This window comes from Hyperoodon ampullatus (genome assembly GCF_949752795.1).
Source record: "Hyperoodon ampullatus genome assembly, chromosome: 19".
In the NCBI taxonomy this organism is placed as follows: domain Eukaryota; kingdom Metazoa; phylum Chordata; class Mammalia; order Artiodactyla; family Ziphiidae; genus Hyperoodon; species Hyperoodon ampullatus.
Window position 1 is genome coordinate 36,956,666 of NC_136932.1, and position 250,354 is coordinate 37,207,019.

At 49.5% G+C, this 250,354-nt stretch overlaps 1 protein-coding gene across 1 annotated transcript; it reads left to right on the forward strand.

The window, feature by feature from the left end:
• Positions 1–44,999: 44,999 nt before the first annotated feature.
• GAS7 (growth arrest specific 7) lies at positions 45,000–243,445 on the forward strand (the record flags this gene model as incomplete). The annotated part of the gene is made up of 14 exons (XM_079726254.1): positions 45,000–45,182; positions 167,264–167,384; positions 190,184–190,264; positions 201,455–201,540; positions 209,932–209,985; positions 217,152–217,241; positions 221,619–221,734; positions 224,321–224,395; positions 229,462–229,540; positions 236,212–236,340; positions 237,133–237,256; positions 241,201–241,280; positions 242,597–242,695; positions 243,332–243,445. 14 exons carry the CDS (start codon positions 45,000–45,002, stop codon positions 243,443–243,445), a joined length of 1,431 nt encoding a protein of 476 aa, XP_079582380.1.
• Positions 243,446–250,354: the final 6,909 nt, after the last annotated feature.

Here is a 250,354-nt window from a genome sequence, read left to right on the forward strand (position 1 = left end):
AGATTCAGCCTTGACTCGTGAGCATCAAATATGAAATCTTGAGGGCTTCCCTGGTGGCGCAGTGGTTGAGAGTCCGCCTGCCAATGCAGGGGACACAGGCTCCTGCCCCGGTCCAGGAAGATCCCACATGCCACGGAGCGGCTGGGCCCGTGAGCCATGGCCGCTGGGCCTGCGCGTCCGGAGCCTGTGCTCCGCGACAGGAGAGGCCACAGCAGTGAGAGGCCCGCGTACCGCAAAAAAAAAAAAAAAAAAAGAAATCTTGAGATTGAGTCACGTATGGGATCTCTCATGAATCCTGGTTTTGCATCACCTGCAAATCTGACTAATGTCCCTGCTATGGTTTCATCTGAGTTACAGATAACATTGTTGGATAGAACAGAACCAAGAGCTGGGCCCCATGGCAATCTGCTGATATGTCTCCAGCCTGAGAGATAATCATCTACAAACCTACCTAAAAGCTCTGGTGACAGCTTATGTCTCTCCCAGTCTTTCTCAAGGACCCACCCGCAATCCAGCAACTAACGAGGTGATGGCTGGCACGGCAGGATAGGGCTCCAACCCTGCAGTCAGTGTCTCTTCTGGTCATACCCAGGGTGTGTCAGTGGTTAAATATTATTAATATCATTCTTGCATCCATGTTCCCACTACCATGATGAAACAGATGTTAGTAGTTTGCCATATTTGTCTCAGCTATCTTTAAATGAGGTGTGTCAAACACAGCTAAAGCCCCACTCCCATGCCCCTTCCATCCCCAAAAGAAGGAGTATGTAATTCCTTTGCCTTTTGTACTTTTAGTACACTTATATGCATCCATAAATAATGCACATTACTGAGTTTTTTGTTCATTTGAAAATTTTGTAAATTGGTGCAGCCACTATGGAAGACAGTATAGAGACTCCTCAAAAAACTAAGAATAGAACTACTGCCTGATCCAGCTATCCCACTTCTGGGTATTTATCCAAAGAATACAAAAACACCCATTTGAAAAGATATATGTGTACCAATGTTCATCACAGCATTGTTTATGATAGCCAAGATAAGGAAACAACTTAAGTGTCCATCAAAGGAATGGATAAAGGAGACGTGGTATATACACACAATGGAATACTATTCAGCCATAAAAAGATAAAATCCTGCCAGCTGCGACAACACAGATGGAGCTTGAAGGTATTATGCTAAGTGCACTAAGTCAGACAGAGAAAGACAAATACTGTATGATTTCACTTATATGTGGAATATAAAAAACAAACAAAAAGCAAAATAAATGAACACAACAAATGAAAACAAACACATAAATACAGAGAACAGAATAGTGGTTACCAGATGGGAAGGGGTAGGGGGGAGGGCAAAACAGGTAAAGAAAGTCAACAGTATGGTGACTGATGGTAATGAAATTTTTGGTGGTAAGCACTCTGTAGAGTACAAAGAAATAGAAATATAATGTCATACACATGAAACATATAACGTTATAATGTTACCTCAATAAAAAATAAATTTAATAAAAGAATTTGTTGTGCATTTTTCAGATTGAAGTTTTGTTCTTCTTTCAGAAGACCGGAGCGAAATGATGATCAAGCAATACTGCTGACACAATGACCTTATCCTTTCTTGCTTCTTTGATTGCTCCGAACATTGGGATAGGATGTAGACACCAGTCATCCCTTTTGGTGGGTCAGCATCTGGACCATTTCTCTATGTCTTGAGAACCTCACACCCCCTAAATCACAGCACAAAGCAGAGCTGATCATTGCTGACACCCACTTCCCCAGCCTCTCCTGCAGCAAGGATGTGAGCACAAGACCTAGGATCTGCCAATCAGATACATTCCTCTTGGACTTTGAATGCAAAGAATCACCAGCAACTATGGAGAGTGCTTTTCAAATCTTAGTGTCTTCAAGATCACCTCAAAGTCTTGCTGAGATGCAGGTGGCTGGGTCCCACCCTGAGAGAGTCTGACTCAGTAGGTCTGGGGTAGAGCCTGAGAATTTGCATTTCTAAGGCTCCCAGGACCACGGTAGTTCCTTGAGTTAGAGCAACGTCTACAATGATGATTGTGGTTCCCAGGGGTGAGTTTGGGTCCCAGGGCAGCAGTATTGACACACTGTACCGAGTATCAGCAGGGGAAGCTGGGCTAGCTCTGCAGTGGGATTTGGAGCATTGTTTCTTGCTGAGTGGCTGCTGACATTGGTCCTCCGGCCCTCCTGGCAAGGCTATGAGCTACTCTGGTCCCATTTAATAGATTGCCTTGCTGCTTAAATTGGCCAGTTAGTTTCTGGTGCTTGCAACTAAGAATGTTAGCTGATCTAGTACCCATTTTATTGTCTTTTAAAACTTCCTTTGAGCCCTAAACCATTCTCACCTTTAGCCTTCCTGACATTATTCTTACAGATTTGCACTAACAGTATTGCATCCCTGGAATATATGCCACTTAATTCATCTTTGGTACATGTCTGTTAAAAATTATGATTTTTTTCTTGCTTCCAGAATAATGTATCCTTATTATAAACATATTTGGAAAATACCAAGAAGCTCAAAGAAGCAAAGTCACAATTATCTTTAATCCTACCACCAGAGACAACCATTATGAGTGTTTTGTTATATTACTTTCAGTTTTTTCTACATACACACACTTTTTTTATATTTGAGATTGTACTGTATACACTGTTCTGTAATTACATTTTTCATACAAGCAATATAAGTAAACATTTCCCCCATCAAAAAGTATTGCACAGCATAATTTGCCATAGGGACATAGCATTCCAGCATACGATGTCCTGTAACTTATTCAACTAACCCTTGCTATTTGACCTGTAGGTTGATTAAAATTGTTTGCTAATATAAATAACACTGCCAACTTCTGATTCAAAATAGCACATGGTGAGCAATTCCGACTATAGCCTCTCCAAATTCTCAAAGTTTCATTCATCCAACAAATATTTCTTGGGTGTGTACCATGTGTCATGCACTGTTCTAGTTGCTGAGGATAAAGAAATGAACAAAATAGACAAAAACCCTTACCTTCATTGTAGCTTTCATTCCAAAGAGATGAACAGTAATAATACTGCATGTCAATAATATACACACAAACATACAATATACTAATAATATACCAACAATAAAATAGTGATGGCAGCTACACTTATTAAATGTTTGCCATCTGTCAAACGTTATGCTAAGCCCTTTCTGGGCAATTAATGAACAGATGCTATTATCATGTCCATTTTTTCAGAAAAGACCACATGCACTTAAACTTTCTCCTAACCCACTATTAACACAGGAAGACCTGGTGTTGAATCAGTTAAATCTGACCCCTCCCCAAAGCCTATGATGGGAGCAAGAAGAAGATGCCACCCCACAGAGCTGTGGAATCCCAAGTGAGAGCCTATTTTAATAAAGGAAATGGACCAGGATCTGTACTGATCAAGCCTCACTTCAGCTATAGACTGGGAAGGAAATGGGACCATTGCCCCCATGAGACCACAGGTGATTTGCCTTCTACCTGTTGACAAGCATCAGATCATGTGTTGTTCAGAGCAAATTAAGAGCACAAAACCAGCATGGGGTCCATGAAAAAATACAGAAGGGAATGAAAAAAAAGCATATGCCTCATTAGAAGACTTAGAGGAAGAGTAAGGCACTGATAACCAGCCATTGCCGGATCAGTAGGTAGATGCCGGGAAACTTTTTTGCATCCACCAGAGGATACAAGAAGACACGGCCTTTCTGAAATATAGGATCATAAGGAGAAACAGACTCAGGTGAAAAGGCAACAGACTGAGATAAATAAAAGCAGCATTAAAAGGGTGATAAAGGAGGAGTATAAGGAAACTAAAATCAATAGCAGATTAAAACTCACATCACCACTCCTTTCACAAACGGTAGAACTGATGTTACCAAAAATTTTTTTGAATCAGACAATACCATATATTGGTGAAGACCTAAAGCAACTGGAATTTTCCCACATTCCTTGTAAGAAAATGTGTAGAACAGAAGATGCACATAGCCTACAACCCGGCAATTCCACTCCCAAGCAGATACACTAGGGTAATGGTTCCAAACCTGCTTTCTGAAACCCAGATGCTCAAGTCAGACCCTGTACCAATTAAATCAGAATGTCTTGGCAGGTGGGAGGTGAGCCACACATCAACAGGTTGTTTTTTTGTTAATTCCCACGTGATTCCAACGTGCAGCCAAGTTTGGGAATGACTGCTCTAGAGAAATCCTTGTGTGTGTGTGCAGCAGATGACATCTACTAGAATGTTCACCGCAGCATTGTTCGTAATTGCAAGAATCCATAAATTTCCCAATGTCCATGGGTAGAATTGACACAATGGGGTGCATTCACACAATGAAACACTACAGCACAGCAAACATTAATTGCAGCCATATCCATCAGTGTGGATGAGTCTCACAAACATTATGCTAGGAAGGGAGGGGAAGCAATTCACAGCAGAGCACATACAACTTGATTGCACTTGCATCTGAAAAAATGCATTAACTAGACAATGTACTGTATAAAGATACGCATGTTTGTTGTACAACTATAAAGAAATGCAAGGGAATAGTAACCACAAACTTCAGTATAGCGCTTACCAGAGAGGAGGAAAGAGCATCTACGATACTGGGATTGTTTGATTTCTTAAGCTGATGGTAGTTTATATCTTTTTTTTTTTTTTTTTTTTTGCGGTACACGGGCCTCACTGTTGTGGCCTCTCCCGTTGCAGAGCACAGGCTAAGGACGCACAGCCTCAGCAGCCATGGCTCACAAGCCCAGCCGCTCCGCGGCATGTGGGATCTTCCCGGACCGGGGCACGATCCCGTGTCCCCTGCATCGGCAGGCGGACTCTCAACCACTGTGCCACTAGGGAAGCCTGGTAGTTTACATCTTATATGTACGTTGTGAATATTATTTTGTCTGCTTTAATTATTTGGTTAAATATTTTTTAAACAATTTTAAAATTTAAAGAGGGGAATATTCATGTGTAGGGACCATCTTGAAAAAAGTTTTCAAAATTCAGAGAAAAAGAACAAAGAAACAAAAAATGATGACAGAAAAGTTTATCTATGGAGGACACTGAATGGCCATAATTATACCTTTTTTTATTATAATACAAAGGAAGTAGAAAGATTTTTAAAACTTCCACCACTTAAAAGTGAATTTATGTAAACTTAGATGAGGATAAGAACTCCCAGAACCAGAAACAATGAGGAAAAAGAAAAAGTCTGAAATACAAACAAATGTAAAACAGCATTAAGATTATTGGGTAAATGTGTTGGATTAAATTGGTTGTATCTAACCCTTTGCTCACGGCCTTGAATGTTTCCTTAAATAAATCATTGGAAGTAGATTTACTGACACATAATTGATGTTCAAAAAATAGTTGTTAAAAGCATGAATGGACAGAAAAGATTCTGTAAAAGTAACTAACATTCATACAGAAGAAAATTCTGTAAAACTATGTCAGAGTTTACTTTTGAAGGGTGGACTAAAAGATGACTTTTATCTGCTTTTTCACTTGTCTGTTTTGTTTTTCCTTTTCAACAATGAATACATGTTACTTATCTAATAAAAACAGATTTTATAAGTAGGTGTATCCACGGTAATTGCAGCAAGGACCCGTCCTGGGTCTTTCCTGGAAAAGCTCATGCATGGTGAAAACAACTTGTCTAATTCTAAAAGAACAAATAAGGGACTTCCCTGGTGGTCCAGTGGGTAGGACTCCATACTCCCAATGCAGGGGGCCCGGGTTTGAGCCCCGGTCAGGGAACTAGATCCCACTGGATCCTGCATGCCGCGACTAAAGATCCCACACGCGGCAATGAAGATTCCACACATGGCAATGAAGATCCTGTGTGCTGCAACTAAGACCTGGCGCAGCCAAATAAATAAATTTTTTTTTTTTTTTTTTTTTCGGGTATGTGGGCCTCTCACTGACGTGGCCTCTCCCATTGTGGAGCACAGGCTCCGGACACGCAGGCTCAGCGGCCATGGCTCACGGGCCCAGCCGCTCCACAGCATGTGGGATCTTCCCAGACTGGGGCACAAACCCGTGTCCCCTGCATCGGCAGGCGGACTCTTAACCACTGCGCCACCAGGGAAGCCCAATAAATATTTTTTTAAAAATAAATAAATAAAATAAAAGAACAAGTTAAAAGAGAGCTTGATTTCCAGCTAAATTCTCACACTGGATGGATCTCAACATGGTAGCCAGCCTCCCTCCACCCCCAGCATCCCTACCTTCTGGTTTTCTCACCCTTAGGTAGCTCCCCTTCCACATTGTATGAGGGTTGGTCTATGAGACCAACAGGATATGACAGGAGAGATGGTATGTCACTTCTGAGATTAGGATATAAAAGACACTTCCATCTTGTCATTCTCCCTCTTTTGGATCAGCTGGTCTGGGGAAAGCCAGCTTCCTTGTCGTGAGCAGCTCCGTGGAGAGGCCCATGTGGGAAGGAACTGAACCTCTTGCCAATGGCCATGTGGGTGCACCATCTTGGAAGTGGCTCCCCCAGCCCCAGTCAAGCCTTCAGGTGATGCAGCTCCGGCTGAGATCCTGACTGAAACCACAAAAGACCCCTTGATTCAGAACCACCTAGTTAGGCCACCCCTGGATTCCAGACCCCCAGAAACTACGTGAGAGAATAATAGTTTGTTGTTTTCAGCTGCTACGTTTTGGGGTCATTTGATCTGCAGCAATGGGTAACCAATGTACCCTTGTAAACTGAGTTAGTAGCTCTTAGCACCAAGGAGAAGTAAGGAAAAGGGTGGGGGGACAAAGGGGGATGAGGACCCTGGACAGAGACACAGTGCCGGGCCACAGTCTGTACCAAGCATCACAGCCAAATCCTACCTGGGACCCCATGTAGGTGGATCCAGACAAGTGTACAGCCAGCAGTGGACACTGAGGGCCTGGTCAGGCAGAGAAGCATGGCCTGGCACAGAAAGGAGAGGTCCTCTTTCTCCACCTCCCACGGGGACACCCTTGCAGCCGGCTCGAGGGGCTGCGAGGAGGAAGGTAAGGGAGTGCGTTAATAAACAAAGCTGTCTTAGGCTTCCCAAACCCAGGACAGGGGCTCTCAACCGAAATGTGATACAAAATAGCAACATCTGAATGTGATGGAATGTTTCCTCGAACTGAAACTATTTTAAACTGGAAGCGGCTGGGCAGAACTTATATTTATAAGATTGGGCTAACTTCAGTTTTTCCACTGGTGAGCGTGAATAGGGTTTTTTGAGAAAAAAGGAAGTAAGTTATAAAAATAAAGCCAACCTCACTGGTGCATGGCTAAGTGGAGGCAGTTCAATCAGAGCTGTTCAATAAATGAACAATGAGAACTGAGGTGTGTACACTGCTTCCTCTTGAGCGTTAAGCTGGTCAAGTGCCCCATGCAGATGCATGGCATACTTTCAAGACCTTCCACCATTATCAATGAAGATATTTTAAAATTGTTTAGAATCTCCTGCCCTTATATTGATAAATACTATTCCTTCTTAGACCAGCTGCCCAATAGAACTTTCTGTGATGATGGACAGCCACTAACCACATGTGCCTATCAAGCCCTTGAAAGGTGGCCAGTGCAACTGAGGGATGGACTTTCAAAGTTTATTTAATTCTAATTAACGTAAATGTAAATAACCACATGTGGTTAGTGCTCCTGCACTGACAATGCAGTTCAAGATGTAGTTGTACACAATTCTTTCTACTGAACTTTTGGAAATCTGGTTTCCTAAATTTCGGGGGCAACTTTATTTGCTACTGCAAACCCCAAAATGACAGGATCACGTTGGTGCAAGGTTTCTGACACTTCCACACCAGCCACCAATTCCTCCTGATATATCCTCAGAACCAAATTTAGAATAGCATTTACAATAATGTTTATACCAGGAAATTCTGAGCGCAGACTGAATATCTGATACTATTAAAGAATTACTAAAATTTCATACTGAAATATTTACAGATAAAATGATGTGACATCTGCAATTTGCTTTAGATAATGGAGTGGGAGGTGGATGGAGGAAACAAGGTGGGTTGATAATTGAGGTTTTTTTTTTTTTTTTTGCTTTTTATTTGTTAATTGTTGGAGCTGGGTGATGTGTTCACAGGCATCCCTTAGATTAGCCTTGTTATTTTTTTTTTTGAAAACTTTAATAAGAGTTTTTAACAAAATGGGGAAGTGCTCATATTATAATATCCAGTGGAAGGAAGAAAAGCAAGCTATAAAATGATAAATATACAATCAAATGGGGAATTTATATCAATGGAAGAAATACACAGCATAGTGTAGTGGTTAGGATCCAGACAGCTGAGTTCAGATTCTATGATACCCACTTGGCTTAGGGGAGTTTTTTAGTTTTGCTAAACCTCAGTCTCCTCATCTACAAAACGAGGATCGTACAAGCATGGACCTCTTAAAATTGTTGCAGAGATTAAATGAGCCTATTTATGAAATACTTAGCCAGCACCTGGCACACAAGTCCCATCACTTAACACCTGGAAATAGATTTATAAGTGGTTGCTGTTGGACCACCCTATTATCCAATTTTTCATAAAAGGGACGTCTTCCTTTTATATTCAAGGGGGAAATTTTTTTTAAATAAAAGAACATCTTCTATTACTACTCCTGTATTCTGAGAAACTGTTAGCAAATAATTATATCAACTATTAGCAATAAAGCTAATAATTTATCAGATGGTCTAAACTTTAGCAAAAGGAGAATTCCAGTTTATGTCTGAATAAGTGGAATTCCCCATGAAAACCCTGTTTTGTGGCCTTTGTGATATGTGTTAGGAAAGCACGCTCTGGAATTTTCCTCTGGTCTGGGTGGGGGGAGGTGAAGTGGGGCCTTGTTCTGTGGTTCTCCTCATCCTGATCCAAAAGCTCTCCTCCCTGATGGACAGACCTTCTTTGCTGATGATGCTACATAATTTTCCCTTTCTATTAGATTTGCCTTTTTTGAGCAATATATATCCTTCCATTGTTACTTTCTAGTTAGGAATCCCCTCCAAGCAACAGTGATGTTTATGAAATTATATTTTTCTTCTTTGGGTACCATGAAAATCTTGCCTATCCATTCCCTGTACTCTTTGCATTAGGAGATAGACATACAGGACCATAAATAAAGTTCTGGCCCAGTTGTAGTTATTTTTGCTCAAGAATAATAGTACTGGGCTTCCCTGGTGGCGCAGTGGTTGAGAGTCCACCTGCCAATGCAGGGGACACGGGTTCGTGCCCCGGTCCGGGAAGATCCCACATGCCGTGGAGCGGCTGGGCCCATGAGCCATGGCCACTGAGCCTACGCGTCCGGAGCCTGTGTTCCGCAACGGGAGAGGCCACAGCAGTGAGAGGCCCGCGTACCTCAAAAAAAAAAAAAAAATAATAATAATAGTACTGTCTCTATTACTGTCTTTCTGTCTATATCACAAGTGTTATTTTCCATTTTCTCCTATCAGTGGTAGCAAGTCTACAGAAACTACACTAAACTGGGAGGCAGGGCTGGGGGCTGGGGGAGAGAATATTGGTTCACATAACTGAGAAGTCCAAGGGGCAGGGCTAGCCGCAAACATGGTTAAATCCAGGAGCTCTAATGTTTTCAGGAATTTCTCTCCATCATTAGGCTCGGCTTTCCGCTATGTTGACTTCCTTCTCAGATTCATTAAGACAAGGTAGCATTCCGCAGCTCCAGGCTTATAATGTACCATCTCAGCCACTCTAAGCGAGAAAGAAGGCATACCTCATTACCAATCATTTGAGCAAAGTCCTGGCGACAACTCTCATTGATCCAGATCCGGTCACGTAGCCAAGTTCTGAAACAGCCTTTGAGATTGTGATTGACTTTTTCTGGAGCCAATGGTTGGGATCAACCTTCTTTAGCCGCATGGACTGTGAGTTGAGGATGGATGGTTTCCCTTCAAAGATAAAGAAGCTGTTAAGAGAAGATTGCAAACGGCTGCTGAGCAGACAAAAACAGCAGCTGTCCACTCCACATCCCATGACGATCTTTTTAAATGCCCTTTGATACCATTTGGAAATTTCCTGCCAAACACATTCTTCCCTGTCTTTGTGACACTCTCCGTCCTTTGCCAGGAGCCTCCTATTCCAGTATCTTGGGTTCTTGCCCAGGAAACGAAACCCTCGTCAACACCATCAACATCACCAGCTGTTCACTCCCAGTATCCTCTCCTTTTTCTTCCAAAGTCACAGCCATCAGCTGGATGAAAAAATGGAATACCGCCTGTATACTCAAAACCTTCCAAGTCCTTCTCAGAACTTTAAAACTTCCAGAGACGTATTCCAGAATCTTGTTATTGCACCATTTATCTGCGCATGAATCACAAGAGGTAGGCCAGGGCTGGAGATTCTGAGCAAATATCCCATCACATCTTCTATCTGTGCTCCAGATAAAATCCTGTATCTTGTTCCTCCAAGCATGCCACATCTGGTCTCAGAAGGGAGTCACCTTGTTCTGGGAATGCACAAGTTTTTCGTTTTTTGTTGTTGTTGTTTTTTCCTGCCCAGCTGTGGCTGCTTCTATACGTACAGAAGGATAGTACCTGGCATGGTGCTGAGGACACAGTAGATGTTCAATGATGCATGTCCTGTTTCCACTCTTACCCTTTCCAAGTGCCCTTTAAAAAAAAAAGAAAAGCTGAAGATGGGATTAGGAAGGGAATACCAGGGACTTTATCTGTAATATATTTTTCAAGCTAGGTGGTTGGGTATGTGAGTGCTCATTGTATTGGGTTGGCCAAAAAGTGCCTTTGGTTTTTAAGTAAAAATAAAACACAAATTTTTCATTTTCACCAGGAACTTTACTGAACAACATAGTCACCATTTTGTTCCATGACCTCCTGCCATTTTTCAGGCAACTTTGTAATTCCATCTTCCCAAAACTTTTAACCTTTTGAGCAAAGAACTTTTCCAGGTGCCTTTTACAGTCTTCCAGGGAATTTGAAATTTTTTCCATTAAGAGAATTTTGTAAAGACCAAAATAAATGGAAATCCAAAGGTGCAATGTCTGGTGAATATGGCAGATGAATCAGAATTTCCTGGCTAAGCTGTAACAGTTTTCACCTGGTCATCAAAGAAACATGCGGTCTTGAGTTATCCTGATGGAAGATTATGCGTTTTCTGTTGGCTAATTCCGGACTTTTTTTATCGAGTGCTGCTTTCATTTGGTCTAATTTGGAGCAGTGCTTGTTGGAATAAATCATTTGGTTTTCTGGAAGGAGCTCATAATAGAGGACTCCCTTCCAATCCCACCATATACACAGTATCACCTTCTTTGGATGAAGACTGGCCTTTGGTGTGGTTCGTGGTGGTTCATTTCGCTTGCCCCACGATCTCTTCCATCCCACTTTACTGTACAGTATCCACTTTTCATTGCCTGTCACAATTTGTTTTAAAAACAGAACATTTTCATTATGTTTAAGTAGAGAATCGCGTGCGGAAATATGGTCAAGAACGTTTTTTTCGCTTAACTTATGCGGAACCATAACATCAAAGTGATTAACATAACCAAGCTGGTGCAAATGATTTTCAGTGCTTGATTTGGATATTCTGAGTATGTCGGCTCTCTCCCAAGTGGTATAATATTGTTTGTCCTCAATTAATGTCTCGATTTGATCGCTATCAACTTCAACTGGTCTACCCGACCATGGAATATTGTCCAGTGAGAAATCTCCAGCACGAAATTTTGCAAACACTTTCTTTTTTTAATAAATTTATTTATTTTATTTATTTACTTTTGGCTGTGTTGGGTCTTCATTGCTGTGCGCGGGCTTTCTCTAGTTGCGGCGAGTGGGGGTTACTCTTTGTTGTGGTGCTCGGGCTTCTCATTGCGGTGGCTTCTCTTGTTGCGGAGCACGGGCTCTAGGCACGTAGGCCTCGGTAGTTGTGGTGCGTGGGCTCTAGAGTGCAGGCTCAGTAGTTGAGGCGCACGGGCTTAGTTGCTCCGTAGCATGGGGGATCTTCCTGGACCAGGGCTCAAACCCGTGTCCCCTGCATCGACAGACAGATTCTTAACAACTGTGCAACCAGGGAAGTCCCTGCAAACCACTTTTGACACGTTCGATCAGTCACAGCACCTTCTCCATACACTGCACAAATCTTGTTTTGCATTTCAGTTGAGTTTTTTACCTTTCTTGAAATAATAAAGCATAATATGTTGAAAACTTTGCTTTTTTTCTTTCATCTTCAATATTAAATGGCTACACAAAAATTCACCAATTTTGATGTAGTTTTTAAATGCATACTGATATGACAGCTGTCGCATACAGTCTAACAAAATTGTTTTAAATGAAGTTAAAGACAACGAAGTACTGCTAGAGCCATCTTAATGGAGCAAACTGAACGAACCTTTTGGCCAGCCCAATACTATTGGCTGGTCTTCTGAAATACTTCATAAATTAAAAAATTTGCAGGTTCCAGCTCAAGCTGACAGAACAAAAAGCTAACCTGATCATGTCATCCCTGATTGGTTCCCCACAGCCCAGAGGATGACATCCAAGGCAAGGGCCTGGCACACAAGGTCCAAGATGTGGCCCAGTCTTCCTTCCTCCCACCTGTGATGGACTGAATGTTTGTGCCCCTGCCCCCATTCATATGTTGAAGCTCTAACTCCCAATGAGGTGGGGACTTTAGGAAGTGATTAGGGTCAGATGAGGTCATGAGGGTGGAAATTATGAAATTAGTGATGAAATTACTCATGAAATTAGTGTCCTTATGAGAAGAGGAGGAGAGACCGGAGCTTCGTCTCCCCACCAAGTGAAAACACAACGAGAAGGTGGCCTTCTGTAAGCCAGGAAGAGAGTTCTCACCAGGAACTGAATCTACAGGCTCCTTGATCATAGACTTCCCTGCCTCCAGAATTGTGAGAAATAAGCGTCTGTTGTTTAAGCCACGCAGTCTAAGGTGTTTTATTACAGCGGCCCTTTCACAGCCACCACTTCAGGATCTTGAAGTGCCATGTTCTCTCTCGACTGGGTGCTTTGGAGTCTGTCTCCCTTTTTCCACATGGCTAGCTCCTATGTACTTACTGTATTTGGTAGAGTAGGCTAACAAAGATCCCAGAATGCAGCGGCTTAAAGAATATAAGTTTCTTTTTGTTCAGGTAGCAGTTCTGAGATGAGCAGTCCAGGTGAGTGGGAAGCTCTGCTCCCTGTGGTCATTCAGAAACCCAGGTTCCTTCCAGTCTCCACTCTGCCAACCCCCAGGCCCTCAGGTCATCTGCATGATGGAAGCGGGGTCACCACCACATGTGGATTCCATGTGGTAAACGAGGAAGAGAGGTTGGAGAAGGAACCCTGAGATATTTTGCAGTCCAGACCCAGAAGTGGTCCACATCATTTCCACTCATGCTATTGGTGATAATATAGTCACGTGACCACAACTCACTGTCGGGGATGCTGGGAAATGTAGTCCTTAGTTAAGCAGCCATGTGCCTGCCTGTAGTTCTCTTAGAATAGAGTCATGAATTTCAACAAACAATTGAAGTTCAGACCTTGATTCCTCTGAAGAACCTCTCTACCCGCTGACTTCTCTGTCTAGGTGAGATGTCCCTCTTGCAAACAGTGTGCTCCATAGCAGCATTCTCAGTAGTTTCTTACCTCTCAGCTTTTCCCATCTCTCTGCCCCCAACTGGACTATGAACACATTGGGTGTGGCTCTGTATCCTCAATGCCTGGCACTTGCTAGACAGTGAATACATTTTGAGTAAAAGTATGGAGGACAGGATACTTAATTTGCAGGGCCCATTACAAAATGAAAATGTGGGGTTTCTTGTTCCAAAAGGATTAATAATTTGAAGGAAAAAAGCATCAAGCCAAACATGGGGTCCTCCTGAATGCAGGTCCCTGTGCACCTGCACAGGTCACATGCCCATGAAACCAGCCCTGAAAGTTTGAATAAATAAATGCATTGAATTGAATAGCCTGAATCATCCTCCATAAGAAAAGCCACATATCTGTTGTATACTATACAATGAGTGGAGAAGAATCAAATCACGCTTGTGAATATTAGGAAGTCAACCTTTGCTGTTTCTACCGGCGAAACTGACTAGAGGTCATCTCAATGGTGAGGGCATATTCCTTGTCATTGAGAGGGTGGGGACACAGCAGCTGGAGGGCTGCCAGCTCCCTAACAATCCAGATGCAGAGCCCCTTGCGTTCTTTTCATCTCCTTTCAGCAAGTCATCGCAGCAGCAGTAGTCCTCGTGGTAATTTTCAGAGATTCCTGGGGTTGGGGAGACCTTAGAAGTCATTGCCAAGCAGTTCTCCAGCATCTGCTCAAACACCTCCAGCAACAGGGAACTTCATACCTCCCCAGGCAGCTCCTTCTGTTTTTCACAGCTCTGCGGATGGAGCTCTTCCTATAGTGGAGCCAAAACCTCCTTGCTCGTGACTTCCACGCACTGGCTCAGAGCCACACAGAGGAAGTGTAATATGGCTCCCATGCCCTTCAGGTGTTTAAAGGGCTCTGACGTTCACCTGAAAGCAGGAGTTGCCAACGAGCAGCACAGAGATGGGATATGGGCCGCAGATGTATTGTGCTTGGCCCAGGCAAAGTTAAATATTTGTTTTGGTTAATTGCCAACACTGAAAAATCTGGAGGGCTCATAAAATGGAGAATCCAAGCTTGTAAAACTTGGAAGCTCTGGCAATACCGAGCTCATGATCCCTCAGTCCTACTTGCCACTAAGGATGCTGAAGAACGGATATTGGGTAGGCAACTGCCACTCTCCACCATGGCCTATTGCTTTGGCTACTTGATATCTGTGCATACGTACTTGACTTACTTTCAGAGTCCTTATATTGATGAGTATGTAAAGGTGCCCAGCCTCCCTACCACAGGAGTCACCAGTGAGATGTAAACCCAAGTTTTTAAATTGGTTTCAGGTGTAGTTATTTAAAGAGCCTTTTTTTTTTCTTCCTGCTCAGAACGCAGAGGTGTTGGCTGGTGTTCCAGCAACTACCCTGTGACCATGAGGTAATCTTGAGGATGGAGGCCACATGTAGGAATGTTGAAACAGATAGCAGGATCTTGGTTCAATAATGATTATAGAACTGCCATATCAGCTGTACCTACTTCTGAACTTCTTTTACCAAAAATAAATAAGTAAAAAAACCCAAACATATCTTGCTGAAGCCACTCTTATTTTAAGTAGTTGTTATTAGCCGCTAAACACAGTTCCTACCTGGTATATGATTTGTTTGTCATTGTCTTTTTTTAAATTAATTTTTTATTGTGGAAAACTCTCATATATACCAACAAAGACTAATATCCACATGCAAAAGAATTAATTGGGCCCCCCTATGTAACATCATATCTAAAAATTAACCCCAAATAGATCATATACCTAAACGTAAGGCTAAAACTATAAAACTCTTAGGAGAAAACGTAAAGTAAATCTTTATGAAGTTGACTCAGGCAATGATTTCCTAGATATCACACAAAAAGCATAAGCAATAGAAGAAAAAATAAATTGGACTTCATCAAAATTAAAAACTTTTGTGCTTCAAACAACACCCTCAAGAAAGTGAAAAGGCAACCCACAGAATGAGGGGAAATATTTGCAAATTATTTTCCTGATAAGGGACTTGCCCTCAGAATATAAAGAACTATTACAATTCAATTAAAAATATTTTTAAAAACACAATTTTAAAATGTGCAAAGGATGTGAATAGACATTTTCCCCAAAGAAGATATACAAATGACTAATAAGCACACGAAAAGATGCTCAACATCATTAGCCATCAGGGAAATGCAAATCAAAACCACAATAAGATACCACTTCACACCCACTAGGATGGCTAGAATCAAAAATAACAAGTGCTGGCAAGGATGTGGAGAAATTGGAACACTTGTGCCTCACTGGTGGGAAAGTAAAATGGTGCAGCTGCTGTGGAAAACAGTCTGGCAGTCCCTCAAGATGTTAAACATAGAATTACCATATGATCCAGCAATTCTACTCCTAGGTATATATCCAAAAGAATTGAAAGCAGAAACTTAGATATTTTCATACCAATATTCAAAGCAGCATTATTCACAATAGCCAAATGGTGAAAATAACCCAAGTGCCCATCAACAGATGAATGGATAAACAAAATGTGATGTATACATACAATGGAATATTATTCAACAATAAAAAAATGAAGTACAGATACATGCTACAAACAGATGAATCTAGAAAACCTCATGTTAAGTGAAAGAAGCCAATCATGAAAGACCACATACTGTATGATTCCATTTATATAAAATGTCTAGAATAGGCAAATCTATGGAGACAGAATGAAGATTACAGGTTTCCAGGAGCTGGGAAGAAGAGGAAAAGGGAGTGACAGTTAATGGTATGTGATCTCTTTGGGAGTTGATAAAAATGTTCTAAACTTAGATTGGGGTGATGATTACTCAACTCTGTAAACATACTAAAAATCATTGGATTATACACTTAAAATGGGTGATTTTATGGTATGTAAATTATAATGTAAATTATAGCTGACTCTTGTTAACTGCATGGCCTTCAGCAACATACTGGAACTTTCTGGATCTCTGTTGCTTCATCTGTGAAATGGGGATCATAACCCATCATTTATGTGAGTTGAAAGGATGGCACGAAAATAATTTATAAGGCACCTCACTCAATGTCTGACATGGAATAGCCACTCAACAGCTGTAGTTCTCACCATGCCTGCCACATTTGTAAATACGAAATTGTGTTAGACCTTCAAGTGGCATCTTCTCAACCATAAAAGATTCAGCTCTTTTTGTTATTGTTGTTCTGATTTTAAGGAATGAGCTCATTTTCCTTTCTAAGTGTACTACTTTTATATAATAATGATAATAACGATAATGAACATTTATTGAGTGCTTGCTCTGCAGCAGATACTGTACTAAGGGTTTTTAGTATCTCATTTCATCTTCTCAGCCTCATTGTGAGTTAGGTATTATCTTAGAGAGGAGAAAACTCAGGTTGAAGTCAATATACTCCCCCAGGGACTTACCTGGTGGAGCAGTGGTTAAGAATCCGCCTGCCAATGCAGGGGACATGGGTTCGATCCCTGGTCCGGGAAGATCCCACAGGCCGTGGAGCAACTAAGCCCATGCACCACAACTACTTAGCCCACATGCCACAACTACTGAAGCCTGTGCACCTAGAGCCCGTGCTCCGCCACAAGAGAAGCCACCGCAATGAGAAGCCCGCGCACCGCAATGAAGAGTAGCCCCTGCCTGCTGCAACTAGAGAAAGCCCGCGCACAGCAACGAAGACCCAACACAGCCAAAAATAAATAAATACAATAAAATAAATAAATTTATAAAAAAGAAAAAGTTACTCCCCCAAGGTCCCACAACAAGCAGACAGCTGGGCTAGGATGCAAGGCCCACCAGCTTAGTTCCAGAGCCTTTCCTGTGCTGCTTCCCTATCTGCTCTGAGCCCTGCCTCTAGCTGCCCAATTCCTCTCCTTCCTAAAGAGCATCACTGCTCCCTGGACCCACCAAGGTCTGGGGTCATCTTTATCAGGCAGATGGCATGTAAGAAGCTTCCTGGCTGAGGTAGCCATCACCAAGTTTTACACATTTCCTGCCCTGGGTCATCTCTGCTGCCTGGGCTGCTTGGGGCCAGGGGAATCCTTCCCGACTTGACCCAACACCTTGATTGGAATTCTGACGCCTGCAGATGCCTGATTCTGGGTCACCCCTCTGGTCCCGGCCCGTGGCTTTGCCCTAATAACAGGTCCCGAACTGCTTGCCTGGATGTTGACCCTCGGCCCTCCCTAGACCACTCACGGCCTGACTTTTGTGACCTGTTTGTTCCCTGATTTCAGCTTGACCACTGCAGCGGGCAGCTTCCGAAATGGCTCCCAAAGTTTCTGCCTCCTGGGACCCACCCAGTGACTCCTAAGGAAAAGAGCACCGCAAACGTGATGCTCCTGAGATACAAAAGACAGTGACTTCTGCTTCGCTCACACACACTCTCTCTCCTGCTTGCCCTCTCCACCTCTCTCCCTTTGTCTCCCTCCGCCTCTTCCTCTCCCACCCCCCTCCACCCACCCACTGTCTCCCATGTTATAAGCTGCCCTACAGAAAGGCCCTTATGGCAGGGAACTGAGGGGGGCTTCCAAACAGCAGCCACCGAGGAATTGAGGTACTTAGTCCTGTAAAGAACTGAAGCTGTAAAGAACTGAAGCCTGCCAATGATCATTCACTAATGAGCCTGGGTGCAGGTCCTTCCCCAGTTGAGCCTGAGATGACTTTGGCCTTGGCCAACATCTTGGCTGAAGCCTGTGGGACACCCTGAGCCGGGGGACCCAGCTAAGCCTCACCGGATTCCTAACCCAAAGAAACCAAAAGATAATGTGTGTCTTGAGTTGCTTCGTTTCAGAGTAATTGTCATGGAGCAACAGATTACCAGTCCAACGACTGACTACTGTCTTCCTGGGTGTGCCCTTCATCTGCACCTTAACATCCAGCGCCAGATTAAAGGGCTCTACTAATCACCCCTCAGAAAAGACTGAAGGGCTTTACACAAGATACACTGGAGCACAGCCAAGGACCACCCTATGGTCAATCAGTGGGAAATGGGCTTATTCTTTTAGGGGTGATTTTGCCAATGAGGGACCAAAAATTGGTTCTCGGGAGGTGGAATAATCTTACCCTTTGTATGTATAAAGCACAGATACATGTACAATACATAAGCAGACATACAATATATCTGCAGTATTAAAATTTCACGGGGTGGGGGAGGGTTGGTAATGGTAAAAAGGTTGAGAAACCACTGCTTTGGGATGACAAATCTGGCTGCCCTCTGCAGGCTGGGGTGCTGTAGGGAAGAACAAGGCATGAGAACAAGCATGAGAAAGCAGGACAGAGATTAGGAAAGCCCCAATAAGAAGGCTTCTAGAAGCCTGTTTGGGACCTGCCCCTCCTGAGGGCACTTCTGGCACCCTGCACTTCCCCATCCCGGAACTGAGCACACTGTTTTAATTTCCTTTTCACGGGTCAATAAATCTGTAGAGGGTATGGGCTGAGCCAGCCCAGGCCTGGTACAAGATAGGAGGTCAAAGAAAGACCTTTGTCCACAGCTGGTAGTGCCCTGGGCTGTTTCTCCCCAGGCTCAGGGGGCTCCCCACCAGCACCAGCGGCCCTGCCGCTTTCCAGCCCCGCACGCTGGCCGGCTCTGCTGTGCTGTGCTCTGCCCTGGAATGCTGGGCTGGCTTTTATCTCCAGAACAGCTTGGGAAAGAGCTCTCCTCCTCACCGTTCTGCTCCCCGGCCTGGGATCACGCAGGGTTAGAGATGCTCCTTTACGTTTACATAAGACCTTCTCCCTCAGGGAAGATCCACGTGCTGCACCCAGAACCTCAGGCTCCGTGGCTGAATCCTGCTCCTCAGGCCAGGCTCTCATCCTCTCCCCAGGGCCCCGTGGTCTGTGCTAGGGTCTTCCTTCCACGCCCAGGTCACAGGACCTTCCTGAGCACAGCTAAAGCCCAGGTGTCCCACAGCTTGCTGTCCCCATCTCTGGAGACGATCTCTCAGCCCCCAGGTAAAGTGATGGGTGCAAATCCATCCCAGGATGAGTCGGGGTCGCTGACCTCACTGACCCAGTGAATCTAACCATGAGGTCCCCACCCCCCAGTGACCACCACAATTCAAACATGTAAATTCTGGACGATGTCAAAGATCTCATTGCTTTATGGTAATGCTTCATGAACATGACCACTTCTAAGATAGATAAATAGGTAATCAAACAACCACATGGGGCTTCCCTGGTGGCGCAGTGGTTGAGAGTCCGCCTGCCGATGCAGGGGACGCGGGTTCATGCCCTGGTCTGGAAAGATCCCACACGCCGCGGGGCGGCTGGGCCCGTGAGCCATGGCCGCTGAGCCTGCGCGTCCGGAGCCTGTGCTCCGCAATGGGAGAGGCCACAACAGTGAGAGGCCCGCGTAATGCAAAAAAAAACCAAAAAAAACCCAAAAAACAACCACATGACAACTCAAACCCACTGGACCTTGAGGTGAGATCAGGAAAAGCAAGATGTTAGAGGTGAGCTGAGCATCCACCTGGGTCCTGCCGTGAAGACTCAATCTGCTCTGACTCAGATCAACATCTCGGCCCAACACTCATGTGCTGGATAGCCTTGGAAAAGTTTATCAACTTCCCTGTGCCTCAGTCTCCACATTTATAAAACAATAATAGCAGCTCCTCCTCATAGGGTTGTTGAGAGGATGGAATGAAGTGATGCGTGTATAACACTTTGAATGATGCCTCATATACAGTAAGTACTCCATAAATGCTACCTCCATTTAATGGGTCCCCTCATAGTAAGCACTCTCACATATGTTACGGTGAAAGGCCCAGAATGTGTGTTTCCTACCCCAAAGTTATTCTTCTCTCCTTTCTTCCTTGCTGGTAGAAGTGACTTCCCATGTTAGCTTTTGGAAATGCTGGACATTCATTTCCCCAGATTCTCTCCCAGCAAGAGATAGCCATGGGCCAGTTCTAGCCAATGAGATGTAAAGGGAAATCTGTGGGAGGTGTTTAAGAAATGTTTCCTCCTTGATAAGAGAGATGTCTGAATAGATTCCTCTCCTCTCATGCTTTGGATGTTCTGGTGTGAAGATGTGATGCTTAGCACTGAAGCAGCCATCTTGTCACCATGAGGGGAGAGTCACATGGAGAGCAGAGACTTGGACTCAATGCCTGATATCATTGATCTTACTGTGGAACCACCTACCTCCTGCCTTCTCTTTGACTAAAACAATTCAAAACCTTTCATTTTAAAGCTGCTATGTCTCACTTTCTGTTATTTACAACCAAAAGTTTCTTACATGTCTTAAAAGTAGCTTAAGTAGTATCATAAGCTAAGGAATCCTTACAATGTAACTCAATTCTGTGACAGAAGTATTGTTCCTGTTTCATAGGTGGAGAAGCTAAAAGCAATGTTGCAGGAGTTTTGAAGATAAATTACCTAACTTAATCCTCATAAAAACTCTGTGAGGCAGGCTTCCCTGTTAGGGCAGTGGTTAAGAATCTGCCTGCCAATGCAGGGGACATAGGTTCGAGCCCTGGTCCAGGAAGATCCCACATGCCGTGGAGCAACTAAGCCCGTGCGCCACAACTACTGAGCCTGCACTCTAGAGCCTGTGAGCCACAACTACTGAGCCTGTGTGCCACAACTACCGAAGCCCATGCGCCTAGAGCCCGTGCACTGCAACAAAGAGTAGCACCTGCTCGCCACAACTAGAGAAAGCCGGCGCACAGCAACGAAGACCCAATGCAGCCAAAAATTAATTAATTAATTAATTAATTAAGTTTTAAAAAATATTTTTAAAAAACCTCTGTGAGGCAAGTCTTATCTCTATTGACAGATTTCTTCACAAGTTCAGAAGGTTAAAAAATGCCAATTTCATGCAATTAGTAAATGGAAGAGTCAAGACTTAAACCCAGATCTCTCAAATGTAAATACAACATTCTTCCCAATGTTCTCTGGGGCTATGGCTCAGCACCCAAATCTTTTTGGACATTGTATTCCACTGCCAGTGTTGAATAAGTAAAAATTCAGTAACACTGGGACCTCCCTGGTGGTCCAGTGGTTAAAACTCTGCACTCCCAGTGTAGGGGGCCCCACTTCGATCCCTGGTCAGGGAACTATATCCCACAGGCTGCAACTAAGAGTTCGCATGCTGCAACTAAAGATCCCGCAACTAAGACCTGGCACAGCCAAATAAATAAATAAATATTAAAAAAAAAAATTCAGTGACCCTAATTCAGTTCATGTCAACCTGAACATAATTATGTTCGTTGCTTAGAAAGTGCATTTGCTAACTAAATATTAGCCATAATAAAAAAGAATGGTGGCCACAGCTGGATGAAATTCACAGTCCTAAGACCCATGTGCCAATGTATATTTCTGTCTTTAGGCTCTTGGAGAATTTATATTCCCAATCCGCACTTCAATTGGTAATTGTCCAGCGACTGTTCTTTTTAAATCTTTATTATTTTTTATTCTCTCCCAGATGTTGAGTTGAGCGGCAATGATTTCAGGACTTCAGTGAGAGGTCCAGCTGCCGGGTTTGGGAAGTGTCCATGTTTTGTTTCTTTTCAGTCCTTCAACTTGAATCTATGATGAGGTTTTGATGAATAGTACCCTTCTCTCAGCCCTGCCCTCTTTGCATGTGTCTGAGTCTGCGATATCGTTGGTCTAATTATGCGGATGTGTCTCTTGTTGGAAAATTTATGTGATGACTGTTGCTAAGAACTAGGAACCAGAACCAGGAACTTGTGGCCTAAACATCCTTGATCCCACTCTTGGCAGTATATCCAAAGTGAAGCTGGGGAGACCAGGTAGCTTGTTAATTTAGGGCTTTAGCAGGTTGCAAGTTTGAGAAAGTGTCAGCCCTGCAGAGAACAGCAAACCTATGATGAGAATCAAGGATTTGGAAGGTCAGTCAAGATAGGAGCAAATATAGGAGCAAGATAGGTGGAGGGAGAGAAAAGGTTCGGTGCGAGGGTGGCTATATTTACATAGATAGGGCTTTACAGTTTGGGCCTTGGTCATCCAGACTGCTGGCACTGTCTAATAAACTTGGCTAAGGTCACTTACCTCTTGGCTTTTTTCCTACTCGATTTTACGTTCCCTGAAGTCAAGAGCTAGTCTAGTGATCTCCTGCTGCTCCTCCAATATTCAGCAGCTTAAAGTAAAGATAGTCATTTCTATGAGTCAGGAATTCAGTAAGTTCTCAGCTGCGTGGTTCTGGCCTTGGTCTCATGCAAGTGCAATCAGACAGTGGCCAAGAGCAGCTGATGGCTGGCGGGGCCTCTCTCTTCAACTAGTCCATAGATGGGCCTCTCCATCTATGGGACTTTGGCCTTCCTCACAGCATGGCGGCCCCAGGACAGCTGTGCTGCTTATAGCTGAAAACTTCAGAAGTTTCAGAGTTTTCCACACAGGTGGCAGCTGTATTGCTTGTTACGACCTTTCTGCTCTCCTCCAGAAGATCCCTCATTATCAGGACTCAATGAGAGAAGTCACTTTAACAAAATTCACTGTTCCTTTGGTCACACTGGGGGCTGGCATTTGCCTGTGTCTTCTAAACGTTGGGGGTACAGACTGGTATTCTTCTGGGTCCTGGTGAGTGACCCCCTGGGATTGTACCGACATGGGCTACCTGTGAAGTCTTGGGGGGAGGGTAACCCATCAGTCCAGTGGATAGTGGCTCAGGCCACAGCTGATGGGGCTGCAACCAGGGACCCTCTGCCTGGGTGGGAACAGAGGTCAGGAGATACGGGGGCGGGGAGATGCTTCTGTATGTACTTGGGAGGTTTTAATTCTCTTCCGTACCAACCACTTCCAATCTCCTTGACTAACACCATCCTAGTCACCTCCACCTGAATGCTAACAGCAGCCCCCTAACGGGACCTTCTGCCCCTGTTCCTGTACCCTACAGCCCACACAGCAGCCAAAACAATCTAGTCGAAAGTAACATCAGCCTCCTCGGAACGCTTTTGTGACTCCCAGCCTACTGGAGTGAAAGCCTTTGTCCTTTAAGTCAGGGGTCCCCAAGCCGGCACCGGTCCGTGGCCTGTTAGGAAGCAGGGCGCCCAGCAGGAGGCGAGCGAGCGAAGCTTCATCTGCACTTACAGCCGCTCCCCATCACTCGCATGACCGCCTGAGCTCCCCCTGCTGTCAGCACTATAGGGAGTTGTATAATTATTTCGTTATATATTACAATGTAATGATCATAGAAATAAAGTGCACAATAAATGTAATGTGGTTGAATCATCCCGAAACCATTCCCCTCACCTTCTGTGGAAAAATTGTCTTCCACGAAACCGGTTCCTGGTGGCAAAAAGGTTGGGGACCGCTGCTTTAGGTGGCCCATAAGCCCTGCTTGGTCCAACCTCCCCTGTCTCTATATATGTATCATAATTGGCTTTGTTAAGGGCTCCTTCTCTCTCCCCTCCCCCACCAGACCGTAAGCTCCGAGAGGGCAGGGATTTTTGCTTGTTTTGTAAACTGCCTTCACCACTGTTGCCAGGCAGAAGCCCAAGCTCAGTGCTGCCAGAGCTTCTGATTTTTCAAGAGAAATTACTTATCTGGATATTTATGTCAAATCTGATGTTTAAGTAGTGGCATGTAATAAAATGTTTCAACAACACTGTGCTGGCCAAGTAAATTAGAGCCATGGATCTCTAATTTATGGTCTTTGGCCTTGTGTAGCAAGGCAGTGGCCAGGTTGGGAAAACATGCTCAGAAAGGATAAGGCACTGAGAAGGTGGGATGGAGAGGGGGTTGGTGGGGATGACAAACAGCCCCAAGAGGCCCCTGGTTGACATGCTTGGCGATGACCACTAGGGGGGGCTCCCCACTACCTCCCCTCAGATCACACCTGGCCAGTCTCCACCGCCACAGAGGAAACTGTTGATGGAACCCTAAAACACTGGCTGGAGGTCCCCAAAGGGAGGCGAAACTGGTGTAACAAGCAAAGTGTTCCAAGGCTCTGGGGTCCATGTGGCCAGGTCTGTTCCGTCTTCTGTTGGGACTTCTCTTGGGCCCTCCCTGTATTGGAATTTTTCTGGCTCTTCTAGTTGGATTCCTGCCTCTCCAACCCTAGGTGCCCAGATGCACCTGGACAATGTCCACCTGCAAAACCAGGCAGGGGCAGGGCGAGTCCGGGTAGGGAAGGGACAGGAAGGTCCAAGCTGGGATTGGCCACAAGCTTCAGTGAACACACTGCGGGGACTGAATGGCCGCTTCGTGAACCAACATCAGGGGGCAAGCCGCTTGTCAAGACTCAGGAACCTGACTCAGGACTCAGGAACCTGGCCCAGTGTCCTTCTGTCTCGTAATTACCAACAACCTCACAAGGGACATGGTATCTCCACTTTTGTGGACAAGGACAAGTGCTCAGTGAAGTGAAAAACCCAAGACCGCACAGCTGTGAGTGGTGCGATTTGATCCAAACCTGGGGCTGTCTGATGCCAGGCTCTGTCCACCCCACAGCTCCGCCCAGGAGGAAGGCATGAGTGACTCATAGAGGAATCAGACTCCTAGGACTGGAGGGAATTTTAAAGTCTCTGACTTCATCACCCCACTGGACTTGGGTTTTTTTTTTTTAATATACTAAGTCAGAAAATAACTTTATTTTATTTAAATGCTGTTTGTTATAAACATGATAGTTTGGAGAACATTTATCAAAAAAAATATGGAAAATTCTATATGTTTCCAGTGGTGTTGGGAAAGTTGGACAGCTGCATGTAAATCAATGAAGTTAGAACACACCCTCACACCCTATACAAAAAAAAACTCAAAATGGCTTAAAGATTTCAATATAAGACATGACACCATAAAACTCCTAGATGAGAACATAGGCCAAACATTCTCTGACATAAATCATACCAATGTTTTCTTAAGTCAGTCTCCCAAGGCAATAGAAATAAAAGCAAAAATAAACAAATGGTACCTAATTAAACTTGTAAGCTTTTGTACAGCAAAGGAGACAATAAACAAATGAAAAGACAACCTACAGACCGGGAGAGAGTATTTGCAAATGATGCGACCAACAAAGGCTTAATTTCCAGAATATACAAACAGCTCCTACAATTCAATAACAACAACAAAAAACAAAACCCAACTGAAAAATGGGCAGAAGACCTAAATAGACATTTCTCCAAAGAAGTCATACACATGGCCAACAGGCACATGGAAAGATGCTCAACATTGCTAATTATTAGAGAAATATAAATCAAAACTACAATGAGGTACCGCCTCACACCATTCAGAATGGCCATCATTAAAAAGTCTACAGGGCTTCCCTGGTGGCGCAGTGGTTGAGAGTCCGCCTGCCGATGCAGGGGACACGGGTTCGTGCCCTGGTCCGGGAAGATCCCACATGCCGCAGAGCGGTTAGGCCCGTGAGCCATGGCCGCTGAGCCTGCGTGTCCAGAGCCTGTGCTCCGCAACGGGAGAGGCCACAACAGTGAGAGGCCCGCGTATCGCAAAAAAAAAAAAGTCTACAAATAACAAATGCTGGAGAGGGTGTGGAGAAAAGGGAACCCTCCTACACTGTTGGTGGGAATGTAAGTTGGGGCAGCCACTATGGAAAACATATGGAGGTTCCTTAAAAAACAAAAAATAGAGTTACCATATGATCCAGCATTCCCACTCCTGAGCATATATCCGGACAAAATTATAACTCAAAAAGATACATGCACCCCTACATTCATAGCAGCACTATTCACAACAGCCAAGACATGGAAGCAACCTAAATGCCCATCGACAGACGAATGGATAAAGAAGATGTGGTACATACATACAATGGAATACTACTCAGCCATAAAAAAGAATGAAATCATGCCATTTGCAGCAACATGGATAGACTTAGAAATTATCATACTAAGTGAACTAAGTCAGAAAGAGAAAGACAAATACCATATGACATCACTTATATGTGGAATCTAAAATATTACACAAATAAACCTATCTATGAAACTGAAACAGACTCACAGACATAGGGAACAGATTGTGGTTGCCAAGGGGGAGTGCATGGGGGAGGGATGGATTGGGAGTTTGGGATTAGCAGATGCAAACTATTATATATAGAATGGATAAACAACAAATCCTACTGTATAGCACAAGGAACTATATTCAGTGTCCTGTGATAAACCATAATGGAAAAGAATATGAAAAAGAATGTATAGGGACTTCCTTGGCGGTCCAGTGGTTAAGACAACACACTTCCAATGCAGGGGGCATGGGTTTGATTCCTGGTCAGGGAACAAGGATCCCACATGCGGCTAGGCCAAAAAAAAAAAAAAAAAAAAGGTAGTATATATATGTATAGCTGAATCACTTTGCTGTGCAGCAGAAATTAACACAACAGTGTAAATCAACCATACTTCAGGTAAAAAAAAAATTCTATATGCTTCCTGCATAATTTATAGTGAGATCAATCCCCATTTATTATATGTAAATATGTATATAATGTTTAAGCTTCTTTTTTAAAATTTTATTGTTTGAAGCCTATCTTTATTGCTTCTAACTATTGGTCACTAGTGAAAGGTCCTGTGAATAAATCCAGCAAGATGTCCCTCCCCACGTGTCTCTAACCAGCTGGGATCAGAACTCTGTCTCCCTGTAAGCTAGGACCCCAGCCTCTGTACCACTTCATCCTCTTTGCCTGAGGAGGTCTGCTCTGTGTTTGACCAAAGCTCTCAGGGCCCTCCTATCTTCCTGAACAGCACATCTTTCATTTAAAAGGACCCTGTATAAGGAAAAGACCCCACCCTGGGATTTGAATCAGGATCGCTGGGAGCCCCAGGAGCTGAGCAGGAAAACCCGGGGTGTCCGGCGCCAGCATCTCTGACTCACATGGTAAGCCCCAAGAAGGTCAAGGTCAAAGAAAGGTCATCAGGGGAGTTCCCTGGTGGTCTAATGGTTAGGATTCTGGGCTTTCACTGCCATGGCCAGGGTTCAATCCCTAGTCGGGGAACTGAGATCCCATAAGCCGTGGGGCGCTGCCAAAAAAAAAAAAAAAAAAAAGAAAGGTCATCTTCAGGCCTCTCACCTTTGGGGGGTTTAGAACAAGCTTCTTCCCTGGCAAGGTTCTCAGTCTTTGCTCTGAGGAAGAGCTAATGCCTAACACTGGTCTGGCTTTCTTCTCGCCAGCTGCAGACCGTCAGGCCTCGGCCCCGGAGCTCCCTGGCTCCTCTGGTCAGCTCTTGTCTGCTTGGCCAAAGGAGACGTCACTTGCTGGTGTCACTGGAGTCAGAGCAGTTACAGGCCCGCGCAGATGCAGATGCCCGGAGGGCGGCGGGGGCATGGGAGTGGGGAGCGGGCCGGATGGGATCAAAGCCGATGGAGACAGAGACTGTCCCTCCCAACTTGCTGAATTACGGGAGTTCAGTTGATAAACCTTCCTTCCAGAAAGGCTCCCAAGAGCAAGCTCTCGCTGTGAACGCACTAATCAGATCCCGCGAGAAGCTGTTCCCGCACCTTTCCCTGAAATGCCATCATCCCCTGTCGAATTTACTGATTACGCAATAAGAAGATGTCTTCGTTAATTTCACAAGACAAGGCCGTTAGTCTACTTCTAGAGCTCATGTTTCCTTGTGAAATCATGAATAGCATCAGTTCCTGTTAATAAATGGAAGGCATAAGGAAAATCAAGAATAAGTACTGTGTTTATTAACATTCGGTGATTAACATTTCAAAAGCAATTTAAATAAATACAGTGCAACTCTGAGAGGGGGCCCCAAGGTAGGGATCTGTATGGAATGAAACCACACTCATTGGAACCTGGGAAATTTTAAAGTCATATTTTTCAGGGTAGCTGTTGCCGAGGTGTGCACCAGGGAATCTGTCCAAGAAGCACAGGCTGTGGGGAATGAATGGGTCCAGGGTTGCCCCCACAAGTGTCTCTTCTCCAAAAGCAACAGGAGCCTGGAGACTGTCCTTCCCCCTGTACATCCCTCTCCTCCAGTGTCCTTAGTGAGAGGGAGATGGGAACAGAGGGCAACATCCATTGCAGCAGGTGCAGACCCGCAGGTGGGTGTATGAATTCTGCAGACAGGAAGCCTCATTCCTTAACTTGCTCTGTTCCAAATTCCTGTGCCACTGTGATAGGCTGAATAATAGCCCCCTTCCCCCCAAAGATATCCACACCCTGATCCCTGGTGCTTGTGAATATGTTGCCTTGTTTGGGGGGTGGGGGAAAGAAGACTTTTTGTTTTTTGTTTTTTGTTTGGCTGAGCCTAATGGCTTGTGAGATCTTCATTCCCTGACCAGGGATCAAGTCTCCGCAGTGAAAGCACTGAGTCCTAACCACTGGACCGCCAGGGAATTCCCAAAAGAAGACTTTGTAGATGTGATTAAATTCAAGATTTTTTTTAATTGAAGTAGAGTTGATTTACAATGTTGTGTTAGTTTCTGGTGTACAGTAAAGTGATTCAGTTATATATATACATATATTCTTTTCCATTATGTTTTATTATAGGATATTGAATATAGTTCCCTGTGCTATACAGCACGACCTTCTTGTTTATCCTAAATTCAGGATCTTGAGATGGGGAGATTATCCTGGATTATCCAGGTGGGCCCTAAATGCCATCACATGCATCCTTATATAAGGAGTGACAGAGGGAGAATTTGCTACACACAGAAGAGGAAGAGGCAATGTGACCAGAGAGGCAGAGATTGGAGTGATGTGGCCAAAAGCCAGGGAATATCCACAGCCGCCAGAGACGGTGGGAGAGGCAAGAAACAGATTCTCCCCTACAGCCTTTGGAGGCCGTGAAACTGGACCAGGCCAGTGAAACTGATTTCAGACTTCTGGCCTCCACGACTGTGAGAGAAAAATTGTATGTTCTTGTAAGCCACTGAGCTTGTAGTAGTTTGTTACAGCAGCCATGGGAAATTAATAGAGTCACCTTCATGACTTTTGCCAAGTCTGCACACCAACAGTGTAATTGTTTACCAACATTTGTCTTCAAATAAATTCTGAGCTAATAATATAGCTTTCTACTTTCACCTCGTGCAAGAAAAAAATTTCATGAAATCCTAAGTTTGATACTCATAAAATTTTCAGTTTAACATCATTTTAAATGCTCATCCCATGCCCCCTACAATTATCTGTTAAGTCACCAGACCACCAATAGAAATGTCTCTCACTTATGAAACACTGACCCAGTTCTGCACAGCTTAGGAAGGACTCACGGTGCAGCTGGGCTTTCAAAACTGCTCCGTTAAGTTCAAATTTCACTTGAAAATAATCAGAAAAAAGAAAGAATCAGCCCCTTTAAAAATAGAAGCCATTTCTCCAGCAAATTTTCGCAGAGTCAGGTTTTAAAATGCAGAATTTAGCAGAATCTTAAATCATTCTTGGTAGAGTTACTAACATATAGATAAGGACCCTTAAAGGAGAGAGCCATAGAGTGTGCCAACAGGAGGCTGGATCTGATGGCAGCATCTAGCTAACAGGAATCTTGTTTCCCCACCTCGAACCGGAATTGCTGGTCTCCATGTGTTTCTCTCACTTCTCTGCCTCAGGACAGACGGATACGTAGTGAACCAGGAATTGCTGCGCAAGGGAAGGGGCAAGAATTTTTAACGCTGAGGGATGGTGAGGTGGTAGAATTGATAAGGTCCCCAACTGGAGAAGAATATGTTGATGATTGAAGTTTCCCATGACTCAAGCAGGGGAACAGACAAAGCAGGAAAATTTCATCACCAAAGTTGGAACTGCCCAAATGGGCATATCTGGGGAGGTCTCCAAGTCCAAAAAGAGAGTCAGGCTAATCTAGCTCATGCCTGGGAGTAGATATGGATGGATAAGCAGTGGGTACTGACAGTTAAATTCTAAACCGGGCCAGTCCTGGATTTGCACCTATATTTCCCCAGTTTTTTTAAAGCATTGTTTCATCACAAGTTGTCATGGAGAGGAGGAAGTAATTCAAATGTGTTTGATGGAAAAGCTGATAAGTGGATAGATTCTCTCTTTTAGTTTATACATTATTGTTGGGAAAAGTAATCTGAAAATAAAATTCTCCTTTTTAATTCTAAAAGGTCTGTAGTTTAGATCACAAGCCTATCATCCAGGGTTCCACCAGCCAAGTCTAAGGGAAACCAAGGCCTCTGACCTCACCTAAGTGACCAGTCACATGTTTCCTCCTTTACGGCCATATCTCAGCACTAATCTGGCCCATCTTCTGATCATTAGCATCACCCCAAGGCTCCAGGAGGAACACTCTCCCTCCTGATTCAGTCAAATACTGCCTTGGAGCTATGGAAGACCACTGTGATTTTTACCTTCCTGGCATTATCCCTCTCTTTTCTGGCACCAGCATCCAGGACCTCCCCTTGGGAAGACTTCTTTGAAATTGCTGGATGGAGCTGAGCCAGCCCCCTTAGTTTCTAGGGGTGGCCATATATTACAGATTAAGCCAACCAGCGAGTCCCATCTCCTTGCCCCCAGCGAATGTTCAAGGGAGGGGTCAAAGAGAGTCAGGGTCAGAAGTTTTATTTCAAATACTTGGAGAATCTCCATACCTAGGGTGAATCTGAGAGTCAATAAGACTGGAGATGCTGGCTGCCATGATGAGAGAGCTTTAAAGAATAAAGTTGACAGAGTTACATCAAATCAAAAGAAAGCAGAGTTAAGATACATAGAGGTCAGGACACTGTTTGAGACCCTGGATCCAGCCATGCCTGAAGCTTCATTTCCCTGCATCCTTCATTTATAGAAATCAATACCATACATTCTTCTTCTTCTTTTTTTTTTTTGTTGTTGTTGTTGGATTTTCTGTTATTTACAATTGAAAGTGTCCTGATAAATTGAGACTGAGGCACAAGCTATACCTTTGTAGGAATAGTGCATGTACCTCTTCTAGAGAGGCACATTGCAAAAAGGCATACCTGCCTGCTCAGGCTGGGGCATGGCCAGCCTATCAGAGTTCAGCCTGGATTGCAATCCCCACTTGTCCCATATGCCTGGTGTCCTTGTGCAGGGATTAAGTTGCACAATATACTCGATAGTCCCATGACTCAGAAAGGATTTTCTCCTTGTTGTAGCCAGCCTCCAAGAGGGCCTCTGGTGAGCCTCCCCTCCTGGTATTCACACCCTTGTATAATCCCTCCCAGCCCCACGTAGGGCTGTGTAACCAATAAGATAGTGTAGAAATAAGATGAATAACTTCTGAAGCTAGATCACAAAAATTACTGCGGCTCTGTCCTACTGGCTCTTGGATCACTCTCTCTAGGGGAAGCCAGCTGCCACGTCATGAAGACACTCAAGCAGCCCTTTGGAGAGGCTCCATGTGTTGAGAACAGAGGCCTCCTGCCAACGGCCACCACCTGCTCATCAACCACATGAGTGAGTCATCTTGGAAGTTAGTCCTCCAGCCTCAGTCAGGCCTTCAGATGATGCAGCCCCTTGTTAGTATCTTTTTTTTTTTTTTTTTTTTGCCGCACAACACAGCTTGTGGGACCTTAGCTCCCCGACCAGGGATTGAACTTAGGTCCACAGCATTGAAAGCCCAAGTCTTAACCACTGGACCGCCAGGGAATTTCCCCTGCTAGTATCTTGACTGCAACCTCATGAGGGAGCCCAAGCTAGAAGCACCCAGCTCAGCTGCTTCCGAATTCCTGACCCACAGAAACTGTGAGGTAATAGCTATTTATCATAGTTTTTTTTGTTTTTTTTTTTTCTTTTTTTGCGGTACATGGGCCTCTCACTGTTGTGGCCTCTCCCGTTGCGGAGCACAGGCTCCGGACGCGCAGGCTCAGCAGCCATGGCTCACGGGACCAGCCGCTCCGTGGCATGTGGGATCTTCCCGGACCGGGGCACAAACCCGTGTCCCCTGCATCGGCAGGCAGACTCTCAACCACTGCACCACCAGGGAAGCCCCTATCATTGTTTTAAGATGCTACATTTTGCAGGAATTGGTCCAGAACAGTAGGTAACTAGTGCACACTTCTTTATCAGTCTTCTCTTCCCCAATCCATCTCTTCTTCCTGGCTAAATTCCCTGGTTTCTTCACCAGGTTACCCACCACTGCTCCATACAGCCCTTCAGTCTCATCCTCTTTCTTCAGCTGCGGTTTTCTCTGTACGGATCACGCTTCGATGCAGCCCCCACGCTCCCCCTCCTCGCCCTCCATCCATCTCTGCCTTCCTCCTCCACCTGAAGAAATGGCTCTTTCTGCTTCCCACATCCCCACTCGTTTTCCTCTTGACAAACATCCTGGCAGCGGTTACAGTTGACAACCCTTGCTCTAAGAAAGTAGATGTCTTCATATATCCCAAGAGACCAGAAAACCTGGGGTTTTGTTTCGAGGCTGCTGTCCCCTGCCTCATTGCCCCATCTTCCCAAAGCACAAGGGCAAAAATCTCCCACATCCCCTTCCTGTGGAGAAGTCCAGGCAGCCTGAAAAGCCCTGTGAATTCTAATTTTTCACAGGGCTTTTACAGTGGCAGAAGGGGCTAGGGAGCAGTATGCCATGATCGCCATGGCAACACGCTCCCTGGTGGGTCCTGGGCTGCACTCCCAGGCAGGGGAAGCAGCTCCCAAGTGTGTCTGTCACTGTGGGCATCAGAAGGCGAGCTGCCCGGGAAATAGAAGGGGCTGAGGCAGCAAGGCTTAGTGGGTGTCCCATCTCAAGAGGCAGACAGCCAGGTGACAAAGCCAGCGAGTCCGGCACTAGACGAACAGGTAAGCTTGACCCAGGCCCTAACCGGAGCCCCCCGTAGCCAGGTCTCTGTCCTCCCTGCACTGTCTTTACTCCCGGATGATGTGGTCAGTGCTGGGTCGCAGGTGACTCCTGCATCTGCAAATAAAGGCCAGAAAAGTCCATCATTCACTGTGTCAGTGGTTCCCAAACTTAGCTGTTCATTGGCATCCCCTGGAGATCTTTACAAAATGCTGATGCCTGGTTCCCAGATCCTGACTTACTGGGTATGGAGTGCAGCCTGGCCATCAGGATATTTTAGATCTCCAGGTGAATCTAATATACAGCAAAGGGGGGGGAAGCCTTGCACAAAGCCAAGGGTCTCAGCCAGGTCTGTGCATTAACCACCAGAGAACTTAAGCATGCACACACCCCAGACCTCAATGATGAAAGTCTCCATAGTTAATCCCAGGTATTGGAATTTGTCACAAGTTCCCAGTGATTCCAGCGAACGGTTGGCGTTTCATATCATGAACCCAGCATAACATCAGGCAAAACTTTGTAGAGTGGAGGGTCGACAAGGAATGTGGGAGGAACGGGATGGATTGGAGACTTCTGTGGGCCTCACATTGCCTCTTGGGGGTAGGTCTGACTGGGGGATGTGGCACTGAAACTGTGAAGTTAAGGTTGCTATTTGTATAGACCAAAGATGATCTGGCATTGTTGTTTCTGTGTAGTTCAATCTAATACCAACTCACTAGGAGACAACTGTTTCCAGAGGCTTCTGTAAGGAGGCAGGCACGGTGGGGGCCTAGAGTTCGGTCAGAGTTCAAGGATCCAAGTAGCTCCGCAGGGTTATCTGCATGTGACATACATGCAATGTTAGCACCGGCTGGAGTCATCTTCCCAATGTTAATTCTTGATCCTCTCCCGCGACCTGCACAGACCTGGATTCCCCTTCTCAGCAGCCGTTTGCTCAGAGCTTCAAGGCTTCATGCTTCTCTCAGGAGGTTAACGGTTCAGCCCCTATAAGGAGAGCATTGCTGGAAGGCAGGGCTCACCATGGGCTAAAGTGTCCAGATCCCCTACCTAACCTGGTGAAGGGCCACAGGTACAAAATCTCTGTTCATTATTACCTTGCTTATTATGAGCATTTAATTTTTTACTGTTTTTTTTTAGCTTTAGTTTATATGTCATATGTGCCCATTGTAAATAACGAAACAATGCCAAGATTTATAAAGAAAGGATCATCTCTGCCCACCCTCCCCTCCATTCCCACTGCCTTTTCCCACAAGTGACCAAGGCTAACAGCCACCTCATTTAATTTTTGTTAGGAAGTGAATTGTTCCACATAAATGATTTGTCCAGGAATCAAAACTGTCCCTTTTTTCAAACCCTCCTACACTGTTGGTGGGAATGTAAATTGGTGTAGCTACTATGGAAAACAGTGTGGACGTTCCTCAAAAAACTAAAAACAGTTACCATGTGATCCAGCAATCCCACTCGTGGGTGTATACTCGGAAAAGACAAAAACTCTAATTTGAAAAGATACATGCACCCCAATATTCACAGCAGCACTATTGACAGTAGCCAAGACATGGAAGCAACCTAAGTGTCCATCAATGGATGAATGGATAAAGAAGAAGTGGTATACATATTCAATGGAATACTACTTAGCCATAAAAAAGAATGAAATATTGCCATTTGCAACAACATGGATGGGCCTAGAGATTATCATACTAAGTGAAGTAAGTGAAACAGAAAAAGACAAATATTATATGATATCACTTATGTGTGGAATCTAAAAAAATAATTCCAATGAACTTATTTACAAAACAGAAACAGACTCTCAGACATAGAAAACAAACTTATGGTTACCAAAGGGGAAAGGGGAGAGGGAGGGAATAATCAGGAATATGGGATTAACAGATACACGCTACTGGGGCTTCCCTGGTGGTGCAGTGGTTGAGAGTCCGCCTGCCGATGCAGGGGACACGGGTTTGTGCCCCGGTTCAGGAAGATCCCACATGCCGCGGAGCGGCTGGGCCCGTGAGCCATGGTCGCTGAGCCTGCGTGTCCGGAGCCTGTGCTCCGCAACGGGAGAGGCCACAACAGTGAGAGGCCCGCGTACCGCAAAAAAAAAAAAAAAAAAAAAAAACAGATACACACTACTATATAAAACATAAACAACAAAGATTTACTGTATAGCACAGGGAACTGTATTCGATATCTTCTAATAACCTATAATGGAAAAGAATCTGAAAATCTGAATCACCTGAAACATTGTAAATCAACTATACTTCAGTTTAAAGAAAAACCCTGTCCCTTTTACTTGCAAACACTTGAAATAACTTGAGATAGTTTAAGCACTGTGGATGAAGTTTGCCATAGATTGAATGTGCCCCCCCACAATTCATATGTTGAAACCTACCCCTAGTGTGATGGTGTTAGGAAGTGGGACCTTTGGGGGGTGAGTAGGTCATGAGGATGGAGCCCTCATGAATGGGATTAGCGCACTTACCAGAAAGACCCCACAGAGCTGCCTTGTCCCTTCTGCCCTGTGAGGACACAGTGAGAAGACAGCCGTCTGTGAACAAAGAAGCAGGTCCCTCACCAGACACTGCATCTGCTGACGCCTTGATCTTGGACCTTGGCCTCCAGCACTGTGAGAAATACATTTCTGATTATAAGCCACCCAGTCTAGGGTATTCTGTTATAGCAGCCGAAATGGACTAAGATAAAGATCATTCCGAAAAGTATTACACAGTGCCTTGACTTGGAAGGAAATGGAAGGGCTCAGGGTCATTGTCACTCTTACAAAGCTTTATATTGGAGAATGTTTTATAGTTCACCAGCCACCTTTCAATGCATTTCCTACTTTGGTTTTTCCGACAGGACTGTAGGACAAGGCAGACACCTTTTTTCCTGTAGGATAAGGCAGACACAGATGAGGAAACTGAGGCTCTGGCTAGAAGAGCAGAGCCCGGGCTACCATCCCCATCACTTGCTTTTCAAGCTTAGTTCAGGATCTGCTTACTCAGCTCTGCCCCCGCTGTCTGTGCTGCCCTGTGTGTCAATGAACATCCATCACCAACATCTTAGAAACACCTCTGGGCTAAGGCACTTTTTATTTCCTTGAGCCTTTTTTAGTGATTCTCCCAGATCCCTCTCCCCACCAGTGTCAACTGTCACCTGGCACTTCCTCCTGCTGTCAAGATACTTGTCCCATATACTATGGACTGAAAAGCTAGGGAAGGAAAATTAGTTTGTTAGAATTGTTTGGAAACGGAGTGAATATGCTCTCACTGAGATTCTGAAAGACTTTCCTAAGAGTTAGGTATATGGAAGAGGCTTGGGGACTATACCTCCTTTTTTATTATGGAACTTTTCAAACTTATAAAAAAGGAGAGAATAGAATAAGGACACCCCACTCCCACCCCCGCTGAAGCAGCCCGCCTTCTACAATTAACATGGTACATGCATTTCTTGCCTTGTTTGTTCAAAATTCCATTTTGCTCAGTTCTTGTTGAATTCTGGATTCCTGAAGTGTCTGCATATTCCTGTACCATTGTTATCACTTTGAATACCCAGAGAGGACCCCTGTCATGCACCCTTTCATTTCTTAGCTGTCACTCAAGATGCTGGTATGGGTGGGTCTGAAGGGCAGTTTGCTACAAGGTTCTCAGGAAGCAGCTTGAGTTCTGCCCCATCTCCAGGCTGCACCCAGGGTCCTCACAGAGCAGTTCAGCTTCTCAGGCTCTGACCTCCAGGTGACCACAGGAGAGCATTGGCCTGACTGGGAAATCCTGCTGGGGAAGTCAGGAGGAATGTAAACCTGTGTTCTGTTTCCTCCCCAAGGTTGTTCTGGAAGGAATTTTTATTAGTCTAGAGAGTAAATAAGCATGAATTCCACCCGCTTATGACACCAAGCCTAGAAGTTTCCACACACCGCTCTCTGCCTTCTCAAATCCCAGATTTGGGTAAAGTCTCTTCCAGTCTGAACCCAGCCCAGGGCACACTCGCTAGAGCTGGACTCTTGACAGAGAACATTCACCAGATGGCCTCCTGTGAGCCAATCCTTCCCATGATTTCCTGAAACAGGTATCACCACCCACCCCATTCCCCACTCCCGTCTTCTGCAGATGAGGAAACGGAGTTTCTGGGAGGTGAAGTCACTTGTCCCAGCCATGTAATTAGTAAGCAAAAAAGTTGGGACTCGGATGAGCCTAATAATTATAGTCATTGAAGAGACTGTTCCTTTCCTGTTGTGATTAATTCTGAATGTATTTTTAGTCTTCAAAAGAATGGAGACTCGTGGTGGGGTTTTGTTCTGAGCCAGAAACGTGCTATTCCTGACAGTTTTCCCAGGCCAGCCCCCTTTCCCACGAGGAAACCAACAACCAGCAGCGAGGTGCATGTTTTCAAAGCTCAAGGTTCCCCAGGGATTTGTGTCCGCCTAAGCGACTTTGGAGAACTATTTTCACACCTTGATAAGAGGGACAGCACCTTCCAGTGAAAACCCCAGCCTCAGCCACGCTGCTGGGGAAAAGGAATTAGGGTCTAGCTTGTCTTTGGGGTAAGAGAAGCAGGCTGGATGGTAATCAAAAGCCCATCCTGTGTGTGTGTGTGTGTGTGTGTACACTTCAAAGACAGCAGAGACCAGGAGGGGCAGCAGTTCTCAGAAACCTCTCAAATTTCTTTTCTAAGCTTCCAGAGAGCCCAGCCCACGTTGGGTGGATTTTTCCAGGCTTCACATATGTTAATAGCCGCCATCAAGTTAGAGGTGGGTCTTGGCCCTGGAGGCTTGCTGTCTCTTTAATGTGGCTTTGCCTCTCTCTGCTGGGCTCCTCCGTGGATATTTTGTTGTTATTTACTCCCAAAGGGGAATATCACTTCCTTACTTCCAGCTGCCGCCAGGGTCCTGTGGGAATGGGGCAGACACTCCTTTGCCACCCACCTGCCAAGGACCAATGTAAAGATGGACTTCTTCTATTTCTAAATGTTATTTTTGGTCCCACAACTTACGATTTCTCTGTGGCCTTTCTTTTCCTCTCTTCTCCCCTTTCTCTTTTCTTCTCTTCATGCTTCTTTTGCAAATGAATTTCACCAGGGAAGCGGGGTCTGGCCAGAGTCAGCTCTGCCTTCAGAGCTTGGTGGGTGGGTGCATGTGGGTGGTGGATGGAGTGAGGGAAAGCAGGGCTGTCTTTTCTCTTCCGTCCTCCCTCCCTGGTCTCTCTCCCCCTCCCCTTCTCGCTTCTATACCATCCCTTTTCTCTTATTCCATAGCCTCCGTCTCTCCCATTCCCCACAATGGCTTCCTCTCCTCGTTTATCTATGACGTCTCTGCCTTCCATTTTCTGCCTGCCTCTGGCTCTGCTTCTGCTTCCCTCGACATCTTTTTAATTGGTGGTGCCTGGCCAAATAGGATGCAAATGCAAACGCTTCCGACTTATAAATTATAACGTTCTCCAGTGGTACAAAGACTACCTGAAAATGTCTGGCAACCTTAGTGTTAAGGATGGTGTTTCTCAAAGTACGGTGTAAGGACTCCGGTAGAATAATACAGAGGTTTTACTAAAAACACAGATTTCTGGGTCCTATCATAGACCCAGTAAATCAGAATCTCCAGGAATAGGCATCACTTTTAACATGCTCCTCCATGATTCTTTTCTTTCTTTCTTTCTTTTTCTCTTTCTTTTTTTTTTTTTTTTGGTGGGATCTTTCCTTGCAGCATGCGGGATCTTAGTTCCCTGACCAGGGATCAAAACCTGGTCCCCTGCATTGGGAGTGCAGAGTCTTACCCACTGGACCACCAGGGAAGTCCCCTTGGTGATTCTTACACACACGGAAGTTTCAGAATCTCTGGCTGCACCTCTGGCTCAGATTCCACATGGGAGAAGTGGGGCGAGGATGGATGGAGCTCTGAATGCTTTCTCTTCCTTGTAGGCCCAATGCCAGGTTTTTCCCAGACTCCAAGAGAACTGGACCCATTTATTTTTTTCCAAAGTCATGATTTCTAAATGCTTATTTTCAGTACAGTAACTTTCTTTTCCTTCCCAGTGTCTTCTTAAAGCTGATTCTCAAGATCACCGATTCCCAAGAAATGCACAAAACATCCACTACAATGCAGGAAGACAATGTTAGAACCTCTAATTGTGTATAATATATATTTTAATATAACTTTAAAAATTTTAGTCTTGTGTATTATAAGACACATTAGTTTAGTGGTTCATGTATTTAATTTATAAATAATAGAAATACATATATTTGGGAGTTTTACTGATAGAGGTGCACAGTCAATAAAGTTTGGAGAACACCGCTCTAGAATCAAGACACTATATATTCTTTGAGGTCAGGGACTATATTATTTTCTTTAACAAACTGTACTGAAGCATAGCATCCATACAGAAAAGTGCACAGGTAAGTATACAGCCTGGAGAATAGCCCTGTGTAACTCACACCCAGATCAAAAAGTAGATTATTACCAGGATCCCAGATCCGCACCCTCAATACCCTTCCCTCAAATAACAACTCTTCTGACTTCTAGGAATTTCATATAAATGGAATCATGCTATATGTACTCTTTAGTGGTTTTTTTGGCCAACATTACATCTGTGGGATTCACATACCTGTAGCAATAGTTTGTGCATTCTCGAAGTGTAAAGTTTTCCATTGTATAACTATGTCATCATTTTATCCACTCTACTGTAGATGGACACTGGGCTGTTTTCAGTCTGGGGCTCTTATGAATAGTGCTGCTATGCACGTTGTAGATGTCTTTCCACGAACATATGAACACAGTTCTCAGCTGGCTCTACACCTAGAAGGGGAATGGATGAGTCACAAAGGAGGCTCCCTGCAGCTGTGCTAAGTATCGTGTTTCCCAAAGGGCTCCTCTCAGCGGTGCATGAGCGCCCCATGTGCCTCAGAGCCTCATAATACCTGTTTTGTTTTTATATTTACCACCTGGTGAGTGTATATTGTTACTTCCTTTTGATTTTGATTTGCTTTTTTTGGATGATTAATGAAGTTGAGCACCTTATAATGTTATTGGCCATTTGGATGTCTTCTTTTATGAAATGCCTGTTCAAGTCTTTTCCCTTTCCTCTATTGCGTCATCCACCTTTTTCTTCTTGATTGATAGGAATTCTTTATATATGCTCCATACTTATCTCTCTATCCCAGGCTCAACACACTGTCCATTTGATAGCACAGGCTTAATAGCTCTTCAGGTTGTTGCTGAATAAACTGGCCCCTGGTTATGGAAGAGCATCCTTGTTTTTTTTTTTTTAATTTTTAAAATATTTATTTATTATTTATTTTGGCTGCTCCGGGTCTCAGTTGCAGCACGCAGACTTCTTAGCTGCGGCATGCATGCGGGATCTAGTTCCCCGACCAGGGATCGAACCCGGGTCCCCTGCATTGGGAGCACGGAGTCCTACCCACTGGACCACCAGGGAAGTTCCAGGGCATCCTTGTTGAATGAATGAGGCCTTTGCATATTTTTGTTTAGTTTTTGGTTTATGTTAGCAGCTTTACTGAAGTATAATTTACATACCAAAAAATTTACTTGTTTTAAGTGTACAAGTCAATGATTTCTGGAACTGTGCAGAACTGTCACCACAGCCCAATTTTAGAACATTGTCGTCACCCCAGAAAGAAACCTCCTGCCCCTTTGTTTACTCCCTATCCCCACTTCCATCCTCAGGCAACTGCTAATCTCTTTACTGTCTCTATAGATTTGCCCTTTCTGGACATTTTATGTAAATGCAATCACACAATACTGGCTTCTTTCACTTGGCATGGTGGACGTCTTTGAGATGCATCCGAGTTGCAGCCTGTATCAGTACTCCATTCCTTTTTGTGGCTGAGTGAGTAGTCCATTGTATGGGTATACCACATCTTCTCTGTTCATCAGTTGATGGGCATTTGGATTATTTCCACTGTTTGGCTCTTAGAAATAGTGCTGCTGTGGATATTCACTGCGAGTTTTTGTGTGGTTATTTGTCTTCATTTCTCTTACGTAGATAACCTAGGACTATTGCTGGGTCATACGGTAAATTTATGTTTAATTTTTTAAGAAATTGAAATCCTTGTATTTCTCTGCCATCCATAGGCTGCTGGCGCAAGGGCATATGAGACTGTCTCAAGTAGAAAAGAAATATCCACCAGCACATAGTTATCAAGTGCTCAGTGTTGAGAGAAAGCTAAGAAAAAGGGAGTAAAGCCTGATCTTGGGAGTTTACAGTCTAATCCAGATGTTCTAACACATGTGTTTATAGAGTAACTTGGCAATATGGAAAATCTGAACCTGCACAAAGGTCCAAACTATCTGTGCAAAACGAATTGAGGAAGTACTGAATGCCTACGTTTTGCAATCTTAGGCTTTAGGAGGGATAGATGGAAATTTAAAACAAACATGTTATCCTTCCCCTGAGTTACTAAGCATCTAATCAGTAATGTAAGACTTAGTTATCAAAGAAGTTAAATAATTAGAGATTTAAATACAAGTTCAAGATAATAATAGAAGATGTGGGGGTGGGGGGAGGGAGGGAGGAAGGCAAGGAGGAAAACAGATAAGGGAGAAACTCATCTTTCCTTCAAGATCTTGTGAGAAAACAGAAACCCAGAGTGTTCCTTTAAAATTTTGGGCATTCCAAAGATGTAAGGGTTTCCACTTCTATTACTGCCCTGGAAATCTTAGTTCAAAAAGAAGCGTTGAATAATAAATAACCAGGACCATTGGGCTGGGTAGATAATAATGACTGCTAATATTTGAGTACTTAATGTGCCAGCCATTGCTCTAAACAGCTTACATTTTTACTCATTCAATCCTCTTAATAACTCTATGATAGAAATACTATTATCATCTTCTAATGATGAGGAAAATGAGGCTCAAAGAGGTTAAGTACATTATCCAAGGGCACACAGCTAGAAAATGGCAGAACTGAACTTTGGATACAGGGAGTCCAGAGCCTATACATTTAACCACCTCAAGTCCTATAGTCCAGCTATTGGATTCAGTCTCCAATCACAGATGGGGAAATAGACCCAGAGGTGTCAGGGGATTTATCTGAGATCAGGGACAGGAATTCCACTGACTGCTAGCGCAGTCTTACTTCTGTCAAGAGTGACATTGGGTATCACCAGAGGGCCCTTTAAGATGCTGTTTGTGGATGAGCCACAATGCATTTTCTGATTCTGGCAGAGTGGACCAGAGGAAGCAGTGCTCCATGTACAATAAGCCAGGTCTGACCTCTGCTGTTGACCAGCCATATAATGGTGGGCAAGTCATGCCCTCTGAGCCCAGTTTTTCTACTTGTAAAAAGTAGAAAAGTAGTACTTGTAGTTTTTCTACACCAGCTCATAGGACTACAGGAATAAAATGAGAGAACTGAAGAAGTTGACAGCCATGATTAATTTTGGTGCTGCAGAACTGTTTGGGGCCGGTCATTTGGAACTGAAGTGTAGGGCATGCTGTGTCAGCTGAAATTTCACAAGTCCAGACTGGATCACAGGTTGTTTACAGGTACCCCAGAGGAGTCTGGATTGCAGGAAGGCTCTGGACCAGCCATCCTAACTTGAACTGGGCCATATCATCAGATATGAAACCTGAGGTCAGCCTGCACAAATGCCCCTGATATAGGGCATTTTAGACCCGGTTAAGACTTTGATTAGGTCAGTTACTTTTTTAAAAAATTAATTTTTTATTTTATTTATTTTTGGCTGCGTTGGGTCTTCGTTGCTGTGCGCGGGCTTTCTCCAGCATCCGTTGCGGTGCGAGGGTTTCTCATTGAGGTGGCTTCTCTTGTTGCGGAGCACAGGCTCTAGGCGTGCAGGCTTCAGTAGCTGTGGCACGCAGGCTCAGTAGTTGTGGATAGCGGGCTCCAGAGCGCAGGCTCAATAGTTGCGGCTTAGTTGCTCCGTGGCATGTGGGATCTTCCCAGACTAGGGCTTGAACCCGTGTCCCCTACATTGGCAGGCGGATTCTTAACTACTGCACCACCAGGGAAGCCCAGGTCAGTTACTTTTAGTGACTGTTTTCTGTATCAAATTTTGCAGCTCTGCTTTAAGGGACTCTTAGTGGTGACCGTGGTCAAGAGTTTGTTTCCCCATGATTGTAGACAAGCAAGGGTTTGTGAATTTGCAATTGATGCAATATGATAAACAATCTGCATTTGTCAACTTGCCCATGGCCAGAGGCCAGGCTGAGGCTGCTAGGGCAGATGGCTTAAAGGCAGAATTTGGCTCAACAGTGATTCTCAAAGCTAGGGTGGGCCTGGGCGTGAGCATTTAACATTACTCAGGTGACTCTAATGAGAACCACTGATTGAAAGTGTGGAAAGAGATCTTAAGGCTCTCGTAGCCCAGCTGGGCTGGTTTTGTAAAGGGTATCTATGGAAGCATAGTGAGAGATGAGGGTGGGGGAGGTATTTTGGAGGGCCTGAAATGCACAGGCTGAGAAGTCTAAGTTTAATGTAAAAGGTAATAGGGAGCCATGGAAGGTTACTGAGCAGGATGTAAGGGTAGGCAATTAGGAGTATACAGAGAGATTAAAGGGTTCGGCTATTTACAGTTTAGGAAATGGAATTTAAGTTTTCCTATAGAGTAGGCGAACAAAGAAAGCTTTCTTTTACTTCTAGGCCATCAGTTCAAGGTCAGCTTCCTTCAGCACCCAGGTCCACTGGTACCAGCAGAGCAGGAACTTGTCCCAAATGAATTTTGTAGGTACCTGGCACATGGCGTGGAACGTGGCAGCCTCCCACTAAATGTCCGTCGACTGAGTAAATGAGTGTAGACTCCTCAGCCTGGCCCATCTCGATTTCAGGAGAGCTGGTACCCTGGGCCACCCTCCCCTTTGCACGCACAAGCGACGGGGGCTGCTCCTCTCACCTTCCCCTCTTCTCCTTTTATCCGTAATGATCTCCTTCCAATTCTACCAACTCGGATTCCGACTCCATCGCCTCGCCGCTCGGTCCCTCCGGTGTAACCCGCTGCCACCTGGCTTCCCGGCTCAGGCGCCCGGCTTCAAATCTGTCTCTCACCCATTGTCCAGTTTCCGGTGAGTCAAGTTCAACCCCAGGTTCAACCCCTAGTGACGGCCACAAACACATTCCCTTACAGGCACCCCGGAGGAGGCGCCCGCCCACCACCGGCCACGAGGCCTACAAAACGCGTAGAGCGGGGCGTTTCTATCCCCGCGGCTTTCAGTGGTGCGGGTGTGAGCCCGGAGACCCCTCCCCAGTGACCCGCCCGCTAGGCTAGGGAGCGCCCGGCCCTCAGCGGGCGTGGCCGCCCCGGTCCAGCCCCCGCCCAGTCCCGCCCCCTCGCGCCGAGAAAGCCCCCGGCAGGCTACCCGGCTGCCAGCCCCTTCTCCACGTCCGCCGCCACTCCCTCGCCGCGGAGCGGGGCCGAGGGGGATGCTCCGGGTCCCACCTCCGCGGGGAGCTGCGCATTTCCGCGCGCCAGGGCGGCCCCGGCTCTGGCCGGCCCTCGCCTCGGCCGCCCGCGTTCCGCGTCCCCGGGAAGTTGTCTCCGGAGCCCGCGGCGCCTGGGTCTCCTCCCCCTGAGCCCCGCCCCGCCCCCGGCCCGAGCTAGGAGCCGCGAGCCGCCCGGCCCGGGGGCGTTGCCGCTCGCTCCGAAGCCAGCAAGTCTCAGCTTCCCTGCGCGGGGCGCGCGTCCCCCGCCTAGCCGGGGACCCCCGCGCACCCCCGAGACGGCGCGCGCCCAGAGCGCGGGAGCCCGGGGCGCCGGGCGCCTGGGACCCCGCGGAACCGCTGCCCAGACTGCGGGGCTCGGCAGGGATGCAGGCTGCGCTGTGAGCCCGGGCGCCAAGGCCATGTCCGGCGCCCGCTGCCGGACCCTGTACCCCTTCTCCGGGGAGCGGCACGGCCAGGGGCTGCGCTTCGCCGCGGGCGAGCTCATCACGCTGCTGCAGGTCCCGGACGGCGGCTGGTGGGAAGGCGAGAAGGAGGACGGGCTCCGCGGCTGGTTCCCGGCGAGCTACGTGCAGTTGCTGGAGGTAAGGGGCGAGGGCCCGGGCTGGGAGACCGGCGCGCTCGCATACCTGTTGCCCGCGCCCGGGAGGCCGGAGCCGCCCCTGCCCGAGGGGCGCCCCGTGGGCCGCAGCTGCGCGCCCGACCCAGAGCCGCGCGCTCCTGAGGGCGGCGGAGGCGGCGGGCGCCTCTCCGGGCGTGGGCAGCGCGGGGCTCGCCCTCCGAGCGTTCCCCGTGCCGGGCCTCCCGAGTACATCGTGGCCGCCCTGAGGAGGCGAGAACTTGTTGCCAGTGTGAGTTCGGGAGCTGGCGGGCGCGTCCCGGCGGTGGCCGGGGCCGCAGGAGGGTTGCGGCGTCCGGCGGTCCAGGGAAGACGCACGGAGGATGGGGCTGGGAAAAGTGGCACCGCTTGGGCCCCGGAGCCCCGAGCCTGCCGACCCGTGGACGGTCGTGCTGCGGCGGGTCAGCTGCCTGGCCGCCTCTGGGCCGCCCACTTACTGGTCAGCTGAGTCTGGCTAGCCACCAGCCCGAGCCCCGTCAGCAGGCTTGATCCAGGGGTGCTGCAGCCCCCGGCCAGCGCCCCGTCCCCTGGCCCAGCTCCCCGAGGCCAGGGTTCAGAGCCTGAAAAGTGGCTTGTCCTGGTGTTCTGGCCTGGCCCCGGGCTTTACAGGACCTGCTGAGCCAAGTCGGCTGGCTGTTTATTTTCTGGGTGACAGTTGGGAGGCCTCGATGTCCTCTCATCGCTGAGCTCATGGTCATAGCCTGAGTGGGATTCTAAGTTCCTCAAGTCCTTTGATGGCGTGTGGGGTGGGCTTTTACAGGGTGTCCCCTTTAGTGAAAGGCTGCCCGACCCCAAGATTGTTGTGAAGGCTGTGAGTAGACGAACGTATTCTGGCAAAACTGTCCAAATCATAGAGACTGAACTGATTAATAAACTACCCTCCCCCCCCACCTACTTCACAAAGAACAAAGTAGCAAATTTTGACTGAAAATGCTCTGTGCAACTCAAAAAAGACAGAAAGAAAGCTGGGTAGCGGTGAAACGGTTATGGGTGAGTTTGCCTGAGAAATATCCTGTGGAAACATTATCAAAATAGAGCCTGGCCTCTTAGAGGCACGTGACGTTTCTTTCAGGTCCAGAGGACAAAATCCCTCCTCCATGGATTAGTAGCATTTGACCAAGGTGAGGCTGGAAGGAGCCTTCCTGGGCTGTCAGCTGAGTATATTCAGGCACCTTCGTGGTTCTGTCGTTTGAGAGCCTGGCTGCCTAGGAGAGGCTCAGGTGTTCCTCAGCTTTGCTAGTTCCCTTCCTGAGATTCAGGTGTGGAAGAAAGCAAGTGAATTGCTTCTTACGAAGACCCGGAGCCTCCTTGTTTCTAGCCCAGCAGCCCTGGCAGAGACTCCTGTCATAGAGTCCTCTGGTGGCCACGCTTTTCCAGGAAACACTGATGTGGAAATTTGGCTGTTGGATGTCTGGTGAGGAGTGTCCCTGGCTGGACTCAGCCAGCTGTGCGTTGGGTGGGGGTGAGACTGGTGGGTTTGTCGGCTGTGTTAGCAAGAGTGAAGCGTCTTTGCTTTTTCTTCCCGGGAGGAAAGGGAGGGTGAATCAGACCACCCAGGGGACAAGCAGAATGATCAGCTAGGACAGCTGTGGGTGTGTCAGTCACAGTTCGTGGCATGTACGTTGCCTAAGGTGCTTTCAGACAAGTACCCATCTGTGTGAGTCGTACCCCTAGAGGGGCTTACGTTTGTTAAGCACCTACTAGGCACCAGGCATGGTCCATACAGTGTCACCAATTCCCCAGACAGCCCTGGGAAGGGGGAGGCACTATCCCCATTTTACAGGCAGGCAAACTGAATATGAGACAGGTGAAGGCAGTCGGCCAGGGAGTAATGCTTGCGTAGCTGGTTAGCAGCTCAGCTGGCTGAATGCTACCCTCTGTGCCTATGTCTCTTTTAAACCCAATATCCTTGGCCCAGCTGTACCAGAAGGCAAGTAAAGAAAGGGTCTGGATCCCTGTGGGAAAGGGCCAGTGCAGCCCCCGAGGTCCGCCTGCCAGTGACCACATCCATGAAGGAGGCAGGGATGCTGGGGCTCCAGTGAGGGCAGCTGCTCCTTGCTACTGGAGCATCTCTCCTGCGAAGCCTGGGGTTTGATTTCACTCAGAGCCCGCTGGTTTTCCCACAGGTGGAGACAGGAGTGGGCCTGAGCCCTGCGACTCTTTTCAGGGCCAGAGCAGATGCATCTTCCACAGGGAGGATCATAGATCAGGCCCTTTTGTCTCTGGGAACCTCTTCCCTGAGCAGGCTGGACCTCAAGGCTGAGGCTGGGGAGGGATGGAGGAGATGCAGGTAGGGTCCCTTGGAATGGGGTGACTCCCCAAAGACAGGCTAGGTTAGGGGGAGAATGCAGAACTCCTGAGGGGGTTGCCGGTGGTGGACTGGCCAGCATATGGCACTGAAGGAGTGCCAGCCAGGTGTTAGTGCAGAAGCCAGGAGGCCAGAGAAGGGCCCACTTACTAGAGCTGGTAAGCCTCTGCTAGTGGGCGCCTGGCACTGAGCTTGCTGGGGGCATGGAGTTCAGAAGGCCAGGGGAGCTGTCGCAGATACAAGTACAGACAGAAGGGGCTACACCAGCCTCCTGCGGCAGGAGTGGGACGGTGGGTGCACAGCTGAGAATGGCACTGCCAGCATAACCCCCACCCCAGCGCGCCGTTTGCTCTCTGGCGGAAAGAGTGACGTCAGGAAACCCCATCTTGGCAAGAGCGCGCTAAAGATTGAGGGCGGTGTGTGCAAAAGGCGCACGCCCCGAGGATTTCCTCCTCGTTCATGTGAAAAAAGGGGAACTGAGAGGCCCTGGTTTGCAGGAAGCATACCCCGTGGCGGGGAGTTGGGAGCTGACTGAGAGGGCCCAAAGATCCACCCTGGTGGCCTGCCCCTGCGGAGAGGCCAGTTTGGTGGAGGTTCTGGTCCTGGTTCCTGAGGAAATCTCTTTGGTCAAGACCCCAAGGAAATGGGGGGACAGGGCAGAACATACTTGGCTTGCAGAGGGCAGCCTCCAGGAGAACCTGTGCCAAGCAGAGCTGGGGGGAGCCCTGGTGGGCAAGGACTGGCCACAAGGATCCTGCTATTCAGTGAGTGGGGCAGCCTTCCAGAGGGTGCCAGGTGGAGGGGAGCCAGCTCCTCCCAGAGAAGGGAGGAGGCCTAACAGATAAGACCAACAGCTGCCCAGGAGTTATCAAGGCCCTTAGATAAAAGCAGCCAGAAACATCTTTCCTGAGGGTCTGTTCAGCCATGAAGAGGTCAAGGATCTGAGAGAGACATGGTCTAGGAGGAGCTGAGGTGATGCTCTTCCCTCGAATGAAGAGAAGAAATTAGGGCTCTGGAAGATACTGTAAGGCATCTGCAAAAACCACCAGAGCTTTTGGGAAATAATTCTGGAGGGTAATAAGATTGGAATGCATACACGACAGAGCTTTCCTTGATGGAGGTGCTGTTCTCAGAATCCGCGATCTGGCTGCAAGGTCACTTGCAAGGTACTCAAGAGGTACTAACAGAATATGACACTGCCGGCTGAACTAGTCAGCTGCAGAGGGTCACCCTTGCACCTCCTTCTCTTCACCTTCTGTTCTCCCATTTTGGGTTCAGGTGATTGTGCTGCAGGCGTTTACAAGGTGTGGCTGGGGCAGAGAGATGCGGGGCTGGGGAAGTGGACTGTGCTGTGGATCATTAAGGGATAATATTTTATCCATTGCTATGTAACAAACCACCCCAAAACTTAGTGTCGCAAAACAACCATTTGTTATTATCTCACACATGTCTGTGGGTTGACGGGGCTCAGCCGGGCGCTTCTTCTGCCGGTCGATCTTGGTGTCTCTCGTGCATTTGCAGTTAGATGGTGGCTGCAGCTGGGGTCCTGGAGGCTCAGCTGGGCTGGAACCTCCAAAATGGTGTCTTCACTCACATGCCTGGTGCTTCCATATGGCCTTTCTCTCTGTGTGGTGTCATCCTCGGGTGCCTTTCTGCATGGCCTTTCTCTTCAGCAGGGAGTTGGAGTGTTTAACATGCTGGCTTCTTAACACAAAAGTGCAAGTTGCCAGGTCTTCTTAAGGCGTAGGCTCAGAACTGGCGCATCACTTCTGCCACATTCCATGGGTAAAGTGAGTCACAGTGTGGGAGGGAGGTGCATACAGGTGTGTATACAGCGAGGCAAGGTTCATTGAGGCTGTTTTGCAGACTAGCTACCTCAGAAGGGTAGGGAGAACACCCTGGGACAGGTGATCCATTAGAGAGGAAGCGGTGCCAGGCCAGACCAGACCGTTGAGAGAGCCTCGGGGCGGGGTGGGGGGCGGTAGAATGAACAGATTTGGCCATTCTGCTAGGAAATTCTCCATCGCCATCCTTGGAGGTTTTTGTTGTTGTTGTTTGTTGTTCATTTTTGTTTTTAAAGACGCCAGGGATTTCTTTATAAAGGCCACACAATAAATGGTGCAGCTGATTTTGAAACTAGATTTTCCTGTCCCTGAAGCCTGGGTATGTCCCCTGGGCCACTGACAAACCAGCCCAGCTTTTTCAGGTCGGGGCTACTTGGTGCTGGTTGTTAATGGACATGGTGCATCCGAGCTGCCTGACATCTAGTAGATGCTTGATATGTTATACAGATTGATTTTAATACAGGGCCTTTCTTTCTGTTACGTGGAAATTATCTAAAATGGGTGTGACCTTGTTCCTCACGCCCGTATTTTTTAAGGCGGTCGTCGGCTCTTTCACAAAAGGTATAATTAGGGCTGGTGGTTTGCAGAGCATGTAGCTGTGATCGAAAAGATTAAGGTGCTTTCTGCCATCTTCACGAAGTCATCCTGCTCTTTGATTTGGGGGCTGTGGCCCGCGTTTGTGGCTCCTGTGCCGTGTGAAACTCTACCTTTGGCCCATACTCTGTCTGCCTCTGATCCAGAGGGGCGTCCCCCCCTCTGCACTGCTCTGTGCTGGTCTGGTCAACTGGCTACCCCTCGGGACTTCAGAGCAGTCGGCAGGGCTTGTTGGATTCTCTGGATTCGGGGCATCTTCACAAAAGTTCCCTTAGCAACAAGTCGGCAGGAATCCCTGACATCTGTTAACCACCACATGAATCCCTGCAGTCCATTACCAGCTAGAAACATGAATGAGTTGCTGACCCGCTTGTACTCTCTTCCCAGCCTGAAAACGCCCAGCTTTTATCTGACAGACTGGTTGACCTCATCTACGAGGACGGATGCTGGTCCCTACGTGGCTGGTGAAAGAAGAGGTTTGATAAACCAGGAAGGCTTGGATACAAGTTAGGTGTCAGGATTTTTGTCGGGCCACTCCAGGGGACGGCGTTCTCCCAGTTTGCCCGCTTATTACTCCCAGCAGCCAGGCGGCACGTGACAAGCTTTCCAACAGAATGTCAGCACGGGTCCCCCGGTCCTTAATTGCAAAATGAGTAGATTCCGCTCTTTCCTACAGGGGCAAGGCTTCTGGGTGGTGTTTGTCCCCATGGAGAGAAATAGAAATGGTGGCCAGCAGGTCGGCCTGGCTTGTCCTTTGGAGGACCAGAGCATGGGTGACATTGTGTAGGTTCAGTTGCGACAGGTGTGTGAATTGTGCCAGGTTCGTGTGGATTCCTCAGAGAACACACCCACGTCCTCCCTCCACATTTAGTGTCTCTCCTGTCTTCCATCTGGTAAAGATCTGTTTTATTAGGTTAACTTCCTGGTTCACTGTATTCCCCTCGATTCTTTTTTTTTTTTTTTTTTTTGCGGTACGCGGGCCTCTCGCTGTTTGTGGCCTCTCCCGTTGCGGAGCACAGGCTCCGGACGCGCAGGCCCAGCGGCCATGGCTCACGGCGCTCCGCGGCATGTGGGATCTTCCCGGACCAGGGCACGAACCCGCGTCCCCTGCATCGGCAGGCGGACTCTCAACCACTGCGCCACCAGGGAAGCCCCCCTTGGTTCTCGAGCTAGTCTCCAGACTAAGTCCCCAGGGACTTACCTGTCCAAACTAAACTCTTAATCTCTCCCCTCCTTTCACTGCCTTCTCCCCCCACCCTCCAAACCCTTGTGCGTGTCGCCACCATCCTTCCACCGTGTCACCTGACTCTGCCCCCCTCTTACCTTTTCTCTCCTGTTCATTTGGGTGGCGAGCCTGGTCTGCTCTGCCTTAGAAACATTTCTCAAAGCCTTCTCCTTCTTCACCTGCATTGGCAAACGTTTTCTGTAAAGGGCCAGGAAACATTTTAGGCTTTGCAGGCCAAGAGGCACACTCGAGTTACAGCTGCATCACTGCGATGTGCAGCGTGCTGCAGGCAGCGAGAAGCCGTGAGAGCGCCCATATGGTCTCTGTCCCAGTGGCTCAGCTCTGCCCGCGGAGCACGAAGCAGCTAGAGAGGAGCCCCAAACCAGCGGGTGTGGTTGTGTTCCGATAAAACTTTATTTATGGACACTGAGGTTTGAATCTGTGCCATGAAATGTCCTTCTTCTTTCGCTTTGTTTTCAACCATTTAAGATGGATAGGCCGGGCTTCCCTGGTGGCGCAGTGGTTGAGAGCCGGCCTGCCGATGCAGGGGACGCGGGTTCGTGCCCCGGTCCGGGAAGATCCCACATGCCGCGGAGCGGCTGGGCCTGTGAGCCATGGCCGCTGAGCCTGCACGTCCGGAGCCTGTGCTCCGCAACGGCAGAGGCGACAACAGTGAGAGGCCCGCGTACCGCAAAAAAAAAAAAAAAAAAAAAGATGGATAGGCCATTCTTAGCTTATGGGCTGTGTGTAGTTGGCCAGTCCCTGTTCAAAAGTTGATCATTCATTCAACAACCCCTAACTGAGTGCCGACGGCGATGGGCTGTGAGCACTGCTGGAGGTGAAGCAGTGAAAGGCATAGAAAAGACGCTTACCTTTTAGTTGGGGAGATGGTAAACCAGCAAAAAATATATATATATATATATTTATATATATGTATACTTTTAAAGTGGTATGGGGCCAGTAAAACAGGGTACTGTGACAAATTAGGGGTGTGGGGTGCAGGAAGGGAGGGGTTCCAGAAACTGTCAGAGAAGGCTTCCCCAAGGAGGGTATGTGTGAGCAGAGACCTGTGTGATGCACAGGAGCCAGCTGTGTGAGGATCTGGGTGTGTGTGTGTGAGTATTTGCACTACAGATGCAGATAACCCTGAAGAGCGGCGTATGTTTGATAGATTTCAGAGAACCAGAATATTCCAGAGTGGTTAGAAAGCAGGGAGGAAGAGAGGTTGGGATGTGACAGAGAGGGAGGCAGGTAAGTTGGATAGTTGTCTCCCCCACCCCCCATATATGTAACTTGATTTTTCTCTACGAACTTGTATTTTGAGTCACTATCCTGCATGGCGGAAGAAATGAACTGTCCAATAATTTGAGGTTGCTTGCCTTTCCCCAGGTTTGCATTTATGGTCTGGGGGACTTAACTGCAAAATCATCATTCCAAGGGCCCAGCTGTTCCTTGATGTCCTTTGGGCATCTGCTGAGCTGTGCTCCCCGCGTGGGTCTCTGTCTATCCATACTTTTGCCAGAGACAGTCTCCTGTCTGAAGGGTCCCTCCCTCTCCTCCTCCTCAGCAGTTTTTGGGAGGACAAAATTGGAGCGTCATTCTCTGACACTGGCTGATGCTTCTTTTGCCTCCACTGGTGTGTTGGTAAATGTTTAACCATCAGCTTTGGCGGATGGAGGGTGGGAGGTGAAGTGAGAGAAGTTCTGATTTGTTGTGTTTGCCAATTTCTGGGGTGTAAGTACTCCTGCCGTGGCTGATTTGAAGCTACCAGTGGCTTCTTTTAATTGAATTCATTTGACATGCCATCTTGTGTAAAGTTAAGGTATACAACGTGTTAATTTGATACATGTATATATTGTAATATGATAGCAGTATTTAGCACCTCTGTCACATTCCCTAATTATCTTTTCTTTTTAGTGGTTGGTAGCTTTCGGTTTGATTGATGGGTTGGCGTGCTCTGATTTGTTTTGGAAAGCTCACCTGGGCAGCAGTGTGGAGGATGGATTTGAAGAGTGTAGGGAGGGAAGCAAGCAGATAAGTTAGGAAGCTGGGAGCAGGCTGGTGGGAGTGGAGATGCTGAGAGAGAAGTGGATGGATTTGGAATGTATTTTGAGGGTTGAGTCAAAAGGACTTGCTGGTAGATTGACTGGGGAGGGCGAAGGGGCCTCACCTCTGCAGGTCAGTTGTGATGCACTGTCCCTGTGGTATTGTCCTCATCTGTGAATCGCCCATTCTGCCACCAGAGACCTCTTCCTTTAAAAAATGAGGTAAAAGGCAAATAAAAATTGTGAAAAAGTTAATGTCCTTAATGCAGAAAGTTCTAAGTTATTTTTTAAAAAAGCCAAAAAAGGAACACACCAGTACAAGAATGGGAAATGAACTTGGATAGACACTTTATAATAAAAGATGCAAAGTCATCAGCATATTCAGTCTCACTAGTAGTCAAAGAATTGCACATTTTTTAAAAAGGTAGCTTTAATGAAAAGTGTCAAAATAAAAAAAGAATGAGTATTGGCAAGGGTGTAGGAAAATTGCCCTGTGCTTCCTGGAGTGTAATTTGGCAATATACCTTAAAACCTTAACAGTGTATGTGCCCTCTGATCCAGCAATTCCACATCTAGAAATTTGGATTCAGAAAGCATCTGGTAGGTAAGCTGTAAGCCTCAGAATACCCATTGCAGCCTGTTTCTAATATAGCTCAATTGGCCACACCCCACCTGCCTACCAAGAGGAACTGGTTAAAATAAGATTCACCTGTTCTTCACACAAGGCCAGCCATGCAAAAGGGGCTCAGCAGAAGTTTAAGAATAAAACATTTTTGTCAGTGATGCTGAGTGTTTTCATGGAGTTAGCATGGTTCAGATTTCACCTTATGACAAGGCAAAAAGAGATGGTGTTTCCAAGAATGAATTGCTTTTTAAGAGCAGAGACTGTGTCCCATGGATCCTTTTGTGCAAAGAACAGGTTGAAGGAATACTTGCCTGGCCCAGGGTCACGTTCTTTTAGATATCCTTAGTAACAGCAAATCTTTGTCTTTTGAGGGGTGAATTTGATTTTTTTGGAAACAGCCAAAATTCATTTGGATCCACGTCTGGTGTGTCTGTATGTGTGACTGTCTGTCTATCACCTTGTTGAGAAAAGGATGTAAAGCAGCTTACCAAAAAGCATACGGTATGGTAAGATAAAAGCATTAATATGTGGGGAAATCTGGGGAAAGGAGAAAATAAGATGATGGCTGGAGTGAAGTCTGAAGAGTATAGAAGGTAATTGAGTTAAGTAATGCTGTTTGGGATTTAAAAAGAGGTCCTATCCTCAAGTCATGTTGCGTTTAAGCGGATCTCAATGGGGGAGGAACAGAGATGCTCTGAAGATGGCAGTGTTGGGGGCTTACATGCTGTGTCAGTCAGGATGGGTTAGAAATGCTGCCATAACAAACAGCCCCCAAATCTCAGTGCTTAAAAACAACGTAGGTTTGCTTCTTCCTCATGCTGCAAGTCTGTTGTGAGTTGGTTTGGGGCTGCAAGACCGTCCAGGACCCAAGATGAGGGAGCAACCACTGTCTGTAATCTTTCTGCTGATCAACAGCACATGGTTCTTAAAGCGTCTTCCCAGAAGTGACACATGGCATTTGTGCTCAGATCTCATTGATAAAAGCCCAGCCACACCTAACTTCAAGTGGGTGGGGAAATGCAATCCTGCCATGTGCCCAGAAGGAGAGAAGGAGTGAGCTGAATGTATGTGGACAGCTCTGGTGACCACCAGGTGTGTCCTGACTCAGGGGGATGCCCCGTTTTTGTTCCAGTTCAATCTCAGTATTTTATGGCCATGCCTAGAGTGGTGCTTCTCAAGCTGATTTTGATGCCTCTAGAGCAAGGCTTCTGGATATTGTTGGATGCAGATTCTGACTCAGTAGGTCTGGGGTGAGGCTTGGGACTCTGCATGTCTGACGAGCTCCCTTGGACTTCAGCCTCAGCAGGTGCCCATGGCTCCTGAGACCAGGATGAGCTCTTACTGTGCTTTCAAATCAGCTCTCCCTCCCACAAGCTCTCCTGGCATCTAGCGTCATGCGGGGCACACCAGTGATACTTGGCCTGATCCCAGACTTCCTGTGATTTTTTTTTTCTTTGTGGTAAATACATCTGTCAACGTTTGGTTCAACAAAAACAAATATTTATATTGGAGCACCTACTGTGTATGCCAGGCTCTCCGCAAGTCTCAGGGGATAAGTCGAGACCTGGAGCCAAGGTCTTCTCTGGAGTGTGCCTCGGGGATGTGCCAGCCCCTCCAGGTGACTCTGGCAGGTGATTTCTCTAAGAGACTTCGGTTTCACACTTGTTCTGTTGGAATGAAAGCCCTTCCAGACATTGTGCATCCATTGTTCTTTCTCAAATGCCTTGATTCCTCCACCCTTCTCATTTGCTCTTCAGATGCCCAGGGAACTCCCGGATTAGTCAACAAAAAACCTAATTAAGTTGTAAAAACTCTTTAGAGATGATATTTCAAAAATTCTACAGAAACGAGTCCTTGTCCTAATTTAATCATAACAGAGGCTCCTTATTTTAGCAGTGGTTCATGGAACAGTGTCATTTGTTTTTTTTTTTTGAGATACGCGGGCCTCTCACTGTTGTGGCCTCTCCCGTTGTGGAGCACAGGCTCCGGACGCGCAGCCTCAGCGGCCATGGCTCACGGGCCCAGCCGCTCCGCGCCATGTGGGATCTTCCCGGACCGGAGCACGAACCCGTGTCCCCTGTATCGGCAGGCGGACTCTCAACCACTGCGCCACCAGGGAAGCCCTGTCATTTGTTTTTGATTCACAATATAATGTAGAAATAGAAATAGGAAGTTGGAGGCCACTGTTCTCATTTAGCAAGTGTTTTATTGATAAATAGCTACAAGCCTTTGTGGTGTTTGGAGTGAAAAATAAAACTGTTGAGTTTTGGATAATCAAGGACATACTTCACACTAAATCTACTAATCTGGTACTCAGTCTAATATTTTCGTATTATAAAGAAGGTCCTGGATGCCTGGGGCCTCCCGCTTGGTGTAGGCACATAGAATCTACCTGTACAACATTACCATGTAGGACATTAAGGACAGCACATCTCACATATTAAAGTGCATGCAAATCACATAGGGTTCTTGTTAAAATGCAGCTTTGGGTTCAGTGGGTCTGGGGTGGGGCCTGAGACTCTGCATTGTCTAACTAGCTCCCAGGAGATGCTGATACTGCTGGCTTCTGAGGCACAATTTGAGTAGGAAAGCATTTGAGTACCCTAAGGGGTTTTAAAGTTTGCAAGTCATGATTAAATTCTGGAATTAGATTGGATTTAGTTTACCTTTCTTTTTTCTTTTTTCTTCATGGATTATGTGAGGCTACGCAGGGTCATGGAAGGAACACAGGTTTTGGAATTAGACCTCATTTTGAGCCTGTTTAATCCGAGAAGAGAGGTATGGAGATGGTAAAAAGGTAGGATGGGGGAGGGTGGTAGCTGGTGTTCCAGTTTGCCCAGAGGGGTCCCTTGATCATAGTTACGGGGTGGAGGTGGAGCTCAGGCATGTTTTACCATGGCCAGATGAGGAAGAGAGGTTGCGGGCTGAGTGGTGAGTGACATGGGCATGGCAGTAGGCCCAGGGTCTTGACTGCAGTATGAACTTGATGGCAGAGAGAGAGCCCGGGGTGGTCTTGCCAGATACCAACTGTGTTAGGAAAAACATGCAGTGGGGATGTGGCCACCACATCTCAAGGCAGTTTATTGGTTCCAAGGGGATGCTGGATGCATTGTGTGGTTTGGTTTGTGGGCTGGAACGTGAGCCCTGCGGCTACCACAGGTGTGCACTGCTCTGACCGTGTTCAGAGACGGGGGCAGAACCTTCCCCCCATGTGGGCCGCAGAGTGCAGGGCAAGAGTCTGGCAGCTCTGGGTTCAAATCCTGGCTCAGCCCCTGCTGCCTGTGAGACCCTGGGTGAGTTGCAGAATCTTCCTAAGTTTCCTAGGGTTCCTGTGAGGGTAGCTGGCATCTTGTATACACTCTGTTAGTGGAGTTTACATCCCACATGTTCTAGGGATCATGCCAAGTTGAATGCTGAGAGCTGCTCGTTAACTGGGCTTCCATTGATGGGGTGCTGCTGGGTGAGAGAAACCTCTTTCCCTGGGCCCCTCTGAGACCAAGTACAAGGCTGCCTGGTTGCAGCACCGTGGTCAAGGCTTTCTGGACTTCCCTGGCCGTCCAGTGGTTAAGACTCCACGCTTCCAGTGCAAGGGGCATGGGTTCTGTCCCTGGTTGGGGAACTAAAGATCCCAAATGCCGTGCGGCACAGCCAAGAAAATTAAAAAAAAAAAAAAAAAGGCTTTCTGACCCATGGGTACAGATCACCTGAGCATCTTACTAAATGCAGATTTGGATTCTGAGGGTCTGGGGTGAGGCCTGAGAGCCTGCATTTCTCAAAAGGTCTGACAAGGAGATGCTGCTGGTCTTGGGCCCACACTTTGAGTAGCACGACTGGAGAGCACCTTTGGGGGTGTTTCAGGACACAGATCCTATTATTTAAAGCAAGGGAAGCTGCAGCCTTTGGCCAGTTCTGGTTTATTTGAAACTGCCGCGTGACGGTTGCCACTGCTCAGGCTGGGCTAATTAGTCTTAATTGCTTCTTACCTGGGTCAGATGGGCCTCTGGCTGCCCGGACACACCCCGAAGAGGCTCTTATAATGAGAAAAAGGCTGTTTGTCGGTAGAGGGGACACGTAGGAGGTTGCTAAAGGACTCAGACATTCCTTTTCATCTTTGCTGGTCCTGGGCCAAAGGCAAGGTTTGCTTCAAGGGCCTGGATGGAAATTCTCTTCTGAAAGCGTTGTTATGGGGCTCAGAACAACGGGGCCGGTGTTCTAGGGCTCGGAACCGGAGATGGTGGTTAGTGCCGCAAAGCTGGTGTCTCCCGCAGCCCCTGGGTGGAGCCCTCAGGTCTACACTGTTCTGCACTTGGCCTCTCTCCTCTTGCCCGGATTACTGCCGTGGTCCCTAACAGCAGTGGCTGGTCCTTTGGTCCCTTGGTGATGTCCATTCTCCGTAGTGATGCCACAGTGATTTTTCTAGCCAGTTTGACCACGGAACGCTCCTGCTGAAGACTTTTCTTAGCTTTTTGGTTGTCTTTATGATATAATATGACTCAGCTTTGCTTACAAGGCCCTTTATAACCTGGCCGCTGCCTCCGTCCCCAGCCGTGTTTTTAGCTGTTTTTAGCATTTCTCCGTATGCGTGATGCTGGTTAGTAGGAGCGTCACCTTGTACATAAGGCGCAGCAAACCGTGCTGGGTCACCCTGAGACAGGAGGGAAGGGGGCAGGGCACAACTGTTAAAACAGTGACGCAGCCGTTGAGGATACGACCTAAACTGGTTAGAACCTACTACGCCCAAGATGGCGGATGATTTGACTTAGACCTCGAGCCTCATTATGCACTCATTGTAATATTAGCATGTTAAGGACACGCCCACTGGCACCATGGCAGTTCGGGGCCAAAAGTGGGCGGTGCCCCAATTCCTGGAAATCCCCATCCCTTCTCCAAGATAGAATATTTCTCCCACTCATTAGCATATGAAATTACCCAGCCCATTAAAAAACTAACAACCCCATACACCCTGGGGCCTGTCTCATTTTCCAGAATGACCCCATTTTTCTGCAACAATCCTGGAATCCTTGCATGGGACTGTCCTCAGTTTGTAGACAGTCTGGTGTAATGGTGTTCAGAGCTGAGCTGACCTGGGTTTGGGTGCTGGCTGTGTGAGACTTTGGGCCCCCTTGCTTACCTGACCTCGGACCTCAGTTTCCATATCTTTAAGACCCATATCAGAGAGTTGTTGTGAAAGTTAGAATTGTGTCCTTTGTTGTAAATGCTCTGCAGGGAGCGTGGTGTCAAGGTTCCGGATATGCTGGTGGCCATCCATTACTCAGCGTTTTTGCCATTATTTTCTTAGTAAGAAAAAAAACCTGTTTCCCCCGAGCGTCAGTCCAGAACTCTTGGTCACCATTTCTGGTGGAGACCTTGTCTCTCTGGCTCTTGTCACCTCAACTCAGTACCCATCTTGGTTCTTCCAAGTAAGTCCCTTTCCGTCAGGTTTTGCATCATCACTGAAGATGTGTTTGCCAGAGGAAGTCACGGCCCTACTGTGGATGGACCCACAGCTTTGTCCTGGTGTATTTCGACCACAAACTTAAGCCAGAAATTCCTTTTTTGAAATGTCAGGGTTGTCTGAATCCCCTCCCATCCGGACCCTCGCTGAGTGTGATAAACCTGCCTGGGTGTGACCAAGATTAGAATCTTAGCTGCAGGTCAGTAATTGAGGGGAATTCTATCTCAGAGCCTGTGGCAGATAAACCCGCCTGTAAAGGCAGATTTTTCTGCAGAAGATTGCATCCTGAGGCCTGTGGGTAGGGTACTGCTCAGAGCAGTCACAGCACCCTCGGATATTTTCAAGTTGATGTGTTTGTGCTGTGGCCGTGGGGCCCTTGGTTCCTTCTTTCGGCCGCCAGCTGCCGAGTTTCTGAGCGTGGCTGTTGTAGGTTCTTTGGGGGCAGGAGGGGAGCACAGTAGCGGGAAACTCTGCCTGTGCCTCTGTTCCCCTCTGCCCCGGCCCTATAATCCGACTGTTCATGGTGGCACTTGTAGGGCTTTCTGCTCGTCCTTGTCCGTCCCCCCTGCACCCCGCCGCCAACCAGGGCACAGAGAAGTCATCGCTCTGGGCTCACGACAGCCCACCCAGAGGAGAGAGCAGGGAGGGTCTTCCTGCTTCTGACTCTCTTGTGAAAAGAGGAGACAGTCTGGTCTTCAGGAAAAAAAAAATGTTGGTGTGGATCTTTTAAAGGATTCTTCTTGCTACTCAGGCCGGATGACTGATGCACGCGGATTGGGAATTTGGGATCAGAGAGACAGCGAGCTGGGGTTTGGGGGGGTTCCTACGGACGGCGGTGGGACGAGACCTGCTCCGTGTGTGCCCTTAAGGAGCCCTGCGGTGGGCGTGGCTGCGGAGATGCTGCGGGTGTGGAGGGTTTCAGATGGGTTTCCTCTGCTTCCCCCAGGAGAAGATAGCCAGAGTAGAACCGTAGCTGGCTCTCTTCCTCACCTGGGCAGAGTCCCCAGGGGAGCCATGCCGAGCACGTTTGGCGGGTGGGAAGCCCTGCCAGTGGGGCATGTGTGGCGAATAGCCTGACGAAAGCATTATCGGCCACTCCGGGGGGATTATGGAGCCACCTCTGGCCTGAGCCTCTTGCCCTTTGCTTTCGACTATGTCCCCGGCCCAAGAAGATGGCTTGAATGAGGCGTGAACGGGGGCAGGGGGAAGAGAGCTGGCCTGAAGTCTCCAGATCTCCCAGACCCAGGGTCACTGATGCTAGCTCCCGGGAGGGGGGTGGTCTGACACAAGTGCTGCTCTCCTGGCTCCACACACCCTCCAGGGACCATGGTCGGGGGTGGGTGGGGACCTTGATCACTCTCCTGTGCAGATGACTCCGGGGATGCCTCCAGGAAACCCTAGCGCTCTGGGGGGAGATGGTTTAAAAAGCCCAGTATCATGGTCCGCTGAATGCCAGCATTCCTCTTTGCCCATCAGCATGGCTCTGGGAGATGCCAAAGCGAGTGCCAATCTGGTTTGTTTTGGAATTGAGTGCCAGGGGTTGGTTGGGGTGCTTCGTTACTCTAGGTGCCAGGTTTGCTTTATTATTAGTCTTGGGGAGAGGATTCCTCGGAGAAGCAGCAGAATGTGTAAATTATGCTTCACTGTAAATCATCAAGACTCTCTCTATATATATTCAGCTACAGTGGCAAGTCTCTTGCAGATGAGGACCGATGTGAAATGCAGGCAAGTTGGAAAGGGTCACCGTGGGGACCTGCAGCTGGCATGATGGACGGTCACAGAGTCACCTGCACTTGGCTTTCCCCTGGTTTGTCTGGGAGAGAGGAGAGGATGAACAACAGCTGTTCTCGGAGGGCTGCACGCCACGGGGGACGGCTGCAGGGAAGCAGTTTGAAGGTGCCCGATACCCCCCTGGCAGTGGACAAGTTTTCCGTTAACCTGCTTCTCAGTAAATATTCCTTGTATTTCCACTGAGACAGGAATCCCAGGCTAGGGCCAGTGTCCCCACTCTCCCCTAGCCTTGCGTGACCATCCGCAGTGAACTACTAAAACCTGAGTCTGACAGAGCTCTCTGCTGACTCCCTGTCGTCCTGGTGTCAGGATGCTCCTTGTGGGGACAAACACGGGCCTTCAAGACCACACCTGGCCTCCCGGCCTGACCTCCTCACTTGCCCTCTGTTGGCACACACCTCTACACCCTGTGCCTTTGCATGGCTGCTCCTCTGTCTGGGGTCCTTTCCCCCTCCTGCCTGCCTGGGGAATGATAATCCTCCAGAACCAGCCCAAGCGTGGCCTTTGATCTCTCCCCTAGCGAGCTGGTCCTTCTTCCTTGGCTTCCATAGTGCCTCCCACTGTGATGGCACTGACCACGCTGGGCTGCAGTCATGTCCCTCCTGCACTCTGAGCCCCTCCAGGGCAGGAAACCTGCTTCCCAAATCTCTGCGATGGCCTGGCCGGGCACAGCGCTTGGCATCCATGAGGTCTGGCTCGGTAACTATTGGATGGCCGGCTGGATGGATGGATGAACTAAAAGGATGAAGAGAGAGAGCTTGCCCTAGAGGATTGGGCACATCTTGCTGTGATTTTGGTTCATGGCCTAAGCAGTCTTTCTCTGAAAAGATGTGAATGGCCTTGTCATGGTGTGAGGATTGGGGTCATGGGAACGCCCAGGTTAGAAGGCGGATAGCCAGGTCAGCTCAGCACTGAACATCAAAGTCAGGCCACGGGGTCCTGGAGAACAAGGCCCTTTGGGCCACAGGACAGGACACCCCGGAGTGGCAGGGGGAAGGGTGAGCAGGTGTCCCGTGGGCTGGTCCTCTCTCCCCGTCCTGCTTCTCAGCGGGGCTGCCGCAGGGACAGTTAGGCGTAGCTGAGGGCTCTGTGGACAGCGGTCGGGAGGCCTGGGTTCTCGTCGTAGGACCCGCACACACTTCTTGGCTCTTTGACCTTGAAAATTTGTTAAAAAATCTCTGACTTTCAGTTTCTTCACCTGTGCAAAAGGGAGGTGACACCCGTTCTGCTGCCTCTTAGGTTGGAAGAATTTTCAAGGTGATGGTGGGTGTGAACATGCTTTAAAACTCAGGGTGAGCTGGTGATGAGTGTGAGGCCTGTTATCAGAGGTTGTGCAGGAAGTGGTGGTGACGGGGGAGGGTCTGGAACTACTGGACCCCGAAGTCCCGACTCTCCCTGGCGGCCTTGTCCCAACCGCTCAGCCCTCTGCTCTGGTCCTTTCTGCACTGGACCCTTTGAACTTTTTTTTCCCCCCCTCATAAATTTATTTATTTATTTATTTTTGGCTGTGTTGGGTCTTTGTTGCTGTGCACAATCTTTCTAGTTGCGGCGAGCGGGGGCTACTCTTCCCTGCGTTGCTTGGGCTTCTCATTGCGGTGGCTTCTCTTGTTGCAGAGCATGATGAGCTCTAAGCATGCGGGCTTCAGTAGTTGTGGCTCGTGGGCTCTAGAGCGCAGGCTCAGTAGTTGTGGTGCACGGACTTAGTTGCTCTGCGGCATGTGGGATCTTCCCGGACCGGGGCTCGAACTCGTGTCCCCTGCATTGGCAGGCAGATTCTTAACCACTGCGCCACCAGGGAAGTCCCCTTTGAACTTATTTTTGAAGTCACCTCCTCATCCCCTGCTTGGGTGATTAAAAAAACTGTCAATATTCTTGTCCCAGACAAGCTTTAAGCATTTGGAGTAAGAGTTTCGTCAGGTTCATCCCTGTGGCCTTTAATTGGGCCCCTCCGAGGCACCAGCTGTGCGTGTTCTAGACCCTGGGGATGTAGCTGAGAATGAGACTGATTGGCGTCTTGTCCAAGACTCAGGGGTCCCTGTGGTCAGGGGGCTTGTCACCCATGGGGAACCAGGTGAGTGGCTTGGGAGATATGCCCCGAGTAGTGAGGGGCCCTAGGAGGCAGTCCAGGGTGGTGGGAGCACTTGGGACCTGTGATGAGCTGCATTGTTCCCCGCCCCCCACCCCCACCAAACTCATATGTTGAAGTTCTAACCTGCAGTATCTCAGAAGGTGACTGTATTTGGAGATGGGGTCCTTTAAGAGGTAATAAGTTAAACGAGGTCATTAGGATGCCTTTAGAAGAAGAGGAGGTTAGGACACAGACACACAGGGGAGACCACATGAAGGCCCAGGGAGAAGACGGCTGTCTGCAAGCCAGGAGAGAGGTCTCAGGAGAAACCAGCCCTGCCGACACCTTGATCTTGGACTTCCAGCCTCCAGAACTGGGAGACAACAGATTCCTCTTGTCTCTTCAGCCTGTGGTACTTTGTTCTGGCCGCCAGAGACAACTCCTGCAGGGCCCTGAACCTGGATTTAGGTGGGAGACTTATTTGTGTAATAAGTTTGGGATCAAAATCTTGGACACTGTGCTTGTCCTGTTTTTCTCCTTCACACGTGTTCCTTGTGAATACGTTATGTTCCAGATCCTTCATTAGACTGTGAGCCCCACAAGGGCAGAGCTGCGCTTCTGCTTTGTTCCCTGCAGGGTCCCTAAAATCCAGCACAAGTGAGGGCCCATGTAGGCATTGGAACACGTCTTTTGGATGAATTCTGTCTGAAACAATGGCCTGAAGTCAAATTCCTCACTCTGGGCCTAAAAGAATTTTTAATTAAAATAGCTGTCCAGGTCTCTGCTTGGAGCCCACCCTGTGAGGTGGCTTCCTGCTCTTTCTACAGACTGTGTCCCATGTCTCTCTAATGTCTACCCAGCCACCAAATGTGATTAAAATATATTAAAAAATCAGAGAAGAAGAGTTCATTTATTAGTTTTTCTTTACACTTGGTGGGCTGAGCCACAGATTATATTAAGCTGGGTCATACCAGCCGATGGGTTTGAGCGCTGTTACCCTCCAGAGGGTTAACTCTGTGGGGCCAGGGATTTGATCACTACAGCATCCCTGACACCGATGATAGTGGCTGGCCCAGTGTTGGGGACTTATATTTGGGGAATCAACAGTTCCATCAGTATAAAGTGCAGCAGCTAGTCTTTTTGCAGGAACCTCTCCTCCCCCTGCCCATTGCCTCAAAGCCACTTTCCTCTCTGCTCACTGCTGTTTTCCTTCTCAGGCTGTTGCTGGTGGTTCTTTGTCTGCAGCCCCTGGTTAAGGCATCTGTTACCTCCTCAGTGTGAGAAGAGACGTCTCCTTTGATACGGCAGAGTTCCCCTGGTCTGACGTGCAGAGAGGGTCCCTGATTTGGAGAAACTCGTGACTTGCCCAAGAATTTCTGACTACTTTCTGTTCTTCCTCCTCTGCATCCAGTTTTCTCATTTTTCTTTTCATACTCCCACCTTTTAAAAAAATTGTGATAAAACTCACATACCACATCACAATTTACCGTTTTAAAGTGTACAGTTCAGTGACATTTAATACATTCACAGTGTTGTGCAACCAGCACTGCTGTCCCGTTCCAGAACATTCTTATCACGCCCCAAAGAAACCCCATACCCATTAAGCAGCCATTTCCCATCCCCTCATCACCACCCCCCCCAGCCCCTGACAACTACTCATCTCTTTTCTGTCTATGGATTTGCCTCTTCTAGGCATTTCATATCAGTGGAACCAAACAACATGTGACCTTTTGTGTCTGGTTTTTTTCACTTAGCATGATGTCTTCGTGGTTCATCCACGTTGCAGCAGGCGTCGGGACTTCATTCCTTTTCATGGCTGAGTAATATTCTATTGTATGGATTCACCGCGTTTGCTTATCCAGTCATCAGTTGACGGGAGTGTGGGTTGTTTGCACATTTTGGCTGTCCTGCCTCGTACCATTCACTTCTTTTTCTGTCTGCATTTCTACCTCCAAATGCACTTTAGTTTTACATCCAGGCTGCACAGGTTACTGGTGGTGGAAAAAGCACTTGTAAAATGAGAAGGCAGGTTCCCGGTCCTAGCTCTCGCTCCATCTCTGAGGTTTTGTCAAGCCCCAGTTGGCTCATTTCCAAAATGGGGGCAGAATTCTCTGCCTGCCTTACTCAGCCAGAATGTTGTATGAGGCACAAATCATGGAACGTGAGTTGAAGCCCTTCCGAAGCTGCAAAGTCAGATGTCAAGTGAGAGTTACTGATGGTCCTCATTTTTCCTATGATTTTTCTTGCTTTCTGTTTTTCCCTCTGCTTCCTCTTTTCTCTTTTTACTAATGGCTGCCCTTGGATTCCCTTTTCCTTTCTTCTCATTTGCTCTTTCTTCTGCTGGCCTGGGGATGTAGGAGGTGGTCTTCCGTCCAGTGCTATACTGGAGATGAACAGGATGACGGATGTTGTACGGGCACCCTTGGGAAGGGTGGGATGGGTGACAGAGGCAGGCGGTTGGCAGCACTGGCTGGGTGATGGGGTGAAGTCAGCCACGGCTGGACCTTAGTGGGAGAATGTGGGCCGAGATAGCCCTGCCATTCCCTTGGGCTTGGCTTTAGAGACTTCATTTACAGTCAGTTTTGAGGCCTTTTGCAGTCCAGGAAGTAGCCAGATTGATGGACACTTAAGCAGATATTAGAATCCAAATAAGCAGACCCAAGGGACAGTTGGAGGAAAGCAGCAGATGGAGGTGTTTGCTTTTCTTGGTGTTTTGCTTTGCAAAGGCTACATCCTCTGCAGTCCTGTGTGTGTTGTTTTCCCAGGTGAAGTTTAAGCTTCTTGAAGGCAAGGGCGATGGCTGTCTTTTATTTCTCCCCCCTTGTGCTTGCTCACGGTGTCCCTCAGAGATTCTGGACATAAATAGAGTTGGATGTATGTGATAAGAACTTCGTTTGTTTAGTCCTATAATGGTTGCGATGGGGCTTCCACACAGGAGTTCTTGTCTGTCTTTTCAGCAGGCTGGCAAGGTGGATTCCGTTTCTCAAATCAACAGACTTAAGGCTCAGAGAGGTTAAGGAACTTGCTCTGGACACACAGCCAGCCAGAGGAGCAGCGGGGGGCGGGTCCCTGCTTGGGACCAGCGCTCCCCACTGCTTCCCCCTCTCTCGCAGGGGTTTTACAACGGATAAGAACCATGTGGCAGCACTTATTTAGGGAGATGAGAAATGAATCCTTGTACAGTTGGACCCCTTTCATCTTGGAAATCTTGTGTTTTCTTTTTTTTGACCTGTTAGAATGTTCAGGTCCAGAAGAAGTTCTGTAGAAGTTGCAGGTGGCCTTCCCTATTACTCAATCAGTACAGATTCCTCTTTTCTCAACAGACTTCAGAGAAGCTTCAAGGACAGCTGATTTCCTGCTACCTTGGTGTGTTCCTCATTTGCTAGCAGAGGATCTGATTTAAAGAACTGTTGTCTTTCCTGGTGACAGGCATGGGGCCAGCTCTGGATGACATTGCCGCTTGGAACTGGGTTCCGGGTTCACTGCCGGAGCTCTGGGTTGGACGAAGTCGCTGCGAAGTCTGGCTCCTACTGGGTCTTGCGGGAGGGACGGGTTGTGCTGGAGTGAGTGAGCCCAGGGAGAGCGTGCCCAGAGGAAATTGGGTCAAGATGTACGGTTTTAACACTTCTGGTTTTCTTCCAAATCAAAAAAGGAAAAGATTCTGACTTAAGGGATGAAGGAAGTTTGAGGGTTTTCCATGAATGGAGCTCAGAGCTCCACGGAGCCTAGATTCTTCATGGCTCAGGTGAAGCTGTGGAGAGAAAAACAGTGCCTGGCAGTTAAGAGGGGCCCTCTGCTTGGCTGGGCCCTCAGCAAATTGCTGAGCTTAGAAAACATATGAACTGGTGGTGTTTGCTGGCTCAGCCACAGAAAGTGCCCACTGGGCTTTGAGTTGTTCAGGGACCTGTGGGTATGTGTTGGTGGGGAGGTGGTATTTTTAAGCTTAGAGACCTCCGCTGAGGTGACAGAACTGCTGGGTATAATAAAAAGGCACTTCCCTCCCATTGGAACCGTTTGGCACATTAACAAGATAAGTTCATTCATTGAGTGAGAGTTGAACACCTCCAGTGTGTGAGGTGCCACATAAAAGCTGGAGATACAGTAGTAAACAAGGCAGCATAGAGTTTACATCCTAGTTGAAGGCAACAGGCCATAAACAAAACTAAACTGTGTAGTGATTAAGAAGATTTGTAATTGTAAATGGGATGGGCAGGGAAGGTCTTATTAGGAGAGGACATTTGAGCAAAGGCCTCTGGAAGAGGGAGTAAGAGCGTAGATTTCTGGGAGAAGAGCGTTCTAGCCAGAAGGCAGAGCCAACAGCCAGTGCAAAGGCCCTGTGGCCTGAGCATACTTTCAGTTCAGAGCAGCAAGATCTGTGTGGCTGGGCCAAGCGAGGGTGTGTGTGTAGGGGTGGGGAGTATTCGAGGGAGGGGTGGGAGGGGCCCAGGGCCAGAGAACCTTGGAGACCCTCAGGAGATCCTAACTTTTACTTCGTGTGCCGGGGGAGCCATTGAACAGAGGATTGGTGTGACCTGATTTATTGTTTGCAAGGGTCACTCTGCTGCTTTGTTAAGAATGGATGGTGGGGGATGCAGATGGAGTGGGGGGTGAGGATGAAAGGAGGAGATGAGTAGAGAGATTATCGCAGTAACACAAGTGAGAGGTGATGGTGGCTTTGACCAGGGTAGTACAGTTGGATTTGGGTTGTATTTTGAAGGTAAAACCAACGGGATCTGTTGATGGATTGGATGTGTAAGGTTTGAAGAGAACTTGAAGATAATTCCAAAGTTTTCGGGTTAAGCAACTGGAAGGAAGTAGCCGGTACTAAATGAGAAGGTGAGGATCGGAAGACCTGGGTTTTGGGAGAATATCAGGAGTTCGTTTTGGCGTGTCAAGTTTCAGATTCCTATATAGAGTCAAGTCATGATATTGAGTAGGCATTTGGAAAGAGGATGCTTGAGTTCAGGGGGGAAGTTGGCTGCAGTTAAAATTTTGAAGTCTTTCTGGTGTAGGTCTTCAAGCTGCCATACTGGATGAGGTCACCCATGGAGTCCAGTGGATAGAGAAGAGAAGAGGGCCAGGGTTGGAGCCCAGAGGCAACCCAAAGGGGGTGAGGAGGAAACCAACCGCAAAGAAGATGGTTCAGCCACAGGGTGGGTGGGAGGGAAACCAGAAGACCAGAGCAATCTCCCTGGGCTCTGAGACAGCAGCTCAGGGTCATTGGGACATCAGAGCTGTCAAGGACTAGACAGCATTAAGGGACGCTAGGTATATCCCAAACAGTAGCTGAGATGAGACTTGCAGTTTATAGGATGGTTAGAATTTTCTTCTGGTTTTTGAATCCTTTGGGGATAAGCACAACCGTCTTCGTATGGCTAAAGTCATATTTGCATTTCCTGTACTCCCAGGCCTCATTGGCAGCCCCATCTACAAATAGTTTGGGGAAGGAACTTTTAATTATTAATTTAAAAAAATTTTATAGTGTTTAAAAAACTTATTTATTTATTTATTTTTGGCTGCACTGGGTCTTAGTTGTGGCACGCGGGATCTTTGTTGCAGCATGCGGGATCTTTGTTGCAGCATGTGGGATCTTTGTTGTGGCATGCAGTCTTCTTAGTTGTGGCATGTGGGCTTCTTAGTTGCAGTATGCATGTAGGAACTAGTTCCCTGACCAGGGATCGAACCCGGGCCCCCATATTGGGAGCACGGAGTCTTACCCACTGGACCACCAGGGAGGTCCCTAATTATTAATTTTTAACCACACAAGTCACATATGAATTAAACTATACATCCACAATGGGTGGGAGGGAATTGGTTCTTGGACGGCAAGGATGTCCTGGGTCTTACTTGTGGTTTGTGACCCTCCAAAGGGTCATAGTACACATACAGACCAACAAGTATAGCTGAAGTGTTAAAATTTCATGGTGGTGGGGCAGTGATCAAGAAAGACGTCCTCAAAGGCACCTAAGAGAGGGTGATCCTGAAAAAAAAGGGTGAGAAACCGAATTAGACTAAAGCGCCCCCACTTTGATGACCTCCCCAGCCCCTTGTGGAAATAGATCCTAATGATTTGTGGGTTTAGTTCCTCTTTTAAAGAACAAGAGTGTATTAGTTCTTTATTTCTTTTTCATTTTCACTCAATAATACATCTTGAAGGTATTTTCCTGTTGGTACATATACATCAATGGTTATTTATAAAAGCCATGTGATATTCTATAGTATGGATATGGTGTAGTTCATTTTATATTTTGTGTTGATAGATATTTAGGGTGTTTCTGAGTTTCTCTTTCCTTCTCCCCCGTCCCCCCCTTGTTTTGGCTATTAAAAATACCATGGTAATGCTCTTTTTTTGTTTTTTGGCGGTGCCTCGCAACTTTCAGGATCTCAATTCCCTGACCAGGGATCGAACCCAGGCCCCGGTGTGACAGCGCCGAGTCCTAACTACCGGACCGCCAGGGAATTCCATCGTAGTGCTCATTGTTTGCACACGTGCCCATGCTTGATGACTCTTGAGGGTAGCAGAAGACGAGGACTTCCTAGGTGACAGGGCCAATGGTCCTCTCACAGGCTGGAGTCTTAGGGATGAGGGATGGAGAAAGGGAAGGCTGAACACCCAGCTGGCGTCAGGCTGTGTAACAGGTCCTTGGAGCACGGTATCTTCTTAAATCTCTGTGACAACCCCAGAAAGTGAGTCTTTTTCATGCCCTACTCTAGTGATGAGAAAACTGAAGCTTAGGGAAGTGAAATATTGATAACTTGTCTAAAGTCTCACAGCAGATAGTGGAAAAGTGAAGACCTGGGGCTGAGCCCCTGCCCATTTCATGGGCTGGCAGGTGAGAAGGACTCTGGGGTCCTTGGGGTCTGTGATCACCTGCCGGGGGGTGCTGCCCAGGCCAGAGCTCATGGGAGGCTGGGTCCTGGCTTTATCAAGATGCTAGTCTTTTTTGTTCAGTCAGGGGTTCCTTATTTTTTCAAAGATGAGAGTGCTTGAAGTTGTTTTTATTATCTGATGCTTTTCGCTGACTAAGCAGAATAGGCAACATTTTTCTTCGAAAAAAATTAGTTCACCATATATTCAGTTCACCATATATAAAAGGCTACAAAATATGTACAGTAAAATTCTAAATTTGTGTAAAAAAAGATGTGTGTGTATAAAGTCTGAAAGAAGATTGATCGAAATGTGAGTGATGGTTATTGCTGGCTGAAGGGAATGGATAGTTGCTGAAGGGAATGGATAGTTGCTTTTTGGTCTTTTTCCAATTAGCCCCTCTCCTCAATTTCCTTCAAATAATGTGTATGGATATTGTAATCGGAGAAACACCTGAAAATTTATGAAAAGAGAAGTGTCAGTATTTCATTAAAAAGGTAAAGGAAGCTATGTTGAAGAGAGATCTGCACCCCCATGTTCACTGAAACATTATTTACAATAACCAAGACATGGAAACAACCTCAGTGACCATCGATGGATGACTGGATAAGAGAGATGCAAGACAGACAGGCAGACAGACAGACACACACACAGGAATATTATTTAGCCATAAAAAAGGAAAACCTGCCATTCTCGACAATGTGGATGAATCTTGAGGGTACTATGCTAAGTGAAATAAGAGAAAAACACCTACCATATGATCTCACTTATGTAGAATTGAAAAGAACAAAGCAAAACCAAAAAACTAAACTCAAAAGGAGATCAGATTTGTGATTATCAGAGGCAGGGGTTGAGGAAGGGGGAATTGGATGAAGGTGGTCAAAGGGTACACATAGTTATCAGATAAATAAGAACTAGGGATGTAATGTACAACATGATACCTATGGTTAACACGACTGTATGATAATAAATGAAAGTTGTTAGTAGATCCTGAGTTCTCATCACAAGGAGAAAAATCTTTTTTCTATTTTTTAAGTTCCGTGTGTATATGAGATGATGGACGTTCACTAAACTTACGCGATAATCCTTTCATGTTGTATGTAGGTCACATCATTATGCTGTATACCTTAAACTTATACAGTGCAATATGTCAATTATGTCTCAATAAAACTGAAAAAAATTAAAAGGAAGGAAACCAGAGAAAGGAAAAAGGTATGTCCCTACCTTGGTATGGTGCAAACTCTGGTGCCCATTTGTACAATTTAAATTCTCCCGGGGAGTGAGATGAAGGGGGTCCCTCAGAACCTCAGCCCCTAGAAAGGAGCCATGGCCCTGTGTTCCTGGATGCTTTTTGCTGTTAGAGCTCTGGGAGGCTGACCCGAGGGCAGAATGGCCTTTCTGTGTGATATTAGGGTGTCTGGAGCCCCTGGGATGGGACAAGGTGAAAGGATGTCTGACCAGGCCCACCTGGGCGTCCTGTTTGCAGGCCTGGATCGCCACCTTGCTGGGGGCTGCAGTGGGAGGAACTGGAGTTCGGGGGCCCTGTGTGGGAAGGGTAAGTGTAGTACGGAGATGCAAGCAGTAGACCCTCTGGTTGTATTTACTTTCGGAGTGCACTTTTTTTTTTTTTGCGGTACGCGGGCCTCTCACTGTTGGGGCCTCTCACTGTTGTGACCTCTCCCGTTGCGGAGCACAGGCTCCAGATGCGCAGGCTCAGCGGCCATGGCTCACAGGCCTAGCCGCTCCGCGGCATGTGGGATCTTCCCGGACCGGGGCACGAACCCGTGTCCCCTGCATCGGCAGGCGGACTCTCAACCACTGCGCCACCAGGGAAGCCCTAAAGGCACTCTTGATAAAAACTCAGCTGGTGGACAAAGCTTGCCGACGTGATAGGCAGGCTATAGCATCTGATGGCAGAAGGCATTGCTAAGTAACGAAGAGGCTGTGGAGGTCAATGGGGGTACTGCGTTGGTGCCACAAGGTCTCTTTAGCTGGGTGAGAACACAGTGTTTTCCTCTCTAATGCATTTTTTTATACCTGAATATTTTTATTTCTTTAAACCTTGTTCTCGTGTATGTTTTCCTATGTAAAATATTTTTTTCCTTGTCCATTTTTTTATCCATTAAAAAAAGTGATACTATATACATAACATGAAATGTACTGTTTTCACCTTTTTAAACAGTTCAGTGGCATTAAGTACTTTCACCTGGTTGCACTGCCATCCTCAGCATCCATCTCCAGAACTTTTCACCTTGTAAAACTGAAACTCTGTACCTGTTAAACAATAACTCTCCATCCCCGCTTCCCGCCTCCAGCCCCTGGCAACCACTGTGTACTTTCTATTTCTATGAATTTGATTATTCTAGGAACCCCTTATAAGAGGAATCATAGAGTGTTTGTCCTTTTGCGATGGGCTTATTTCACCTAGCATTCTAAAACATTTTTAATAGGTAAATACTGGTTAAAAAAATTCAGCTGAGTAAATTTGAAAATCTAATTGGTTTTATTAAACGATTCATAAATTGGGCAGCATCCTGATAGGTAGCAAATAGAAAAACACTCTGAAGAGCTGTACAAAAGGGGAGGTTTTTATAGGCAGAGTGTACCTAGGACAAGGAAGCCATAAACGAATGAAAAGTGTTGTTTGGGGTCAAGGGCACCATCCTTTGCCGGGAGGGCTGGGGTCCGTCATGCAGATTACCTCCCTAGTGTTGATCAGGAAATTCCAAACTGATTGGCTGAAAATTCTGCTCCTGGGAGAGGCTGCAACTCCATTTGGGTTAGGCATTATGTTTTGGTTTGTTGCCGTGGGGCTTAGCACAAGTGACTCCATTTTGGACCTGTTTCTTTTTCTTTTTGACATCCTTTGTGCTGTTCTTTTATACCACCTTGTGGATTCATAGAAAAATACAGATTTGATCAGGTCTGGCTCTGTTTTTTCTTACTTTGTACCTATTGGGAAAAGCAATGTGACAAATGGTCAAAATGGTCAGTGACATGAAAAGATTGAACTTTAAAAAAAAAAAAATGACCATGGGGCTTCCCTGGTGGCGCAGTGGTTGAGAGTCCGCCTGCCGATGCAGGGGACACGGGTTCGTGCCCCGGTCCGGGAAGATCCCACATGCCGCGGAGCGGCTGGGCCCGTGAGCCATGGCCGTTGAGCCTGCGCGTCCGGAGCCTGTGCTCCGCAATGGGAGAGGCCACAACAGTGAGAGGCCCACATACCGCAAAAAAAAAAAAAAAAGAAAAAGAAAAAATGACCATGGAGCAAACTGGGACCTTTGCAGTTTTTTGAGGTTTTTTTTTTTCTTCTTTAAAAAAAAGAAAAAAACAGAAGACATGAACTCCCCCAGGATGTTTGTCAAGAGTGCCTGGGAGGGGGACCCCAGGAAACTTGAAGGGTAAATTAAGCCCTTCAAGTAAATTTAGGAAATGACAGCCAGGCGTGGTTTCACACCATTCATAAAATATGTAGCTCCTTCCTAGAGAGAGAGGATTCATGGGATTTTTTTTTTTTCTTCTGAAACAAGTCCGTCCAGCCCTCTGAACACAGACTGTGTCATTCTAACATGGCGCAGCGCCCACTCCCTTGGCCCGGCTGCCAGAGTAGGGATGGTCCTCGGCCAAGGCGCTGCATCAGTTGCATCCCCAGAGGGGCCAGAGTGTGTCTGGGGAGTTAGTGCTCAGAGCGGGAGCCCACGAAAGACTCTGCGGGAGACTGGAAGTTGTAGGAGGCCGATGGGCACATTGCCTGCCTGTCTTGGCTTCCTCATCTCTCATTGGATGTTTTTGGCTAACCAGAGGGCATATTTGATTTACATGTGATACTTAATCACTGAGTGGATTGACAGCTGAAATGTATGAGCCCCCCAGGAAACTCAAGTTCAAAGTCTGTGCCCTTCCTCCAGGGGCCGTGGTAGAATTCTGCTGTGATGCTTGAGTTTGGGGACAAAGATGCCAGTGACTATGTACATATCTGTTCTTTGTTGTCTCTTGTTCTTATTCTGGTCATAGCACCTCAGTTTGTCTTTGGAGAACCACAGGTGCAGTGGAGGCATAGAAAACAAATGCTTTTGTTGGAGCTGGTGCTACCCGTGAACCCTAAGAGGAGGGACATGTGAACCAGGCTTGACCTGACTTCCCTGCCATAGTGACCCGGGAACGGCCATGTGCCCCAAGCTGGCCCAGGGAGATCCCTCTCTCCCTGGGACCTTTTGCTGTTTTTCTACTTGGAACAGCAGTGTCTGAGTCCCCCTTGCTCCGTGTCCTAGTCTGCGCTGGCCACGGCCTTTGGACTTTTAGTCATTTGGGTGAGTGTGTAGTAGTCTCATGTTGTGTGTTTTATTTTTACCTTTTAAATTTGAACAGTTTCAGTGTTTTACTATGAAAAATTGTAAACATACAGGAAAGTTGCAAGAATTTCATAGCGTGCACTCCTGCATCTTCATCTGGAGTCCACCATTAGCATCTTATTATGCTTGCTTTATCACGTGTCTATCCTTCTATCCATCTGTCAATCGTATTTTTTGGGGAAAGCATTTCAGAGTAAGCTGAGAACATCAGTACACCTCCCCCTAAACACTTCAGCATACATAGCACTAACCACAGTACAGCGTTGGCAGTTATTTCATTCTTTTGAGGTTTAATTTACATACCGTCAAGTGCATATATTGTAAGAGTCATTTGTTGAGTTTTGACAACTGCCTATACCTGTGCAGCCCCAGACCCTATCAAGTTACAGAACATGACTGTCACCCAAAGCTCCTTCCCCTCTTAGTCCCTGCCCCCACCCGCCAGAAGCAACCATGGCTCTGATCTTCTTTTCCACTCTAGAACCTCACTGTGGTTTTTTTTTTTTTTTTTTTTTTTGCGGTACGCAGGCCTCTCAGTGTTGTGGTCTCTCCCGTTGCGGAGCACAGGCTCCGGACGCTCAGGCTCAGCGGCCATGACTCACGGGTCCAGCCGCTCCACGGCATGTGGGATCTTCCCGGACCGGGGCACGAACCCGTGTCCCCTGCATCGGCATGCAGACTCTCAACCACTGTGCCACCAGGGAAGCCCTCACTGTGGTTTTAATTTGCATCTTCCTGATGACTAATGATGCTGAGCACCTTTTAATACGCTTACGGGACGCTGGGGCTTCCTCTCTTGTAACATGTCTAAAGATGACTTTTAATTTGGTGGGGGGAGGAAGGGATGAGGCAAAGAGCCCAGTTGATTGGCGGGGGTACCAAGAGTATATTCCTGTAACAATATGGTTCCAAGGTGTCTGCCATTAATTTAAGGTCGACTCTCATACCCTGTAAGACTTCCCAACGAGGAAATGCTGATACGTTAAAAACTCATCCAAAAATCGGTTAGAGCAGTGAAAATTTGAAGCATGTCCCTCGAAGCCTTCTCTTCTAATCATTTCCAGTTATATTACTTTCCTTCCAATGAGTGTCAGTCTAGCAGGAGGACTCAAAATCATTAGCAGATTCATAAAGAGATTTGACCAGCAGCTGCCAGAGGAAGTGTGGCTCTGAGCTCCCCATGTTGGTGTCAGACGTGTCCTCATATTGCAAAGCGAGGGTGCTGGTGCAGGGGTGGAGCTTCTCAGGGCAGTTGACAGAAAGGGATTTTTTTTTAAAAAAATGAATTTCCCTGGTCAGGTCTTGTCCCACGCTCCGTGGGTGAGGACTCTGTTTTGCTGCAGGCTTGTAAGCGGTGGGTATTTCGCCCTCCTCCTCCTTGGCCCCGTCTGTCTAATCCTGCAGCTGGGCACGTGTGGCCTTGTCACGAAGAGTGGGCTGGACTGGGGGAGAAGTGAGGTCACCCACATCCTCGGTTAGCTTTTTGTTTCTCATCAGCCATCATTTTGTGAAGGTGCTGGTCACCAAACTGTTCTCCCAAGGACCCTGTTCTCGGTGGCAGTCGCGTCCGAATTGCGCCATTGGAGGGTGTATCCATCAGGGTCTGGAGGGCAAAGAAACATAATTGTGGAGGTCGAGGGGAATTTAAAGAAGGGACTTTTTCCAGAGGTGTCGGTGGGGTTAGGGGATGGTGAAACAGGCCCAGGGGAGGGGAGGGGAGGGAGCAGTGACAGGAAGCTGGAGAGAGATGTGTAGCTGGAGGGGTGACCGGTGGAAAGATATTACAGCCAACCGCAGCCTGCAGAGAGGGAGCAGGTGGAAATGCCTGGACCTCGCTCTCCTCCTGAACCCTCACCTCCCGCCTGTCTCCACCACTGGCCGAACCCACTTGTTAACCAGTGGACAAGGGAGTCGTCAGCTGCAGTCCATGCAGGCCGGCCTCCTGGTGCACAGAGCAGGCAGGAGAAGGGCCGGGTGTAGATCCCCATGGGCAGATGGAGAATAACCAGCCCGGAGGTGTTTCCAGAACTTCGTCCCATGTTAAAGTGGCAACATGTTTGCTCTCGGTGGAGGGCATTTAAAAACCCTCTTGGAGAATTTGGAAGGGAGCTTTGGCCTAGGAACCGATGTGAGATCAAGTGCAAATACGGGGGGGACGGATCTTGAACATAGAGATTCTTCCTCTGCTTGCCTTTAAGTCAGGGAATGGTGGCAGAGGGACACTGGTGGGCCATGGCGCCAAGGGGCTGGGAGAAGCAGAGGCACCTCGGAGGAATTGTGGGTCTAGGAGGTGGGGGGAGCCAGAACGAGCTCTCCGGGGTGGAGGTACCTGGGAAGTCCACTTACTAGGGAAGTATGATCACATTATCAAAAAGAGATGGAGAGGGACTTCCCTGGTGGTCCAGTGGTTAAGACTCAGCACTTTCACTGCAGGGGGCACAGCTTCAGTCCCTGGTCGGGGAACTTAGATCCCGCAAGCCATGCGGCGTGGCCGAAAAACAACAAAACAAAACACCAAAAAGAGATGGCGAGAGAGGGAGGTCGTGGCAGAGCCTAGGGTGTACCGAACAAGAAGGAAAAGTCGGGGCTTCCCTGGTGGCGCAGTGGTTGAGAGTCCGCCTGCCGATGCAGGAGACACAGGTTCGTGCCCTGGTCCGGGAAGATCCCACATGCCGTGGAGCGGCTGGGCCCGTGAGTCATGGCCGCTGAGCCTGCGCGTCCGGAGCCTGTGCTCCGCAACGGGAGAGGCCACAGCAGTGAGAGGCCCGCGTACTGCAAAAACAAAAAACAAAAAGAAGAAGGAAAAGTCAACTCAGTGGAGAAGCAGCCAGGTCAGAGATTGAGAACCCGCTCTGTAGGCTGGCTTGTGGAACAAGAAATACAAGGGCCAGGAGCACAGGCTGTGGAGTGGGCTGAGCTTAAGCCAGTTGCTGGTGGGAAAGGTTATTCCCCAGGATCTCGACGCCGGGTGATGCTTATCCATGGCTGTGGAGGATAATGGTCCAGAATGCTGGGTTCTTCTGCCACTTAGCTGTGGGATCATGGGCAGATTACTTAACCTCTCTGTGTCTCAGATTTCTCATCTGGAAATGAGACCATTATAATACCCATCTCATAGGGTTGTACTAAAGTTCCAGCGAGTCAATAGACATAAACCTTAAAACAGTGCCCGGCACGGAGTAATCAGGCAATTAGTGTTACCTGTTAATATGATTGTCATTTAAAAAATATCATTGCTCGGGCCCTGTGAATTAAACCAGCATCCCCTGGAGGTGGAGCCTAGGCATCAGCATATTTTTAAAGCTCCCTGGGTGTTTCTAGCGAGTAGCCAGAAACCATAAGCCACTGCTTTGTGATTTGGTCTTCAGGTTCTCTGATGTTGTCCCAAAGGCTGCCTCTGAACTGGAAAGGACCGAGTGGAGCAGTTTTGGGGTGGGGGGTGGGGAAAAGTGGTCCCACCAGAGAGGAGAGAGTGGGAGGAAGTCGTGATGCAAATTGATCCTTGAGATAGCGGTGGGGAGTGAGCCAGCTATTTGAAGCTCAGCAGTCATTTACACTTTAGTATGAAAAGGTACTAGGACCTTCTGGTTCTGAATAGGGTGCAATTGGGGGACAGCTTGAGGGCATGGGTAACAGAAGGAAGAGCGTTGGGGGGAGGGAGGTGAAGGAAGAGGAAAACTTTTTACTGAAATGTTTTGTTTCTCATCTTGAAGAGTCAGTGGTCAGTAGGATTTAGTGGCGGAGGTTCCCTGAAGCTTTGTGGAGATGGGTATTAGGGGTGTGTGTGTGTGTGTGTGTGTGTGTGTGTGTGTGTGAGTGTGAGAGAGAGACAGAGAGAGAGAGAGAGAGACAGACCCGGGTAGGGGTTGATGGTGGCTCCACTTTTATGAAACAATGAACATCTCCTTTCAGCTGTAACAAAGACGTTTTCTAGGTGGCTTGGAGCATCACGGATCTGCAGCATCTTACAGTTGTTAAAAGCCCAGGGAACTCGAGGGGCTCAAACTGGGTTTGAATCCCTGCTTGGTCCCTCTGGCCTGCAGCAGGTTTCTCAAACCTCTCACTGCATCCACATCCTCATCTGTAAAATGGGCACAATAACATGGGACTTGTGTCGTAGAAGAGTGGGGAGCATTAAATAAAGGAGTTAGTATATGTAAATAATGTAGCAGTTCATAGATTTTCTTCTGTTATCTTTTTTCCTACTGATTTCTTTTGAGAACGTTCTGAAGCAGTCTAACAAATGACCTCTCTTGGACCCTGGCTCGGCCTGTCTGGCCCTGCTCGCCATCTCCCTGCATCCTGCAAGGAAGGCCCTCCTCCAGGAAGTCTAGCTGCTCATCCAGCCCTCGAGTCTCTCCTTCCTTGGGAAGGAAGTACCTAAGAGGCATCTGCCATACACCGCCCTGAATTGTCACTTTTAAAGCGTGTATGTTAAGATAGAGAGGTCCTCACTTGAAGGCAGAAGCTGTCTCTCTCCTGTGATTTTTAATATGGTCTCTTGTACTTGGGCAGTGTTGTATGAAGCCCTGAGATTCGAGGAATTTGTACTTGGGTTCACATCTTGACTGTGTGACCTGACTGAGTCACTCGGTCTAGGTGGGCCTTATTTTGTTAGGTGTAAAATTAAACTAACAGTACTGAGTGCTGTAAGGGTTAAGAGATCAATGTATGGGAAACCACCTCTTCACTGCGAAGTGAAATTACAGAAACTCAGGGTACTGTTATCCTTCCTCCTGTATTCCACCAGGATGCCTTAGCCAGTGCTGAGCATGTAATAGATTCCCAGTAAAATCCTCTTGAGCAGTTGATTGCTTTCCAAAGTGCATTGCTGAAGCTTTTTTTTTTTCCATTTTTCTATTTTTTTTAACATCTTTCTTGGAGTATAATCGCTTTACAATGGTGTGTTAGTTTCTGCTGTATAACAAAATGAATCAGCTATACATATACATATATCCCCACATCCCCTCCCTCTTGCATCTCCCTCCCTCCCACCCTCCCTATCCCACCCCTCTAGGTGGTCACAAAGAGCTGATCTCCCTGTGCTATGTGGCTGCTTCCCACTAGCTATCTGTTTTACATTTGGTAGTGTGTATGTGTCCGTGCCACTCTCTCACTTCGTCCCAGCTTACCCTTCCCCCTCCCCGTGTCCTCAAGTCCATTCTCTACGTCTGCGTCTTTATTCCTGCCCTGCCCCTAGGTTCATCAGCACCATTTTTTTTTTAGATTCCATATATATGCGTTAGCATACGGTATTTGTTTTTCTCTTTCTGACTTACTTCACTCGGTATGACAGACTCTAGGTCCATCCACCTCACGACAAATAACTCAGTTTTGTTTCTTTTTATGGCTGAGTACTAGTCCATTGTATAGATGTGCCATGTCTGTAGCATTGGTTTTGATCTGCCTCTCATGATGCCCTTTCTCTCATCTTTTGGGGGGAGTCACCCCTACTCTCCCCCTCACCCCCAACCCTGTAGTCCTGGTGGGGCTTGTCAACCACGGTAGGTTGCTAAGCAGGAGGAAGTTACCAATGCCCCCTAAACTAGGGAGAGTCCACCCTCAGAGGAGAGCCAGTTAGAGGGGAGAGATGGCACCCTGTTGACATTGTGTGAGCCCCTGGAGCCAGTCATCTCTGAACTCCACCCAGGAACAGGAGCTTATAAGCCCCGTCCCCCCGCCATGCCCTCCCCATCCTTTTTGGCTTGAACTTGTGGATTACTGAAAGCCCTGGCTCTCTTTTCCTTCCATCCTAGAAGGCAACGATGGTCTCTCTTGTCCCATTAGCAAAAGGGAAAGAGAAAGGGTGTTGCAGGTAAAAAGTCAAAACTGGAAGATTTTATTTAACATGTTTCTACAATATCTTTCTATAATCAAATGCTATGCTGCCACTGAATGATGTAGAAAAATATGTAATAAGGCAAAATATCACCAAGGAACAATGAACATGTGTTAGTTTTGCAAGTAGAAAACAGTCTAACTGATGCAAAAGAAGTTTTGCATCAGGAAGACTGCTTGTAAGTCAGGTCTGGAGAACCTCAGAGCCAGCCCTAGCTGATAGGTTTCTTTCTTTCATTTTCTTATTTATCAAACACTCATAGAGCACTTGCTACATGCCAGGCATTGTTCTAATTCTTTTAATCCTAACAGAGACTTCATGAAGTAGTTTCTAAGATTGCCCCCATTTTACGGGTAAGGAAACTGAGGCCCAGGAGTAAAGTGACTTGTCCACAGTCACAGCGGTGCCTGATTGAAGCCCAACAGCCACTCCCCCAAGTCATGCTCATCAATCCCAGGATGCTACCTTTCACAGGCATTTATTAACTGCTGTCTAGAAGGAGAGAAGTTATTATTATTTTTTAAATAGTTATTTATTTTCTTTATTTTTTTGGCTTCGTTGGGTCTTAGTTGCGGCATGTGGGATCTTCATTGAGGCATGTGGGCTTCTCTTTAGTTGTGGCGTGCAGGCTCCAGGGCACGTGGCCTCTGTAGTTGCAGCACGCAGGCTCTCTCGTTGAGGTGCGCGCAGGCTCAGTAGTTGTGGCGTGCGGGCTTAGTTGCCCCTTGGCATGTGGGATCTTAGTTACCCGACCAGGGATCAAACCCGTGTCCCCTGAATTGGAAGGTGCCTTCTTTACCACTGGACCACCAGGGAAGTCCTGATAAGTTATTTTTAAAAAAGCCCACTACCACCTAGATTGCATTCAGTCATTCATTTTTTTTCTTAAGGATGTAACCAGTTAAGGGAGAGAAAGAAATAGAAGAAAAACAGAGAAAGGGAAGAAAAGACAGATGCAGGAGGGAGGAGGTGGGAGGGAGAAAGGGAAAGAAAAGGTTAAACGATGCCTAAGAACACGTAGGATTAGGAGGTTGAAGGTAAGATGACATCAAGTGTATATGTCACACCTGATTTTCTCTTGGGCAGTAGTGAGTAACTCCTGTTAGGGCTGCCCTTTTACATTTTAATAAGTTGGTGAAGCACTATTCCTAGCTCTTTGTTTTTATAATATATTTTTAAAATTGAGATATAATTCACAGAATTCACCCTTTTAAAGTGTGCACCTCAGTGTATATTCACTGTTTAATTCTAGGACATTTCTGTTACCCCAAAAAGAAACCCTGTACCCGTTAATAGTCACCCCCTTCTTCCTCCTTCCCTCGCCCCTGGCAACTGTTAATCTCCTGTCTGTCCAAATTTGCCTGTTCTGAGCATTTCGTATAAATGGAATCATACGCTGTGTGGCCTTTTGTGTTTGGCTTCTTTCACTTAGCATGATGTCTTCAGGGTTCATCCATGTTGTAGCAGGTGTCAGCACTTCTTTCTTTTCTATGACTGAATAATATTCCATGTGTGAATAGAATACCTTTATTTATCCATTCATCAGTTGATGGACATTTGGGTTGTTTTTGATTTGGGGCCATTATGAATAATGCTGCTATGAATGTTTGTGTACCAGTTTTTGTGTGGACAGTTTTCATTTCTCTTGGGTGTATACTCAGGAGTGGAATCGTGGGGTCACATGGCAGCTCTTTGCTTAACTTTTTGAGAAATTGCCAAACTTTCCCTAGCTCTTTAACCTCTAATCCTTAAATGTCATTTATGGAAGGTTGTAAAAATGTAGGCTGGTGCTTCATCCTCTGGCTGCAGTGTCCTAAATTCTATGAGGTGGGTTATGGTATGCCCTTTAAAATGGCCCCTCTTCCGTTGAAGCTGACCTGCCAACCTTCTGCAATAGGGGGTTGGCTTGTGGGTTCCTCCAGGCCACCTGGGGATGCAGTCTCCTGAGGGAGGATCACCGCCTCCCCCATGGTGATTCGTGACCAGCAGTAAAGGGTCATCAGAGGGATGGAGTGGAGAAGGGCCCAGGTTAACCCAAACCGACAATGCTACTCCCCATCCCACAAAAGTGACCCCCCAATACCAAGATGCAACTAAGACATTAAAAAAACCCTAAAACAGGTGATCCTGACTCTTTCCCAAGCTGCTCAGTCAAAAATGCCTGTTCTTGGCAATACAGTTAAGTCGCCTACGTACGAATGAGTTCCGTTCCAAGAGCACATTCGTTAAGTCCAATCTGTTCGTTAAGTCCAACAGAGTTAACCTAGGTATCCAACGAACACAATGACTCTATAGGACTGTACTGTAATAGGTTTATAATACTTTTCACACACATAATACATAAAAAACAAACAAATAAAAAATTTCTTTAAAAGTTTTATTTATTTTTGGCTGCATTGGGTCTTCGTTGCTGCGTGTGGGCTTTCTCTAGTTGTGGTGAGAGGGAGCTACTCTTTGTTGTGGTGCGGTGGCTTCTCGTTGCGGAGCACAGGCTGTAGGCATGTGGGCTCAGTAGTTGTGGCTCGCAGGCTCAGTAGTTGTGGCGCACAGGGTTAGTTGCTCCGCGGCATGTGGGATCTTCCCCGACCAGAGATCGAACCCGTGTCCCCTGCATTAGCAGGCGGATTCTTAACCACTGCACCACCAGGGAAGTCCCAAGATAAAACATTTTTAATCTTACAGGACAGTACCTTAAAAAGTACAGCAGTACAGTACAACAGCTGGTGCTTCTTAGCAGTACCAGCTACATCACCGCTGCTTTTACGCATGCTAACGGACAACCTGGGCTTGAAATAAAGATACTGTACTGTTGTACTCTATACAGTACTGTACAGTAAAGTATACCAAAACACAATCACTTGTAGAGGATGCACGCACATGACGGTGTACGCCAGACACGTGAACTAATTTACGTGATTGGACATGTGAACGCACGTTCACATCTTTGAAAGTTCGCAACTTGCAGGTTCGTATGTAGGGGACTTACTGTAATTAAGGTTTGCGTGAGCCTTAAGGTCTATCGTGTTCTCACATGTAACTCACGGTGGGTCCTCAGCAGGACCTTGAGCTTGGGCGAGCAGTGACTCCTCCCATCCTCCTGATTTTACAGCCCAGGACACGGGAGGCGAGGAATTTGCGATTTGCTCCAGGTTAGGAAGTGGCCGTTAGTCAAGAACAGACTTAGCATTCAAACCCTTTGACTCAGAGTTCTGTACTCTTTTATTACGAGCTCTTGGCAGTGTTCACACTCATTTTAAAATCTAGATAAAGGTACTCTGTTTTTTGTTTTTTTTTTTAAAGAATCAAGTTAGAGAGTTTGAGCTTGGTTTGAGGAAGCTTTGATAAAATTCCGGTTGGATCTTTGGCACGAGGGAGAGGGGTGGCCGTGTGTACCCCCAGTCCCATCCCGTGTGTACAAACACAGTTACCCAATATCTTTTTACAAGTTTATTTTCTATGTTTATGTGTGAGGTTTCTTACCCTGCTTGGCTGGTCTTAGAGTCTCACTTTGAGCTCTAAGAGGAAATAGAAGGATGTTCCTGTTATTTTAACTAGCTAGTAAATTCCAAACTGGGAGATAGGTTCAGCTGGGATCAGACACCCTTTACAGAAACTTTTGGGTTGTTTCCTTTTGTCTGAGTGTTTTAAAAATCTACCTAATTGAGGTTGTCTGGGAGTTTTTGCGGGTTTCAGAGACGCAGCTGTATATTTATACTTTGCTGTGATTAAACACAGGGACACATACATGGCCCTCCCCTCAAAAAAAAAAAACAAAAAAAAAACCAAACCTCACTGCTTGGCTTTGCCTGAAAGTGGGATAACAACTATTTATTCATGAGCCAAAACCCAGGCACATAGGGGATCTTGCACAAGTAAGATGAACAAAATACTTTCAAATGTTTTAAATTGAATTGGGAAGGTATGAATAAGTATTTTGCCATTAACACATTAACAAAAAATGTAAACTGGGTGACTAAGCATTTGAAGAGGGCTTTTTGGTTTCCTCCTTACTTGTAGAAATTCTTGACTTAATAGGTAGATCTCAATTTAGCGTGCCCAAAGGAGCATGGATTCTGAAATAGTAGGTCCTAAAATAAGGAATTTTTACTGTCTCACTGTAGGAAAGGAGTGCTCTTTAGGCTGTTACCCCTTGACCGTGATGTAGCCTGTTACATACCGAGGTAGTCAGTTTCCAGCCGGGGTGCATCAAAGCAGAATGGGGCCTCGGAGCCCGTGGGAGGGCCTGGGAGTCTGCATTTCTGGCAAGTTCCTAGTGAGGCTGGTCTGTGGACCCCACTTTGAGTAGCAGGGAATCCACTTTCTGTCTCTTGAGAGGATTTTGCTTTGTAAAGCAAGATGTGAAGATCAGTCACAACGTGGGAGACTTGGCTAGGACCCCATCCCGGGGCATCTGTTCTCGGGTTGACCCGGGAAGTAGGCTGGGATGGGCAAAACATTCCATTTCTTATCCATCCTTTCTATTTTAATACGGGTTTTGGTCACAAAGCCTGCTGGTTCAAAGGGCCTGGGGCTCACACTCTGGGCCCTTCCCAGAAAGTCCTGGCGTTGGACCAGCCGGAGCAAGTTTTATCACCGAGGTGGCTGCTCTGTCCCGCAGAGACAAAATATAATGTGTCTCCACCTCACTGAACCCTGGGGCTTTGCTCCTTTGAGGGCTGGGAGATGGCCCTCATTTCTGGGGGTCTTAGAAGGCATTGCTCTCACACACCCCTCCCTGAGCCCCGGCCACGCACTGACTCCCTGGCTGCTGGTCCTGACCCAGCCACTGTCTGTCCAGCAGCAGGTGTGATGGTGTCCCCGGCAGGAACAGAGGACCCACGGGTGCCTCTCTTCCCCACACGAGGACCAGGCCGCCTACTGGACTGCTACACCTCTAGGAACTCGGAACTTGGTCCTAGGGGCCCTGGGCTCTGCTTCATCTCAATGCCATCTATGTGATAGACCCCCCCAGGGCCAGGGCAGGGCTTCAGCATCTGGTTTTATGGCCTTGAAGGTTTCTTCCAAGCCTCTGCTGCTTCCTCCCTTAGCTAAGTTTTCTAATGATCGGATTGGGGGCCCTTCTGGTCTTCGTGCTGCCTGAGCTTCCGTGGGCACCTTTTCCTTGGACTAAGTGGGGCATGGCTTTTGCTCCAGAGAAACCTGGGGGTTCTGTCATTCTTTCTGCACCCCTTTCCCAGCACTTCTCTGAAATACAGTTTGTTTTCTTTGCTTTGTGAGTGCCTTTGAAGATTCCTTACCAGTACTTGTCCCCATGCCCCTGGCAGATGGCTCTGGACATCAGGGTGTTTGCAGCCTTCAGCTGAGCAAGGCTTTCTGCCAGGGATGGGCTGAGGGTTTTCTTTTGGTCTCCCACCCTCTGCCTGGGGCAACCAGTGTTTCTTGCGCCATCTTGGTGGAACGGCCATGGAATGGCCAGCCACAGTTGAGAACTCCCTTTCGAGACCTGGCTGTGCATCTCCGGAAAACACTCCTGATCGTTGGTACCAAGTGGCTTCTCTTGCTGCAGAGCATGGGCTCTAGGCACGCGGGCTTCAGTGGTTGTGGCTCACAGGCTCAGTAGTTGTGGCATACAGGCTTAGTTGCTCCGCAGCATGTGGGATCTTCCGGGACGGGGGCTCGGACCTGTGTCCCCTGCATTGGCAGGTGGATTCTTAACTACTAAGCCATGAGGTAAATCCCAAGAAGAGTTATTTTTGAAGCCACAGATAGATGTGGAATTTTATCAAATGATGCCTTATCAGCATCTCTCAAGATAACCATATTTTAAAAGGTTTTTGAAATATTAATATGATTAATGATATTAATAGATTTTCTAGCAGGACAGTGTTGAAATCAGAGCAACTTGCTGGAAAGAGCATAGGACGGAGTGTCTGGAAAGCCGGATTCCGGCTCTAGTTTGGTTCTTGGTTACAAGTTTGACCTTGGACCAGCCCATATGCTTCCTTATTCCCTCTAACAGTATCCCAACGTTTCCTTCTCTGTCACGTAGGCATAGTTCTGTTTTCCTCCCTTTCTTGCTAGTGAGTTGGAAGGATCGCAGTGGATCAATAATTCTTTCCTTTACATTTGTTTAAATGCTTTCTCATGTGAACCGTGACACAAGTGTAAAATGAGGGGCATCACCATGTTCCTTACTGGACCATCATCAACCAGGAATTCACATGTTCATTCACTCATTCCTCCAACAGATATTTATGGAGCAACTGCAAAGTGCTAGGAATTGTTCCAGATGCTGGGAATGTGGCTGTCAACGAAGTAGACCAGTTCCCTGCGCAGTAGAGCTGACATCCCAATAAACACACACTTTCACACATATGTCAGCTGAGTGATACATAATGTGAAGCTATATGAAGCAGGGGGAGGGGGTGGAGAGTGAGGCAGATTGAGGGGGGAGGTTTACCTTAAGTGGGGTGGTCAGCGAAGACCTCTCTCATTTGAGCAGAAAATGAAATGAAGATGGGGAATGAGCCACCTGGAGATCTGGGGGAGGGATGTGCAAAGGCCCTGAGGACGGTTAGCCGTGCCCATGGAGCCCGAGTTGGGTGAGCTGGTGGGAGAGGGCGAAGATTTTGGGGGCTGAGAGGTCGAGGAAGGTCAGATGATGCAGGACCTTGTGGCTCTGTCATAGATGCTCTGTTCTTTTTTTTTTTTTTTAAGTAAGATGGGATGCCCCTGGCGGGGGTGTGGGTGTTGTGAGCTGTGAGCAACATGGTCAGGCTTTCCATCCTAAAGGGTCACTCTGGCTGCCAGTGGAGGATGGATTGAAGCCGGTTGTGAGTCAAGGCCAGCAGACCTGAGGGGATGGAGGTCCAGCCTGGGCTGACACAGCGGAGGTGGTAAGGAGTGTTAGATTTAGGGTCCCCGTCAGGGGAGGCGCTGACGGATCTGCTGATGAATTGCAAGCCTCGTCTTAGAGACAGCTCCTTGGCTTTTCCTATGAGAAGGAAGTGTGTCAAGCTCCCCTTCTCCAAGACTGGAAATCTGGCCTGTATTTTCCACAGCATCATTGTGCTGAGTTGCGAGAAACCCCAGCGACTCTCCAAACTCCTGGCTGGACTGAGAGATGAAAATAACCCAGGGGTTCGGACGTCCCCACGAGAAATCCTGTTCTGAGGCCAAGCCCAGAAACACAGGCTACAGTTTGATCGGATCCATGGAAGAAGCCTCCGCCTCCCGTGGATCGCGGGAGGTTCATTTGGAAAGGAAGATGAGCAAGCTGGCACCACGCCCCCTGTTACGGTTGGCGGTAGTCACAGGATACTCCGCCACGGGTGACATCGTCATTAATAAAAGACAGAGCGCGTTTGGGAGGCATTTGCTTTAATTCAGGGCGTCTAGTCTTCCTGCAGACGTCCCTTTGTGCTGTCCTGTCTGCAGCCACCCCGTGCTGCTCTGGGGCCAAGTTGCTAATTTATGTCCTTGCCCTTTAAACTCTCCCTGCGACTCTGAACCAGGAAAAGTCTCATCTCTCCTCAAATGTTGCGGCTTCAAGTCTTCCCCCATGGTTTTCTGTTAGTGTTCCTTCCTTTGATCTTCTGTTGGAAATTTATTTCCTTCCCAGAGCTGAGGCATCCAGCTCTGAGCAATGCAGACACCACCCCCAGCCTTGGCTGGCGGGCGCCCCCATCCCCACAACCAGTTCTGAGCCTACATCTTGTGTGCTGATGGGGCATGGAGCTCGGAAGGTGGTACCAGAGCTGTGGGCGGACAGGAAAGAGAATGGCGTCGTGCCTGCACTGCCGGGCTTGTTCCCGCCACGTGGAGACAGGGAAGCACACGTAAGAATCATCTTGAAAGGCGAAGTCGGAAACATAAACAAACGTAAACCAGCAGAGCGTGATGGAATGTTCATAGCTGCTCCCCTGCCTTTACGAGTTTAGGAGAAATCTGGCCAGCTCAGTCCCTGGCCTTCATTGTGGAGAACCTATCTGAGTAATGGGCAGAGAGGGACAGCGTTGGAGCAGTCTGGAAGGGTAGTTTTAGGAAGAAAAGAGAAAGGACTGACCTTGAGGGCTTGTGTATGAGCGTCTGTGAGTCTGTCTGTCTTTTGGAGGAGGAGGTCTGCAGGGGGGGAATGACCCAAGCCATGGGGGCGTGGGAGGAATTTAAAGTCCTCTGGAGAAAGTAGGAAGGAGATTCGGGCTTTGGCTGCTGCCTGCGAGTCAGATTGAAAGGGAGGAGGGGAAGATTTTAAGTTTTGCTACGTGTTGTGAATGAAGCCCTTTTCTTCCTTTTAAAAGAGACTTTAGTAAAGATCAAATTGCTTTTATAACAATTTTTGGTTGCCTGAGTGATGTTTCTTCAAACGTGATACCACGGGGAGGTCATGGCTGTGAAGACAAGGGATTTGATGGTGAGTGGCAGTTATCTGTGTGTGCACGCAAACATGTACATGGATGCACATACGCAGCGTGGGTGGGGTGGATGATCAGGAATTCTTAACCTTCTGAGGAACCGCCAGAGGATTTTCCAAAGCTGGGGCACAGTTTACATTGCTGTCTGTACAGGGTCTTCCCATCCTTGCCAACACTTGTTATTTGTTTCTTTGTTTTTTGTTTTTTTGGGGGTTTTTTTTTTGGCCGCGTTGGGTCTTCGTTGCTGCACACAGGCTCTTCGTTGCGGTGCACGGGCTTCTCATTGCGGTGGCTTCTCTAGCTGCGGAGCACAGGCCCTAGGCACGTGGGCTACAGTAGTTGCCGCACACGGGCTTCAGTAGTTGTGGCTCACGGGCTCTAGAGTGCAGGCTCTGTAGTTGTGGCGCACAGGCTTAGTTGCTCCGCAGCACGTGGGATCTTCCCGGACCAGGGATCAAACCCGTGTCCCTGCATTGGCAGGCAGATTCTTAACCACTGTGCTAACCACTGCGCCACCAGGGAAGCCCCCAACACTTGTTATTATCTATCTTTTTGATTACAGGTCTTCTAGTGGGTGTGAAGTGGTGTTTCATTGTGGCTTTGATTTGCATTTCCCTGAAGGCTAATGATGTTGAAGATCTTTTCAAGTGCTTATAGGCTGTTCATATATCTTCTTGGGATAAAGGTCTTGTCAAAGCCTTTGCCCATTTTCCTCATATTGAGTTAAATAACAGATGTCTTTTTATTATTGAGTTGTATGTGTTCATGTACTCCAGATAAAAGTCCTTTATCAGAGAGACGATTTGCAAAAATTTTCTTCCATTCTATGGGTTGTCTTTTCATTTTCTTTGAGAGTGTCCTTTGAAGCACAAAAAGTTTTAATTTTGGTGATGTCTGTTTTTTCTCCCTTTGTCCCGTGTGCTTTTGTTGTTTAAGAAACTGTTTTCTAACCCAAGGTCATGAAGATTTACGCTGTGTTTTCTTCTATGAGTTTTATAGTTGTAGCTCTTACATTTAGAACTTAGATCTATTTTGAGTTAATTTTTGTAAATGGTGAGAGAAAGGTGGCAGCTTCATTCTTTTGCATGTGGCTGTCTTGTCCCAGCACTGTTTGTTGAAAAGACTGTCCTCTCTCCGTTTTATGGTCTTGGCAGTTTTGTCATCGAGGCATCTTTTAACCATTTTATGTACTTAAGTCATTGGGTAAGGAAATGTCCCATGTATGTCTGTTGACTGTATGTATGACTCACAGGGAGAAATCAAATCAGTCAAGGATCACTTACATTAAAAGATGCCTTTCTTGGAATTTTAAACAAGATTTTGATGAAAACTTTCACTGCAAGTGAAAATAGGCAACAAACAATGCAGTTGAATAAATATGTCATGAAACGCAGAGTTTTGTCTTCTGGCCCAGTTAAGGGTGAACAGGGGAAGCACTTGGCCTCGGCTTACTCTGGAATTCCATGGTCTGTGGACCGAAAATCAGAGCTGACTGCATCAAGTGTGGGTCCATGAGCACGAGGGCCCCCACGTCCTGCCCCGCCCCAAACGCCCCCGCCATTTCTTCCTTAGCTACAGGAGGTCAACGCAGGGACAGCCGGGCAGCCGTCGTCTGGCGGACTCTGCGCAAGTTGTTTCTTGGCCTTGATTTAGGAAGGGGATTAGCGAATTATTTCCTCTAGAAGCCTCCACCGCAGAATGGAATCCTGGAGCGCTGAGGCCTCTGCCTTCCACGTGTGGGCTGGGTGGTGGAGCCGCCCCGGAACTGCGGGTGTGGGCCAGGAGGATGCATGCATGGCCTTGTGGGGACTCGGGGCCCCGGCTTGGGGCAGGGCCAGGTGCAGGGCTCCCAGGCCTGGCCCAGCTCCCTGGAAACTGGACCCAGATCCCCCTCCGGCTTGGCTGTTTCTGGGAGTCCACCCAAGCTGAAGGCCCCAGAGCTGAGGATTAGCTAAGCCCCAGATGTTTAGAACCCTGACTCAGTGTTTGTGTGTGCTCTGTTGAGAGCTTATGTGGCCCCGGAGGTGGTCCTGGAATCACTCAGATCTTTGTGTGGTTCTCGTGTTTCATCCCCGTTTCTAGGGAGAGGCTCGGGGGTTCCAGAATTTGCTCAGAGCTTTCTGCCCTGGTCCGCTCAGCCTGGTGGGAACTTGCCCAGTCTTGGGGGTGGGGCAGGGAGGTGGAGGCTCAGGTCTTGGAAGGGAATCCGGTCAGAGCTCTGGGCTTAGGGGACTTCTCTGCCCAGGTGCTGTGTTTCCTGGGGTCAGGTTAGTGTCTTTAAGATCAAAGTTCTCAAGTAAGCGGCATGTCCTCCAGCCTGGAGTCTGTCCCTCTGTGAGCTGACAGTTGAAATGCTTTCGGGGGAGCTGGGTGGAGCTGTTGATGATGAGGGTTCTGGAACAAAGAAAAAGTGAGTATTTCATGTAGTGCTTCAAGCCCAGGTCTCCTCAAGACCACGGAGCCAGTAGCAACAGCCCCCCTACCAGCACCCCCAGCAGCCCTCAGCTGCGAGCTGTGCAGTCCCCCCACCAACCCCAGGAAACCACGAGTCCCCCTGATGTAAGCTGGAGCTGGGTCCAGAAAGGGGCTTATGTACGGGGTGGGGGGTCACTGTTGCCTTCTTTCCAGGGCTCCCCGAGTTAACCCCAGTGTTCAGAGCAAAGAGGTGCCCACAGTCACGGAATGTTGCGTCATCTCAAGCGGGGGTGACAGATTCAGATGTCAGTAGGTCACTAAGCACCGAGGAATGATGTGCCATCGGAAACAGCGGCCACAGCCAATCGCAGGGAGCATGTGCCCAGCTGGAAATTTGAAATCACCCCGTTTTGTAATGTTGGTAATTGACTGAAACTGAAAACAACAGCTAGCAACCCAGTGTGCCGGCCGGAACTGAACAAACCTCTGCCTGCTTGCAGCCATCTCCCTGCAGAGGATGTTGGGTTCTAGGGGCAGGGTGACCCGCCCAAGGTTGCCAGGCTGGTCAGGAGCCTGCACTCACCTGGGTCTAGACGCCCAGGCTCTGGTCTGTGTCTGGCCAACGCGGTTAAGGAAGATCACCCAGCTTAGGAAGGGGCAGGGCTGGGGTTTGAACCCAGAACTGGCTGGCTCTGGCCATTCTGCTCTCACTGGGATGGGAGGTGGGGTCTTCTGGTCCCGGTCACGTTCTCTTCCCAGACCTCCACCCTGGGATTGGTCCTGACCCTCAAAACAGGGCTGCTCTTTGACCAGCGAGCAGCTTCCCCGAATTCTGTGGACTTTTCAGGAACAAGAGGAGATCTTGAGGGTGTGTGTGTGCGTGTGTGTGTGTGTATGTATGTGGGGGGCACGTGAATTCTCTCTCCCTCTTCTCCCTCACACCCATTTATTGTTCCTGGGTTTCCTCCCTGAGAACTCCAAGGAAGAGAATTGGAGAGTTGAAAGAGAAAGGAAATACAGCACACCTCGGGTATTGCGTTCTTGTTTGTGTTTTTGTGTTTTTTTAAACCAATTGAAGGTTTGTGGCCACCCTGCGTTGTCAGACGATGGCTAGCATTTTTTAGCAATAAAACCTCTTTAAATTAAGGTATGTACTTTTTTTTTTAGATATAATGCCGTTGCACACTCATAGACTATAGTATAAACATCTTTTATTCACACTGGAAAACCAAAAAAGAAAAAAAAAAAAAAAAAAAAGCTTGCGACTCGTTTTATTGCGGTGGTCTGGAGCCGAACCCACCATCTCTCCGAGGTCTGCTTGTACTTTTCTCTGTCTGGGAAGCGGCTCCCCCTTTGCAGGAAAGGCCCGATTAACTGTGGCCTCCCTGAGTCCCTGGGTCGGTCACTACTGGCGAGCTGGTGTCTGGGGAACCCGAGTAGTGTCACCTCAGGGCCTGCTGTGGGTTCCCCGCGGCTGAGAGGACTGCTCTGAGATGGAGAGGCGGGTGTCACGTGAGTCCAGGCCACAGGCTGACAGCACCCTCAGCGGGCAGAGCCTGGGAGCTCACCGCGTCCACCTTGTCCAGGCCCCACTGGCTCCGTCCGTGATGGGAACTGAGGTGGAACATCAGGGTGGGAAGGGAGTGGGGGAGGGAGTATTAATAAGTAAAGCAGGGGGAGGGGCTTTAAAAGATTTACTAGTTCGGTATTTTCTGGATGTTTCCTAGTCCTTTAAGACTGGTCCAGAGGAAGGCCAAACAGGAGTTAGTCTAAGTTCTCTACCGGCTCCCACCCTCAGCTGACCCCTCACCCCCTGGTTTCGTTCCCAGCACCACCCTGACCCTCCCACCCCCGCCCCCATCACCCTGTCACCATTCACGCCTCTCTTTCGTCCTACTGGGAAAGGAAGAACAATCTCCTTGTTCCCCCCCAACTTTTTAGAATAAATTTATTTATTTTTGGCTGCTTTGCGTCTTCGTTGCTGCGCGTGGGCTTTCTCTAGTTGCGGCGAGCAGGGGCTACTCTTTGTTGCAGTGCACAGGCTTCTCATTGCGGTGGCTTCCCTTGTTGCGGAGCATGGGCTCTAGGTGCACCGGCTTCAGTAGTTGTGACTCGCGGACTCTAGGGCACATGGGCTTCAGTAGTTGTGGCGCACGGGCTTAGTTGCTCCACGGCATGTGGGATCTTCCCTGACCAGGGCTCGAACCCGTGTCCCCTTCATTGGCAGGTGGATTCTTAACCACTGCACCACCAGGGAAGCCCTTGTCCACCCCCTTTTAATCATATTATATATGTAATTGTGCAACCTGCTTTTTTTTTTCTTTTCTTTTTTAAGGCATTTAAAAAATTTTTATTTTTATTTTTGGCTGCGTTGGGTCTTCGTTGCTGCGCACGGGCTTTCTCTAGTTGTGGCGAGTGGGGCTACTCTTCCTTGCGGTGCGCAGGCTTCTCATTGCGGTGGCTTCTCTTGTTGCGGAGCACTGGCTCTAGGTGCGTGGGCTTCAGTAGTTGCGGCACGCGGGCTCAGTAGTTGTGGCGCACAGGCTTAGTTGCTCTGCAGCATTTTTTCTTTAAACTTAATATATGTTAAATATCTTTCTGTATGAGTAGGTGTATCTAAAGCATTATTTTTAGTGTTCGCTATTAGTTCATCATTTGGATGAACTATTTATTATTTATAATCCCCTAGTGATGGACACTGAGGTTGCTTTCTTCTTTTTCCTTTTTTTTTTTTTTGGCTTTTGTTAAAATCGCTGAAGCCAGCATTCCTAGTGAGGCATCCTCTCCTGGAAAGAAGCATGCTCTGCAATTACACCTGTGGTGTACATTTTGACCCATGCTATCGTTGCTCTTCAGAAAGGTGGTACCAATTTACAGCCCTTGAGAATGCCTGCCACCCCCTTCACTGGCCAAGACTCGGGTCTGCAGGCCTAAAGGAGAAACATGTGAAGGAAAATTGGTGGCAGTGCGTTCTACCAACGCCCTTATGCCTGAGACACCTTCTCCCTCTCCAACACTGATCCTGCCCCTCCCTGCCACTCCCAGGAAGTGGGCTGCTCTGATGCAAAGAGGGCTGGAGTTGAAGGCCTAGGTCTGAATCTTGGCTCTGTACATAACTGCTTAAGGAAAATCTCTTGACTTCTCAGTGACTCTGTTTTCTAATCTTTAAAATGGGAACTCTGGGACTTCCATGGTGGCACAGTGGTTAAGAATCCACCTGCCCCTGCAGGGGACACGGGTTCGATCTCTGGTCCGGGAAGATCCCACATGCCGCAGAGCAACTAAGCCCATGCACCACAACTACTGAAGCCCATGTGCCCTAGAGTCCGCAAGCCACAGCTACTGAAGCCCGTGCACCTAGAGCCCGTGCTCCGCAATAAGAGAAGGCACCGCAGGGAGAAGCCCACGCACCGCAACGAAGAGTAGCCCCCGCTCACCACAACTAGAGAAAGCCTGCGTGCAGCAACGAAGACCCAATGCAGCCAAAAAAAAGAAAAGGGAACGCTGATACTTGCCTTACAGAATTACATACTTAGCACATAGTGGGTGATGACTAAATATTCATTTCTTTATTTTTAATCATCCCTCAGTTATTTCAGTGCACGTAACTTCTCTTCCATCCCCCTGACCCCTGGCACCTCCCTTGTCACCCTCATCTGTCACTTCATCCACCACGGGGCGCCTTTATACTTGCAGACCTAAGGTATGAGTGGTTTGAGTCTTTGAGTCCATGGTAGTAACCCAAGCTCTTCAGTGGGTTGTTTTTCGGCCCTCAGACACCTAGAAAGTTGGATGAATGCATGTCAGAATCATTGTGTTTCCTTCTGTCAAACTAAAGGGAGGTCTTAATGAGATCTGTTGCCACCTGCAAATGATGTTTTGGGCTAGGTGAGAGAGGGACCCGTATCTGCCAGCAGGAACTTGTGCCTGTGTGTGGGGTGCATAGGATATCTCGACCCTTTCCTTTGGGATTTGGTAAGTAACTGTGTCCAGGAGGCTGCGTTTCCCTCTCAGACCCGTCCTGTTGGGTCTCACTTAGGACCCATGTGTGCAGGTTTCTGAGTCCTGCCGTCGGTGAGGACCAGTCTGTGCCGGGCTGTACTTTTCCTTGTCCACCTTCGGCCCGGCCTGTCCTTGTCGGAGGCTCGTGCAAGGCCCTGGCACCAGGGGCCAGTTGGAGCCGGGGGCCTAGTGGGGAGCCCTCTCAGGCACAGTGACGGCTCTGTTTCCTCTCCCACCTCGCCGGGGGGGCGGGCGTTCGCTGCAAGGAGAGTCACGCATTCCCCCCTTGAGATAAGAATAGAGCCCGACTGTGCCCCGGGACAGAGTCCAGCTTCTTCACCGGCCCTCTGAGGCCTGGCAAGGGCTCGAGATGGTACTGGCATGAGTGGGCCCTGGCCGTCTGCCCCGCCAGCCCCTTGTGCATTGTGTGGCCGGGACACTGGGTGCAGTGTGTGCGCCTGCCTTGCTCCCTGCCCCTCAGAGCCCACTGTCTCCAGGCTGTGCTCAGGATGGAGGGGCTTGGCCTAGAATCAGCTGCCCCAGGGCCCTGCTGTGCCCCTTCCCTTCCCTGGGGCCTAGAACTCCACACTCCCAGCCTTGAGACCTCCTGTGCCAGGCCTGCCTCTTCCTGGAAGGGAGGAGCTGGGACCAAGGAGAGGATCATCCAGAGGGCTGGGCATTGAAGGCAGCAGCCCGGGGACCCAGTGGTCTCTTTCTGCGCCCCCCCCCACCAAGGGACAGGAAGCAGGAAGCAGCCAGGGCCACGCCTCCACCTTAGCCCCACCTGTGTCTGAGGTGGGAGCTGGAACAGGCTTGCATCAGGCCAACAGCAGGACTGGACCAGGAGCTGTTAACCAGGCGCGGGGCATGGACTGTCCCCTGGCTCTTCTGTGATCGTGTTGGGTGATTCCTAGTGTACTTTCTAGTCTTCAGATTCTAAGGCTGGGCTTCTCAAACCGTGGTCCCTGGACCAGCATCACCCCCCCGAGACCTGTTCCGTCAAAAAGCAGGAGTGGGGCGCCGATATCTGTGTTGAACATGCTTTCCAGGGAATTCAGTTGCGTGCAGGAACCCCAGGACCCCTGCTCAAAATAGTTTTCAGTGCTTTCTGGGGTCCAACAGGTGACTCATGAGTGTTGAGGCTGTGGTAACCTGGGGGGCATGGCCCCATCTAAGGATATTCAGGTAAAGAGATACTAAAATATGTTTAAATATGGAGTCCCCCATTTAACCTTAAAACGATACAGATCTCAGCCTGCACCTTTACACGTATTTCAGTTAATTCTGCGGCGTGTCAGGTCGTGTTTGGGGTTTACTGGGTGAGGACAACCAGGGCTGATGGCAATCAGTAACTGGTTTGTGCAGTGGAGACGCGGTTGGGAGCCAGGGTTTTCCACTGTGAGCTGGGGGTTTTCCACTCTCCCCCCACCATGGCTGTTAAGCAAACCTGCCACACACATCACCCCAAGTGTTTGGGACGATGCCTCCAGTGAAGGAGGTCTGGGTCCCTATCTCAACACGTGAGGGTTTCTAAGACATGCTGGCTTAGGCACTAGCTGCTTCTCCAAGGAGAAGGCACTATTTGCAAGTCTTCAGTGGGAGGGCAGGATGAAAGCAAGCACAGCGGCCTACCGTTTCTGAGGCTGAACTGTTTGCGAAGCGCTGTCCTTGGCAGGGTGGGTCTGGGCGAGCCAGACCACCGCAGTTCACAGATGGGAAAGCCCACTCTTGGGGTTTGGGTCACATGGCTCATCATTAAGTGGTGTTCCCTGATGTTCTTTTCCCTCCATGTTGCCACCTGCAAGAGCCATGGTGCTGATGGCATTTGGAGCATGGGGCTTTGATGGTGCTGGTGGAGGGTGGATGTTGTGTGGCTATTAGCGTGTCACGTGCTTTGGGGGCTTTGTGTCAGGGGCCCACAGAGCTCCATGCAGCCCTGGGTCCACTGCCTCCCAAGTCCTCCCCTAAGACAATGGGTCTCCGTGGATTCTGAGATGTCTGTGTTGTGCCCTGGGTGGGAGGGTTGCTGAGTTCCTTGCTGGGGTGCTAGAGGCACCCCGGAATCCCCTGGCCTTCTGAGACTTTGATGGAAAGCATGGGGTTGGAGAAGCCTGGGAGAGGCTGACGAGGAATAAGCAAGCAGTCTCAGTGGTACACGGTTAGATCGTCAGTACTCCCCCCATACCTATACTTTATTTTCTCAACTAATGAACGGGCCTGTGCCCACACAGATGGATAGGCTGTTTTTTAATTCATTCATTTCAAATTAATTTATGTGTTTGGTCCCTGACCAGGGATCAAACCCGAGCCCCCTGTAGTGGAAGTGTGGAGTCTTAACCACTGGACCGCCAGGGACGTCCCGTGGTCAGTTTATTTTAAAACAGATCTGTCCAATCAAAAATATTTAATAATACTAGACGGCATTTATGTAGCACTTGCTATTTTTTCAGGCGCCGTTCTAGATGCTGTATCTTTATGTACTCACTCATTTCATCCTTGCAACAAACCTATGAGTACTACCAGGCCCATTTTACCTATGGGGAAACTGAGTCACAGAGAAGTGAAATCATTTCTTCAGGGTCACCCAGTCAGCGACAGGGTTTGTACCCAGACCATCTCTCTCCAGAGCCCGTGATCTGACCCACTGGTTGCTAGACCGATTCTGTACCGGCCTCCCACAGAGGGCCGTGGAGCCCCTGAAGCTCCGTGCAGCTGTGAGGTGTGGAGAGCTCAGAGCATCTCTGATGAGCGTCATCACTGTGGTCTGCGGATTGAGTCCTGGTCTAGCTGAACCACTTAGGGGAGACTCAGTAACACGGCAGGAAGGAAAAGCGATGGTGCCCCATCTTCTCAAGTGCCCCCCAGTTTTAGGGGGAAATAAGACTGGAGGGCTGGGCTTCCCTGGTGGCACAGTGGTTGAGAGCCCACCTGCCGATGCAGGGGACACGGGTTCATGCCCCGGTCTGGGAAGATCCCACATGCCGCGGAGCGGCTGGGCCTGTGAGCCATGGCCGCTGAGCCTGCGCGTCCGGAGCCTGTGCTCCGCAACGGGAGAGGCCACAACAGTGAGAGGCCCGCGTACCGCCAAAAAAAAAAAAAAAAAAGACTGGAGGGTTTATGGCAGGGCGGAGGGAGCGAGACAGTGGCTGGGCCAGCTCCTGGTGGCCTCTCCTCCCCGTTGGTGGCTGTGTCGTCCACCCGGGCCTGGAGCCAGCACTGGTCCAACTGGCTCACAGCTGGATGTAGAGTGGGAGGAGAGGGAGGGTCCAGAGGCCAAAAGATTGTCAGGGATGTGCATCAGAGGCCAGCCTTGACTTTCCTCCAAACAGGAAGAGCCTTTGTGCTCAGCTCGCTTGTAGTTCCCCAGTGGTTAGCACCACGGATAAGAGAGTTGCACGTTGTGGTCAGAGGTGTGAGCTGCCAAACGCCTTTTGTCCTCAGACAGCCCAAGTGTGACATCCTCCCCTGTCATCCTCTGCTCCCGGGCCGCCGCCCCGGGAGTGAGCACAGCCGGGTGAGAGGAATCAGAACCTGCCCGACAGAGGTGCTCAGAGCGGAGGGAAGGGCAGGGCCGGCAGAGCCCCCTGGGGGGGGGGTATTGTGGGGGGCTGGTGCTCCTTGAGAAGATGTTGAGTCTGAAACGTGGAACAGACAAGTTCATCCAGAGGCCCTACAACCAGTCGATGCTTTGGGATGGTGACCGGGCCAGGTGTAAGGACAGTGTATGGGCAGCTTCCAGAGAGACCACTGAGTTGTGGTGTCTACTAATCCAGGTCATGGTGGTGATGGGGACATGAAGTAGGAGGGAGGAAGTGGGCTGGGGACTTGGACCAAGAATCAGACGGTCTTGGGAGGGTCCCCCATTGCGATGGGCATGCTTGCAGGAATCCTGGGAGATGGTCACCCTTCTGGAATTACCAGCTGTCTTAACTTCTGTCTCCTTGAATAAAATGCATAATAAAATGTAATAAATTGTAAAATAAAACATCTTCAGAGAGCGGGGAGCACGTGGGGCTGCCCTAGGGTGAGCACTCAGTGACGGTTGAAGGGGAAGGAGGGGAGGAAGGTGCTGAAGAGCGAGAAGGATCGTCCACTGTGACTTGGAAGCCGTTGTAACATTTCGAACTATTGAAAGTTGCTGCCAGGGGCTTCCCTGGTGGCGCAGTGGTTGGGAGTCTGCCTGCCGATGCAGGGGACGCGGGTTCGTGCCCCGGTCCGGGAGGATCCCACGTGCCGCGGAGCCACTGGGCCCGTGAGCCATGGCCGCTGAGCCTGCACGTCCGGAGCCTGTGCTCCGCAACGGGAGAGGCCACAACAGTGAGAGGCCCGTGTGCTGCAAAAAAATTTAAAAAAAAATAAAAATAAAGTTGCTGCCCACCCTCCCAGTCTACCCTGACCTCCTGGTTCCCTTGCTCTGTTTCTTTTTCCTCCATCACCTTCTAAGGCTCTTTATCGTTTACGTATTTATTGTTTTCATTGTGTGCTCCCCTTACCCCCATGCTGGAATCAATGCTCCACAAACGCAGGGTTTTTTCCCCCTTTTATTTGATCACTGCCATGCCCCAGAGGTCTAGAAGCAGTGCCTGACCCTGGGCAGGTCCTCACTAAATATTTGTCGAATGAATGAATGGATGAATGGATGAAAGTGGCTTGTGCCGTTGGGCCATGGGAATCCAGCTTGCAATAGATGTTTCAGCACGTTGTCCCCTGGGAGGTGCCCCACAGTCTGGCCACCTGCCCTTGACCTGCTTTGTCCTTCTGATTTACTGGGCCCCTCAGGTAGGACCATGCTGATACCGTCCAGTAGCTTGGACACAGGAAGGCTTTCCAGGACTCATGGGCAGGACACTGAGGGCCCTCGAGGGCCAGGCGGAGACTGACGGGGTAGTGAGGTGAGCCGTCCACAGCCAAGGATCCTGGAGCCTGGCGTTTGACCCCATTCCTGAATCCGCGCCCCGCTCCCCCGACCTTCCCCACGACTGGGATTCCCACCCTCTGGGCTGTGAGAAGTAGAAAAACGCCGGGTTGAGCAATCGAGGACTGAGACGCAATCCCTGTTGACTCAGCCTCTGCCTTCTTGTCTTGCAACTGGTGCCCGACCCACAGAATTAATCCGGGTCATTGCGGCTGGCTCCACACCCCGGGCCACCGTGGGGCCCAGGTGCGTCCCATTACTCTCAGGGTCAAATCCAGACACCAGTTCTCAACCTGGTGGTTGGACCCAGCCCAGACCCCTGGCAGCGGCCGCCCCCCACCGCCCCCATGCCTGCCACAGTGAGAGCCTTCAGCTGTGGTCGGCAAGTCCATTTCCAGTCTTTGCTCAGTTTTGCCCTTGACCTCCTGACCCATATCCAGTAGGCATTGCCGTTCAACCTGTGCAAGCATCACGCCACCCGCAGCCTGTCTTGCTCAGTAAATGGGAAGTCCGTCCCTCCAGCTGCTGTGGCCAAAAACCTTGACACACACCACCCCCCCACCGCCTTTTCTCTCACGTCCCATGTTCAGTTTCTCAGGTCAGCATGTGGGCTTCTCCTTCCAAATTGATTTTTTAAAAAATCCAATCACTCCTCACCACCCCCACTGCTGTCATCTTGCTCCGAGCCACAGCCGCCAGCCCTGTGCCCTTGAACTAGTGCAGTTGCCTCCTGACGGCTCTGCCAGACCCCAGTCTGTTCTTTTCAAATGATAAGTCCGATCATATCACGCTGCTCCTCAGAACATCCCGATGGGCCCCCATGATGGCAGAATAAAAGCCGAAGAAGCCCTCACCGCAGCTGACAAGTGCGACATGGTGGGGCCCGTGACCTCCCTGACCTTGGGGGCCTCTCCTTCCCTGCACCTCACTCATCCCTCTGCTGCACAGTGGCCTCGCTGGCGTTTCTGCGGGTGTTCCAGGCATGCTTCCTCCTTAGGGCCTTGGCAGCCCACGTGGCTAATCCCTGTGGTGGGCTGAGTAATGGTCCCCCAGAGACGTCCACGTCCTAATCCACACAGCCTGTGGATGTTACCTTACGAGGCAAACAGGAGTTTGCAGGTGTGATTTAATTAAGGCTCTTGAGATGAGGAGGTGATTTTGGATTATTCAGGTGGGTCCAGTGTAAGGACAGAGAGTCCTTATAAGAGGGAGGCAGGAGGGTCAGGTCAGGAGTAGATGTGACAGCAAAAGCAAGAGGTTGAGGATGTGACGAGAGGGCCACGAGCCAGGGACTCGCGGGCAGCCTTGAGGAGCTGAACGAGGCAGGGAAGCGGGTTCTCTTCCAGGGCCTCTCGAAGGAACCAGCCCTGCTAATACCTTGACTGTAGCCCAGTGAGACCCCTTTTTAGACTTCGGACTCCAGAACCGGAAGACAGTACATTTGCGTTGTGACTTTAAGCTTCGTAGTTTGTGATAACTTGGTACAGAGCCACCAGAAACTAACCCACTCTTTCATCTCTGTTGACTCTCTTGCTCACCTTGTCATGCCCACCCCTTTATACTGCTCTGTTCTTTTTCTCCATCACTTGTCCCCTTCCAACAAAACTGGGTCATTTACCTGCCTCTCAGGCTGTGGTGTGTCTGTACTCAGAGGGGTATAAGTTCCACTACATTACGTAGCGTTGTCGGAGTCTAAGGGACCCCATTGATCTCTAAATGCAACCTCTTATTTCATCAGAGCAAGATGAAGATGACCTGGAGACGGGGAGGGGCCTGCTGAAACCTAGGGCATTGCCGTGGTAGTTTCTAGAGCCCCCAGGACTCAGACCTCCTGCTGCTTCTGCTCTCCAGCTGCCTTATCTCTTTGGGCCTCCTCCTCCCCCACTGCCACACCCAGGGACAGCAGGGCCTTGCTCGCAGCAGGTGCTTAGAACTTGAAGGCTGGGAATCAGTCTTGGCAGAGGAGTTGGTGGGTGAGGCAGTGTCTTACAGGAAGCTGGGAGGTTCTCCCCAGGGAGCAGGGATGGGGAAGCCGATAGGTTTGTCTTGTCCCCAGCAGCTTGTGTGGCGTATGGGGTGTTTAGAAGAAGGAAAGGAAAAAAGATATGAAACGGTAGTGATGGGCAAGCAGGTAGGACAAGTGTCGTGTGCCCACGATGGGCACCTAGACTTGAGGACCCCAAACAGCGTGGCTCATGGCCAGGGGGGAGCAGAGAAGGATAAGGCAGACCTTCTTTCAAGAGGGCCTGGGATTTGCTTCCCCGGGACACGGCTGCGGGCTGTAGAGGGTGACTGGTTGGCTGTTAGGAAGACTCCTTCCTGCTGTCTTCTCCAGAGAAGACACATTTTGAAACACTTCCTGAGTTGGGGAGGGGAGGTGACATTTGGCCCTCCTCTCCCCAGGCTGCTGATGAAGTGTGGTTGGTGATGAACCTACAGCTGTGTTTTTGCACTGCTCCACCCACCCACCCACCCCCGCTCATCCACCCACCAGTCCCACCGGGGCTCCCCTCCCCCCTCCCCCTCCCCCCTCCGCGGTCCTCCCTCTGCTGGCGGGTGACTCACTCTGCTCTTGTGCAACGGGCCCCGGGCTCTCCGAGCAGAGCTGTTTTCCTCCGTGCCATAAGCTCCCCTCCTGATTTATGTCTTTCCATTTGGGTTAATGCTTTCCACATTTGTGTCTGAAGATTAGTGTGTGGTTCATGCCTGCAGCCACCAAAACTCCAGTGCCCAGCTTGGGTCTGGCCTGGAGAAACCAGCCAGCCAGCCAGCCAGCCAGCCGAGGGCAGCTTGGAGCTTCACCTGGAGGCCGCTCTGTCTCCAGCAGGAAGAGGGCAGAGGGAGGAGTGCAGCTCTGTGAAGGGCACAGAGCGTGGAGGGTGTGAAGAGGTAATTGCCCGAGCCTGTGACTTCCCATCAGAGAAGCTGCACCGTCACGGGGAAGTGAAAGGGACAAGTTGTAGGGCGTGGAGAAGTGTTACGGCTGTGGCTTTGGAAGCTGTTGGACAACACATCGTGTGTGTGTGTGTGTGTGTGTGTGTGTGTGTGTGTGTGTGTTTCATTTTCTGTTCATGGAACAATAATATTACCTTCGTTGCTATGGTGGTGTTTCAGGCATGCCTAATTGGACACAGACCTGATTCAGGCTGGTGTCCATAGTGATTATCGGACGCAGCCGTGGGACTCGCTTGCATTTGCTCCCCTAGTGTGAGAGGCTGGCGGGGTATCATTGCCCTGGCAGTGGGCGCCCTGGGGTGGGGTGGCACCCCGGTCGGAAATGGACCCAGAAGCTGGGATTTAGGCAGGAGCAGGGCTCTTCCTGGTCATTTCCAAGTCTGGAGCACAGCCCAGGGCTGCTGAGGGCCAGGGCTTTGGCAACTCCTCCTCAGAGGCCCGGGACCACAGGGGAGGTGACACCTGCTACAGGGCGAGGAGACAGAGGCGCCCGTGGCACCCGGGGGCTCAAGGCTGCTGTGCAGCTGGTCCCCTGGGCCCACTCACCTGGCAGGTGCTGTCTTCCCACTGAGGTTGTAGCATCCATGCAGAAGGGTGTTCATGGGGTAAGTTTTAAACTCTTTGTTGAGTGTACATATCCAGAAGTGGATCTTTGTTAATTTTACTCTTACTGAATAGGTCATGTATAGATGAATTCTGACATTCATTACGCACTAAAAAATATAGAGTGAACGTTGGCCTGCCTCCTACCGTTTGTCCTCTGCCTCTTAATTCCCTTCCCCAGAGGTGAGCAAGTTACCAGTTTCTTGTGGGTATAGAGGAAATCGTGCAGATATTTACGAATATACGTGTGCCTTTATTTCCCTTCACACCTGTGCTGGCTTCCTCTTTCTTCTTCACCTTGCTGCTGCTGCTGTGTCTTAAACCCTGTAACAGTATATCGTGGAGGTTAGTCAATAGAAGGAGTGTCCTCGTTTTTTTAACACCTTCCTGACTCATTTCATGGATGGGCAGGTTGCTTCTCATCTTTTCCTGTGACCGTTACCTGCTGTGGATACCCTGTGTGTCCATCGTTCTGCACACGGTGGAGTGTCAGGGAAGGATCAGTTCTTGAAGTTGAAAACCTGGAGCAAAGAGTGTGTTTGTAAATTTGACAGAAAGTGCCAGACAGCCTCCAGCGAGGCAAATCTATTTACCCTTCCACCAGCTACATCTACGAGTGCCCATTGACCCACAGCCTCGGCAGCACTGTGCACTTTCCAGTTTATTTTTTAATATATAAATGTATTTATTTATTTTTGGCTGAGTTAGGTCTTCGTTGCTGCGCACGGGCTTTTTTTTCTAGTTGCGGCGAACGGGGGCTACTCTTCGTTGTGGCGCGCGGGCTTCTCATTGCGGTGGCTTCTCTTGTTGCGGAGCACAGGCTCTAGGCACATGGGCTCAGTAGTTGTGGCTCCTGGCCTCCAGAGCACAGGCTCAGTAGTTGTGGCACACGGGCTTCATTGCTTCGCCTCATGTGGGATCTTCCCGGACCAGGGCTCGAATCCATGTCCCCTGCATGGGCAGGTGGATTCTTAGCCACTGCACCACCAGGGAAGCCTCCCACTTTGCAGTTTTTAATTTTCTGTATGGAAAAGTTCTGTGTTTTTGCATTCAGTTGATTTCCTCTCCCCATCTCTCCCCCCACACTATTGCTGCCCTATGGGGACGGTGAGTGGATACCAGGGTATCCACGGCAGATGAAGGTCTGTCCTGCAGACCCTTCTCTGAGCAGTGGTCCAGCCCCTCTGCAGGCTGGCTGTTCCTTTACGTGCTTTTAGATCTCCAGGGAGGCCTCCTTTTGGACATTTGAATTTTCTGCTCGTGATCACATCACTAGAGTCCATTTCCTACATGCTGCTCCCCTTACTTTCCCCTGCTTCTTCCCTCTCTAATCTCCATCCTCCCCACCTCACCCCTGCATGGGTCCGATCTCTCGTTTGCAGTTTCCTCAGCTGCTACTTCTCCTTCTCACTTTCCAATGATAGAGTCTTTTCAACAAAGAATCAGACTTGGACGAAAATCTCTGGACACCATTCCAAGCTGTGCATCTTAGGACACACGCTCAAGAATGAATTCCAGGGTAGAATGGGGTGTGGTGGCTGCATTTCTCTCCCCCTTAGGTTTTCTAGTTTGGGGTCTGGAGCTGGAGCCAAGCGTGTTTGGAGAGATGCTGTCAGACAGCATTGTCCAGTAGAACTTTCTGCGATGGTGGAAACGGTCTCTGTTTGTGCCATCCAATACCGTAGCCACTAACATGTGGCTGGTGAGCACTTGAGTTGTGGCTAGTGTGACTGAGAGGCTGGGTCTTCATTTTCATTTTTATTTATATTTAAATCATTATATGTGCCTGGTGGCTACCATATTGGACAGCACAGCTCTAAGCCACACACTTTTCAGGATGAGAATAAGAGTCTAAGAAGAAGAGCGTATCTGCCTAGGTTTCCTCAAGTCAGAATACAACAGTAGTTCTTCCCCAAGATGTTCAAGCTTGGTGACCTATTTCTGAACTTCATGTGTTTCCCTTATTGGAAACACCAATGGGGTTAGGCTACCAGGAGCATCGGGGAAGGTCCCAAATTCCAACTTGGAATATTGGCCTTCCTTGAGGATGTGCATGGCAGACCCTGAGCTAGGCCTTGTGGACACAGAGGTGAACGAAGCAAGCCAGCCCTGTCTGAATGGAGCTTCTTGTATCTTTCAATAATGAGTTAAGTAGAAAGTCAGGATGCTTACAGAAAAGGAAGTGTATTAGTTTCCTATTGCCACAAACATAGTAGCTCAAAAGAACGCATCCTCTTCCATAGATCTGAAGTTTTGAAGTCTGAGATGAGTCACGAGGTTAAAGTCAGTGTCCCAGGGCTGGCTCCTTCTGGGGGATCTGGGGGGAATCCATTTCTTTCCTCTTGCATCTTGTAAAAGCTCCTTCCGTGGCTCATGGCTGCACATCCTGTTACCTTTTCTCCCCATTTCTGGCTTCACATTGGCTTTCCTTCCCTCTTTGACCTTGTCTCCTTCTTATAAGGACCCTTGTGATTATAGTTAGGGCCCATCCAGATAATCCAGCAAAACCTTCTCATCCCCAAATCCTTAGTTTAATTACACCCGGCAAGTCCCTTTTTGCCATATAAGGTGACAGTTGTAGGCTCCAGGGATTAAGATGTGGCTCCATTTGGGGGGGCCATTTTTCAACCTGCCCCAGGGGGTAGCTTTCGATACTTTTTTTTTTTTTTTTTTTTTTTTTGCGGTAGGCGGGCCTCTCACTGTTGTGGCCTCTCCCCTTGCGGAGCACAGGCTCCGGAGCACAGGCTCAGTGGCCATGGCTCACGGGCCCACCCGCTCCGCGGCATGTGGGATCTTCCCAGACCGGGGCACGAACCCGTGTCCCCTGCATCGGCAGGCGGACTCTCAACCACTGCGCCACCAGGGAAGCCCAGCTTTCGATACTTGAAGGAGAGCAAGTTTGTGTCAGAGAAGGTCATTAACCAAGTCGGGCCCTTCCCACGTGTTCCCGATTGGTGGAAATGGACAAGGCTTGAACCACTCCTGTTGAAGATCTGATGTTGTAAATCAGTGTAGCTCACTATTTACAGTAGCCAAGACATGGAAACCTAAATGCCCATCGACAGATGAATGGATAAAGAAGATGTGGTACATATATACAATGGAATACTACTCAGCCATAAAAAATAATGAAATAATGCCACTTGCAGCAACATGGATGGACCTAGAGATTATCATACTAAGTGAAGTAAGTCAGAAAAAGAAAGACAAATACCATATGATATCATTTATATGTGGAATCTAAAATAGGACACAAATGAACCTATCTGTGAAACGGAAACAGATGCATAGACGTAGAGTAGAGACTTGTGGTTGCCAAAGGGGAGAGGGATGAGGGAGGGATGGAGGGGGAATTTGGGGATTAGCATATGCAAACTATTATATATAGAATGGACAAACAACAGGGTCCTACTGTAGAGCACAGAGAACTATAGTCAATATCCTGTGATAAACCCTAATGGAAAAAGAATATGAAACAGGATGTTTATATATGTATAACTGAATCACTTTGCTGTGTGGCAGAAATTAACACAACACTGTAAATCAACTCTACTTCAATAAAATAAATTAAAAGAAAAAAGCAGTGCAGCTTATATTTTGGTGGGTCTCTGAGTCACCCAGGGAATGTGGGAAAAGGACAGAGGCCCCGATCTTATCCTGCTCCCATAAGCCGTGACCTGTGTGCCCCTTATGAACTCTCCAGGTGACTCCGCTCCTCGTAAAGCTTGAGAAGCATTGCTCTTAGGAGTCATCTCGGGGATGATCTGTGTGCGTGTACGTGGAAGGTGGAACGTCTTGTCCTCTGTGCGTGTGTGAGTGCCAAAGCCGGGCTGCAGACAGGAAGTGCTGGAGGAGGCCGGAGGAGGGGCCCGTGTCTGCAGAACACCCCCACCTGGGCCACACCTGGGAGACAGGAGAAGGTGCAGCCTCACCGAGAAACAGGGAGGAGGGTGCTCCAAGCAGAGGGAGAGACTTGACAGCAGCACCGAGGTAGGAACAAGCATGCCGCCTTTGGGGACACGGAGGCCGTTTGGAGCCAGAATGGACAGGGACAGGGAATTGATTTGACAGGAGGAGCACTAACAAGATTCACCTGTGGGTGTTTGCAGGCTTGAGGCAGGGCAGAGGCAGGATTCTGTCTGTAGTGCCGTCGGGGTGGCCTGGATGAAGACCCAGGCTGGGTGGTGGCAGGGAAGGTGGAGAAAAGGTGATTTAAAAGGAAATATGAATGGCATGGGCCTAACAATCAGTGAATACTAATTGGGCCGGTGCGTCGGGCGCTGGAATGCTGTGAGCCAGACGGACAAGGTCCCTGATCTTGGAAGTTTGCTTTGGGGTAAGGAGGCATGTGGAGTTAAGCAATAAGCAGACAAACCCAAATAAACAAGAAGAACATTAGCCAGTGGTAAATGCTGTGCAGAATTAAATTGGTTCATGTGTGCTTGGGAGTAACTAAACGGTGGCTTCTTTAGATCGGTGTTTGTGGGGGAACCTCCCGTTGAAGCTGATGTCTGGATCCAGCCATGGGAATGAATTGCTGGCGGAAGGGCACTTCACGCAGAGGTAACAGTGAATGCCAAAGCCATAAGGCAGGACCAAACTTTCCCCATCCAAGGAACAGCTCAAACGGCGCCATCCAAGCTTTTCTGTAGTGATGGAAGTGTTCTATATCTGCACTTGTCACGTGGCCAGCAGCCCCGTGTGACAATTCAGCACTTGAAAGGTGCCTGGTAAGACTTGGGAACCGAATTTCACGTTTTAGTTGTCATTCATTTAAATCTAACTTTAAAGACCAAGATACGGCTGTGGTCCACACTGCGTTGAATGGCACAGAGCAAGAAGGTTGGTGTGGCTGGAAGGGAAGTGGTATAAAATGATGAAGGATCAGGTAAATAGAAGGCAAACTTTATTGCTTTGTGAATTAGGCTAAATAGTTTGGATTCCTTTTTTCAAAGAGGAGTGCAAAGCCTTTGGATGCTTTTAATTAGGTGATATAACCTGATTAATGTTTTGCAAGTTCGCTCTGGCTACCATGTTGAGAATGGATTGTAGGGGATGAAGAGGGGAAGTCGTAGACCAATTCGAAGACCATGGTAATGATATAGGGAGTGGTGGTGGTGCCTTGGGAACAGGGTGGCAGCAGTGGAAACGGAGAAACGTGGGTGGATTCTGGATGAGCTTTGGAGGCAGATTGACAGGAGTTGAGAGGGACTGGACTGGGAAGGTGGAGAAGCTGACGATCCTAGATTTGGGGCTTAAGCAACAGGATGGATCATGGTGCCATTTGCCAAAATGAGGCATGGAGAACAGGTTTGCTTTTGCTTTTTTTTTTTGGAAGCGAGGAAGATGGGCTCTGTTTTGGATCTGTTAGAGATTCCTCCTGAGCATCGGTGTAGCGCTGGCAAGTAGCCAAGTGGACATGGGGAAAGGTCAGGGCTAGAGAAGTGCATTTAGGGTCATCAGGAAATAGAGGGTGTATAAAGCTATGGGACAGGAAGGGTCGGGCCACTAAAGAGAATGAGCAGATAGGAAAGAAGGGTAGGGGGCAGGAGATTGCTGGAACATTTAAGACTGAGCTCAGGGGAAGATCCAGACAGGCAGCTAACTACCTGAGAAAACGTGAGATGCCATGGAAGCCATGAGAAGTCACAGTTTCCGGAAGGAGGGAACGTTGAATGCTGCTGCCTGGCCAAGGACTGTAGAAGAGTCCAAGGTGCCCTTGGATTTGGTAACAGCGTGAAGGTCATGAGTGATACTGGAGATCAGGCTCAGTGGAGTTGGGCTGGAGAGCATTAGAGGTCAGAAAGTAGGGGTCATGACTATAAGTAAGTCTTTTGGTGAAAATACTCGCTGTGATGAGAAGCAGAGGAATAGGCAGGGCCTGGAGGAGTGGGTTCAAAGGATAGATATATCTCTCTTTTTAAAAAATTTTTAAATTTATATATTTTAAATTTTATTTTATTGAAGTATAGTTGATTTACAATGTTGTGTTAATTTCTGCTGTACAGCAAAGTGGTTCGGCTATATATATATATATATATATATACATTCTTTTCCATTATGCTTTATCACAGGATATTGAATAGAGTTTCCTGTGCTATACAATAGGACCTTGTTGTTTATCCTCTCTTTTTTTTTTTAAAGCCAGGTGTTATATGCTGACAGGTAGAAAGCAGGTAGGTTGCCTTTGATAGGAGGAGAGCCTTTTAGCCACTGTAATGGGAGGGCAGGCTAAGAACATGGGTACTGATGTGGGTAGGATGGAATTTGGGCAGTGGGTTGATGAGCAGTTGCTGTCAGATTGCTCTTGTCTTTCATGAGAAAGAGTGAAATAGTTGTTTTGAAGATGGAAAACAAGTCATTGCGTAACCATAGTAGGGTTGCTAGATGGCTTGAACTACGCTTCTCAGACACCAAGGTGCAAATGAATCACCTGGGGATTTTTTTTTTTTTTTTTTTTTTTTTTTTGGCGGTATGCGGGCCTCTCACTGTTGTGGCCTCTCCCGTTGCGGAGCACAGGCTCCGGACGCACAGGCTCAGCGGCCATGGCCCACGGGCCCAGCCGCTCCGCGGCATGCGGGATCCCCCCGGACCGGGGCACGAACCCGTGTCCCCTGCATCGGCAGGCGGACTCTCAACCACTGCGCCACCAGGGAAGCCCTGGGGATTTGTTAAAATGCAGATTCTGCATTTCTAACATGCTTCCAGGTGGTGGTGATGCTCCTGGCTTTGGATCCCACTGTGAGTAGCAAGACTCCATAGCACTTCTGCAGTGGGAAGCTTAAGAAGACACAATTTCTTATGTGTCCAGGAGATGCCTAAGTTGTTCGCTCATTGAATTTACTTTTAGGGCAGAGCAGCAAGAGTTGAGCGCCAGTTTGAGATTCGTGGCCGTTATTTAAAGTGGGTCTTCTCAATGTTAGAATTATCTGGAGGACTTAGAAACAAAACACCAGAGCCTGGGTATTTTAATTTTGATTGAGATTCTGAATTAATCTGTGTGGGATGGATCCCAGGCACCCTATGTTTTAAAAGCTCCCCTGGTGATTCTAGTGTTCATCCAGGCTTGAGAAGCATTGATTTAAAATACCAGGTCAGGGCTTCCCTGGTGGCGCAGTGGTTGAGAGTCCGCCTGCCGATGCAGGGGACACGGGTTTGTGTCCCGGTCCGGCAAGATGCCACGTGCCGCAGAGCGGCTAGGCCCGTGAGCCATGGGCGCTGAGCCTGCGCGTCCAGAGCCTGTGCTCCGCAACGGGAGAGGCCACAGCAGTGCGAGGCCCGCGTACCGCAAAAAAAAAAAAATAAAATAAAATACCAGGTCAAGGGGATGACCATGGGAGTAGGTGGCCAAAGGTGGTGGCACCATTGCCCTTAGGATGTGTGGGCCCCGTCTATATAAACAACTTGAGTCACCCCAAATCAGCATGCCAAAGCTATTCTAGTCACCTAGTCTTACATAGTCCCACCAGTGAAATTCCATGTCAGCCAGCAGGAGCAATCTGCTCACCAGGCTGTTCTGGAATCTTCATAGCGTCCTGGGATGACCGTATTGGCACACGGTTCAGAGCTCCTGGGTGCATCTGGTCTACCTCATGTATGTGCTTCATGGGTGGGGGGAGGGACACATTTGGGTATGTAGAGGGTGTTGCTCAAAGGTTCTACCAATCCCTGCTAGTCCCAGGCTCCTTAAAACATTTCGAAAAAGGCACTCAGTTGGTGGGGTCCCTTGAGCCATACAGCCTGGTCATGAACAAGAGCAGAAGAAAAACAGTTCAAAAACTGAGAGCCTAACTTACAAGATGAAACCTGTCATCCAGTTGCCAAAACTCATAACAGGAGTCATGCTGGAAGTCAGGAACTAAAGGATCTCTGCATGTGGCAAGCAACTAAAACCTAGACAGCCAGCAAGGACCCCAGATCTGCAAACACCACCCACACGAATGAACTTGGAAGGGGATTCTCTGCCAGCTGAACCTTGTGATGACCACAGCCCTGGATTGCAGCCTTGTGAGAAACCCTGGGTAAGGCTCAAAGTCTGGGTAAGGCTCAAAGTCTGGGTAAACTGTACCCAGATCCCTGCCCTGCAGGAACTGAGACCACACATTTGTTGTTTGAAGACCCTGAGCTTTGGGCTAACTTGGTACGCAGCAGTAAATAACTAGTAGCAGAGGTGAAGGCAGTCTCATCAAAACTCTCCATCTCTTGGCTTTACTTTCCTCTGTGTCGGCATCATTTTCTAGCTTAGTCACCTCTTCAGAAAGATTCTAGAAACTCTCAGTAACTCCAAGAGAAAAAAGGAAAATCACTGGGCAGCTTTCCAATGGAGCCTGGGATGGCATAGTTGAGAGATGGGGTCATCCTGACCACACAGACTGAGGAAGGAACAAGAGTGGTACCCAGAGGAAGATCAAGGTCAGTTGGTTCCAGAGGGTGGAGAATGGAAATCTACCCCCAAATGGTAACTGATGAGACGTGGCAGTGATGGAATCCTTGATGTGAGCCTGGATGGGATTTGAGGGAACAGGTCCAGCTCTCAGGCAGAGAGAGGACCGAATGGTTAGTGTCACTGACATCAAGGGAAAAATCTCAAGGAGCTTGGGGGAATGAGGTCTGGGAAAAGTCGTGTGAGAAATGGTGATCCCCGTTTTAACTGCGAGATTTCGTGTGCCCATGCCTGCGTGAGGACATTAAGACGAGAACACGCTGGTGAGGTGCCGGGCAGGCAGGCAGAGACCGTTCTTTTGAGAAGTCCAGCGGCAAGATTTTGCTCCTCTGTGTTAATAGGAGACAAGGTTGCCGGTTGCAGGGCTAGAAATATAATGCAATTAATCACCAAAGGGCAAGGCTGCCAGGAATCATATAAACCACTCCTTTCATCATCTGTTAAACGTGAGTTATTCCCCGAAGTCTTCTTTTAACCTAAAGTTTCCATTTCCTCCTTCTGAGCCTTCAGAACTCCTAACAAGGAGAGGAATAGTTGGATCCCAGCCACCTCTTTTCTTCTCTCTTTCCTGGTCTCCTGTGAAGGTGCTAAGGAGCTGGACTAATAAGAAGCTGAGAATATTCCTCCAGTCCAGCAGGAGAGAAGAAGAGAAACGTTCTGGCCTGTCCCTGTCCCCATGATATGCCTTTTGGTATGAAATGGAGTCTGATCGTGAGTTTGGGAGGAAGTTAGCTGATCACGCTGTCAGATTTGTGCTATGCTTGGTTTGCAAGAGAATAGCTCTGGGAGAAAGATCTGGCAGAGGCCACCACATGGACTGGTCACACTTAGGTAGTGCATCCAGGGTGACTAATCTTGCAAAAGTTATGAAGCTGCAGCTTTCTTTTCAAGACCAGGTGTCGTGTATGTAGGCACCATGGCGCTGTTGTAACTGCCTGGGATGGCTCTCTCCCCTGTTGTATCAGGTGTATCTCATAGGGCAGGCTTGCAGGGTGTTAGAGGAGTCAGCTCCTGTCTGACCATCCGACTTGGGCACCTGAGCAAGAAAACGGAGGGAAAAATATGTTGGAGGAGAAATTACGAAGTGCCGGAATTCGTTCCTCACGTCCAGCACCCACATGGGGAAAGCTGGCTGCCTCTACCTAATCCACCCCAGGGCAGTGGAAAGATGCCTCTCTCAGGTCACTTGACACTGTGACCCAGTTTAAACTTTTCACCAGCCAGAGAGATTTAATACAAAGTGCCCACCTGCTCAGGCTGCCCACTTCAGCATGTGTGGTGGAAACCTAGCAGGGCTTTCTGCATCGCCTTTCCTGGAGCTCCGCAGGAATGCATCCTGACTTTGCAGGGGCTGGTAGAGCAGGCGCTGTTTGGTAAACAGGGGTGTGGCGGAGGGGGAGGGCTGGACGGGCGGGTCCCCAGCTCCCTCTGCTTTTTCCAATGACTCACAGGCTGCGATGTTGGAAGGGGCCTCTGAGATAGATCGTCTGATCCAGCAGGCTTATTTCACAAGCGTGATTTTGGAAACAGGGCTCAGGGAAGGTCCCGGAGAAGTGAGTGGAAGTGGGGGACACGGGACCCATTGCTCACCTCCACGCCCAGGGCCACACTCTGTCCCTCATGTAATCTTCTTTGATTTTATATATATATATGGCAGGGATGGAGTAGGGAATGGAATTCGGATTTGGACATCTTGAATTTGAGGTGTCAGTGGCCTGTGTCTCTGAAGCAGAATGTGGTTTGCCACATGAGTCAGAACCCAAGTTGGGGATCTGGGAGTGGTCCACAAGGATGCAGAGGAAGGGCCACAAGAGGCTGATCTTGGGCTCATTGTTTTCCGTTAGTTATTAACAGCCTGCGGTCCGTGGGCTGTGTTCTCCTTGGTTTCATGGCTGCTATTCTGGGCTGTCATCCATACCCTGGAAGGGGAGAGGCAGCCCAGAGTTGTCCCACATTTGCAAGCTGGTTTGATGAGCCCACATGCCCATCCCTTAGTCCATGGGTGAAGGACGTGTTCCCACTTCTCTGCAGAGGCAGAGATTAGAGTGATGTGGCCACAAGCCAAGGAATGCCTGCAGCCACCGGGGAGTCTGGAAGAGTCGAGGAACGAAGGCCCCTAGGACCTGCAGGGTGAGTGCAGCCCTGCTGACACCTTGGTTTTGACACAGTGCAACTGATTTCAGACTTCTGGCCTCCAGAATTGTAAGAGGAAAAAAATGGGTGTTGGTTTAAGCTGCCAGGTTTGTGGTTATTTGTTACAGCAGCTGCAAGAGACTAATACAGTGAGCATTTGTCAAAGTCAGCCTGTCAAGATGCCCCTTGGGGGGAAAAGTGATCCCTGGTCAATGAACTTTGAACCTGGAACAAATGAACGTTCATTCATTCATTCAACATTTTTTTTTTTTTTTTTTTTTGCGGTACGCGGGCCTCTCACCACTGTGGCCTCTCCCGTTGTGGAGTACAGGCTCCAGACGCGCAGGCTCAGCGGCCATGGCGCACGGGGCCAGCTGCTCCACGGCATGTGGGATCCTCCTGGACCGGGGCACGAACCTGTGTCCCCTGCATTGGCAGGCGGACTCTCAACCACTGCACCACCAGGGAAGCCCCATTCAACCCTTTTTTTGAGCACCTGTTGCACTTTAGACGCTGTTCTAAGTGCTGGGCATTTATAACACAGTCCCTGCCGACACTGCTTGGATTCTTCTGGGGAAATCAGACAGTAGAAAACAAATATGACATAATATCAGGTTAATGAGGTTCTGTTTTCCTCTCAGAGCAGAGGGTAACAGGAGTTGCTATTTTCTATGAGGTCAACAGGAAGAGTCGCTGGTTGCTAATATTTGAACAGAGACCCAAATAAAATAAGGCAACAAGCCTGTGGGTGTCTCAGGAGTGTGTGTCCCAGGGGAAGGAAGAGTTGACGCACAGGGGCTCCTGCATTGGGTCTGGAATAGAGGGAGGGGCTTTCACTCTGAGGAAGGTGGGCATCCACTGGAGAGATTTGATTGGAGGCATGACATGATTTTTTTTTTTTAAAGATTGAGATAAAATTCGCCTAACCTAAAATTAACCATTTTAAACTGTATGATTCACTGATATTTTAGTGCATTTGCAGTATTGTGTGACCACTGCCTCGGTCTAGTTGCAAAACATTTTCATCACACCTGAAGGAGACCTCATGCCCATCAAGCAGTCACTGCCCATTACCTCCCAGGCCCCGCTCCCCCAGCCAAGGGCAATCACTGATCTACTCTCGGTCTCTGTGGATTATCTATTGTGACATGATCTTTGATGGGTTTTTAAGACGAATCATTGTGACTGCTGGGTAGAGAATGAGTGGGAGGTGGTGGCCCCAATTAAAAACCGGGAGAGCAGTTGGCTGAGAGAGGTGGCTGGCGTGAGCCGTGGCCGAAAGTAGAGGTGGGGAAGGAAGATGGTGTGTAGGCTTGGATTCAGGATGTTGTTAACATCATCACTTCAGGCCTCTGAGGAGGCTCGGGTTAATCTGCATTTGACAGCAGAGCATCATTTCAGATAGCTATTCAACATGTCGAAGGGTCCGAAAAGACATGATATAGTGGAGAGAGTACTGGGTCAGAACTCTGGAGAAGCAAGTTCTGAGGTTACCGCCTCATAGTTTTAAGACTTCAGGCCTGTCTCACTTCACATCCGGGCATCCTCATCCAAAAACTGAGGACGCTAACTAGCTGCCAGATTCCGCAATTCAGTGACTTCTTGCCCAAGGATAAATCACCGATATTTGTGAAGATGCTCCTGCATCTGGGGAAGGTGGGTGTCTTTGTGTCAGCACACCTGGATTTCTCCCCACCCCGCTGGCTCTGAAAGCCAAGAATAAACAGAGCTGGCGTAATCGAGTAGGAAGGAGGACTTAACGTTCTTAGGCAAATCGAATTTCTATGAAAGTGGAAGAGTCAGGTGTTGGAAGCCTGCCTCGTGGCCGGCATCAGGATTTTATGGGATTGCTAGGAGGAGCGGTCCTCTGATGCGGTGGTGTGATGTGCTTGTGTCTCTCCTGGGTGGGAGGTGAGGTGCACAGAGCTGTTCCTAATAATTCTGAAGTTTGCGGGAGATTTACTTTTGTGTATAAGTTTTTTGTTTTTTGTTTTTTTGGCCGCACAGCCTGCAGGAATCTTAGTTGCCCACCCAGGGATCGAACCCGCGCCCCCTGCAGTGGAAGCACAGAGTCTTAACCGCTGGACCGCCAGGGAGGTCGCTACTTTTGTGTATAAATCTGAGCAAACTCAAAGTTATCCCCGTTACAACACACTCTCGCTGGCCTTGCGTTCTGGCATGTGTTCTTTCCTCATTTTCCATGCTGTACACTTAAAAGCCTTTGTTTTTATTTGGAGCAAAAGTAATAGCATACATGTGGTTAAAAATGAAAATCAAATAGTACTGGAAGGCTTAGAGTGCAAAGCAGCACACTCACACCCACGCCTCTCCTTTCCAGTCGCATTTGACTTTTAGTTCTCCTGGCAGCTACTTCCACAATTTTAAATAAAGTGCTTACGTGTTGTTTCGGAATTTGTTAACTTTTAACACTGTCTGTTGGTTCCCTGTTGTGAAGATGAGGGGTTGTTTACACTATACCTGCCCTTTCCCCAGGTCTTCACTGACACCTGGGTGGTAGAAGCTACAGCTGGAAATTGATACCCAGGGATTGCTTTTTAAGGACCTGGTTCAAACCAAGGGTTAAAATGAACAGCCCTATGAAACTCATGGTCTTTTAAGAATTTTTTTTTTTTTTAACTGTCTCCTTTCTCCGAACCCCTTGGAGGAATTTCTTTCGGCTTTAGGGTAGGAATGGCGTTTCCCTTGAGCAGGTGGCTTATTTTATCTTAAGGACACAGAGGACCCTTTAGCCAAACACATTTCCCTCTTTGCTCTGGCTGCAAAGCTCTGTGCCAGATTTGCCTCCCACCCCGCCCCACCTTGTGCTGGGAGATTGGACTGGAGAGGTCCCTGACCTCAGCCAGACGTCACCTAATTTTTTCTGCTCCTGTTTTCTCTGGATCCAATCTGGCGCTCTCGGGGTCTGCATCAGGGAAATGTGGCGTGGGGACTTTCACTAATTCTCTCCCCTCCGCGCCAGCCTCACAGCCTTTCCCCGCTCTGAAGTCAGACCTGCTGAACTTGACCTCCCTCCTCTGGGTTTTGTGCCCACACCGCACTCCCCCCCCACCCCCCGCCGCCCTGCTGCCAGCATGGGAAGCAACCACTCCAGAAATAGGACACGTGGCGGCCTGCCCTGGGTCATTAAGGGTGATTTACTTCCCTATTAGAGACACCGGGCTGGATGAGGATTTACCTGGAGTCCCTTCAGTGCGCCGGGCTGAGCATTGTAAAAAGATGCTCGGTAATCAGGGCCGCCCTGGGCCGGGCCTGTGCTGGTTTAACGCGAGTCGGCCAGAAGCCAAGGAGCTTCATGTTGGCGCGCTTGGTCCCCTTCTTCTGAACCCTCGTCGCCTCAGCTGAGAGGCTCAGGGTACCGGACTGTTAGAGGCAGGAAGGATGCCAGCAGCCGGGCTGCCTGGGATCTTGGACCCATCTCCACCATCCTTCCGACCCCAACCCACCTCCCTGCTACCCCTAACGGGGCCGCAGATAGGCTGGCTCAGTAATTTATTCTTCCTTTTTTCTGTCTTTTGAAGCAGCACATGCCTTTCCCCGCTTTAATCTTACTAAGTTGTAGCTGGTGCGGTTGCCTCTGGACAGTGAGATGGGGGAGCTCCGCTCTGGGTGAAGCCCCAGCAGCCCCCCTGCCCAGCGGACTTGTCTGCTCCTGGCACAGCCCATCAGGACTTTATTCCCTCCCCTCCGTCTGGCTCTAACCCCTAACAGGTGGTGCATTTCTTTGTTTTCAGTTACTTTCTTTTTGTGGTGATGGTGGTTGCTTTGGCCCCCGATGCTCGGCTTTGTTGGGATCTTAGTTCCCCGACCAGGGATTGAACCTGGGGCCACGGCAGTGAAAGAGCTGAGTCCTAACCACTGAATGACCAGGGAACTCCCTCAGTTACTTTCTTTTTTTTTTTTTTTTTTTTTGCGGTACACAGGCCTCTCACTGTTGTGGCCTCTCCCGTTGCGGAGCACAGACTCCGGACACGCAGGCTCAGCGGCCATGGCTCACGGGCCCAGCCACTCCGCAGCATGTGGGATCTTCCCGGACCGGGGCATGAACCCGTGTCCTCTGCATCGGCAGGCGGACTCTCAACCACTGCGCCACCAGGGAAGCCCCAGTTACTTTCTTAACAGAGGATGCTTAGGGGCCTGTGGATTTCAGAACTGGGAGGACCTCAGAATTTAGCCCTGCTTCCATTTCTGTGCCGTAAAGAAAGGGGCCCTCGTTTCCGAGCTCAGCGGGGGTGGGCTGGCTGCCTTCTGAGACGGTAAGGCTCGCTGAATCCGTCCTCTTTACGGCAATGAAGTCTTCCAAAATGCTTGAGGGAACCCTTCAGAAAGCCCTCTTCATCCATCCATCCATCCATCCATCCATCCATCCATCCATCGTGATTCAGTGAACCTTTATTGAATTTCTTCAGTGTGCAAGGCATGTCTGATGGGTGCTGTGGGCAATGTAGACACCCAGTGTGGACACTTGGCCCCCTGTGTCCCAGGAGCTGACGAGCTCATTGCCAAGCTGGGGCAAGCAGGTGCCAAACTCCAGTATAAACCTTTTCTGGCAAGTGCTGTTGACATGGTGGTGATGATGAATGCCCCTCAGAAAACATCCTGGTCCACTTCTTTACCAGTAATCCCATCTTCCAGGAGAGGGCTGCCTGATTGTCAGAAATCGGGATAGTTTATGTGTACAGCCCTCCTGGGGAGGCCAGGCCCAGCTCCCTCTGAAATCTGGGTGGGTGGGTGGGTGGGATGTCTCCTTACCCTGGACTTTCCCCTCCCTGATAGATTTTCCTTTTTGGGTTTTCCCCATGCACACCTGAGCCTCTTGATGAAATCTCCTGAAACTAAGTGGGACCATAGGTGTTCTCTTTATGTTTAGAGGGGAAAAAAACCCTTTCATGTAACCCTTCGCTGTATCTGCTGGTGCCCTGTAGAGGTCCTTTGTTAAACTGATAGGGTCATTTTATTTTATTTATTTATTTATTTTTTGTGGTATGCGGGCCTCCCACCGCTGTGGCCTCTCCCGTTGCGGAGCACAGGCTCCAGACGCGCAGGCCCAGCGGCCATGGCTCACGGGCCCAGCCGCTCCGCGGCATGTGGGATCTTCCTGGACCGGGGCACGAACCCGTGTCCCCTGCATCGGCAGGCGGACTCCCAACCACTATGCCACCAGGGAAGCCCTATAGGGTCATTTTAGTTACTTGGGAGCCACTGAAGGTTTTCCAGGTTGGTCTGGAGGACTCCTTGTAGTTTCTAGGCCTCCTCTTCCTCCAGAGACTCTGGCACTGGGATCTCTTTGGAATCTAGGCTTCAGCTCTTAACCCTGCCCGCCCCCGCCCCACCCCAGTCTCTCTTATAGTTCAAGTAGCTGTGATGCATTCCCAGGAGCTAAGTATCTTCTAAGACTCCTTTTCCTCCTCCCTGGAAACGTGTATGACCAAACCCAAGTCAAGCTGAGATCCAGCTCGACCCCCAGCAGGATTGCTCAGGCCACCCTTGAGTATCGATTAACAAGTTTTCGTCTGAAATTGGAATTCTGCACCGACCGGCAGTTCTTACTTATTTCAACAGCTTGTGCAACCCAAGTTGATTCACTTTTCGCATCATGTTTAATTCCCTGCCCTTGGTTTTAACTGAAGCTCTGCTCCCATCCCCCTCTATTTAGAGAGCCCACAACAAACTCAGGTTCCTTAGGATCGTTTGGGAGCAGGGACGGTGCCAGGTATTGCAGTTGCTGCGCAAAAACCAAGGAAATGTGATCCCTGCTCTCGGGGCCTCAGAAGGATATGCAGAAACTCTATTTACCCGCCTTCCGCCTGCCCCACCCCACCCCAAGAGTGTGTGCATTCTCAGCTGATTAGCTAATGACTTAGGACTGGGCTAGTGCAATGCCAAAAACGTGAGTCACTCACTTACAGGTATGGACAGCAGTGAGCATGCTCCGTTGCCATGGGAACGCGAACATGTATTCATCTCAAAGCAGAAAGAATTCACTTCTCCTCAGGGATGTGGATGTTTCCCACAATGTTCCCTGGGCACGTGTGTTCTCCCTAAGGCTGCAGTGTCCTCTTCAGCCCCGCACCGCATCACCACCACCACCCCATCCATTGTTACGCTCTCCTGAGTGGGTGTCCTGGCCTACTGTGTGCGTTGCCTGCCCCCTCCACCCCTGCCCTCCCCGCTACTTTGTGGGTGCCGCCAGCATCCAGTTGTGCCTCTGATGCCTAATTTGAAGTCCCGGTGACCTAACTGTAAACTAGGAGATGCAGAAGACTGAATGTTTTCTTGGGGCGAGGCAGCCTGATGAAGTGACAAGAGCCAGGCTTTAAAGTTGAACAGAGTTGGCTCAAGTTTTGGCGCTGTCACTTACGAGCTCTGTAACCTTGGGAAAATATTTTTCTTCCTCTTTAGTGTCCTCGTAGATAAAGTGGGTTAATCCCTACATTACCAGGCTGTGGGAAGGACGAAATTAAAGCATGTCAGAGCGCTTAATGTATCACTCAATACGTGATCACTTTCTCAGGCTATGTCCCAGCAGCCTCGGGGGATTGAGACATTGCCGCTGAGAATCCTGAGGCATTAGCTAGGTGGCCGCCACGCCCAGGGACATCTTCGAGAATTCAGAACTCTGGGCTGTGGGCCCCGTCTACCTTGCGCCGGTTGGGTGATGTGTCACGTGGGGTTCTTTGGTTGCACACTTCGGAAACCGATTCTGGCTGATGTCAGCCGAGTGGAATTTATTGCCAAGATACTGGAAGCTCACAGAATGGACGGGAGGCTGGGGAAACCTCCTGAAAGCAGATAGAAACCGAGATGCTCAGCTGTGTGGAGCCAGGCGGTAGGACTCATAGGAACGATCGTATAAAGCAAACAGCGTGTAGTCAGGTGTGCTTGGCTGTGATGGAGGAGCATCTCCCCAGGTGTCAGCAGAGACCACCTGGAGGCAGACACACCTTTGCCCTGTGAAAGGGGAGGGACCCCCTGAGACCCCTGAGGGCTTGTAGGGGGAGGGCTGGCACCTGGATTAAGAGATGCGCGGAGAAAAAGGGCCTAGTGGGAGAGAGAGAATTCCCTAAAAAAAGGAGTGGGGCTGTTAAGATACTGGTAAAGGACACTGGGCAGCTTAAGCAACAAACGTCTGCAACAGGGATCTTGGACAAATCTCACTTTGGGCTGCTTTTCTGGAAATGAGAGACTTGAACTTGATAATCTCAGAGGACCCTTGGGTTTCTAATAAGACTGCTCCAATGATGAAATAGACAGCTCTTCCACTGGGAAGGGTTAGGATTAGCATTAGTCGCCTTCTTAGTTGTTTATTCTCCCCCGAAACCCCCTGCTCCACAGTATATGCAATTAATGATCAGTACTTTCTAAAATCCACTTAATTTTTAATAAAATTTGTCTACGAAAAACAGGAGATGATAACAAATGTATCTACTATCTCTATTTTAAAAATCAACTGTAATTTATACATTTTACCATAAAGTATATAATTGACCACAAATAAATAAATAAAATAAAATTTACCATAAGCTATAATTTACCATAAACTAAAATCCCCCCATTCTCAGTGTACAGGTTAGTGACTTGACAACCAGATACACCTGTGCCACTGCCACTGTAATGGAAGTCTAGGACATCTTTCCGGAAAGTTCTCTCTTGCCCATTTGCAGTCAGTTTCTCTCTCCTCCCACTCATCTCCTCAGGTCACCTCTGATTTCTGCCCTATAGATTAGTTTTGCCTATTCTAGGTTTTCATAGAAACAGATCATGCGGTGTGTACCCTTGAATCTGGCCTCTCTTGCACAGGATAACGTCTGAGACTTACCCATATTGTTGTATCAGTTGTTGATTCCTTTTTATTGTTAAGTAGAATTCCACTGGTTGAGCATACTAGAATTTGCTTATCCATTTGTCAACTGATGGACATTTGGGTTGTTTCCAGCTTTTAGCTGTTACGAGTAATTCTGTGAACATTTGTGTATAAGTCTTTCAGACATGTTTTCATTTCTCTGGTGTAAATACCTAGGAGTGAAACTGTTGGATCATATGGTAAGTGTATGTTTATATAAGAAACGGCAAAACTATTTTGTGCACTTCCCTCGTCGCTCACAGCAGCATATGAGCTTTCAATTATCCTAGCTCCTTGCCAACTTTTTTTTTTTGCCATTCTAGTGAGTATGAAGTAGTTTCTCATTGTGCTTTCAGCTTGTATTTTCCTGAGGATTAATGATGTTGAACATTTTTCATGTGCTTATCACCATCTCTGGATTCCACAAGTATCAACACTTGCCAAATGTCAGTCAAAAATAACACAATTACTCGACATTAAAAAAAAAATCCCTGTGTCTTCCTCCAGTTCTATTCCGCTTTCTCCTTCTCTCCTCGGAAGTAACCACTGTTTTGTTGTTGGTGTATCTTTCCCATGAGCATGTTTAAAACTTTTATGAGCATGTATGCATCTAAAATAGCATTCACTAATGTCTTGTGTATTTTGAAACTTACATGAAATATATCTTTTGGGGATTGGCTTTCTTCACAGGTGTTTTTGAAGTTTATGCATGTTGGTACATGTAGACCTAGTTCATTTCACTGCCCTGTAGTTTTCTAGCACATGTGTATCTCATAGTTTATTCCTGTGGGTGGACATTTTAGACATTTAGAAACAATTGTGCATTTCTCCTTGTGCACTTGTGTGAGTATTCCTCTGGGGCAGATACCTAGAAGGAGAATATCTGGGTATGAGTATGTACCTTAGGATTTTGCCACTATATTTTCCAAAGAGGTTTTGCAAATATACATATACTGCTACCCACAAATATTACAATATCCACTCCCCTTGCCAACAAGGCACGCTTATTTTTGCCATCTGAACGTGTAAAATATTGCACTTCAGATTTAACTTGTGTTTGTGTTTCCTTCATTGCTAGTGAGGTGGTGTATATTTCCATATGCGTATTTGCCTTTCAGAATTCCTCTCCTGTGAATTTCATATTCATACTCTGCTCACTTTTCCATCATGCTGTCTTTTAAGCATTGCTTTTTCATTTTTTTAAAATGGTATATTTTGTCATGTGGAATTTTTAAATTGTAGTCTAGTCAAATGTATTTATTACTGCATAGGCTGTGCTTTTTCTTTCTTATTTAGGAAAACTTTATTGAGGGCATAAGATGGTCCTTCCATCCCCAGGATTTGCTAATGTGTATTTAGGATTTTTATACCTGTGCTCTGTGAGGTTAGGTTAGGCTTTGAATTCTTACATTGTTTCCTTTGAAGATTGGTATCAGGGTATTATAAAAGGAACTGATGATTTTTCTATTTCTGGGAGAGATTGTGTAAGTGTTGCCTTTTCCTTAAAGGTTTGAGAAAACTTTGTCAGTAAAACCACATAAACCCATTATCGTTTTTTTAAGGTAGTTTTTAGGCCGCAGAATCGATTCCTTTGAAGGTTATAGATCTATGCAGGTTTTCTATTTCTGCCTGCGTCAATTTGAAATTTTTAGTTTTTCTGAAAAATGATCAGTGGCAGGAGATAGCAAAAAACCAGGCGGCCCCAGTACTTGGGGGAAAGCAGCACCTTCCACTGATTCAAACTCCGGACACCTGGAAGGTCACTGGAGGAGATCAAAGTGAAAGCACTGCAGGGTTTTGTATTATTCAGAAGGAGAAAAGAGCTATTGATTAACTTTATGCTTGAAGTCAAGTGTACATGTTAAAAACGTCAGTGTAACCACCTAAGTAGTATAAATAGACTCTATAAATACCAAGTTTGTGGGGTTGGAGGGAGAATAAAGAAAATGCAATCAATCCGATAGAATGCAAGACAGGAGAGAGCAGAAAAAGCAAAGCGAAAAGCCCGGTAAAGAGAAAGCATGCGGTTATGATGGCCTGTAGGCAGCGTTTCCTCCGACGTTGCCTTTCTGGACCCCTTGGGTTTTCCCCTTAGCAGTGCACACATCCCTCACTCTGCACTGTGACTGCCTGTCTGCCATCTTTCTCTCTTTGCGGGAGGCACACTCTTCCCAGGACCGGGCCGGGTCGTTTATCTTCTGCTTCTCAGTGCCTGACATATAGTAGGTGCCCACTAAGTGTTTGAATGAGTACAGCAAAGAAGTAAATAAATAAGTGAACAGATGGGCAAATAAATCTGGAAAGGTTACCCTATCAAGTTCAATGGTTGTGGAGAAACATTGTAATCAGCGATCACCTCAGTTGATCTGTGAGTCGGGGACCGAGGAAGTAGCTGCAGCCTTGAATTTGATGGGGAAAAAAGTCAGTGTAAGATGCCTAAACGGAAACCCCCTATAAAGTTAGCTGTCTGTGTGATTGTTACGTGCTTGATCAGCACGTGGTTAGTGCCCTGAGAGGTACCTTGTGCAGCAGTAAAAGAACCTGTGCTGCAGGTAAGAGCTTCTCAAACATTAACCGGAGCACAGTTCACCTGGGGCGCTTAGCAAACCGCAGATTCAGACGCTGGAGGTCTGGGGAAGGGCCTGGATGCTACGTTTCTAACAAGCTCACTGTTGCTGGTGCGTGGACCGTGCTTTATATAGAGCAAGGGTCCGTGCTATCATTTTGTCATCTACACCATGGCTTTCCCCCGGGCCTCGGAGATAGCAGACAGACCCTATACTTAGAGAAGAGGCTCAAATGAAAACCATTCTGACTTCCAGGATTGTTAACCAGCGACTGTGAAAGATCCCAGCCCACGCTCGCTGGGGAGAGGTCTTGCTGGCCTCAAATTGTGTTTCACACTCTTCCCCATTTTCCTGTTTCTCAGGCTGAGCCACCTGGCCTGTTTGGACATGTTGCATCCTGGGAAGCTCTCATCTTTGTGATTCACATGTCACTTGTCACGGTTCTCTGGCCCTGTCACACTTTGTGCAATGAAAATCCCATTTCCTTGCCTCATTCCTGCAAGCTTTCGCCTTGCTGTCACTTGGGTCCCCGGGCAGGGAGCGTCTCCTGTTACGTCTCCATTGTGCTTCCTGCCCTGGGCAAGACAGGGGCAGCGTCACTCCGTACACCCAGAATCATAATACAGGCTGGCAACCTGTGACATCCTGACACTGGCTTTCTTCTTTTTAGCCCCCGCTTTTTAGAGAAATGGCACAAAACCAGTGGGCCACGCCCCAGATTGCCTGTAAGCCAGTAATGCACCAGTCCTAGGGCCACACAGACCACGGGTGCCAGTCCGTCCCCGAGCCGTTGTCCCCGGCTCTCCCCGTCACGTCTCAGAAACAGCGCTGGCAAGCGGTCCGCCCTGTTCTTTCGCTTACATTCATTATCGACTCCTGTGGATCCGGGAGGCTTGTGGACAGAAGGATCATTCTGTCAGTGAGTGATGGGACCTGGGGTTTCTGTGGGCTTGGTCTGGCTCCAGGGCTTTACAGAAAGTGTATTTTAAGACAGAAGAACCTCTTATCCAGCAGGAAAGTCGAAACCTGAATGCCTTTGGGGCCGTCCCCAGACCTTGGGCAGGGGAAACCTCCCTATGCGCTTTTCCAGCGCACTCCTGGCCCTCAGGAAGCTTCGGCCTTTGGCTTTTCCCAGGATGGGCAGAGGTGATGCAGCCCTGAGAGGACCCGGGGACCACCCCGGCCAGCATTGCTGCTGTGGAATGATTGGTGGTCAGAGCAAGGGCGGCTGGTGGGGTCTGCGTGCTGGCTTTGTGTCCTGGGGCCCCGGCCTTTCCTATTATGAACCTTGGCTGAACAAGCTGTAGGCCGGGTGGTGTCTGATACCAGCCCCCGTGAGGCAGGTGGTGGCCATGAAGACAATCGGGCAGCCCTGTTGGCTGCATGTTAGAATCACCTACGAGCTTGCAGGGCAGCCACCTCCAGGTCTCTCCCCGGGACATCCTGTTTCATGGGCTGGGGGATTACTGGGCATCCAGGTGGCTTTAAAGCTTCCAGATGGGGAGTTCCCTGGTGTCCTGGTGGTTAGGATTCCGGGCTTTCCCTGCCAGGGCCCGGGTTCAATCCCTGGTCAGGGAACTGAAATCCCACAAGCTGCATGGCGTGGCCAAAAAAAAAAGAAAAAAATCTCCCAGATGATTTTCACGGGCAGCCAGGCTGTAAACCCCTGCATCAGAGGACGGCAGGGAAGATGGCAACGTTTATCTTCATCCTATCAGGGCAACTTCAGTATGACCTTGTTGAGTATTCATGAGATGACTTTATTTTTTCATGGGAAATTTCCTGGTTTTTACATGTAGGCCCCTGACCTGCAGGCTGAGCCCTCACCTCTCTGACACAAACACCTGTGGGGCTGGGCTCCACCTATCGGGCTGTTCTCTGCACACGGGCGTGAGTACGCCCGCCTTCACACACCCTACCTTTGGCCGTTTCCTATTCTGGTTCTTGGCCTCAGACTCAGAGCCCAGCTCCACAGAAATAAGGTTCCTGAGGCCAGACCCTGGGGGCTTCCCGCTACCCCACGACAGGCCTATGGGGTATGTATGATTTTGATCCCATGTCTCAGATGTGGAAAGTCACTCAGCCAAGGGGATGGTGGAGTCAGGACTCGGGTCTCTTTGTCTCACAAGCCCCAGCTCTCAGCCATCCCCACTGCCTTTCTGTGCTTAGGGGTCTTTGGTGCCTTCTGGGCTGCCACCCCTGGATGGCTTCTGAGTGGGACCCTCTGCCTCCGATTGGGTGACTCCTTCGAGCCCGTGGTGGGGCAGGACCAGAGGGTCATTGGGAAAAGGGGAATCTGGATGTAGCCCCCTGTTTGAGACGAATGGCACGTTTCCAACTTCCGATTGCTCTTCCCCCATCCCAGATCCACCCCCACCTTCCAGGTGATGACTCGCCCCCGAGAGTCCCTCTGCCTCTGTCTCCTGGCCTCCTCTTGATTTAGGAAATGGGCCAGAGGGACAGAGTCTTGGCTGGCATTTTCTCTCCCCAAGGTCAGGCCAGCTGAGTGGAGCCCATGGGAGCAGAAACTAGGAACGAGGGCGAACAGGGGGCCAGGCTGGGAGCAGAAGGGGCGGCTGACCCAGGTGGATGCCGATGGCGCGTGACTCCAGGGCACAGTGGCCGCAGAGGCTGGAGAACAGAGGAGCCAATGGGGAGGAAGGAGCTGGAATATCCTGCATCCAGATGCGGGCTCAGGGGTGGGGCACTGGAAGCAGGGAGCCCCTGCTTTCCTGTTACCTGACAGTGAGCCCGGCAGGGCAGGTTCCTGTAGTGCGTAGGGAAATCGTGTAGCGTTTCCCAAAAGGCTGGGCAAAGGTGAGTCTCAGTGGTCTATGGGCAAGGCTTTCAGTACCATTGAATCAGAAAAGGAGAAGCGTTTTCCTTTTGCAGTGCTCTCCGTTAGGGAAAGTTTCGGGTGGCGCTGGGTGAGAACAGGCCTCAGCAGGTAGTACTGTCTACCTAGGATTGAATAGCATTGCTTGGTTTTTTTGTTGTAATTATTTTTGTGCTGTGGATTTCTGGCAGATGTTACTCGTTTTCCATTCAGAGAATACTCTAAAATTTTCTGAGAAATAAAATGTTTTTTAAAGTAAAAAAAAAGCAAGTCAACTAAAAATATTAAGTAAACAAGAGAAAGAGTGGTATGATGTCATGCCGAAAATGGTAATGTGGTCAGTTGAAAGACAGGCTCCCAGGGGAAGCTATAGGGTCAAATAGAGCAGAGTTCACACCCATTAAAATGGAATCTTGGGCACGTCCTCACATGCCTCTAAGCCATCGTTGATGCCATTGTAAACCGTGAATATTATATTAAATGAGCTCATGTATGTCACGTGCTGGGCCCAGTGCCTGACATAGAGTGATAGTAAGTAGTGGTTGTTGTTATATGAAGGGTTCATCAACGAGAAATATTGCACTTGGAGGCCAGTGTTCCTGGGAGAACAGCGCTGTCGGTGAGCACAGGCCAACCATGGACCAGCACACTTTGTAAGGGAGTGAGCTCTCCATCAGCACAAGCGTTTCAGAGACTTGTCACCTGCCTAGGAGTCCGTGGCAGGAATCTGCCACTGAATGGGCCAGAGACAGCAGGGGAGGTCCCTTCTAAGGAACATTCTATCAGTATACCCAATGTGCAAAGACTGTTCACAGAGCCGGACTGCTCTCTCTTACAAAGCTTGCTTGCGTTGTTGGTCTTTGGCTGACGTCCGGGACCTTGAATTTAGGGAGGGTTCCCACCATTCCCAAAATGATAAGGGTGGCTCTTATGGAAACTGCTCTTAAAGACAGTGTGGTTTATGCTGAGCACCTGCTTTCCTTCTGGGAGTCTGGGGTTTTGCTGTGTGTCAGGCAGAGGGTGCCTATGGGACCAGCCCCCCACAAAGCCCCTGGACTCTGAGTCTCTGAGCGTCCCTGGTAGACACACTTCCTACCGCTGTCACAGCTCATTGCTGGAGGAATTCAGTGCATCCCTGTGGCTGCACTGGGAGGGGGACTCCTGGAAGCTTGCGCCCGGTTTCCTCAGGGCTTGGCCCCAGGCACCATTTCCCTTTATTGATTTTTCTTGTATCCTTTTGCTGTAATAAATCATGGCTACATACCCAGTGCTAGGAGTCCTCCTAGTGAATGACAAGACCTGGGTGGTCCTGGGAACCCTGACACAGCCGGTCTCTGCCTTCCAGTTGGAGGAGAACCCAGGCTCCACTGGCCATTTGAGGGAAGGGGTATGGGGGCACTGATACCGCTGACAGGAAGAGCTGGGCTATCAAGAGTGTGTTGGGGGCTGCCCCTCCGGGGTGCTGGTGTGATGTTACTGAGCTTCTCATGTGGCAGCTTAAGAGGTTTGGGAGGAACTGGTGGGTATTTTCATGTGAGGCCTCAGTCTCAACTGTGGAGTGTGTTAAATTCTGAAGGAAAGATCACAGGCCCAGACTAGTTCTTGAAGAAGTGACCAAGGTCAAGACCACTCTTGGTACAGATGGTGTCAGAGACAACACACCCTGGCTCTTTATAAAATGTGAGGTGACCACACCTCGGGATCAGCATCAAGACAAGGGATGTTGCTGTCAGCTTCCCTCGGTTACAGAATCAGCGTCTACTAATTGGGGTCTCTCTAAAGACTTACAGGGGATGGTTTCTTACCTCGGATGAAGGCCACCGCAAGCCAGGGCAGAGCAGGGCGTGCAGTACCCAAGTTGTATTCTCAAAGAACTGACATGATTGCGGGTAAACAGACATCCTGGCTTGAGGCTGGTGAGAGTGGCCCGGTCCTCTGTGTGGGTCTCCAGGGAGGTATTCAGCCAGAGATAAACTCGGGGGCGGGGGCACTAGTCTGCATGGAGGAGTAAAGGGGAGGCTTTCAGTGAGCCCCGCAAGGAGCCAGTCAAAGCGGATCATTGCTGCCCGTGCAGAATGAAAGTGACCACACACTCCTTATGTGCTGGTTGTATATGGGTTTCCCTAATAGGCCTTAAAACGAGTACGGCACTGTTTAAAAACGGCCCTGTTAGCCCTTCCAGGTCATCTTGGGCACCACCTACGGAGTCGTCTTGGGTGTTGCTAGTGTTATGGGAATGCCTGCGCTTTGGGGAACCCTACTTTGCCTCATGAGCCAGGTCTGCAGACCGCAACGGAAGCTCAAAAGTCCCTTTTGGTCATTGTGTTTCCCTAGAGATGTGGGCGTGTCCTGACGCAACTCCCCTCGTGGCGGGAGGCTGCTTCCGGTTGTGGTCAGGGGGGTTGGAGGACCTTCCCCAGCTGCCCGAGTCCTGTTGGGGGCGGGTGACAGCAGTGGACACCCCACGTGGATCCGGGTCCACCCAGACACCCTTATGGGCGTGCCCAGCCTCTGTTCTGCCGGCGGTGGGGCGCGGGGACACCCCAGAGGCAAGGCCCCACCCTTGCCTGGCTGGTGAGCACCTGCGTCCACAGGTTCCGTTCTCTCCAGCTGGTGGTCTTTCCCTTCCTTTTCTCTGGTGCTGGGGCCCCCTTGACAACAGGTACAGGCCAGACTCACCGCAGCTGTAAGAAACAGCCCATCTGGACGTGGCTTCCCGTCCCACATCATACTCCCTCATTTCCCCTCCATCCCTCCTGCTTCCGTTACAGAGGGAACCTCTCCCTCCGTGCCACCCCCAGCCCTCCTGCTCACTGGGGACATTGGAGCGCACGTGCGGGGTGTCTTCTAATTAGCCTCATCTTGCTCTGAGGTCAAGTTGCATTTTACCGTCAAGCAGACAGGCCCCTGACTCCAGCTGCCCCACATGTCCCTGAACAGACCTCATCCTGGGGGCGCCAGCCCTGCCCGGCCATGCCTCGCACTCTGCTCCCTTGCATGTCTTCTGCTCTGACCCCGTTTTAACGACTCTCTGGTTATTTCTTCTCCCAGTGCCACTTGGTCTGCCGAGCAGACCCTGTGAGGCCTCGGAACTGTGAATGGTGACCTGTCTCATTCGCATTCCTGTAACGGTCTGACTTGGCCAGGCTGGGGGTGGGGTCTGGGGCAGACAGCTGAGAATGGCTCCCAAAGATGTGTCCCTATTCTAATCCCCAGAACCTGGGAACGTTATCTGATTTGGTAAAAGGGTCTTTGCAGATGTGACCAAGTTGCAGATTTTAAGATGAGGAGATTATCCTGGATGATCCAGATGGCCCTAAAGGCAGTCCCAGTTGCCCTCATTAGAGGGAGGCAGAGATTAGGTTAGATTTTGCTCTGCACAGAAGAGGAGGGGTATGGTCAGAGACAGAGTGATGTGACCACAAGCCAAGGGAGGCTGGCAGCCAGCAGGAGCCGGAAGAGGCAAGGGATGGCTTCTCCCTTAGAACCTCCAGAGGGAACGTGGCCCTGCCAAAACCTTGAATTCAGTTCAGTAATACAGATTTTGGACTTCTGGCCTCCAGAACTGAGAGAGAATATACTGCTGTTGTTTAATGCTACCAAGTCTGTGGTACTTTTTTACAGTGGCCATAGGAAACTAATACAGAGGATCTTTGGAAATGCATATATCTTTGGGAGAAGACTTTACCACAGATGCAGGCTGATGGAAGGGGCTGAATCTCTAATACTCTCTGCTTTATGTTGTTTAAATTTTGCTGCTGTTGAGATTATGCTCTGGCCTGTGCCGAGAGAATGTTAGGCACAACTCTTTCTATCACATCTTACAGAAACGCCAATCAAGGGCTTCCCTGGTGGTGCAGTGGTTGAGAGTCCGCCTGCCGATGCAGGGGACATGGGTTCCTGCCCCGGTCCGGGAAGATCCCACATGCCGCGGAGCGGTTGGGCCTGTGAGCCGTGGCCGCTGAGTCTGCGCGTCTGGAGCCTGTGCTCTGCAACGGGAGAGGCCACAACAGTGAGAGGCCCGCATACTGCAAAAAAAAAAAAAAAGAAAGAAAGAAAGAAATGCCAACCAAATTGGCTTCAGGCAAAAAAGAAATTTATAGGTTGGTGTAACTGAAACAGTCCCAGGATGTCAGCTTCAGGCATGGTTTGATCAAGGGGCTTACGCAGTGTCAGCAGTCTGATGTCTCCCCTTCCCCCATCCCCATCTCTTCCCTCTGTCCCTCACCAGCTCCTTTTCTGTGTGGCTTCTATTCTCAGGGAGGTTTTGTTTTTATTTTTTCCTGTAGGGTGTCAAGGTGACCATCAGCAGCTTCAGGCTTATATTCTATATAACACTGCTTCTTCTCTCCAGTAATTCCAACTGAAGTTCAGGGATTGAGCCTCTGGGTCACCTGCCCATCCCAGAACTCTAGTCACTTTGCCAGGGGGATAGACTAGGCTCCTTGGAGAGGTGAGGGCTACCTGTCCCCACAAACCGTGATGACAGAGTGGGGGAAAGGTGCACCCCCCAAAAAAAATCAGGTGCTCTCACCAGAAGCAGGGGTGTGTGTAGCTGCAGGACAGGCACACAGAGCAGGTAACTGTCACGAGTTGCCTCTGGCCTCGCAGTTCCTGAGGCTGGGAAGATGCCGTTGGAGCCCATGGTGGTTTCCAGGCCCCTAGATCACTGTGCTTGGAGATGCCAGGTCATGTCTTTGAGGCTTTCCCTCTGCCACAAGAATCCAAGTGTGAAAACCAGCCCCACACGTTACAGGAGATGGAAAAGCTGACTCCGGAGGCCCCAAAAGGTGGGGGATCCGGTAAGAGAGCGGAGAAGTTGAGAAATTCTGTGTCCAGCGGCAGCAGCTGCTTGTATTAGAAAATCCCATTATCAAAGCGTCTTTGAACTTCTCTTGGCATTTGCATGACTAATGTTCGATCTGGTGAAAGCCGTGCTTGGGAAATGGAAAAGGGAAGCGGGGGCGGGCGCTCCTGCTACAACAGGGCTCTCTCTTTGGCAACGGTCTGTGGAGGGAGGGGCTGAACCACAGAGGAACTGCTGTGGCCGCATGAAAATAGCACTCCCCCTGCCCCCTCTATACCCCTTGGAGGTGGGAGCCGTAGGCCCCGGGTCTTGAAGGAGGCTTTTGGCCCGGGAGGATGCCCAGCAGTTAAGCTGTGCTGGGCGGTGCTCAGGAAGCTGCCGCAGTGAGCAGGTGAGAGGAAAGCTGACTGGCTGAGAGGTCCAGAGCCAGATGTGCAGGTTCAGCCCTCCCTCAGTGCCATGTCTTGTTAATGGTGCGACCTTGGGCTTGTCACCCTGAGAAAGCCTCAGGGCCATCTGGCGTCCAGTCCCACCAAGCGCTGCCACTTGGGGGCTGCAAATGCATGCCCACCCCTGGGCAGATGGCTGTTTGAACCTCAGTTTCCTCTCCTGCCTGTTCCTGCAGGGGAATTGCCAAGAAACCATCACCGACTCGCTCTCTGCTGCCTCTTCTTAACTCTGGAAAACCCAGCTAGCAAATGGCCCACGCGGCGGGGCGGAGGTTGCCTTGGCTGGGGCACATCCTTTCTGGGTGGCCCCTGCCATCTGCAGGGCTGGGTGGGGCCCCCCTGCAGCCTCGCCCATGTGGGGGTCCCCCTGGGTACCCACAGGAGCCCAGGGGCTGGAGGGCATTTGGTGTGGGGTCTGAGATCTGCAGCTTCGTTAGGAATCCTCATCAGCTGCTGGTGGCTCAGCCCTCCCTGGGGGGAGGGGAGAGAGGGCATGGGGCTGTGAGCAACTCTGGTTTGCTGTTTCAGGGATTTCTGAGACCAAACTGCATACCCGACAGCAAAGCAGAATTAGCCATGTTATTTGAAGTTATTTACAGAAAGAGACTTACATGATCTATGTCCAGTGTGTTCATGTGCCTTCAGTGGGCAAGATGTATTTTATTTGTTTTAAAAGCCTGTGTATATTTTCTGTGTATCAAAGAAGAATCATTTGAGGATGACTTTGAAATAGTCACAGAATCTACTTTAAAATATTTAACAGGATGGTAAATATTCCTCCTTAATCACGTGTCAGAGCTTCTCTATGATCTCCAAAAGTCCTGCGGTTAGTCTCTCCGTGGGAATAGACTTGAGTCAGGTTCACTGGGAACCAACTAAGACCTGCTCAGTGGTAGGCTGTACCAGGGTTTCTTAGCCTCGGCGCTATTGGCATTTGGGGATGAATCGTTCTTTGTTGTGGGCCTGGGGGTCCTGTTCATTGTAGGATGTGTAGCAGCATCCCTACCTCTACTCACTAGATGCCCCCTGCCCAGATGTCCACGTCCCCGTGGACCTGTGGTAACCTGTGAGTATGTTAGGTCACATGGTTGGGGGACTCGAGGTTGCAGGTGGAATTAAGATTGCAAATCAGCTGACTTGGAGGTGAGGAGAGTAGCTTGGATTATCCAGGTGGGCCTAATATAATCACAAGGGTCCTTATCAATGGAAGAGGGAGACAGAAGAGAGAAAACCAGAGAGACGGCAGCGTGACAGAGACTCGACCCACCATTGCTGGCTTCGAAGATGGAGGAAGGGGCCAGGAGCTAAGGAATGCGGGTGGATTCTAGAAGCTAAAAATCAAGACAGGGAAACAGATTCTTCCCTGGAGCCTCCACAAGGAATGTGGTCCCGCGGACACCTTGATTTTAGCGCAGTGAGAGATCCATTTCTGAAATACAGAACTCTAAGAAATTTGTGTTGTCTTAAGCTACTAAGTTTGCAGTCATTTGTTACGGCAGCAATAGGGAACTGGTACACCTGCCCATCTCTCCAACCCCCATTGTGACCACCAGTAAAGGTTTCCAGACATTGGCAGATGTCCCCTGTGGGGCAAAATCGCCCCTGATGCAGAAACACTGGCTACGGGGACCACCATGCTGTTTCCCTAGAAACTGGGAAAGAGTCTCTCTGTGATGAGAATGAGGCCAGGAGTGGGTGCACCCAGCACGGTTGGCTGTACACCCAGCATGGTTCTCTCTGGGAGGAAGGAACCAGTGGTGTAAAAGGGAGCGGGGGTGGGGGCCACAGCTGCTCCCCCCAGCCCCTCCCCGAGGCTCACGGCGCTGTCACCAGTGGCAGAGTGTGCTTGTGCATATCTGTACGATACTAGAAAAGAAGCTGAACTATCTTCAACTGCACCATAAAAGAGACTATAAAAGCTCAATAAATGTCAGCCGAAGCAGCACTGCTCACAGAGTTCTCAGCAAGGAGGGCCAGCACGCCGGGCACCCCTGGCACTGTTTGTGGGTGTCGTGGGCGGGAAGGAGAGGCCGGGGAGCTCAGCCCGTGCTGGGGGCCACCAAGCCCGGGCTCTGGGCCAAACATACAGCCCCCGGGTTTCTTCGTCCCAACCCCAATGCTGTAATTCTGTTTGTTTTGCCGACTATGAAATCCATATGGTTCTGATTTCTTCTTTGTGATCCGCCATCTCTGTGTGGCTTCGGAGCCAGAATCCATGCGAAGCGGCTTTGAAGTTGTTGTTCTGGGGGAAGCAGGACATGGTGCTTTTCCAGGGTTTGATTCGAGCGGTGCTCTAGGAGTTGAGAGTTGGGAGGTGGGCGGCTGGGTCAGAAGGGAGGAGCGTTTGCAGAGCCTGCTGGAGATTTGTGCAGCCCAGGGTTGCTCCCTGGTCCTCAGCTGAGGTCACAGTGACTCTTCCTTCCAGGCATCTCAGCTGAAACAGCAGTGAGTCCATGTCAATTGCCGCCTCAGGGTGGTCAGACAGAGTTGTGGCCCCTGGCTCCTCCGTTCAGGGCAGCTGCTGGCCTGGGGGCAGAGTAAAGGCAGAGGCAGGGAGAGAAGAAAAAAGAGGGAGAAGTCAGTGAGCAAGGGGGATATGGAGAAAGACATCACCTGTATCCATGCTTTTCATATTAAAGGGCCAGACCGTTCCGTGATGGGCTGGCCTTAGCTGGGTCTAATGGGTGTATGGAGGCCAGTGGTCCCCAAATTTCAGCCTGCATTGGAATCACTCACCCGGAGGGCTTATTAAAACAGATTGCGGGGCCCCACCCCCAGAGTTTCTGATTCAGGAGGGCTGGGGTGAGGCCCAAAAGTTTGTACTTTCAAACAGATTCCCAGCTGATGCTGGTGCTGATGGTCCAAGGTTGAGAACCGTTGGTCTACAACAAGAAGAGGATCTTTGTAATTAAAAGTGGTACCAATAGGGCTGTCCTGGTGGCGCAGTGGTTGAGAGTCCGCCTGCCGATGCAGGGGACACAGGTTCATGCCCCGGTCCGGGAAGATCCCACATGCCGCGGAGTGGCTGGGCCCGTGAGCCGTGGCCGCTGAGCCTGCGCGTCCGGAGCCTGTGCTCCGCAACGGGAGAGGCCACAACAGTGAGAGGCCCGAGTACTGCAAAAAAAAAAAAAAAGTGGTACCAATAACTAATAGTTCTCAGGACTTTACAGTTTATTGGTGAGGACCCCACTTTCTTCACTGAAGTATAGTTTTACAATATTATATTGGTTTTGGGTGTACAACACAGTGATTCAATATTTTTATAGATTATATTCCATTTAAAGTTATTACAAAATAATGGCTGTATTTCTCTGTGCTGTACAGTATATCCTTCTTGCTTGTGAGGACCCAACTTTTGATCTGAATAATCCTATGAGGAGATAGTATCATCATTTGTGACTTTTTTTTTTTTTTTTTTTTTTTACTTTTTCAAGGTGAAAATAACATTTATTTTAATTTTTGTCAGACAGTAAAATTGACCTTTTTGGGCGTACAGTTCTATGAATTTTAACACATATTATAGATTTATGTAACCACCACCCCAAGCAGGACATAGAAGAGTTTCATCACCCCAAGATCCTCCCTCCTACCCTCCCTTTGCATTCACACCCTCCCTGACCCGACCCTTCATGGGTCATCCATTCTTGTAGCTTTGTTTTTTTGAGAATGTTGTATAAATGGAATCATACAGTAGGTAACCTTTTGAGACTGGCTTCTTAATGTAATGTCTACGGGACGGATCCAGGTTGTGGCCTGTGTCAGTAGTTCGTTCCTTTGTGTTGGTAAGTAGTATTCCGTTGCATGGATTTCCCATAGTTTGTTCCTTAGTCCCTGTTGAAATCTTTTGGGTTGTTACCAGTTTGGGGTTTTTATGAATGAAGCTGCTATGGGCATTCGTGTATAAGACTTGGTGTGGACCTGTATTTTCATTTCTTCTGGGTACATACCTGAGAGTGGGATTGATTACTGGGTCATATGGTACGTGTATGTTTAACTTCATAGGAAACTACCAGGCTGCTCTCCGGAGTGGTTGTACCATTTTGCATTCCCACCAGCAATGGATGAGGTTTCCAGTTGCTCTGCAACCTCGCTAGCACTTGGTATTGTCCATCTTTTAAATTTTAGTCACTCTAGATCACGTCTGATTTTGAAATGTGTAAACGAGTCTCAGAAAGGCTCAGAGGGTTGTCTAAGGCCCTTGGGCTCTTGGTGGCTCCTTGAATAACTAAAATCCAAACCTTTTGACTTGACAGCTGTGTACATTCTGGGTGATGGCTGTGCTGAACAGGAATGATAGAGGCTTATTCCACGTGGCAGACTAGGAACCAGTAGCTTCTGCGTGAGGTTGGGGGCTGCAGCAACATCAGGGCATATGTGGCAGGGTTAAGGCATATGCCCAGGGACTAGGGAAACAAGGAAAGTGAAAAAAAAGGAAGAAAAAACAGAGAAAAGATGCACATCCTAGAATCACAGAGGTGGGAGGCACTAGGCTACTTCTCCATCCCTTGTCCCTCCTTATTTTTTTATTTCTGTTTTTATTGGAGTGTAGTTGATTTACAGTGTTGTGTTAGTTTCAGGTGTACAGCAAAGTGAGTCAGTTATACATATACATATATCCACTCTTTTTTAGATTCTTTTCCCATCTAGGCCATTACAGAGTATTGAGTAGAGTTCCCTGTGCTATACAGTAGGTCCTTATTAGTTACCTATTGTATATATAGTAGTATGCTCCCTTATTTTTAAATTGAGGCTCAAAGAGGGAAAGCAGCCTGCCAAACGTCACTCAGCTCACTGGTGCCTCTTGACTCTTTGCCTGTGGCCGATGGTTGGCAGAAACCCCCTTTGTTTCCAGAAGCATCCTTGGGAGTAACTCCAGGGCCACAGGCTGCTTCCCTTGGTGCTTGAGAAGTAGAGCTTTTGCAAATTGATACACCTGGTTAGGGTCATCGTACTCCTTCAGTGTCTTGGCCTCAGGTCTGTTCTGGGTAAGGAGTTGGCTTCGGGAAGGAGCTTGTGCAGGGGGCCATGGCCACAGCTGAAACCAGAGCTGGTGACTTAACAGGGAGGAGGTTTATGGAGGACCAGGCCCACCTACCCTCGCGGGGGAGACGGCGCGGCTGTGCTGGAAGGCTGTGGACATGCTTACCCGACTGCAGAATACTTCTTGCGTTTTGAATACCATTTGTTTGGTTGCCACAGCAACGTCAAGTCTCTATTTTAATGCTAACCTGCGTGGCTGCAACTTTCTATATATAAGTGCTGCTTTGCACAGTGAATTAGCTGATGCCACGGGGGAAGCAGTGGATGTGGAGACGGTGGCAGAAGATGACCAGTGGGTCAGCTTTGCAAGAGGAGGGACTGAGGGGCTGAGGTGAGTGGGCACCCGGGGCGTTGCTGCTTATCCATAGGGCAGGTTGCCCGAAGCTCATTGGAGCAGGGTGAGAGCGGGAAAGGCAGCCCCACACCTGCGGGCGGGCAGGAGGGAGGGAGGGAAGCCCTGCTCGGGTGGCCTCCTGCTGGGCCGGAGGGTGATTCTTCTGTTTCCCCATGGGTCGCCTCTCCTCACTCCTTCAGTGCGTCTGGGCCGTCCGGGGACTCGAGGCTCTGGAAAGGGGAGCAAGCCACTGGCCAGGGTGGTGTCTCAAGTGAGCTGAGCGCGGAGTGAGTTTTCCTCGTTTCCTTTGACTTGGTTTCCCGGTCTGGATCTTCGCCTCCTCTGTTTTGCCTTTTCTTCCTTCCCAGGTGTGGCTCCCGGTTGGGGCCACATGGTTCCACATGGTGCAGACAGAATATTCAGGAGAAGCCTGGAAGGACCTTGGGAGTCGGTAGGTTCAGCTCCCTCCGCTCTAGATGAGGGAGAAGCCCAGAGAGGTGCACGCTCTGCCAGATGTCACACAGCCAGCCAGAGAGAGAGTGGGACGGGAACCAGGTCCCCAGGGGACTTCTGACTCGGGCCCCTGTGCCTCGTGCGGGCACTTGTGTGGTGGGGTCAGCACAGCTGTGGGTGTACACCCTAGACTTACGGGGGCTGCAGAGAGGGTGGCCCACTCGGAGGCGCTCCTTTCTTGCGTCACAAGTTGGAAGGCATGTAAGGAACACAGGATTATGTAACAGGATCAGGAGCCATGAAGGCTTCTGGAAAGATCATGGAAGTTGGAGTCTGGAAAACGGATTCATGTGGATTCAGCCGCTTCCCGTGTGACAACTGTGTCCACTTCACTGAGGCTCTGTTTCCCCACTAAGTTCTGGAATCTCTTCCCCAGCACTGTGGTGGAGGGTCAGTGTCACAGCCAGTGTGAAACTGTCAGCAGCAGCATTTGGGTCCTGATGGGAGTGTGATGCACCTCAGGGCTTCTCTGGAGATTGGGTTTTGGGTGTGCCTTGAAATGCTAGTTTTATCATCATTTAGAAAAGTCTCAGCCGGCCTCCCTCTTCTATAATATCAAACATTCGACAGATATTTTAAGTGCACTGGCTCCAAAGACTTGGACCCAGTTTTTTTTTTTTTTTTTCTTCTTTGACGTGCCACGTGACTTGCGGGATATTAGTTCCCCAACCGGGGATCAGACTCGGGCTCATAGCAGTGAAAGCGCGGAGTCCTAACCACTGGATGGCTGGGGAATTCCTGACCCTGTTCTTTTTTTTTTAATTTTTATTGGAGTATAGTTGCTTTACAATGCTGTGTTAGTTTCTGCTGTACAGCAAAGTGCCGACCCTCTTCTTGAAAAGAGAAAATTTGTACCGTTGGAATCTAGGGCCTGTGAGTGGTGTACAGTCTGTGGGGCTGGAAGATTGGGAGCACTCACCCCTGCCTGGGCGGGCCAAGGAAAGTGCAAAGCGAAGGAATGTCTTGCAGGAATTTATGACGGAGAATGGGGGGAGGGGTATAAAGGGGGGAGTTTTAAAAACGGAGATCTCGGGACCAGGTAAAGTGGTGTTTCTTAAAGCAGGAGTCACCAGCCACAACGTGTCTATAATCCGTATTAAGCGGCATGGAAAATAGAGTGGGAAAACAGCAGAGTGCATTGCACGTGGTAAAGCATGTATTGCCGCGTGAAACTTTTGCTTTGCACGTATATTGGGTTGTGAAGTAAAATGTGCTTTTTACCGTGGGTCAGACTTTCGAAACCAAAAAATGACACCTTCTGGCCTAGAGTGGTGACCCAGTGAGCCTGAAATCTCCTGTGGATGGCTGGGGATTTCCTTTCCAAGAAAAAAGCTGGAAGGAGAAAGGAAGGGTTCTCAGTGGGGGAGAGCATCGTTTTGAGAAGCTGGTGTGTTGCAGCGTGCAGCTCAGACAGGGACAAGCAGGCTGGCTGGGAAGCGTGGGGTCTGGGGACCAGGGGGGCCTCCCCTTCTCCCAGGGCCTGTGATTCTTGCAGCGACTGCCTGCTCCCCCTGCACCCTCCCCAGCGGTCCCCAAACACACATTCCCCTGCCCTGGAGCCCTGCACTGCTCCGATGAGGGATGGACCCAGCCATCCTCCCCCCCAGGCACTGTGCTCCAAGGGTGCTGGCTTCCAGCTGCTCAGCACCGGCGATCCCGTGGGGATCTCTCTGCTCACTGCGGCAGCTGTGTCATCTCACCTTTACACCCCATGGATGCGCGTCTGTCCTCCGAGGCTGCTGTGCCCGATCCTCTTTCTCCTTGGTTCCCGCTCTGTGCACAGCTTTGCCTCTGACCACCTTCTCTGCCTCCCGGCCCAGCCGGTGGTGCATGCCTCACTCCTTAAGCTATATCAGCTTCCTCACTACCGCCTCCCCTTCCAAAGCTTCTCATCAGCTGTGGAGGCACCACTCTTCCATAGACAGAGTAGGACAGACTCTCCAGGGTCCCTTCTGGCCCCCAAATCTTGTCCTATGCTTCCCTTCCAAGGAAGGTGGGACCCAGGCTGGGGCGCTCAGCTCCGGGGTGAGATGGAGTTGGCCACACATTTGCAGCCCTTGGAAGGTGTGTACTGATACCCGGAAGCTGGTATTCAGCTCACCCACCAGGAGATGTTGGTAGTAAGAGGTCTTAGCAAGAGGATGGTTGATAGAGGGTAAAAGTACTGATTATACTTTTGGTCTAGGATGGTGGTATTCAATTCTTTAACACGAGGGCGCTCTCTCTTCAAATGACTGCTTATGCAGATCCCTAGCAATGAACACCAGTAGCTGTACACTGGTGGCCACTGGGAAAAATCAAGTGCAAAACTGCAGGGGGGTTTGGTGGTGGTTTTGTTTTCGTTTTTGCCCATAGTTTCATTTAAAATTTTTTGAGTTGGTTGCCAACCTCTAAAAATGAGCAGATGTCACATTAAAAATTCAGATTTCCAGCTTCTCTTGCAAAAATGAGTAGCTTTGGTGACACTGAGCCCACTGTCCTGCCTGGCAGCAGTATGCTGCTGCTGATGCATGGCGGGGTTTCCGTTTGCTACAGTCCCTACCCATCACCAGCATGGAGAGCAAGGATGGAACAGTTGCCAATACTCGCATGATTTGTGATGTTTTTCTTACAGTTAGGAAATATGAAATAGACCCGGTGCCCATGTCTGTGAAAAGAGGGAAAGTGAGAGGGCTGCAGTTTTCAAGAAGATGTTAAAGAATCTCTTTCTGCAAGTGAATTTGTTGGTCTCCTAAAAATTAATTTTTAAGGAATAGCGGTAGATTTAGAACAGGTGCTGTGTTTTTTTGTTTGTTTTTGCCTTGAAATCAGTGGTTCTCAAAGTGTCATGGCTGAACCAGCAGCAGCATCACTTGAGATCTTGTTAGAAATGCAGACTGTTGGGTGCTACCCAGACCCGCTGATTCAGAAATGTAGAAGGTCTGGCAGTCTGTGTCCTGACGACCCTTCTGATGCAGCTGAAGGAGCAAAGGCTGAGAACCACTGCTCTGAGGCTCAGAGCACAGACAGGATGCCAGCACCCTCTGTTGTCCCTTTCTATCCTTTTAAGACCCAGAGGGGAGGAAAGGCCGGGATCCCTAGCCGAAGAGGCGTTGAAGTTCTCACCCGACACCACTCCAGGCAGACTTCTGTTCATGTCTGAGGGCTGGCTACGGGAGCTTAGCAAATTCCAGTTCGCTTTAGTCCATTGCTTCCATCCGTGGGTCCTGTTGGTGCAACAGGGGTGGAAGAGCCCTGGTGCCTCTGACAGTCCTGGGGAGATAGATGGTCACCAGGCTCTCTTCCCAGGGGAGCAGCAGTGTGTGACCCTAGCAAACAAGGCCAGGGAATGCATCACATGGAGAGGGACCAGGTTGGCTGCTCAAGCTTATCAAAGATGACTAGGCATTCATGGGCTAGGAGTTCTTAGGTGAAAATAATTCAAACCAGTTCTGTCTTGTTGGTGGTAAGACCTTGGTTTATTTGATTATAAAATAAAAGTGATTTGATTATAAAATGAATACTTCTCTCCCAGGATTCTTGTAAAGGTCAAATAAGCTACAACAGATAAAAGTTACTGGCCCACAACAGACAGCACTTCAGCAAGGAAGAACCACGGAGAAGATTAGGACTGATATCAGGTGAAGTACAGACAGTGGGAATCAACTTTGGTGGGAAAAAGAAATCTTGCCCTTTGTCCTCCTGATTATCCAACCTGTCTCATTTTTAGGAGCTTGAAGTCGGGGTTGGGAGTGTTCTGTTGGGGTGTCCTTGCTGGTGTCAACAATTCAAATGAAGTCATGGGCTTCCCTGGTGGCGCAGTGGTTGAGAGTCCACCTGCCGATGCAGGGGACACGGGTTCATGCCCTGGTCCGGGAAGATCCCACATGCCGCGGAGCGGCTGGGCCCGTGAGCCATGGCCACTGGGCCTGCGCGTCCGGAGCCTGTGCTCCGCAACGGGAGAGGCCACAACAGTGAGAGGCCCGCGTACCGCAAAACAAACAAACAAACAAAAAAACAAATGAAGTCACATGCGGGCTGCTTTAGGAAGGTTGCCAGGCTTTGCATTGGTTGGTTCACGGCTGTTGTGCATGGCTGTGTCTGTTTCTCGGTCTGGTTTGCAGGGGGTCACCAGCTTCCCAGCAGCCCCGGTGGATGTGGATGTTCTCTGGCCCCTTCTGCTGGTCCCCGAAACCCCAGTCTTGCCCACAGAGTGGCCTGATTCCAAGTCACATGCTGTTCCTCTTTCTCCGGTCTGTGTCAGGAAGGTCAGAAGGTGTCACTCTGAGAGGTTAGCCCACAGGCTGTGCAGCACAAGTGACTCAGCACTGGGGACCTCAGCTAATGAGTTTCCTAGAGGCTGCTCAGTGATTTAACGGAGACGGGACGGTATGGAGCACAGCTAATATTTACGGAGTTTCTTCCATCATTTCGGCCCTCGTATTTAGTCTTTGCAAGAATTTTGTGCAGTGGGTGGTGGTATTTGCATTTTTACATGTGGAAAAGAAAAAGAGGTTCAAAGCGGTGAAGTGACTCGCCTGAGATTATGTGGCTGGTAAGAGGTAGAACCTGTACCTGAACTTCCTCTGCCCTGGCTGAAGGTTAGAAGCTGGGTTTGGAGACAAGCAAAGGGATGTCTGTGGGCATTCGAGTGGCTAGTGGGGCTTGCCTCTTCTGTTTCTAATCCCCGCCCACATCCCTTACGCATAGTGCATACCTTATTTTGGGAGCCCCTGCTGCAGAGCAGAGGCTGTGGTTCCTCGAAGCCTCTGGAATCTTCCAGGCCCCCTTGTTGGAATGGAGCTTTGCATTTCAATGAGTGGAAAAAAAATAAGCAGAAGAGGATTTGCCAAAAGAGAAAATCAAGTGCGTTTATGACTCCTCTTTGTGTGCACAGATGTTTCCTCCCTGGGTCACCCCTGCCCCCCTTCGCGGGGGCTCACTGGCCACAAACAGATGGGAAGTGGCTCATGGTTGAGCTGAGAGCCAGACTTACTGGCAAAGGTCGCCTTGCACGGAGGCTTGTGGGGGTCAGCCTGGGGAGGGGTCCTAAGTGGGGCTTGGTTTCTGCCATGCCATCTGGCCAGAGCTACTCCTCCAGCCATGATGGCAGCATCAGCACCAAGGTTGAGGGCCAAAGAGCGAGGAGAAGAAGACTCTGCATTAGGACTGGGAGACTTGGTGTCCAACCAACCCCCGTCTGTCTCTGAGCCTCGGTTTCCCCATCTGTAAAATGGCAACATGGGATCAAGTGATCTCTGTGGTCCCTTCCATCCCTAATTTTTGTGTCAGCGCTGCATTGGTTAAGTTCTTTACTGTTGATCATTTTGTCTTAATTCAATTCGTTTTCCTAAAAATAAAGCCCCCCCCCAGTCTCCGTGCCGTTTGAAAGATAATACAATGAACCTTAATCTGATAAACAGTGTTCATTTTAGGGGATGGCAAGTGAAATGGGATATGTCAAGGGGGATTTTATTAGCAAATATTATCTAAATATTTTACATAAGGCTATATGCATGTATTAGCTCGTAATGGAATCCAAGTTAAAGATTTTTTTTAAAAGAATGCACTAAAATGAATAAATGAATATGCTCATTATAGAAAACTTGGAAAATACAGAAAAGCAGAAATAAGAAAAAATATTTAGCATGCTTGTCTTTTTTTTTTTTTCGGGGCATATTTGTCTACATAATTGGGATCATATGGTATATTTAGAATTGTACATGCTGATTCAGGGGAAGGGCAGTGTTTACGAATACATTTTTTAAATAAAGAAAAATTAAAATTTTCATTTTTAAAATTAAAAAAGAACTCAAAAATTTAAACGTGATAAAAGAAATACAATTAGAACAGCCAGAGGAATCCCACAGTACAAAGATAACTTTTGTTAACATTTTCACGTGTTTCCTTCGTGCTTGGCTTGGGGCGGGGAGAGCATTATTTTCCATAGTTGAGATGATGCTGCGTACACTCGTTTCTAAAACAGGAACCACTCTTAGAAGATGATGTACAAGAGGGTTTAGAAGATGATATAAAAGAGGGTTTTGATGGCAGAAAGCATTGGCTACTGGGTGGTTGATTAGTCTTTCCTGTTTTGAGGGGGTGGGGGAAGACTTGGTTCATTCAGTATGAGTTTTAAATACACAGAAAATCATCACTCAAGTTCTTTGGCAGAGAAAGTGGCCGCTGTGATGTTCTGCATAGTGCAGCATTGCTCTGGTGGACAAAGGAAACAAAGACTTTTTGTTCGGTGACTCTCCCAGCACAGAATCCACAAAGCTTGAACAGTCCCTCCACGGTCGGCATGTTCTTGGACAGAAAAGGAAGCAGCAGTTACGAGTGCGCCCCACACATGGCCGGAGGCTTCGTCTGTACTGGCCTTGGATGTTGCAGGAGAAACATGTATCCTGGTTCCAGGATGGGAGGGGAGCAGCAGCGGAGGACCAAGGGAAACACTAGGCACCAAACCTCAACCCTAACCCTAACCCTAACCCTAACCCTAACCCTAACCCTAACCCTAACCCTAACCCCAGGCAGTACAGTTTGCTGGATTTCTGAGTTGGGGGAGTGCACTAAGCAATGCATTTATATGGTTACTTCCCCAGCATCATCTTCCTAATTTTGGTTTCTCTCAGTGTCTGAACAGTAAGTGTGTGGTCTCTTCACTTGCATGCCTACAAGAACCTTCCTGTTTCTTTCATGTCAAATAGTAATATGACTTGGCTGGATATGTATGTCTTGGATGTCAACCTTTTTGGACAGAAACTCACGTTTGCAGCTCAGCCCGTTCCATTGTTCAACAAACGTTTATAGACACCCACAGGGATGAACAAGATGATGGCCATGCCCCTGAAGCTTTGACCTCAGTGGCATTTGTCTTCTGGCACTTTCAGATGGGCGATACCCAGTCCTTATGAGCTGTGAGCAAAACAAAGTCCCTGCCTCACAGAGCTTTTATTCTAGTGGGAAGTGTTCTCTAGCTGTTAGTAGGAGTAGAGGAAAAGTCTGAGGAAGGAGTGATTTCCTAGATAACTTTTCTCTTTGCCTGTTGGTGTGCATGATTTTTTATTATGTTTTACTATTTTTGTCATTAATTGTTGATTTTAGTGTATTTGATCTGGTCTTTTCTAATGGAATACTACTTAAACCTACATTGATTCATTATTTCCTTGCTTTTTTTAGTTTGCAATTTGGGGAGATACTTTTAAGTTTACTCTGTACTTTACTGATTTAACTTTTAATATTTTTATTTATCCACAACTGTTAATGTGGCTTTAAATGAGCAATTTTCATATAATACTGACCTTATCTATTTTCTTCTTTATATCAACCTTTCTCTTTTGCCTGGTTTTTTCCATTATGAATTTTCTGTTCCTCTCTCTAAGAGGTCACAACTTCTTACATTCTAGCAGTTTCCTGACATTTTAAATTATATTCTGAATTACTTTCTGAGGTGTGCTCTTCCTTTGAGCATTTAGGATGGTGTTTCCTCACTCATTTCCCATGTGTTCCGCCCCCCGCCCCCCCCCCCCCCCACTGGCTTTTCAAACTCATTCTTAACAAGGCAGGATCTATGTAGACACTGCATTATACGAGAAGAGTATAGGTCATCTGTCACTGGCTTTGGCACTCTGTGCACTTGGGGGAAGGTTGAGTCCTTTTCACATTTGCTCACCTGTAGGTTCAATGGTACATACATCTCCCAGTCCTGTTCTTGTTTTCAAATTGACTGTCACCTGGTGCATCGTTCTTTTACTGCCTGGCTTGCTGATATTCCGAATGGGTGAAGTGCATGAGAAATCACAGTTCTCCTGGCCCCATCCCCACTCACTGCTGCCAGGACATTCTCCAGACTTGACCTGTGGGATCCGTACCTCTCTGAATGACTAACACCCCTCCCCAGGCCCTGCACCCACCTTCACTGCCCGCTGGCTTGTTTTCCAGGAATCGCTGTGCAGAAATGGGTGGTAGGGAGGGAGGGGCAGATCTCAGGCTGCTTCTGAGCCACAGGGGCTGGCTGTTTAGTGCTCAGGTGGTTGCAGATCCTGTATCTCACATCGGGGTCTGAGAAGGGTGAAGGTGCCAAGTGCCTCTCAAATTAGACACAGAGAGCAGTGAAGGTGTGAAGTGCTGTTTCCCCTTTCACAATTAGTCTCCGTTTTGTAAAATTTTCTCCGTTTACTCCACTGGCCTTAAAGGTTCTGGAGGGTTGTTCCCTCAGATTCTGATTGTCCACTATTTTTGCTTTTTTTTGTAGCGTGGTAAGTGTTATCTTTTCCTCTTATTGCCACTTTAACCAGGATTTGACAGAGGTGTCCACAGGCCTACCGCCCGGTGCCCCTTTCCACAGGAAGTCCCTCTGCACCCCTTTAACTGTCCTCTTGGTCCTCCCTGTGGTGATTCAGGCCCACACTGGGGACCTCATTCCTGCAGTTGTGGGTATGTGGTCAGTCACAAATTCAAGTTTGGTTTTCTGGGATTGAAAAAAGAACCTCGTAAACCATTGCCTGGATGCTGCGTGATAGTTTTACACATAGCCTGAGACTGTTGTTTCTCCAAGTGGGCTGAGTTTACAACTGAGGATATGTGAGATGATCTTAGATCACGTGGAGATAACAGTTTTTAAGTTCCATTTATTTTCGTGTGTAATAGAAAAAAAAAAAAACCCAACCCAATCAAATCCATGGTTTCATAGATATTACTGCTTAGGGCCAGGCTTAATTCAAGTTCCATGTAAGTCAGTTAAAAAACAAGTAAATCATAGTGTAGCTGATGCATGACAGTAGGAAAGTTCTGAGAGCAGAACATGAGTGACTGAGGTCTGGGAGACGCTGAGGAGGGGATCCCATAGGTCTGGAATGGGGCCTGTAAGGAGGTTTTGAAACCAGGTGCCATTTCTGATATGTCCACTTGATCTTGGGACTCTTTTATGATGGGGACACGTAGAAACCTTATGAGGGGCCTTGGACCCCACCACGCTGAGTGCAAGAAACTGGCTGCCAGTCACTTCCCAGGGGCCATCGCTTGGCCTGGTGGGCCAGATCCGGCCACTGCCTACATACAGCCCCGTCCCTTTGTTTCTTTTTTTTTTTTTTTTTGCGGTACACGGGCCTCTCACTGTTGTGGCCTCTCCCACTGCAGAGCACAGGCTCCGGACGCGCAGGCTCAGCGGCCATGGCTCACGGGCCCAGCCGCTCCATGGCATGTGGGATCCTCCCGGACCAGGGCACGAACCCGTGTCCCCTGCATCGGCAGGCAGACTCTCAACCACTGCGCCACCAGGGAAACCCCCGTCCCTTTCTTGCTTTCTTCTGAATGGGCATCTCTCTGAATGTCTTCCCTTGCTGCCCTGTGCCTCTTCACACTTCCCAGCCCCTTGTGTGCCTGGGTTCAGATTTCCACACCCACCTCACTTTCATATTCCTTTCTGAGATTAGCTGGGGAAACCTCCTCTCTATAGTCAGTAAGCATTTTCTTCATTATCTCGTGTGGACACTTAACTATGTATTTCGTCTTAAGATCCCATCCTCGTTTGCTTCCTGTGACTGATTCTCAGAACCCACATCTGTTCATTCCCCATCACATAGTCCCTGAGTATGAAGTACTGGACTGGTTTGGAGGGGAAACAGATTAAGACCTGGTTTTGGGGGTTTGGTTTTTTTTTTTTTTTTGCCTTTAAGAGTACTGAGAGGGGCCCAGGGGGTGCTGCCTGCATGAATGGAGGGCCTAGGGGTGGGATGGATTCATTCTCCTGCTACTTGAATGCACTCACCCCCTCCATAGGTTCCACTGTGCATCCTTTCTGCATGAACTCAGCATTGACCTCTAGGATTTCACCACCATCTCCGTGCAGATGCTCCAGCTCCATGTGTCGAGGGCCAGACTCACCCCAGCTGCCCAGTGATCACTTTGAACTTGGATATGCAGGCAACAAACTCCACCACGTCCCCGCAAATGGCTCCCACCATAGCTGGATCGCTGGGCAACTGGTTCTAGCTTCTCTTGTTCCCTTTGGAGTTGACTTTTACTTTCTCCCATTCCCCCTGCGTCTCATCAGTCGCCAAGGCGTATTCTGCTTCTTACTTAGTGTCCTCCTGCTCTGCTCAAGCCCTTTCTTTTCATCCCTGCTGTCGGGCCAATTCTGTATCTTCTGAGGAACTGCCCCTGCCTGTCCCAACTGAAAAGGCTCTGCCCTCCTCAGGACTCTGAAAGCTCTTATTGTCTACTACTTATCAGTCAGCATTCCTTGCAGACTCCTCTGTATGGTTATCCCTCTTTTTTTTTTTTTTTTTTTTTTTAACACTTGTGTTTGTGCCTTATCTTCCAAATTTTAGAAGTGAAGTCATATATATAAGACTTGCCTATATCTTCCACAGCATTCAGGAAAGCGGTCGTTAGTAACTTGATTCGTTATGAACTTGATTAGTTATTAGTTGCTGATTGATTGTGTAGCCAGGGGGCTGCGTATCAGGGGGTGGGGCTGTCTTTGAGACCCTGTACCCTGGAGACTGCACAGGCTGGTGAACAATTTTTCCCTTCACTCCTCTGAAGCATTTAGAAGAAGTGAGTCATCGCCATCCAGATGTTCTTTCTTAATTATCATTATAAGACAACACAATTTGTCCAACGGAGGAGGATGAGGTCCCACAGCAAACGTGGCCTATTTTTGGTTGACAGTTTTCAACTCAACTGAAACAAAGAATAATCAATCACAGGAGGGTTGGTTGCATCTGACTCCATTCAACTAGGGAAAAGGAAGCTTAGTGGAAATGATTGCCAGTCTTTTTTGCTTTTGGATCATGGGTTTCCTGATGTCTTTTGTTTGTCCATGTGGCCCCATAGTTAGAAACATACCTGTTTTCAGAGACAAAAAAGGAGGTGAACAATTTGTGCTTTTCCCCAGCCAACTGTAATGATAGAGGACTATCAGTAAAGCAGAACAGAAGTGACTTCTGGATTAGAACACTAGGATAACCCCAAACAGTAGACCCACTGGAATGTATATGCGGGTTTTAACACGCCCAAAAATGTTAACTGGGTGAATCCTATAGAATAAAACCTCTGCAGTACTGGTTTGTTTTGCTTTAGTTCAGGTCAGCGCAGATCAGCCTCCTGGATTGTAATGGCCCAGAAAGGCCCCTTGCCATTGGCTGGAGGCCTTACAGAGAACCACCATGATGGTGATTTCTGTGTTGCCTACAGCAGGGCATTATTGTCTATGATTTTATCTACTCATCTGTGTGCTGCAGGGTCAGAGTGGTGTCAAGGCTGAACGGCCTGAAAACCGTCCCCTCTTTGCTATTATTAAAAACAAGAAGGCGTGGGCTATGAAAGCTTCCATCGCCATTTTAATTCCACAAAACCAGAGGGCCTGAAGATGAGGGTCTTGGCTGTCTAGATGCACATGAAGTTTTGTTCTCATCTTCTCCTGGGTGGGAGCCCATTTCCAGGAGCAGAGAAGGACCTTGCTGTGTATTCCAGGGCATGGCTGGTCCCACAGTTCAGGGTGTGAGCTTGCACCTGGCATCCCTTCCCACACCAGGGAGAAGATAACCCAGCAGCCACTGGAGGACTCTCACCTCTGGATACGTACGGTGCTCACTTCTTCTCTTAGTGGCTGGTTTGGGACCATTTTACAACTGTAGATTTAAGCGTATGTATAGATCTGTGTATAGACTACATTTTTTTTTATCCATTCATCCATCTCTGGACACTTGGGTTGTTTCCACCTTTTGGTTATTGTGAATGATGCTGCTATGAACAGGAGGGTACAGGTATCTGTTTGAGTCCTTGCTTTTGATTTTCTTGGGTATATAGCCAGAAGTGGAATTGCTGGATCGTATGCTAATTCTATGTTTAATTTTTGGAGGAATTGCCTTACTGTTTTTCACAGCATCTGCACCACCTTACTTTCCCATCAGCAGCGCAGAAGGGCTCCAGTTTTTCCACATCCTCCTCAATATCTGTTCTTTTCTGTTTTTTTTTTATAGTAACCATCCTAATAGGTGTGAGGTATTATCTCATTGTGGTTTGAATTTGCATTTCCCTAATGAGTAGTGACACATGACATCTTTTCACATGCTTATTGGCCATTTGTAAATCTTCTTTGGAGAAATGTCCTTTGCACATTTTAAAATTGGGTTGTTTGTTTTTGTTGTTGAGTCTAAACTTTTTTGAGTCCAGGGAAACTGTAGCACCTACTCTTTAAGCCCCTGCAGGTAGTAACAGCAGCAACAGTCATAACTCACGTCACCCTCGCACTATACTAAGTGTTTACATGGATTGCTTTTTTCCCCTTTAATCCTCACAACAACCTTTTGGGAAAGATCATCTCCATTTTACACTTGAAGAAACTGAAGCTTAGAGGCCTTGCCCTACGTATCACAGTGGTGAACCAGCAAAGCCCTGACCCTGATCTGACTCTGTCCCTGAATGACGGTACTGATGGCCTGGCCCCCACCCAAGGAGCTGGCATTGAAACCTTCATCCATGCGTTTGAGAGAAGTGATAGTTTATAGGAAACCACGCAGTCCTCAGGACCTCTGTTCCTCCAGGACACCATATTTACTTCGATGTAAAGAATCAGTTCCTAGGGCCTTCCCTGGTGGCGCAGTGGTTGAGAGTCCGCCTGCCGATGCAGGGGACACGGGTTCGTTCCCCGGTCCAGGAAGATCCCACATGCCGCGGAGCGGCTGGGCCCGTGAGCCATGGCCGCTGAGCCTGTGTGTCCGGAGCCTGTGCTCTGCAACGGGAGAGGCCACAACAGTGAGAGGCCCGCGTACCACAAAAAAAAAAAAAAAAAAAAAAAGAATCAGTTCCTAAAATCCCAAAGGTTTGCATCTGAAAGCAAACCCAGAAATGCAGGGCACTTCAAGCGCTAAACCTTCAGCTGCTCCGAAAAGCTTTCTAAGCGGCGGGATAGGATATATTCACCGAGGAGCCAAGTACTTGCTGAAACTCATTTCCTTGGTGGAGGCAGTGTTGCTCTCAGGGTCCAGTCCTTTCTTCCCGTGAACCTAACAGCTTTGTGATTCCCCAGCCTGTTTTCACCTGAGATGCCCGGCATTGCCTCCTCTTTTCCTGCTGTCTGTCCAGGTTTGGAGGTGACAGGGGCTGAGTGAAGGCAGGGGACCCTCATGTTGCCCTTTTGGGGGCGGCAGCTTTCCAGCCCTGGACAAGTCCAGCACAGTGGTTCTTTGGGGGAGAATTCTCCATCCTTTTTATGTTGGTTTTTATCTGGCCTTGGGTTCGCACAGCTGGGGCCAGAGCTGTGACTTTGGGATGGGAAAATGTTGGCGGAACATTCCCCAGCAGGGCTTGGGCAGGCCCAGGGAGTCCAGCCTAAACTACAGTGGACAAAGGAGCTCTTGTCCACAGGCCCGGGGGTGGAAGGCATCTGGTCAGTGACACAGGCTTGGCCATTGTATGTCGTGACCTCAGCCAACTTTTTTTAGCTGAGGAAGGAGAAAAAGAGAGCGTGCAATAAAGAAAAAAGAAAGAGAAAGAAAGGAAGAGAGAGAGAGAAAGGAAAGACGAAAGAAAGAGTGAAAGAGAGAGAAAGAAGGAAAGAAAGAAAGCCCCCAGATCCTTTGTATCTGGAAAGTCCAGAAGGCATCGTTGATTTCCCCACGGGAGCTGGAGCAGATTTGGAAGGAACTGTGCAATGTAGTGGGTTCTTTGTGAAAGAACAGCGATGAGAAAAGCCACAGAAACATCCTCCGGGGTGCCCAGAGCCCTGACCCTGGGGTAGCTGTTCGCCTGGGCCTCATTTCCCGCAGAGGGGCCTGTGGAGAGGAAGCTGGCAGGGGCCTGGCCAGCAGCCCGGGCACTGCAGACAGGACCCAGGACTCTGAGTTAGCGGCCCCCAGAGAAGATGAGCCCTCCTCCAATGGTAAGAATCGTTCTGCTTACCTGCCAGCGTGTGTGCAGCTTGCCTTTCTCCGCATGCTCCTAAGATGGCTTTGGCATTTTAAAGAGGCAGTTCTGAGAACCCTCTGAGATACGGGCTCCCAACTGCTGAGCTTACAAAGTCTGGTGTGTTGGGGGCACCTTTCCCGGGCCCGAGGCAAGAGGAGGGGAGAAGATGTGGGCTGATGTTGGAGAAACCAGGAAGCGAGGGGGCAAAAGACTGAAAAGGGGATGTCTGTGGAGGGAAAGGGTCTTGGGTCCCCCTCGGTTACCTGGGGAAGCAGTTAAGTTCAGTGTGACGGAGAAGCAGAGTGGTGACATGTGGATTTTTCTGTGGTGGGGATTGGAGTCCAGATGTGCCTCTCCCAGTAACTTGTCCCACATCCAAAGCTTGGCTTCTACCCACCCACCTACCTTCTACTCCACGGCCCAGTTCCAGATGGGACACTGGATGGTGAAAGCCCATTAAAGGACACAGTTCCCCAGAAGGTTGTTGAGTATCTGCCCAGTTAATCCAGTATCTGCACTGGGGTTCCAGGCTGGGCTGGATGTCTCTGTCCAGTTTGGTGGTGGCAGCCGTGGCCACCCTAAAGATGATGGACACTCTCCTGAGACTCAAGAGGAGAATAGCCTTACTTTGCCAACCGTCCTGCCTCTGGAAGTTAGACTCCCCCCTTCTTTGGAAAGAGGGACCAAGAGGGATCAGCTAAGACTTTAGTGGCCGCTCTATTGAGGTTCTGGACAGCTGAAGGAGGTCCAGTTTCTGTGGCAAGTCCCGTCTATCTCTGCACATAAACCTTCCTCCAGGACAGTCTATCCCACTGGCTGGGTCAAAATCAGCCTCTCTGATTGTGGCGTGGCTTCTGATCGAGGCCTGACCCTGTACCAGGTGCTCATCCTCCTGCAGCATCCTCTGACTCCCAGCTGGGCTTCTCAAAGAGCCTACCATGCATCTGAATTGCCCAGAGACCTTTCAGACGTAGAGCCTGGCTCTAGGGTGGGGCTTGGGACCCTGCGTTTCAAACCAGCTTGCAGAGGACGCCTGGGCTGCTGGTGCAGGGACCACACTGGGATGATGGCTACTGTAAAGAACCCAGACCAGTCAATCCAGTGCTGACAGTTACAGCTGCCCACGACCTGGCTGCAGATCACTGGGCACGTCTGGCCCTGGCTGTGGATGGCGGCCGGGAGGTTTACGGGGAAGATGGGATTAGCAAGGGGATGAACGCTGAGGTGCATTCAGGGAGCAGGGAGGAGCCCGGGGAAGCTCTTGGCAGAGGCTGAGGTGTATGGGGTGCGGGCCGTTGGCGGGGTGCAGCGTGAGTGGTGAGCAGAGGCGCTGTGTGCCAGGAGGTCTGGAACTGTTCTTCTGGAGCCTGCCTTGGGTGTGGGGAGAATTCTAACTTCGGATACAGGGAATCCCAGGACGCCAGGTGGTCGTCTGGTTCTTGGCAAAATAGAGAGCAACCGTGCGTGGCTCTGGGAGTGACAGGGAAGGGGCGGACACGGGCCCTCAGGACAGAAGAACTCACCAGAACTCCCCATGGTGAGAGGCGGAGGCACTGCGCTCCAAGGTAGCGAGGCAGAAGCCCAGGTGTTTGGGGCCCAGGCAGCGTTCCAGGACTGCCTCTGAATCCCGTGTCTGCACTTGAATGTGCCTTTTTCCCTCCGACAAAAATGGCACGTCCTTAGGGCTTCCCTGGTGGCGCAGTGGTTGGGAGTCCGCCTGCCGATGCGGGGGACGCGGGTTCGTGCCCTGGTCCGGGAGGATCCCACATGCCGCAGAGCGGCTGGGCCCATGAGCCATGGCAGCTGAGCCTGCGCGTCCGGAGCCTGTGCTCCGCAACAGGAGAGGCCGCAGCAGTGAGAGGCCTGCGTACCACAAAAAAAAAAAAAAAAAAAAAAGGCACGTCCTTAAAAGAGAGATACTAACATCCAGAATCATTGAGCATTAGGCTATACCTTTCAAACAAAAAATAAACAAAAAAACAACCCTGGAGACCATCTGGTCCAACTTCCGTATTCTTGAGATGAGGAAATTCTGTACCAGCAGAGATGAAGTATGTTGCTCAAGGTTCACAGCAAGACAGCGGCAGCTCTTGAGTCCGTGTTGTCCGCATGGTGCCCCAGAGCAGTGGTAGATCCGAAACCTCGATGGCCATGTCCTTGGCTGTCCCATTTGTCTAAGTTTTATACGCACCAGGAGCTCAGGCTCCAGAAATGGCAGCTGACTTGGGTTGGTCGGAATCGCACCCTTTCTGACTCATAGAAACAGTACCAGTCTCTCTTAGCCTTAATCTCCCTCCGGTGCTCATGGTTCAGGGCCAACTAGGGATCTCTGGGAACCAGCTCGCAGAGTTAGAAGTCTTTGATTGGAATCACTGGGACCCCAGGCCGTTGGCACTGCAGAGTAACTGGAATGCGTCTCCATGGTGAGAAGACTGGCCGCCCCTGGTTTCTTTTGGTGCCTGCAGGCCTGCGAGTAGCAGCCGTAAAGCTGGATCAGCTGGATCTCGGCCAGACACCGGCCGTCAGAGACACCCATCTTTGTGCCCTAATGAGCTCTAGTCTGCCTCCCTTTAAAACGGTACCCACTGCCCACGAGGAAGCCTGCTTTTACTCCCAGAGCAGCTGTGGACAACAGCTGTCTTTGAAGTTCCTTTCTGGCGGGCAGGCTGCTTTCCATGAGGTACCCAAGCCTCTGACTTCCCCGGGCTAGCAACTTTCAACTCCCTGCCTCCCTTCTGAGCTTCTTAAATCCATTTCGAACAGAACATAATGCTTGGGAAATTTGGTTATGGGGTTTTCTTCAGAGTCATAACAACTTATGAAAGTGCCAGAAATGGCATAGGCATTTTGGGGTTTTGCACCTTAATACTAAAGAAAGGCTGTGTTTCTTTTTCCCCTCCCAATACCAAGTGTTGGCAAAACTCTTATTCCCAGCCTTTTTCCTCTGCAAAGGGAAACTGGACCCGGAATCATCTAGAGGGGTCTTCACCCTACCAGGAGTTCCCTAGGGAGAGTGTTTCTGGTGACTGAGCCTCAAAATGTCCTGCAAAAAGCATCTTCTAAGGCAGGATCATTGATATCATTATAGAGGTAAACTAGTATAGAAAATCTAGGATGCGTTTTTTTTTTTTTCCTCTTTTTTTTTTTTTTTCCCTCTCCTAGGATGTATCTTGAGATCCTTTACAACTATGGAAATGGTGAAACTTTACCCCAAGTCCTTCCTCTCACAGATAGGGACATTTCAGCCCTAAAGAGGCCAGAGCAGTGCCGTGGAGCAAAAGGGAGGAGAATTCAGTGTTCAGTCTCCCCACAGTGGTTTGAGGTCTAATGCCCACAATTTTTATAATAGTATCCTGGTTTTGGGCATAAACTTAATGATCTACAATTTTTGTTAATCACTTCACTGGTGTCTTTCCCACCAATCCTGAGTCTGGAGTGAATGAAGCGGTATCTCTAGACCAAAAGAGTTTCAGACTGCTTCCTCTTTGGACCCCAAAGGAGTTTGGGGGAATCATGCAGAAAAAAAAAGAGTAATGTTTCATGACCGTTTATGTCCCTCGTCAGGAGGTCTCTGCTGCCTCTTTATGCAGAAGCTGCTTTTGCAAGTTTGCGCTGGTCATTTAAATGCCTTGAAATTTCTCTCGTGGAAGTTTTGGGTTCTGTTGTAAAAGACGTGCCTCAGGTTGTGGAACCCCAGTGGTCTCTTTTATATAAATGTATTTATTTAGTTAGTTTTGGCTGTGTTGGGTCTTTGTTGCTGTGTGTGGGCTTTCTCTAGTTGCGGCGAGCAGGGGCTACTCTTCGTTGCGGTACATGGGCTTCTCATAGCAGTGGCTTCTCTTGTTGCAGAGCACAGGCTCTAGGCGCGTGGGCTTCAGTAGTTGTGGCACGCGGGCTCAGTAGTTGTAACTCGTGGGCTCTAGAGCGCAGGCTCAGTAGTTGTGACGCACGGGCTTAGTTGCTCTGCAGCATGTGGCATCTTCCCGGACCAGGGCTCGAACCCGCGTCCCCTGCATTGGCAGGCGGATTCTTAACCACTGTGCCACCAGGGAAGTCCGCACCCCAGTGTTTGAGGGCTGGCAGCCCTTGGTTTTATAGACGAGGAGACAGACATCCAGAGAGGCAAAGAGGACTGCGTAAATCACAGCTCGTTGCCTGGGAACACAGTCTCTTTAAGCCTAGACCCCTGTGCTTTCTGCCGATGCTCCCGACAGTGGAGGTAGGATGTCAGAACAGCCCCTGCTATTTTTATCTGCTAGGGGAGGGGTAGGAGGAAGGGAGCCAACATTCTCAACAGCCCATCAGGAAGCTGAGTCTGAATAAAAATGTCTTTGTTAATCACAAGTGAGCAGAATCACTTGGGTTTTTCCTGCTCAGAAGCCAGAAGTTGGAACGGGCTGCCGGGAGCTCACTGCCTTTTCCTTTATAGCTCCGAAGCATCAGGATCAGACACACCTGAGAAACAGGACAAAAGTTAGGGGCTTTCTCTGGGGTTCCCCAAGCCCCTCCAGACTCCAAGGTGGGGAAGCAGCTGTGGCTTCCCATCTTACTCCCGGAGCTGTTCTCTGTATTTCAGGAACATCCACGGGAACCCCTTTCCCCCTGTGGCCCTCAACACGGCCATGAGGCCTCTGAGTACCTGCTCCAAACCTCTTAAACAGCAAGAGTGACTGTGATACTCGGTGACATGTTTATGCTGTTTGGTCAACGTGGAGATTCTCCCAGGAGATGCTGAGGAGAGGGCATCTCTCAGATCCCTGTCATGCTGGATGGTGTCACCAGGAAAAGTACCAGCCATCCAGAGTTCCTCGTTCCTTGCATTGTCTCCTCTTAAACCCTGTTAATTGGCCCTTCTGTCTTATATCTGTATGACGGTGCAACAGTAATAAAATCTCTTTCCTCCAGGGTTGGTGAAGTGGGGCCCATGCAGGAATGTGTGCCAGGCCCACGTAGAAGCCACGTTCTACCCTCTACTGCTTGGCCCCCAGACACTTCAAGGCCATGAAGTGGCCTCTGAACCAGGAGGGTTCATTCATCCAACGCTTTCTTGTAATTCGCAGTATCACTTGCAAAGCTTTTCATCCATCCTTGCCCCGCTGGAGACCCCGTGGTTTCCAGTTGAGCAAGTTTTCCTGCGAGGGTTGACTTCCTGTATCCCTGCATGGGCTACATTGTAATTGTGTTAATCAAAATTCCTGGTTCACCAGATCACTCCCTTCCTTTTCAGGGTCAGAAAATACAGAGTTTATTGTTCTGTGTCCTCTGCCTAGTCAATCCTAAGAAACATGCCCAGTGAGTTGATTGGCCCCCAGGGAGGCACTGGGGGGCTTGCTGATGGATATTCAGAGTGGCCAGGACTCGTGCTGAGTCTTCAGGAGCCAGACACGCCTGCAGTGCTCACAGCAGTTCAGCCTCCAGGCCCAGGGCTGACAGCTTTGTGGGTGCCGGGAGAAAACCCCCATGGCACTGATGTCCACCTCTCGGAGTGGATACCAGTGGCAGCCAGGATGTGAGGCTTCCTCTAGCAGCATCGTGGATGGAGGACAGTGCTGGAGCCAGTGGGGGCATTGCGAAAGGTCGCTGATGCAGGCAAGGAAAAGCAAGGCAGACGCCCATGGGGAACGGGGCTGGCGAGTCCAGGTGCGTCACCCTCTGGCCACTGGTAGATATCATCCTGGGAGCTTCTCCGGGATGGGGTGGGTACAGGTCTGGCATGATCAAGCAGGGGAGTCCAGCCAGAGGGATGTGGATCATTGCTGTGAAAGTTACCCCATCCATCTATCCATCCATCCATCCATCCATCCACCTACTCTGAGCAATGAGGCCTGAGGACACTTGGGTATCAGGTTTAGAAGAGTCCTGGGGGCTTTTGCATTTAAGTGATTAGAGCCTGGTTTGGAAATTTCCTTTAAAATGGACTCAAAGACACAACACTGTAAATCAACTATACTTCAGTAAAAAATAAATTAAAAAAAAAGAGTAAATGTGGTACAATAAAATAAAATGGACTCAAAGAAGCAGCCCTGCCAACCAGGTGATTTCTAGTAAGAGGGGTGTGAGTATACTCATGGAGAATTCTGGCAAAACCTCTGACGAGTTGGTCACATTTACTGAGAAATTCTGCACATAGAGAAGTGGAAGGGAGAAAGACATCCTGTGGCTCTGTGGCTCCTGACTGGTAAAAGCTAGAGGTGAGCCTTATGGTTTGACCCCCTTTCACACGGGGTCCAACCAGAGTGGATCAAGGGAAGCAGAAAAGCTCAGACTCAGGCTGGGCAATAGTGACACTCTTCTCTGAGTGCTGAGCCCAGCTTTGGCTTTGAGGACTTCCAAAGGCAAACAAGAGGAACAAATGAGATATTCTAGAAGCCCTGGGTTCCTGAGCTTTCCCTCATCCAGCAAAGTGCTTTGGGCCCACCCTGTCCGCCTTCATGGATTTCAGGGCTCAGGGCTCCCTGTGGAAGAAAGTTTGTGGTCTCCAAGGACCCTTCCCTTCTGCTGTGGTCCCTCTGGCTGGAAAACCCATCCTTCTCTAGAAAATAGAGGAGAACAAATACCAGATGCCAGAGAATGGTAGCGAGTTGCGCAGGTACCTGAAAGTCTTGGCAGGAGGGAGGAGAGGAAGAAGGGGACTTTCTTTATCAGGAGGGGAAGGGAGAGTGGGATTCTGCTTCCTTTCTCTCGGTGTCCACACTTCTTTTCTCCTACCTCCTGATCTTTTCTAGTATTTTCTGGAATTTGTGATCCGGGTTTTTATTTCATTTTTTTTTTTTACACTATGTATTGAAAATAGTCACCCTTACACATGTTCTGTAACTAGGTTTACGATGATTATTTACACATTTTTTATAAGCTGCTTTCAGTGTTCAGCCCTGGTCCTTTTTACCTCGAGGCCTTCATTCTTCACCTGTAATTGTTTTAATCTTTCAGGCAGTTGGAGTACATTTTTCAAGCACTTGATTGGTAAATACCCTGAACCCTTGTCTGTAGAGCAATGTATTTCGCTCGATTTCACTCATGAAAGACAGCTGTGGCGACATAGAATGGGCTCAGCATTTTCTACCTAGCGGTCCAGGGGTGTCTTTGGAAATGTGGTCACAGAAGAGCCAAGAGCAGCTTTATTTATGCTCCTTTATCGGAGACACCCTCCTCCCACTTAAAGGGTTGTAGGACCTTTCTTTGCTGTGCAAATGTATTGTTAGAGGGTGTCAGCTTGTTGTTGGGCTTTTAAAACCCATTTTGCCTGGAGCAGTGCTGGACCTTCCTGTGTGTCTCTTCGAGCTGAGGGAAGTTTTCTTCCCCGGGCCCCCCAATCAACCTTAGTTTATAGTTTCTTTTCTGCTATGGCTTTTGTTCTAGTTTCTTCTTCAGGAACACCTAGCATCTTGGCCTGCTCTTCTGTCGATTCAGTTTTCATGTTTTCCCATTTCCTTTGCATTCTGGGAAAAAAATTCTTCAGTTTGTTTTGTACATAACTGACTTTTTTTTTCTTTTTACAATACTGATTTTATATTCTATTGCAACCAATGTGGATATTCCTTTTATCACTACCTTTTAAATTTCCCTACAGTTTTGAGCACATCCTGTCCTTTTTTATATCATTTTTTTAAACCAACTTGCCTTTTTTCCATTAGTTTGTTCTCTCCTTATGACTTTGGCGTTTGTATAATAGATGCTGTATCTTCCTGTCCTCTTTTGAGGTTGCTAAATGGTTTCCTGGAATTTTTCTTCTGGAGACCAGATGAGCTCATGAGTAGAAGTTTGTGCTGCTCCTGAGGCTTCTGGATGCTGTTCCTCAATTTAATTTCTGCACTTAAAGAAACACTGTATTATCTTGTGTCCCCCACCTCCCTGTACTCAACGTTGAACAGTCTGTTCAGTCAGTCCATGAAGAGCTGGGATTTATTCACATGTGGGGCACATGCATTGCTTGGACAGCCATTCTCTGTTTACTTGTTTGGGGAAATAGCCTCTCAAATCTGTTTGAAGCCCAGTTTCTATTACAATTCCCAGTTTCCATCCATGCATCCATCCATCCAATATTCTGGGTACTGAGCTGAGACGAAAGCTAAGAACAAGATGGACATGGCCTTGCCTTCCTGAATCTTACACTCTGTTTCTCTGTTGTGTGGCCCCCCCTCCTCCTCCTCTTCCTCTGCCTTCTGGCTGGGTCTCCAAATCTCTCACCCCTAGAAGAACATGAAGATGCTGTCAATGCCCATCCTCTTCCCACCAGCCTATGAAACGACTTGGGAGGACTACACTTCCCAGAATGCACTGTGCTGTTGTCATGGGTCCCCTCCTTCCTCCCCAGCTATTTTCTCTCAGTCGCTCTCCATGGATAGAAAGGCTGCCAGAGCCTGAGAGAACAATACTTTCACCTGTGAGACAGAGGAGAAGCGCCCAGTATTCTTGTGGACACAGACCCTGAGGCTGGCAGCATCAGTGTGGGAAGTGGGGCCCTGCTTCATGCCTTCTCTCTTACCCTGTAGCCAGAGATGATCTTTCCTTGGGTAGCTCTTCCCACCTCTGTCTGGGAATCTCTCCACCCTAAACAGGTGTCAGCAGAAAGGTGTGGGGTGGATGTGAGTCTCCAGTCTCCAGCCCCGCTGGGTCTTGAGCTTACTTTTTTTGGTTTTTTGTTTGTTTTAAGTTTATTTTTGGCTGCGTTGAGTCTTCATTGCTGAGCGCAGGCTTATCTCTAGTTGAGGCGAGCTGGGGCTACCCTTTTAAAGCCCGTTGCGATGCACGGGCTTCTCATTGTGGTGGCTTCTCTTGTTGTGGAGCACAGGCTCTAGGCATGCGGGCTTCAGTAGTTGTGGCAGGTGGTCTCAGTAGCTGTGGCACGCAGGCTTCAGTAGTTGTGGCTCACGGGCTCTAGAGCACAGGCTCAGTAGTTGTGACGCACAGGCTTAGTTGCTCTGCAGCATGTGGGATCTTCCCGGACCAGGGCTCGAACCCGTGTCCCCTGCGTTGGCAGGCGGATTCTTAACCACTGCGCCACCAGGGAAGCCCCGGGTCTTGGGCTTCTTGGTGGCTCCCTTGCAACCCTGTCCCTAATTGGTTGACCCATATTGAGTGACAGTGGAAGCCGCTTCTGGCCTCCGGGTCGGTGACTGCTCAGCGCACACCTGTAACAAACTGGTTCCCGCGGGCTGATGGCTGCCAGGCACACCTGGCCACGTGCTGGCTGCTCCCGGGTGTCCCAGCTGGCTGTGTCATTGGGAAGGGAGAACTTGCTGGCGAGTTCTTTATGGAGATACCTTCAGGCGCTGCCAGTTAGGCACCGGACTCATTAGCAGTCATTGCCATGGCAACGGGTCTGCCAGAAAGTGGCTCGTTAGGCTGACAACTTCAGCGCTGTTATATATAGATCTGGGCGTGGGGGAGGGGGCTGTGAGGGCCGTGGAAATGCCTTTCTTTAGCGCTCCTATTGCTTCTGGGTTTGGGGTGTGAGAAGACGCGGAATGGGGGGACCTTAAAACCGTCCGATCCGGCTGCAAAATCAAGTGTCTGACGGCCCCCCATTACCACCGGCGAGGACCGTTTGCTCACACCTGCGGAAGGTAAGAACCAGGTGCTTCCGGAAGTCTCCTAAGGGGCAAGGGGTCCTGGGTTGAACTTGAAGAAACTGGGGGGCGTCTGAGTGTGGGGTTCGTACTGCCTGGAGGCTGCGGAGGCAAGATAAGGTCTCTTGGAATAGTCTATCTGAAGGGTCTGGGCTAGGGGACAGGAGTCTCTTCTTTGTAAGTAGCCAGGCAGCCAAACACTGTCTTTTTATAAATTATTAATTTTCTGCTCCCAGTTTTGATCTCAGAAGTGATGTTTTCTCTCCATCACCCCTTCTAAAGAAAGCTGCAAACCATCTCTTCTGAGTTCATTGAGCATGAGATTTAAGCATACATGTTAAAAAGCAGCTTTCTAGGCTCAAGGCTGATTTGGAGTCAGAGCCCCGGAATCTGCACTTTAACCCACATCGCTGGTGACGGACAGGGTGTCCCAGGGACCACACTTTGAGAAACACCACTGTAGGGGGATTTGTTTTTAATCTCTAGGTGACTTCCCTTTGTTTGTCTGCTCTTATTTTCCCCCTCCGAGGAGGGGATCAGTAGCCACCATTAAGAGGAAAATTTCTTTGCTTGTGCTGTTCTAAGTAAGGAGACAAGGAAGTCAGCCCACAGGCAGGGAACGTGACTGCTTGGACGTGGGCGGTGATATTTCTGCACGTCTCCTGGGAAGGCATATGCTCCTTTGGAGACCGTGAGACAGGCAGGAGAAGCAGGCCTGAGTTACCATCCTCCTTGTGCGGGGAGCTGGGATGTCAGGTGGTCCAGGTGAAGATACAGAGCTGATCACAGACAGCTGGGGAGAGATGAGCTGAGGGTAACTAGGATTTGGGTAACTGGATAGAAACAAAGCTAATAGTTTAAAGTTCGGTTTCACCAGTTAATTAGCTGTGCAGTGTTGGGTGAGATATTAAACTCTCTGAGTCTCAGATTCCTCCTTGTAAAATGGGAAAAAAATGGCATCTCTGTGGCAGGCTTGTGGTAATGGTTAGAGATGAGTTTGTGAAGCACCTGGCCCAGTCCTTGGTGCACTGTAAACGTTTGGTGAAAGTCATTATCCATGAGCGCAAATGGGATCTGAGCTCAGATGTTTCTTGAGGACCTTCTCGACTAGGGTTCTGAAGTGGTCTGGAAACTCTCGATGTTCCATAGGAAATAGGGTGAGTGAGTAGGTGCACACATGCCTCCATTGTTGGGGGGCAGAAGAGCCATAGTTTTCTTTAGATTCTCAGAGGATGGGCCGTCATGTACAGTTGAGCAGGTTGTTTACTCAACAAGGGGGCCCAGATTGGGGGGAGTCAGGGGCAGCTGAAACCCAACCTTGCACTCAGGGGTCTGGCCCATCTGGGGAAGAGGCAGCGTTTTCTCATTCCCACAAAGCAGTCCTGTGCATGAGGTTAAGAATTTCTTAGTTGGAAGAAACTGGCTTCATGTCCCCCGATTCACACTCCTTCGGCTCATGTTCATTGTAGGTGGGGCCCCCAACCTCACCCCCACCCCTGCTTCTAGTTCCTATTCCCATGGGAAAGAGCTGCTGAAATGGAAGGGGAGAAGCCACAGGACTAGGGAAGGCAAGGGAAGGATTTAAGTTGGAAGGAAACTAATTAGAAGAATAGGTTTGGCAGAGACCTTAATTACTGGGTAGTTACGCTGAATCCTCTTGATGGCTGTGGGGCAGCTCTCCCAGGAGGCCTGTCCCTCCATGACCACGAGGAATGAGGTAATGGTGGTGGTTTGGGCCTCTTAGATGAGGGCCTGCAGGTGGGAAGGCCAACTGTGTGTGTGTGTGTTAAAATACACCTAACATAAAATTTACCGTCAGTGACATTTATACCTTCACAGTTTTATGCAACCATCACCACTGTCTAGTTCCAGAACATTCTCATCACCCCAAAAAGGAATCCATGTCCCCATTTCCCCTTCCCTCCAGCCCCTGGCAACCACGAATCTGCTTTCCGTCTCTACAGATTTTTCTGTTCTGGATATTTCACATCAGTGAGATTGTACGATATGTGGGGTTTTGTGTCCAGCTTATTTCATGTAGCATGATTTCAAGGTTCATCTGTGTTGTAGCGTTTATCGGTATTTCATTCCTTTGGATGGCTGAATATTCCTTTTTATGGACACACCACATTTCGTTGGTCCGTTCATCAGTTGACGGACACTTGGGTTGTTTCTACCTGTCGGTAATTGTAGATAATGCTGCTGTGAACATGTGTGTACAATTCTGTGTTTGAGTGTTGTTTTCAGTTCTCTTGGGGATGTAGCCAGCTGTCTGCACATCTTTTTTTTTTTTTAATATTTATTTATTTATTTGGCTGCTCTGGGTCTTAGTTGCGGCATGTGGATCTTTAGTTGCGGCATGCATGTGGGATCCAGTTCCCTGACCAGGGATTGAACCCGGGCCCCCTGCATTGGGAGCGCAGAGTCTTAACCACTGGACCACCAGGGAGGTCCCTGTCCACGTGTCTTTGACTCCTGACTTACTACAGGCCAGCCAACAGGAGGAACTTCTTTCTGGAAGAGAGGAGAAAACAAGGGGACTGTGGCTGCCTGGGGGGCAGGGCGGAGGCAGAACACAGTCAGATGGTGGGCAGAGCGGGGCCCCATGGCCATGCTGGAGGGGATGTGGAGACCTCTTTGCCACGTTGGCCAAATTAGGAAGTAGGCTCAGTTGGCCCGGGTGTCCCCTTCCCCTCTTTCAGCACCTCTTGGCCCTTCTGGGCTCAGCATCAGGGATGCCTCCCCCAGGTACCTTCCAAAGGGTCCTGCATTTCCTGGACGGGGGAGACCTCAGAGCCATCATGGCCCCGACCTGGTCATCAGTGTCCTCAGATGGAAACCTGGGCTTCTCTGACCCTACAGAGTTAGGCAGATTAACCAGTCATTCTAAAGAGAAAAGCACCATGCAACTGTGGAGACAGGACAGATGTCACTGATGCGATTTCACAAGGGGGACCCAGAGGGATGGAAGGTTCGGTCCACTCTCTCCACCAGCCCAGCTAAGGAGAGATCTTTTCACCAGAGTATGTGAGTCAGCATCTTGACCCAGTGGCCTCCCCTACAGGTCTGTGTTTGCCTTCTAAGTTGAGGAGTCCTGGAAACAGAAACCTCAGAGAAGGGACTGTTAATGGTGACATTTCAGCCGCAGTGATGGGGAGGGTGGGGCGGAGGCCAGGTGTGTGCCCCTGAACTTCACATTATAGGAGGCAGAGGCTGTGTAAAGCCTGGTCTTGCTCAGCGTTGAAGAGACCCCCGTTCCGCTGGGAACGCCCATTGGGCACAACTGGTGACAGACACTGTCCTAGGTGACCAGTTTGTTATTAATCTCCATGGCATCTTCCACAACTGGGCTGATGTTTCACAGATGTGGCAATAGACGCAGCTGGTTGAGTCATTTCCCCAGGTCCCGTGGCAGCTAAGGGGCCATGTCAGGATTGAGTGAGCCTGAGGCCAGAGGGCTGGTTTTCACTGTGCTTCTGGGTCCCTCTCTCCTCTGCAACCTATTTCTGGCCACGTCCGTTTCTGAGCCTTGTTTAATACCTCTTAACAATTTCTCATTTTTTACCAGGTTATTTAGACAAGCTGTAATCTGGCCTTCCCTTCTTGGATGCTCTAAGTTACCTGAACTCAAGCAGAAGCAACCTGGGTCTATTGATAGAATGTTCCTCTCTTCAGCCAACCTCCTGACCTCCCTGCTCGTATTTTACTCCCAACTCCACTCAGCCAGAATGTCTGTCTCCTGCCTGTGGGATATGTTATCCACACGGACACTGTACTCATCACAGGGCTTGCATGTGTTTCGACCACCTTCCAATCTGGAAGAGGCCGGAGCAGTGTCTGGACGCCTAGGTAAACTTGCACAGTGGTGTGCTTGGGCTCAGTGGACATGCTCTGCTGGTGAGGACGCCTCCTGGCTGCTCTCTGGCCCCTGGTAGTTCTTTTAGAAGCCAGCGCACGGAATCAGAGAGGAGCCGTAAGTTAACAGGTGTGGAGACAGAGCGATTGGGGCGTGGGGGGAAAGCTCTCAGTTAAATTGTGAAAATTCATAATGAAACATATACCACCGTTACTCAGAGGGCCACGGGGTGGCTGTGTTTACTCGAAGTCCCAGGAGAAGCTAGGATTGATCCCATCCCGCTGAGGGTGTGCAGGGCACCGCAGGAAGCAGAAGCACGTGGCTTTGCAGCTTCAGAAAAGCTGAGAGCAGTCTGGGAGCTGTGTATCTCTACTGCTCACTTTCAGTCTCTTATCTTCCTAAGCGGGGGTCATCAGTGATCAGAACCTGCCTCCATGGGCATGGCTGGGGGGTGCTGAGGGCACTTAGGAGCTGACGCGTTTTAATATTTCTGAACAGGGTCCAGCTTTGTTGAGAAATTCACAGCACCTCTCCTCGTGTGGCTGGAATTCTGATTTTAGTCAATTTACTTTCTTCACAAGGAACAGCAATTGTATGACGGGCTAACCTGGACCTTCTTTCCTTACTTTTCAATGTTCTTTAGCTAATAACTTTTGCTTTTGTGTTTACTGAAGAAAATTTAGATGAGAGAGAGAAGCAAAAAGAAAAGAATAAAAATTCCCCAGAATCTCACCACCACAGATCGCCTCCGTTTTAGCCTTTGTGTCTGCATCTTGTTTTTCTGTTCTATGCTTTTTCTCTGATTTTTTTTCCAAAGTACTACCGTGCATAGCTTAAAGAATTAAACCGCACCTCAGCGCGTACGATGGAAAGGAAGTCTGTTTCGACTCAGATTCCCAGCTGTCTTTGCCAGAGTGATTTTGGACACTTGACTAGAAAAACCCCACCTAGATCGTCATTGATTCCTGGCTTTATTATGGAAGGTTTAACATCTCGCTGTGCTGAGACTTGCATTAATTACTCCTGGTCGGTTCCCACAGCAGGCCCTGGGCCTTGTCTGCTGCTGTATTTGGTGGTCCTGAGGATTTTCAGAGTCCACAGTGGGAGCTGGAGAGTGACCCGCCTCCTCCAGGCAGGTGCAGCACCCCTGTGAGTGGTTTTCTGGGGGCCCAGGAGGAGAAAGCCCAGCTCTTGTGTTAACTGACGGGCATCTCCCCCGTCCTCTGGGGGGTGCTGTCCCTTCTGTGGTGGTTCTGAAAATCAAGGGATGCTCACACCTCACGCTCAGGCAACCCCCGAAATCACACCTGCAGCCTGTAACCTCCCCCAGGGAGACCCGTGGGCCATGCGCCCCCGCCAGTGTCGAGCCATTCCAGGGAGACTTCATCTGCCTCTGACTTCCTGGTTGAAAGACAGTTGCAAAAATGCCACATGTGTGTGACCTTCTCTGTCTTCCTCCACAGAAGCCTGGAATGGTGCCCCCTCCACCGGGAGAGGAAAGCCAGACCGTTGTCCTTCCACCAGGCTGGCAGAGCTACTTGTCCCCTCAGGGCCGGCGCTACTATGTCAACACGGCCACCAATGGTGAGTCCCGCTCTGGGCAGCGTCCTGCGCCAGCCCCGGGGTCCTGTCCGTCTGGAGGGGTGATTCTCTCCTCCCTCCTTCACCTCCTGGGCTTTAGACTTTTCCTCCCAAAATCTACCTCAGAGGCTGCAGGGGAATCTTGCCTTCTTCACAGGGCTGGGTGGCAGGGGGCCGAGCCTGGGTGGGGAAAGCTGCCTTCAAAGTTGGGGTCATCCTTGGAACCTCACAACCACCCGGCATCTTTGTGGAACCCAGCCTCATGGTCTGGGGCTGTGTTTTCCAAACTGAGATCGCCAGAGGGTCTGCGGTCCACAGCTGGTTTAAATCGAATCAAACAGGTTACGCTACTGCATGATTTCTTGGAACTTGGAATGCGCTGATTGATACCCGAACAAGGGTTATGAGAGTGGGATTTCCCTAATTTCATCACAACATCGCTCTCTCTTCCCTGAAGTATCTCACTGGCTGGAGTTTCTTAGGATGTTTTCTGGGAAATTCTGGGGCTAGTTATGGATTCTTTATTCTAACCGGTAATTAGAGGTTCCCTGTGCATTTCTGAGTTGGGTCAGGACCACATCTCTTTGCCTCCGATTATTGTAGGCATCCTGAGCCTTCACAACAACTCCAGGATCCTAGCACGTAGGCTGTAGAATGACCTGCAGGAAGTCTGGAGAAGGGTCACAGAAGGAGGTGTGGCGGAATCTATAACAAGGTGGACAGAGCCGTGTACAGGCTGTGGTCTTGGGCTGAGCAGAGCAAAGCCAGCCATCAGCTCTGTGTCTTGACCCCAGGGAAATTGCCACCAGAGAACGGAGAGGATGGAAACCCAGAAAGTTCAATTTGGTGGGAATCACAGATGTGTGTGCCAAGGCAGAACATGGATTCGGGTAGGATTTCGGCACCTCACTTCCCTCATCTGTGCCTACCTGACTTACGGCTACCTCTTCCCACCCGACAGGACCATTGATATGGTTTATGTTTATGAACCTGCACTTGGCTGGAGAGGGGTGGGGAACTGGTGACAGGAGAGCCAGCTGCTGTTTAGAGGAAGCAACAGAGAAGGCAGCTGACAGCTGCCACTTGGGGCATCTGGTTTGTTTATATTCCCTGGCAACCTGGCCTTCCGCTCAAGGAGTGCGGTGTTCTAGTTGAAGAGGTGACCAGGGGTTTCTAGGAAAAGGGAAGTGAAACTATTTCTGACCATTCTAATCCGAAGCTTCCTCACAATAAGCACGTGAGCAGCTTTGTACTGTTATCAGACTTTGAAGTTTCGGAGGTGAGTGGTGTTTATGGACGTGCCCCATCTGTAAAATGCAGAAGTTGGACTAAATGATGCTGAGATCATCAAGAATTCGACTCCATTCTTGTCCTGAATTAGGCACTCTGTTACAAAGGGGCAGAAGGGTAAAAGTAGCTTTCTAAAATCTAACTGATTTTTAAAAAATAGCCGTGTAACAAACAGTCCGTTGCTAGTATATGCTCTCGTTCATTTAACTAGCCCTCTCTTTAGTAAGGGGATAGTTAAATCCCATTTTATGTTACCAGGCAGTGTGAATTTCCAATAACTTGCATGTCAAGGAATAGGCTTCTTTTTTCAACCATTTAAAAATGTAAAAGTCGATCTTAGTTAAGGAGTTCCCAAGCTGTATGATGACATACATGTGTTGGCCCATGGGCCATATTGGTTGCTGTATTCCTGGCTCCTTGGTCTTGCATTCTAGACACATGCCAGCTTTTTTTTTTTAAATCAGTAATCAAACAATTACATTTATTGTAAATATATTATATGTCAAAATGCACTAAATTACCCATAAATAATTTTACTTAGCCTACTCAACAATCCAGTATAACAATGGTTCTCAATAGGGACAATTTTGCTCACCAGGGGGCAAGTCTGAAAAGCATTTTGATTGTTCCAACTGGGGAATATACTGGCATCTAGTGAGTAGAGGCCAGGGATGCTGATAAATATCCTACAGCCCACTAGACACATGCCAGTTTTATTCATTCATTGTTTAATTCATTCTTCATCTGGTTGATTGAATTGTTCATTCAACAAACATGTGTTGGGCCTCATGTATGTTCCAGGCAGAGTGTTGGATGCTGAGGATGTAATAATAAAAAAGAAGCAGCCTCAGCCCTCAAAGTACTTAGCTTCTACTAATGGAAGCAGATTTTATTTTTTTTATTTTTATTTTTGGCTGTACTTTTATTATTTTGGCCATATTTTAAACTTTTGATCCAGCTTGCAGGATCTTAGTTCCCTGACCAGGGATCAAACCTGGGCCCTGGCAGTGAAAGCACCAAGTCCAAACCACTGGACCAACAGGGAATTCCCAGAAGCAGATTTTAAATGAGTCCATATTTGATTGCAGTCGAGAGCAGAGCTGTGAAGGAGGAGTCCACAGTGTTTTGAGAGCATGTCCCAGAGAGACCCTGGGGAGGTCAGGGGAGGCTTCCTGGAGGAGGAGTTTCCCTTCAGCTGAGATCAGAAGCATGACAACAATATTGGTCATGTTTGGAGGAATCGTGCAGACCCTGAACATCACGTTGAGGATTTTGCTTTTTAGTTTTAAGGCACTAGGAAGACCAGATATCTTTCTGATTCTCCTCTGGAATCTTAACCCCATTTTGTTTGGCTGCTGGGCTGCTTTGTAAATTTTTTAATCTGACTGCCTTTCTGCAGGAAGGTGCTTATCAGAGCAGCCTCTCGCTCTTCTCACACCCACGTTTATCTGACCCCTGACTCCTGGAAGCATGTGTCTCCTCACAGCCGGGCCAGCTGCACCCACCTTTCCGCCCCAACTCTTGGATCTCTGCTGCCCTGGGACTCTGGCCAGAATAGCGCACCACTGCCCAGGAAGCAGACCCCCTTCTCGCAGGCGCCATGAGCCATTTCTTTCTTCTTCCTTCTGTCTGTCTACCTTTCTTCCAAGCTCTCCTGGTCTGCCTTAATCCCTAATCGCTTCTTTTGCAGAGGGCGCTGGGGTACCATAGACGTGCTGTCCCCGTTTTTACACCATGTACAAATGTAAGGAGTTGAAAGCCCAATCTACATTTGTATTACCTTGCTCTGGCTAATCTGCTTATTTTCAAATCCGTTTAGGATTTTCTGCATGGGGACTGTTACAGGGCTGCTGTGCTGGGCTGTGGGATACAAAATCAAACCAGAGGCCGTCTCCACCTTCAACGACTGCAGGTGTGATGGAGTCAGAAACACGGAAACCAATGAGTGTTTCGGGTGTTAACGTGGAAACCTGCAGGCTCAAGGAAGGGGGTCGCCAGCTTTATCTGGGTATCAGACAGGTCTTTGAGAGCGGGGATGCGGGGTCCTTGCCTTGGGCGTTCTCAGCTGCAGTGGCAGCACGAGCAGAGGGGAGGCAGCAGGGGGAAGGCTGATGTGGCTGGCGTGGGTGAGGAACAGAGAGGGGGGGACTTGGAGGGTCTTATCCACTAATGACCCCCATGGGGCAGTGTGAGGAGTTGGGGCTTTGCCCTGTGGGCATGGAAAGCTATGGAAGGGTTCAGAGCGCCAGCTTGACATCCTCAGAATATCGTGGTGAGATTGCTCGTGCAGCAGAGTGATGGGTTATAGGATGGTGAACAGGAACCTGACAGGCTCGATGAGAAGTAATGAGCTCAGCTCCGTGTCTGTAGTTGTGGCCGGAGAGGAGGAGATAACGATCTGTCAGACAGGATGTGGCAGGTCCAGGAAAGAAGAACGCACAGATTCCTTTCTGCCTTGTGGGCCAGAGCTGTTCAGTGAGAACAGGGGACTTGGGAGGAATGGCTTTGGAAGAAAGAAGATGATTCCACGTTGAGCATACCGTTCCTTGGGGAACATTCAGGGAGAGATGGGCAGTGTATGTTGGACAGATGGGTCTGTGACTCAGTGGTCGTCATCTGGGCTAAAGATGAGACGCTGGGGAGCTGTGTGGGTGCACGGCGTGGTGGCCAGAGAGCAGGCTGGGTTACACCCCCACTTGTCCCTTGGCCTGGCTTCGTCGTGCAGGGACCGACCTGCGCAGGCCCAGGTAGCGGCCCCGGAACTTGCATTTCATCAGCAGAGAACTGAAGTCAGGAGCGTGCAGGAGGTCACCCAGGGCAAGCCTCCAGGGGGAAGAGAGCCCTGCAGAACCACGCTTAAGGGAGGGGCAGAGGGGGCTTGGAAAGAATCGTCAGAGATGTGAGGCTTCCAGGAGCAGGCAATGTCCTGAATGGCAAAGGAGAAAAGATTGTCAAGACAGACTGAAATACAGGTCAGATTTATGGTGGGGGAGGGGATATTTTAAGTCTTTGGGGAAAGCACACATTATTTAATAAATGGTGTTGGGCCAGATGGCTAACAGGAAATTTTGTTGAGTAAGTTAATGCAATGACACTATTGCTTTCGTAGAAACTCAGCAAGGCCATCAGAGCATGAGACTTCGGGAAGCATCTTTCCCCGACCCATCTCCCCTTATCGCCTCAAGGTTTATGGCTCTCTGTCAGGCAGGGTGGTACTGAGTTCAGGCCCCAGGGTTCTGGTATCAGGAGATTGCTTGTGCTGCACTGTACTGAAAAGTGCTCCATTCCACCCAAAGTTGACTCTATTGCCAAAAATGAGAGTGTGTTTAGTTTCTGGATATTGAGCTATTATCAATAGCCAGCCTATGCAGGGACCTAAGCTAGTGTTAAGCAGGACCTCTTATTTCCATAACAAATAATTGCATTTCAAGAAAATAGCACGAAGTTGTTTTGTTCCATTTATAATTGGAAGCCCAGATATGCACATTTAATCACTTAACAGCGAAAAGGTCAGAGATATTCAGGTCTTCTTTTTGGAGAGATGCTGGCTTTTTAGATATTATTTAAGATATATTTTTACAATTTGGACCTCGAAGAGATATTTCAAGCCAGTAACAAAGGCCAAGATTAGTTTTGCATAGTGTATGAGTCAGTATTTTATCTCTTATATATATTAATCTTTATATACTTTAAATCTGATAGTTTCATTTATCTGTCTTTCATTTCTAAAGAAAGAGGATCATTTGAAGAGGGTGCTTTAGTCCTGTTTCCCTAGAAAGCAGAGCCTGAGGCAAGGATTAAATGTTAACACCTTATTTAGGAGGTATAAGCCCAGAATGGTGAGGGTGGGTGAGAGGGGAAGGGAGGCAAAGGAAGATGCCATGTGATGCTTTCTAGCCTTGACAGTGAACTGACAGTGAGCAGGTTGCTCAGCAAGTGTGTTCACTTCTCTGGAACTAGGTTTGCAGAGAGGAGTCATGCCTTTGAGTAGTCCACGGGAGAGCAGAGGTGTTTTATCTGCTCACCTCCTTCTCATCTCCTGTTTCCCAGTGGCCACGCTTCTCTGCTTGAGAGCCATTTCCCCCCACTTTGGGGTGTATCATCTGACCCCCAGCAGCCTCTTGGAAAGCCTTATTCCACCCCCACAGAGTGATGCTTCAGCCAAGCCCAAGGCGGATGGTCAGTGGAGCATGGGTGAGGTACCAACCAAAATAGGAGGAGGCAGTCGATGGAAATGTGAGGAAGAGCCCAATGTCTGTCCCGACCTGGAGGCTCCTGTCCCACTATGTGCTGGGCTGTACATCTGTCTCCACTGTCAGACCTTGATGACTTGATTATTTACAGGGTTTCGGTGGCCAGTGACTTTTACTCAGTCATCCTAGGGGGAACCTTACAAATCATTGAACACAGCAGTTGGCAAACTACAGCCCTTGGGCCAAATTCAGCTTGCAGCCTATTTTTGTAAATAAAGTTTAATTGGAACACAGCCGTGCTCTTTTCTTTTTTTAATATATATTTATTTTATTTATTTATTTTTGGCTGCGTTGGGTCTTTGTTGCTGTGCAGGTCTCGTTGTGGTGAGTGGGGGCTACTCTTCGTTGCGGTGCGTGGGCTTCTCATTGCAGTGGCTTCTCCTGCTGCAGAGCACGGGCTCTAGGCGTGCGGGCTCCAGAGCACAGCCTCAGTAGTTGTGGCTCACGGGCTCTAGAGCGCAGGCTCAGTAGTTGTGGCACAGGGGCTCCGCAGCATGTAGGATCTTCCCCAACCAGGGCTCGAACCCGTGTCCCCTGCATTGGCAAGAGGATTCTTAACCACTGCGCCTCCAGGTAAGCCCCTCTTTTATTTTCTTATTGCCTAAGGCTGCTATTGCCCAAAGATGGCAGAGTTGAGTAGGGTCCATATAGCTCACAAAACCAAAAATGTTTACTCTCCGGCCTTTAAAAGAAAAAGTTTGATGATCCCCAGCCTAACAGATAGAACCCATTGATTTTACACACGAGGAAGGGAGTCCCCCATGGGGTAAAGGGACTCAGTCAAAGTTACCTGCCCATTCAAAGACCAAGCTATGCTTGGATCCCCTGTCTTCTAATCTTTTCCTTTTTACCTCAGTATACAGGCGGATGGGCATGGGGGAGGGCAGTGACTTAATCTGCAATAAGGGTAACTGAGCTCATGGATTAGTAGCAAAAACAATCCGAAATAACTTTTATTTTTAAGGGAAACACAACTATCTTCTGAGAGCATCACCTGAAACCCAGGAGAGCTGGGAACTGTTTTTAAGCTCTTTTGACAAAGAATTCATATGTATAAATGTTTTATTATGTTTGTGAGCCAAATGTGGAGGATTAAACCGGGATTTGAGCTTTTGGATTCATTTACCAAATAATAGGCACTTTTCTTGATTTCTGGTTTTAATTTTTCTTTAAGTGAGTAGATTCCCATTTAACTTTATTACAGCAGGAGCTAATGTGAGTTTCTGGATAAGTTTTCCGGTAGAGTGCTTTTTAAAAGCATTCCTTGAGCTTTTCTTTGTTACAAATAATTGGATACTTGAGAGAGCAGCCCTGATCATTCTCAGTTAATAAAAGTTGCCCTGAGAAACTTCTGCACCCAAAAACATCAGTCTATTTTCATCTGTCCATCTGTGTTGAACAAATGTGAGACTAAAACGATGCTTTTATTTGGCACATTCAGTTGATTGAATTAGGTGTGTGTGTGTGCGCGTGCGTGTGTTCATGTTTTTTATTTTAGCTGTATTATTTTTCTTTAATGGACTCTTTTTTTTTTTTTTTTTTTTGTGGTATGCGGGCCTATCACTGTTGTGGCCTCTCCTGTTGCGGAGCACAGGCTCCGAACGCGCAGGCTCAGTGGCCATGGCTCACGGGACCAACCGCTCTGCGGCATGTGGGATCTTCCCGGACCAGGGCACGAACCCGTGTCCCCTGCATCGGCAGGCGGACTCTCAACCACTGCGCCACCAGGGAAGCCCTAATGGACTCTTTCTTAATGGAAAGCTGTGAGACCTTAAATCTTACTATTCATCTGTTTCTGTGGGGTTGTTTTTTTCCCTTCCAGAGAATTCCTTTTAATCTGTAATATTAAGGTAACACTTTAGTACACAACACATCTCTCATTTCTCAGCAGTTTTTAAGCAGTTTTAAATTCTCCTGGAATTTTGGCAGGTGCCAAGTGGGTTAGAGGGTCATTCACGCTGCCAGGAAGTTGAAGTCCCATAAAAATCAAAACACAAAGGAGACAGAATTTTATTGTTTGCTAGTGTTACTTTGAAAAAGACAACTTATTGGTCAACAGTGTAAGAACTTTCCTCATTGGATGTTAGGTGGAGTCACCAGTTAGCAGCAAGTGGTTCAGATCTGAAATAAAATAGAATGTATGGCATAGGACCCAGCAGTTCCACTCCTAGATATCTACCCAAGAGAACTGAAAACGTGTCCACACAAAAATTTATACATGAATGTTCATAGCAGCATTATTCATAATGGCCAGAAACAACCCAAATGTCCATCAGCGAATGAGTGGATAAACAAAATGTGGTCTGGGAATTCCCTGGCGGTCCAGTGATTAGGACTCCACGCTCTTACCCCCAAGGGCCTGCGTTCAATCCCTGGTCGGGGAACTAAGATCCCACAAGCCGCTCGGTGTGGGCCCCCCCCCAAAAAATTAATATCCAAAACAAAATGTGGTCTGTCCCTGCAATGGGAAGTTATTCAACCATAAAAAGGAAGCAAGTACTAATGGGTACATGCAACATGCATGGGTGAACCTTGAAAATATCGTGCTAAGTGAAAGAAGCCACACACACAAAGCCATATGTTGTGTGATTCCATTTATATGAAATGCTTAGAATAGGCAAATCCATAGACCCAGAGAGTAGATTCGTGGTTCCAGGGACTGGGGAGAAGGGGTGACTTCTCACGGGTAAGGGTTGTCCTTTTGAGGTGATGAAAATGTTCTAAAATTAGATAGTGTTGATGGCTGCACATCTCTGTGAATATACTAAAAGCCCCTGTAATGTATGCTTTTAGAGAGTGAGTTTCATGGTATATGAGTTATATCACAATAAAAACAGGCATATTGAGGTAGGTGGGTGAGTTGGTGACTTTCCTGGTATCCTTCCAGAACAAGTCCTTAGATGCCTCAGGTGGGCATTCCTTCTGCCTGATTCCCAAACTTTGGTGGGCATTGAAGCACATAGGGAGTTTGTTTAAAAATATTGATACACAGGTCCTGCCGCAGACCTACTGAATTGGAATCTACTATTTGGAGCGAGTAAAAATTTATGCTTTATATTTTTAATTGTTTTCTGATAGTCACCACCTATTTTTGACTTCTAAGGAGACAACAAGATTGATGATGGCAGGGTCAGTGGATCAAATATTCTGAAGCTGAAGAGTCCATTGAAATCCAGTTTTCTCTTTTGGAAATTCAATGAGAAAATACAATTTTCTTTGAACAAGTAAACATGCATTATAGTCCCAAGGTTAAATAAATGGTTTATGGTTATATAACCATAAACCATTGTAGTTAAAGTAGAATCTCGTGGAAAAACTACTTGAAGACAAATAACTCAATTTTACAGTGACAGGATATAGAAAGAGAATAAAACTACCAAGAAAGGCCCTTCACCTGGCTAATGTTTATATTCTTGTGTTGTCAGGGTAGCAGACTTGCAGATATCTCTAGCCTTTATTCTTGTCTACATAACAGGATGTAGTGGCAGGTCTTATCATTTCACAGCTTTTGAGTCAATAGCTCAAAAAAAATTTTTTTTGAATCTCAGTATTTTTGCCATTAAAAAAAAAAAAGACGTATGAACTCTGGTGTCAACTTTGTTTCTAGCTGAAACTAAGTCAAAGGATTTGGGGCTTCTACTATTTTCATTTTCCCATTCTCTGTAGCACTCTGACATCTAGACAGCATGAACACCATCCTTGCCTTCAAGGAACTTGGAGTCTAGTGAAATAGTTCAGGCCTTGGAGATGTAAGAAAGCTGTGAGTTTTTCTTCCTTCATATTTCTCTTCTCTGGAGAACGTTATCCCAGGATGTCCTAGCTTGCCTCTGCTTTGCTTAGGACATATGTACCAGTGTAGAGTCACTGTGCCCTCATCAACACTTTGCAGAGCCCAGTGGCCTAGTGAGTGTGGTGGGATCGGATTGTATCCAATGACTCATCCAGCCCTATCACGCTAATCCATCCATATAAAGTGGTAGGATCTTTACCAGGCATTAGATCGACCTGTATTCATTACAGGCCAAGAAAAGTACAAGGTGATCATGAGCTGTGTATCCATAAGGAATGACGTTTGCTTGGTTTGAACTCTGGTGTGTGCTGACTGCATTCCTAGGGCAGTCGTACTGCCCCTGGTGGCGGTGGGGCAAGGCAGGGTCAGGACCTCTAGATCCAGGTGAGCTGTCCTGCAAAGATTCAGGTAGAGTAGATGTCTCACGGTGGATTGTCTTGAGGCCAGAGGCTGTCCACAGAAGAAGTTTATTTTGTGTTCACCATCCTTAAAGATGTTGAATGAGTTGCCAACATTGAAAAATTGGGAAATTTTTCATAACCACCCAGATACTTGCCTCCTGTTGAAAAATTGTGAGGTATGGCCACATGTGACCCGCCTTCCTGCCTGAACACCACCGGGTGGATCTGAGCAGGTTGCCACCACTCCTGATTTTTCTTCTACTCGAGTCTGCTTCATGCAAGCATCTTACACGTCCAGTGCTTGTGGGGCCTTGAGCTTTGGCCTGTGTTTGGACATAGCCTCATGGCTTTACAGCAAGTATTGCAGGGGAGAATTAGCATTAGGCATAAAATCGGGAATCTATTTTATAAATGCACTTGGAAATAAGAGATTATGAAAGGGGACCAGGCAAGAGATGAAAGACTCGGGAGAAAGGACTGACCGGTCCACTTCAAGAAGAACTTTCAGACTCATCCCATACTCTGCCTTATTCCTGGAGCTTTTGTGTGCACCCGGCCTATTAGTGCAGGAAGCATTGCCGTTCGGGGGCTTCTGTAAAGCCTGTGTGTGTGCGGGGTGGGGGTGGGGCAGTGGGAGCATGTGGCCGCAGCAGGAAGTTGGGGTCCACAGGAAAGGGCAGTCTGGACAGGGATAGCCATCAATGCTGTTTAAAGGGTTAGGTCCCACGGAGTCAGTGGAACTCCTGGCAAAAATGGAAATTATCCATAGGTTATATTCTGATACGTGAGTGGGCCAGGACCACGTGAATTGATTATCAAGCCACAAGTGTCTGCTCAATGCCTCCTCTGTGCCCGTCTCTCATTATGCACTTGGATGGCTCCTTGCAGGGGTGGTGTGGGCGAACACAATGCAAATGGCTTCGAGAACGCCTCCTGGTGGAGAGGAGATTGTTAAAAGAGACTTTCCTCGTGGGTTGCAGTCCATTTTCTTTCCTGCCTGAATAGACCTCTGAAGGCCCCTTCCGGCTCTAAAATCCTGTGCAACAGGGAGTCGCCACACCGCCGTGCTCATCACCCACCACTGCTGGGGAAGGTGCCTCCATACGGAGAGCTGGCGTGGTGTCCCGGCGATCAGATCTTCACTATTGGAGGAAGATCTCGGAGCTGAGGAACAGCTTTTTTGTAATTTCAGTCCAAGATGGATTCCGGAGTAGGCAGTGCTCTTCCAAGAGGTGTGGGAGGAGGATGGGGTGAGAAGTTAGTGGCGCGGGATGAGTGTTGATCGCGTGCGCTCCCCGGCAGCGGGGTGCTGGGCTGGGCACGGGGCTCTGGGAGCCTCCCCTGAAGGGTCTTGCTGTCCTTGGAAGGTCATGGGCTGGGTCTTGTACCCAGAAGGGCTCCTGGACATTCCTGTTGAGTGACACGCTGCCCTCTTGCCGGCTGTGCTTAGCGCCTGTGTACCCAGCCCGAGAAGAAATGGCCCCTATAATGGGTGAGAGCAGAGGAAGTTACCGAGCGGTCCAGCACAGGGATAGACTGTGGGAAGAACGTGCTGGAAGGGGATTCTGCCCCCCGCCCCCTCCCCAGGCATTCAGCCTTAATGGCCATTGTGGGGATCTAGTGGGGGTGGTGGGGGGGCTCGGGGACTGGGGATACTTGGGGTAGGGAGGTCGGAGCAGGAGCAGTTTTCCAACTGGTACAGAAATTTTTCACTGTTTGAACAAGCAGTCTGACTGCACTTGCGCTCTGCCTGGCTGCCTGCTGGGACATGTACTAGGGCTGGGGCTTAATTGTCCCCTGGTCCCTGGTGGTCCAGTTCCTTGCTCCCCCTCTGGGCCCTGCCACAGACCCGGACCCTCTGCTTCTGAATCCCTGGACTCCTCTGTCCAGACTTTCTGGCCCCAGATCAACACCATAGGTTAGCGTGACCTCCATCCCTGCTGTTCCCAGCCAGCTGCAGCCTTTTGCTGCCTGATATGGGTTGAACTGTGTCCCCCCACCCCCCGCAAAGGAAGTTTAAGTCCTAACCCCTAGGATCCTTGAATGTGACCTTGGACATAGGGTCTTTGCAGACGATCAGGTTAAGATCCTGGAGCTAGGGCTTCCCTGGTGGCGCAGTGGTTGAGAGTCCGCCTGCCGATGCAGGGGACGCGGGTTCGTGCCCCGGTCCAGGAAGATCCCACATGCCGCGGAGCGGCTGGGCCCGTGAGCCATGGCCGCTGAGCCTGCGCGTCCAGAGCCTGTGCTCCGCAACGGGAGAGGCCACAACAGTGAGAGGCCCGTGTACCGCAAAAAAAAAAAAAAAAAAAAAAAAAGATCCTGGAGCTTGCTGGGTCCTCATCCAATATGTCGGATCCTTACGAAAGGAGTTTTGGATGCAGAGACACACACACATACAGGGAAGACGATGTGAAGACACAAAGAGAGCCCATCTATGAGCCAAGGAATGACTGAGGCCACCAGAAGCTAGGAAAGAGGCCTAGAGCAGATCCTCACAGCTCTCAGAAGGAAGCAATCTTGCTGCCACCTTGGTCTCAGACTTCCAGCCTCCAGAACTGTGACACAATACATTTCTGTTGTAGTCGAAGCTGCCTAGTTCGTGGTATTTTGTTAGGGCAGCCCCAGGAAACCAATACATTTCCCACGCCCAGAGTAACATGCCATTGTGGTCTCTTTGGGCACTGCTAAGCCAAACAAGTGGTGTTTTGTCCTCCGTGATGCTGTGGAGAGGCGCAATCTGTCATCTGTGTCTCCGACACCTGGCCTACCGGGCAGTTAGCACCAGCAGCAGGAAGGGTGGCCCGCTTTCCTGTTACGTTGCCAGCCTGTTGCCAGCCTATCAGTGAATGTGGGGTATGAGCTCCGGCTTAGAATAGCTGCCAGGGTACCAGAATTCTGGTAATTCCAAGAGATGTGCATGCAGGAAAGCTTTAATACAAGCTGCAGAAAAGAGACACTTTTTTTTTCTTCCCCATTTCAGTGGATTTCCTACTACTTTTTTTTTTTTAATTGGAGTAGCGTTGATTTACAATGTTGGGTTAGTTTCAGGTGCACAGCAGTGTGAGTTGAGACACTTAATAAAGCAGTTGATTTCCCGCTACTTTTGATGCTTCTCTTGAATATACCAGAGAGGACTTGGCTGGAGGTCATGTTCTTCTCTGGTTTAGCCAGATTCTATGTGCGTTCCCAGCATCCTGGTCTTGAGCCCCCATCTGGAAAAGAGAAGGTTGGGCTGCTTTGGAAAGCCTTTCAAGCTTTGTATTTCCTAAGGACAGACCCCTGTGGCCATGCAGACAGGACCCAGCTCCCCGCCCCCACCTGACCCTCTGTCCCTGATTCCTGCTGCCTGGGGTGCCCTCCACTCTCATGACACACCATTGCATTTAGATGTGGAGGGAGATCCTTGTTCGCAGGGGTTCTTTCTGAGCAGTGGGATTAGGGAGGATTTTTATTTTCTCTTTTGACTTTTCTGTTTTCCGGTGTTTTCTCCCTGGACCTGTATTACTTGTCTAAGTAGGGTAAAATTAGTTTCTCTGAAATAGAGGAGTGGATGGGAGCTGGGCACCAAGGTTCTCTCTTGCTTCGCCTTCCCCAGCACAACATCCCCACCCTCCTCGGTTCCTCTGGAGAGGTGGTCTCGTGTTCTGGGGATCCTTCTGGGGCTGAGATGCACAAACTGGAGCCTGAAAGGGCCCCGGTCTTTTTTATATGGCGCAAGGAGCATCCAAGGATGCCGGGCCACGTGATCTCTGCCACAGAAGGAGGTGTGTTCTGGGCTGGGAGTCAAGGAGACCCCCAACCCCTCCTCCCCCTCCCTCCTCTTCCTCTCCTCCACGGATAAAGACTTCACTGGCTTTCTGCTGCTGGTATGTAAAATTAACACGTGCTGATGGGGGAGACACTGCAGAAAAGGTACGGAGAGAACAGAACAGGGGCACAGCCTTGGGAGATAGGACAGAAGGGGCCAGGGAGCACACAGTGCTTTTGGACACCACGTCCCCACCCAGCTGGCTCAACTCTCTGTGCACAGAGTGTGAATTCCTCTTACCAGGTGTGCAAATGCGAAGCCTTCTTAGTTAGCGGGCTTTAGGGATGGAGAGGAAATCCTCAAGAGGCTTGCATGACAACCCAAACATTTGTGGTCCCGGAGGATTTCTGCTTTGCTCTCAGAGCATCTGCCCCGTGGGGTTCACTTTTCTTTCTCCGCATCTCTCGGGCCAACTTGACTATTTGCCGCAGTTTTCAGCCAACAACACCCGTTCAGAGGAAAGGGGTGAACAGTGGATGCTTTCAAGTCAGGAGTAATTCGTGGGTTGGTTTGATTGTTGTACCTTTCAAAAAAAAAGACTTATCTTTTATAGCCCTACCTCCAACCCCTGGAGGCAGGGTGAACTGTTGGAGAGAATGCTGTTTGTCCTTGTCTTTCTCTACGTCTGTGGTTCTCAAAGTGGGGTCCCTGGACCAGCAGCATCAGTATCACCTGGGAATTTGTTAGAAATGCTGTCTCTCAGACCCCACCCTAGCCCTCCTGAGTCTGACCCTCTGGGGACGGGCCCTGCAATCTGTGGTTTAACCAGCCCTCCAGGTGATGCTCATATGCTCTAAAGTTGCAGGAGGCTGCCTCTGTCCCCAGCATTTTAGCATTTCCCTAATTGGATGAGGCTTTCAGGCTTCTTTGCAGAGAGGGTTTTCTTTGTTTGTGTTTTTGCTTTTTTTTTTTAAACGTACTCATGCACTTTCCTAAGGAATCTTGTTTCATTCAACTCTACCCATTTCTTCCCCATTTTGTGTAGTCTTCTCTACCCGGAATGCCCTTTCTTAATGTTTGAGGAGAGCTCATTTTGCCCAGAATTTCTGTACCTGTTTTGCAGTGTTGGTTCTTTGTGCCTCAGGGGCTGGCCAGCCTTCCTCGGGAACCCAGCGGCCTTGGAAGTGCCTTTGTGGCCGCACCTCAGAGAGATGATTGCCTATTTCTATTTCCCAAAATAACCAGAGCTCTTTCTGACAGTTTCCTCTGGCTTGTGAAAAGCAACAGTCTCAGTGATTTTGAGCATTATTTATAAAATGTAAAGTCACACCTTTTACTGGAAAGTCTCCTAAATCTGGATTAACAGTGCAGAGCGATTGAAGTCCATAAATGCTGAGTTTCTGAGAAAACACAACAAAAAGGTGACATATGGGTGGAAAATACCACTTCGTGGGTAGAGAAGCTTCTGAACCGCTGAGCGGTGTGACTTTTTTCCCAGGAGAGGTTATGGAAGTCCTACCTGGGGGGAGTGTTTAGAAGTCACACTTCAGCCTGGTCACAGAAGGAAATTCCAGATGTGGATCTAATGGCCTTGGGGCTGGCGTTGACCATTACAGGGCAGTGCATTTGGGGGATTGTCCAAGGGCAGGGACTACCTTATTATAGGAATAGAAGCCCACCCAAACTAGCTTATGAAAAAAGGACCTTTATTAGAAGGATATGGGGCATCTCACAGAAGCCCCCGCTTAAGGACCGGAAGGAAAATCAGCCGCGTTGTTTGTCCTGGATTTCTGGGATCTCTTGATGTCTTCTTATGCACATTTCTGGGTCTGTTTCATACATATTTTTCTCTGCAGATTTGCCTTTTTTCTTTAGTAGCCCGTTAGCAGAAAATGATCCAATGGGTGAAAAAAATAGTGTCTTGTCATCTTCATTTGCACTTCTCCAATTTGGAGTGAGAATCAGCATCTTTTCTTCCTTATTGGTCATTTGTAATTGTTTTTCTGTGACCCACCTGTGTACGTTCTGGGCTCTTTTTTTTTTTTTTTTTTTCTTGCGGTACGTGGGCCTCGCACTGCTGTGGCCTCTTCCATTGCGGAGCACAGGCTCCGGGCACGCAGGCTCAGTGGCCGTGGCTCACGGCCACGTGGGATCCTCCGGCACCGGGGCACGAATTCGTGTCCCCTGCATCGGCAGGCGGACTCTCAACCACTGCGCCACCAGGGAAGCCCTGAGCTCTTTTTGGATTGAGCAGCTTGCTTGATTTCTACTTCATACTGTGTGAAGGGAATTGGTGATCCGTCTGCTTTCCCTGCCCCTTCTTTGTCTTTCTGTTGTCTGTTTATCTATCTTTTTATCTACACACACACACACACACACACACACACTCACTCACTCACTCACTCACTCATTCATCTTTAAAGTCAGCCATTGGCAACGTAACCAGACTTGCTTCTGACTGTGCTTTGAATCGAGCCTCCATTCATTCCTCAAACATCTGTTGAGTGCCTGCTGTACCGGGGGCCAGGGAGACAGAGATACATTTATCTGATACAGTCCCAGCCCTTAGAGCACATCTCCTGGAGGATTGGATTTGAAAGCATGTGTCACAGCTGAGTTAGGAAGAGCTCATCCAGCTCCCTGGCTGTCAGCTCCCTGAGGCCAGGGCTGATGCTGTGAGCTCTCAGAGCCCCTCCCCAGCCTGGTGCCTGTTCACAGGGCTCAGAAAACCTAAATGATGTTGGCGGGGAGCACACAGGGCTGTGAGTGTCCCAGGCTTTGATTTGATAAGTTTCCAGCTGAGAATATCCCGCTGGCGCTGACCTGTCTTCTCTGTCCGTGCCAACCACCTGGGACCAGGATTGCATAAAACTCATCTTTCTTGTCCTAATCAGGACTTTGCCCTCAGGGGCTTAAGATAAGGCCTTGTGCTGGAGCGCCTCCTCCTCCAGGCTGCCCACTCACTAGAACCTTCTCCCGACACCTTTTCCCTCTGGGCTTCCTTCACTGCAGTGCTTTCTCCCCTCTCTTCTTCATCAGCTCCTATTCTAGGAAAAACCCTAAGGACTCAGTTGTGCTAAAGGGTTTGTGACAGTCACTGTAATTCCTAAGGCTCCCTCAGGAACTAAATTAGATAACAAAGCCACAAGTCAAAGCAGAGGCTCTTGGGGACAGATGTTATGAAGCTGGTATTTTTAGAACATTGGGGTAGACATGACACTTTGGAGGGTTCCTTAAGTTACCCTACGTTGCTGTCACACATCTTGCTTTGTACTATGCCTGATCCCATGTCTGATCCCTCCCCTGGGTTTTTTTTTTGTCTCATCCAGGTCCCTCCCCGTCTGTGGCTGGTTCCCATCGTGGTTTACTACGGACTCTACCCGTTTTTCTTACATCTGGTTAACCCCTGAGACTGCTTGTTAAAATGCTGATTTCTGGGTTCCACCCAAGACCTGCTAAACCAGAGTCTTCGGGCGCAAGGTCTGGGAATCTGTAGCTTCAGATCTGATGAGAGACCAAGCTTGGGAAACAAACCTGGAGCTTTGCTTAATAGTTGTGCTTAGGGTCTGGATCCTGAGTGTTCAGGCTTTGATGTGATAAGATTTCCTTCTGGGGACCCATCTACAATTTTCTCAGCCATACAGCAGGGGTTGTAATATCTGTGAGCTGGCAGTCAGCTGCCCATACTTGCTGGCTCAATGACACGACCCCCTTTTTCCTATGTTGCATCAGCCCTCATCATTCCCCAGCCCAAGTTGGAGGATTCCCGGTGTGTTTGACCGAGTCTACACCCTATGGGGAGGTTGGTATGTCGGGGATCCTAAAGGCATTGAAGGACAGGCTCGGGGTGTTCCAGGCAGACCACCCTCCCTACTAGAATTTCTCTGGGAGCTCCCCACCCTGCTCTTCCAGGCCCTTTGTGCCAGCTGGAGCCAGTCCAAAGCTTGGCTCAGGCCAGTATCCAAGGGCCAGGGCACTGGCGGGGCTGCTGCTTCATCCATTGGCATCACCAGCCTCTGTATCATCTGTAGAGCGGGCGTCAGGGCCCCTGCCCTGCCTGGATCACAGGGTTGCATAAGGATTCTGTGGGCTGCTGTGCGGGGACCCCCTTGCAGCTCAGACATGCTCACAAAGACCTTCTAGCCCCTCTTCCCCCAGCCCCCGAGAGGGAGCCCTGCCCTCCCTCTCCCTTTGGGAGCTGTGCTCTGTGAAGGCAGGAAGAGGAGGATGGGGCAGGGGAGGCAGCTGGTGGGGTGGAAGTTGGGAAGCAGAGAGGAGGAAGGAAGGAATGGAGAGGGTTTTGTTTCCTTCATATTGTTACTGTTGTTGTTTAATGTGTTTGAGGGCTTCCCCTGTCTCCGAGACTGTGCTGGAAGCTGTATGTGCCCACTGACCGTGCATCCCAGGACCACGAGGCTGCAGTCATGTTATCCCCACTTTATAGTGAGGAAACCGAGGCCGAGGACCCAGTAGTAAGGGGTGGACCTGGGATTCGGACCTCTGTCTGTGTGACACCTGAGCTCTTAGGAACATCTCTAGGCTGCCTCAGAATATTTGTTTTAAACACCCAGTCCAGGTTCCTTTCCACTTCTTGCCTTTCTTGTGCCACTGGAGTCCTGGTGTCCCCAGCTCTCCTATTCCTCAGAGCACAGGGGAGCACCCCAGGGCTGTGTGTGCCTCCTGAAGGCTGGGAGTTGGTGGGGTGTTAGCTGCCACCTACTTACCCCCATCCCCCCCACCCCCAGGCTTGACTCCAGCCAGCATTTCCCGCTGAAGACCTCAGGTCTCCGAGCCTGGGGCCCGTGTTTGCTGAAGCTAAGGAAACGGACTAGATTCTGGGGCCAGTGGCCATGGTGCAACCTTTCTAGACTGCCTGAGACTCAGGGTCTGGCCCAGGCTCGAAGCCCTCCTGCTGGTGATCAGACCTAGATGATCCTGCAGAGCAGTTCTTGCCCCTGCAAGAGGGTGTTGTGTTTTTTTCGTTTGTTTGTTTAAATGTACAAGGCTATATTTTATTCAGTTAGGTACAGTATTCTACATGTCTCCAGTTTTTATGGAATTTGTTAATCCTGTGTTTCAATTCTTTGATGTCATTTAAAAAATTTTGTGCCTGCTTGATTTTTCAGTTTTGACAGAGGTGCTTTAAAGTCCTAGTTTTGGAGGCATGTCCACTGCTTGCAATTCTGAAAGGTTTCTTGGCCACACCACGTGGCTTGCAGGATCTTAGTTCCCCGACCAGGGCTCGAACCTGGGCCCTCTGCAGTGGAAGTGCAGAGTCCTAACCACTGGACCGCCAGGGAATTCCCTGCAAGAGGGTGTTTGCGAGGAGCTTTTGCGTCCTTCTGTTTCCACATGCTCTGTCCCTGCCAAGGGCATCCGGGGTGTGCGTGATCAGGACCCAAGAACCCAGTTCCTCCTAGGGTGGTACCTGTGGTTATTTCACCTGATAGCCAGTGGGGGCAGCAGAGAGCTACTACTCAACCAAGAAAACTGACCAATCATGAGCCAGGAGTCCACTGGTGGGTGGGGCAGAGTGTGGGAAGGGGAAGGGGCGAAGGGTGGAGGACAAGGCTCACAGATCCGCCCAAGGCAGATGAGGGCCAGGGGCTCGCTGACTTTCCCACTGCAAGCTCGTACCTTGTAAAGCATGAAGGATGTGGTCTTAACAAAGGGAAACGAAGTCTACAAGTGACTTTAAAGTTAATAACTCCTGCCTTGCTTACTGTTTTTTAAAAATAATTATAATAATAATTATTCTTATTTTAAGGAAGGGGCGTCTGTGCTCTGAAATCACAGTTACATCACTTTCCACCTTTCAACTATAGTCTCTCTTTAAAAGTTTTATTCTACATGGGGCAGCCACTGTAATCCACTGATGGGGAAATGGAAATTTCTGGCTTCTCACGTGGATGGCTAGAATAGCAACCTCCCTTGGTCCGATTTGATCCACGGTCGGCAGTCAGCTCATTTGTGTGTATCTGTCTCCCCTGGTTTCAGCGGAAGAGGTTCGAGTTGAGTTAGAGTTGCCTTTAGGAAAAAATGTGTTTCTCCTGAATTGGGTTGGACGGTCAGAGGCTTTCCAAGCACGGGTCTCACTCCTTCCACTCTGTCCTCACTGGCCCCCACCCCACCCAGAGCCTTTGGGGCCTGCATGGCAGTGACTGTTAGCAGTCTGGGTGGTCACCTGGAATGACCTAGAACCCCAGGATGGAAGCCCAGAGAATGCAAGGGGACCTCAATCCAGGGTAACTTGAGCCCCGAGCTGCCACTTCAGTTTTGCTTTGGCTCTATCAGGGAGCCTGGTGTGCTGTAAATAGATTAGGGAGTCTTTTATTGAAAAAGACCTGGAAATGGTTTCCTGCCTGTGTGTGGTGTGGTCATCTGGGGTGATTTTTCCTGCTGCCGATGAGGTCACTCAGCCAGAGCCCCGGGGGCTCTCTGCAGATGTCCGCCTGGCCTGCCCCAGGCTCACAGTGGCTTTGTATTTTGGGCTGACCAGAGCTGGCTAAGACCAGGAGGTGGGCTGGGCGGAACCCTTCAGGCATCTGCATTGTCCCTGATGGAGTCCTGGCGGAGGTTGGATAGAGAGATGAGATACAGGAGAAGGGATTCCCGCCTCTGGAGGCCTGTGAATGACCCAGGCCGGCGAGTACAGGGCAAGGGGCCTTCCTTTGGGCCCCAGCATCTAGAGCGTGGTTCGGACTGCAGGCAGCATCTCCCTGTGATTTCAGAGCCTTCTCCCGCAGTCCGCTGGGAAGGCTGCATGGAGGAAGAGGCGTTTTAGTTGGAACTTGGCAAACGAACATGATCCTGACATGCAGGGATGGTGGGGGCAGGAGGTGGTAGGGTGTGTAAACAATCAGAGCAAAGACATGTTCCGAGACCAGCAAGTGAGTTACCTGGGCTGGAGTGAGGTCAGTGGGAGTCAGTCTGGACAGACAGACAAGGTTGCTGTGCTGGAGCCTCGCTGGCCGAGAGGTGGGCGTGGGGATGACAAAGCTTGGACTTTGTTGTTCTCTGTGCTGTGTTGGAAAGGAGGCTGCAAGGGATTCTCCAGGTGAGCGCTGATCCTGAGTGGGGAGACGCGTTAGGGGTGAGGTGGGGAGGAGGAGAAGAAGGTGATGGAGGGGGCACCTCCAGGCCCCGGGAACTGATTGCATGTGGGTGGTGGGACCCGGGAAGAGCTGGTGAAGCCGTGGAGGTTGGTCCCCGGAGCCCCAGGGGGCTGGGTTGGAGGGGAGAGCCTGAGCTGGGCGCTGTGGATGTGGAGACAACAGTGTGGCCTCCAGGTGGGGCCGATCCAGCGGGCGGAAGAGAGGCCTCTTTAGGAAGGAGATGGAGGCTGCAGGCCGCGTCTGGTCTCTGCTGGAGCCCACCTCACTTTGTAGGAAGGCTGTTTTCTCATCTGAATTCCGCGCCCCCCGCCATTTCTACATCCAGCCTCTCTAGTCTGTTTGCTTTAGTTAACTCTGATAAGGCACTTACTGTGTGCCCCTGTCATCCTAAGCACCTTACATGTAATAACCCATTTCATGCTATTACAGCCCTATTTAGGTACCATTTTTATCCCCATTGTACAGTTGAGAAAAACAAAACACAGGGTTAGGTGGCTTCCAAAGGTCACTCAGCTCATGAGTGGCCAGGCCTAGGATGCTTTCCATTGCCCTCGGCCTCAGAGCAGTCTGGTGGTCCTCATGTAGATTCTCCAAGTCTTGGTGCTCTCACCACCAGCCCGAGTGTCCCTCCTCCTCCAGGGAGGCTGCCCTCTGGTCACCCTTCCTAGAAGACCCCTCTGCTCTCTTGTTCCTGGTCACATCCTCCCTGCTGCTTGCCTTGCTCACCCTCCTTTTTCTCTCCCTTAAGACATGAAGGGACCGTATTACCACCTGACTCCTAGAGCCATAAGATCCTAAAACCCAAACAGTAGATCTTAAGGTTTTGAGACCACCAATAAAAGCTGGAGGGCAAGAGTATTGGGGCCTGAAGGACCAGTCAGCCCAACCCTTTCATTTTAGATGAAGAATCGGAGGACCAGAGAAGTAGCGTGACTTGCCCAGGGCTGCACAGCAGATAAGAGTCGGAACTGAGGGGAAACCCCAGTTCTCTCGAATCTTAATTCACAGAAGCCATTGAAAGATTGTGTTAGGTTTTGCTTTAAATATTTGAGACAATTGAATTTTCAGTAAGAGAATTTTGGACTAAATAATGTCATATCCATATATGGGACTAACTTTAAAAATAACTTGATACTAAAAGCTTATAAATGGGCATTTGGCATGAACACAACGGCTGCCTTGGGTGGATGCCATTATTGATCTCATTTTACAGAGGTGGAAACCGAGGCACAAAGGGGACAATTAGCTTGGTCAAGGTTAAACTGGTGGTGAGATGCAGAGTTGGGATTCAAACCCAGTCATCTGGCTCTAGACTCCCTGCTGTTAATAGATCCTAACCCCTGTGCTATCCGGCCCTTTTAATGGTTTTGGAAAGATACCCACAGAAGTCCATAGGTGAAAAGAATGTACAGTACGATTTTGTTTTGTTCCAAAGATGTACATATGCCTAGAAAACAAATCAACACACAGGTACCCAAAGGTTTAGTGATGACCTCCGAGTTGTGGGATTATGGATGATACTTTTTCTTCTTTGTACTTTTTTCTACATCATCACGCTGTAAATAGTGAGAAAGTATTATTTTTATCACTAGATAATTTTATGAGAAGTCTGCTCACAGCAGTGAAATGGGTAAAGTAGCGTTCAGGGAATGATCACATAGCTGCAATATTAGCTTTATTTCTGACTGGGTATTGGAAGAGAGAGAAGTGTTCAGTCAGACACAGCAGCTGTAATTCACACGAGACGTGGAGTTGTAGAACCAGGAAGGAAGTCACCCCCCATCACCTAGGTCTCTGTACAGACCCCCGGCCGGGGCTCCTTCCTCTGGGCTTTGGGGTTTCAGATGACAGTGTGCATTTGGGGAGTGATGCCCGGTTGACAGCTGGGGTCCCAGGACAAGGGACCAAAGCGGAGATGCATGAGTTGGCAGCCTCGGAGGAGGAGAGGGGCCATGGGGACTGTTTCACAGGATCCCAGCCAGAAGGCCACCTCCTTCTGGTCCCAGCTGCGTGGAGAAGGGTCCCCAGCAAAGAGAAGCTTTGTCGTCATGGGAAGGCAGGAGAGGAGATGGATATGGGAGCAGAAGGCGGACTCCGGCTTCCCGGGTTTAGGGAGGGAGGTGACCCAGTTCTGCTCTGTGACACTCGGAGCTTCTGCCCTAGCAAATTCTCAGCGCGATTGTGTTTTTTTCTTTCTTTGACCAGAGACCACCTGGGAGCGTCCCAGCAGTTCTCCTGGGATTCCAGCCAGCCCTGGCCCTCACAGAAGCTCTCTGCCTCTGACAGGTACCGTCCACGCACTACTTCGGGGCACCTTGGGGGTCGGCTGGGATCCACACACACCTTCAAGGGGGAGGCCACAGCTCTGGACCCTGGGTCTGAAACCTGGCTGCGGATCGTATGAGCCAGACCTGGGGAGGGGTCTAGAGGGCTTGGAGGCCCCGTAGCCTGTTGCCCCGTGGGATGGCAGCACCCTGGTAGTGCCAGCAGCAGCTCTGGTCCCTCTCACTCGCTCTCAGGTGCTCAGGGAGGTGGAGGTGTGGCTGGGTGAGGTGAAGCATCAGAGCTCTTAGCTGTCTGCCAGCGTAGGGACCCAAACCGGGGGCAGACTTGGTCCACCTGGTTCCCGAAGGCCTCAAGGAATAGGAGTTAAGGAGGCAGATGTTTACAGGGCAGCTTTCAAACAGAATGTCTGGAAAGCAAATGGATTCCTTGCAAGGATATGAGTTCTCCATCAGCATAGGTAATGACGCAGAGGTGGTCAAGGTAGACATTCCTATAATAGGTGGCGGGTTTGTTACTCTTAGGATACATCTCCTTCTGGGATCCCAGGAGGTGGGTTGCAGGACACACACCAGTGGGGGGAACACCTTCTGCCTTCTTGTGGATTAGACCTTGCATTAAATGTCACCTCCTCTGAGAAGCCTTCCTTGATGGCTCAGTTTACCGTCCTCTCCCATCACTCTGGATCCCCGCTTCCTGCTGTTTCACTGTCCTCAGAGTACCCCTCCCTGTTGGTTGTCACTCCCCCACCCCAGACTGTGAGCTCCCTGAGGTGGGGACTCTGTCTCTCCTTTTCTTTCGTGGGCTCCTCCGTCTCCAAATGGAGCCTGGCCTCAGCTCTGAGTGAATTCACAAATGTGGTGTGTAAACCTGGAATTTGAACATCAGTGGCATTGACAGTGTGGGACAGAGTGGGGGGGCACGGGCTGGGGGAGAAGGGGTGGGCAAAAGCAGCAGTGACATCCTCTGCTCACGTGGGGGGGAGGAGATGAGAGCCCCGTGCCCTTCTTGGAACACAAATAATTTACCGAACGCATCACAGGAAACCAAAGGAAGAGCTGACAGTCATAAGAGGACTCTTAAACCCTGGATTGGGAAGGGAGCCGTGCCCAGTGGGAGTGGGTCAGGCCCCACCTTTCCCAGTGGGGTGCCTTTCAGTCTCCTCCACCACTGAGAAATCAAAGTGGGATCCAAGCACGTTATTTAGGGCTGTGAAGATTGCCAGCCACAGAACTCAGAACCCAAGTGGTGGCAGAACAGACCTGGAGGATCCAGAGGTCTGGGAGAGGGGACTGGGGGGATGCTTCCCACGGAAAGTTCTTCTAGACTTTTACAATGTTTTCATTTAGATTTGTGTGTGTGTATCTGCATGTATACACACACACACACACATATTTTTTTCGTTAAAATTTTTAAAAAGGAACCCCCTGTGGGGCAGGGAAATGGGACCTTTCCTCCTGGTTTCCTAGGGATGCAGCCAGTGCTACATTCTCAGACCAAGTCCTCAGAAATGGGGCCGTGCGGCCTTCCTAGCTGTCATATGACAATAGGCATTTCCTGGCACGCTGCCTTGTCTTTTGTTGCTGTTCTTGTGATTTTTTTTTTTAACAATAGAAATGCTAGTGTGAATAATGTGAGGTGTGGCCCTCTATCCTGGCTGGCTCCAGGCCACCCAGACGCTAGAAAGAAAACCCAGCTGTCTTTTCCGGCCAGAGGGGTCCACGGAGCAGGACAGGGCCATGACACAGGCAGGGGGAGGCTGGGTCGTGTGAGATGACAGGTGACAATGGCCCAGCCTGCCACCCTGCACAGCCTGCTACACTGGGCTGCTGGGGCTGGTTAGGGAAGTTGCCCTCTGGGTCAGCGGGGTCACCTCTCCAAAGCCTGCTGTCACTGTCACTGGCCCCAGCAACATCCTGTTGGTGGGTCCATCCCCCAGAAGGAGGACTGAAAGAAGCTGGCTCAGGTCACCAGCCCGGAGGCCCTGGCGTGACAAATTCCTGCCTTCACATCTAGCACAAGAGCCACGATAACCCAGCACTGCGCTGGGTGCCGGGGCTCTGAGGGGCTGAGAAAGGTGAGAGATGGTGGAGAGGGTCAGATCCGGGGATGAGAATTGCCAAGGTGGCCAAGGCATTAGACAGACTTAGGTGGACCCCAAGGGGCCTAGGGCACCTGCTTCCCACGTCCCTGGTATCCCAAGTCTGTCCATTTCTCTGCGAGAAAGGGCTTTGTAGTCAAAGACAGTTGGAAATCCTGTCTACTCTCTTCCCCTTTGGAGAGCACACATCAGCTCAGAGGAGGCCTGAACTGAAGACCCCATTTAACTTGGCGCTTCTGTCCTTGTGTGTCTTTGTCTGCATCACACGTACACACTTGTTAAGCCTCCCTGGCTCTAGTGCAGTGGTTGTCAACTCGGGGGTGATTTCGCCTTCAGGGGACATTCGTGGCTGTCACCAGTGTGGGGAAGAACTCCAGGCATCTAGTGGGTAGAGTCCAGGGATGCTGTCAAACGTCCTACAATGCACGGGACGGCACAGCCCCACAGTAAAGGGCTGTCCAGCCCTGCTCGTCAGCAGTGCTGGGGTTAGAAGCTCCGTTCTAGAAGGACTCAGAACCTCGGCTCAGCACTGTTCTCTGTCGGTTGATGGACGACAACCCATGACAGTGAGAAGCAACCGCAAAACATGCAGGACCCCAGCTCACTGACTCTCAGACCCACGTTTTGTTTCCCAGTTTTCATATCTTGGAAATCAATGGTGTGTCCTAGTCTAATTGGAAGCATCTTTTTTTTTTTTTCTTTCTCAGCAGTACTTAAAATAAGGGTGACTGTAATAGTCAGTGACATCTTAGGTTTGTGAAGTTGCAGCTCCTTAGACAGGGGCCTCGGGCACACCCCTTCTCCTTGCCAGGCCTCACTTTGCCCATTTATAAATGGGAGGAAGGCCATGGCTGAGGTCCTGTCCTGCCCTCCGTGGTTATGATTTGTGGTCCTCTCTACCCTGGGGCATGAACCCACGTGTCAACTCTCCATCCACCCTCTGGGATGGAAGCGAAGAGAACACCTGTGAGGGTATAGCAGGATCCGAGGTATTTTGACATCATCTCTTCTGGTTTTGGAACTGAACCTTCTGTCTGAAGAACAGAAGAGGGCTTCCCTGGTGGCACAGTGGTTGAGAGTCCGCCTGCCGATGCAGGGGACATGGGTTCGTGCCCCGGTCCGGGAGGATCCCACATGCCGCGGAGCGGCTGGTCACGTGAGCCATGGCCGCTGAGCCTGCGCGTCCGGAGCCCCTGCTCCGCAACGGGAGAGACTGCGACAGTGAGAGGCCTGCGTACCGCAAAAAAAAAAAAAAAGAACAGAAGAATCACTGTGTTGGTATTTCTCTCTACAGGAGAGCACTAGGATTTTTCCAGCCATTCTTTCCTTCAGTTTTATAAGCAGCTTTCAGGATATTGAATTTTATTGTGGGGAGAGAAATAGACTTGATGAAAACATGAGGTAGCTTCAAAAACTGACTGTCCCCGTCCTTGGGCTCCCGGGGCTGTGGGCACCTTGCCTGGAGACCACTCAGGGCCCTGGATCTCAGCCTCTTTTGTTCTGCTACTGCTTCTGCAAAGCAACAGTGGTGGAGTTGCAAACCTTTTCATTCAAAAAATATGCCAGACATGGTTCTCGGTACTGGGGATACAGCCACAGACAAGCCAGTCCTTGTGTGGTCCCTGCTCCCGGGAACCTACATTCTAGTGGCAGAGTTGGACAAACAAGCAGACATGGAATATGTCAGATGTTCGTTGCATGGGCAGCAGGACAGAGTGTGTGACTGGGGCATGAGGGGTGGCCTCAGTGAGGAAGTGATGTTTCGGTCAAGCTTTAAAGACAAGGAGAAGGGCTTCCCTGGTGGCGCAGTGGTTGAGAGTCCGCTTGCCGCTGCAGGGGACACGGGTTCGTGCCCCGGTCTGGGAAGATCCCACGTGCCGTGGAGCAGCTAGGCCCGTGAGCCATGGCCGCTGAGCCTGCGCGTCCGGAGCCTGTGCTCCGCAACGGGAGAGGCCACAGCAGTGAGAGGCCCGCATACCGCAAAATAAAATAAAATAAAATAAAATAAAGACAAGGAGAAGACGGTATGTGTGTATGGTGGTGGTGGAGTGTTCTAGGCCAAGAAACAGCTAGTACAAAGGCCCTGGGGCAGGAGTGACCTTGGCATGTTTGAGAACAGAAAGCAGACCAGTGTGACTGGGGGGTGGGGGACAAGAGGGAGCGTGATAGGCGATGAGGGGAGGGGGAGTCAGCAGGGACCAGAGGAAGGTGTTGGGATTTCATTCTGAGCGTGATGGTTGGGATGGGGGTGAGGGTGAAATGCAGTGGAAGTGTCTTGTCTTCCTGGGAAGCTGCCTTCTTGAAGCAGTTGGTTAGCAGTGGTGGGGTTGGGTGTTCCCTGCAAGGAGGTGGTGGGGGGGGTAAGGACGATATGGAAGGAAAACTTGACCACATTTATTGACCACAAGCATCCCATATGGTCGTTTCTAAAGATCATGGAAAAACAGGTCAAAAAGAACGTGGGCGGGAACCACAAATGAACCCAGCCAAGCCAAGCTTAAGCAGGTCCCCTTTGAGGAGGCCGAGGGGTGGAGGGTTTACCCATGGGGCTCAGGGTTACTTTTGAGTCGAGCTTCTGGAGAGAGTTGGAAGGGCCACCCATGAACAGGACCAGTTCGTTCTCCTCAGTGCAGGTTTGTCAGATGCCTGAAGCACAGCCAGCCAGGTTACCAGCTGGGGAGAGAGATCTGGAAACACACCCAGTGCCCCCACAAATGGGATTCCACTCTCTGAATGTTGGGGTCAGCACTGGGCCCAGGACTTTCCCTACGTGGCTTCCTCTCAGATCACAGTGGGAGCTGTGTTTGTTCAGTAACTTTATTGGAGCCATTTAATGCCAGCTTTCTGGGGGAGGTCTACGTAAGTCAACTTGAAACCCAGACAGAATACCGAAGGCTCTATTCAGCACGTGTTAAAAACCTTCTTTGGGCCAGTTTAACATACACTGTAACGGTAATGATTTATATGGAGAGAAATAGTAACAGGCATATGGAAAGAAAATATGAGTGAAAAATGAGGTTCTGGGATTTTCATGTTATGCGTTACTGGGTAACACCAGATGACACCATAGACCAGTTCTGTCCCCTAGAACTTTCTGCGCTAACAGAAATGTTCTACATCTGCACCATCCGGTATGGTAGCCACTGGCCAGCGGATGTGTCTACTCTGCCTGAGGAATGAATTTTTAATTTTATTTAACTAAGTACTTTTCAAATTTTGGAATAATTTTAGGTTTACAAAACAATTGTGAAGACAGTACAGAGAGAGTTCTTATATTCCCTTTACTCAGTTTCAGCTAACGTTAACGTTTTACATAACCGTGGTCCAGTTGTCAAAACTAAGAAATCATTGTGGTACAGTGTTATTAACTAAACTAGATTTCATTCGATTGCATAAATTTTTCCAGTATTATCCTCCTTCTGTTCTAGGATCCCATCCTGGGTACCACCCTGCATTTAGATTCTATTTCAATTTCACTTGTTAGAATTTGAATAGCCACTTGTGACTAACAGCTGCCCCATCAGACCGGGCTGGGCAGGTGTAGAGAGTAAGTTCCTTTCCGAGCTTCTGGGCCTGGACGTGTGTTAAGTTTGCATTTGTGTTTCCCTTTGGGATGGAGGAAATCTATCTCAATGTATTGAGTTCCCCGGGGAGTGGGGATGTCGGGGAAACCTGGGTTCCGAGGCTGGCTTTGCCTGGCCTGGGGCCTGACTCCGCTGAGGGCTCATGCTTGGAGAAACAGCCTGCCTCCAGGGAAGCCAGATCACAGGGGAGTGAGTTCTTCTTTTGGTCAGGGAGGGCCTGCCTTTGAATCTGGACTCTGTGCAGACAGACAGCTGTGCTTCCCCTGAGCAGAGCTCCCCAGGAAAGGGGCTCCAGAACCCAGGGCCCTCACCCACATACTTTCTTCTCCAGATCAGGAAGCCCTGGCTACTCCCACATAGGAGCAAACAGGCACTCTCATCTACTGCAGAATTAGCAAGTTACCAGGCCCAGAGTGGCTGCCATGGCCCTCAACTAGGAATCACTGTTGACCCCAGGGAAGGCCATAGGGGGCCGCCTTTTCCTTTAGGGACATGTGCCTGTTGGCTGAGGCCCCTGGGGCCCTTACAAAGGCCTGTTTAACCTTTGACGCCCTGGAGAATAGATGCAGGTTTCCAACTCTTCACAGCCACGCACACGTGTATTGTGAGTTCTCTTTGGGGGAATACAGTTTACATCTTAGACAACCAGGGAGGCAGCAGGGATTGGGTAGCCAGACAGACATTTCAAGACCAGAAGGATTTCCAGACCAGAAGGCTATAAATGTAAAACCACTCCCCTAAGCAGACCCCGGCAGATGCAGCGCACACCTGGGAGGGTGAATACGACAAAGAGCATCCTTCCAAGGCCCTACAGGGCGTGGTGAGGCAGTGAGGCAAAGATGGTGCCTATTGTGCCTTCAGAGGTGCTGAGTACAGGTCTGGCTCCGGTGTTTGCCTTGGTAGCCTGACTTCAAAACGTGCTTTCCAACGACCCCAGCTGTGTTTCCCAAAGTGGGTTCCACGGTACCCACTGCTTTTCCCACCCCCGTCCGGGTTCTTTGTCCATGTAAGTGTGGACTGCCACACTGCTGCCTTGATTGAGATTCACAGAGCATGTCAGCATATTTTAAAAGGCCTACCGTAAAGAAACCAAGTTAAATCTGAGCAACAGGAGGCATTTGTCCCACACTCTTTGGGCCGTCAGACTCTGCCCTTTGCTGTCACCGCAGAACACTTGTAAGGAACGTCCTGCAGAATTGGTGGTTGCATCACATGCCTGGGGAGGGGCTCCGTTCCGCCAGGCTTAAATGTCATAGCAGGGAGGGAAGAAGGATTTCCAGAACAAGGGCCCTGGAGCTCCCAGGTTTCTTCGAGTTGAGGAAGGAAGTTACTCGTCTATTCCAGAGAGAAGGGAGATGAGGCTGGACCCACAGGAGGCAGAAGGAAGGTGTCCAGAGCTGATTTTCTTGTTTGGAAGAAGAAAGTCTTGTCTTTGGAGTTTTTTAGAGAACAGAACCTAGACAGTGGGGCTTGGAGGGATGGACTGTCTTACAGGGCGGATTGGAGCTGGGCGATGGGGCCAGAGCTGTAGGGAGGGTGAAGTCTGGGCAGCGAACGATGCTCTCTGTTAGTCTTCTTATTTTCCGTTTTTTATCCCCTCCGCCCACCCCCGCCCCCGCCCCCAGCAAATGACTTCTCCTTTCTACCAAATATCCGGCCCCTTCTCTCATTATGTATCTCCCAAGCCCTCTCTTTGTCTGTTTAACTGCCCATAAAGAGGAATGAAATGTGTGCGTGCGTGTTTTTATACTTGAATTTGAAGTTACTGAAGTTACGAGATAGAGCTTTCTGTTCCCTTTTCTTATCTTAAAAACAGCTGAATTTGGGATTTTACATTTTTTTCTTGTATCCCCAACTGAATTATGGTCCTTATGGTTATGAGTGATCCTTGACCATATTTTATTTTATTTTTTCCCCTGGGAGGCTGGAGGCCTCTAAGGCACCCACCTCTGGCCTTGTTCATTTTGGGTCTCACCCTCCGTAAGCTGAGGGCCCAGTGGTGTGGGAGTGCCCATCAGGACCGTCGTGGGTGAGCTGTAACTGTTCAGATCCCCACGGAGGACTTTTCCAAAGGTGCCGGAACTGTTGAAGTAAAGTGCAGGGAGACAGGGTGTCAGGGGAGAGCTGCTGTATGGGGAGAAATGGTTGAATGGAAAATTAGTTTTTCTTTCCCAGTAATTGTTTTGACATGAGCGGTAATTAGCCAACAGCTGACAGACCAGAACTGAAGTGAGAACAAGAGGATGGATTAGGGGCAAATGCCACTGCGTTAGATGGTTCCCAGCAGCCGTTAGCATGGGGGCCGCCAGGCTGGGAGAGGCTGCAAATAGGAGAAGGGTGTGTTGAGGGTGCACTTTTGAGGTGCTGTGGAAGGAGAAGACAGGGGTCGAAGGGCAGCCTCTGCCCTCAAGAAGATGGGGACCACCTTGGGTTAGAGGGACCCAGCACCATCAAAGGTAGTGACTGGTTCTAAACTAAGGCCTGTTCAGGTAAGAACTTCGTATTCCATTTTCGTAATCAACTGAACTGTGGTTGCATTTTTTGGGTTGTCGATAGATTTTAGGATCAGGGCGATGCTGGCTTTGTGTAATAAACTGGGAAACTCACCAGGTGTTTCTGTACTGTGCAGTCTGGGCCTATGTATTTCTTTTAAGAGTTTGAACCACTTTGCCTGTAAAACCATCTGGGCCTGGTGCCTTTTGGAGGGGAGGTCATTTTTCAAAGGTTTTACTCATTTTGGTGTTTCTGGTTATCCTTTGAAACCATTTTGATCATTTGAATCTTATGGAAAGTTTTGTATTTATTAGCATAGAATTATAAATAATATGCTCTTGCATTAAAAAAAAAACTCAAGTCTGTTTGCCGTGCGTATGTTTGCTCTCTAATTCCTAATTCTAAGCATTTGTGTTTTCTCTCACTCTCAAATTAGGATGATCTGCCTTTTTTAATCACTGTTAGTTTCCACTCCCCCTCACCACTGACCTGCCCTGAACCAGCCAGGGTTGCAAATGTTATCCTGTCTCCTAACTCATCAATTTCTCTTGCCATATTTATATCCTTTTCTCTCATGTTTTCCTTTGATTTATTTTATTGGGTTAAAAAATTTTTTTTCTAATTTCTGAAGTTGAATGTTTAGTCTGTTTATTTTTATTCTCTTGGCTTTGGTAATGAAATAATTAAGGCTATGGATTTTCCTCCAAATATAATTCAGGCCCTATCCCATTTGTTTTGATAGGTTTTTCCTCATTATTTTCAAAATATTATGTAATTATAGTTTTAAATTCCTCTTTGACCTGAGATTATTTAAGAGGGTGTTTTCTTAAATTTTCAAGTGTTTGGGAGTCGGGGGGGATGAGGACCTTGTATATTTTGTTCTTTCATTATTAGTATCTACTTTTATTGCTTTCTGGTCAACGGATGTGCCTTGTGTTATTTATGCCTTTTGCAATTTATCAATACTTTATTTGTGGCTTAAATAGGCCCAACATTTTTTTTTTATGTTGCCTGGATTCTTGGTAAAAGATATTATCTCTGTTTATAAGGTATGATGTTTGATCCATCTAGTTCAATCAGCCTTTTAAATTAAATTATTAAGATATTCCACATCCTGACTTTTGTCCACGAATCAGTCCTAGACTGAAAGCAGTATATTAAGATTTCCTACTGTTGTCTTTAGGTTCTCCAGCATTTGTGTTTTATCTATTTCAGCGCTATGCTCCTTGATAAGGAAAATTTCTCCAATGTTTTGCCTGCCTTGTGGGTTGTATTTATCAGCAGTCTAGTGCCCTTCCTGGCATGGCCTGCGCTGACCTGAGTAGATTCTCCTCGGCAGCCACAGCTTCTCTGATGCCCTTGGAATCCTGGCCCTCCCTCCTCAGCCCCCTTTTAGCTAGAGGATTCCTGCATAGAATCAGCAGTTGAGCAGCCTCTTGAGGGCCCTGGGTGTAGACCAGGAGCGTGGCTGGCCACGTGGGGTTAATTTGTTGTTTCTCCTTGGGTCCCTAAGCCACTGCCCTGGGGGCCAGCTCTGTGGCCAGTGTTTTGTTGTCCTGGTGTGTCTGTGCCCACCCTTCTTCCGGAGTGTCCGGCCAACGGGCAGATCGGGAGAAACCCAGCTACCCACAAGAATCTGCTGAGTGCGCCTCTGTTCACAGGTGGCCCTGGATTTTTCGCTGCAGTTGGGGGAGAATGGGGGGCACTCCCCAGCATGAAAAAGGTTCTCCATGGGGTGGCCTTCATACCCCATTGCTTGCCCCCAGCCCTTGCTCTGTGAATGGGTAGCTGATAGTAATTTCGGCCTCTCCACCTCCTCCCTCCCTGCAGGGTGGTGTCAGCAGGAACCACCAAGAGCTGGACGTGGGTCTGTGCATCTTTCTCCAGGCCGACCTGCAGTTGTCTGTGTTGTAGCAAATCCTCCAAGCCTGGGGCATGAGGAAGGCATGCTTTCCTGGTGTCCAGAGATCAATGCAGGCTTGGGGTTCAAGGCCAGGAGATTTAGGAGCAGAAGCAGTGGCCTTCCCTCTCTCCATCCTTCCCCTCTCTGTTCATGAAGTACTGTATAACTTTACAGATCTCTTTTGCAGTTATTGTCTTGTTGGATTTTCATCCCAACAAAGTAGAGAGAGACTAGGTAGAACTGTCCCCATTTTACAGATACAGAAGCTGAGGCTCACGTAACTATATCCGTGAGAGGGCAGCGCCACCTCTGGGAACTGAGGATGCATGGGCTGCGGTGTGTACGTGTGATGTCAGGACCAGGCAGCAGCGTCGGGGGCTTCAAATCAGCCCCGATGGGAGCCTTGAGGCCATAGAAATTGGCAAATGCTACAGACCAGAGCTTCCCATCCCCCCCTTGAAGGGCAGGTGTATCAGCTCATGTTGGGAGCATGAGTGAGTGTCATAGGGATAGAGTTTTAGAGCCTTGAATTTTTTTTTTTTTTAGACTTTAGGAAAACTGGGACTGAAGAAGGATGTCATATGATCCCCTGGCTATTAAATGGCAAAACCAAATTTCATGGAAACCAGTGAAGCCCATTCTCTTTCCATTATACTTACATTACAGTGGGTGAGGGTGACAAGGTCCTTGGGGGCGGGGCGGGGACAGGATTTGTAGGAAGCTGTGGGTGGGGCCACCTGACTCTGTAGAGAGATTGGACCCTTGATCAGCACCAGTGACCACAGCTGATGAGGTATTTTCAGCAATGGCTGTTGGACTATGATGACCTCACCTCCTACTAAGCATCTTTCTTTTCTTCTCTGGTTGGAAAAGAAACTTGGTCCCCCAAGAGATAGGTAGTTGGGTGCTGGGGATTAGAGAGATGCTCTCAACCCACCTCCAGCTCAGCAGATACAGATGAGATCCTAAGAGGTGGTCCTGGCCATGCATGACCCCTCAGAACCAGACAGTGTGTGGGGGGGAGGGGGCTGCAGCTGCCCCTGTGGTCTGCAAGGTCGGAGGGGCCTGTCTGTGGCCAGCGCAGCATCTGAGCGGTGTTTCTGTCCCTGCAGTGAATGGATACCACACGTCAGGGACCCCAGCGCACCCTCCTGAGACTGCCCACATGAGTGTCCGAAAATCCACCGGTGATTCCCAGGTAAGGGGTCCTGTTCCGGGATGTAGGGGCAGCCATTTAGGCAGGCCCAGGGAGGTGTCATTAGGATGGGGATGCCATGGGGGTCCAGGTGGCTACAGCTCAGTCCTGCCCCAAGTAGAAAGTGGTCGGTATCTGGGTCATTCCAACGTACCATGATGTGGGAGAACAGGCGATTGTGGTTTGGTTTTCCCTAGAAGTTGAAGATGGATTTTTCGGTTGTTTTTTTGGCTGTGCCAGATGGCATGAGGGATCTCAGTTCTCTGACCAGGGGTCGAAACTGTGCCCCCTGCAGTGGAAGCACAGAGTCCTAACCACTGGACCGCCAGGGAAGTCCCTAGAAGTTGAGGATGGTTTTGATGGGGTGATGGTGAAGGGATTGTAACTGTTCTTGGGGCAGAAGGTTCCATCCTGCTGTCTGGATTCCTAATACAGAGTCCAGATTTCCCAACGCTTTAAGAATATGGATGAGGCCAGGCCATTTTCCTTTTCTGCACGCCCTTTTCCCACCGCCTGACTTTACCCAGAATGAAACTGAGTCAGACATTTTACCACATTTAATCATCTCACAGAGGGACAGCTACGGTGTGGAAGGACATGGGAGGGTGTTTTAAGATTCCCAAACTGCCTTCTCATTTGTCATCTCAGCTGACACTTGTGCAAATGCAGGAGGGAGTTGTCGGTATGATTCCCGTGTCACAGATGAGGTCACGGAGTCTCAGAACGGTTAAGTGACTCGTGAGGGTTGACACGATTACCAGGTGGTCAGACTGGACTTGATGCCGAGTTCTTCCGGTGTCATTAAGCTGTGTCTGAGGAACTGAGAACTGGTCTCATGTGGTCCATCCGTGAATTATCCAGAAGGTGTCCCTAAGCAGAAGCCTCCAAACCAGCCCTTTCCAGGAGTGAAAATGCCAGGCCCCAAGGATGGTGGTGGTGGTGGTGGTGGTGGTGGTGATGATGATGATGATGTGATAACAATAGTTGCTTGTTATCACCAACAGTGGGTTCTATGTGCCAGACACTGAAAGAGAGACCTTGTGGTCTGTGACAGCAGGTGGCTTCAGTGTGACACTTAGCTTTAATGCAGGCAAGAAGGTTAAACCTCAGAAACCTAATTATGTTCTTGTCTTAGGAGGCTGGGCATTGGGCTCAGGTCAGTTCAGTTCGAACTCTGGAAGAGAATTGGGACGTCTAGGTGGGCAAAGGCTCCTTCCATGTTGATGGGTTGACGAATCTCCCGGGCCTCGTGTTAGAATGCAGATTCTGATTCAGGAGGTCTGGGGAGGGTCCGGAGGTTCCCTGATTCTAATGAGCCCCCTGGGGGATGCTGATGCTGGTCGGGGAGGGGGAGTGGACCGTGGCAGGACAGGCGAGGATCCGGGCACAGTTGGTCGTGCCAGCACGTGTGTGTCCCCTTCACCCCCTGCTCATGGCACACATCACAGCCCTGGCTCCGTGTGTTTCCTGCAGAGCCCCCCCTCTCAACACAGCCTCTTTCAGTCGTTTAAAATGAAGCTTATTTGCCACCTAACTATGGAGTGTTTTCTTAAGACGTCAGCCCAAGCTCTGCTGTGGTTTCCCAGCAACTAGAAAAGCTGGTCTACCCTGGGCAAGAATATGGGAAACAACCCCTTCCTCCCCGGACCCCCCCATCATTCTTCTCTTGTTCCCTGATGGAACATGGCTCCCCCATCCCGAAATGCTGTGAAGCTGTTTCTTAACCATATAAAACAAAATCTATCCTGATACATATAACATCCTGGGAAGCCAATTGGACAGTGTGCTGCCATAAGCCTTTGACCCATGAATTTCCTTTCCTGCATCTGTTCTTGGGATACATTCAGGGATTCTGATCTATGTATGAGGCTGTTCACTCAAGCATTATTTACAGCCCTGCCACCTTGGACCCAACCTAATTATCCAACAACAGGGGATGGGTAAAATGGATGGCACTGAACACTGTCCAGCCAGTGAGACCACGCAGCCGTGAAAACTCCACCTTCCGAAGAAAATGTCGTGATTCCGGAAAATGCTGAGACATAATATTGAGTGAGAAAAGCAGAACAAAGCTGCACGTGTGGTCAGTCTTATCTGGGGGGAGGAAATCTATCCACATGTGAAGACAACTGACTGGAAGAAAAAATAAACCCGAACATTGGCGGCGTTGCTGTCTGGTTCTCAACCAGGGGACGTTTGGCAGTGTTTGGCGATATGTTGGTTGTCACAGCTGGGCAGAGGGTGCTACTGGTATCTAGTCAATAGGGGCCGGGGATGTCACTAAGCATCCCACAAGGCCCACGGCAGCCTCCACCACAAAGCATTACCCAGGTTGAAAAGATGATTGGGGCTGACATTGAGCAGCCTTGGTCTAAGGTGATTTTTATTCTCTTTAGACTTTTGGGTGTTTTTTAAATTTCCTAAAATAAACACATTTTACTGTCATAGAAGGCGTTATAAAAACAAGGAGTTAGAGGCGAGGTACTGGGGATGCAGGGAAGGTCAGCTCTGGAGACCCAGGCCACGCCTGGGCACTGCTTCAGGACAGGTGGAGTCCAGTGCCTTGTTTTTGGATGATAACATCGAGAGGGGGAGGTATCATCAAAGTAACAAGAATACACAGTGCAGTGCATGGAGAGAGCAAATATGCGTTCGTTCACTGGTTCCCCAGCTGTGAAAGCGTTTGCGAACCCACAGAGCTAGCTGGCTGTCCTAAAAGGCGCCAGAGGCCAATCATAGAAGTGGGTTAAGAAGGGTTGATATGTCCATAGAGCACTACTGACAAATGGTCCCCAGAGTGTATATAGCACACTTCAGCCTGCATAGTATTTACTACCGCATCCCAGGTTGTCAACTCTAGTGACAATTATCACCTAATAATATTGAAAGAAAGAAAGAGTGAATGAATGAATGAACGAATGCACAGACACACGGCCATTGGAGAGGCAGGGTTGGGGGTGGATGAAGTGGCTCGTCACACCCCTGTCGTGCTCCTTTTCTGCTACCTGCCCCCTCCTCGAGCAAGCTAATCAGGAAAATTAGAATGGTGGGCGGGTAGGGGGCAGGTAGGAAGACTATCTACTCTTCATGGAAACCGGGAGTGTGTCTGTACCGTCGTGGGTGGGACTGATGGCTGGGTGCCCAGCACCCCAGGGGTGGTGCCCACCCAGTTCTGGGAGACCTGGAGGGCCAGGCACAGGTGGTGGTGATCTGACGCCACTCAGTGGACGTTTGCAAGTCTGCAGCTCTGGGGGCAGGCTGCCTGGGGGCTGGATGCACGGGGCCCACCTGATCGGAGGTTGGGGCATCAAAGCCTGAGGATAGTCTTGCTGGCCGTGGCAGAAGCACGTCTGAGCCTGTCCCCTGTCTGCCTGCCCGCCCGCCGGGGGCTAGGGTGGTGTGAGCCCCCTCTGCTCCCTGTGCAGGTACTGGGAGGGCAAGGAACCTGCCCACCAGAGCCCAAGCCGTTTAGTGACCCACCTTTCAACTGTTTTAGATTCCCATGAACTGCCCCCCCAGGAAGGCTCTCTTTAGACACAGGAGAGAGGAAAGGGAATGGGACTGCGAGCTTGGAAACTTAAGGAGCCCATTGGCGGTGAGATTCTGAGAGCTCATTTACTTAATTGGGCTCCTCCTCCCCTACTTGGTAAACAGCACATGTTCTATTGAGCATCTGTTTATTTACGAGGCACTGAGTCATAGACAGATGTAGCCCTTGTCTTTTTTTAAAATTAATTAATCAATGAATTTTTGGCTGCGTTGGGTCTTCGTTGCTGTGCGCAGGCTTTCTCTAGTTGTGGCGAGCGGGGGCTACTCTTCGTTGCGGTGCGCGGGCTTCTCATGGCGGTGGCTTCTCTTGTTGCGCAGCACAGGCTCTAGGCGTGCGGGCTTCAGTAGTTGCAGCACGCGGGCTCGGTAGTTGTGGTGCACCGGTAGCCGTTGTCTTGATGGAGTTAATAGCTGGGACTGGAGAAAGAGATAAATGTTTATTTCATTTTGGCAGTGACGGGCTGGAGGGAGTGTGTGCTCTGAGGACCTGACCAGGTAGTGGTGGAGGAAACATCGAGATGGGCTCTTTAAGAAAAGCTAAGACTGGAAAGATGAGCAAGGGTTTAGCTTGGTAAAGAGGTGGTGGTAGGGGAACAGCATTCCGGGTGGAGGGAACAGCATATGTGGATGCCTAGAGGCAAGATTTCAAAGAAGCCATGGAGTCCGAGTGGGGCTGTGGTTTACTATGTTAGCAGGTGTGGGGAGGGCACAGGAGGAGGCTGGAGGAGTCCTCAAGGCTGCTGTGAGGAGCTTGGGTTTTGTCCTAACAGTGCTGGGAGCCACTGAGAGGTTTCATACTGTGTCCCGCTTGCTGAGGGTGTGGGACCCAGACTCTTCACAGGGTAAGGAGACAGGGTCAGGAAGACATTGCAGAGTCCAGGGGCTCGCTGAATTGGCTGGGAATGACACACTGCCTTCTCCCAGGCACCGCCTCGTCTGTCACCACCCTCAGTGGGTCCTCACAGTGACAGTAGAGCAGCCCAAGCGAGGCCAGGAAACCAGGCTGGGGAGGGGTTTTTAAAAAGAGGAGAAAAACCTTCTAGAATCATAGGAAAAGGAAATTAAAAAAAAAAAACTTTTGTTATGGACATGTGTAAACGTTTATAAGAGTAGAAGGACTATTATAATAAAGGACCATGGACCAGTCATTTAACTTCAATTATTCAGCCCATCTTGTTTCATTTAAACTCCCATCACAGGACTTCCCTGGTGGTCCAGTGGTAAAGAATCCACCTTGCAAGGCAGGGGACGCAAGTTCGCTCCCTGGTCGGGGAACTGAGATCCCACATGCCACGGGGCAGCTAATCCCATGCACCACAACTACTGAGCTCACGTGCCCTGGAGCCCACACGCCACAACTAGAGAGAAGCCCACGCGCTGCAACTAAGACCCAATGCAGCCAAAAATTGAAAAAAATCAGTAAAATAAAATAAATAAAATGAATGGGTTATATATTTAAAAAAAATTTTTTTTTAAATAAACTACCATCACCTCTCCCTAACTTCCCACTGGATTCTTTCAAAGCAAATTCCTCACATATTGTTTTAACTGTAAATATTTCAGAATGTATGTCTAAGGGCGAAGACATAACATAATACCATCAGTACACTTAAGAAAATGTTAGTTCATTAGTATCATCCAATATGTATATATTAGATCTGTGGGGTGATAGGGTCGGGCCACGTGCACATAGTTTCCTAACAGCCTTTGCACTCAGAGCTTTGAGCATCCCTGATGATTGGGCCTGAGTCTTTGACATTGGGGTTTGCCAGTGGTGGTTTTCCCAGATTTGGCTTGTGGGAGCCTCTTTGAGTTGGTGTCTGTGTCCTTTTGTTATGTCACATCATTTGTTAAACACTTTCTTACCTCCTCGCACAGATGTTCCAGGTCCACCTGGCATTTGGAATTAGCCAATTCTCCAAGGAGCCTGGGTCCCTTTTAGTGGGGAATCATATTAGAAACCACTTCTACCTAGTAGGTGTTCTCACTGTGACTGAGGTGTCGTTCCTTCTGGGCCCTTTCAGTGGAGTGCTACGGTGTGTGTGTGTGTGTGTGTGTGTGTGTGTGTGTGTGTGTGTGTGAGTGATAATGTTTATGTATATGGCGTTCGAATAATGGACACAGGTCTTCAGCAGCAAACACAGAGCGTGAGAGCACCTGGAGGAGCCTGTGACCCCCGTGTGCAGCACTGCCTGAAACTGCACAGCTAGGAGAACAGAGACTGGCACCCACACTTAGAGCATCACCCCCGCCCCCACATGCTGTTACTTGCACTCCCGTCTTGGCCCAGATTATAGGGAGGAGGGTGACCTCTGTGTCCAGCCTCATTCCAGACAGCCTTGGACACAGTGGCCCCCAAATCAGTGTTTGTGGATGACGGAGATGTTTTCTGGCCCCTGCAGAGATACCTGGAAAAACAAGAGATTGTCCCCGGTCTCAAAGTGGAGAGATAGCGGGAGACAGAGAAAAGAGTCATTCAGGTTTGGGGATCAGTTTCCTCTGTTTACTTGCCTTGTGACCCTGGACACCTTAGTGTCTGCAGGCCTCGACTTCCTCATCTGTAAAATGAAGACGATGCCAGTAACTTGGTGGGGTTGTGAGGACTCAGTGAGACTACGGGTGTTAAATGCGTGCCTCATGGCTGCCTCACAAGGTAGCACTCTGGGTAGAAGCTCTCCCAGTGTATCCTTCCCCTGGGAGTTCCCCTCCCCCTCCTCCCTCTCGTCCTCAGCAGCAGCATTGGTACAGAGACTGGAAGGCGATTGCCGAGGCTCCCGGAGCACTGGTTGCACTTCCTGGGGGGTGTAATGGGAGCACTGTGGTGGTCCTGGTGGTGATGATGTGTGTCTGTGGTAGGGAGGCCCCTGCAAACTGCAGAATCCATCCCAGGGACTTCCCTGGCGGTCCAGTGGTTAAGACTCGGCGCTTCCAATGCAGGGGGTGTGGGTTCGATCCCTGGTTGTGAACTAAGATCCTACATGCTACGCGGCCAAAAAAAAAAAAAAAAAAAAAAGAGAATCCATCCTGAAGGTTCCCCTTGCCCATCCCGGTGTGTATTTGCACGGACGAACCTGTAGGGGGAGCCCGGCACCTGTCTGTTCTCCTTGGAGACTGGTACCTGGGCCCCTGCCGTGCAGCCTCGGTCTGCCTTCCTCCCAGAAAGCCCAATCTTGGCAAGTGCCCTGGGCAGAATTGATAGTTTGGGAGGATCCAGGGTGGGCAAGCTGCATGCGTTGATGCATTTAACACGTCTAAGGAAGCTATAGTTGGTCACAAGCGTGACATTGCCCCAGAACCTGTTGGGTCTGCTAACAGAGGTGCTGTAGTTAGGGGGGCCTCAATGAAACGACAGAACAGACATCCTCCATGGAGGCCCCCAGACTCTTCCTTAAAGACCCTGGACCCCGGAGACCTGCTGGATCAGCCGTTCTGGGAGGTGGGCAGGGGGACCCGATGGAGGGGAGCTAATTCTGATGCACTCCAGAGCCTGAGGACCGTGGGTGACAGATGGTGAAACTGAGGCTCAAGTTAACTTGGCAGGATGTCAAGGCTCGCGAGTTCATCTTCTTGTCTGTGAAACGATGACATGTAAAGGTCCCTTTTAGCTGGACAGTCCAGGGATGTCAGTTTTCATTAGCTGACTTTACTTACCTGCCAAAGTAGGTCCCGATGGGAACGAGGGACTGAGGGGGCATCTGGGCGGGGGAGGCAGGGAATGAGGGGACCATGGGCAGGAACTCCATCAAGCTTCTTATTTTGCCCAATGAGCAGTTGGGTTCCTGAGGCAGGGGCTGACCACCCCCCACCCCCAAAACACTCATCCTGCTGGGTGGTCCAGAGCTGTGCTGGCCTGGGGATGGGGGCTGCTGGTTCCCTGAGGCTTGCTGGAGAAGCCTCTTCGTGCTTCTTCTGGGCCTTTCTCTGTAAAGTCCTAGCAGCCACTTCCTTCCCTCCCACTAGAGACAGAATAAGGCCACGAGTCCCAGGACACACATGCGATACCACTGCAGTGCCTTAGGGGCGAGCCTGCTTCCCAGCTCGACATGTGTCTCAGGACAGGAGTGGGCATCCCACGTCCTGCTCAGGGACCCTATGGAGTCCCTGACGTCACTGCCGATGGGACAACAAAGATCCAGAATTGACCCTCCCCTTTAGGGTCATAGGCTCTTAGGACCCATATGGTGTTTTCAGCTGGCAATCCTTATTTTCCATTCCAGGACCATCCTAGGTCTGGGGCAAGCTGCTGAGGTCCTGTGGGCTTGGTGGTCCTTGGGACGATGGTTTTCTTGCTGGCAAAGGGAAGACATAAAAAGGCAATCCAAAGTCCGAATGGAAGCCGAAACAGAGCCTCCCTGCTCTCGGGGTTGGGAAGGTGACACGTCATGGAGGTGGTCGAGCACCCCAGGCCACACTGCACGTATCTGGGGTGTGATATGTCGGACCCGGGGGATTTGGAATAAGATGTCATGTTCTGAATCCTCAGTGCGAGGAGGTGGTGGCCTTAACTCTCTGCTCCCCGGGTGGATTCTGCAGGTTAAGGCAGCAAGCAGCGTGCAGAACCACTTACCAGCAGAGGGCAGCTGAGGGGTTAGCTCCCCCAACCGCCGACGGGGGAGGAGAGGAGGCAGACCTGCTCTGGAGCAGTTTTCTCAGAGCCTGTGCTGGAGGCTCCTGCCTGCTCTCTCCCAGACTATGGTGACTTGGGGGTTAACGGCAGCCGGAGCATCCCCAAACTTCCCCGGCCCGAGGCTTTTCACCAATCCCTCCACCTTCAGGGAACCCAAATGAAAGAGGATGTCCAATATGGAGAACAGCTTTGACGATATTTCTCGTGTTTCTCCCCAGAACCTGGGATCCTCGTCACCAGGCAAAAAGCAGAGCAAGGAAAACACCATGACGGTAAGCGGCTCCCGCGGAGCGCGCGCATGTTGGGTGGCAAGCTGGGGCTGTCTCTGGTCCGTGGCTCCACTGTTGCCATGGCAGTGCGGACCGCTGAATGGAAGCGTTGCCCAGCCTGGTACCTGGGAAGTTCCGAAGCTTGGATGTTGCCGAGGGCTCCCCCGTTGCCTCCCCCCCCACAGCCCTTCTTCTGTTGATTTCTTATTTCACTGTTTCTCTTGGGGCAAACAAGTAGAAGGATTGTGGTTGGAATGGTGCAGAAGCCATTTTTGCAGGGCAGGCAGGGGAAGGTACACGTGCAGGAGTGGGTTGGAGGGGATGGGCTGTGCTCTGCGCAAGTGACATGACGTGTAAATTACAGCCACAGCAGGGTGGCTTTTGTGCAGGGTAACTTCTGGAAGACATCAAAGTTAAAAGGAAGAGAAAGCGCCCTAAGAATAGAGTTCCTGGGAGTTCCTGATGGGGAAGCAGGCAGCCTCCCAGGGCTCTTCCAAGAGCCCGCCGAGTCCCCACGCCACCCTGCCTCCCGCTCCACATCAACCCTGTGCTCGGGGAAGGCGGGCGCTGGACGTCTCTCTCCCTCCAAGTGGAGAAACAACTTGTCCATCTGCTCAGCTAAGAACTTGGAGCTGGGAGACGTGTGGTCCTAGGTGTGCTATTTCGACCCAAGTGCAGCAGCTCTGGGGCCGGAGAAAGGCTCCTTCAGGCTCTGTCACACAGTTCTTGTCATGCTGCCCACCCCTACGGAGGTGGAAGCAAGACGGGGTCCCCTGCCCCGGCTCATGCAGGCTGCAGATCCTGCTTTGAAGGATTTGGGGAGGAAAAAGCGGTAGGCAAACAATGACAACAGTCGTAATTGCCGCCCCTGTGTGTACATTTATTAGGCACCAGTAGGGTTCTGAGCACCCATTTCATTCTCCGCTCACTGCAGGAGGGCAGGTGGTTGGACCAGGGTAGTGTGGGGACTGGGGACTCGGGCTCTGAAGCCAAGGGGGTCAGCACAGCACCCACCAGCTGGGCAGCGACCCGGCCTCTCTGGGTCTCAGCGTCCACATCTGTACAATGGGGAGACGATGGGCATGTGCACCCTAGGGGTGGTGTGGAAAGCACGTGGAACAGCCTGGCACACAGTAGGTGCTCAATTCACACTAGTCTCCTCATCACCGTGTTTATAGATGAGGAAACTGAGGCACAGAGCAGGACCTGGCACAGAGCAGGACCTCGCCCGAGGTCACACAGCTGGGAAGCATCAGGACTTGAGACCTGTGCTGTTACCCACCAGCAATGCCCCAGGTGCAAGTTGCCTCCCGAGGGTGGGACCAGGCGGCTCAACCCTGGGCCAGCAGCAGCTTCCTTGTTACCGGAGCTGATGGGGGGAGGGCGTGGACAGGCCCCCCGGGCAGACGTCCTGAGAACACAGTCCTCAGGTTCACAAAAAGCCCCAGAGTACTGGGGCAAAGCAGGAGCTCCCAAAGTTCCCTGAAAGATGGAGAAAGAGGGAGAAGAAACTGCAAGAGAGGGAATACATTAGCATTGTAGAAGGAACGTGAATAAGAGAAAGAAAAATTGAAAAGCAGAGTGTCATGCCTCCCATGGGTGATGGACCCCAGCTCACGGGGTGCGGCCCGGGTCACTGCTCTGGTCTGCCTTTCAGGCAGAGCCTGGGGCTTTGTCAGCGTGGGCGTGGCCCTGGGTCTCCTGGCAACACACCTCCTCCATCCCTGCCTCACTGCCTTCCCTCCTCCTTCACGCTGCCCTACAGCAGTGCTTCTCATCTGAAGCCTTGGGGATACTTGTTTAAAATGCAGATTCCTTTGTTGGTCACTCTGGGGCAAGGCTGGAAAGTTTGCGTTATAACCAACACCCGCGCACCCCAGAGGTTTTAAATAAGCACTCAAGCCTTGGGGACTTTTTGCTGGGAAAACTGAGAAGGGGCACAGAGTGAGTGAGGACCAGAGCCCCGGACTTGAACCTGGGTCTGCTGACTGCCAGCCCATGCGGCCCTACTCTCCAGGCTGGAGATGGGCATCCTCACCGGCCGGCCGACCAGTGGGGCTGAAGAGCTCTGTACCATGGCTCTTTCCTTTCCCCGGAGCAGTCACTCTCCCACTGCGGCCCCTTCCTCTGAGTCCTGATCCTGCAGAGCTCGTGGCTTCCCTGGAAGGAGATGCTGGGGGGAACGATGTGGGGAGGCTGGGGCCCAAGCTTCCCTCGCCCCGGTGTGCGGAGATAGGGTGAGCATCCTCTTACCTGGTCTCACCCAAGCAGCAGAGATTTGCAGGCGGCATCTGAGTCTGGCTCACAGTGTGGCCGAGAAGCAAGGACCGAGCTTGATTCCGACGCTCCGGCTCCCCGACCTGGGCCTGGAACAAGTTTTGAAGAGGCCGACACGTGGGCTGCTTGACAGCAGTGGGGCCCCGGGCAAGGCTGGCAGTGAGTGGGTTGCTTGCTTGATTGGAAGTGACGGGCGCTAATGGCAGTTCACAGCCTCGGCACCAATATGATGCGACAGAATCTGGAGGATTCCAGAAAAGATGACAGCAAAGCCACCTAGCCACACTCCTGTCCTAGAAAGAAGAGTCTGGGGACTCCTCTAGTCTTCAGTCTGAGCTCCCCGGCATGGCCCGTCTGGGGGCCCCAGGTGGGAGCTCGGGGACTGGATGTGAGTGCTTGGGGGCATTTCTGTTCTGCTTCCACAGGTCCCAACTCTGGCTTTTGCCTCTGTCACCCCCTCCCAGAGTAGCCTCCCCCACCAGGAGGAAATTCAGGGCCCGCTTGGTTGTGAAACCACTTTCTCTTCTATGTTGCAGGGCGGCTGTCAGAGAGGAGGGCACATAGCTGCGGCCTCTGCCTCCAGGGAGGCCTCCGTGCTGCGCTGGGGCCGAGGCTTGCGCCGGGCCTCCCCACGCCAGCCCCCTTGGGTGGGTCACACTTGTGTTCAGCGGCTCTTGTGCCATGGCCAGATGCCTGAGTGGTGGCTGTAGCCCCCCCCCAAGAGAGTTTCTGAGGGCAGCTCTTGTGGTTCTGGCTGCCCCCATGCAGGCCGACCCTGGCAGAACCTCTGCTGCTCAGGGGGCCCCCTGGCCGTCAGGGGCAGAGCGGGTGTTACTCCATTTACTGAGGGCTGGAGAGAGCAGAGTTGGTGCCAGAACGAAGACGCTGTTGGTTGAGGATGGTCATCTTGGGAGCGAGAGTGGGAGGGGCTCCTGGAACTTCCCCCAAACAGTACATAGTGGGGGCATTCCCCCGTCTCCTGCTTCCTGTCCAGCACCCCTTCCTACCTGAGCCCCTGCCTTGGGTGGGGACATGGCATGGCTACGCCTAAGTGTGTTAGAAGGTAGCATGACATAGATTGAGTGTGACGTAGATTGCCTGGCTTCTGACCCTGGCTCCGCCATTATACACAAAGAATTGCAATTACATATTTACTTGTTTGCCTTCTTCATTAGGCTGTAAAACCGTCGAGGGCAGAGACTACACCTTCTATCTCTAGCCTCCATTCATTGTACCAAGAAACATTTACAGCTCCCATCCCATGGCTGTGCTGGGCCAGGTACTAGGGACACAGCGGGGAGGAGGTGGGCTTCCTCCCCTCCTGGGACAGACTGTCTGGCAAAGGAAGAGAGATGCTGAGTAAGCAGTCACGAGAAATACAAATGCACCTGTGCAAAGTGCTGGGAAGATCTAGCCTACTGCGTGGCACCAAGTAGCCGTTCAACAAACGTTTGCGTGGACCGAGCACGTGTTCCATGGCACAGCATCGTGGATGAGGGCTCGAGCCGTCAGCCCAGACTAGATGCAGATATGTCTGTGATCCTCAGTTAATCAAATGAGGCCAGTGTGACCCAGCTTGTGGGGTTGCCGGAAGGATGAAGTGAGGATGCACCCAAAGCTTTTGCAGAAATTCTCCCAGGATGCCTCCCACGATGGGGCCGGTGAGGTGTAGTTCTCGAGATGCCCACCAGGGGGTGCAGGGCTCTGCCAGGATTCAGGGAAATTCCTATGGGATTGCTGGGGCTGCGAAATCCCAAAACCAGAGTTGACAGGGATGGAGACGGGCACCCTGGGGCCACTGGCCAGTCCATCCAAGGGCTGGTGTCCTCAGAGAGTGACATAAGCCCCAAGAGGGATGAAGCCTTGTCCTCCCCCAACCTCTGTCCCCCCAGCCCCGCCAGCTTTCACCTTCAGTGGTTGTTATAGGGCCACTTGTGGTACGCCCCTCCCCTGTCTCCTAGACCCAAGACAAGTCACTCTAGAAGACCTTTGTATCCACTTCTGAGTACCTGCTTCCACGATGCTTAATGCCCAGTGTAATGTCATAGTTAATTTATCATTAAATTTGCTTGAAGTTTTCATGGATTACATTATTAAACCAAGTAAAAATAGGCTGTGGTCATCATTGTTTGTTGAGGCAAGAACAGCTGGAACATGAAATAAGGAGTATGTGAAACTGTGGAATCCAGCCCTGGTTTCCAGAAGGAGGCTCATCTCTGGACAAACTTGGGGGTGTCAGCCCAAAAAGAGGGTTTGGGAAGACCATTGCCTGAGCTGGGCATTGAGAGGCTGGCCACCCCCAAGCAGACTCCTGCAGGCCAGCGATACCTCGGGTGGCTGGGGGGTGGGGCATTGGGAGAAAACATCTCATCCCAGGGGTTCCGTGGGCCTCTACCTTGACCTTGGCGGAATTCCATGCTCCCTGTCTCCAGGGCTCCCGGGGTCATTCCTGGCCCTGATCCTTCCTCCCGTGTCATGCTTCCCTCCAGAGCGGGAATCCCTGCCCTTATGTCGGCCAGATGCCAGTATCTGGGAGGAGGGGGCCCTTCCCTTGGCTGGGATTTCTCCTGTGTTCTCCCCCCAGGAGTGCAAGCGAAGCCTGTGCCCCCGGGAGCTGGCGGGGCCCAGATTTACTTCTAGCCGCCCCCAAGCACCTGAACCAGAGGCCATGGCTGGGGGCCCACGGGCCTGACTCAGCTGGCAGAGGGTTGCTTTGGCTTACAAGGTGTCGTCGTTGTTGTTTTTGTCATTATTATTAACCATGAATGAATTGATAACATTTAAGCGTTGAGACGCTTCACGTAAAAATCCTGATCCTCCACTACTCTCGTATCATCGCGTAAGCTGACAACCCCAGACTCCTCATTCTGGCTTGGCAGCAGTTGGCGAGAGCTGGGAGGAATCTGCCCCCTAGTCAGACATTCGCAGACACCACCCCCCTTCCCGACGTGGAGGCTGGTCCCCCCACCAACCCAAGCTTCAGTTTCCGTGATGTGCAGTCCCTCACTTCTTTGCATGGCTGCCTGGCACTGGAGTCTGTGGCTTGTATTCAGAACCTCAGGGGTCTTCTGCACTGTTCTCGCCGTGAACATCTGATGGCTCCCACTTCGGCGGATGCTGGGGCTGTGATGAGGGTTAAAGACTGCCAGGGCTTAGGCCTTGCCCTCCCGAGGCCTTGCGGCTCCCAGAACAAATGAGCGGACTCTCTAGGAGCGGATCTGGGGCTTGAAGCAATGTCAGCAGGGCCAGCGGCGAAGCCACTTCTGCCGAGCAGGGAAAGCCAGGGGCACCGTGATCCTGCTCAGAAAGAAAAGTCTGAGGCAGAACCCAGGAATCTCTGCACTGCTCTCTCCTGGGCCAGGGCCAGCCAGCCCCAGGCACGCACCCAGGATTATCACCTAAACTCTCTGTGTTCATAGAATATACATCATGAGGTAAAATTCACAAGGTAGCTTCTCACCCAGGATGCTCAGCCACTTCATTCCTTTCCCTGGAAGCAAATGATGTTATCAGTTTCCAGAAATATACCAAATGGGTATCTATTCCTTCCTCCTCTTTTTTTAAATTTTACTTATTTATTTTTATTTATTTTTATTTTTTTAATTAGTTTCTGCTTTATAACAAAGTGAATCAGTCATACATATACATCTGTTCCCACATACCTTCCCTCCTGCATCTCCCTCCCTCCCACCCTCCCCATCCCACCCCTCCAGGCGGTCACAAAGCACCGAGCTGATCTCCCTGTGCTCTGCGGCTGCTTCCCACTAGCTATCTACCTTACGTTTGGTAGTGTATATATGTCCATGCCTCTCTTTCGCTTTGTCACAGCTTACCCTTCCCCCTCCCCATATCCTCAAGTCCATTCTCAAGTAGGTCTGTGTCTTTATTCCTGTTTTACCCCTAGGTTCTTCATGTTTATTTATTTTTTTTAAGATTTTTTTTTTTTGGCTGCGTTGAGTCTTTGTTGCTGAGCGCAGGCTTTTCTCTAGTTGTGTCGAGCGGGGGCTACTCTTCATTGCGGTGCACGGGCTTCTCATTGCGGTGGCTTCTCTTGTTGCGGAGCATGGGCTCTAGGCGCGCGGGCTTCAGTGGTTGTGGCTCGTGGGCTCAGTAGTTGTAGCTCGTGGGCTCTAGAGCGCAGGCTCAGTAGTTGTGGCACACAGGCTCAGTTGCTCCGCGGCATGTGGGATCTTCCCGGGCCAGGGCTCAAACTCGTGTCCCCTGCATTGGCAGGTGGATTCTTAACCACTGCACCACCAGGGGAGTCCCCTCCTTTTTTTTTTTTTTTTAATTAAAAAAAAATTCTTTACACTAAGATAGCAAACAGTAAATACTATTCTACCTTTTCTCCCCGACACCCACCCACTTAACACTGTATCCTGCCACACCTTCCTTATCAGTACAGAAGAACATTCTTGTCATGTCTTTCACCATGGATATGATGCCTATACATGTCTGTCTCATACTTTTTAACCATTCTCCTGCTGATAGACAGTGGAGTTGGGTTCCAGCCTTTTGCTACTACAAACCGAGCCGTGGTGAAAACCGTGTGTGTATGTCACTGCACCCGTGTGTAGGTATCTGTAGGATAGAATCTTACAAGTGCAGCCTCTGGGTGGAAGGCTGTGGACATTTACAGTGTTGCTAGCTTCTGTTGCACTGCTCTCTAGACAGTTTGGACTGATTTCAGCCCCTCTGGGGTGGGGGTGAGTGCCGGTTGCCCCTCATTTGAAAGGCCGACTGCCAGAGCATCCCAGGACCCCAGTGCATGTTCTCTATCAAGCTAGCCCTGTAGGGGGACCTCTTCAGTGCCATGTCCTAGGACTGAAGCTTCTCCAGCTTCTCCCAACCCTCCAGCCAAGCCGTGTTCTTTCCTGTTCTGTGTCCTCCAGATAAACTGCGTGACATTTCCGCACCCAGACACGATGCCGGAGCAGCAGCTGCTCAAACCAACCGAATGGAGCTACTGTGACTATTTCTGGGTAAGTGGTGCCTTGGCGTCCCCTGCACTGCAGCCCCGGGGACCAGGAGTGGACACCCGGGAGGGGGGCGGTGGCTTGAGCTCAAAGCAGAGCGACCTCTCTGGGTGAAACCTAACGGGCTGGCAGTCGATTGAGCACTGGAGGCTGGAAACTTAAGTCCCACTTGGAGTCTAGATCATTCCATAAATCTCAGAAAGTCCACAGGGCAATATGGAAACTCCAGGCAGAATGCAGGTAAGCTGGAGGGTCCCCTTGCCGCTCAGTGGTAGCAGACCAGAATCAACTCCAACCTGGGCTCCAGACCTGCTCTGTCACTCTTGTAGGTGACCTTGGACAGTGCTTCTCCTCCTGGACAGCCTCCCTGTTTCCATCAAAGTCACAAGGCAGTCACACACAATCTGTAGGGGACTCCAGTTTGAATAATTCTGTGGTTCCAGAGCTTTTGCCTATTGTTCCATGGGTACGGAGTTTCCGTTTTGCAAGATGAGAAAGTTCTGGAGGGGGATGTGGTGATGTTTGCACAACAGTGCAAATGTCCTTAATGCCACTGAACTGTGCACTTAAAAATGATTAAGATGATGGGGCTTCCCTGGTGGCGCGGTGGTTGAGGGTCTGCCTGCCGATGCAGGGGACGCGGGTTCGTGCCCTGGTCCGGGAAGATCCCACATGCCGCGGAGCGGCTGGGCCCATGAGCCATGGCCACTGAACCTGCGCGTCCAGAGCCTGTGCTCTGCAACAGGAGAGGCCACAACAGTGAGAGGCCCTCGTACCGCAAAAAAAAAAAAAAAAAAAAAAAAGGTTAAGATGGTAAATTTTGTGTGTATTTCTCCAAAATTAAAGAAATATCTTTTGACAGATTCAGGGTCCTACTCAGAAACTCTGGGAGTACTCCTGGACATTTGCATTTTAAAGTTCACAATGGCTTTTATTTTATTTTTTTTATTTATTTTTTTTTTTTGCGGTACGCGGGCCTCTCTCTGTTGTGGCCACTCCCGTTGCAGAGCACAGACTCCGGACGCGCAGGCTCAGCGGCCATGGCTCACGGGCCCAGCCGCTCCGCGGCATGTGGGATCTTCCCAGACCGGGGCACGAACCCGTATCCCCTGCATCGGCAGGCGGACTCTCAACCACTGCGCCACCAGGGAAGCCCCACAATGGCTTTTAAAATGAAATCACCCCGTTCTGGAATCAGACAGTGGTGATCGTGGTACGACCTGTGTATATATTAAAAACCAGTGAATTGTACACCTAAAAAAAGTAAACTTTGGCAGAGGCCCCAAGGAACCAGAAATTTAAAAAATCAAAACTTTTTTTTTAGCCACCAGTCAGAATGGATTATCTACCCTTTTATAGATTTGCTAACCAAGTACTAGACAAAAATGCTTTTGTCTTTCTACCAGATCTCTTGCCCTTCAGAAGGTAGCCAAAGATTCCTGTTGCTGTGTTTCTTCCAGATCTTCTGAGATATGTGCAGAGGCAGCAAATATTGTAGAAAGGGCTCTGGCTTTGGCGGCAGACACACCTCGGGGGCGGGGGTGAGCCCAGGGGTGAGGGTGAGCCCAGGGGTGAGGGTGAGCAGGGAATCCGAGTGTACGAGACCTCGCAGGCTCCATAAGTATGCTGGGTTTTATTCTGTTTGCAGCAGGAAGGTGGTAGAGGGTTTAAGCAGGAATTGGATGTGATCTGATTTGCCTGTGTCATGCAGGGAAGGCTGTAAACAGGCAGAAGTGCCCGTGAACCTGTGGGAGGCCAGGAAAGACGATGGCAGCTGCGGAGATGGAGGGGAAGAGCTAGGTTGGAGACACCATCCTTAAGGGGGGTGGGTGCGGGAGAGACGTCATCCATAAAGAGGGGAGCAGGAAACAGAGCATGCCGGGGAGACCAGCTCAAGCCCCGGGAATGGGCACCCTGGGAGCCGGAGGTCAGTGGGTGGCAGATGGTGGGGGATGGTAGGGAGCCAGGGGGAGTGGGTCATCCTGCTGCCTGTCAGCGTCATCCAGGTCCCATCTTGATTCAAGCCCTCCTGGGACTCTGATACTTACCCCAGGGTTTTTATCTCTCAGACCATCAAGGCCTTTTCCCCTCATAGATATTTTTCTGCTAACACGGTTATTAAAGCCCACTTCCTCAGGCTGGTTTTCCCAGTGTGGATAAATCACTCAGCATATACATCCTCTCGGGGAGTCAGATTGGGGCTCAGTATTTCAAATAATTTTTCTTTGGCTTTTTCATCAAGATGTAGCATTCATACAATGGAGGGCACACGTCTTAAATATACTTGGAGTAACTTTTCAATGGCCAGAGCAGCCCCCTTGTGACATGGTGTGCCCCGTGTGGTGATGATCTCCCCGTCAAGAGAGGTATTACAGTGTGGCTCAGAGGGCCCTGGGTCAGGGCAGCTGAGGAAGGGATCCTGCACCAGGAGGGAGTGGGGAGGTAAGTGGCGTTCTCCAGGCGTCGCCAGCCCTTTTCTTTTCCCCTCTCATAAAACAGCTGTTCTAACGGGATGTTAGAGGTTCAATCCATTCTTATTTTAGGGCGAGTGGTGGGAGACACAGCCTAGAATTGGAAGGACCTGACCGCTTTGCCCAGTGGCTGAGCTGAGAGAGAGCCCAGGTCTTTCCAGATCCTGGGACAGGGTTCTCACTGATGCTCCTCTCTGTGGTGGCAAAGGACCTATTTTTTTTGTTGTTCTTTTCTTGTTTTTTAAATTTATTTATTTTTGGCTGCATTGGGTCTTCATTGTGGTGCGCGGGCTTCTCATTGCGGTGGCTTCCCTTGTTGCGAAGCACGGGGTCTAAGCGTGTGGGCTTCAGTAGTTGTAGCACGCGGGCTCAGTAGTTGTGGCTCGCGGGCTCAGTAGTTGTGGCTCACGGGCTCTAGAGCGCAGGCTCAGTAGTTGTGGCGCACAGGCTTAGTTGCTCCACGGCATGTGGGATCTTCCCAGACCAGGGCTCTAACCCGTGTCCCCTGCATTGGCAGGCGGATTCTTAACCACTACACCACCAGGGAAGCCGTATTTTGACCTGTTTTTAACTCCTCCCTTTAAGTATCAAAGCATTTGACTCTGGATTCCTGGTGGGAAAGGCTGCCTTAGAGGGGGGACAGCTTTAGGAGTGGCGCCTGCCAGGGTCCAGGAAGGCTCTGAGGGTTGATCTGCAGCCATAGCTGTGGGAACAGATGCTGGATGCTTGTCTGGCAGGGAAGGCTGTGCTCGGGGTACCAGAGAGGCAGGGAGGGCCGGGGGAGAGCAGGAGAGAGAGATTCAGGCGTCTTTGAGGAGAGTCAGGCGAAACAAAACAAAAAGCATTTAATTTTGAAATTTTAATATTTGCTTGCAAAATGAATTGGGTGCTAAATTCCCATTTCATTGACTTGGCCATCTTCCCCGAGTCCTGACGTTTCTTTAAAGTAACTAATTTAAATACCATCCACTGAAGACTTGGTATTTGCTGAACACTAGGCTAAGCTGTTTCCATGTGTCATTTGTCCTGAGATGACCACGTGAGGTGGTTGCCATTATTTCCCCAGTTTCATGGAATGAGCAGCTCAGATTTAAAGTGAGGGAACTTAGGGCTTCCCTGGTGGCACAGTGGTTGAGAATCCGCCTGCCAATGCAGGGGACATGGGTTCGTGCCCTGGTCCGGGAAGATCCCACATGCCGCGGAGCGGCTGGGCCCGTGAGCCATGGCCGCTGAGCCTGCGCGTCCGGAGCCTGTGCTCCGCAATGGGAGGGGCCGCAACAGTGAGAGGCCCGCGTACCGCAAAAAAAATAATAAATAAATAAATAAATAAATAAAGTGAGGGAACTTGCTTGGGATCCCCCGGCCGGGATGTCAAGCCTGGAAGCAGGCCCTTTCCCACTGTGGCTGCCCTGCAATCCAGCTTCTCCCCAGAAGTCACTACGATCTTTTATGCATGTGCGTTGGAGGATGCCACTGCCCAGCCAGTGCAAGAGAGGATGGCATGGCTCAGGGCTGGGGGTACCTGCCCCTGAGGTTACACACTGTCTCCCAGCTTAGTCAAGATGCCGAGACTCCGCAGAGGGTCCAGCCAGCCCCAGCAGCTGCCTGGTGCCTGTGCTCTTGGCCACATACCCTTCCTCCTCTTTTCCAGGTTGTGGGGTTGAGGGGCACGGACATGGGGTGGCAGCAGCGATCAGGGCTTAAGCCTCAGAGAGCACGTGGGGACAGGAGCGCCAGGAGAGGCGTGAGTTGGGGCAGCCGATACTCCTGCCCTTGTCCTCCCTCTGGGGCTGAGGACAGGGTTACCCGGCACATTGGGGTCCCTTCTGGGGTCTGTCTTCCCTGCACTCCATTCCTTCTGGCTCCAGATGCTGATGTCACCTAAACGCTGCCGCTTCTCTTTCCTTCCTAGGCTGATAAGAAGGACCCCCAAGGCAACGGAACCATGGCGGGGTTTGAACTGCTGCTTCAGAAACAGCTGAAGGGCAAACAAATGCAGAAGGAAATGTCAGAGTTCATCCGGGAAAGGTGAGGCCTGGGCCCTCCCAGCTCCAGGGACTGGTGACAGCATCCACCTTGGTCCCTGAGCCCGAGGGAGTGAGCAGCCAGGGTGAGCACTGCACACCAGCACTGGGCTTGGTTAGCACTAAGGGGAGCACAAGACGGGAGTCACAGGCTTATGGCCCTCGGGACAAGTCTGGCCAGCAGTTGTGTTGCTTTGGCCTGTGTGATGTTTTTAAAGATTTGAACCAACAACAGCAAAAAAAATTGGTGGATATTACATTAAAGTCTGCATATCTGGCATCTCTGGGGAAAGAAGAAAGTCTGGCTCCATGGCTTTGCATCCCTCATGCAACAATTGGCTGGAGCTGGAGAGCAGCCGCCCCTGTACAGGGAGTGGGTGTTTCCAGTTTGCCACAGTCCCCACCGCTCCCTAATGTCTCCCCATGCAGACTGCTTGGCCCCTTTGCTTATCTACGGATGCGCCGCCCTCATTTGAAGCGCCGTTCCTTAACATAACAAAAAAGGAGACTGTTAACCTTTCAGTTCATCTTTGAGCCAAAGCCATATCCCAGGCCTGGGCATCCAGAAACCCCCACCCTCCCATTCCTGCTTTCAGGGAGCTCAGCCTACTGGGAGAGTCAGATAAGGTCATTACGGTAAGTGCAGAGATTATAATAGTGGTTTGCCTGCCCATAGATGAAACAATAAATTCAGCCTAATGGAAGTGGGGAGAGCTACAGAGAGAAGTTCCTTCTTCATCACTCCCCTCCTCAGTCTCTCCAAGTTCTGAGACCCTGTAAAGCACATACCCACACACCTGCACACTCATACAGGTGCACATACCCCCCACCCCGTTCCACATGTGTGCTCACACATATACACACAGCTTCCCGTCTGGAGTTTCCAAGGCAGGCACACTGGAAATATTGACAGTAAATGGCAATATATTTTTTAAATGTTTCCTTTTTAATTATAGCAACAATAATCCAGTAACAATTCTATGGCATTTTAAGGCATCTGTTTTCCTTAGGAGGCCTATTTTCTGTTGGTATAATCAAATCTTTATTTTATGACCCATTAAACTGGTAGGAGATTGAGAGATTCTGTAGCTCAGGTGTGAGAAAACAACAGTAGGAAACAGGCCAAGAGGAAAATGGCTAGAAAAGCCTAGTCTGAACATGCTTAGGGTTTACGCTTTCATAAAGAGGTCGTGTTAACAAATAAATGGAACCTTCCACGTGAGACCACTCGTCTTCCCTGGGACAGGTGGACTCCTATGACTTTTCTCAGTCCACCTGGGGTCTTGTAGAGGGGGACCTTTCAGAGCCGGGAGAGGTGGGAGCTGAGGTGCAGAGGTGAGAGCTGGGCCGGTGCTAGGGAGTGGGGTGGGGGGGCATGGCAGACATCTGGTGAACCACGTGGCCACAGCTTAGGGGAGTGATGCCGGCTCTGGAGGGGACGGGCCTCGTGCCCGGTGTGTGAGGTTGGCATTGATGAGCCTTCGGGGGTTTGAAGCTGAGAGCGTGACATGGATGGTGAGATCTGCTTTCTCCAGAGGCCTCCTGGCTGGAGGCTGGCCGTCCATGTCCTCCTGGGGAGGGGAGGGACTAAAGGCTGAGTGGATGGAGAGGAAGTGATGGAGGCAGGCTTGAGAGTATGTGGAGATGGTGGAGCTGGTAGTGAGAGAAGGAGCGAGACTGAGCCTCTCAGCACCGAAGCAGGAAATGACCATGACTCAGAACACTGCCCTGGGACTCTGTCAGGCCACCCTTCAGCTCCTGATCAGCCTGGAAGCAAATGCTGCAGCCCTGGGAGCATCTCTGGGGTTTTATTCATTTGCCAAGTGATGGACCAGGGGCCTCTCTGAGGCCCCAGCCCTCTGGCCAGCTCTGGTCGTCACAAGCACAGCTCCTCGGGGGACCACTTAGGCAGTGACTAATACCATGACAACACATTTTACACTGTTGTGCCAGATAATACCGAACACTCCCCGGAGAGCTGCCTTGAAAGTGTGTCAAGGGCCTGCCTGCCGGAAGCGAAATCCAAGGCAACTTCCCTCTCCGGGGAAACTTCCCTCTCCGGGGAAGTGGAATCCACCGCAGAGCTGGGCACTGCTGGTTTCCATGGAAATGCTTGCACCCTGCAGGCTTGGAAGTTGGGGGCCCTGGGGTCTGGGAGAACGTAGAGAGGGGTTCTGTTCCTGCTTCAGAGGGGCCAACGCCGCCTTGCAGGCTCTCAGCCCAGAGCTCTGGGGCTGGGAGAGGGGGCAGCCGTGGTCCATCATGAGTTACATTTCTTGGTTTAAGTGTTTGCTGGGTGTCCAGCCCTGTGCTAGGAACTGTGCAAATGACCACTCTTCTCCGCACAGCCTAGGACACAGGTGCATATGCCTCACTTTGCAGATGAGGTTCAGACAATTTCGTTCATTTATTCATTCAACATGTATTGATCAAGCACCTACTATGTGTCAGGTGGACAGACAAGAGCCATGTACTTGCAGAGCTTATGGTCTGGCGGGTTCGTTTACATGGTTAATAAGTAGCAGGGCTGCAGGTCGGACCCACAGTCTAGTGCTGGGGAGCTGACATGTTGGATTTTCTCCCTTTGCAGGATAAAGATTGAAGAAGAATATGCAAAGAACTTAGCTAAGCTCTCTCAGAACTCCTTGGCTGCTCAGGAGGAGGGGTGAGTAGGGAGGACAGTGATGGGAGTGGGGAAGGAGAGGGGACACTTGGGGGGGGGTCCCTTTTCACTGATCACTGATCGTTGCCATGGTCCCATATGGATGGAAAGGTCTCCATAGACCTGGCTGAAGGTGGGTGCCCATGATTCAGGGTGGGCATTCACGATTCAAGTTGGGCATTCATGGTTCAAGGTGGACATTCATGATTCAAGGGGAACATTCATGGTTCAAAGTGGGCATTCATGGCTCCAGCTGGCCAGCCATGACTCCAGGTGTGGGCATTCACACTCAAGGTTGGCACTTCCATATTATCTACTGTCGAGCGGCCAAGAGCCTCCTGCGAGATGCTGGAGTATGTCAGGACCCCCTCTGCCCTGTCACCTGGTAGCTGGGAACCAGCCTCCAGATGCCAACCCCTTTCCCCTTTCTCTGAGAGCAGGCTGGTAGGAAACTAGGTGTGACAGGATTCCACACCCAGCCCCCTTGTTTAGAATTCTCTCCTGTGGGCCTGAGGCCCAGGCTCCCCTCCCTCTCCTGCTGTGACAGTCCAGACCTCCTTGGGTGGGACCCGGGCTGGGAGAGGCTCAAGCCCACCCTCCCGGCCACAGAAAGATCCCTAGTTGGGGAAAGACTGTAGTCTTCTCCGCTCCATCTGTTAACAAAGGGTTTCAACCTGTTGGTGGGAATGCAAAATGGCACAGCCACTATGGAACACAGTTAGGCAGTGCCTCAGAAAACTAAACATAGAGTTACTGTATGATCCAGCAATTCTACTCCTAGGTTTATATCCAAAAGAATTAAAAGCAGATATTCAAATACATATACACGCATGTTTGTAGCAGCACAGTTCACTATAGCCAAAAGGTGGAAACAACCCAAATGTCCATCAAAGGATGAATGCATAAACACATTGTGGTCCATCCACGTTGGATATATGGATACATGATGGAATATTATTCAGCCATAAAAAGGAATGAAGTTCCGATCCACATTACTATGGGGATGAACCTCGAAAACATTATGTTAAGTGAAAGAAGCAGGACACAGAGGTTGCATACTGTATGATCCATTTATATGAAATGGCCAGAATAGACAAACCCATAGAGACAGAATGAAGATGGGTGATGGCCAGGGGGCGGGAGAAAAGGGGACTGGAAGTAACTGTTTAATGGGTACGAGGTTTTCTCCTGGGGTATGTATTCATCTGCTTGGGCTGCTGTAACAGAATACCATAGACTGGGTGGCTTAAGCAACAGAAATGTAATTAATCACGGTTCTGGAGGTTGGGGAGTCCAAGGTCAAGGTGCTGGCAGGGTTGGTGTCCGGTGAGAGCTCCCTCCTTGCATTGCAGGTGGCTTTTCCTCAGTGAGGAGAGACAACGAGCTCTCCGGTGTCACTTCTTCCCCACCCGTGTGACTTTATTTAACCCTCATTACTTCCTTAGAGGCCCCATTTCCAGATAACAGCCACACTGTGGGTTAGAGCTGCAACGTCTGAATTTGGGGAACACATTCAGTCCATCACAGGGTGACAAAAATGTTTTGCAACTAGAGGTGATGGTTGCACAAGATGGCAAATGTAGTAAATGCTTATCCTCTTTATAAAGTGGTTAATTTTGTGTTGTGTGAATTGCACCTCAACACTAAAACAAATACGGAGTCTCAGGAGTTGAAAGGTCCCCCGAGGTCCTCTCTCTAGTCCGACCTCTCTCCAGTGCAGACTCTGTTCGAATCCCACCTATAAGGGGAAGTGAGCCCCCGGGGATGGAAGACATTCTGTCATGGGCTGGCTGTGGTCGTCACAGAGCTGTGATGTTGAACAAGGCCAAATCTGCCTGCATGGCTTGAATCCTTCAGGCGATGGGGCTTTGCCAACCAAATGTGGCTTTGATTAGGGCCTCTGTGTGGGCTCGCTGTCTAGCCAAGAGGCCGCCTCGGAATGGTTTTCATTGACCCAGCAGGCCACTGGGTGGTCCTTCACGGCCAGTGTCTCTTCCAGGGACATCAATGAAGTTACCTCCGGCTTCCTCCTACTCCCTGCACCGGGCCTGAGACCAGGGCAGGAAGGGAGCTTGTCGGGGAGTCTCCCCTCCGGCCTGGGCAGGGGGCTTTCCTAAAGTACCCCCATGCCCTGCAACGCAGAGCTGCTCTGGAAGAGGCTTCCACCTCCTCGGCCTGAGCTGCTGCCAGGGACACTCCGTCTGGCCAACACGCACAGCATATGCTCCCAGCTGCACGAGCCAGGAGTCGGCCCTCGCCATCATGCCGTACACACGTGCACCCACAAACACGGGGCAACCCGCCACACGCTCACGTTCCGGCATCAGCGCAGCTCACGTGCAACACGGCCAGGAACACATAACCCCCCATCTCCCCTGCGTGCACGCACCACCCCCAGACACACGCTCCTTCTGGAGGCGCATGGACCCGCCCCTGCTCACGACCTGCAGCTACACTGTTTTGCATTCACACACAGCTTTGCATGCCAGCCCGTCCACCTGAAACTTTCGAAGCGCGATGCCAGAGCCTAGAAATGTGGGGCAGCCTGGGGAGACGCGGATGGGGAGACTTGAGTTGTGCTGTGTCCAAATTAGATTCCACAGGGTGTGTGCACATTGGTAAATAAACAGCAGCAGGTGATTTGTCCTGCCTTCAGTTTTGCTATCCTGTGGTACTTGTGACAGTAACATGTGTTTTGATTTGGCAGGCTCAGACGGTCTGCTGGAACCGTGTGAGAAATGATATCTCGGGTTTTGGGTTTTGTTTTGTTTTTTCATTCACCTCTTATCAGATGAAGAAAATCTCTCTTCAGTGAGAGAATTTCTAAATGGCCTTTTTTCTAACTTGTGACGTGGCTCCAAGGCGGCTGGAATATTGGGAGGGGGGAGAGGCCTGCTTGGGGCTGGCCCAGCTCAGACAGGCCCAGCTGAGTGTTTGGAGTGATGTCCTCCTACTAATGAGGGCCCAGCCTGGAGGCGGGGCCGAGGACATTGTCCTGAGCGTGAAACTGTGCTTTCGCCTTTCCTCCCGATGACCCTCAGATGACAGTCTCAGGCCAATGTCACTGTCCCTGGGCCAGTTACTGACCACGTGCTCTGCTGGCAGCAGACTTACAGTCTCTCGGCACCACCAGGGCTTCTGGGCTCTTGTTTGTACCTCCTGCGGGCTGGCGAGTAGCTCAGCTGCAGGGAGAAGCCCCCTCCAGCCCCCTGTCATCAAACTCCCCCTCCTCCTGGGACTGCTTCTGTAAGCTTGTTGGCTTTCACTGTAGCTGTGTGATCCATCTTGAGATCATCTTTGTGTGTGGCATAGGTCAGGGGCAGGATTCCTTTCTTCCCTGTGGATGTACAGTTGTCTCTGTGCCATTTCTTGAAAGGCTGTCTGTTCTCCATTGAGATACTTGGCACCTTTGCTGCAAGCGCATCGCCTGTATCTGGGCGAGTCTCTTTCTGGACCTGCTGTTCTGATCCCATATCTGTATGACTATCATGACTGCTTCCACTCCCTCCTTCCCCCACCATGGACCCCCTACCCATCTGCCCAGTCAGGTAAGGAGCCAGGCCACCCAGTGTGGGCCCAGCCCAGCTCCCAGGAGCTCAGGCCCTTCAGGCCAAGACAAATGCCAGCAGCTTGGATCGCTCCGATTCTCACTCCATCTCTTCTCGGGTGGGCCCCCCAGCTGGGATCACCTGAGGGGACCTTTCTTTGCTGCCTGGCTCCAAGATAAAATCAATCAGTTGTTTCCCATAAACAGCCGCCTCAGCCTGAGCCAGCACCATGACCAGACAGACCCAGACTCTGACCACAGAGATCTGTTCTGTACTGTTCTGTTGGGTAATTCTCAGCTGCTGGCTGCTCGGCTCAAAACCCAGAAGCCTCGCAGCATGCTGTCTTTGAATCAGCTTTTTTGCCCCTCAAGTTTAATGAATTCTCTGGGGGAAGTGGCTTTTTTTTTTTTTTTTGGCGGTACGCGGGCCTCTCACTGTTGTGGCCTCTCCCGTTGCGGAGCACAGGCTCCGGATGCGCAGGCTCAGCGGCCATGGCTCACGGGCCCAGCCGCTCCGCGGCATGTGGGATCTTCCCGGACCGGGGCACGAACCCGTGTCCCCTGCATCGGCAGGCGGACTCTCAACCACTGCGCCACCAGGGAAGCCCGGAAGTGGCTTTTTGATGAAATTAAGTCAACTGACCATTCAGCCCGGGTTTACCAGCTGGATGGAGAGATCTCGAGCAAACGTGCAGGAGTATCATTTTGAAGGTCATCAAGGTTCAAGAATTCCGAATCAGGGAGACTGGAGCGCGGGGCCCTGCATTCAAAAGTCTGGGAGACTTCAGGAGATTGCTTCTATTTGGAACATCTCCTACCAGTGGAAAAGTTATTTAGTTTAGAGGACTTTGCCCTTCTCTGGTTGGCTGTGGGCAGCACTGGGGTTCACAATCCAGAACAAGTACTAGCAGGGGGTCACGCTCCTGAGGATGGTGATGGCGAGCCTTCTCTGCTGGGTGGGCATCCCTAAGAGGTTCCTACACCCAGCTGGTCCATTTTTGCCCTCCTTGGAAGTCAGGCCGCTGGAGGTTTACCTGCAAGCAGGGCTGTGTGGTGCCTTCTGTTTGAGAAGGACTTCTCCCTGAAAAGGCATCCGTTCTCCTTCCTTGGCTTGCCAGCAGGCATTTCCAACCCTCAGCAGTAAACCAGGGAGGAGCGACAGGAAGGCCGGAGACAGTAATGGGCCAGGTGTTAGGGTCCTCACGGCACTGTACCCCACCTCCCTCTCACATCTCCCCGGTCCTCTGGGCTTCTGGGTATTTCCCCAGGCACTCGACTGTCTGCTGCAGTCTGTTCTCTCAGCTTGGTTCGGGAAGGTTCCTCTGCTCACATAGGTCGAGGCGTGGTCCTCAGGTTTGTTTTGTGCCTGGCCTCTGCCTCATCCAAGTCCACGGTCTCTTGTGTCGTACGCTCCCCCAGGACTCGGGGTCAAGACCCACCATCCTGTCTCAGGGAGGGCTGTGGCCTCTGACCTGAGGTCGGTGTGGCCTCCCCGAGCCTCATCGACTCCTTGGTGTTGCAGCTCCCTGGGAGAAGCGTGGGCGCAGGTGAAGAAGAGCCTTGCCGACGAGGCTGAAGTTCACCTCAAGTTCTCCGCCAAGGTAAGCCCTCCCTGGGTTGGTCCTACACACCGGTGTGGTGTTGCACAGTTTCCGTGGTGTAAATTTCAAGAGTCGGGAAGAGATGCTACCCTTAGACCGTGCTCCCCCTATAGCAACAAAATAGCGTCAGTAATCATACACATCCATCAAGAGCGTGGATAATAGTCAGACGTAGTTAGGAGGGTATGAGGATATGTATTACCTTTGTTTTTAATACAGTTTGTTAATTTTAAGTTTAGATCATTTAATGTTTAATACTGGCTGTCTTTAACAACCAACTCACAAAATTCCTCCAGATTTAACCCTGGGCCCTGATGAGCCAGTGCGAGTAACCTCAGCACACCTCTGTGAGGTGAGGGTAGATGCCCCTCAGTTTCTCGGGTGAGCCCCTGAGGGATGAAACTGCACTTTTGTGTGGCTTGGCTTTCAAAGGAATGCATTGGCATTTTCTATCTCTTCTTAGTGTCGGGAGAGACTAGACTCTTTCGAAGGGAGAATGTTTTTGTTTTGTTGTGTTTGTTGTTACACAGTTTCAGACTAGGTAGCTGACCCTTCTTTCCATTGGTCCAGGAGACTCTAGCATGTGCCCTTGGACAGTGATGTTTCTCTCCTACTCACTATGTCTTCAGGACTCTGAGTGGTGCCTGGTACATAGTAGATGTCAATAAGTATTTTCTGAAGTTACGAGTGAATAGGACCTCTGACGATCTCCTCTCGACCCCCTAGTCTTTTCAGGCCTACTTTCTGCCAAGATTTCTCCGTGTTTCCCAACAACCCTCTCTTCCCCACTCCCTGTCTCCTGTCTCCAAATTCCCTCTCAGGCTCTTAGCTGCTTTCCAGGTGGAGAATAAACCAAGAGTCTAAGGGGGAAATTCACACTAACGTGTGCGTGACTGATGGGGCCGCCCACTAGGATGCTTGCCTTCTAAAGGACGAGAGCCCCTGGAGAGGGGCACCATTCCCGGTGACCTTTGCCTACTGGGTCTACGCTCTTTCTTCTGCCCTCCCACAGTCACCAGCCCAAGAGGACACTGGGACAAAGCGCTTAAACCCTCTGAGCCCACATTTTAACAGCAGGGTGTCAAGGAGGAGGATGTCACTTGAACGTGGCATCCCACAAAGATGGCTGCTCCTTCCTGCGGCTTCCACACTCAGCGCTCCCAGGTCCTGTGTCTTTTCTAGCGCTTCTTCCACAACAGTTGCATTTCTGGGCTTAGTGTGCTGTTGGAAGACAGGAAACTGACTTTGTATCCAGGTCTCCACCCGTCATGGTTCTCCGCACACCGAGGGCAGGGTGAATGACTCGTACGGCTGAGATGTATGAAGGAGCTTTATAAAGAGCTGGGCTGGGAGGAAAAACAGTGTGTTACCAGCTCCCTGCTCCCGAAGGATGCTGGAGCCCCAAGACTGAGTTGACACCCAGATGCGAGTGAGAATTCCTGGGCCAGCAGTGGCACACTAACCTCAGACACCACTTGGCAAGGAAATTGCCTCTCAGGTACTGGGAGAGAAAGGAGCTCCGTGAATGGGTCTCTTTTGAGCCTTGCGTACAAAGCAGGGAGTTGTTTTGAAGCTGTAGATCACGGTAGTGTTCCCTTTAGGTCTCCCTTCTCCCTCCTAGCCCCCAGCAGCTCCAGCTTCTGCGGTGGTGGAAACTTCCGTTGACTGTGAGATGCATGCAGAGGCTGCCATTGTGATGGGACTGGGAGCCGGGTCTGCGAGCTTCTGAAGGGTCGCCTGCCGGAGCCCCAGAAATCCTGGTGGCATTTACTCTCCATCAGCAGGCCGCCTGATTCTCGATTGTTCGTAAGGTGCCCAGCGGGTGACAGCACTCCCCCATGCAGTGTTTTCCTCTAATCTTTCCTTTTACTACCGCTGCTCACAGCAATACGTCTGGTCACCAAACTGGGTGGGTTTTCCCCACACCAACCAATTCCCTGACCCCAGCTGGGGGTCCTACACTTTAATTCAGTTCTGGCACTAACTCCCCCAGGGTCAGCATAGGATCCTGCAGGTTAAGGACTCAGTGCTACAGGACCAACCCTACTTCAGATGGCTATCATAAGTAGTGGGTCCCCAGGTTACCCACAACTTCTGTCCAACTTGGCTACAAATCAGGGGTTCCCGTGACCCCCTCCTCAGGTTTGATAATTTGCTAGAACAGCTCATGAAACTCAGGGGAACACTTATTAGGTTTACCAGTTTATTATATATTAAAGGATGGGATAAAGGCTAGAGATGTGTATTCACATCTGAGTGTATTCACCAATCCAGAAGCTCTCTGGGCCCTGTGATTGACAGATTGTTTGGAGGTTTCATCACATAGGCAGAATCAATTATTAACTCAATCTCCAGCCCCTCTCCTCTCCCCAGGGGATGGGGAGGGGGCTGAGAGTTACAAGCTTCTAATCATGGCTTGGTCTTTCTGGTGACCAGCCCCCGTCCAGGAGCCCAGGCAGAGGCACCTCATTAGAACAAAAGACCTCCTATCACCCAGGAAATTCCAAGGGATGTAGGAGCTTGGTATCAGCAACAGTGGCTCAGAGACCAAATATTAGACCAAAGGATGCTCCTGGGACCTTTGTTGTTTAGGAAATTGCAAAGGCTCTAGGAGCTCCAGCCAGGAGCTGGGGACAAAGACCAAAATATATATTAGTTATTATATCACAGTATCACGGTAATGTAAGTGTTAGGTGTAGGATATCATTCATCTCCCTCAATTTTATCAGCTACTGTTCAAGTCAGCATCTCCGTTTCACAAATGAGTAGGAACAGAGGGGTTAAATCGCAGCCAGTGGTTACACAGCCAAGTGGGCTCAGCTGCTGAGGAAGCAAAGGCGAGGACTGAGTGAATTGCAGCTTTGACCCCCAGACCTTTTCTCCAGGCAGACCAGTGGCATTTAAAACACAGAACCCTGTTCTGAGGAGCACTCTGCCCTCTCTTAAGGACTGTCCAGGGCAGTGCGGTCTGGCCCTCCAAATGCCGGGATGTTTTAATTCAGGGCTGACTTCAGGTAGCTGATGGGAGGCTTCTGAAGAAATGTTCACACAAAATTCACACATAGATTTTTCTATAAGAATGTCTGCTGCCTCCAGCCCGTCGGTCAGTGTCGGTGTCCTCAGGCAATCATGGTGGCAGCCCAGTGGTTGTATGACAATTCCTTGAAAAGAAAAGGCTCCAAGGACTATCCGTCCGCCCTGGATAATACGGCTGCATATGTGCGAAATCCATTTTACCATCTGCTCCAAAAGGCTCGTTGAAAAATTCCACCCTGAATGTTCTGTGTTGGGGGCAAGAGCTCTTTAAGAAATGCAATCTCATTTCAGGAATCGTTTAGGCTTTTCTAGTCTCCTAGCTCGAGCCACTGTTCATAGCAACAGGCTGTTAAAGAAATAAGATTGCTATATATAAAGGAAGTTATACCCGCTTCTGGGTGCCGAAGGGAGAACAGAAAAATTCCTTCTGATGGGAGAAAATCTAATCCTGCAGTCGAGGCCGTGCGTTCAGCCAGAAGATTTCGGGGGGCACAGTGAGCCTCAGGAGACAGGACTTTTATGTCAGTGCCATCACTAACAAGCTTTGTGACCTTGGGCAAGTCACTTAGCATCTCTGAGCTTCCATTTTTTTCATGTGTGAAATGAAGAGATTGGACCAGATCAGTGACTTGAACCTTACTTGACTGTGACCCACAGTTATATGTTTTCCATGGCCACCTGGAACACACAGGTATCCACATCCAGATATCCGCATACAGATACACGTGCACGTGGCTAAAACAACTGTTTGTGAAACTACTTAACCTTCTGCCTAAAATGCACTCTGATATTTTCTCTTCGTGTCTGGGCTATGCTCATCTAAAAGCAGGTCCTGACCCACTAAAATGACTTCACAACTCTTAGTAACCCACTGGACTAGATTCAGGCATACCTTGTTTAATATAGCACTTTGCTTTAGTGTGTGTGTGTTTGTTTTGTTTTGTTTTAACAAATTGAAGATGTGCGGCGACCCTGCGTTGTCCGGCGATGGTTAGCATTTTTTTAGCAATAAGTATTTTAAAAATTAAGGTATGTGCATTTTTTAAAACTTATTTATCTATCTATCTATTTATTTATTTATGGCTGCGTTGGGTCTTCGTTGCCGTGCGCGGGCTTTCTCTAGTTGTGGCGAAGGGGGGCTACTCTTTGTTGCAGTGCGCGGGCTTCTCATTGTGGTGGATTCTCTTGTTGCGGAGCACGGGCTCTAGGCACACAGGCTTCAGCAGTTGTGGCACGGGGGCTCAGTACTTGTGGCTCGTGGGCTCTAGAGTGCAGGCTCCGTAGTTGTAGCACACGGGCTTAGTTGATCCATGGCATGCGGGATCTTCCCAGACCAGGGCTCGAACCTGTGTCCCCTGCATTGGCAGGCGAATTCTTAACCAGTGCGCCACCAGGGAAGTCCCAGTGTGTGCATTTTTAAGACATAGAACTATTACACACTTAACAGACTACAGTATAGTGTACACATCACTTTTATGTGCACTGGGAAACCAAAAAAATCCATGTGACTCGATTTATTGCAGTCTTCACTGTATTGTGGTGGTCTGCCCCAAACCCACAATGTCTCCGAGGTCTCCCTGTGGTCTCTGAAATTCCCGCCAACTTGAGTTTTCTCTTACTCTCTTCTGATGAGTGACATGAAAGGAGGAGACAGGAATTCTGAAAGGCAAACCGAATGGCTTCAATAGCCTGTGGCATCCAAGCCAGGCCAGCTCAAGTTCATGAGGACAAGCTTCCAGGGAGGACTTCTGCCTCCTGGTTAGCCAGAGATGCTTAAACGTTAAGAATGAGTATAAAAAAACACCCAGCCAACTTTCTTAAAGAAAAAATTAGCCTTATTTTCAAAGTACTTAAAATACAGAGGGAGAATCCATGGGTCTTCAATCCACGGGGTTGAATCGCTTCTGACAGCCAGTAGCGCGATGTTTCCAGAATGTCATTTGGAATTGGGGGAGAGCGTTTGGGTGTGTTGGCAGGATCCTGGGGCCCTTCTCCAGACCACAGAATCTGGGGCCGGCGCCCAGGACTCCTGAGTATTGATAAGCCTCTGCAAGGTCACTCCTGGGTACATGAAGTATGGAAATCCCTCAGAAAGAGACCGCGGAGTTACGGGGTCAACAGGCTGAGTTAACCCACGTAGAGCCCCATCAGGAGCCGGTTCCCACGGCAGCCAATTATGCAGCCCCTCCCCCTCCTCCCTCAAAGCCATTTAATCTGTGTGGGGAAGGTGTTTCCTTGTTCTCAGCAGCGCTCAAGTTTGTGGCATCTTACAGACTGCCACCAGATGGGGGTGTTTTCCTGTGCAAGGAAACTTCCAAGGGCTCAAAAAAATGATAGCAGACGTTACAAGCAACGGGAGGAAGAGAAGGGCGTTTGTGCAGCCCGCTCTCTGTTAGTCTTCGAAGGTTGTCCACCAACAGAGCATCGTCTTGTCACCCAGGGCATCGGGCCCTGAAGATCTAAGTAGAGAACGATCACCCACTGTGCACCAGCTCCGGCCAGATGCTGCGGACACAGCAGTGACCAAGCCAGCGTGGCCCCCACCCTCCTAGAGCTCACAGTGATGTGTACTCGGTGCTTTAGGACTAGGAACACCTCTGTCCTTGAGGTCTCTGGGGAAAAGATAATGTGGGAAGAAGGGGCCTGGTGAAGAGGAAGAGGGGGGCGATCACAGACCCCCAGAGCTGGGATCTCATCCATCCAGGGACGTTCAGCTCTGCTTCCCAGAGGGGCGGATGGAGGCTGAGGGGCCCTGGAGGGCAGACCGAGGGGGCCCAAGGAGGCCAGTGGGTGGGGCTCTGAGAGGCTGAGTCAGGGGGCTCTAGGCTGTGACTCTGACCACAGCAGGTCCACATTTATCTGTTTTCTCATCAGATACATCTCATGTTCACAACCCCCCCAAAAAAAGTTTTAAGTAAAAGTTCTCCTTCCAAAGAGAGCGGAGTGGGAAAGAGGGAAGGAATAAAAGAGAAGGAAAAAGCTTGAACACCAACCTCACCCAGCACCTCTCAGAGCATAAAGAACCCTTCTCTGTCCCTGGGGGTGCGAGGCCAGTTCGTTCTGGTGCGGTGGGGTTGCGCCAGCCTCCATGCAGAGACCAGCAGGCACAGTTCAGGAAGAGGGGGCCCCTGAGCTCCTAACAAGACCTCCTCGACATCCAGACCATGAGCAGATCCTCTGTGGTCTCAGCACCTGGCACGTGGTAGCTGTCCAATAAGTAGAGCTGACCCGAGATCACCTGATTAAATGTCACCCACGCAGCAGTCCCTGTGTTAAGTGCTCGGGGACACAGAGATGGTGGCTTGGGTTCTGCCCCAAGAAAGCTCCCAGGTTGCAAAGAAAGGGAGCTGGACACCTGAGCAAAGCCCTAGAGGAAACTCTGGGGACTTAGCGCAGGAAGGGGGTGCCCACAAGGGACTCGAAGGCTCCAGATGCTAACCTGTCCATCGGTGTGAACGTTGGGACATGGCCAGCTGAGGTGACTTCCTTGACCGCTACCAGATAAGCAGCCACTTGTCTCTGACCTTCCGGTGGGAAGGTCCCCCATCCTCGCCTGCAGGGTTGGGGGCAGCGCCCCCTCCCTCCATGTGCAGCTGACGCCCCGGGGGTCCTGAGTGTGTCTCCCCCATCGACAGCTTCACAGTGAGGTGGAGAAGCCCCTGATGAACTTCCGCGAGAACTTCAAGAAGGACATGAAAAAGTGTGACCACCACATTGCAGACCTCCGCAAGCAGCTCGCCAGCCGCTATGCCGCGGTGGAGAAGGTGAGGCCCAGGATGCCAGGGCGGGAGGGTGCCGCTGGAGGACAGGGAGCTGGGAACCAGCAGGGGCTCCGTGTGCCAAGGCAGAGGCTTTTGTCCCCCCATGGCAGGATCTGGAGGGGCGGGGAGTATGAGATGCCCCTCCCCCAGCCAAAGGGTAGGTGGGCTGCTTTCCCCTGGTGCTCAGATTCTGAGTGGGAGTGGGTGTGGCTGCACCTGCAGTGGAGGGTGTAGGGGGCCTCCCTCCGGCACATGAGACAAGGTACACCCTGCTTTCGTGGGTCTCGGAGCCTGGATTTGCTGCCGGTCCACATGGGGCCCCTTTGCCTGGGTCTCACCTGGCAGATTCCCTCTTGACAGAATCCCCCACCTGCCAGCAGCTGCCACCAAAGGGCCCATCCTGCCCCAGAACGGGGAGCCTGGTGCTACCAGCCGATAAGCACTGCTGGGAAGTGATGTCGACCTTTGTGGTCCCTGCCACCCCGGAGAAGCTGTGATTTTAGGACCGCTTGGGTCCCCAGTACGTGTACATGCTCCAATGAAAACATGCTCTGAGAGGCTTGCTCTAGGCCAAGAGATGGGGATGAGAGGATGCTTGGCAGCCTCCACGTGGTCCCTAACTGGCTGGGTGATGCTGGTCTAGCTGCTTAGCCTGTCAGAGCCACTGTGGCCTCATCCACAAAAGCAGGGAAAAGAAAGGACTCTTACCTAGAAAAGGGGAAGCCAGGCCCCGTGTGCCCCATAGGCCCTTCCTGGCTCTGAGCCCATGAATAGCTTCACGTCCTTGGACCCCAGGCCCGGAAAGCCCTCACGGAGCGGCAGAGAGACCTGGAGATGAAGACCCAGCAGCTGGAGATAAAGCTGAGCAACAAGACGGAGGAGGACATCAAGAAGGCACGGAGGAAGTCCACACAGGCGGGTGAGTGAGGCACCGTCGCCCGCTGCCCCTGTCCATCCTCACCTGGTCACAGAAACACAGGAGGGACTGAGAGATGGGGTGCCTGTGAACGTGCACCCCACAGGATGAGGCTGGGGTGTGGGGCTGTGGGGCGGGGAGCAGACCCGGCTGTGTCCAGGCTGTGGCAGGGGACAGGGCTCCCCACACCCTCCCTTTGGGCCAGAGGGCTCCTTCTGGTCCAAGCCCTGGGTCTCTGGCCAGGAGGTGGACAGACTCTTCCAGGCACCTGGAATTCAGGGGTCCTGTCGCTGCCTGGAGCTCCTAGGGGAAGTGCAAACCACACCCACCCAAGCTGTCCCACCTCCCCGGGGAGTGCTACTCCAAAGGTTCACCTCTGGTGATGGGCTTCTGCCCCAGAACAGAGGTCAACATTTTGTTTAAAGAAATAGCCATATTTCAGATTTTCTCCAAAAGATTTCCCAATGAGTCAGCTTCTGCTTCCACCTAGAGGTAAAAATTAGCTAATGCACAAGGAAGGGGGAGAAAAACCAGTGAGAAACAGTAATCTAAAAAAAAATTGTTAAATATTTCTAAAAAACCAGTTTCATGGTGTACAAGGACAGTGCGTTTTGCTTTCTGGGATTAAAATATGTGCTGTGGGATTAGGGTTTGGATTAGATGGTCTCTAAATCCCTTTCACCCCAACTTCTGGTGGACCTGGTATAATTAGTTCATTATAGGATGAAACAGCCACCTTAGTGACATTTTGAAATAAGGTGGTATAAAAATGTCATAACAAAATAGTGTAATATAAATACAGCATTTTATATAAAGATCTTTAATGCACAGTGGTAAAGTATTGGATGCAGAAACAGAAGGCACAGTATACTTGTTGAGAGTAGGAAAGGGAACCCAAGGATGGGAGAGGCACATTTAAATTAGTTTAATTTATTAAACTATTAAAAAATAAAATTATATTACAAAAACAATATTGCTGCTTGACAAAAAATTTTAATCAACACGTAAGAATATAAAATCTTATTCCCCAGATATAATCACCATCAACACATCCTAGTGTTTTAATTTTTTTAATGTTTTTTAATATTTAAATTTATAGGGACTTCCCTGGAGGTCCAGTGATTAAGACTCCGTGCGTCCAATGCAGGGGGCCTGGGTTCGATCCCTGGTCGGGGAACTAAGATCCCACATGCTGCACAGTGCAGCCAAACAAACAAACAAAAAATTCATATACATAAAATCATATTATGCTGTGTTCTGAACTTATATTTTAATTGATATATCTTAGAGATAGCTCTATTCCATCACCCATAAATTTATTTCCCCATCCATTCATGTACATCAGACTTATTAAATAGTTGAATAGTGAGCAAGTGTATGATCGTATCCAGATTTGTTTCATCATTCCCCTAATTGATTTTTGTAAGACTTTTAGATTGTTTCAGAGTTTTTGCCAATGCCAGCGATGCTGTTACTATAAATGCATCTCAGGGGTGGGGGGAACAGAACCTGCATATAGACAGTATAGAGATGGGGTCGGGGTTTCTGGGTCAGATGCTTGTATTCATTTTGATGGATGTTTCCAAGTTGCTTTCCAGAGAGGGGTGCCCACCAATAGCTCTGTGAACGCTTGTTCCCTAAACTCTTGTCAGCACTGAATGCTCTCAGATTTTGACATTGTAACTATCTGGTGAAAAATAGTATTTTGTTTCTAATTTAATTTACACTGCTTTTTTTTTTTTTTTGTGGTACGCAGGCCTCTCACTGTTGTGGCCTCTCGTGTTGCGGAGCACAGGCTCCGGACACGCAGGCTCAGCGGCCATGGCTCACGGGCTCAGCCGCTCCACGGCATGTGGGATCTTCCCGGACCGGGGCACGAACCCACGTCCCCTGCATCGGCAGGCGGACTCTCAACCGCTGCGCCACCAGGGAAGCCCTACACTGCTTTTTGAGTGGAGTTGAGCATTTTAAAACTAGACTTATAAATCATCGTGGCTTTTTTTTTTTATGATTCACTCATATGCTCTCCCCATTTTTTTTTTTTTTTTGCAGTACGTGGGCCTCTCACTGCTGTGGCCTCTCCCGTTGCGGAGCACAGGCTCCGGACGCGCAGGCCCAGCAGCCATGGCTCATGGGCCCAGCCGCTCCACGGCACGTGGGATCTTCCCGGACCGGGGCATGAACCCGCGTCCCCTGCATTGGCAGGCGGACTCCCAACCACTGCGCCACCAGGGAAGCCCAGCTCTCCCCATTTTTATGTCAAATGGCTGGTCTTGTTCTTATTGATTGATAAAGAAAATTAACTTTTTGTCATTTGAATTGCAAATACTTTTCGTAAGTTGTTTATCTTTTTATTTTGTTCTTTGTGTTTTCTTTTTTATTTTTCTTTTTTTTGGGAGGGTGTGCTTATTTAATCTTCACCGTGGCTCTATGGAGGTACCATTATTATCCCCATTTTACAGATGACGAAACTGAGGCACAGGCAGGGTGAATCAACTTGTCCAAGGTTGCACGGCTAGTAAACAGTGGAGCTGTATGACAGCCCAGATCTGGTTCCAGAATCCATGTCCTTAACCTGTACTGTTCAGAAGGGCCTGATTTCAAACCCTTGGGATGCCTACAGAAGAGACACACCTACCTTCACCTATACTATTTCCTGATGTTGCAGAAGTTCCTGAAGCATGTTGTCAAAATCAGGATCAACAAACAGGGCTTTGGGAGTTTCATATTGTGTTTATAGGGTGACCCCACCCACGGTCAGGCGCAAGCTCTTGGTGGGAATGCATCTGCAATGAAATATCCACTTTCTTCCCTATAGTTGAGTCTTTCTTGGGATCAAGGGCCCAGTCTTGGCCTTGAACCAAGGGCACAATGAACAGAGCCTTGATTTGGGTTCTGTTACTCAAGGAAGGCTTAGTTCCCAGCTAATGGTGTATGGTTCACTGGGGAGGGGGCCCTGAGCCAGGCCCTGGGTCATGTGGGCATAACTCTGCCCACTTTCTTTCACTCACTTTCATATCTGAACCCACATGAGCAAGGTGATGCCATTATAGGAATCCCTTTGAAGAGTTCATCATTATCTCTGGGTTCACTCATGAGTTTTCCCATCATGAGCAGAGACCATGATGTCTTCCTCTCTCTGGCACCCTGTGATGATCAGGAAACTACATGCAGACCAAGCTGTGCTTCTCCAACTGTGATGTGCACGGGGATCACCTGAGGATCTTGTGAAAATAGTTTTTGATTCACTAGGTCTCAGAAACATCCTGAGATTGCATTTCGAGCAAACTCCCAGGGCGCACTGATGCGGCTGGTCCAGGAACTGTGTTCTATGTAGCAAGGGTCTGGGACGCTGGGAGCTTAGTAATGTTGCAATTACTTGCAGTTTGTTACATAGTTTGTTTCAGATCTCTCTCTTATGAAATAAAATACTATAGAAAGAGCTCATTCCCTTCCCACCCACCCTTTGCTGCTGCATGTATGTACACACACACACACGCACACACACGCACACACACACACACACACACACGTGATTTGCCAACTTCCCTTCTTTAACTCTAACTAGTAGCAAGTTGCTTGAGACACATGTTTCAACCAAGCAGGACTCTCCAATGTGAAATGAAACTCCCATCTTTAGAAGAGGAAGCATTTCTTGGGCTCATGATAGAGTTGTGGGTCCTAGGAGTACCCCCACACCCCTACCATACATACATTCTTACTGAGAAACCCCCTTCCTGAGTTTTTGGTGTCTGGAGTCTAGTTCAGATGGACACTCTGAAGCCGGCCTCTCGTAAGGCTGGGTTGCCCCCTTCTCTTGCTCTGCTCATCTTCCCCACCCACCAGCTTTCCGGTGGCCTCCATCACCCTGGCTGTGGGGTGCAGGTGGGAGAAGGCAGCCATGGTGAGGACAGCACAGAGTATGACAGTGGCCTTGGCCCTTCCAGGAGATGACCTTATGCGCTGTGTGGACCTCTACAACCAGGCCCAGTCCAAGTGGTTTGAAGAGATGGTGACCACCACCTTGGTGAGTGACCAGAGATGCATACGCTTGTCCATGCGGGGGCGGGCGCTCAGGAATCCCTGGGTGGATGGTGGTGGATGTGCAGGCAGTGGGGTGGAGGTGACCATGGAGATGGTCATTAGATCTGCTCTAGTGTTGGGACTGAGACCTCAACCCCGGACCAGCCTATGTGGATTCAGATACTTGCCCTGGCACTTCCTAGCTGTGTGAACACAGGCAACGAAAGGCTCGTGCTGCATCCTTCTGAGGGGTCAGGGCCAACCAAGCAGACAGTGGTCCCTTTAGGAAAAATAGCCAAGTTGAGTATTTCTGTGAAGTCAGCACCCACTGAGTGGGTTGAAGCGGGGTTGGCACGTGGGTCATGGGGCCAGATGAGAAAGGAGGCATCACGCCAGGTGCTTATCACACCATCCCACTGCCCCCAAGCCACCGCCGTCCATCTGTCTGTCCAGCATGAGACTAACCCTCTGCCTTCCCCAGGTGCCAGTCCACCAGAGCAGATTAGAGGCCTCCCCCGGGGACAGTGACCTAGTTTTCCTCCTGGTTAATCTCCTAATTAAACTCCCTGCTTTACTTCCTACGCCCTGGTTAATCACCTGAACAGTGACCTAGTTGTGCACAGAATAGCAGCCGGATCTCCTAAATTCCAAAGATGCAGAGCCACCTAGGATCCAAAGGGCAAACGCCTTCCGCTCTTCCCTTTGACAGTGGCCACCCTGCTCCCGGCCCTCCTGGCTCCCTTGACCTGCCCCTCAGCGCTTGGGGTGGACAGAGGAGACGAGGCCGCTCAGCAGAGGCCCAGGGACAAAGCCCCAAGAGTTGGAGGTGCAGAAGCTCCTGCACGTGTTCCATCTCTCCACACCATCAGGGGCTGGGGCTGGGGCTGCACTGGTGCAGACGCATGATTAAGGGCACGACAGACCCTGGTGCAAATCCCGCTGCTCCCATAATTCCCTGTCTCTGTGGCAAGCGATGTTACCTCTGTAGGTGTTCATTCCCTTGTTTGGAGAATGTGGGTAAGAAGAGAACCTCTTACAATTATGATGAGGACAATGAAGCAGTGCCCGTAAAGCTCTTAGCACCCACCACGCCTGGCAGAACGAGAGTCGGGAGACAGTAACTGCTGTGCCGTCAGCTACAGCTTCACTCCCAGATACGGGGTGGGTTCCTCGTCAGTCCCCAGAGGGTCAGGCAGGCTGGGGGATAAGCGGGCAGTATGTGTGCTTTGTGTATAGGGGGGAGTGGGACCCGCATGGTGGGGAAGGTCCCCAGGTGGAAGGGACACCCCCAGAGGTCTCTGCCGCTTTCGTCCTCTGCAGGAGCTGGAACGGCTGGAGGTGGAGAGGGTGGAGATGATCCGGCAGCATCTGTGCCAGTACACGCAGCTGCGGCACGAGACGGACATGTTCAACCAAAGCGTGAGTTCCCCAGGCCGAGGCCAGCGGGGCCCCTGGGGGGCGTGGGGCCGGGGAGGGCCAGGGCCCTGTGCCGTGGTGGCAGGTCAAGTAGCCGCTACAGATGAATCTGTCCAGAAGGTGGGCACGGGCTCGGGCCTGCGGGTGACCTGTTGGGATGGACATGTCAATTACCCTGGCTGTCCATGTGAATCCATCCCGAGCGCATCACATAGATGCGTCACGATAGTTGAAATAGCTGGAGATGTCCTTGCCTCCCCTGGCGAATTTCTTACGATGCTGGAACTATTCAAAACCTCTCAAGCCGACGTTCCATTTGACCTGTTCTCAGGTGGTGAATGTGGGGACTGATGGAAGGAGGAACAGGTCACAGACCCTTGGGCCACCTGCCCTTTCATCCACTCTGAGGTCTGGAGGGTCACATGCACGAGGGAAAGCAGGGCAGAGGCCAGAGCTTCAGCCCCCCGGGTCTCCCAGCACCCCCCCACGTCTGTCCCTCGCACGGGCCTCCCCGGGGCCTCACAACCCTCTAGAGAGGTTGCTCTGACAGGCGTGAGGGTACAAGCAGTGTGGTTCAGAGGATATGTCCCTGGCTCGGCCACTGCCTCTGAAGGTATCCCTCTTCTCCATCCCTTGCAGACAGTCGAGCCTGTGGACCAACTGCTTCGAAAAGTGGACCCAGCCAAAGACAGGGAGCTGTGGGTCAGAGAGCACAAGACGGGTAACATCCGCCCCGTGGACATGGAGATCTAGACACACGGCCTGGGGGGTCCTGCCGAGGAGGGTCTGGGGTCCCACGGAGAGGAGGTGGCACTCCTGCCAGGGGGGGACCTGCTCCCAAGCGGAGCTGCCCTCCCACCCGCTCTCCTGGTCCACTGAGGAGAGGGGACAGTGAAGCCAGAAGGGCGGCCCGGATGGCCCCATGGGGAGCTCCCCAGTGTTCCCAGGCCGAGAAGATGGATCCGTAGCCCTGCCCTTGTCTCCGAGGCTGAAGCCCCCCAAGTCCCATGCCATGCTTGCCACTTCGAGAACAAACCGAGGCTGGGACGTTGTGGTCCCTGCTGAGCACCAGAGAGGTCCCCTCCCCACCCAGAGCCAGCTGTGTCACATGCTCATGCCCCTGGAAGCCCCAAGGCCCTTCCTCCAGCCAGCCCACTTGTCTCCAGGGCTTTGGAGGGGCGGGGGAGAGAGGTCTCTGTCTCCAAGCCAAGTGTCAGGATCAGAATCATGGATAGAAGGCACCTTTCAGCTGAACAGCCCGCACCCAGAATCCTTTGCAGCAGCCCTCCCTCTTTGTTTTTTCCCATTGCATATTCTGGGAGCCCACATCCTGGCTCTTCTCTGCTACTTTTCATCCTTGGGAGTCTCGGGAAGAATGCCTGGCTCCTGTTTTCCCAGACTGACCCTGCCTGCAGAGGTCAGGATGGAACTACCTCATTCAGCAAATTCGCCCCAAGTCGGAGCGTTGAATCGCGTTTCCTATTAGATCAGGCATCAATGTCATGTGCTCTCTCTGGGCATCCCCGTCCACCCAGCCCACAGCCGCTTCCTCGGGGGAGCTCCCTCTTCCACCCTCGCTTGTCCCGGGGGGGTGGGTCAGTCCCATGTTGGAGATGGGTTGGGGCAAGTGTCTGTCACCCCCCAGATGGCTCCACCTGCCTACGCACAGCGGGGTCGGGACCACTGTCTCATGTATGGCTCTCACTGGCAGGCACTGTGCAGGCATTGCAGACTCTCGTGGCCGCAGTACGTGTCACCATCCAGGCAGTCTGGCACCGTGGCCTCTCAGCTCCTGCACGTTTCAAAGCCCCGCACGGAGCCCCTGCTTGGTGCTGCTACCCCCTTACCCTTTCCCCATCTCCCCATTCCTGGGAGAGCCTGGTCTGAGTGTGACCTGGGAAGCTTTGGCACTGCCATCGGGTCCTCACTCATCACTTTCTCCCTTACATGTTAAATCTTGAGAATCAGCTCAAGGCCACGGGAAGAAGAAAAGGGCTGAAGGAGGTCAGACAACTTGCAAGGGGCACATTCTAGCCTGGAACCCACACCCTGAGAACCCATCTTTCTTGTTCATCTTTCCCTTGATTACTTTGGATTCACAGGACTCACATGTTTCTCGTAAAGGCAGACGTCTAAGAAGATAACTCCCTGGTCTTTCTCTCTGTCGTCCATGCTGGTAACTGATGACTTGTTATTCTTGAATCCTTTGGCACCTCTGCCTTTTGAGTCAGTATGGAGCCCTCATAGTCACAGTAGAAAGATGCCGAATAGCCTAAAGCAAACCAGGCTTTGCCAGTTTTCTTATTGAAACATCCCAACCAGAAAGGTCAACAGGAAGGCCTTCACCAACATGAAGGCCATCAGGACGGAGCTGTGTCTGGCATGGAGAACCACTCCTTCTGGTCTGCAGTTGGGCCATGACACCAGCTGCCAGTTTGGGGATATCATTTCTTTGGTTTCTTTACAAAAAATCGGTGCTAGTAGTAATTGCTTTGTGGCTTAGTAAACTAACTTGTGGATGATTTTCCGACATTCAAAGCCAATAGCCTTGTTACTAACACAGATACTTTGAGTGTGATATCGCTCACGGATTTTGTTTTCTCATCCCCATCTGAGGATTCCAGACTCTTCTGTTCTTCCCTGGGGCTCTCTTGCCTCTTTCAGGGTAGCCCAAGTCGGCCCTGTGTGGGCCAGTCTATTTTCTGAAGTCATTCTTTACCCCTCATCCTTTTCCCTCGGTTTCATTAGCCCCTCCACATCTTTTTCTTTTTTCTTCCCTCCTTTATTCATTCATCAAGCATTTAGCTGAGCCTGGGCAGTGTGCTAAGACCTAGGGACAAGGTATGGCCCTGTCATCAGGGAAGCCCACAGTCTCTTGTTTTGTATAGACTTGTCTTTTCTCCAGGGGTCTTGCAGGTCAGTAACTTTGGCATTCACATACAGGTACTCTCTGCAGAATTTAGGTTTGCAGAGATACTGCCTGTTGTGCTGATAGCTCTTCTTTCATTCATTCACTCATTCATTCATTTAATCAGCAGACACTTGGGGCAAGCCAGGCATTGTGCCGGTACTAGAAATGTAGCTGCATACCAGACAGGCACTCCGCCCCCGGCCCCCCTCTATTCTCCATATGGAAGGGGGATGTTTTCAGACCTTTCTGGGGAAAGAGAACCTTGCACCCCTTCCACATTTAACCCACTGGGAGCCTGTAATCATAATACAAACTACTGCCATGTGGCATTTACCCAAGGACGGAAAAGCCAGGCAGCAACAAGAGTATAATCCCCTGGTCCGCCAGACCCTCAACGGCTCATATCCAACTCAACTTTCAGAGATTTGTTTTAAATAATTCTTCTCACTTTACAAAGAGGAAAAAAGAAGCCGGAGGATGGCCAGTGAGAGCCATGAAATGAACAGCGAATTACAAGCAGGGCTGGAGTCCCTATGTTAACAGGACTCCGCCTGTGGGTGAAATCAGAGTTAGGATGAAGTCTGGAATACCTAAAAGCGTGCTTCGGAGGGGCCCTCGGCCCCGGTGGTGGTTTGGGTTTGGGCTTTGGCGTGTAGGTTATAGGAGGGTCTGCCTGGCTTGATTCAGGGTGAGTGGCCCCAGGCCATCCTTGAGCCCATCCAGTTGTTCCATTTCTGAGTACAGGTGAGCCTCTTCTACCTGGGAGACACGGATGCACTTCGTTTTGTCTGTGATAGCCTGATTTTTTACAAAATAGTCTCTAAAACAAAAGTGAGTTGCCAGGAAAACCTCCAGGAAAAGCTACTTGTTCCTCTCCATTTTTTTTTTTTTCTGTTGCTTTTGATCAGTATTGCAAAGCCCTGGCCAGCTGAGCCACAGGGACGGCTGCCCCGAGGTTCTGCCCGTGGGACCGCCTTGGGCCTCCTTTCACTGGGGAGGGTGGATTGGGTTTCTGCAGTAGGAGACATTTCTCCCTTCACTGAGGCTGATTAATGATCGAAGCAAATAGAAACCCTACAACTCAGGAACCAGGGGTTTGTTTCTGTTCCCTTTGTGAAAACCAATCAATTACGAGATTAGGGGATGGGTGCAGAGAAATCTTGGCGGAGCCAAAGTCCCTTCTTGGAAATTCAAGCCATGAAATTCAAAGGACGTCAAAGACCTCAGCTTGTTTAAGTGATTTTACTTCCAGCTGTGAGTGGCCTTGACAAGGGGAGTTTAAACAGGATTCTGCAGACCTGCTGGTGATTATGTAGGTAGGGAATGCCTTGGACAAATGTTAAGTGGGAATGCCTTGGACAAATGTTAAGTGGGGTGCAGATCAGCCGGCTTCCTTAGCCAGCATGCTGTCTTATTTCCATAAACCTCCCCGCCCCTACGAGTCCCCCTGCCTTTTCTTTTTACAAGTTTATTGCGATCTTTGACATTTGGTGTCGGGGGTTCATTGGCATACAGTAAAATTCACCCTTTTGAAGTATAGGGTTCAGTGAATTTTGACAAAGGTGCACAGCCTTGTAACCAGCACCGAAATCAACGTGATATTTCCATCATTCCAAAACATCCCCTCAGGCTCCTTTGATGTCCACCCACTCCTCCCACCCCAGCACCTGGTGACCACTGATGGATTTTCTGACCCTGCAGATTTGCCTTTTCTAGAATGTCATAGAAATGGAGCCACACTGCAGTAGCCTTAGAGTCTGGCCTCCGTCACTTGGCTTATTGCCTCTGAGTCACCTTGTGGCTGGATGTCAGTAGCTTGTCCCCTTATATCGCCGAGTAGCGGTCCATTGCATGGGTGCACCCCGCTGCTTCCTTGCTTTTAAAGTGAGTTGTCTGCCCCGAAGTTCCTGGCCTGGGGTCTTAAGCTCGCTTGCATGGCTACTTTCAGCCAGCTGAGTCCACGAGTGGTTCTTGGGGCTCACGCTTGCATTTTCGGATCATTTTAGGTTTTTGACAGTGCAGAAAGCTGCTGGGGTCGGGGGGAGGGGGTGGGCAGGGTCTCCACTGCCCTCCACTTCTGCTGGCATCTCAGCTGGCAGTTCTACTTGCTTCTGGGGACCCCCCCTTCAACTTGCCCAGTCCCTGCCATTTGGTGAGGGTTAGGGGGTGTGGAAGGTGGGTGAAGGGGGCGTGGATAAGAAGACAGGGAGCCCATCACCACCCTTTCCTGAATCTCTGTTCCTTCATCGGCAAGCTGAAGGTGTTCATTCTAGACGGGTCTCCCAGGCTTCCTCCAGCTGCTGCATTCTGTCTCCTCCCCTTGTCACTTCCAGTTTTGTACCCTGTGCCCACGTCATGCCCTATCTGTGTCCCGTCAGCACGGCTGTGTGTGATGTCACCTAACGCCCTCACGAGAGGCATACCCAGGCGCTTCTCTGTTCAGACACAAAAACGTAGAGTTTCATGAGCTGTTGAGAATGAGGTAGTTCCTCCTTGGACCCCTAAAGAAAGCAGAAGTCATTAATTTTCATCCACCAAGTTTTGACAGCATGTCCTTAAAGTCACTTCCAAGGAGCAAAAACAGGCATGAAGACATAGCCCCCTCCGTTCAGGTTCTTGTCGCTGCCGGAGCCTTGCTCACCTGGCCTGTGCCCTCACCGTACTGGATGGTGGCAGAGAGAGGACCACACCCAGCTGACACCGGTCAGCTCTGGGCCTGACCCCCAAGGTAACAGCTCCTCCAAGCACATCTTGATGGTGCCCTGCTCAGTGAAAGTTGAGCCCCGGAAGGCAACCAACCAGGCACCTCTCCCAGCAAATGGAAGACATTCTTGGGTCCAGGCCAGGTGAAGGTATGGGCCATGGAGCCCAAGTCACAGGGCCCCACGCTGCCAGGGACCACGAAAGACTTTCACACCGTGAAAGTCATTTCTGTCGGGCCTTTCCTGAAAGTGAGGGACCCAACTCCCCTTTCCTGGTTTGGGTGAGACCAAGGCAAGTGACAAAAACCAATGTTCCATTTCCCCTAACCCTCTAGATGCTGGGGCGTGGCTGTTGGGTGCCTTTGTTGGGAGGTGCCTCTGAGGGAGAGGGGTTGTGATGAACTTGGATCTCTATGCGCTGTTCAGGGGAATTGACCCTTTGTGTCTGAGGGAAATTCCTAATGGGATTGCAGCGGCGAGATGCAGGGGGTCAGGCACACGCGTGCTCTCTTGGGGACAGTATGACGTGGGGATGAGGAAGGAAAGCATATGGTACCAGTGCAAGCGCACCAGACTGGCCCTGCTCTGCTGTCTCATTTGTCCCATAACCTGAAGTTAAGTCACATCCCCTCCCGGGACCTGTGTGTTACCGAGTGGAGATGCTCCCTATCTGGGGCCACACGCGGCAGCAGACTGGCTCTCGGAACTGTGGCCTCCAGGCAGCCATGTGGACCCAGGGACAGTCATTCAAAGGGACACCAGCCATCCTTGGTGACAGGGGCCCCAAATTTGCCTCTCTGCCCTTAGGAAGGAGATGAAGGGGGTGGGCAGCCCTTTCACAAACATGAGCACATCAGCAAACCCCATGAAAGTGGAATTTTCTAACAAACTTGCTTGTTTGCTCTGTTTTCTGTAACTTTTGCTAAATACTTTATACATTTTTAACGTTTAAAAGCGGTGTCTCCTCCAGCATTCCTCATCCCAGAATGAATGTGTTTACTCCACATTGTATATCCTTCCAGTCCCTGGCTGCCTAGATCAGTAAATAAAATGGATGTACTATAATTTATAAGTAACACTCTTGAAACTCTGATCCCTGTGGAGGCTGTAATCCACCCTTCCCACCCTGTCCCCACCCCACCCACACTGTCCCCACCCCACCCCAGCCCCGTAATAGCATTTGTGTGTATTAATGCTGAAAAATTAAATGTTTAAAGGGTTTAAATTTTGAAGGCGTTTGCTATATATAATTGTTCTGCATTATTATAAAGCGTTTTCAGGAAGTTAAATGCTCTCAGTTTTTTTTCTTCGGCTCTGTGTGTACACTTGAGATGCTTAGATTCATCCCATGTAAAATAAACTGTCCAGAGACACTGAGTCGTCCCACTGGGCAACCCTCTTTCCTGGAGGACAGCCACACTCTCCTTTGTACAAATGGGCTCAGCGTTCCTCCCATACTCCCAGGCTTGGTGATAATTTTACCCCCAATGACTTAGCAGAGGGACAAAGGGCACCTGGGCATTGACCCCCCCACAATGGGTATCATGCTGCCAGACCCACACCCCTGGCCCCAGTCCCCTCCCCTGGAGACTTCTGTCCCTGTGAACAGAAGAGGCTCCTGGCTGTTATTTCTTTTCTTATCCACCCATCCATCCATCATTACTGAACACCACTGTATGTCAGACACTGCTCTCAGTACTGGGGACACATCAGAGATGAAAACAGATCAAGAACCCTGACCTCATGGAACTTATTTTCTAGCTGAAAGAGTAATGAAATGATACAGTGTGTGTGAAGATGTTAGGTGTTACGGAGAAAGGGCGGGGGGCAGGGATGGGTAGTTTCAGGGGTGAGGGTGGGTGAGTTGCAACATGAAATAGAGTGATTGGGGTGGCCTCACTGAGAAGGTGACATTTGACCAACGTCGAGGAGACCTAGGAGGGAGCCTGGCAGGTAGCTGGGGGAAGCATGTTCCAGGCAGAGGAGGTAGCCCCTTTAAGGGCCGGAGGCACCTAATTGTTTGAGGCCAGTGTGGCTGGAGGGCGGGGC